The 288,358-nt window shown below is 38.2% G+C and overlaps 5 protein-coding genes and 2 long non-coding RNA genes across 23 annotated transcripts; 5 read left to right on the top strand and 2 right to left on the bottom strand.

The window, feature by feature from the left end:
• The first annotated feature begins 4,028 nt into the window (after positions 1-4,028).
• Positions 4,029-99,561, top strand: BDNF (brain derived neurotrophic factor). Of its 6 annotated transcripts, none has more exons than XM_034417215.3 (2): positions 4,029-4,200; positions 94,025-99,561. In XM_034417215.3, exons 1-2 carry the CDS (start codon positions 4,198-4,200, stop codon positions 94,784-94,786), a joined length of 765 nt encoding a protein of 254 aa, XP_034273106.1. In that variant the 5' UTR covers positions 4,029-4,197; the 3' UTR covers positions 94,787-99,561. The 6 variants fall into 6 exon arrangements, with proteins under 6 accessions (XP_034273106.1, XP_034273109.1, XP_034273104.1 ...); XM_034417218.3 differs by lacking the exon at positions 4,029-4,200 and adding an exon at positions 5,594-5,629; XM_034417213.3 differs by lacking the exon at positions 4,029-4,200 and adding an exon at positions 43,915-44,465.
• Positions 99,562-119,578: 20,017 nt separating this feature from the next.
• On the bottom strand, positions 119,579-124,484 carry LOC117666085 (uncharacterized). Its single transcript, XR_004591602.1, has 2 exons — positions 124,390-124,484; positions 119,579-119,886 (listed from the first exon to the last, which is right to left on the bottom strand). It is a non-coding gene; the product is annotated as an uncharacterized LOC117666085 (long non-coding RNA).
• Positions 124,485-144,477: 19,993 nt separating this feature from the next.
• On the bottom strand, positions 144,478-147,984 carry LOC117665401 (uncharacterized). Of its 2 annotated transcripts, XR_015729733.1 has the most exons (4): positions 147,907-147,984; positions 146,533-146,588; positions 145,154-145,749; positions 144,478-144,622 (listed from the first exon to the last, which is right to left on the bottom strand). It is a non-coding gene; the product is annotated as an uncharacterized LOC117665401 (long non-coding RNA). The 2 variants fall into 2 exon arrangements; XR_004591337.3 differs by lacking the exon at positions 146,533-146,588 and having other exon boundaries at positions 146,876-147,984.
• On the top strand, positions 147,968-165,303 carry LIN7C (lin-7 cell polarity scaffold C). Its single transcript, XM_034417219.2, has 5 exons — positions 147,968-148,040; positions 155,513-155,631; positions 157,078-157,149; positions 158,966-159,175; positions 161,819-165,303. Exons 1-5 carry the CDS (start codon positions 148,004-148,006, stop codon positions 161,972-161,974), a joined length of 594 nt encoding a protein of 197 aa, XP_034273110.1. The 5' UTR covers positions 147,968-148,003; the 3' UTR covers positions 161,975-165,303.
• Positions 165,304-179,580: 14,277 nt separating this feature from the next.
• LGR4 (leucine rich repeat containing G protein-coupled receptor 4) lies at positions 179,581-261,173 on the top strand. Of its 2 annotated transcripts, XM_034417221.3 has the most exons (18): positions 179,581-180,566; positions 222,682-222,753; positions 228,628-228,699; positions 229,908-229,979; positions 233,994-234,209; positions 234,760-234,831; positions 235,992-236,060; positions 236,882-236,953; positions 237,049-237,120; positions 239,119-239,187; positions 240,344-240,415; positions 241,194-241,259; positions 243,980-244,051; positions 245,432-245,503; positions 247,174-247,299; positions 253,094-253,215; positions 256,081-256,161; positions 257,885-261,173. In XM_034417221.3, the coding sequence occupies exons 1-18, from the start codon at positions 180,382-180,384 to the stop codon at positions 259,159-259,161; spliced, it is 2,859 nt and encodes a 952-aa protein (XP_034273112.2). In that variant the 5' UTR covers positions 179,581-180,381; the 3' UTR covers positions 259,162-261,173. The 2 variants fall into 2 exon arrangements, with proteins under 2 accessions (XP_034273112.2, XP_060543623.2); XM_060687640.2 differs by lacking the exon at positions 245,432-245,503 and having other exon boundaries at positions 179,604-180,566.
• Positions 210,268-215,646, top strand: LOC148116481 (lamina-associated polypeptide 2, isoforms alpha/zeta-like). Its single transcript, XM_087877756.1, has one exon. It carries the CDS (start codon positions 214,174-214,176, stop codon positions 215,209-215,211), a length of 1,038 nt encoding a protein of 345 aa, XP_087733882.1. The 5' UTR covers positions 210,268-214,173; the 3' UTR covers positions 215,212-215,646.
• A 2,486-nt stretch (positions 261,174-263,659) lies between the features above and the next one.
• Positions 263,660-278,411, top strand: CCDC34 (coiled-coil domain containing 34). 10 transcript variants are annotated; one of them, XM_060687643.2, is made up of 8 exons: positions 263,660-263,912; positions 264,383-264,615; positions 269,249-269,372; positions 270,737-270,853; positions 273,076-273,234; positions 274,746-274,887; positions 275,704-275,794; positions 278,268-278,411. In XM_060687643.2, exons 2-8 carry the CDS (start codon positions 264,398-264,400, stop codon positions 278,344-278,346), a joined length of 930 nt encoding a protein of 309 aa, XP_060543626.1. In that variant the 5' UTR covers positions 263,660-263,912; positions 264,383-264,397; the 3' UTR covers positions 278,347-278,411. The 10 variants fall into 10 exon arrangements, with proteins under 10 accessions (XP_060543626.1, XP_087733971.1, XP_060543624.1 ...); XM_087877845.1 differs by having other exon boundaries at positions 263,662-263,912; positions 270,737-270,844; XM_087877839.1 differs by lacking the exon at positions 263,660-263,912 and adding an exon at positions 263,944-264,169 and having other exon boundaries at positions 270,737-270,844.
• Positions 278,412-288,358: the final 9,947 nt, after the last annotated feature.

Raw genomic sequence — 288,358 nt, 5'->3', positions numbered from 1 at the left:
GAACAAAGAAATGAGACACTATAAATATCACTATATTAAAAAGTACAACTAATGGAATATTCTTGCATTATTGTTTCTAGTGACAAAAGATTGAAGAATGTTCAGTTTTAAGATGCCACTATTGTAAGAATCATTTTAGAGGCTTGAATGGGTATGACATCTTCTACGAACCATCTACTTTCTTGCATATAAAAGTGCAAAAAATATTTTGTTGGAGATTAGTTTTAATTTATGGTACCTGTACGCTTTTATAAATGTATGCATTTAACCTATAAAATGGTGAGAGAGCAGATGCCATCTTCAAATGAGCACCAAAGACAGTTGGCATTTTCAGTCATAACTTTTAGAAAGCAATACACATAGAGTTGGACTGATAGATTATGAATTTTGATACAATCGTATGTAAGCTTCTCTACATTCTACCTTTTACTGCACTCAGTTCTCTGTCCTACACATGTGCACTCTGATAGTGTTGCACATTTTTGAAGAAAACTTTTATTTCAAGGAATTATTTTTTGTTAACTTTTTTTTTAGTTTAAAAGAGAATTCATAACAAATAATGAAATGACTGCTACTGAAATTAGACTTCAAAACTAAAGAGTATTATCTTATAAATAATATTTGGGTTTCCTAATTCTCTTTCTCTCTCTCTCTTCAATTCTATCTTTTTCTATCTCTTTTTTGTCTCTCTGTTCTTAATAAGAAATGGCAGTCTCTCAAGCTGTTAAAGAGAATGAATCATAGTTTGATACTTTGTTATCTATAGTTAGCAAGTTTCTGTTTCAAATGTAAACAAATATTTGTTTTATGTGCATGTAGAAAGGGGAATCAAGCTGTCACATATTACTGAACTACTTGACAGAGTAGTAGAAAGCAACTAGTTTATATCTCATTTTTTTAAAAAAATCATAGCATATCCAATGAGTAGACAATTGAAATAGGATATACCAAGTCCTTTTCAACAAATGCTGTAACTGTAGAAATTAAAATGATCTGTTACAGGAAGTCATTTGCATGTCAAAGATGTTCCATGATGTATTAATAAAATAAGTTGTAGATTAGTCCAGAAATAAATATAGAAATATATTTAAATATAAATATAGAAGATATTGTCTTTGTGGGGCCATCAATATAAAGGCAGATTTCTGGGCCCCATTTTTTAGAATGAGCAAAATATGAGCAAATAATGAGCAAATGAGCAAAATAAGCTGGCTTGAAGATAGATAGATAGATAGATCCTTCACCAAAGCAAGCAATCAACAAAGATAGGAGAGATGAGAGCAATCAACCCAACATCTAAAATAATCTACATGCCTTGGAAGTTACTAGATTATCTAGATATATCTTCAGTCATTTCTCCATAGTTAGCTAAATTAAGTTATTATGCCAAATAGGAATTGTCTAGTTATCCTTTCTGTCATGAAAAGAAGAATGTTGTCACAGAGAGCGTTTCCTAGCACTCTTAGTCAGCAGAGCTTAGAGATGTTTGTTTTCTTACTAGCTTTGTAGCAACATGACATTGGAACAAGGGGACTTTTCTATGACTGAAAATGTCTATTGAATGAAGTCTGGTGACCAAGAGTTCCTTCACTGCAGTTTTCATTGGCCTCCCTAAAATCCATACCTGGGTCCTTTTCTTCTACCTTCTTTATGTCCAGCTGGACACAAGCTGTTTTCAAGTTATTTAAGTCCTTTTATATTGGAAAACCCAAGTCTGAAATCCTTTTGCTCTGTTCTAAGGGTCTCACTAGAAATATGTCTCCCTAAAGACATATTGAAAGAGCCTTTTACCACCACAGATTCAAAACCTCCCATTGCAAGTACAGAGATGAATTATCTCCATTGTTGCTGATCAATTGATGGGAAGAGGAGAGCTTAAAAGTGATGGAAAAATATTCCTCTGGTGAATTAGTTGACCACAGCAAGCACAAACATCCCTTCCCATAGCCTCAGAAGCCACCTTGACTGTTCCAAAATGGAAGTGCAGCAATAAGCATTCTGCAAACAACTTCATGCAAACTTTGAACAAAGCCTCTGACCCTTCCTTCCTTTCCTTCCTTCCTTCCTCCCCCCTCCCTTTCTTCCTTTAATTCTTTTCTTCCTTTCTTATTTCTCCTTCTCCTTCTCTCCTTTCTCTCTTTCTTCTTTCTTTCTTTCTTTCTTTCTTCCTTCCTTCCTTCCTTCCTTCCTTCCTTCCTTCCTTCCTTCCTTCCAACTGGGGCATTTTCTTTGTGAAATCATATCAAATTCTTTTGGTTGTAAGAAAGGTAATTCAATTTATTTCTTTGATGGAGCAGCAAAACATAATAAGGGACAGACAGACAGGCATACAAACATACCACGTTTTCAAAAAGTGTTGAAAGTAGTTTTATAGTGTTTTCTTAGTAAAAGACCTGCAATCCAAGTACCTTTCCCCAAACTGGTGTCCTCCAAATGTTTTCAGATGACAATTTTCACCACTCAGAGTCAATAGTTCTGGATGAGAATGATGGGAATTGCAGTTTCTTTCCTCTCTAGAACTTACAGTTACTTAAGGGGGACTAAAAGATCCCTTGATAGTAAGTGATGGTAGATCATGTGGGAAGTTGCTAGAGGAAAAAATAGGGGGACTGCATTACCAAAATATACTAATTATGCATGTACCATTTCAAGGTGCAAAATACTTTAACTTCACCCTCTCTTTATCTCAGAGATAGGCATTTGCCAAGCTTTGATGATGTTAGGGAAAGAGAATTAGGGTTGCCATCTCCGTACCTGGTGAAATCACGGGATGAAATTCTATTAGATGGAAACAGAAGCTGATGTATAGTAGGAAAAGGGATGTCAAGAATAGTTCGATGGGCTGTAGAACCAAAGAAATGATTAACAGGCTACAGCTTTTGTCCCTTTGCATATTTACTTACGTAGCAGGAAATTCCCTTGAATGTCTTTGGACTCATATTTTGGCAGATGTATTCACAACGTGGCTGCTAGGTTTGGCTCTCATGCCTTCTTAGTTGAATGGAAGTCTCCCTTGGATTCTTTCCAAGGAAATTACACGTTAGACTGGGCTACAAGGCTGCCGTTCCAAGAACACTACTTGGAACGAAGTTCCACCAAAGCCTGCACCCCTTCGCTCAATAACTAAAGTTAAGGTCCAGGTGATGAGACCGCGCAGGAACATTGCATTTACTCTTAAAATCACTTTACTCCTGTTACACACACACACACACACACACACAGAGGCGTATCTGTATTTACATATCCGAGCATGTGCACCTGTCTGGTTCCTGAATTAAAGCCGGTAAAGAACCACATGCGTATTACCAAGAGCTCTGATTTATTTGCATTTATTTAATACACAAGCAGGCGCACACCGCTCTCCTTCCATGAATGAACCGGTCTTCTGCGTGGAGATCAGGCAAAGACAACGTATGTGCCTCACTGTATATACAACAAGCACCTGTTTCTATCCCCCATCTGCCTGCCTCTCGTTCTTCTGCCGCCAAGTCACCTGCATAGTTCCGCCTATGGGTTCCGCTCTACTCGGATGCAACAAGTCCCTGGAGAAGGGAGGGAGGGAGGGAGAAAGGGAGGGGGAGGCGGCTGCTTCCTTACCTGCCAGCCCAAATTCAAAGCTCCAGGTGGGTCGATCGGTCGCTTAGAGGCACCAGAAGGGTTAGAGAGAGAGGGGTGGGGCAAAAAGTGAAGGGGACTTTTTGCCACGCTGCCTTCAACAAGAGGTCCTGAACAAGACTTAAGCGGAAAAGTTTGCAGCCCTCTCCCCGCGTACCAGAAAAGAGACGGTCTGAGAGAAAGAGAGAGATAGCTCCCCCCCACCGCCCACCCCGCTTGTTCTAGTTGGGTCTGGTTGCCAACCTCTTCTCGTTCATTAAGATCACGTAAGAAGAAGAACCCAAAGGGGAAACGTGTCTATGAGCTCAGGCGTTTGCGTAAATCTAGATAGGTTTTTAAAGAACTCCCTAGCAGCCCTTTGCTTTCTGTCTTCCCGTAGTCACCAAGGTGGTGGAGAGTTGAGGCTTGCGGATATTGCAAAGGGCTGTTATTAGATTCATAAGTCACACCAAGTGGTGGGCGATCCACTGAGCAAAGCAGAACTTCTCACATGATGACTTCAAACGAGACACATTACCTCCCAGCATCTGTTGGAGAGACTGGATTTTAAGGCGCTTGTGTCTCCAGGACAGCCAAGAAACAATGGTGAGTACCCAGAGCAGGTATTTGGGTTTGCCTAGTGATGCTTGAAGAGGATATTTACTTTTAAAAAACAAACAATAATAATAATAATAATAATAAACCAACCAAATCCAAAAGGTTTGGGGAGAGCTTGTCTGTTGCTTGACAACATAGTTCTCAGCTCAGCCGCCCCCCCCCCAACATCCCCAGTGCCTCCCCCCCCCACCAGCCCGAGTGCTACTTTAATTTCATCCAACATCAGGCGAATCTCAGCCCAGACGAACTGCGTGCCTGCGAGGCGTGCGTGCGTTTCTAAAATACTCTAACTTTAATAGCCAAGCTCTGCCTTTCTTCTCTCTTTCCAATTTTACGGCTGCTGCGTATGAGAAACTTAGAGCAGGGGGTTTCTCTTCCAGGAATTGCTCTGAGTGCGCTATCGCTTTCTTCATTCACCCTTTTGTGTTGATGGAGCTCGCGAGGTGATGGTACCGGTGGTCGTGATGGATGATGGGTGCTGTGGTTGTGACTGCTGTTAACGGGGACCTTCGCCTGGCCCTCGGAACGGGCGTACCAGTTGGGAGTGCGGGATGCTTCGGGATGAGGGAAGGCGGACGGAGTGTTAAGAGGAGGAGGAGGAGGAAGAAGAAGAAGAGGAAGACCACGGAAAGGGGTGATCCCCCGCTGAAGCCGAGGGGTCTGCTCAACATGTGATCTTCTATTTACAGCCCAGCTCTTTTGACAAACGCAGCTTCACGTGACAGAGCCGAGGAAAGGGAAAGGATGGGCTTAAAACTGAATCAAGTGACACACTTCATAGAAGTGTAAATTCTCGGACCCCCGCTACATCCCCACCCTTCCTGAAGATTCTTGAGAAACGGGAGAAAGGGGGAATGGGTGGGTGGGCGCGTGGAAACAGAGGGGCTCGATCAGGACCTTGGAGAGAGGCAAAAGCTTTGGCGCCTTGGGTCTCTGCCTTCCCTCCGCCAGCAGAGCTCTTCCGAGGCGTCTAACCCAGATCTCGCGTCACACTGATAAGATCTGGTTGGAAAAAGAGAGAAGAAAAGCAAGCCAAAACAAAACAAAACCCCGCTATCCCTTCGAGTTGTTAGCTGCGTCCTGGGTGCGCAGGATCCTAGCAGCGGGGCCTGGGATGGGGGATGGAAAGAGACCAGCAGAAAGCTTTGGTGCGGGGGTATGTTTTGTTTAGCAACGGGTCGGGCAACTTTGGGAAAAGCGAGTGTTTTCTAGATCTAGTCACCGATGTGGGTTAGCTGTCGACTGAGGTAAGCCAAAGGCTGGCACAGATCGCCTCCCCCCCACCCCCACCCCGTACGCGTCTGTGTGCGCGTGCCCCCCCCCCGTCTCTTGTTATGGGGGGGACCGGTTAGCTGCTCTTTGCCGAGTTTATATTATCTTGCTTGCTGATCTGGGTGCGCCGAAGAAGAAAGGCAAGGTAGGAGAGAGAGAGAGAGAGAGAGAGAGAGAGAGAGAGAGAGAGGCTGCAGGCGCGATTTCACTCGGCGGAGTTGAGGCGACTCGTCGGGGTGCCTTCGGGTTTGCCCTTTACATGTTCTTGAGCGCCCGCAAGATGCCTCTTGGGGGGGGGGAGTGTGGGGGCGGCGGGAAGGGTGAATCTCTTCTGGAAGCGCAGAGAGAGAGGGACCGCGCGAGGTGACCCTTAAGGTGACAAAACGGCGACCGACTGACGGAGCCGGAGCTTGGAAACGAGCGCCGGCTCTCAAACTCGGCTCGGCTCAGGCGGCTTTCCCGTGCTTTCGGGTGCTTGCCTTCACGTGACGTACGTTCTTCCAAAGAGCCTCCCGTGCTACAAAGTTGCCAGTTATTTTTCTGGGAAAGCAGGGAGTCGCTAAAGCCTCGGCTGCCTCAGAATCAACCCTCGGAAACTCCATTCCCTTCCAGGCTTCCTTTGCTCCCTTTCTCGCGCGCTCCCTCCTCCCCTTTTCCTCTTTCGATTCTTCCTACGTAGAAATGTAGCTAAGAATATTTTAGTCCCCGGGCTAAAAATAAGCTCTGGAAAGTCAGCAGTTTGGAAGCCGCGCGAGCTGCTGCTGCTGCCGCCGCTCGCAGGTAGAGCTGCTTTGTGTATGAGCGCGCGGCGGTGATGGGGCGTCCCCCTCTGGTTCATCCCGATTTTAATCTAGCGGGCGGCTTTTTTCCCCCCCCTCTCTCTCTCCTTTTCCCCGCCCGAAGAAGCGTTTTGACTCATTGCAGGGATCCCGGCTGGGGAGCTGAGGTTGGCTGCTCTCCCGAGTCCGTTACCCGCCCGCGAACACTGGGGCCCCGCTGAGGGGCCGCTGAGGGGCGGCAATCCGCAGCCTCCAGAGGAAAGCAGCCCGACAAAGTCAGGGCACCATTTGCCTCGGTCGCAAACCGCGCTTCTCTTTTCACCCCCGCCCCCCCCCCCCGATTTGCAAACTGTCCGGAGACGTAATTGGCCAGGCGAGATTGACGAACGAGGGCGACTCCGGCGAGAGGATCAGCCCCTTCCCCTCAGCTCCAGACCAGGCGCGGCGTCCAGGAAAGAGGGTGTTTCCGCCTCGCAGGCCGCCTCCTTTGTTCCTGGTTCAACTCCGCCGGCCTGGCTCGCTGCGTGAGGCCAGAGCTCGCTCCCTCCCGCCTCCTCCTCCTCCTCCTCCTCCTCCCACCTTGTTCCCGCCGCAGCTTCTCTGGCCGCGCGGCTCTTTCGTCGGCGCGTTTGCGAACACGTAGCTAAGGGGAGAAGGGAGAATCCCGAGCAGTCAGGCTTGGCGCGGAGGAGGAGGAGGGGACGATGATTCGCCACAGGGTGTGGCTGGCGGAGGAGGAAGGCTGCCCACACACTTCGCCCGGGGGATCTGGGGGTTCCTCTCCCCCGCCGAAAGGTGCGGCGCCGGGCCGGCTTTCCGAGCGGCCTGAACCACAGCAAAAGAGGGGAAGGCGTCGTGGGGAGTTGTGTGCGTGTGGAGCTGGGGGGGGGGGGTTGGGGTAGGATTTCGGTTCTGTCTGATGCAATCTAAACGTGCTGCAAAGGAACTCCGAAAGCAGGAGCATTACCAGCACCTCCCACCTGCCCAGCTGGCGCGCCTTTAAATACGGATCTGCGGGGCTGAGGAAGCTTTCAAGAGAAGATTCGCGGCCCGCAATTAAAGGCGCCGCGCGGAATTCTCAGCCTCCCGCGCCCCCTTTCTCTCCCGCCCTTCTCCGACGTCTTAATTTGCGCTTGTAGGGAAAGAAAAGTAAATATTGTGACGTTCCCCACTTTAATGATTGATGGGAGTGGGGTGGGGTGGAGGGAGCGGAGAGTCTCAATAACAAGAGTCCACTTTACAAATGCGCGTCGCGCGCGCGCGCCCCCGTCCGTCCGTGTGTGTGTGTGTGTGTGTGTGTATGGCAAAACCTGCGTTTAGTTATTAAGGTGCCAGCTTGAGGAGAGCTCTGGCCTTTTCCGACTGGCATGCAGTTCACACGTTTACCTGGGAATAAGTCCCACTGAAGTTATTGGGGCTTTCTTCTGAATAAAGGCGCTCCGGTGGTGCCTTCGATGGAGTTAGCAAGTTAAATGACAGATGGAGTTTTGAGTAAATGTGGGGGGGACAGGGAGAAACGGCCTTCAGCTGTTCAAACTTACCCTAGTCATTTCCAGCTTTTCTAGCCCAGCTGTCACATCCTCTTGGCTAAGAAATTAAATGGACTTTATAAATGAAGCAATCAATAAATGGGATTGATTATGTAGCCAAGCTGAAACTGGACCCACAAGCTAGCTGATGTTTCAACTTTTGTGAATGCATTAATGCTCATGAATCACAAACCTGGCTGTGAATCCTCATAAAAAATACCTTGGGGAAAGTCATCAATACAAACAATACATTTATCTGGGGAGGAACTGAGGATACGAAAGAGTGATATACTAAGACTTAAACAAACCTGGCAGGTTGCCCCACAGAATCTTATATTTCAGATACATGAGAATTGTGAGAGATGACAGAAATGCAGCATGCTAATTCCCAGAGGCTGTTACTAGTTCATAAGTAGCCCACAGAGCCTAATACTGAACTCCAGTTTTACAGCTAAGCCATGATGAATCCCTTGTTCCAATTGACTCCCAAATGTGGGCTGGGATTGGTACTGATGTTACATCATTGCCAAGCAAATGATGATAGGCCAAGGACTGTCTTGTTAGAGCAAACCCAGTATCTGATGTCAATCAATAGAATAACTTTGAATATGCATAACTTAACAGTGATTCTCTTGGATGAACAACTTCCCAACTGCTGTAACAGCAATGGATGTTTGGGGTGCTAGCTATGATTAATTGTTCAACTTTGGAAGACCCTTCCCTCTGAAAAAAGGGAAATGCTTTGAATGTGTCTATTTGAATTCTGGATTCTGCTCAACTCACAGCACTAAACTTTCATGTTTGTTTCTTTTACCTGATAATTAACTTTGAAACCAGTTTTGTTTGAAATAAGGCCAGCATGAATAAGGATGCAATTTAAAGCAACAATGGCAATAGCACTTTTTAGCAGTTTATAGAGTCAGCATATTGCCCCCATCTGGGTCTTCATTTTACTGACCTCAGAAGGATGGAAGGCTGAGTCAACCTTGAGCCGGTTAGGATCGAACTCCTGGCAGTGAGCTGAATTAGCATTCTAAAAATTGTGCCACCATGGCTCCTACTGTGCAACCATGGTTATTTAGTATCTATTTTTAATTCTAGTCTTTCAGGAGCCACTTTACAGCATTAGCCTTCTCTATTTTATTAAGTGTAGCATTCATTAATTCAACTCACTTGAAGCTTTTCTTACAATATTCAACTTAAGTCCATTAGTAGAAAGTTCTCCTATTGGACATGCTACCCAATGGGTCCTTGGGTCGAGGACAACTCGCTACAGCCAACTCGCCACAGCCAACTCGCCAAGCCAGCTCACGGTCAACTCGTTGCAGGGCAACTCACCTCAGGACAAGAGTTACACTAATGTTGAAAAAATGGTGGTATAGAATCATAAAGAAAGGATGCCAAAGGAGGGACAAAATGAAATGTGAATGACAAAAATTAAAATATTTCTTAAATTATTTTAATTAAATTGTCAGTTGTCCCTTGGCAAGTTGGCCATGGCAAGTTGTCCCACAATGGGCTGGCCATGGCGAGTTGGCCAATTGACTGGCAAATTGTCTCATTCCATTCTGAATCGACGCAACATATCTCTGAATGCTAGATGTTGAAGATGAAAGGCAAAAATTGTTAAATGTCAAGCCATGCCATTATGTTATTACAAGTGTAGGTGTGAAGCACAATGCAGGCAGTATGTACACATATATGCAAGAGCAGCATAATGCCCCAATGGCCCCTTTAGTACTGTATAGTTTTTTACCTAGAAACAAGTACCATAGAATATATCAGTGCTTACTCCTGCAAAAATTCAACTTGTAAAATCTTGAGGATTTCTTTAAGTATATCCAGGCATTCTTCCAAAGGAATTTCATCATTTAAACTATTAGTGTGAAATAGGAACACCATCAAAGAAAAAGAAATTATCCAGGCTGTGTCCCAAACAACACAGCATTGAATTATATATTATGTAACATTATTTCTATCCATGACCTGAAACTGAAGGATTGGGCAGTCTGCAAATATTGTATTATAAATAATTGTTTATTAAATAAATAAATGATGAGATTCACTGCTGCAAAATATTGCACTGGCTATTATAGCACATGGTATTTAAAATTATTAATTAAATGGCTAAAATATTGACATATCAATAACTGATAATTATGAATAAAACCCAATATTCAGAAATATAGATATACTATAGTATATCTCTAAATTTCAGCACTTTAAAAGTTTATAAAACAACTTGTCCACTGTTGAAACTGGCTGTTGAATATGACAAATTTTTGACTGATCCAGTACGGTTATTATGTTTAAATGCATAAATGAAATGGGCTTCTGTTATCTTCTAGTTCCCAGCAATCCTGAGTAAAATAGTAGAATATTATGAAACAAGGAACCCAGCACCTGGAGGTCCATCACTCCCTCATACTTGATCTAATACAACAACAAAATCTCAAATTACCATTCCAGTGCACTATATATAATGAAATACAGTTAGAAATAATCACATACAGTTAGAAATAATCATTTAGCTCATCAAATCCAACCACTCGTTCAATGCAGAAATTCAGATTAAAATATTCTAAATACATAGCTCTCCATCCTCTGCTTAAACATAACCAATAAAAAGGAGCAGCCATATGCTTTCTTTTGAACTACATAACACTGCTGGTTTGTATTCCATACACAATCAATATTCCAAGATCTTCTCACAGGTATTATTTCCAAGGGATTCCTCATACTTGGTATATTTTCAATAATTATTTTAATGGGTGGACAAGGAGGTTCACTGAGGAAGGAGAGATGGGATGTGAGAGGCTGCAAATATACACAAATTGGAAGGTACCAGTGCCAATCACAATCTCTTCAATCACTATTTCTGTGAATGAAACACAGCCTTCCTATATCCCTGCCCATTCTCTATTAGCAATCATTCAAGACCGCTCTTGGCATGCTGGAATTATCCATGGAGCTAATAACAAAATAAATGGGTTGGTTCTGGACTGTAAACCTATAACAGGTTATCAGTCTTGGAATCAATATGGACAAGACCATTTTCCTGAGTTGTGCACATTTATATAAAATCTGTACTGTACCAAGATATAAACAATGCATGTGATTATGAAATTGTTTAGGATATAAGGAGTGACTATGCAATAATGGTTATTACACTTTCTAATTAAAAGTTTTTACAAATAATTATTTGCAGTCCTTAGCTGTGTGTGCTTCCTCCCTTGAGATTACAATCAGTATAGTGCATTAGCTCATCTGATTCTAAAAACACAGGAAGGTATGGAAAGAATGCTATCTAGCTCAAAAATAAATGATGTGATTTGAACAGTTTATTATCCTTATGATTGCTTTAAGCGTTACTTAGATCTACAATTACTCTATCCCAATTAATTCCTATCCTAGATAAGTTTGTGTCTTTAAATGTTGTGCACTTTCCTTTATTTTCTCACTGTATTTTGGCAGGATTTTCAGTTGAGCATATTTAGAATCCATGCAATGTGCTAAGAGAGACTGAATCATTTCAAACTTGAAAGGAGTTGAATTGAGTTGTAAATTCAACATTGTTGACTTTATTCAATTCCTCTTACAAATAATAGAGCTGTGGTTTTCTATGAGGCACGGATTGGCCACAGATTGAAAAAATTGTACAACTACATTTTCCATACTGAATTTAAGACTAGACTATATTATAATTGAGTCATTGTAAGATATACTTGTCTCGCATGCTGAAAACAGAGATAACCAAGTTTTTTGTATAAGATGCACTTCCCCCCCACCTGAAAAGTGGGTGAAAATTGTGGTGCATCTTATAAAGCAAATGTTGCTAAAGCCCCACCCACCCACTGGCCCCCACTCTTTGGCCATTTTTGGCCTCCGCGCATCATGTTTTTGGCCTTCACACACCCCATTTTGGACCAGTTCCAGGCTCTGGGGATTCCCACAGTACATCACCGCTGATCGCTGCCTCTGCATGTTGCGTTTATGGCCTCCATGCATCACGTTTTTGGCCTCTGCACACCCCGTTTTTGGCCTCATGCACCATATTTTTGGCTGGTTCCAGGTGGCAGGGTTCCGCGGCGGTGGCAATTTCCACCAACTGGAACCTGCAAAAAATGTGATGCATGGAGGACAAAAACGAGGCATGCAAAGGCCAAAAATGCAACACACAGAGGCGGTGATCAGCGGCGATGTGCTGTGGTGATCCCCATAGCCTGGAATGGGTCTAAAATGGAGCATGCTAAGGCCAAAAATATGATGCGTGGAGGCCAAAAATGTGACATATGGAGGCAGCGATGGGCTGGCAGCCTGGAACAGCTGATTGGCAGTATTCCGGGAGGCTGATCCAACCACCAATCGTGCTGAATCAGGCTGCGATAACCTGCAGAAGCTGACCAGGCTGTTTGTTGTTTGCTGCAAGGATGCTAGCCAGGTGAATACCAATGGATGCTGGTAGGCAGAGGCAGATTTTTTTTCTTGTTTTTCTCCCCAAAAACTAATATGCGTCTTATACTCTGGAGCATCTTATACGCCAAAAAATATGGTAGTATTTCTCAAACTTCCTATTTAGAGCAAAATCAATTCAGAAGAATATGTATTGAGGAACTAATGTTGGTATATCATGGCATCTCTATGAAGACAATGGGGTGCAAATTAATTGCACATGGAGCAAATACTAGGCCTGTTGGATTTCATTATTGTCTCACATATCCTGATAGCATATCCAATAGTATTTTCTGTACATTGTAGAGTCAGCTTGATAGTTTGGGGCTATCTGAGTTTCAGGAGTTTATCCATAATTACTAAAACAGTAGTTTGAAGTTAATATACTTTCCCACATAAACATATTTATTAGTAGCCATAATAAAATGTAAATAATGCATAGTACATCTTTGTCACAGACAGTTACTATGACTGGTATTATGATCATCACAATGTAAGAAGGACAATATTGAATCAAAGGAAAAAAATCCATTTTATCTATCCTTCCACAATGGTCAATGGTTGCTATAAGATGCCTACAAGGAAAAACACAGTACAGTATCAGCTAATACCCACCAACTGGCATTCATTGACATACTGCTCTAAAAGTGGAGAAGATATATAGTCATCACAAATAGTAGTTATTAATATTCATGTGAATTTGCCCTTTTCAAATCTTCCAAATTGATGGCCCTGAATATATCTTGTGATTGGCTAATTCTGTGCTGTGTGCGGATGTATTTCCTTCTTCTCACTTTTTAAATTCATTGGATAACCTAGGTTGTAATATATTCTCTTTGATCCATTTTTAACTTACGCATAATTTAGAACAACTCTCCATCATTTTTAAAGCTGAAAGATTGTAACAATTCCTGATAGAGGAATAATTCTACTTCCTGATACTGGAGTTGTTTCATTAAATTTGATAGTAGTTTTATATCTATTTCTTTTTTCTAAAAACACTTGACGTTGGTTGGTTGGTTGGTTGGTTGGTTGGTTGGTTGGTTGGTTGGTTAGTTGAAAAAGACTTGTATCACTGTCTATATTGTAACCACAACCCAACTCACAAAGCAGTAAAATACAGCCATTCCCAAAGAATCAAAATGAAAACTCAATAAAAAGTCATGGTATCTTGGGGCAGCACTCTCCCACACATCCACATACTATCCTGCTGGGCTCTAGCCTTATCCTAACTCAATGTTTGTGGGAAGAGCCTTCTCTTCAAGGCCTTCTGGAAAGCAAAGAGGGGAGACCCTCCTATATATCTGCAGGATGGTGCTCCATAGAGCAGGGGCATCTCTGAAGAAGCTTCTTATGTCCTGCTATATGACAATATTGAAATGGAAGAGACCTGGAGCATGCCCATTCCAGCTGACCTTGTGGGATGGGCAGATACCCTCAAGGAGAAGTGATGGCATAAATAACTAGCCCTGTGCCATAGCGGGCTTTATCTATGAGAGCTAGCACAAGAATTAGCCTTTTTTTTTGCAGTAGATGTTTATTGTATTATAATGTTTATTGACCTAGTCCAGGGGTGGGCAATTGTGGCTCTTTTACAACCTGTGGACTTCAACTCCCAGAATTCCTGAGACAGCTTAGTCCATCAACCATTGCTATATGAATGCAGTTAAGATTTTACATCAGTGTTAATTATTTTATATGTGCTTCATTGAGTAGCATTTGCAGAGCTAAGTAGTTCCCCAATTTGGAGAATTTTACTAATTTGACAGTCTTTTATTATTGTTATTGTTAAAATAGCTCCAAATAACTTAATCGCGGCAGCAAAGTTTGTGCCCTTATTCCTCCCTATCAATGGTAGATAATTCATTAACTAGTTTAAAAAACACGATTCTATTGCTTATATCTTCTATTCACCATTGATTCCTATTTTCTGCTTCCTATTTTTTGACCAGTCACCAGCATATAAATACCTTTCTGTTTATATCTCATGACTGCTAAGGTGTTCAGGAGTTTTCGGTAAACAGAAGAATTATGCTGACCTGTCTTCTTCTTTTGCTAATCCCTTCACTTTCTATGACATTTTCTCACATGTGATATAGTTAAGACTTGATCTCAGGCTGTCATCCACAAACAAATTACATTCGAGTCATCCTACTGGCATCAGCGTGCATCAACAAACAGTTTCCAGCGTAATAACTTCAAAATATGCCTTCATGATAACAGATTGCAAATGTGCCTTAAACTATTTTAAGCCTGCCTTAAAATAAACGGTTTCTAATGGCAAGCCAATTTTTTTTAACTTGAAGATAATTGGAGTTGTAATCCCAATGTCATGTCAAAACCCACACAGGTTCATAATGTGGTAGGGATGTTACTACAGTGCTATAGAATTGATGGCAGCAAGGTTGGATCTGTTACATATGATATACAGATACTCTTGTGACACAGCAATAAACAATAGAAGAAACAACTAATTCTTTGTAATGCTCTACAAGATGAGAATCGCACTGTGTACTTGTGTACTTTTGCAAAAGATGTGCAAAAACTAATAGGAGTTGCCAACTTCTTTTATGTGTCTGCAAGGGGTTCCCCTGCTTTATCTAATAGTTAAATGAATATTTTTAGAAGCCATTCCTCAGAAAAAGCTGATCACTATTTTTTCATATACTGCATTTAAAAGTGGGACTTGCTTATGTGCTGCTTTTGGTGCTACTTAGTGAGAAAGCAGAAGTAATTTGCTTTACCATAGTCTTTCGGGACAAAAGAAGTGTGTCCCCCCCCAAAAAAAAAATATGTGATGAGTCCATTTCCAGAACAGGCTCTTTATTCATGTTTCTTCTCCCCCACCAACCCCACTGGGTCATAATTGGAAATCCAATGTCTTTGTTTCTACTGGCATATAACCAAGGGTGGGCTGCTGGGGCTTTGCAGGGGTTTGGGAGAACCTCTAGGTAAGATTCTGTGCAGTTTGGAGAACCCACAAATTCCACTCCTGGATGGCCCCTCCCACCCCTCCCCTACCAGGAGTCCCCTCGCAGCCCGTTTTGGATGCAGGTAAGTGCAGGGCATGCACGGAGGCTTGGGGAATGCAAAAAGTGGGCCTACCGGAAATTCAGGAAGAAGGCCTCCAGAGGGCCTCCAGAGCCTGGGGAGGCCATTTTTGCCCTCCTGGAGGCTCAAGAAAAGCCTCCGGAACCTGGGGAGGGCAAAAACGTGCCCCTCCGCCATGGTGCAGGAGGCCAACAAGACCACGCCCACCATGGCCACCCCCACCCAGCAACTGGGCAGAGAACCCCTTGGTAAAATTTTTGAAGCCCACCCCTGCATATAACTGTGTCCCAGATGACTTTGCCACCTTTTCCTGCCATGTCTCTATGATATACTCTTCCTCTTGTCACCAATTCATGAATGAGACATGCTTAAGGTATTCTTAACCATATGCAAGTTTATGTAACATTATTTGTTCCCTTATTCTGGTTGAATCCAAGGGTAGCCTTGAGGATGTAAAATATGCTAAGCTTTGTCCCACAGGAACTAGGAACCAAGTCAGACGACTGGTAGTGACTGGAACAAAACAGAAGCAGAACAGGTATTTCCAACTGAGACCCTACAATTCAAACTGGTGTGATTTTCTACTACCTTCAGGATAGAACAATGGATATTATTTTAATCATAGGGGATAATAGGGATTAATAGGGGAAGGTCCAATGTTTCATTTTTCTCATGGCTATTCTCCTTTCACCGTTATTATTATTTTTTTGTCTTTACTACTGTTCACTCAAAACCCTCTAAAAACAAGAATAATAATAATTTATTCATTTAATATGTGAACATAGCAAAATCACACAAACTGATTACAAAGCTAGACACAATCGAATTGCTAAATTAATCCACTGGTTATTATGTAAAAAATACAACTTACCTGTATCCAAAAAGTCATGGGAACATAAAGTGGAAAAAGTTATAGAAAATGAGAAAGTGAAGATCTTGTGGGACTTTTGAATACAGATGGTTTGTCATTTGGAACACAACACACCAGATATCACAGTTGTCGAGAACCGAAACATACAATTTATTGACATCGTGGTAGCAGGAGATGCCAGAGTTGAAGAAAAAGAACTGGAAAAAATTACGAAATACCGCGACCTGGCCATTGAAACTATGTGATTATGGATGAAACATGTAACAGTGATACCCATTGTCACTGGGGCACTTGGTACCATGGCCAAGAATTTTATAAGATACATCAAAAAATTGCAGTTTCCTGCAATAATACCAGCAGAACTGCAAAAAACTGTGCTTCTTGGAACATCATACATCTTAAGAAGGTACTTGGTTGATAGCTAGGACACTGGCAGCAACCCATATCAACCATTAGCACCAGTCAATGGTATTTGTGAAGCATTTTTGAATGTTCAGTTGATTGAGTTTCATGCTTAATGAATAAAGTTAATATGATGATGATGATGATGATGATGATGATGATGATGATGATGATGATGATGATGATGATGAAGCTTACTGAGTACTGGAGAGACCACATTGAAATGAAGAGTAGAAAAGAGATATGACAAAGCAAAGTATTATATGGCCAGTGCATAAAAAAGACAGCAAAGAAGATAGCAACAAGAACTAGCAATGGCTAAGAGGAAGAAAATTGAAGAAAGAGGCTGCGGCGGTGGAGATGTAATTCTGGGTGCACTAGACCAAACCTTAAAAACAAATTCATGCAAAGTCAGAATTGAGAAGACAGCAACATACAGCAAATATCGGCTCTGCTGAAGAAACAGTGGCCCACTTACAATAGTGGCCAAAATTGTGGAAACAATTTTGGGGAAAGTGTATTTTTGAAGTTTGATGGCTAATAACACCACTTCTTCTTCTTTTTTCTTTTCTTTTCTTTTCTTTTTCTTTCTTTTTTTTTGAGTTTCACGATAATCATATTCCACTGCTGGAATGGCCTGGGAATAGCCCAGACCTTAACCCAATTGAAAATCTATGGAGCTGACTAAATAACCTTGTTAGTCAGAAGCGACCCAGCAATAAAACCCAGTTAATAGAAGCAATCGTTCAATCTTGGTTTCACATTATAACAGCTGCAGAACTAAAAGACTTGGTTCACTCCATGGGAAGACATTGTAAGGCTGTAATTCATGCTAAAAGGTTACCCAACTAAGTATTAACTGGCATGATAATTTTTGTATATCTCGTTTTTTCTACGTGTTTCATTTTTCTTCTTTATACTGTAACTGCTATTCTAATAGCAAATCCTTCATAAAAGTTATTTCATTAGATTCTTGATTAAGTTATCTTTCTATTGATATATAATTTTATGGTAGTACTCCCCCCAAAAAGTGGTGTTATTAGCTAGTTTTAGAAAATACACTTTTCCCAAAAGGTTTCCACAATTTTGGCCACTACTGTAGTTAACTGCTGCAAGAAGATTGCACAGTTTGACTATAAGCAACAGCATGACAAAGTAACAACAATGTTGCATTGGAAGAGCTGCCAAAAATACCAATTGCCTATAAGCAAGAATTGGTGGGCCCATAAAATAGACAAAGTAGTAGAAAATGAAGAAGCTAAAGTGCTCTGGAACGTTAGAATTCAAACTAGCAAGCACCTAACATGTACTACTCCAGACTTAACAATTGTTGATAAACAAACAAACAAAAAAATTCCAAACCAGGAACTTCCTCTCTTCTTTCTGCTCAGAAGGAACAAAGCCCTTTGACTAAAAAGGAAGAAACTAAGAATAACAGAGTGTCTAGAACAGCAAAAAGCAGCAGAATAAGGCTGCCTGCATCGAAACGTGTTTCAAAAAAACAGCTAGCACATCTATTAAAAGATGCTAGTACTGTAATATAAAATATATACACCACCTCACCACAAGAAACAAACCAACTAATATACACCACAGCTGCAGTTATAACTGAATACTTTATATGCAATCAAGAACTTGAATAAAGGTGGTGAATAAGAATAAAAAATAAACTAGAATGAAATAACATAATAACAGCTGAAATGGTGGAGAAGAGGGCAAGGAAAATCGATTATTAGTCAGAACCAGGTGATGAAGTGTATGGTTTCTGACTGAAACATCTGACCAGTCTACATACACTCGTTGCCAAGTAATTTAACAACATCCTGCAAGGAGGTGAAGTTGAAGATTTGGTAACACATCATGAAACCTACTTGGTAATGAAAATCCAACTAAGGGGCTAATTACCTGCTTATCAACAAATTTCTAATTGCTATCTGGTGTGGTAGCTGATGCAGTCCAATACCATCTAGTTGGAGAAGCAATTTAAAACTAAGGAGAAATTCCCTGACAGTTAGAACAATTAATAAGTGGAACAACTTGCCTGCAGAAGTTGTGAATGCTCCAACACTGGAAATTTTTAAGAAGATGTTGGATAACCATTTATCTGAAGTGGTGTAGGGTTTCCTGCCTGCGCAGGGGGTTGGACTAGAAGACCTCCAAGGTCCCTTCCAACTCTGTTATTCTATTCTATTCTATTCTAGTTGAAGACAAGTTCTTTCCACCTGAGCAAAAAGGAAGCTGATCAAACACCAGAGGAATAAAAGATTAGCTCTTAGTTGACAACAAGATTTTGGAAAACTTCAAGAGAAGGAAGACCTATATAAATGTAGTATGGATTGATTACAAGAAGGCACTTGATTCCTTGCTACATGATTGGATAATCAAGTGCCTAGAAATAACAGGAGTCAGTATAAACATCAGAAGCTTTGTGCAAAGATCAATGGCACATAAGAAGATATAGTTGTTGGTCAATGGTGATAGACTGGAAGAGGTCAATATCAAGAGAGAAATCTTTCAAGGAAACTCACTGTCACCACTACTGTTTGTCATTACATTGATTCCTCTGTCAGCAATACTGAACAAGTCAGACCATGGCAGTCAAACTTCCAAAACATCTGATAGGCTATCCTTTCTCCTTTACATTGATAATCTGAAGTTGTATGGAGAAACACCATCTGAAATAGAATTGCTCCTATCCTTATATACAACCAAGATATTGCAGTGGAATTTGGACTGCACAAATATGTCCTCCTCATCATCATCATCAACTGGAGAAAAATAGTGAAAACTGAAGGAATCAAGATGCCCTGTAGAAATAACATCAAGAACCTGGATGAGGACAATCACTACAAATACCTGGGCATCCTTCAAGCTGATAACATAAGGCACATTAGTCAAGAAGGTTAGAAATGAATACATAGAGTGAAGAAAATATGAAAATCCACATTCAGTGGAAGAAATACCCTCACGGCAATTAACGTCTGGGCAATTTCAGCCCTTAATACACAGCTGGAAGAGTGGACTGGACTCGAGCAGAATTAAAAGCCCTGACTAGGAAGACCAGAAAAATAATGACGATGAATTGTGCCCTTCAACCACACAGCAATGTTGATGGACTCTACTTACCAAAGAAAATAGGTGGGTGTGGGATTTTGCAAGTACACCAGAAGTCAAAGAAGAAAAAAGGACATTGGAAGAATATTTGAAAGGCAATGAATAAGGATGCGCTGAAGTGAGTATATCATGAAGGCTTGCTGAATACTAGAGTCAAGCCTGGGAAACGCACACAAAATATATTTCTAGCAGAGATTTCCATAAAGCTGTTAAAACTTAAATAGAGAGCCTATGATATTTTCTCTTCTGGGTTTGCAGAGTTCATTTAGAAAGAGAGAAACACGATTGTTAATATCAGCACTAAAGTCTATGGATTCAGGGGAAAAAAAACTTCATTATTTTGGTGGTTGCCAGCAGCTCCATCCTAACTCCCTGTGAGAGACTCTAAAATAATACAACTTATGTGGTATGTGTATACACATGCATGCACATACACACACTATATTTAATGTAAATTGTGTGTGTGTGTGTGTGCGTGTGTGTGTGCGCGCGCGCATATATAATCACCTGGACATGTGTCTTCTATGCATGAACATCAGGTAACTTACTTTGGCTGTTCATGTATCCGGCTGAAAATGTCTCTAAGTGAGAAGTAACAAATAAGTTTTCTAGAAGGTTTAATGGTGCAAAAAGTATCACTGGCAGTTTGCATTAATTGACCCCATTTGGGTGAAAGACAGATCCCACTGATTCCAGGATCGACTTTCAAAGGGTTAGGCATGGAGCATTATATTGTGCATTGTCGGCTATGATTTCATGATGCCTCTGGAAGGAAAAAATGGAGTGGGTATTAAGAATGGGCTTGCATGACTTAGAGTTGTACTGTTGAAGTTAATTGATCTTAAACTTTTTCAGTGCATAAATGAGAAACTGCAGGACATCCTGAGCTTCCTGAAACAAAAGAGTATGAGGATCTACTGCATTCCATAGCAATAAACCTGAATTTGTCAGTTGTAGTTAATTCCCCATTTCTGAGAAGCGTACCAAGTTTCAGGTTCCTGCTTCTCTCCTTCAGCTAAGAAATGGAGAAGAGCACTGCCCCTAGAATCAGACACAACTGCGCAGGGGAATCCTTTACCCTTTTGCTTCTCACTAGCGACATCCTGGAGGATAGTGGCAAAGAGCAGAATAACAACAGCATCGTTGCAGTGTTGTAACATAAGCTCCACCCCTTTTAGATATGCTTTGTGACATCACTTCTACAGACATCTATGCTTCTCAGATGTACACATTAGCTTGCCAGATGTACACTGTAAAAATCTGAAGTAATATAACAAAGGAATGTAATTAGCCCTAAGCGTTACCAACGAATAAAATACAATATGTATATTTAAAAGGTGCATGCAGGATAAGGACATTTTCTACAATTCATAACTATACATATTAGTTATTTCTACCTTTGAAGAAGTAGCCACTTTTGCCTAGTTACAACCCTGTGAAGTTGCAAACAGAAGTAAGTGCCAAAAGAAATAACTTACAAAAACGTTGGCAGCATCAGACGACATATAAAAGAGACACTGTGCCAAATATCTGAAATGAGATGAAACTTTGCCAATCCTAGGACTGAATAAAGATTTCAGATGCTGTCAGAAAGTTGCCAGTTCTACTCACTCAGTACAAGGATACGAGTCATTCATGTTTTTTTTCTGCATTATAAAATGGAATAATACTGTATTGTATGTCTACTATTCTGAATACTTTCTAGAATATCTTTAGCTATTACCTATATGACCACCGATCTTATGCAAGATAAGGGAACTCACACTTAACATTAAAGAAAAACAAACAAACAGAATAAATAAAATAGTCCAAAATGAACAAGAATACCAAATATCCTAATCAAGAGGCCACAGCATCATATAAATTCTCCAGATTCTTCCAGTTGCTGGGTTCACTTTTATCATAGCCCAAAGCCTGGGCAAAAAGCCAGGTCTTCACAATCCTCCAGAAGTCTAAGAATTTGCCTAAAGATGATCATAAGGCAGCACTTCATGCATGGTGTATGGACTACCAAACTTTACAATATCTTGTAGAGTAAAACAATACAATGGTAATCATATAAGGATGTGTTCTTTTATACCTTCAGGGTATATAGTAATGTCAATCTGTTGTCAGAAGAATATTCACTCAACAGTCTTTTACTGTTTCTACTCTTCATCTGCATTATTTCTACTGGACAATCTCTTCAACTTCATATTATGGGATACTCTAGACTTTTGGGAGGGGAGGGAGCTTTAAAAAAAATCATTTAGTAGATTTATATTACTGCCTGTCTCTGATATATTTCCAAAGACTTGAAATCGATCATTCCAGTCTGCAGACAGTTTAATTCTGGTTGCATTTCTAAGCTTGCATTTTTGACAAAGAGAGCCAAATATCTGCCCTATCACAAGATAGGTTATGTTGGCTTTCTAGAACAGACCATCAGTTCTTCTTGGTTTTCATTCCTGAACCACCATATTATGACATTTCTAGGTGCTAATACATGGTTTGGCTTTTCTCCCACTCGCTAGGTCAGGGGTCAGCAACACTCAAAGAGCCACAAAGGTCCTAACCAGAAGCCCCCCATTCAATTCTGGAGCCAACTGGAAATCCAGTTCCCCAACCATAGAGTCTCCTCCTAGCGTGGCATCCTTTTTCCTCTGCCGACCGGAAATCCGGTTCCCCCACCATAAGAGTCTCCTCCTAGTGCGGCGTCCTTTTCCTCTACCTGTCCTAACTGAAAGTCCAATCAATTGTGGAGCTGACTGGCAACAGGGAGCCGCAACAGAGGGATGAAAGAGCCACATGTGGCTCCAGAGCCAAGGGTTGCTGACTCCTGGGCTAGGTGAAGAGTTTGATCATCTGACTGAACAATTATTTGCCAATCATTTCCCAATTATCTGTCCCCACTGCAAACTGGGGCAGGGGTAACAAGGTCTACAAGTCATGCTGGGGATTATGGCATATACCTTTGCAGCTGCACCCTTTTTGTGCATACACCAATGTGATCTGCATATACAAAAGAGTGGGTCTTTGAACATGCTGCCGTGACTCCTGTCTTGACCTTTTTATGCCACACCAAGGACACAGTATTCATAGTATTTCGCTGGTCTACTAATTTAGTCACTATGTTGAAGAATGAAATAAGATTGATTTGGCATGATCTGTTTTTAACAAACCCATGCTGACTGCTAGTTATTACTTTACTCATTTCTAGGTGTTGGCAGATCTGTTTTTTTATTATCTTTTCCAGTATCTTCCCAGGTATTGATGTTAGGATGATTGGTCTGTAGTTTCCTGGGTCTGTTCTTTTTCCTTTTTTGAAGATGGGAATCGCATCAGCTCTTTTCCAGTCCTCTGGTAGTTCCCCGGTGTTCCAGAATTTTTGAAAGATGTGGCGCAATGGTTCTGAGATGACATCTGCCAGCTCCTTTAGAACTCTGGGATGTAATCCATCAGGTCCTGGTGATTTGTATTCATTAAGATCAGACAGGTGTTCTCCTACTATTTTTTTTTGCTTATTTTAACTTTTATTTCCAGTCTGTTTTTTACAGTTATGTTTCTGGAAGATTAAGCTATAGTTTCTTTTTGCGTGAAGACTGATGCAAAGAATGAGTTAAGCAGCTCTGCTTTCTCTGTTGCCTGTTACTTCCTTGCCATCTTCTCTCTTTACTGGACCGACTGTTTCCTTGACTTTTTCTTGTTATTTACAGTATATGTTGGAAGAAACTTTTTTTGTTATCTTTGACTTTTGTTGCAAGTTCATTCTGAGCCTTTGCTTTCCTGACTTCATCTTTGCAGATTCTGGCTGTCTGCTGATATCCTGCCTTAGTTATGTGTCCCTCTTTCCATTTTTTGTACTTGTCCTTTTTGTCTTTCAATTTGTCAGAGAGATCTTTGTGCAGCCATGCTGGTTTCTTCTTGGATTTCTTGTTTTTCTTTCTCAGCAGTATTGCACTGATCTGGGCTTTTATGGTCGTATTTTTCTGATTCTTGAGTTGTTTTCTCCTTTAGGATTTTCATCCAAGGAATCTTTCCCAAGTTCTCTCTGAGTTTATTAAAATCAGCTCTTTTAAAATATAGGACTCTGGTATCATTTTGTTCTACTGCTTGTGTTTGCGTTATGTTGAATTCTAGTATGACATGGTCACTCTCACTCAAGGTTCCTGCAGTTTCAACTCCCTCTATCACTTCTTCTCTGTTTGTAAGTATTAAGTCCAGTATGGCTGTCCCTCTGGTTCCCTCCTCTACCTTTTGGACAACAAAATTGTCAGCTAGGTTGGTTAGGAACCTATTTGATTTTTCACTTGGTGCAGAATTAGTTTTCCAATTGATATCAGGGTAATTGAAGTCCCCCATTACTATTGTAGTGTGTTTCCTACATATGTTTGTTAGTTGGTTGGCAAAAAGGATATCTATTTTTTCTGCTTGATTGGGTGGCCTATAGTATACACCTATGGCCATGTCATTCTTTTTGTCTTTTATGTTGACCCATATACATTCTAGGAGGTTTTTGTCTTTGGTTGCATGCAATTCTATAGCAATATAGTGGTCCTTTACATACAGTGCAACTCCACCTCCTCTTTTATGGGGTCTGGTTTTTTTGAAGAGTTTGTATCCTTCTATCAGTATGTTCCAGTCATGGATTTTGTCCCACCAAGTTTCTATTATTACTACTATGTCATATCTACCTTCATATATTAATAGTTCAAGTTCACCCTGTTTGTTCCCCAGACTTTGTGCATTTGTATATAGGCACTTGAGGTCTTTATGCCTGATTCTGGGTATGCTTCCTATGTCTCCTATTTGATATTTGAGTTTGTCTTCCTTCCCATCCCTCCTTACTTCATTATTTGCCTTGCTTTCTAGGGGTTTTTGTTTGGAATTAGGTCCTGGAGATCATATGAACTGGTCACCCTCCCCCCTCAATTTTAGTTTAAAGCCCTCCTGATAAGTTTATCTAGTCTTTTCCAAAAACATTCTTCCCAATCTTTGTGAACTGCAACCCATCCCTTGCCAAAAGCCCATCTTGGGGGTAGTACAGACCATGGTCCAGGAATCCAAAGTTTTTTTGGATAGCAGACAAATTATTAGTCCTGATCAGGGGTGAAATCCAGCAGGTTCTGACAGGTTCTGGAAAACCGGTAGCGGAAATTTTGAGTAGTTAAGAGAACCGGTAGCGGAAATTTTGAGTAGTTCAGAGAACCAACAAATGCCACCTCTGGCTGGCCCCAGAATGGAGATTTTACAATATCCTTCCCCCAGGAGTGGGGAGGGAATGGGGATTTTGCAGTATCCTTCCCCTGGAGTGGGGTGGGAATGGAGATTTTGCAGTATCCTTTCCCTGCCATGCCCACCAAGCCACGCCCACCAAACCACATGACGCCCACCAAGCCACGCCCACAGAACCAGTAATAAAAAAATTTGGATTTCATCACTGGTCCTGATGATGTGTTGACTACACAATTCATGTATAGAGTTAGAACAAATTTATATGGGGAATATGATGTATGACAGGAAGAAAAGAAAGACTTCACATGCACAAACCATCATAAAGCCCCATAAAAATATAGTCAAGGGTTCATTCCAACAAATTAATTATATAAATTAAATTATTTTAGATCAATGGAATCCAATTAAGCAAGAAGCTTCTCAGGAAAAGAAAAGTGAGAGTCTCATTTAGGACAGTGCATCTATAGATTCCACTAAATCATTTCTGCTTCTTTCTTTCTACCTTTACATTCAAACATGGGAGAGAAACACTGTGTTGTTTTCAGTGTTGCACTAGGGCACAATTTCTCCAGCTGGGTGCTTAACCTATATCTTATGGTATCTCATTTATTCTGACATTCAAGTCAAATGATTAAGTAACCTAGTCATTAGGCCTCAATCTTTTTCATATGCTAGCCATTTTAGATCTTTCCCTGACCATGTAAATTGTGGAAAAGAAGAACATAGGTTTTGTCCCATCCTTGGAGTGGTGGGAGACAATTTTATGTCACTAGTAATGTATGGATTGGTTTCGAATTCAGAAAACTTTTTTTAATGATGCAAGAATTATTAAAACAATTGTTCATTTATCAATAATCAGCCCAAAGGCTGGTGAACTTTATTTATCTGTTTTCATTATTTATTTATTTGCAACTGGGAAGGAGAGAAATTTATGCAATGGTAATTAGACACATCTTGCCTTTTAAAGCAGAAGCTATTTACACCTTGAAATTAATGAATAATGCATGATTTACAGGGCTGATAACAGATAATTAGATGGACCAGAAAAAAGAAATCTGAAAAGGGGCTGAGAACCCAAGCATCGCATATAGTGTGTGGGCATCTTAGAAATGCTTATAAAGTTGACTTTAACTATTTCTGGGTCATGAAGATGATTAAGAAAAATGTGGGTGTCATATATAGAATGCACACATAGAAACCAATCTAAGCAAGGAACTGTTCCCCTAGATTGGCTAGTTTATTATAGAAGTTCAAAACACAATTGGCAGACGCCCACAGTGGACATGATTGCCCTTTCATGCGTCTGCTATTGATTTTGGTAAGATGTCAGAGTTAAAATGATGTCTTGAGCTCATTGGTTGACAAGTTCCTGTCTGGAAATCTATCATGGCAATAAATGCCAACCTATCTGCTGAAGTTCTAAGAATTTGCTGTGAACACGGATAGTCCAAAAGTACACCATTCCATGGACAGAGGCAAAATTGGGTGGGGGATGGGATTTTATCAAACTCAGGCTTTCCAACAAATGGACTTGAAGAAGAAGTGTAACCATCAATATTCCCAAAGTCTTGTATTAGCACAATAATACTTATACCAATAGTTCACCTATAGAGTTTCATTAGCCCTAGGCATATGGAGAGCTATGGAAAAATATTTAAAGGGAAGTCCATGAGTAAGGATTAATGACATTCTCATCATGGGCAAAAGGTTATGAGGAATAACTTTCCACACTAAAGAAAGTGCTTTGAAGACTAGAAGAGGTTTTTTTGTAATTTAACAGGCCAGAAGTACAAAAAGAAAACTGATAAAGAGGAGGTATGTTGAGTGACAAAGTTGCACCTAGTAAAAAAAAGTTCATTTACACAGAATCCCATGGTTCATATTTATTAGGACTGTTAAATTGTTGACATTTGGGCAAATCTTTCAATCCTTTGAGAACTTTTGCACTACATACTTTAAAAAAAGCTAGCATGGCAATGAGATGAGACACAAGAAAAGGCTTTCTGGAATTATAAAAGGCTCCTCAAATTCTCAGAAGGTCAGAGTCTATTCCGACCAAGGATTTGTATGGAATCTTACATGGGTGCTCACAAAAGAATTATGAAGCTGAGTATTACTTTTTTTTTTATCCAACGGAGCAAACCACATGAAGATTTTATATTGTGGGGCATGTGAGTGATGGACCCTCCTCAAGATATCAGAAATTTCCACTGCAATTATAGGAAGAATATTCTTGAATTTAGCGCAGTCATATGTGGCAGCCAAGTCTGGAAGGAGACTTGAGCAGGATGGTCAAGTATTCCCCATTGATTTGGGGAGTGATAATTTATCTTTTGATTGAATTACCAGAATATCTAGATGGTTATGCATCTAGATAAAAGTTGTGTTATGCGTCAGATAAAATTCCACATTCTTCTCAGCAGCCAGCTAGCACTTTCCTAACTGTTTATATATAAGAGCTCTAGTGATAATAACATGGGAAAACTGTATAATATGTTACAGAAGACTGTAATAAAGACTGCTAGACTAATCAACCCAAATGTTGAGGCTTGAGGGAACAGAGCATGATTGTTGACCAAGTTCTACAATCCAGGTTAAGAAATTTGGTGTTGAGTTACTAAATGGTACAAGCTCTCTGATACCTTTGATTTGCAGAAAGTCTGTGGTACGTTTTTCTATTCTATACTCAAGGTTGACTCAGCCTTCCATCCTTCCAAGGTTGGTAAAATGAAGACCCAGATTGTTGGGGGCAATATGCTGACTCTAAACCACTTAGAGAGGGCTGTAAAGCACTGTGAAGCAGTATATAAGTTTAAGTGCTATTGCTATTGCTATTGCTATTCAGGACAAAAAGAAGTGATCTAAATGTCCAAATCACTAATGCCATTCTAATGTTGGAAAACACATATCTCAATCAACAAACTATAACACACTTAATTATATATATGCAGAATGTTTGATTAGTGATTCATTTTTAGCTATCAAACAAGACCCAAAGCATCTAGTTACAGGATACATTTCATATCACAATAACCATTAGAATAGCAATAGAAGAAAAACAGATAGAATATAAATGTCGCACTAATAATATATGCAATAATTATCTAATTGTGGCTGTCAAGTATGTATCAGAATATAGTCATTAACAAAGTGCCATTTCAATGGTTCCATACAACTCAATACATTAGGAATTTCTTCTATGCCAGAAGTGCATATTTTTTTCTTAAGTGAACATATCCTTTGAAAGTTTGGGCAAGAATGGGTCAGAGTTGAAGTACAGAGCCCTGGTGGCACAGTGGTTAGAGCACAGTATAGCAGGCAAACTTTGCCCATAACCTAGAGTTTGATCCTGACAGGCTTAGCCTTCCATCCTTCTGAGATCAGTAAAATGAGGACCCAGATTGTTGGGGGCAATATGCTGACATTGTAAACAACCCAAAGAGTGCAGTGTAAAGCATTATGGAATGGTATAGAAGCCTAAGTGCTATTGCTATGCTATTGCTATAGGCCAGTGATGGTTAACCTTTTTGGTGCCGAGTGCCCAAAGTGCCCTAACCTCCAACATGTGCCCCACCCAACCCCCCGTGCCCTGTTTTGGCTTCCAGGTTGGTGCAGGAGGACTTCCCAAAATGGGGCATGGGGGGCGCACACGTGAACCCCCAAAATGCAATGCGAGCATTCAACACACATGTACACATGAATCCCCACACATGTACACGTGCATCCCCGTATGCACCCTGCCCCCCCCCCCGTGCATGCACCCAAAGACCAGCTGACTGTCGGGAGGCACACCCGCAGGCGTGGTGGAGCTGGGCTGGGGTGACGTCACGCGTGCCATAGGTTCGCCATCACGGCTATAGGCTCTCATTTCCTCTTTCATTTCTGAGTATTTTTTAATGCCTACTTTTTACCTGATTCACCAGTTGCAGGGCTTTTGTAATGGTATGTGACCTTGGGAAACAGGGCAGAGATGCTGCCAAGGGACTGATCAGAGAAGAGACCACATAGTCCACAGCTAGATAGTGGATGGGGCAAGAGGCTCAGAAAAGACACTTCCTAGTTTCTCAGGCTGAAAAGGAGACTGGGGATGTGAAGACGAATTGTACTTTCATACTTGTGACATTGATGTCAGTCTTATGGGATAAACCAGATAGGAATCACAACCAAATGAGCTACTTCTACTTTATTGTAAAGCTACAGTGAACCTTTAAAAAAATTCACATCTTTCCCTCTCCCATAATAATACAGCACTTCATAATATACTGTCTGAAGTGAATCATGTCACCCTGTTGATTGATCTACCTCCATAATGGCTTTTAATTCTGGCTTTAATGTTATTTCAAATGAAAAAAAAATCATTTTGTTGTTATAAAAAGATTGCCAATGTTACTTGTTTGTATTGATTCTATTGGCATTACCTGGCCATGATGAATAGGCATAGCTGTAGAATATTTCTTCCACTGGGGGCCAAAATTATTTGGCTGATCTTGGATAATATCTCACCATGAGATTATATTAGCTTTTCAAGTTCTGATTCTGACATTAAGTAAGACTTGCTGTTGTACTTGATAGGAACAGCATAATGGTTTAGATAACCCTTGACTCTGTTCCTAATGTTACCCCTAATATTACCCCTAATTTACTTGCTGGGAAAATAAAAGGCTAATAATGTAGAAAGAGCAGGAAGGGGAAACATCTTTCACCGATCTGTGGAAGACAGAATTTTTGGCAATCCAATCTCTGGTGATTTATGAGTCTTCAAGGCTTCTGAATATCAAATCATCTGCATTTTTATGAGTCAGAGCCTTTTGCTGGTTTGCAATAAATACCAACAGTTATCCAGCAGCCCATTGGCTCATTTTAAGTAGCAGTGCAGCTGCTGAAGCTGAGGTCTTCACCCATATTCTCACAAGCTTTCTTTAAAACACACACACTCACAATCACACCTGTTAAATATTTTCCTTTGCTTGGTATTTAATTTTAGGCTCTAATAATACAATTATTAAATGCATAATGCATAATGAACGAAGTGTTAGTAAGATGCAAATTAGGCTGGTTTCAACACTTCAACACTCTGATGCAAATGTGGGCAGAGCTGGTAAACGATAAAACCCCCATCCCAGAATTCAATATGTTAATTTACAAACGCTAATAGAAAAGCATTTTAGAAAACTGAATGCTTCCAGCATCATTCTTCATTGTCTGGCTAGTTTGGAACTGCTGGGTATTATAGTTTGGAAAGTCTGTGGAAGTCAAAGGTTCCCCATCTTACTTGGGCTATTGGACAAAGTCTTGTTTTGATTCCTAACCTCTTCCATCCTTTCCCACCTAATGCTGTTTTAAAGCACTCTGTTTAATTTGAGCATATGTTCAAACAAATGGAAGCTTAGGAGTTGGCCAGGAGTGACACAGTAAGCTTTGAAGGGCATCTATGGGATAGGAACAGTGGCCATGCAGCCATACTTCAGGATAGAGGTGCACAACATCCATGAGTTTGGTGGATGCACCAGCCCAGAGCTCATTTTAGGATGGTGCTTCAGATGTTTTCAGAGATAAATAGGTACTTCTACTAATTGTTTAAGATATCTTTTTGGTGCATATCCCCCAGCAATTAAAAGAACTTTATCTCATTGAACAAATTAACTGAGATTTAATTTCCACTGCTTTCAATTAAACTTATAACCAGGCAAATGTGCATAGAACCCTTCTTATCTTTCAGATTCACTGTACAGGAAGGAATCCTAACACAATCAAGAGCAACAGTGCAGGGTTGAAATCCAGCAGGTTCTGAAGAACCGGTAGCAGAAAATTTGAGTAGTTCGGAGAACCGTCAAATACCACCTCTGGCTGGCCCCAGAGTGGGGTGGGAATAAAGATTTTTCAATATCCTTCCCTCAGGAGTGGGGAGGGAATGGGGATTTTGCAGTATCCTTCCCCTGGAGTGGGGTGGGAATGGAGATTTTGCAGTATCCTTCCCCTGCCATGCCCACCAAGCCACACCACGCCCACCAAGCCATGCCCACAGAACCGGTAGTAAAAAAAATTTGGATTTCACCACTGCAACAGTGGATAAGATATGTAGCTCAGGTTTAAATTGTTGGGTTCTTGGTGTTTTGGGAAGTTGCTCTTCCTATGGCAAATCTCTCATCACTCAATTAGATAACATATGGATAGTGAGATTAGTGATATATAAATTAAATAAACATCAGTGCACGGAGGAGTTACGTTTATTGGCTTTTTATATGTGGTAATTTGTAAACCTTGATATGGGTATCGTTTCTTTCTTGATTGCTGCATCTAGGTTGAATCTTTAAAACAATACTTCTTTTGAGTCACCTTCCTCTGCAGAAATGCTCTTCAAACCTTATGGATTCTAATTTAAATTAATAAATTGGAGGATTTCTAATTCTAAGCAGTTTTACATGCCTTATAATGTAGAGGTGCAACTTTTAACATGCAACTTTTAACAAACAAAACAACATATTTCCAAAGTTATCTTGTCAACCACTGTCCTAGTAACCTGTTCTGAAACCTATCTAATACAGAAAGGTATTTGAAAAGAAGAAAAAGCTGTCTTTCTGAGATAAAAATATAATATAACAGTAAAATTAGTAGTCTTACCTTCTTATTTTTCATGGTTTACCAATTGACCAGACAAAGATTTCACAAAGATTTAAATTTGAGATACATTTTGGGATTATTTGGACACAATAAGAAACTTTCTTATCTAAATGGCAACAGTATGCTATGTTCTTCGGGGGGAGGGGGGATTTCTCATCCTCAGATCCATAATATTTTAAGTTTAAGTTTGAAATGCTGCAAAGCATCTGTTCTATTATATCAAATTATAGTTCATGTCTGAAAGGCTGTGAAGAGGCATTCTACCTCAAGGAAAAAGCACAACATAAATGCAAACTTTTGGCATGCTAGGCAAGTCTAATGAAGTTTAGGATGTTCAAACCATAGGGTCACCACAGCTGACCTGCAAAAATCTGGAAAAATCTCTAGATAGCCAGCAAACGGATGTTAACTAATCTATTTGCTGCCATCCAGTGGTCATCTAGATTGTTGCAGCTCAAATGTGGTGGGGTAGACATTGAACAATGCCTTGGACCAGGGTTCCTCAATCTCTGGGCTGTAGCTCACTACTGGATCATGAGCCATTCGGAACTGGGCTGCAGAAACAGCAGGAGAGCCTGTGCACATCCCCACTTGCACAAGCAGTGGGTGAGCACATGCACACATGCTCCATTTGTGCAAGCACCATGTATGCATGCTTGCTGCTGATGCAAATAGAGCTGTGCATGTGCACTTGCCTGCCACTCACACAGAACCATCTCCTCTCCCCCTGCCCGCCAGCCAGCAAAGCCGGAAAGGTTGGGTAACTCTGTCTTGAACCATTGAAATAGCTTGATGGCTTGCCATGTAATTTACTTGTTATAACAATTCTGAGATTTGTGCCTTAGGGGACACCTAGAAAGCTAGAAGGGGTGTGGTGGCTCAGTGGCTAAGATGCTGAGCTTGTCGATCAAAAGGTCAGCAGTTCAGCAGTTCGAATCCCTACTGCCGTGTAACTGGGTGAGCTCCTGTTACTTGTCCCAGCTTCTGCCTATCTAGCAGTTTGAAAGCACATAAAAATGCAAGTAGAAAAATAGGCACCACTTTTGGTGGGTAACAGCGTTCCGTGTGCCTTTGGCATTTAGTCATTTATTGATTAGTTAGACTTCTATACCGCTTCAAAGTGCTTTACAGCCCTCTCTAAGCGGTTTACAAAGTTAGCATATAGCATATTAACATATTGCATTAGCATATTGCCCCCAACAATCTGGGTCCTCATTTTACCCACCTCGGAAGGATGGAAGGATGGAAGGCTGAGTCAACCTTGAGCCTGGTGAGATTCGAACTTACAGTAATTGCAGACAGCTGGTGTTAATCACAATGCTATCAGTCTGCTGAGCCACCAGGCCCTCTGTGCATTTGAAACAGAGATGAGCACCGTCCCCTAGAATTGGTAATGACTAGCACATATGCGCGAGGGGAACCTTTACCTTTACCTTTTAGAAAGCTAGAATATATTTACAGGGAAAAGTTAGAGAATTTTTGAGGAAACTGTATATTTGGACTTATCTATAATATAGTTCTGTAAAATTCAGGATTCTCTTGAATATACAAAGGATGTTGACTGCCATATAAAATATTCCACATATAAATAGAGCCTTGGTGGTACAGTGGTCTACGCACCCTGTTATTAACACAGCTGCCTGCAATTTACTGCTGGTTTGAATCTCTCCAAGGCTCAAGGTTGACTCAGCCTTCCATCCTTTCTAAGGTAGGTGAAATGAGGACCCAGTTTGTGGGGGCAATAAGCTGAACTTTGTATAAATATACAAAAGTATGAAGGCTATTGCTTAACGCACTGTAAGCCGCCCTGAGTCTCCGGAGAAGGGCGGCATATAAATCAAATTTTTTTTAAAAAAAATTGAAGTAATGTTTGTTACATTGTTTTCATACTTTTAACTTCATCCAATGGTATTTTGCCTTTAATAAGTGAGGTCCACAGAGGGGTAGAAAGACTCCTGAAAGCACCATCAGATAGCCCTAATTGTGTTTCAGAAGGCTGTGAAGACATAGTTCTTCCCCAGGCACTGGAGCCCAGATGTTCATGCAGCTCTGTCATGGATGTGCCTGTTTGATATTACAGGTAATCCTGGTTTAGCCACTGTCTCAATATTTCAAAGGCTGTCACAAAGAAGGGGACAACCTATCCTTCAAAGCACCTGTGAGCAGCACAAGAACTAACGGATGAAAACTTATCAATGAGAGATCCAACCCAGGACTAAGGAGAAATTTCCTGACAGAGGACAGTTAATCAGTGGAACGGCTTGCCTTCAGAAGTTGTGGATGCTCCAACCCTGAAGGCTTTTAAGAAGAGGCTGAACAGCCATTGTCCAGAATGGTATAGGGTCTCCTGCTTGGGCAGGGGGTTGAACTACAAAATCTCCAAGATCCCTTCTGATAGGCACATAGTTTTTTTTTTAATTAATGCTAACTTGCTTGTGTTAAGTAATCAATGAAATGAATGATAACATACAAAAGAATCAAGGAAACCCTTGGCCATATACGTAGCAACAAAAAGCAAACCTCTGACCACAAGCCATATGTATTGGCTCAAAAGAGTAATGTGGTTTGGATTAGTTTCCATTTGGGTTTTTAATTTTTAGCAGTGCCCTGATACTCGTATTGTAAAAACCCAAATATAGTCTCATTGTTCTTGCAACACTCAGGGAGGGAAATGCAAGGAGAACCTCTACTATATCTTTCTACTTGCCTATTTGTCTCAAGAGCCTGCAATCCCAATTGAAATGGTTGGGGAGGGAAGAAGTTGCAGGCCAGGGAGGATCCACCTGAACCCTCATAAACCACTTTGTCCCACTGTGAAATGAGATGTTCAGGACTTCAGGCAAAGCTTTGTGGAAAATTGACCTGACTGGGGGAGAATGGTACAGATGGAGTGTCACACCAGAGGGATGGGAGGAAGCTGGTGTATGGAAATATTAGGAAGAAAAATTCATTCCTTGCTCTTTTCACCTCTCAGAGCAGGAAGTTTCTTGATTCAATTGGGGAAGCCCAGGAGAAGATTAACTCTATAACTATATACGGTATATTTACTCAATAATTCTACATACTCATCCAATAAATCTTTCACCAAGCAAATTTTAGATTCGAATTTAGAAAGGAAAGTGTTTAAAAAGGAAAGGTGATTTTCCCCCCTTTGTTACACAGCATCTTCAGCTGTATTTGGCTCTTTTCTCCTGGTGGTATACTTACTTTCTGCTGCAACGATAATCTATGATTAGAATTGCTTCTTCCACTTAACAGAATAATAACAGAATAACAGAGTTGAAAGGGGCCTTGGAGGTTATCTAATTCAAACTCCACCTAACCATTTCTGACAAGTGGCTGTCCAGTCTCTTCTTGAAAGCCTCCAGTAATGAAGCACCCACAACTTCTGAAGGCAAGCTGTTCCATTGGTTGATTGTTCTCACTGCCAGAAAATTTCTCCTTATTTCTAGATTGAATCTCTCCTTGATCAGTTTCCATCCATTATTCTTTGTCTGGCCTTCAGGTGCTTTGGAAAATAGGTTGACCCCCTCCTCTCTGTGACAGCCCCTCAAATATTGGAACACTGCTATCATGTCTCCAAAGCAAGAGGATGCAATTCTCTCAAAGGTTTTGGACACTAGATACTTTGTTGTCTTACTAGACACTTGCTTTCTAATGCCACCCAAAGTGCCTGTAAGTAATCTAGTAACACCAGTGAAATTAATTCCAATTCCTGTGAGGTATGAGTGCAAGAGTGCAAAGGCATGAGGTGTAACTCTGCCACACATGGATGAAGCTGAGAAGATTCCTAATGTTATGGGAGTCACTTTTGCCTGGAGCAAATTAATTTGTATAAACTTTCCTCTCGGTTCTCAGTTGAAAATCTGCATCTATTGCAGCTGCATTTCATTTCATAGAGCTTTTTAATACCACTCCAGTATGGTTTAGGAAATCAAAAATCTATACTATATTAATTAATTGGCTTTCCCAGAAGCTCTGTTCTTACAATGACATAGATCTGGGGAGAAAATACAAGCATCAATCTGTTTGCTAATATATTACATTTCAGGAAAGCAAAGCCTTATAGATACAAATATATATATTTGAAAATGTGTACTCGATGCCAAGAAAAATCTCAGAAGTTTGGTTTCACACCACCTACCGAGTCTCAGGAATTCCCAGAATAAACAATTGTGAAATGAAACAAATTGATGCATATGTGCTAGTTTGCAAAACACGTTCATGTGCTGCAATTATTATTGGTACAGGTAACAAAATGTCTGAAAGGAAAAGATTTTGGTCAGAGACACCATGCATTTAAATAGCAAAGACTTTACCTTACTACTTACCTTCTGATCACAAAGAAAAAAAAGGTTTTATGCAGAAATACGATTGATGCACTCTCAAACAATGTATATAAAGATCCGTCTCAACCAGTAAAACAGAACTTTCAATATTTCAGTAATGTTGCCACTTTAGCCTGTGGAGGTTTGCTTAGAAATCCCACTGAGCTAAAAATATTTCAACTATAATATAACAAATTGTGTGCAATCTGCTAAAATCTATGCAGTTTTAATTTAATTTTACACATGCTAGCACTGCAACCAAGTAACATTCTGCAAGGAAGATATACCTAAGTAAGCACTGTTATTTTGGTAACATCTTGAATATCAGTTGTTGAAAATAACTAATGATACCAGAGGCTGTTATATTTAACTGTTTTAACTTTCAGCTTTCTGGATTTTACCGGTATGAAGCATTTCATGAATGTTTTGATATACATCCAGATTTTAATTCACTAATGAACTCCCAAAAGTATTTAGAAAAGGAGCTTGAATCAGGATCTTGGACATTAGATTTGGCCTTATGTCCTTCTTTCATAAAGGAAAAATCTCAAATGCCAAAGTCAGAACAGATACAAGTTTAGGCAAACAATGTCAGTTTATTAACTTGGCATTAAATTTGAGCAATTACCACCACTTGCTTAACAACTGCAAAGTAAAAGAGTTTACTTTGGATATATAGGTATCATCTTATTGCTATGCAAAGCCAGTATTGTGTTTTGACTCTGTTATTTAATAAGTCTATAGACAGGGAGCATGTTTCAAATTTCCTACAATAAACAAAATGCTTACCTTTCTTTGATAGATATAAGGATTCCCACAACCACACTTTTAGAATACCTGAATACTAAACTATAGGAGGGAGGAGGAGGAGGAGGAGGAGGAGGAGGAGGAGGAGGAGGAGGAGGAGGAGGAGGAGGAGGAGGAGGAGGAGGAGGAGGACGACGACTTCTTTATGGAAAGGGAATAATATTCATGATTCTTTAAGGCTATCAGAAGAGATTCCCCTAATCAAAAACTGATATTGTGCCATAGAGTCACAAAAGAGACCTTAGGGACCACAGATCAAAAGATGACTCCCCTACAAAAAATATATATATAGTCCTCATTTAGTGACTACTTTGTTTAGCCACTGTCGCTATTATGATGGTGATGAAAAAGTAACCTTACAACCAATCCCTTTACAATCTTCTTAGGCCTGTAAAGCAAAGGAAAACTGAAGAAAGCTCATAAGCACAGTTAAGTTTTCACTATGACTGCTTCGCTTAACAACCAAGTTACTGATCTGAAATGTCATTTACCTGTGCCTTTTGTTTTTATCCACTTTGTAAACCAACGGCACATGAATTCCATGAGGAGAGTATGGATCATAATTTTGGTTGATGTGAAAGTCTTTACAGGTAATCCTGTTAATATTTACTGAAAGGTAAAGTCCAATTCAGTGGGACTTATCCTGAAGTAAGCAAATGTGATAGAAAGTCTAGCACAGGGGTGTCAAACTCAAGGCCTGGGGGCCGGATCCAGCCCACCAGGTGCTTAGATATGGCCCATGGGGTCACCCTGGAAACAGTGAAGGACTGACTTGTGGACAGAGCTTGAGAGGACCACCTATGGCCCTCCTGAGCTCCATTTTCGCTAGCAGAGGGTTGCAAGAGGCCATCACAGCTGAAAACAGAGCCCGCAAGAGCTGCACATGGCCCTCCCAAGCTCTGTTTTCACTGGCAGAGGGTTGCAGGAGGCTGTCGCAGCTGAAAATGGAGCCCACAAGGGCTGTGCGCGGCCTTCCCAAGCTTTGTTTTCATTGGCAGAAGGCTGGAGGCCATCACAGCCAAAAATGGAGCCTGTAAGGGCCATGTGCAGCCCTCCCAACAGGGCCGGATTTTCCTATAGGCTAACTAGGCTTCAGCCTAGGGCCTCAAGATCAAGAGGGGCCTTCATTCAAATTGTTAGCAAAATTAAAATTACACTTTCACTATAGGTGAAAGGGCCTCATAAGTGGAATAGCCTAGGGCCTCTTTTCATCTAAATCCGGCCCTGCCTCCCAAGCTCCATTTTCACTGGCAGCGGGCTTCAGGAAGCTGTCGCAGCAAAAAATGAGCTCAGGAGCCCATTTTCGCTGGCAGAGCACTCGAGCTGCCACAGGTGCCCCCAACACGAGTGACATCGAGATGCCCATGCCCAGTCTGACCACACCTACCCTGGTCTCCGAAGTCAAACACAACCCTGATGCGGCCCTCAATGAAATTGAGTTTGACACCCCTGGTCTAGCAGAACCTGGTAACAAGGAGGCAGAGGAGAAGCAACAGAAAGAGGCTTAGAATAATTCTGCTTAATTACTCTAGATATAAACTGATCTGGAGAGTTGCTTTAGCAGACTTTTAAGATTCTGTATTCCACCAGCAATAACATTCCAGAAATCCAAGAGGTTTTTCTATCCTGAATTGCCTATCTTGCAGGACTTGACATTAAGTATAGAGCTCCAGTTTCATGTTTTGAGGTGGAAGTGAGTGACTCTAAAATGAAAGACATTACACATTATCCAGATGTGTGTCATTGTGACAGATGAGAGTACAGTGGCTCATGTGGGTAGGACACTGGGTTTGAGGTTAGAAGCCCGTGTTAGAAACCCGAGTGCCTGCATGGCAGGACGAGCTCCTGTCATTCACGCCAGCTCCTTGATGGGGACATGAAAGGAGTACCCATGGACCTCCCCTGGGCATCAGTGATGTCACCGGGAAATCCTTTCAACCCAGAAGCACTTTAAACGGTACGTCCAACACAAATGGGACAGGATTGTGACACAGGTTTTTCCCCTTTTTATAGGTGCATGCAGTGTCATAGCATATGTGCAAAAAGGGTAGAGCTTGTATTATAACACACATAATATTAATTTTGCCATTTCTCACCCACTTGTGGACACCTCTGATTCTAAGTGAGATAAAATTCTTGTCATGAGTCAAAGGTGTTATAAATAAGAACTAATGAAAATAATAAACTCGTGTATAATCCTGTATAAATGTATAATTTTTCCCCATTCAAATGTTTGTTAATGAAGAATAAATTATGGGTTTTTGAAAGTTTAGAGTAGAGAAAGTTTGAGAAACATTCTCATGTGAGATTTACCTAACTAGGCCAATAGCTTGAGAGATTTTGAAAGTCAGAAAATAAAATAGCCAACATTTGTTATGTTGTTATATAAATCTATGGGGCATAAGTGAATATTGTGTACAATTCTGTTTGCCTCATTTGAAATAGGATACAACAGAGCTGGAAAAAGTGTAGAAGAAGGCAACCAAAATATTCAGTAAAAATTAATTTCTTTCTTATGAAAAATAAAGGACTGAGATGCCAAACATTTCAGTTTGGGAAAAAAGGTAACTGAAAGAGGACATTTTTTTAAAAAAACTATGAATTCATAATCCACTTCAAAAGACTCTAAAAGCTAATGCAACAATAAATAACACAATAATAAGGCATAGCATTAATAATAATTCTATATACATTACCAAGAAGGATCATGCATGACATGTTGTAAAAAGAATGGTTAGAGAAAAGTTTACTAATTTTCTCAAAACACAAATGAACCACATTGGAAGCAGGTTCAGAATAGTCAAAAGAAAAGTCCTTCTTCACACAGTGCATAATCCCGCCCAGGGACATTATTATCATTTGAGATGGTACCAGATGGCTTTAAGAAGGACTGGATAAATAAGCAGAATGCAGGAAGTCCTCGACCTGTGACCACAATTGAGCCCAAAATTTCTTTTGCTAAGTGTGTTTTGCCCCATGCAATGATCTTTCCTGCCGCAGTGATGTGAATCACTGCAGCTGATAAGTTAATAACCTGGCTGTTAAAGTGAATCTGGCTTCCCCATTGGCTCTGCTTGTCAGAAGGTTGCAAAAAGTGATCACATGACCTGGGGACATAACAATGGTCATAACTATGAACACGTTGGCAAGCATCTGAATTTTGATCACATGATCATGGGGATGCTTCAAAGGTTGTAATTGAAAAACAGTCTGGAGTCACTTTTTTTCAGTGCCGTTGTAACTCTGAATGGACACTAAATGAATTGTTTTAAGCTGAAGACTACTTCTGCAGGTTTATCAAGGGCTATCATATACTTCTAATTTGGGGGCACCATGTTCCAATATATCGGTTGCAAGAGAATAAAAATAGAAGAGGGTTTTATTACCATCTCCTGCTTGTAGTTACCCTTAAAACATCTGTAAGAAAGTACCGTATTTTTCGGAGTATAAGATGCACCAGAGTATCAGACACACCTTAGTTTTTGGGGAGGAAAATAGGGGGAAAAAATCTGCCTACCAGGTATTCATCTGGCTACCGTCCTTAGTCTGGCCAGCTTCAGAACATTAGTTTGCTGGTTTTTTATTCCCTGCTTGGGGATAAAAAACAGCTTCTAAGGCACAGCTGAGAGGAAGCAGCAATGAAAAAAGCTGGGAAAATGCTTCACTCGCTAGTGCCTCCTTAGAGCTGAAAAAAAGCTTTGCAAAAGCTACATTCGGAATATAAGACACACCCAAATTTTCAGCCCCTTTTAGGGGGAGGGGGGAAGGTGCATCTTATACTCTGAAAAATACGGTAAGTTGCGTCTTGACTTGATATAAGAAGTCCATTATTAAGATCTAATGATGATTTTTGAAATAATCTTCACTCATTTTTTTCATTTTGGTTTATTGATTAGAGTTCAATCATATCTCTACTGAATCTAATTATTCCTGTATTATTCCTTGTTTTGAGACCTTTCCCACTTTGCTCTTACCAGGAATAAGATCAGTTATTCAAACTGGTGGCAGCTTCTGTGTTATTCCTCAGAAAATAAGACTTATTATAACTCCTGGAATTTATTTTAATGAAAAACAGGGAAGATGCTGAATTAATCAATATCTTCTTTCTGTAGGACAAGCAACAGCTTGAAAACAAGGCAGATATGGATTTCAAACAGCACAAAGGAATGAATTAAAACAGTTATTGCTTAAATTCCTTTCACCAAGATTTAGAACCATGCAATGCTTTCTTTTAATTATGATTTGTGAAAAAAATCCCAATGACTGAGTTCACAAATCACACTTCTCAGAAACCATGGTTTACACAAGTTTCAAAGAATGTACTAACCCCAAATCAAAGGGATTGCCTTTGGCATGAGACAATCCAAATTGTAGCCTAGTACAAACCAATGTTATTTGTTCTTCTATTCACATTAAGCCCAATGGGTGACACAGGGATTACTTCTATACTTTTCTAGCTGTATTGTTTTACCAAATTGCAATGGCAGGTGAATTGATTTCCAGGTACATAACCCAACAGTGAATCAGAAAATTGGTTTACTTTATTGTAAAATTATATTGCATATTTTCAAAAATCTGGATTGTACCCAGAGCATATGCAGTATATTTCCACTACTAGCAAATTGTAATTTAAAAAGGCAGAATAGGTTTTTTTTTTTAAAAAAGTGCTATTTGTTTTTGCACTTAACTAAATTAGTAATTTCCTATAGAGTTTATTGGGGAGGGGGGAGGGGAATGACAGAGGGAAAAACATTAGCTGAAGGCATGTATCTAGGAAACATATACATATGCAATTACATGTAAAATGTGGCAAATAATATTAGAGCTGAACTCAGCCAATTAAAAAATATTAATAGAATAAAATACTCTTGTAAAAAATCCAAGTTCATTGACATCATTCCCATTTGTATAATCAGGATTAATTTAGATTTCCTGACAATAAGAAGAAATGGAAACACAGCCCATTTTTTTCCTCGACCTTTTCTTCTCAGAAAATCAGGCTGGGATCAAATCACATTAACTAAACAGATGGTTAGAAAGCTAGTGAGAAAAAGTTTATCATTTTGTTTTTCCTTTTTTCTAAAAAAAGTAATAATTCCAAATAGCAATCTTTATGTACATAAAAAGTAATGATGGGTGAGGGATGAATTTTAACTCATAGTAGCTTTTTCTTGAAATTATATCCTTTTAAAATCACTGGAGGTGGACAAAAAGTGAAAAGGGGAACATTTATGATGGACGATAGCAAGAAAAGATTATCTCTCAAAGTGTACTACATTTAACATATAAAATAACTGCTCCTTCTGCTTTCCAATTAAAAGGAGTACTGAAAACAAGGCTTGGAAGAATTCTGGTATAAAGACTCCAGAATTCTCTGTCCAGCCCCCAAATTGTTCTCCACTGGTCTGGAAGAAAAGTATAACCCCATCAATCTAGAAGCAGTCAATATGTAAATTAAGATGGATGGGCTATAGTGATACACACAGAAAACAAATAGACGATACTTTAATACACCATTTCATCTGAAAGGAAAAGCCATATGACTCCTTGTGTCAATCTATACACATGGAGAGACATAGGGAGAGGGAGAGGGAGAGAGACACACACACACACACACACACACAGAGAGAGAGAGAGAGAGAAGGAGATATTTTGCTATAAGTATAGTAAAATACTTATAGCAGGAAGCTATAAGCATTATAGCATCAAGCTGCAGGAAAGATGAGTTGCCATGTCTGATGGGTGACTCTCTTTAACTCCTATCAAGATGTCTAAGCTTGAAGTCAATCTGTTCAGTCAATAGTTGGTAATGACATACTCATCATTAGCATACTAGTTAATCCAGCATTATCTCTTTGGCACAGTGCTGGCCGATCAATTTTGTTTGCTCCATCAATCTCATTTTCTAAGTTTGCAGAACACATTAAGCTTAGGAACAAACCCCCTGCTTGGCTTGGACATGCTAAGCTAATAAAATAGCTAGCTTGTAATTCAACGTGCCATGCAAATATTAGCCATGTACTAATGAGTTGCCCAATAATCCCTGAATTTCCTTATGACAGAAAAGCATTAAGAAAAGTCATGTGTGCTTGCTTGTTCAGAACTTCCCACATAACTAAGGAGCCTTGGTGGGGCAGCGGACTAAAGTGCTGTTAAGTAGCACTTAGTTGCCAGCTGCCTGCAATTACTGCAAGTTCAAATCTCACCAGGCTCAAGGTTGACTCAGCCTTCCATCCTTCTGAGGTAGGTAAAATGAGGACCTGGATTGTGGGGGCAATAAACTGACTTTGTATAAAAAGAACACCGCTTGGGGGGGGCGAAAGCCCTACTAAGCAGGTATATACAAAAGTATGAAGGCTATTCCTTAACGCATTGTAAGCCGCCCTGCGTCTCCGGAGAAGGGCGGCATATAAATCGAACCAATAAATAAATAAATAACTTAATCCAAGTTCCATTCCATTTTCTAGGGGAGCCCTCTCATGTCATTCCAGATATCCTGTGGTTTATGCTGTGAATATGCTACTTAGCGTCAAATCCCACCATTGCATTTCCAACCACATTTTTTTATTTCTCCAGAAACAAAAAGTGTGGGGAAGTGAAGGGGAGAAATCTGTCAGACACCTATAGTTGTCTTTCATCCTCCTTAAATCTAAAAGACATCCTTTCACCCCCATTTCCATGACGATTTGAGGGTTCCTGGACAAAAGGATTTTAAAAGAGTTGAGGAAGAGCCTATATATACCCAGTTACTCCTTAGCCCAAACTAATAGACATATTTCAGTACAACAGGCAATACAGTTCGGAAGCTTTTTCTAAGACAGCATCTCTCCACCCTGGCAGGTTTGAAAATGTGTGGACCAACTCCCAGAATTCTCTAGCCAGCATGCTGGTTGGGGAAATTCTGGGAGTCGAAGTCCACACTTTTGCCAAGGTCGAGAACTGAAGCACTGGTCTAATGCTTTGATTTGTTTTTAATTTAAAGTTTTGACAGTCTAAAATAAATCTTCAGCAACTTTAAAAAAGAAAAAAAAAACCAAGCAAAAGCTTCTCAAATCAAGTCCAGGCCTCAAAAGTTCTTTTAAAAACGTAAAAACTTCTGCAAAGACAGGGAAACCCTCTTCTCCCGGCGTTTAGGGGAAAGCCCAAAACAAGCGAAGCGAGAACCGCGGTAGAAGACACGTGCAAAGGGCGGGGAACCCAGGCTGCAGCCTCAGCGCCGCCGCCTCTTTTCTTTTTTTTTTGCTACGCGAGAAAGAGATCAGTGGCGTGGAGGGAATCTGATTGCTCGTGAGCTACGCAGGGGTGTCTCGTTTATAGGCAGGCGGGGAAATCATCTGACATCCACGTCAAAGCCTAGCACTCGTGTGTGGATTCCCGTACAGCCTCCATTCAAGGCTTGGAGAGTTGTGGATTCCAAGCGTAGCTCACTCTAGCGAGCGAGCATGAAATCTCTCCCTCTCGAGCGTGATCAAACGGAGCTACTCCATCGGGGGACGCCACTATGATTTCCACCGCCACGCAATTTCCACTATCAATAATTTAACCTGCATTTGCGGCTCAAGCGGAACCTGGGGGGAGGCGGGCGGAGGAGGAAAGGGATGAGGACGCCTCGCGAAAGAGGTTTGGGCAAGAAGGTGGGGACTTTTGATTTTAAACCCATCCTTTGGCGTTTTAAATGCTATTTTTCATTTCCAACCAACTCCACCACCAAAGCCGGAGGTTGCCATCCAGGCATCTCCCATGCCAGCTCTCGGCGCTGTCTTTCGAGGCTAGGCGCCTAAGAGAGGGGAAAGAGCGAGCGAGCGAGCGCAAGGTGAGTTTGGGGGTTGATTCTCCGACTGTTTTGTTATGTCTGCGAGAAAAATCCGCCGACTGGCGGGACCTGCGCGCACGTTTGCCCGCTGCGTGTTCTCTTCGAAAGTGACTCGTAACGTTATCCGGACCCTTCATTAATAAATCATGCTTGTTATTATCTTGATTGCATTCTTAATAGGCAGACTATGAAGAGGTCAGTCAGGGAGCTATATTTAAATGGATCTGGTTTGTTTAATGTACTAACAAGTAGAAAACTAATCTGCTCCGGCTTTAAGAGATTGGTAGCGTTTCAAGCCGCGCACCCCCCAGCCTCCCCCCCCCACCCCCGGTCCGTGATCCGGAGTCCGCAACTTAGGAAACCACGAGGGGAAAAAAAACCAAACAAAACAAAACCAAAAAACTTTTTTGGGAGCTTGTTTGTTTTCCCTGCTCCGATTTATCCGCTGGGACCCAACCTGTTCCGCGAAACCGACGCTTTCTCCCCGCCGTTGGTCACCCCGGCAGGACTTGCACTAGATCTCGTTGCCTTCTTCCCACGCTGAAATTTGGGGGGGGAGGGCGAGAACGCAAACAGAACTTAGTGCGGGTGTCTTTCTGCCTTCCCACCCACCTCGCTCCCCGCGGTAAATTTAATTCCTTCCTTCCTGATCGTAGAGGAAGGGGCACCGACGATGGAAGAAAGTGGATCCGGACGCAAGTCCGAGCTTATTTGCTGGCGTCTTTGGGAGGCCTCCCTTGGTTGGGCCGAACGAAAAAACCAAGTTTCCAAAAAGCTTGGAAAAGGGTTGCTGCAAACGCCGGAGTTTTCCGTGTAGTTGCGGCGGACTGGGTAAAGGGGGGGGGGGGGCAGGGAGCAGGCGGAGCAGGCAATGCGGTTCCTTTAAACCGGGGCGACCCGGGGCTGGTGCCCGTTTGGAAGCCGCTTGACCAATAGCAACCCAAATGGAGATCTAAATAATTCCTGAGAGAGAGGAAGCCAAACGCGAGGAGGGAGGGAGGGAGAAGGAGGGGGCGGTGGTGTGGGGGCACAGCCAGGCTCCTACGACAGCCGGCTTGGGTGGGGGGGGGGAAGAGAGAGAGAGAGAGAGAGAAAGGAAGGGAGAGAAAGAGATCAGAGGCTCCCAACAACTCCGTTGCCTCCCACCCTTCATAAAGCTTTGATGAGACATTTGAGCCGCTTGCCTCCTCCGGTGTTCCTGGAGCTGCAGGAGGCGGCTGGAGGGACTGGACGGCTGGGAGACGATGTGACTCTCCGGAGGGGACCCCAGCAGGCTTTGTGTGGACGGCAAGGTAGGGGGCAAGGGAAAGGCGAGGCGCGGAGAAGTTGACTCGAACAGCCCTGTCGGAGCCTCCCGGGGAGCCAGCCCAGCAGCCCTGGGAGGGAGGGCTGGGACGGCGCGGCTGCCCGAGCCAGAGAGGCCCGAGGAGTGGGGGGTGGGTGGGGTGCATGGAAGAGAAAGAACTTCTCTGTCGGTGCAGGCTGAGCCCCAGCATTCGAGATTCGGTTGGCACAAGGCTGCCCAGGGCGCGGGGCGATCCCCTCCCGGCAGCTGGATCAGGGGCCTGTCGGGAGGAAGCCTTCCCGGCAAGGAAGGCTGGTTGAGTTCGGGGAGCTGCACTTCCAGGTAAAGGGCTCTGGAGCGGGCAGAAAGGGAAGCCCCCGCCCCCAGCCCGCTCTCCGGAGGCGGACGGCAGGGTGGGTGGGCGACTCGGTCGCCGCCTTTTTTTTTTTTTTTTTTGTTCCTTACCCCGCCAGACACTCGTGGCACCTGCTTGGCTCGTGCCTTGGCAGGCGCCCCTCCGCCTCCCTCGCTCGCTCTGCCGCCTTTGCCCAGCCTGTTGTGCTCTCTCTCTCACCCTCTTGCTCCGCTCGTCCTCTTCAACTTTCTCAGCCGGACTTCTCGCTTCCTTCCCGCGCGCTTCCCCCCCCCCCCCGGCGCCCAGAGAGGCGGCGTCCCCTTAAGCCTGGATGCCGGGCAAAGGAAGGGGGTTGTTGAGGGGTGGGGGGGGCAACTTGTCTGAGGAAAACTCTCTGGCGAGGAGAGAAGCGCACGGGAGTTGCAGCGTGGGAAGAGCTATCAGGAAGCGGGTTCGTGGGTGGCTGGCGACTACCTGGCTGAGCTTTCCCGCTCTTGCTTGGGAGTGGCCGCGAGCGGGCGGCTTCGGGGCGCGACGGTCCTGGGGCTACGTAGTTGGGGCGGCCCGCCCGGGAGAGACTGAGAGCCCCAGCCTACGAATCCCGCCGCCTGGCCAGACCTTTACGCGCCGGATCGGTAGCCGGAGTTTTTGTGATGCGACTTTGTTTTCGGTGGGAAAGGAGGCCCTCTGCTGGCCCAGAGTGGAGGCGCAAGGAAGCCCCTTCTGCCCCGTGTTTGAGTAAATTTAACTCCCTTGTGTCCCCGACCTGTTTGCTTTCAGAGATTAAGCCGGCTTCGGATCCTGAATAGAAATCCCTACTTCGTTTGGTATGAGCTGTTGGATTTTACGTTCATCGAAAGAGGATTTCTGGGCTGTGAAATATCAGCCTGGACCCAGTTCATACTTTAAGGTGAACCCCTCCCCCCCAAAAAAAACCCCCAAACCCCATACACAACAGTGCCAGGTGAAACAAAGCAGGCAGGCTCTTATTCAAGACTATTTTTCCAAAAGCAATTAGAATATCCCTTTACATTAGTAGAAGACATCTCCATTTAAATCTCTCAGGGACTGGAATGCATGTTAGCCAATGATGTGTTTAACACAGATTGAATAGAAATTGGACTTAAAATGAGCAAGATATGTTCAGGTGTTTGGGACGTTCAATCTTCACCGAAGGGCCGACCCATGATAAATTAGGGTGGGAAGATGTGCTGATGAAGCCTTAGGGTTACTGTGGTCTTGAACCCCAAGCCATCCTTATCCTGGAGCCTTTGGTATGTTTGGGTGACAAATCCTGCCATTCCCAACTAACAAGGCCAATTGGAGGATGTTGTGGAGAAAGTGAGCTGAAAAAGTCTGCTTGTATACTTTCACATGGTGATAGATTTTCCTTGTGATATTTGGGGAAGAAGAGCAGATTTACTCTGCTAAACTTTTTAAAAGTTATATTCCGTTTATGATAACTACTTAAGGGAACCTCCATGCTTAGAAGCAATATATCTTTGAGCACTAGCTGTTTGCAAAGATACCTGGAAAGTCTGCCACCAACTGTGACTCGCTTCTGAACTTCCAAAGACTTTGGTTGGGCACTTTTTGCCCAACTGTATAGATTTTAATCAACTAGAGTAAGATACTTTGTGTATTTAAATTGAATAGGAGTTGGTGAACTTTACTTGAAAACACAGCCATTTCCAGAGGTGATTTATCTTTTCTTCAGAGCTGGCTATGGGACTTCAGATGCCTTCCAACATGGATTCAGAACCTGAAGTATTCACATATAGCACAAACACAGCAACCATGAAAAAGTTTCCTTCATTTTTCTCTCTGTGTGTGTGTTGTTGTTTTTTTTTAATGGACTTGGACAATGTGAAATCCTTATGGAGTGAGAAGAGGATTTTTTAGTAGCAGCAATAGGCATGGCTAACCACATAGGTATGATACACTGCCAAAGGTTATAAATGGAATGTAATAGGAAACAATTTTTTTGGCTACAGTGTAGAATTATGCATCAACTCTACCCAGTGAGGCTCAGTAAGTAAATGGAAAGATACACTTGTTGAAACGTAACCTTTCCTGGAATTTCAGGCACGCCAGTTACCATAGCTGAAATTCCAGGACCATAAAGTTATTTGTCATTTTTGTCCACTTTGCTAGATGGAAGAGTATGTGAAAATGCTTTCAGCAAATTATTAAGTGCTTATGGAGGGTGTGATGATAAAAACATCCACTGCCTTATCTTTGACATTGGTTGGTTGTTTATTGCTTCCACTCAAGATAAGAGGAAATATTCATTGTGTTTTATCAGATAATCCTCTTTGGGTACAGGGTTTTCCTCAGTGGTCTCTATAAATCTTCAACAGTCCTTTCTCTTCAGGAATTGTGCATGAAAAAGAGAGGATGGCCACGGAGAAGTCTCTATTTGCTACGGGAAAGCAGAACTTCAAAACACTCAGTGTGGAGTCCTTTCAATCCTTTTTTGGATGCGTACATCTGATTCATTTCATTTGTGGGTTCTTACTAATGGGCACTTACTATCACAAGTTAGATCTGCATTCCTTTTTCCCATAATATACTTTTAATCCCATTGGAGGATTGTGCCATTCTAGCTACTTAAGAATCAGGTTGCTCAACTAGGCTATCGTGAAAACATAATATACAAACATCCTTTGGCTGAAGTTAAGCTTTCTCATATAGAGTCAAATTGCTTGTTGCATAACCAATTTCTTAATCACAGCCATATGCTTCTTTTACCTGGATACTAAAGCACTCTGTGTAAAAGTGGATGGTAATATTTGTAAATGCAGCCTAGATTCATGTTTGTTTGATTAAGGGCTGGTAGCAATGAATCCTCAGATTCTGACTACTTACTGCTCTGTAACTAAGGAAGCATAAGCAAGATGCTACAGAAAAAAACATTGAACTGTGGTCTCAGTAAGATCTGCAAAATGCAGTTTTGTGGTATCAGTTCAGAATATTTTGGGGGGTGGAATACAGGCAGAACATGTATGACTCTCTGCTGTTACAGTAGGCAAACTTCAAATGTACTGCAGCTAGTCCTTAACTTACAACAGTTTGTTTAATGATCATTCAAGGTTATAATGGCACTGAAAAAAACCTAACTTATGACCGTTTTTCACACTTATGACCGTTGCATTATCCCCATGGTCATGTGATCAAAATTCAGACACTTGGCAACTAACTTATATTTATGATGCTTGCAGTATCATCTGATCCCCTTTTGTAACCTCCTGGTAAGCAAAGTCAATGGGGAAGCCAGATTTAACATCCGTGTTAATAGCTTAATTAACTGCGGCAATTTACAGGGTTGTAAATTGGGGCAACTTTCTTGCTTAGCAACAAATTTTGGGCTCCATTGTGGTCCTAAGTTGAGGACTACAGATAGTCCTTGACTTACAACAGTTCATTTAGTGACCGTTCAAAGTTACAACGGCACTGAAAAAAGTGACCCCATGACCGTTTTTCACACTTATGATCACATGATCCCTGTGATCATGTGATTTACATTAGGGTGCTTGGCAACTGGTTCATAGTTATGACAGGCAAGCAAAATCAATGGGGGAATCCAGATTCACTTAACAACCATGTTACTAACTAAACAACTTCAGTAATTCTCTTAACAAATGTGACAAGAAAAGTCGTAAAACGGGGCAAGATTCACTCAACAAATTTCTCACTTAGCCACATAAATTTTGGGCTCAACTGTGGTCGTAAGTTGAGGACTACCTGTACATGTACTTTAGGTATGACCAAAATAAATAATTAACGTTTCAAGAATGTGTGCTTTGTTTTAAACTTACAGCTTTTCCTTGCTTTGTGAATACAGTCTTTTTTTCTAATTATGAGGGTATAAGCCATAAACTTATAGGACAATCATATATTGGCTGTATCTCAGAATGTTTACAACTGCAGCGTAAGATTCCTTGGCATTGTTTTCCTCTTCTGCCAGTTTTTCAGTAGAGGCTTGTAACTCTGGTTTGCTTAGCTTTTTGTTAAATTAATGGTTGATATTGAGCTTTAACAAGTTGGTAATACTAATGCTAAGGACTTTGATTCAGAAATAATTCTTACGTTGCATGGAGATTACTTCTCCAGTAATAAGATGTCTTAGGACTATCATTGTAGATATTGTTCATAACAGGTTCTTTTGAATTTCGATCAAAGCCATTGGATCTTACTTCCAAGTAGATTTATTTTGGAATCTGGTATAAATAACCTAGATGGAGAGCTTTCGAAAACATTACTTAGTGATTGTTTCTGGATGTCCAAATTACGAATGAAATGTTTGGCAGCTTTGTTGTACACTATTGATTGCTCTATTTCTTCAATTTTTTATAAGATTAAAAGAGCAACGTGTTACAACCATGTATATTCTTTTTTCCCAGAATTGCCATTAGCGTCTTGCCTTGAACATTAACAGGTTTTTTTCCGAAAGTCTTTTTAAAATTTTGTTTGATATACATTTTTTTTTGAGGTTATTGCCATTTTGGGATCGATAACTATTACTTATTTATACTTCTAGTAACTGAGTTTTAATGTATGCAGAGAAGCTATCCTGAATGATAGTAAGTAGCAAGTACCTGTGTTATCTTTAATTTATTGGTTGATAAAAATATTTAGAAATTGAACTGATGTGATATTTATAAATCCATGCACACATCAAGACAATGGCTCAGCTATATGGCCTGACTAAAAAAAGAAGAATACGAAGCACTCCTACAAATGAAAGTTATTCAGATAAGCCACCCAACGAAGTGAAGCTCATTGAGTTACTGTATAACAGCATCACTGAGAACCTTTCAATGCATTCTGTCTGTAACTTCAAGGCAGTAAACATTTGCCTTAAGCACTTTCACTATGATATTTATACCAAAGTCTTTTTTAAAAAGCCCAATTGAAAAAGGTAGGGACGACCTATATGAATCTGAAATATTGTTTATTTTTAATATGATGTTCGTTTTTAAATGTAGTTCATTTCCTTAAAAAAAAAATGTTTATCTTTCGAGACTTCAAATGCTAATGGTGATAATATATTTACTGTACCTTAGATGTGATCTTGATTTCCGCTTTTTGTTTTAGAATAATGTTTGATTGGCAGTTTTACCAATTCAATTTTAAATTCATGTTTTTGTTGCTATAAGGTTTGCAATTGAATCACTTTTTTATGGGATGGGCAGCTATATAAATTGGATGGATGAATGAATGAATGAATGAATGAATGAATGAATCTTTTACTACTATAAAATTCAGTCTATTCCAAATCCCATATGTATGCAATATGATAAAAGGAATGATACAGTGATAATTGAAAAGATACTAGATTATATCAATTTGGCACTAGCAATCCTTACTATGTAATGGTATCTAATGTAATGTAATGTAAAGATTGTATTGTGCCTTAGCTGCTTTATACTTCCTTTACCTGTCTAAAATTTGAACAACAGATCTTGTGTAGTCTTCTAAAAGTCCTGATTTCTAACCACTCCTGCAAAATTGGGTAGGGGGGGTCTTCCTCAGTTGGACCACAGATGAAATTTGATTCCAGAGGTCTGCCTTGTAGTTGCTCCTTCCTTGGGGAGACTGCCTGTCACACCATAACTTCCAAATCAGTTTCAATTATTTCTCTAACTCAAGGGAAAGTCTTAAAACTTACTACTCCTCTGTAGTGGTGCTGTGAAAAGAAAGCTTTGTAGGCTTCTTACTGTATAGGCATTTGTTAATTTTTTAAAAAAATAATCCTTTTGCATACATTCTATTCTGATTCACGAGAAGGCATGCTTTACAAGCCATCAATCAATGCACACAAATACCTGCAGCAGACACAGAAGAAGTGAGAAGAGAGAAAGTTGGTTTCTCTTTCTGTGAAGGAAGTCTGCTAATTCATAAAATGCTGGAAATTCTTGAAAGTGTATTAAACTCACAGATTTGCAAGTCTGAAGCAAAAATGGTGTGCTCTGACAGGCTGGCATAGGTTTAACAATGTTTGTCTGAAGGTGCCTTCTGTGTGTTCCAGAGTTTACAGAGCATATGGATGAAAATATGGTGGGGAAAATGTGTGATGCCCTTAAACCATGCTTGGAATAATTTACAGATGGAGTGACTGGTGGTGTGGTAGAGTTCATCATCTGGATCATCTACAACAACCAAGGAAAGAACTTACATTCTGGAGAAAAGTGTAGAAGCATCTGGCTCTTGTTCACTCATTGTTTGAATTTTGGAGTGTTCTTTGATTCGTTGTTGCACTCCAGACTTTGAGCCATATTGATGGCCAGGAGACCAATTTTCATCCATTCCCTTATCCAACAAATGAAGTCTGTCAATCCAGTTGTCATAATTTGTTTTGGTTTTTTTTCCCTCTTACATAGATCTACTTGTTATATTCGGTACAAGGAAAATAGAAAATATTGCTATGTGAAGATGTTACGCCTTAGAAAAAGCATTAAAGATACTTTAAGTTTGAGGTGATAAAATTAATGTGTAAGAAATATGCATTCAGGATTTTCACCATTGTTTCCATTTATAAAACACTGGTCATAGGCACTGAAACATATTAGCTACATACTATAGTAGTACCGAGCTTAGAAACCTATTCTACTTCAGAACAGAGAAAAATCACATGACAGTAACTGAGTTTATTTACTATTATACCTGTTATGTGTCTACAGTATATCTGTATATGACAGAAAAAGAGAGGGAAGTAGCCATATTATGGATCTCTCCACATTATCTATATATTCTGATTTAAATGATCAAGGATGTAGTCATAGAGAGGAGCAAATACCTAACCATGTGACATGAATAATCCTGGATTACTCTTTACCAGTGGTGGGATTCAGCCAGTTCGCACCACTTCGGGAGAACCAGTTGTTAACTTTCTGAGCAGTTTGGCAAACTGGTTATTGGAATAAATCATTAGAGAACCGGTTGTTAAATTACTTCAATCCCATCACTGCTCTTTACCTATCTTATCCTGCCATAAATTAGCTGTGAATTGTGTTTCAGGATTTTTTATAAATTCAGTCCAGTTTCCAGAAGGGAGGTAACTACTTGGATCCTTTCTCCACATTTGGCAAACCAAGTATGAAAACTGATTTCTATCAGTCATAAAACAACTATATTGACCCCCCCACACACAAAGGAATCCTTGAAAGATGTATAGAAGATTGGTCCACAAGTACTAACTCTCATCTATTCCTATTGACTGTTGCTGAGACAACTGTTATCAGTATGTTGAAGGATGTCCAGTCACTTACTCATCCTCATGAGTATGAAGGATGGAATTTCAGTGCTTGGAATGTAATAACAGCTTTATCTACATAAACATAATTCTCTCACTTATCCTGGCACACAGAGACTTTCTGTTTCAATGAGAATAACTTCCAAGGTAGATTTGGACAGAGGAATACGAATAGAGGATTACCCAGTGAACTTTGTAGTGGAATGGGAATTTTAAGGATTGCCATTCCATTTCTGTAATTATTCTATCTGAAATACAGTTTTCTCATGTAAATCTGAAAAAAATATACTTTTTTAAGAGCCACCCCCCAATTGTTCAAAAAATATCAAAATGTACAGAACACCGATTCTGTTTTGTATTTGCCCACGTCCTTTGCCCTAAACCTACCTGCCTCTTACATTATAGCTGTTCATGATAAGAAAGATTAGAGGGCTAATCCAGGGGAAAAATACAATTCTCTCCAGCATTCTGTTTTACTCAGGATTGCAAATAAAACCCACTACTTAACTTCCAATATGAGGCAATTGAAAAAGAGCTGTTCACTATTGTTTATTTAATGAAAAGAGATAAAAAGAAAGACCTTTCTTTGAAACTCAACAACATGGAACAATTTTCCCTCTGTAGTACTGCCACTTAGTGTTCAACTTCACTGAATCACAGCTGGAAAGCCCATTTTAAAAAATTGCACTCGCTGTTAGAGCCCTATTTTTCTTGTTAACCAGGAGGATGTCATCATTCAGAAGCTGTAAATTGTGGATGGCATAACAAGTCAAAAGATTTAAACATTTTATTCTATACCGGATTACTTAATAGAAGACAAAAGCCGAGTGGAACGGGACGAGTCCAATCATTGTATATGTTTAATGTTGTATACGTTAAATGTATGTTTAATGGTAGTTTGATATGATGATTTTTTTAAAAAAAAAATCTAAAAATGAGATCACTTACAATTTTAGTAGTGACCTAATTTAATAACCAGTGTTTTGGATTTAAGATTGCAATACTATACTAGTCCTTTACAAAAGGAAGACTCAGAAAAAACAGTTGTGTTTTGTGTTCACCTAACCTAGGGGTTAGCATGCTAAGATCATATTGTAGGTCTTTCTTGTTCTGCTCATTTACGTTGCTATAAAAACCAGTAGCCTAGATAGAAAAAAGTAAAACGTTTCAGTAGTTGAAAAGGGAGAATTTGCTGATGATTGTTTCCCATAACTATACATTAGCTCCATGACTAGTAGCAACTTCTTGCTTCAGTGCCAGGAACTAAAATTGAAGCAAGGAAACTATACCTTAGAACAGTGATGGCTAACCTTTTTCCCGCTGCGTGCCAAAAGTAGGAGGAGCACGGGAGGGCTCACATGCATGTGTACCCACACCCATAATTCAATGTGCACTCCCCCTGCACATGCACATGCCCCCCCTGCTTTTGGCACGTGATGGGTCGGTGGGCCCGGTAGGCCTGTTTTTTGCCCTCCCCAGGCTCCAGAGGCTTTCGTGGAGCCTCGGGAGGGTGAAAATGGCCTCCGCCCCCGGAGGCCCTCCAGAGGCCAAAAACAGCCCATTTCCCGACTTACGGTGGACCCAGAAGGCCCGAAAATCAGCTGGCTGGCGCATGCATGCGTGCTGGAGCTGAGCTAGGGCAACGCTCGCGTGCCCACAGATATGGCTCCGTGTGCCACCTGTGGCACACGTGCCATAGGTTCACCATCACAGCCTTAGAACAATTATCATTATTCGGTCAAGCTCCTTTTTTGGGACTGGAGCTGAACCAGATGTTATTAGAACAGAAAGTAAAAACTACCTTTAGTAATTGTAAAGCCAATTGTTGTTTAAAGTGAATGCCTCTTTAATATCTACAGATGTTGTTTCTATCCTTTGATTTACAGTCGCATTGAAAATGTGCTTTGTGTACTATGCAGTATGATGATTGCTATTTAAGCGGATATATCCTTTTTAATAGGTTAATTACTAACGTGCATTGACTTGTTTTCCGTATAACTGTTACGAGCACTCAGGCCCGTTCCCCACTGCAGAGCTGTCATTTAATGGAACAACTTTCATTTCTGAGAGAGGTTTATATGCTGGCACGCTCTGCCTTTCTCAAGACTGAACTCTTTCTTGGAGTGTTTTGTTCTGAATAACTGAGCTCTGGCTTAGGAAGAACAAATTCTCTTTGTATGTCCCTGAGACAAGGGGTACTGAAATAATATGCCCTTTGCATTTTGCCCTTGGGACAAACTATACAATACTCGCTAAGGCAGTAAGGCAATGTAGTATGCCAGTTTTAGTAGTATTATTTTTTATGAAAGGTAGCTTTGGAATGGTGGAACAACATGTAATGTGTTGTTTGCCCTTTATTAATAAGTCTTTGAAAGTCTTAAAAGTGCTTCCAAAAGGAGGGGCTTTTTTTTTTTTATGCTAAAGAGTCTGAATGATAAAACAGATAAGTTTTAACTCCTGGTGTTAACGCCAGTTGACCCCAGGGAAAGGCTGAGAGTCTTTCTCAATTCACACTAATGGTCATGGTCTTCTGCTTCTTTTGCTGGTGAATTGTAGTACAATACAGGCAGTCCTTGACTTACAACCGTTCGTTTGTGAATGTTTGAATAGCAATAGCACTTAGACGTATATACTATTCACAGTGCTTTACAGCCCTCTTTAAGTGGTTTACAGAGTCAGCCTGTTGCCCCCAATAATCTGGTCTTCATTTTACGAACATCAGAAGGATGGAAGGCTGAGTCAACCTTGAACTTGGTGAGATTCAAACTGCCAAACTACAGGCAGCCGGCAGGCAGCAAAGGTAGCCTGCAGTACTACACTCTAACCACTGCGCCACCATGGCTCTTCAGGCTCATAACTCTTGAAGTTACAACAGCACTGAAAAAAGTGACTTTGGACCGTTTTTCACACTTATGACCATTGCAGCATCCCCGTGGTCACGTGATCAAAATTCAGCCACTTGGCAACTGGATCGTATTTATGACAGTTGCATGTTCCATGGTCATGTGATTGCCTTTTGCAACCTTCTGACAAGCAAAGTCAATGGGAAGAGCCAGATTCACTGAAAAACCATATTACTCATTTAGCAGCTGTTGGGATTGGGTTAACGACTGTGGGAAGAAAGGTCGTAAAATGGAGCAATAGTCATGTAACAGCTGTCTTGCTTAGCAAGGGACATTTCTGGCTCAATTGTGGTCGTAAATCGAGGACTACCTATATGGTGACATGTTGTTGTGACGAGATACACCAAAAACAATTTGGTACTCCTTTGTCTTCCATAAATCTTGGTCAAGATTCACAGCAAAAATGTTGGAAAACTAAGTTAGCATTAAGGCCTTTGCAATATTAGCTCCTTATTCTGTTTCTTGGCACAGTGATGATACTCAACTTTTATCTAATAGAGAGCATCTGACATCTATGGTTGCCCTGTTGTGAGGAGTGAATCAAATCAGCAGGAAGAAAAGGGAGTATCTAATTCATTTTGGAATTAATTGCCAAGAGGGGACTTTGAAAAATCCAATCGTTCTAAAAATGAACTGCGGCTTTCCCCCCTATGGAACCATGCTCAGATTCTCAATGGCCAATTGATCATGCCTTTGATACTATATATAATAAGCCCCTTACTTTACCATAAGTATTAAAAATGACTGCTTCATGTCACCCAAGGAGTTGGTGGATTCTCTAATGGAATATCATGCACTAAATCAGGAGCATTCCTATCTAAGCATATAAAGTTTATGATCTAGTTTCGGTGTTGCCAAAATGTATCTTTGGCCATATAAAGAACTAACAAAAAGAAAGCAAGAAAAATCATTATACTGGGTATGATTACTTTTAAAAACAGTAGTGACAAAAATGAAGTACTGTTATTGCTAAAACAGCCTTGTTTTTCCATTGCTTACATATTTCATACGAGACTATGTGGCGGAAAAGGATAATCTCTTGTTTAGAAGGAGAGCTAGTTGTTGTCATCGAGAGGAGCTTAATTCAGCTATGAATCAAGTGCCAACAGTTATTTAACTTATAATTTATGTACTTTCTTTTTTAAAAATGGAGATGCTAAGTCACAAATCATTTAAAGTGGTGAAGTTTAAATTCTAGAGTTTAATGTTGCGTGTTCTCCTAAGCAGCTAAAACAATATATATTAGTTGTTAAACAGTCCATAAAAGCAGTCTTTGGAACTATTTGATTTTCCTAAGAAATCCAATGCTTCAATAAACTTTAATTGCTGCAAATTACTGAGTTGGGATCAGAGGAAGTTAGTCATACTTTTATCACATTTAATGTTAGTCATGACTAATCTGCTCACTAATTTCAGTAGAACTAAAGAAGTTTATTATGATCAGTAGGACTCTACCCAAGATTTATTACATTGGGTTTTACATTTAATCATATAAGGAACTGGAGAAAGCATTAGATACAGATAGTATATAACTAATTGTAACTAAAATAGTTATAAAATTGGGATTTCTAAATCTACTTTAGCAAAAAGTAGTATTTTCTTTCTTCTGATTATTTATTTATCCCAAAGGTGCTTCTTTCAAGAGGCAACTGGACTTTCTGTTTTTCCTTGAAGATGTTTCGATTCTCATCCAAGAAGCTTCTTCAGTTCTTGGATGAGAAGCGAAATGTTTTCAAGGAAAAACAAAGAAACATAGCTTATTTGTTTAGTTTTGTTAGGCAGTATAATACTCAGTGCCTTATCAGTTTAGTATTTAATTAACATATTGTAAAGATCCAAGTGGAACTGGGAGTTATATTGTAGCTTGTTTATTTGTTTATTTTTATCAAGCCTGTGTTTTCATGATGCTGAATGTAATAATTAATTGTAAACCATCTGTTATAATAAGAAAATATAAGAACTCAAAGTCAAAGAAAAAATAATATCTAAAACAAAAGCTACCAGTCAGGTTTCACCTGAAGCTAAGCCAAATATTTCTGTGTTCGACTTATTTCCCCAAAATAGTGAAGAGTGCCAGAGCAAAAAATTCCATGTCTTTATCCCTCCTATCTTTTAATGTTGGGGGAGGAAGTTCTTTTTATGTGCGTAAAGTTATATTGGACTAAATGTCCTATTCAAAGCCAATTTGTAGGACAAATCTGATATATCTAATGAAGTATATATTGTTGACTCTGGGGGAGTTACTGTCCAAGAGATAAATATGATTGCAAATTAGTGTTATCCATCAGAATTGTGTTTGAACATGGAATAATAGCTAGCCCAAATCTTTAAGACATAAAACATCCATGCTAAAAAAATCAATTAAAATACAAAAAATGTCCATGCTAAGAGACAAGATTACAAATTCAACGTAATGACCCATAATAATGCCTCAATAATTCATGCATTCATTCAGACTAGATAATGCAAATCAATCTACAAATGTAGTGTGGAAGAGCACCATTTTGAGTATTTGCCTGAAGGAAATCAAGATGGCTGTCAGCCCGATATTCATCAGGAGGTTATTTTAAAGAGCAGTCATTGCTAATGAAAAGCAGTGTCTCTGAAGTTCAATCATTCCATGGAGGTGGAGTTACATGTACTGGAGTACCCTAGTACAAGTACTACAGAAGAAGGTGGATCTGCTAGTATTCAGGTGCCAAACCACGTAGCAGAGGTCAAATGCAGTACATTGAATTACACCCAGAAGCTTATTGGAACCCAATGCATTGCTCGGAGCAGAGGTGTAACATATTATCAGTGCCAAGTTTCAGTTAATAGGTGGCTTGCTGGATTTAGTATCAGCTGCAGCTTCCACAAGGTCTTCAGAGAGAGCCTCATGTAGAGCATATTGCACTAGTCCAAGGTAATCATGATAAAAGTATGTAGCAAAGTCTGCTCAAGCCAGATAGAGCTGCAACTGATACACTAGCTAAAGTTAGGCAAATGGTCTCCTCATCTAGCAGTTTAGCTAGAAGTGGCCCTAAGTCTAGGAACCAAGTCATAGATTTGTTCCTTCAATGGGTAGTGTTTGCCCATCAAGAGAAACAGTGGCTCTGACAGAGAACATGGATACACAAACAGCAAATCCATCTTGGTTTGATTCACCTTCAACCTGTTTTTCTCCATTCAACCCAACAGTTTCTATGTACTCGGTCAAGACATTAATAGCATGTTCTGTGTGGTTTAGAGTACAACTGAGTACTACCAGTGTACTGATCATATTGTATCTAACTAATAGTTGACCTTTCCTAAAAACTTCATGGAGACCTTTTAAAAATATGTGGGAAAGCCCTGAAGGATCTGGGGTAAATTCTTTTCATCTATGACTATTAACAGCTCCTTAGGAAGGAATGGAACCACTGCAGTCCAATGATCTCAACTCTCAACTCATAAGCAGAAACACCTTGGTTGTCCATATTGAAGAACAAAAAGTATACTCCTCCCACTTGGGCCCCATAAAACATCTAGAACATGGGCATCCAACCTTTTGGCTTGCTTGGACCATATTGAATGAAGAGAAATAGTCTTGGGCTGCATATGCAATGTATAATATAGTTTTATAATGTAAAATCCCATAATAATGTTAAAAGTTTACAATATTGTGGGGCTGTGTTACGACCTGTCCAGAGCTGCATGTGACCCTGGGCCACAGCTGAACATGCCTGATACAGAGCAACAAATGCTGCTTCCATCTCAGGCCCAAGTCTTTTATTTTGTTAGCCACTACCGCAGAAATTAGCACTTTTATATCTTTTTGTGTTATCCTCTACATATGATTTCTTAACACATCTCTAGACAATTTGCCATTAGTGTTACATCGGGATTTGCTTGTAATACTACTTTAGTAGCACATCTTTCCCCTCCCAGTTTATCTTCATGCTTGCTACCAGTATTACATTTAGAACTAGCATCTGTTCTTATCTTTCAAGCTGCCTCATAAAGAAAGAAGAGCTTTTAGACAAGCCCATCAAGAATAATATGTCAGAGCAATTACATCACAAAGCACAACATGGCTATATTTTTCTATTGTTGCTTGGTAATACAAGGATCTTTCCACACTTTCACTGAAATCTAACATTCAAACATCAAAGACTAATATTGCTCATGAAGCACTTATTTACATTGTTTACTTTCACCAAAAGGGATAGTATTTATAAATTAAATTTTCTGGGTGTCAAAGACCTAGATTTCATGGTGAAAGCACTATCAGTACAAAAGCTTTTAAAGACTTTGCTTCCTATTTAAATAATTGAAAAGAAATATGTGAAAGGAAGCTTAGGAGGATGTTAAAGCGGAATTGCTCCTGCTATATTTACGGTTGTTTCATACATGTCTTACTTCTAGGCACCACACCTCATTCTCACTCATATTTTACATTCTCCAGAACGTCTGCTCAGTGGAAAATACAGAGTTTGCATTCTAATTCTTCCCAAATGCTTGATTTGTCATTCTGCTTTTTGTTCTGTTCTCTCTACACCCAACTTTTGTTGCCCTGGAATTTGTTGCCACTTTCTCATTTACATAAGAACTTAAAAAACCAAGCTTAGTAAGTTAATAAGATGAAAAAAGAGCTAAGGCTTATGTGCCTTTATAAACCAATTCCCAGTGTCTGTCTTCAGGGTTAGCACAGGCCATTTCAAGACCAAACCTATTTTTTTCTATTTTTATTAACTACAATTTAGTCTATAAATATGTTTACTAGTTTTTCAAACTCCTGGGGGTATGAGAAGAGAAGGATGGGGGTGAAGTGCCCATTTTTCATGAAGCATCTGAGTATGGCTCCCCCTCTCCCTGGCCTCAAGTGGAAATCTTTTATTTTGGAAACATATTTTCTCTAAATGGACAAATGCTTATTATGTGGAACAGCAGTATAAAGACCTTTTACAGTCACAAAGTCTAAGCAACACCAAACAAATATAGTTGTGCTCATCCCATCCCCTTTGATATTCCCATGCTCTTCCATCACTAAGTCTAAGCCTTGTCAGTGAAACAATCCCATATTGTTTCTTTATTTACTCTTGTTTCTGCTTCTTCTCTCTTTTCTTGTTGTTTCCACTGAAGTACTGCACCATGAATGCTGACGGCACATCAATATGAATTCCAGACTTAGTTTGTATTTTCTCCAGTTAGTCTTGAACTTTCCACCATGAAAAATAAAGGTCTAACTCTAACATAATATAAAGAAAAAAAAATCTTCACAATGAAGTCAGAAACTGTTGTGGTATAGTAGAGCCTAATAAATAAAATTAATATTTTATTTTTAGACTATCAGACGATGGTGATAGTCTTGACACACAAAAATATTATACAACTTACCCAGTAGTGGGTTTCACTTACCTTCGCTACCAGTTTGGAAATGCGAGCTCACGCGTGGCGCTTTTGCGCATGTGCAGAACCTTCTGAGAATGTGCAGAGCGTCCGTGATGACATCCGGGCAGGTGGGCAGCCTCCCACCGCTACCCAAACCGGTAGAAATTCACCACTGATCCTACCCTCAACTACACTATTATAATCCCATTGAATAGGTAAATAGAATCCAACTACGACAAATTTCAACATACCAATTATTGATTTAATAAACCATGGTTTATTAGTAAACCACAGGTTTTGGGAGCAAAGCTTTTAAAAGTAAACCTCTTACCTAAAACAGCTAAAGCTAAGAATATAAATGCTGTCTTTACAGGAAAAAAAAAACCCTTGCAATATAAAAAGATGGATAACCTTACTACAATTTCTGATTTTTCAGGTTGTGCAGTGCCACCAAGCAACCTCTTCTCTAGCTGTCAGGGGTCTTTGAAATTATATGGTTGGAATACAGCCCTGAGCTACCAATGAATAGAGGCATAATTTTCCACCAATTTTGGGCTAAGACAAATAAGAAAGAAATTTAGTTCTAGGAGAAGCTTATTTACAATTTAAAAAACCTTCAATTTTTGAGAACAGATTCAACTTCCCATTCAACCATGGAGTTCAGTGGGTGAGTTTAGGCGTCTCACTGTTTAAATCATAAGTTTAACAAACAATTCATGTTTTCAATTCAACCTTCTCAATAGGTTGTTGTTATGAGGATTATATGAGACAAGATCCCCGTGTACTGTAGGCTGTTTGGAGTTCACAAATAAAAAGGTGGACCAGAAATGTGGTATTTAGTAGACATCTCCCCAAACTGAAGACCCTTTATGCCATTGCCCACGGCTGTTGAAAAGATTTTGTATTACTAAAATAGAAAGAGTGCCTAAATCACAGAAGCCTCTTTATTATCTCTGTCTCTTACAAACTGAATAATTTTGGATCTCTTGAAGCCTGTGCATATTATGCAATGTATAATGCACGAATAACACTTCTCTCAGGAGCAGAATCAAGTGGTAATTTGAAAATAGCTTTAAAAGTCTGTTTACAATCTGGAATCAGAAATATGTAGAGCCCTTATCTTTCCAAGAATTTGCTACTCCACACCCACTATCTCCTCTCCTGCATCAGCTGTTCTTCTATTTAGTAAGAAAAGAAATTGAGTGAAACTATCACTATTGTACATATGATCTCCATAAGGGAAACCAAGAGTATAAATATCCTACCTTCTGGAAAGGTATAAGTAGCATTAACACGAGAAATATAGCCACACAAAGAGCTTGAGTTTGTTGCCAAATCAAAGCTTGATTTTGGACTCTAGTTGTTGCAAAAGCAAAATCTATGTGTTGGAGGTAGCTTAGAATATCTCCAGTCCAGGTGTTGGACTCTACTTCTATCTTTTATATGCAGAACATCTTTCTTTCCTTTCCCAAATCTCCTTTTTTTCTAGCATAATAGTTGTGACTTAAAAAGTGGTGTGTTACATAATATTAAAATTCCCAGGATTCTTCAGGGTTTTTTCCCCTAGTTATCATTGTTAGATTTGTCCTTTATCTATCCCAATCCTTGAAGAAGATTCATTCCACAGGATAAGACTTCTAGAAAATCAAATTAATGCAGGCAATTCTGAAGACATTCTTGAACTGCCTTTTTAACTCTTTCAATATATCACCCATAAATAGACGTTTACATGATGATTGTGCACTAGACTGCAAAATATAATCACCACAATTTTAGAGGGAGGATACTTAATATTTCAGTTATGCTTTTTGTACTAATGTAGAGTGTCATATAATTAAAGCATTTCTCTTAACCTTTTTAAGTTTAAAGGAAAAATGTCATCTTACTTCTACATTCCATATAAGCTATCTCTGTTTCCTTGCTTTCCATCAGTAATTTTATGCATTTTTTCTTTTTTTCTTTTATTTGCTTTTGAGCCTTCCTCTCTGTTGCCTATCTCTTTGCTGTTCGTTCAGATTATTTCCTGCCTCCTCCTTTCTGTTACAAAAAGTTCAAGGTGGATACTGTAGTCTGTTTTATGCAATAGGGGAAATTTTTTAATCATCTCTAATAAATAGCAGACAATATCCCAGAAAAATGAAAGAGGGGCAGACATAGAGATTATCTATTGACCATGTATTCTTATTGAAGTAATTGCCTCTAAAAAATGGAACAGTTGAATCAGTGCTTTCTGGGGCAAAAATGGAATATCAGAGTATTATTTTACCAGACCATAATAAGAATCATGTTGCAGAGGGTGTAATGTGGTTTGTTATCCAGTTCCCGTGAATTTCAAATTGTATGAGAATTCATTCACTTTGAGGCTCTGGAACTGATTGTGCTGCATGTGGATGCAGGTGGTAGAAAATCAATGAATTTTTTTTTCTATTTCTATGGGACTTTAACTTGGTAAATTGATTGAAAAGACAATCCTAATTGTTAATTGATTCAACTTGCCATCATTTCTTTCAAAAACAAGATAAATTGAACTACTCTGAAACAATTTCTACTAGTTTGAACCCAATTATTAAACAGAGTTGTAAAATGTAACAGACATTGTTACCATCACTATCCTACTTCCTTCTTGTGTTCTTCAGCAAATTATTTCTGCATACATTTCTCACTTTATTGGGGGAAAACTGTGTATTAATTTGTCTTTTTATCTACTTTTATGTATGTTGTGATAGTGCAATTTTGCTTTTTAAATATGCAGTGAGTCATATTTAGATTCTATTACAATGATTATGATGATCTGCATTATTTCAATTGCCTAAAGTTGGGGATGCAATGTTAAAGATAAAATGTGCATAATCTAACTTTCAAAGACCAAATATGTCATTCTTCTCATTCATAGTCAAGTCTTTTTGTTAATGTCCCAATGCTGACCATTCTTCAAGTCACTATCAGAAGAAAAAAAAGGGAAGTAAAGATGTAGCCTCATTTTTTGTAAGAGTGGACTCTGAAGGTCCATTTCCTGATGGAAATTCTGCCAGAAGGTGAAGGCAGAACAAATTCAATAAAGGATTTCTATATAAATTAAAAGCCCATTGTGAAGGATACTACAATCTTTGCAATGCAAAGGAGTTGAAATTTGCTCTTATTAATCTAGAAATCAAAACCTAGAGTATGTATGTATCTAATAAAAATCAAATCCATTTGTGTTGAAAAATAAGGCTTATAAAGTATGCAAATCAACTTGTTTCAAAAATGTATTAATTGCCTTTTATCAGAATGACACACTGTACAGTAAATCAAAAATATATGCTGGATTTCATAGCCAAGCAATTCAGGCTGTTTGCATATATATTATGCCCATAAATACCCAATCATCTGCTTTGTATGTAAAACACATGCAGAGTTAGTACTGGTAGAAGACAAACTTACCACTTCGTATAAGGATTTTAAATTTTTTGGAATGACCAATACTCCATATATTTCTCCATAACACAATTAGGGGTTCTTATTAAGCACACAATTCTTGTTATTTGGGCATGATCACAAGCACCGTTGCCTCTTCATTTTAAGCTGAGAGTGACCCTCAAACTCTTGTTTATTAGAAAGCATGTTTTATGTTTTATGTCCTCCAAAAACATGTGTGCGTACAACACTTTGTCCTCATGCACATAGTAATTTCCTGTCCTTAATAATAATGTTGCAGTGTATGATGTAACTAGGAGAGAAGCAAGGGTTGCGGGAGGGAACCTGCCTTTTAAATCAGTGTGTTTTGTGTGTGTGTGTGTGTGTGTGTGTGTGTGTGTGTGTGTGTGTGGAGTAGAAAACCTGCATTTAGAAAGACTATATATCCCTTTGGCAGTGGAAATGAAACTGAACAATCTTCCCTCCTTCTGTTCCAAAGTTAACATAGTGGTTTTACCTGCGCACCTATAAATTATAAACTTGAATAGGGAGGGAAGAGTTAAAAATGGGCCATATTGCAATAGCAGGAGGTCTGGCCATTCCACCTTAGGCTCCTGACAACATGCCCTACATTTAACCTACAGTCAGGAACTAATTAACAGCACAGATGGTAATGAGCTAGCATATGTATAAAGGGAAAAAAATACCTCTAAGATTTTAACCAGCAGCCTTGCCTACTTGTATAACCATTAAGGAAAAGCCAATGTGCAAAATATCAATATGGTACCTGTGGGAAATCAGTGCCTTGTAATGGTTAAAGCACAGGGTTCTTTTTCAGGAGTATGGTTGAAGTGTGTTGCTGCACAGATATAGGTAAGTCACAGAAATCCACCTATTTGGCTAGAGGGAAAATGGGATGCCTAAAGAAACCTGCTATTGCCCCCAATAAGCACTATGGGTCTGAAAGTTTATAAGAGAAGATTATGCCACTACATATCTATTCCAGTGGTGGGTTTCAAATTTTTTTACTATTGGTTCTGTGGGTGTGGCTTGGTGGGCGTGGCAGGGGAAGGATACTATAAAATCTCCATTACCTCTCCACTCCAGGGGAAGGTTACTGCAAAATCCCCATTTCCTCCTGATCAGCTGGGACTTGGGAGGCAGAGAATAGATGGGGGCAGGGCCAGTCAGTATTTTTACTACCGGTTCTCCGAACTACTCAAAATTTCTGCTACCGGTTCTCCAGAACTGGTCAGAACCTGCTGAAATCCACCTCTGATCTATTCGGCCACTACAGTGTAAAGAATTGTAATCATCTTTTTATTTTGGATTTATGAAATAGATAGATGCATTAGTTGTTTATATATCATTAGGTGCCTCTTTCCATGTTGTTGTTTTTTGTTATCTGCTTTTTCCTGCATGGCTGGATAACATGTAAGTCTTAACCTTGAAGATGTGACATTCACCTGGTTTTTCATGCCTTGTTTGATCTTTTGGTTCAGCTTTTTACAGGTGCCCTTCTTTCTTAATATGTTTTCTGAATACTACTTTGAAACTGCTGCAGTAATAAAACTTTTCTTCTTTTGAAGTCTCAGCTGAATGATCTATGAAAAGAACTTTTTTGCAGATCCTTCCTCCCAATTGGACATAGCAGAATTTTTTAAAAAATCTTTGTTTCATGCAGAGATACTTATATGTTTTGCTGAATAACGAGATATATTTAGGACAGCCATGACAGGATATCAGCCTTGAAGCTGCAAGTGAAGAAGTCTGCTGGATCAGAGGACCGCATGTGCCTCAACACATACTCCCACGTCCAAAAATTAAGCATAAAACAAATTTAGCAACTTTGTGAGGAAGACAAGGTTATATGTTAGGTCAAACAATTGCTAAAGGAGAAGAAAAGCAATAGCACCACTTTGTACGAAAATAGAAAGCCAGAAGGAGCAAAAGTGCTATCTATGACTGTTTGCCCACTGGGCACAACCCATGAGCTTATGCCTCAATATAGTGAGTTCCTGACTCTCAGGGAGAAAGTCTGCTCCCTTGAAACCAAGGTGATGGAGTTAGAGATGTTCTCAGATGAGAGGATCTCAGATGAGAGGATATTATTTAAAATATGAGCAAGATCATGATGTAGGAAGAATCCATTCCTTAGATGTTCAGAAGGGATGAGGAAGAAGGCTTTTGAAGGCAATGGAAAGATTAGAAGCACAAAGAGATGAGTTTGTGGTTGGTATATAGCCGTGATGGCGAACCTATGGCACACGTGCCACAGGTGGCACGCGGAGCCATATCTGTGGGCACGCGAGCATTGCCCTAGCTCAGCTCCAGCCCGCATGCCTGCGCTGGCCAGCTGATTTTTGGGCCTTTGGGCCCACTGGAAGTCGGGAAATGGGCCTTTCTGGCCTCCAGGGGAGTGGTGAAGGCTGTTTTCACCCTTCCCAGGCTCCTAGAAAGCCTCTGGAGCCTGGGGAGGACAAAAAATGGGCCTACTGGGCCCACCGTGACATTGTGTGCCAAAAGCGGGGTCGCACAGGGGTGTTGCGCGTGCATACACGGGGCAGGGCGCATTGAATTATGGGTGTGGGCATGTGCGTGCTTGACACCCCCCCCCTGCTCCCCCCTATTTTGGCACGCGATGGCAAAAAGGTTAGCCAACACTGGTATATAGACTTTATAATGGCTTGCCTGCATGGTGGAAAGGTTGCAGACATTAACTCCTATAAAATATTGTGCTGGAGATGAAACAATCATTGTGTTATATCTTAGAGCCACAACAGTGGAAATGTAGCTGGCCATACCTAGAAGCTAATATAGGCTGCGAGTTAATAGATTGAAATCCAGAACCATTAAGGTAGCACTCTAGAAAAGGACATTGGCCTGTTCTATGTACATGACTACATAGCAGGGGTGAAATGCTCCCGGTTCGGACTGGATTGAGCGATCCGGTAGCGATTGTGGCAGGTGGTTCGGAGAACCAGTAGTGATGGTGGCACGAGGTTTCGCCCACCCACCCGGGTGTCGTTACTTCCTGCTTTTAAAAGGTTAAAAAAAAGGCTCTGACGATCGTGCGCCACAGCTGTGATCGTCAGAGCCTTTTTTTACCTTTTAAAAGCATTTTTTTTACAACCTATTTGCCCGAATAGGTTGTTAAAAAATGCTTTAAAAATGTAAAAAAAAGAGTTGGCCATGCCCACCCAGGCACATTACCTCCCCACCAAGCAATGCCCACAGAACCAGTAGTAACAAATTTTACATTTCACCACTGCTACCTAGACAGATATAGTTCAGTAGTCTCAATGTATGGATAAGACAATAGTGTCAGAAGAAAAAGTGGAGTTAGACTTGGATCCAACTGACTCTCTACCCAAGAAATAGACTCCAACTGAACCAGAGTTGAAGCAGGCTGCTGACACATTTCATACATTGAAAAAGATAGCAAAATAGCTTTAAACTGATCCTTGGGGTGGGGTGACTAGCATCTGATCTGGAAAGGTATAAATATTTCAGAAAACATTGTCAGGATTAGGGCCAGTATTAGAAATGGATTAATAAGTGTGCCATTTTTTTAAAATGCCATGCAGAATGTTTCATGCAAACAACAAGAAATAAGACATCACATATAGATTTTTCTCTGGTAACACTTATAGTAACAAACCCAAGTGCAATTAGAGTCATTACTTATGAACAAACATATAGTTGGTGTAACAGAAACTTGGTGGAGTAAAAGGAATCAGTGAGATAGACATTCCTGCATTCAAACTCCATAGAAAGGACAGGGAGGGGGAAAGTATTGTACCACATATCAAAGAGGTGTAAGCATGGGTGCTATTCAACAGGTTCTGACAGGTTCTGGAGAAACGGTAGCAGAAATTTTGAGTAGTTCGGAGAACCAGAGAACCAGAGTGGGGTGGGAATGGAGATTTTGCAATATCCTTCCCCCAGGAGTGGGGAGGGAATGGGGATTTTGCAGTATCCTTCCCCTGCCACACTCATCAAGCCACACCACGCCCACCAAGCCACACCCACAGAACTGGTAGTAAAAAAAATTGAATTCCACCGCTGGGTGTAAGTTACTACACTAGAAAATATTGGAAGACTAGAGCCCTTCATGATAGGAAAGCAATATCTGATCAGAAATGTAAATTAGATCAAAGCCTATAACCTACCTGATAAAAAAAAAATATGATGGTGATCTTGAGGTATAGAAAGGAAAACGAATTGTAATGGGTGGGGTGGGGTGGGGTGGGGGGGAAGGGTCAGTTACCCTCAAAGGATTCAGTTTTTGAGATACTGATGACAGTGTTTCAAAACAATTGGCCTTGGAATGACCAGAAGACAGGTGATCCAAGATTTAATCCTAGATAGTCACTGTGATCTAGTGCAAGATTTTAAAAAATGTGACTACAAAAAACAAACTTCTCAAAAATGAGGATTTCAGTGAAAAAAAAAGACTGAAAAGAAAAGGCAATAAAGAGATATTTCTCCATGATGCTTCAGTCCATAATAATTGAGACTCGGGCAAAATGCCCACAATATAAGAAAGAAATAACCAAGCCTAAGAACAGACCAGCATGACTTTCTAGCAATGTCAAGGCAGTTGTGAAAATGATGAAAGTTCCAGTGAGAACAAAAAGTAGCAGAAATTTCGACAGAAAAAGTAACAAGAAATCATCATCATCATCAAATTTAAATGTCTGTGGCAATAAAAGGGAGACAATAAGAAATTATTTAAATATTTATATTTGAAACAGAAGACAGCCAGGAAGCATCTGGCTTGAATGAAAAAAAGAGTGAAAGTGATAGTCAAGGAGGATATGAAGATTGCTCAGGAATTGACTGAATTATTTACACCCATCTTTCTTCGAGAAGATATAGCTGAGGCCAAGTTGACTTTCTCAGAGACTCAGATAATAAGCAACAATATTCTAGAACATCTTGACAGAATACATCAATAGTTCCTGATGTCATCCACTCAGCTCAACTTAAGACTTCAGATGTAAAACTAGGAACTTGCTCTTCATATCAGGTTCAGTGCCAAAGGGATGGAAGCAGTGGTGGGATTCAAGTAATTTAACAACCAGTTCTCTGCCCTAATGATTTCTTCCAAAAACCAGTTTGCCAAACTGCTCAGACCGGTTCTCCCGAAGTGGTGCGAACTGGCTGAATCCCATCACTGGATGGAAGGTAACCAACATGATACCATTTTTAAAAAGTGAATCTAGGGGAAATCTAGGAGGTTATAGGGTACTCAGTTTAACATCTCTTTGGGGGAAAATTGTGGGTACAATTGTACAAAAAGGAATACTTAGCATATAGAAGAATATATGTGTGGATTTTACAATGATAAATCCTGCCTTTACCAACCTTCTGGAGTTTTTCTTTAACAATATCAGCAAGTACATTGGATAGAGATGACCCTGTCAACACTGTATACTGGGACTTTAAAAGTACTTCCACAAAGTGCCTCATGAAAAGTTCTTGAGGTTATGGGATAAGAGGAACAGTTTTTTAATGAATCGCTAACTAGTTTTTTAAAAAGCAGAAAGCAAAGAATTGGAATAAAGAACAACAACTTGCTTCCTTCAAGGATATTTCTAAAAACTGATGCTTTTTAATTTGTTCATAAATTATCTTGATTTTCAGCTGCCTAAGTCTGCAGATGATATCAAATTCCTCAAAGTGGTGAAAACTATTGAGGGGAGGGACACAAAAAAGACTCTTTAGATTGGAAGAATGATCAAGGAAATGCAAATGAAGTTCAGTTTAAGTACATTTAAAGTGATACACATTGGGGCAAAAAAAACAACAACCTCCATATACAATAGTGAGTAAAACTAACACTTTCTGTAACTAATCAGGACAAAAATATATTGGGCTCATTATGGTTAGCTGAATGATTCAGATACAATAGTTATGAAAAAAAAAGGATATTCCATCCTAGGTACCATTGAGAAAGAAAATGAAAATAAACCTGCCAATACTGAAATGCTGTCATAAAAAACCCATATGTCCACAACTACAATATGTACTTGGGAAAATATAATAGAACTGGAAAAATTACAGTGAAAATTATCAGGGACCTTGAAAACCTCCCTTATAAGAAAAGAGGAACATAACTGAGATATATAAATTCATGTATGGCATGAATAAAATAGTAAGGAACTTTCACTTGTCTCTCAATACAGTAGGATCAGAAGCCATCCAATGGAATTGAAAGGAGATATAAGAGAAATGAAATGTACTACTTCATATATTCTTTATGAATACTCAACTATGGTAATGGACCCTATCTTGGATGGCTTTACAAGAAAATTAGATAAATTCATGGAAAGCAGGTTTATCACCCAAGTTGAGAATAGCCTGCCTCCCATACCAACTGCAAAGAAACAAGTGTCTGTTTCCATCTCTTGCTTGCAAGTATATGCAAGACATCTGGTTGGGCCCTCAAGTAACAAATACTAGAGTAAGATGGCCTTGATTTGGCAAATTATCTACCCTTCGCCTAGGACCATGATGGTGAACCTATGGCACACGTGCCAGAGGTGGCACGCAGAGCCCTCTCTGTGGGCACATGCGCTATACACCAGCTGCTCTTCTGATTTCCGGCACTGGCCAGCTGGTCTTCAAGGACGCCAGAGCGCCGGAAAATGGGCCAAAAACGGCCTGAAAGTGGCCCAAAAAACAGCCTGAAAACAGCCCAAAAAAACAGCCTGAAAGCAGCCTGAAAATGCCCCCAAAATAGCATGAAAATGGCCAAAACACAGGCGTGTGTGCGCCGGCCAGCTGATCTTTGGGTTTTCGGCGCTGTGGCGCATGCACATGCACACACGTTCCAATTTGGGCACTAGGTACTGAAAAGGTTTACCATCACTGGCCTAGGACTTCTAGTCCTATGTTATGTGGTTGTAAAAATCCAGACAATACCAAAAAGCTGTTTGTATTTATTTGCTGCTATCTAGAGGTTATCTAGATTTTGGCAGGACAGACAGAGTCCTCCCAATGACTTCTTGTCTATTGAAGAGTTGCAGAGAAGGGAGCATTTCATTCCAAGGCTTGCAACATCAAAAAGCGGTTATTGCAATTTACAAATTTCTTCTCTGCCACTAATTCCAGTGCTGTGTTGTCCCTGGTTGCCTTAATAGTAGCATATACCTTTCAGAGGACACTGTCAAAGGAAAAGAGAGAGGAAGTCCTGGGAATAATGTTTAAATTCATATTTGAAGTTTCCAGATGAGATTGATAACGCTGAAAGAATAGGAATGTCTGTTTTGTTGCCATGCATTAACTTAAATAATGCTTCAGGAAAACTGGATGATGAATTTTGCAGTGAACACGTAAAGCAGAAAAATGAACTCTCTATGTGGTAGCCTTTCAATACAGGTAGTCCTCAAGCTATGACCACAATTGAGCCCAAAATTTATGTGACTAAGTAAGAAATTTGTTAAGTGAGTTTTGCCCCATTTTTACAACTTTTGTTGCCACATTTGTTAACTGAATCACTGCGGTTGTTAAATGAGTAGCACGATTGTTAAGTGAATCTGGTTTCCCTATTGATTTTGCTCGTCAGAAGGTTGCAGATGATGATCACATATCCCGAGGAAGCTGCAACCATCATAAATGTGAGTCAGTTGTCGAGCGTCTGAATATAAATCACATGACCATGGAGATGCTGCAATGGTCATAACTGTGAAAAATGGTCATAAATCACTTTTTTCAGTGCCCTTGCAACTTCAAACGGTCACTAAATGAACTGTTATAAGTCAAGAACTATCTGTATTATTCTAGCCAGATAAAAGCTTCTTTGGTGTATCTCTTTCCTGTCATCTAGTGCTCATTTGGATTTTTGCAGTCCAGATTGGGTATACTTAAGGTGGATCTCAATCAGTTTTCCGCATCTCCTATAGTGCCTACAGGAAATGCCAATTATGTTAGAGGAAATTAAAATAAATTGGGCTTTGCCGTCCTGCATGGATTGTTGCAGAAGTGATTTAGTGAATAATAAAGGGTTCCTGTATTTACATTCAATGTGGAAAAACATTTATGGCCAGTGTCATTGATTTACTGTGTGCAAGTTTAGACTAGAAAACTGATTTATGGTATTTTAAAATACTGATTGTTCCACCCAATGTAGTTTTCTTAAAGACTTCAGCATAAAGGCACTTACATATTTACATTTTGAGGAAAAATAAATATTTATGGCCAGTGTCATTAATTTGTTCACTAAACATTTGTTACAGATATCTGATATATGGTCTTTGAAAATACTTTCTATTTTCTGCCAAAGCAGGTTTGCAAAATGACATAGCTAGAGAGAAACCTGCATAAAAGAACATAACTTGCATGCTTTTTTCTTGATGCTCTTCATTCAGTCCATCAGATCATTTCATGCACATTCTACATTTTATGTACATTTTATACTGCAGAAAATGAAAATATGGTGATATCACCCTCATACAAATCCAGATTACTTTTGCAGAGGAAACTTCCTTCCTTCCTTCCTTCCTTCCTTCCTTCCTTCCTTCCTTCCTTCCTTCCTTCCTTCCTTCCTTCCTTCCTTCCCCTCACTCTCTTTCCACTTGCTGTTGATGTGTTTAAAATATAATTATGTGTTTCATGATGATGAGATATCATAATAAGTTATAAGATTTCTCAATTCAAAAGCTATGAAGTAGTAGTTTTACCTTTTATATTAGCTGAATTTTTGTCACACAGTACCTTTCTAAGATTCGTACCAGTAACAAGCTATTACTTTTAATGGAAGGAATGTCAGAAGTGACCACAACCTGCTCTAAATCAAAGACAAGCCTGAAATAAACCAGGTTTTTCCTTGTGTCAGATGGTTTAAAATGGAAAGTTGAAAATACATAAATTAAGAGTGAAAGGTTCAGTTTCTCCAGCAAAAGGGCAAAATCCTTTCCTATCTGTGGAAAGAAAAACATAGTCTAAAGCCCCATTTAGCTTTGTATAAATAATTTATATAAATGCATGTGTGTGTATACAGTTACAAATCTGATAAATGTATAAATCACTTTATATTATTTTTGTCAGGGTGTATTTATATACATTTGGGGGGCATGAAGAGGTTGTAGTAAATCCTTCAGCAGAGTTCCTACCCGGTGATTATATACTACTGGTGCATTGTGTTCTGTTATTAATTACAATGTTTGAACACTTGTTACTCACTTAAATAACAGTCGGTGCATATGTGTTCGTGTAAATATTCATAATTGGGGAACAAAACCATTCATTTCAAGTGTATCCCACAGCCAAAGGTTTTCAGGGCAATTCTGGTATTGTGGCAACAAAACCATGTAATTAAACAGAGATAGCAGTGAATGTTCAAAATGTACTAGTCAGGGCAGGAATCAGCCATGACTGCCTGCACAGTTTTCATTAAAGCATTACACAGATGCATAAGCTTTGCCTACTATTTTTGTTACAAACATTTTCCTGCTGCCTGAGCTTCAGTGTAATGATTGAGAAGAAGGCCTCCTTGAACCCAGCTGTTAACTAAATGGCTCATTATGGCAAGTCATACATATTGCCCTTTTATGTTGTGGTGAGATTTTAGCCTTCTTCTTCCTGAGGCCACCCAGCTTAGAACCAGAACGCAAGCTTGATTAAGTAAATAGGCTGGGCTAGGAGGAGTAAAAAAAACCATAGAGATTGTGGAATGGCTAGCTCAAAAATGATTGACACCTTCACCAACAAATACAAATAGTTACAAGCAAAATAACAAAGCTTGCTGTTGCTAATGCCCATTGGAGCTGTGCTAACTGGCATTTCCAGTTCAGACTTTTCCATTCCAACCACCAGCTATGGCTAACAGCACATTGACTTGTCTACTCTTTGCTAGTTTAACCAGGGCCACGCAGCATCAGAAGTTCAGCAAAGGTAGGTAGCATATTCAGACAATAAAACTGAGTGGCCATAGATCCTCCTGGTTCTATCACTCTTTTTTCTATCAAAAATTTGACCAGATGTTCCCCATCAGAACTGTGTCCTGGAATGTTGCATTTCTTACTAACACTTCTTTCCTGCACACGACTTTTCAGGCATGTACTAACAGAACGCTACAAATATTACTTCTGCAGGCCCCTTTGGATGGTTGGCAATGAATGTCATGGTGGCAAAGGAAGGGTTGCCTGACTTGTTGCTTACACAGGACACAATATTTCTAGAGAATGAATATAATTTGTTGCCATGAAAAATCCATCTTAGCAGAATGTTAGATGGCCTTATTCACATACTCATATTTCTTCAGATCATGTGCTTTGGCATCTGGCATGGCAATTGAGAAAAAGAGGCTACATCTGAGGCCAGATCTAGCCCAGTATCTTTCCCCTACTTTCACTGCTCCAAATATGAAACGGGGAAACACATGAAGTTCCTTAATAACTTATGTAGCTTTAGGGTTTTTTGGGTTCTTTTTGGTCAAATTGGCCATAACATTCTAAAACCAGTAGTGATCCAGTTAGGTTTTACTCACCCATTCCCACTTGTTAAAAAAATTGAACATGGGTGGACCTGGAGGCACACGAGCAGGGTATTTAAAACTATGCAACTATGGAGCTGTGCTTTTCAGCCAGGCATTATGCTACATAGCAACATGACACCTAAACAAAGGAGGCATGGAATAGGACATGAATAGAGATGGACTAAACTATCTCTGTGAAGCTCTCTAAAGCGGTAATTGAAGGGAATCCTTACAAATGGTAGAAAGGCTGGATCTTTTCTTCTTAAATCCTAGCAATTTAGAACTTACCTACATCTCACCTGCTTAATTTGGATCTGGCCATATGTTGCTCAATGCCTTTTTCTGTCTTCATAGCATTGACTTGTATTTTTAATCCACATGTTATTAAGCTTTTAAAAAATGGGCTCTAAATATAAGACCTGTTCAGTTTAGTATGATCGTCAACCATTATTAATTCAAAATTCAGAGAGTGTGTATCACATTTTTCATGATGCATCTTATTGATTCTTCAGCATCTGATATTGGTGCTATTGGTGTCCAGGTTTAGCCACAGACTGAGCATAATCAAAAGCAAAATGTTTTCATAATAGTTCATCATAGAAAAAAGCTGTAAACTTATGAATTGGCTAGTAAGACATCACCTGGTTTAATTTGTTTCTGCTAAAAGTATTTTATTTTAAAGAAACATAATTCAATAGTGGTACGCATAAACTATATAACTATCTTTCATTGTTGATAATCAATTAAGACTAATGAAAACATTGTAGAAAAAGGAAAATAAGATTTTGGTAAAATTAATATAATTATTGCATCTTCACTGAATAACACTGGTTAACTTTGACTGCTGAGCCATTTGAATTTTGCAACCATGTTTTTCAGGACTACTTACTCCCAAATCCATCTTGGCCTCTGAGGAAAAGAATTTTTATATGCATCTATGTTTTATAATAAACATTAATTCATTTATTTATGTTTTAAATATATACTCACATGCTCCTGGCAAAGCCAGTTTACATGAAACAATAATATGCTCATGAAAACAAATACACCTATCAATAAATGATAAAAACCAATCATGTCACAATTAAAAGTAGCATTTATATAAGCATAAATGAGCTTCAGTAAGGAAATGTCAGGTTCTAAAATCAGGTTTTCAGATAACTTAAAAAGTAAACCAAGAGGTTAAGACAATGGGGAGGGAAATTCACAGCACTAGGGCCACTGCAGAGAAGGTCCTAGCCTGAATATGTTCCAGCTAAACTTTCTTCCTTAGTAGGTCTTTCAAAGGATGGTCAATAGATGAGTGAAATTGCCAATTAGTAATATAAAAGGAGAGTTTTTCCTGTAGACAGGCAGGTCCTGAACTATGAAGGGATTTATATGTTAGAACAAGCACACTGAATTTGACTCAGAAAAAATATGTCAAAGTGGGTGGTATATGTTTAAAAACAAAATGAAGCTCAATTAGATCCCATTGTTTGCATAATCTGTTTAATGATTGCTTATAATTACTAAACAGCATTTTCATCACCATGAAGGTATGAGAGCTCTCAAAAGTCTTCTAGGTTACTTAGGCACTGTTCAAATGACATCAGTTAAACTAACCCATATTTCATCTAATTTCATCCTGAAATTAGGTCCAGGCCTGAATTAAGGTATTTCAGACAACAATTTATACTGAAATTGGCGTAGAAAAAGTCTGTCACAATGAGGAAGATATTGTATTTCTGCCAACCGATCTTGAGTATGACGTACTTCAAATAACACTGATTAGAGGCGTTGTGTATTGGAAGATACCTACCACAAAGTTTGAATCAGTGTAGATCACTTTCAAGATATTTAACAAAAAATTCACAGAAGTTGTGAATGCTCCAACACTGGAAGTTTTAAAGAAGATGTTGGATAACCATTTGTCTGAAGTGATGTAGGGTTTCCTGCCTAAGCAGGGGATTGGACTAGAAGACCTCCAAGGTCCCTTCCAACTCTGTTATTCTATTCTATAACTCAAGGTGCACACTGGTTTAACCATCTCCCTACCCTCTCCAGAAATATGTAATTCTGAGAAGGTTCAAAGATTTCTAATAAAAAACCTCAGCATTCTTTTCAAATTACAGTTTATAGAATTTGACGTAGGCAGAAGCCATGACATTTAAAATAATAAAATAAAATAAAATAAAACAAACGAAAGAGATTTCAAACAGGAATTGGGCAGCCATTTGTCTGGGATGGTCTGAAAGTTCCTGCCCCTGAGCATGGGAACCTGAAGTCCCTCCCTAACTATATTTCTAGGATGAAACACACTGGGATCTAGTCAGTAGTGGTTTTCACTTACCTTTGCTAATGTGTGCATGTGAGCTTTGCTCGCGGGCAGCACTTCTGCACATGCGCAGAACCTTCGCATTCGCAGAGCGTCTGTGATGACATCTGGGTGGGTGGACAGAGCCTTCCACCATCGCCAGTACCAGTTCGCCCAAACGGGGGCGAACTAGTAGAAATCCACCACTGGATCTAGTGCAGGCTGTAGAAACAATGGTCTGAAAGTGAGCAATGACTTACAAATAGTGATGCAACAGAAGGAACTTCTCTATCAATCAAGGTTACATAGTGGTTTGAAATGAATAATAGAGGACATGATGAAAGTGAATACATTTCTGCATAAAATGAAGAAAGTCGCCAGAAGAATGTTTTCCTCCTCTGTAAAAATATTTGACCCAGAAACACTTTACACTTTTCATTGTTAAATTATGGAACTTATTTCACAGCAATTTTTTAAAAAGGATTCAGATACTGTAGGTGATTTAGGCCTAAACTCCAAAAATCTGAATGAACACTGGATGGCAGAAGACACAATTTTCTGAATCATTTTGCTGACATCTATTGATCAACCAGATTTTTACAGTCCAAATCTGATAACCTTAATGTAGATTAAACTACCGAAGATGAAGAAACTCTCGAACTATCATAACGCTAGGTTTACATTAGACCTAATATGAGAAGTAGAATATTTGTTGGAATATACTTTATGCACGTTTACTTCTTGTAGTTGTTTCACATAGTTTGCCATTATGGTAACACAATGCAGGATTAAAATGTTCTTTCTGTGATGCAAAATAGTGTTTCCTACCTCAAGGATAGATGGTAATTTTTTTAAAAAAAAATATTCTCAGAATATCAAAGGGGGAAAAAAATCTAGAATATGGAGAAAGATAAAGAATGGGCATTCCATTTCTACATGAATATTGGATCATCTCTACCTTCATGAACTATTGGCCAATAGAGTGATTAAATCAATGTCTTATCTAATGTTCAAATAGTTTCATGAGTGATGCAAAAGCTATTACATTCTTAAACAGAACAAAATAGTTTTTCATGTTGCAACTTTATAGCTTGGTTTCCACATAATCTCTTGTTTGTTTTGAAGTCTCAATCACTGTATTTAATACTGATTGCCATTATCTGTTGTACTATAATGTAGTTGGCTCCCTGTGTTATCTGGGCAAATTATAAACCACTAAACAGGCAAACAAGGGGAGTACTTCTAACATCACTATTTTAGGAGCACTTAAAGTCATTAGTATGTGGTTAGGGTGCGTGTATGGGGTGTTTTCAGTAATTAAAAAAATAATTATACAGTTGGGTGAATATGTATCCTCAAGGATAACTTGTGTGTGCTGAACAGCCAGTGGCACATGCATCTGACTCTAATCCTTCTCGCTCTTCGTAGATTCAGTTCTTGCAAATCATGTGCTAACCTGCAATCCATTTCAATATCTGTTTACACACCTATGAAAAGGTATAAAAAAAGTAGGAAATGAGGCAATGAAATCATGCCTGCAGAGGCACAAAAAATAAAATTCTAGTTTTCTAAACTTATTCCCCCTGCTGATACAGTGATTTATCTATCGATAAACATATTTGGATATTATTCTTTGTTTCTCAGAAATAATCAGTGTGCATCAGATTACCATTTCCTTTTGATATTTTTTTTTAAAAAAATATAACTTTAATATAGAATAGAATGGAATAACAGTGTTGGAAGGGTCCTTGGAGGTCTTCTACTCCAAACCTCTGCTCAGGCAGAAAGCCTTATACCACTTCAGACAAACGGCTGTCCAACATCTTCTTTAAAACTTCCAGTATTGGAGCATTCACAACTTCTGGAGGCAAATTGTTCAACTGATTAATTGTTCTAACTGTCAGGAAATTTCTTCTTAGTTCTAGGTTGCTTCTCCCCTTGATTAGTTTCCATCCATTGCTTCTTGTCCTGCCCTCAGGTGCTTTGAAGAATAGCTTGACTCCCTCTTCTTTGTGGCAACCCTTGAGATATTGGAACACTGCAGTGATGGGTTTCAAAAAAATTTACTACCAGTTCTGTGGGTGTGGCTTGGTGGGCGTGGCATGGCTTGATGGGCATGGCTTGGTGGACATCGCAGGGGAAGGATACTGTAAAATCTCCATTTCCAGCCCACTCTAGGGGAAGATTACTGCAAAATCCCCATTTCCTCCCAATCAGCCGGGACTTGGGAGGCAGAGAATAGATAGGGGTGGGGCCAGTCAGAATTTTTACTACCGGTTCTCCGAACTACTCAAAATTTCCGCTACCGGTTCTCCAGAACTGGTCAGAACCTGCTGAAACCCACCTCTGGAACACTGCTATCATGTCACCCCTAGTCCTTCTTTTCATTAAACTAGACATACCCAATTCCAGCAACCCTTCTTTATATGTTTTAGCCTCCAGTCCCCTAATCATCTTTTTTGCTCTTCTCTGCACTCTTTCTAGAGTCTCAACATCTTTTTTACATTGTGGTGACCAAAACTGGATGCAGTATTCCAAGTGTGGCCTTACCAAGGCATTATAAAGTGATATTACGTGATCTTGATTCTATCCCTCTGTTAATGGAGCCTAGAACTGTATTGGCTTTGGTATCATCCACAAATTTGATGAATTCCCCATTTATTCCCTCATCCAAATCATTGATGAAGATCTTGAAGAATACTCAGCCTAAAACAGAGCCTTGGGGTTCCCTACTGCATGCTTCCCTCCATGTAGCATATAGCATGGATTACTAATTTTATTTTCTTTATGCTTTAGAAATCTTAGAGTTATATGTTATCTACCTTCTCAAAAATGAGCTCTATTGAATTTGGTTGCTTTCATTAGTTATAAAATAACTAATACATAATCTTGGAAATAAAGCTCATTGGCTCAATAATATTTACTTCATAGCTACATAATCATAGCTACAAAAACAAAGGTAGTATCAAAGTTTCACAAAATACATCAAGATAACATAATGGCAGAATCTCAGATTTTTGGTTAAATGCTCAAAAATAAATACAGTTTTTCATTTCACCTTAAAGTTAACAGATGCCAACAAAACCAATATCCTGCACAATTAATAATTTACAATGTGAAATTTCAACTACATTTTTCCTGTGTTATTAAAGTCTCAGTAATCCTTCTTTCTTTTGCATATGGCAAGTTTACTAACCATCCCTCTAGAGATAAAACTCAGAACTGCTTCATTAAAGTCAATAGTACCTATTATGGTAAATTCACGGAAGGCTTCATTAAAATTAAATATTTTGCCTATTAAACATAATAAATAGCTTTACAAATATTTTGAGTTGCATGTTAGCTCAGTGATATTTTATATATGGATCTTAGGACAATTTTTTAATTTTTAATTTTTTTAATCTTTCACTATTTGCTTGAGAAACACAAATAAGAAATAATAGTGCATCATGTATATTTGTCTTTGCATGATATATAATATGAAATCTCTGAGGAGATAAAATTATGCAGCATCTCAATTTTCACTTAAAATCGCTATTTCTTTTTTTGGGGGGGGGAAGGGTGCCTTCTTTGGGCACTTCCTTGTGTCTTTTTAAGTACTGACTTCTCCCATAGGGGAATGATTGGTGATTGTTTTTCCTATTGGCATATCACATCAGGAGGAATTTACCAATTGTTTTCATTAGAATTTCCTGCATTAAAAATGTGAGGAGAAAGAATAGGGTCATAAAGGGTAGGGCAAAGCATACCCACTAATGGATTGGAGAAAAATATATTAATATAGTGATGGAGAAGATCCCTTTATGTGTAAATTTCAGGTGTTTCAGGCTATAAAAAAGCTATTTACACAATCTTTTTAAAAACTAGAATTGCTGGATCCTACTATAAAAATCCAGATGACTTCTAGATGGCAGCAGGAGTTAATTTTCTATATCTCTTTTCTTCCCACTAGCAGTCATCTGATTTTTTAAAATAAATTATGGCTAAGCTATATTTTATATAGCTCCTTCCCAATATATTCCCCATCTGGAGTACACAATCTCCACATTTAGATAGGCCTACCAGATCTACTGTGGGCTGCAAATCTAGGCCACTAGGTAGCAGGAAAGAAATATAGAAATGTGTTTTGAATGAATTTGGCATGATGATCATTCTGATGTTTGCAGCTCTAGTAATCCTAGGGTTACCAGCAACTGTTTCAGGGACACATTTAGTATTTCTTGTATCACTTTGTTGCCATCTAGAACTCATTGGGATTTATGCCACACAAATCTGGTATCCTTTGCAAATTAAATTGCTCCCAATCACTTGATAGATGAACCAAAACATATATAGGAACATTTTGTAAGAAATTATTGTTTCAGTAAATTCGGGTTCTCAGCCTACAGTTTAATCTAAACTATTCTGGATGTACCTTAAGCAGCAGGTCCTTCTTCTATCTTCCTTGGTCAATTTTTACTAATAAAAATAGGGAAGGCATATCCAGATGATAGCCCTAAACATTTCTGTTATGTGACGCAGCCAATGTAGTCTTGGATGTTTTAGTGTTTTATTAATGTTATTGACAAATGCTTCCTTCCTCATCTTTGAACTTAAATATTTTAAAAAACATAGTTGACAGACAAGGCTGAAAAATACATTTGACCTGGAGGGGAATGGATTTTTAGAAAGGGAGCACAGGCCTGAGGCCTGATATTGGTCTCACCCTTCTCAACTATAAAAATGAATGAAATTGCAATCATGCCAATCAGCACAAATGGCTATAATCCAGCATTGGTGTGGATCGTTTGCTTTTCCTCCAAGAATTTTTAAATGAGGGAAGGAAGACCATAATGAATGTTATCATATTTGGAATTTGCATACCCATTATATACATATAGTGAATTTAAAACAAAAATACTGTAGGTTTGGTGCATAGAATATGCATATTAAGGTTTGGAATATGGTGCATAATGAATAAAACTACTACTAACCCTACTGCATGATTTGGATTATACATTTAACATTCAGGAGCTGAAATTCTCAAACTAAACTTTACATATGCCCAAGGGTTTTGACATGCTTGATAGATTTTTTTAAAACATTTCCTTTTCTTAGATCATCAGACTGCCATCTGTTTCTGAAAGTATCTTCAGCTTGCTATGGGAAATTGATGGGTGAGGGGCTGCTGTTTGACAAACACAAGCCCATATTCCTATGTCAGAGCAAAGAATAATTCATACAGTTGTCGGGATTTCAGCCTAGCTAGAGAAGCAGTGATAGTGAATGCCTTCCTCTGTGGCAACATCCAAGATCTTCAATAAAGGTCAACAGGCAAGCAAGCACCAAACATTTGCCCCTTAACCCAGACTTCTTTCAAACTGTTGGCCAGTCAATCAGTGTCGATGTTTATAGTTGATTCCAAATGAACCTGTAGAGATAAATCCGCATCGGTATGCTGCAGCCAGATCTCACTGGCTTGAAACAGCCAATAGTATATTTTCTGGAATTTTTAAAGCCTGTTGAAAGTAGAGTTGAGCCATTATTTATTTATTTGTTTGTTTGTTTGTTTGTTTGTTTGTTTATTTATTTATTTATTTATTTATTTATTTATTTATTTATTTATTTATTTAATTTGTATACCGCCCTTCTCCCAAAAGGGACTCAGGGCGGTGAACAGCCAAAATTAAAAAACATACAAATGCAAAAGTTAAGATAATTAAAAGAATTAAATCATTGGCTACCCAATTTAAAACCCCAATTCCATAAAATTTAAAATCCCAATTAAAAACCATTTAGGCTAGGCCAGCTTGATGAAATAAAAACGTCTTCAGGGCTTTACGGAAGGTCCGGAGGTCCGGGATCAATCGTATTCCAGGAGGCAGCTCATTCCACAGGGCGGGTGCCCCCACAGAGAAGGCTCGCCCCCTGGGGGCCGCCAGCCGACATTGCCTGACCGACGGCACCCCGAGGAGGCCCTCTCTGTGAGAGCGTATTGGCCGGTGGGAGGTTATCGGTAGCAGCAGGCGGTCTCACAAATACCCTGGCCCTAAGCCATGGAACGCTTTAAAGATGAGAACCAACACCTTAAAGTGCACCTGGAAGACCACCGGGAGCCAATGCAGCTCGCGCAGGAGAGGTGTTACCTGGGAGCGCCACGTCGCTTCCATAATCACCCGTGCGGCCGCATTCTGCACCAGCTGGAGCCTCCAGGTGCTCCTCAGGGGGAGCCCCATGTAGAGAGCGTTACAGTAGTCCAGGCGTGACGTAACCAAGGCATGAGTGACTGTGCACAAGGAGTCCCGATCCAGAAAGGGGCGCAACTGGCGTATCAGGCGAACCTGATAAAAGGCCCCCCTGGCCACGGCCGTCATATGCTCTTCTAAAGACAGCCGTGTGTCCAGGAGGACACCCAAGTTGCGAGCCCCCTCTGTGGGGGTCAGTGACTCACCCCCAATAGCCAGCGATGGCACCAGCTGGCTATACCGGGACGCCGGCATCCACAGCCACTTGGTCTTGGAAGGGTTGAGCCGAAGCCTGTTCCTCCCCATCCAGACCCGCATGGCCTCCAGACACTGGGACATCACTTCGAGGGCATCATTGGGGTGGTCTGGGGTGGAAATGTACAGCTGAGTGTCATCAGCGTACAGATGGCATCGCACCCCAAAACCACGGATGATCTCACCCAGCGGCTTCACATAAATGTTGAACAGGAGCGGCGAGAGGACCGACCCTTGCGGCACCCCGCAAGCAAGGCGCCTCGAGGTCGACCACTGCCCCCCCTGCCAACACAGACTGCGACCGGTCAGAGAGATAGGAGGAGAACCACCGCAGCACGGTGCCTCCCACCCCCAGTCCCTCCAGCTGGCGCAGCATGATACCATGGTCGATGGTATCAAAAGCCGCTGAGAGGTCTAACAGGACCAGAACAGAGGAACAACCCCTGTCCCGAGCCCTCCAGAGATCATCCACCAATGCGACCAATGCCGTCTCCGTGCTGTACCCAGGCCTGAAGCCGGACTGGCACGGATCTAGATAGACGGTTTCATCCAGGAACTGTGGGAGCTGTCGCGCAACCACACTCTCCACAACGTTCGCAACAAAGCGAAGGTTGGAGACCGGACCATAGTTTGCCAAAATGGCCGGGTCCAGAGAAGGCTTCTTGAGGAGGGGCCTCACCACCGCCTCTTTCAAGGCGGGAGGCAAGAAACCCTCTCTCAGAGAAGCATTTATGATCCTCTGGAGCCAGCCTCGTGTTACCTCCCGGGTGGCCAGTACCAGCCAGGAGGGGCACGGGTCCAATAAACATGTGATTGCGTTTAACCTCCCCAGGATCCTGTCCAATTATGCCTAGTTGCCTGGGGAGCTCTTCCATAGCTAGTTTGGGAGCAGCAAAAAAGCTGGCAGAGTCAGCTCTTAATATTTACCAGCACATTATTGCCATCTATATTAGGATACTCCGACCATACTTATACTTAAATATAAATGCATCTCAAAAACTCCCCCCTCCCTTCAGGTCAGCATTGATTCCTGGTAACTGTCTGGGCAAGTCCTTGCAGTTTTCTTGGCTGGGATTTTTGGAAGTGGTTTGCCATTACCACCACCTTCCTAAAGCCAAGAGAAAGGGAGTTTACTTCGCTGGCTTTGTGCCTAAGGTGGGACTAGAACTCATGTTTCCCCAGGCTGGTGCCTTGACCACAAGCTGGATGTTAAAGAAAAATGCTACTACTTAAAATAATAATAAACTATTGATTGCATTGCTTGTTAAGCATTAACAGCAGACACCTTATTCAGAACTATTGCTGCATCTTCCATTATAGTCTAAGGGGTTCTAGTTCTGTGTTATAGAACTCAGAAGTAATATTTATTAGATGAACGTTTGCCTCTGTTTGAAGAAAGAGGGAGAGATAACAGATAGCTAGGCAACTGAGCTGGTCTTAGTTTCATTGTTCTTATTGTCATCAGTCTTTAGTTTGATTACTGGTACTATTGTACACACAAAAAGGCGAAATCACAGCTTCAGTTCTCCATCCGCATCAAGTTCTTCCCAAGAATCTTGCATGTCATAATGTATCAGGATATTATTATTAATTTTAGGGTGCTTTCATTTATTGCTTACATGGAGTAAAGGCAACTGTCTTGTCCACTCCATTAAGAGAAAAAAATATGGGATCGATAGAATAAGTAATACGCAAAGAAATGGTCTGAATACTGTTATGTTACTTAATCCAACATGATAGTATTAAAATGTGTACTCTAACTGATTTAAGTTCTGCGTAGCCATCCTGTACTGCCTCTTCTTTTTTGCTAAAAAAAACCCTTTGACATTCTTCTCTGGTATAATATGGTATAAGGATTTGAGAGTTGTTTAAATGCATTCTCCTTATGTTGCCTCCCTCCCCCCACCAAGCTTCTTAACACAATTAGTAAAGTGCAAAATAATAAATATTTGCAAAACAAGATGAATGGGTATTAAACATCTGACAGCCATTATGTATGTCATGCTTGACTTACAATAGTATGTGATAAAAACACGAGGGGGGGGGCGGAAAGTGGGGTCCCTAATTGATAGCATAGGCAAAATAGTGGAAGAGCCTGTTGAAACATAGTATGTTCTCACTCCAGCAAAACAAATATTAAGTATTTACAAATGTTGTTAATGCCTGTCTTTGCAACATGAAGATACTTGCAGATAACTATGTTCTTGCATGTAAGGAATGACAGACCTAAGTGCTGGCAATAGTATAGAAAGGCATGAGGTCTTGGGTATCTATGGAAGAAATCTCCCTTGGCAACAGCCCAACCTACTTTACCAGATGAATAATATGATCTCACACATAGTAACACACTTGTTCTTAAAGTGTTCCTGAAGCACTTTAGACAAAGTGTGGACTGTTACAGTAGGGGCTAAAACACATGGGTAGACTAGATGAGAACAAAATTAATCCTAATTGCATGCACTTCTTGATTAAATGGAATTAAACAGTAGTGTGCTTTATATTCATTGTTTCAGGACAAGAAATGTCCTATATCTTTAATTGCCTGTTCCTAAGACAATACTTAAATCGGACATTCAACAGAATACAGCATCCATTCTACAACACAAATATTTAGGTCATATTTTTGTAACCAAGCTGGAGCATTAGCTGTTCCCCATGCTGTCTGAAGAACCCTCCCATTTTTCACAATGCCAGATGATTAGTCAGCAACTCAGCAGTAGATATGGCAATTTTAATCAGTGTTTTCATGCAGGTCCCAAGAATGCATGAACATTCAACATGCTCCCTCATTACCAGAAAAAACAGCCAAGTCAGACACCCTATATAATGTGGAGCCCTTTTTTTCTGAAGTTCTATTAATGACTCCTAATAAAATTCAAATCGGCTTTAAAAGGTATTTCTTTTTGTTTGACTAACTATATTCAAAGCTACTTTGGGAAAAAGACCTTTAACATATTAAAAAATATTTTAAAAACAATATACTTCTTGGATTTCAAATCGCTCGTAGTTGATAACTGCAAGGGATAAAAATAAATAATTCAAAGTCTGAGGTTCTAACTGAGACCCCTAGTTTGTGCTCAGCATTTTTGTTTTCCAGCTATTCTCTGAAGGAATATTGCCCTCTTTATTCAGAAGTGTGTGCCACTGCTGATAATGAACTAACTCCAGAACTCATTCTGCAGTCTCCCAATGCCAATTATCTGCTATGAAAATTCATTAAATAGAGGGCAAGATGGGAATCCAGGTGGTTGGTGGGTGGTGAAGAAGGTATTGGGGTGGGGGAAAATGTACTTTACCATTCTCCATTTGCTCACTTGCTATGTTGCCACACATTTATTGAATCCACATGCCAATATCTGGCATTGGACACTGCCATATTGGATCAATTCAAATTAATTTTATGAAAAGTTTAAATGATCTTTTAGAAGTCTGAGATGCATTACTGACATAAGCAACTGGAATTCTCCAAATAATTGGGCAACATATTGTTGTTTATTCTGATGATCCCTCGTGTTTTATCTTCATCTGAAAATTTGGAATCATTTGAAATTCTGGCATCATTTTAAAAATATTATAGAAGCGTGCAGTATATGTACTTGTTTGTCTCTTTGCTTGGGGAATGAACGGGGACAGAGACATGCAATACAAGTTTAGGAACGTCCAAGATCTGTAAATAAGATTCAAAGAGATGATGTTTACAGTTTGCTTAAGTTCATTTTTTTCCTAGGTTCAGTTAGCTGAGAAACTCAGCGAATTCAGTGTCAGAAAAAGGAGCATTTGCATTCTGTATATTTTGATAAATCATATTATCCTAGTCAAGCTATCAAGTATGAAATCAAAAAGTCAATTCCTACTGAGTTAGTGGTATTACACTCTGCAGTTATTTTTCCAAGGAAATGAGGTGAAGGTGTAGAGTGGCTGAAAAGTATAAGGTGCTCTAATAAAAAGAAGGGAAGGGGGGCAGTCAACCTATTCTTAAAGAACCTGAAGGCAGAGCAAGAAGCAATGAATTGAAATTAATCAAGGAGAAAACCAACCTAAAACTAAGGGGAAATTTCCTAACAGAACAATTAATCAGTGGAACAACTTGCCTCCAGAAGTTGTGGGTGCTCCAACCCTGGAGATTTTTAAGGGGAGATTGGACAACCATTTGTCTGAAATGTTATACGGTTTCCTGTTTGAGCAGCTGGTTGGACTAGAAGACCTCCAAGGTCCATTTCAACTCTTCTTTTTCTGTTAAAGCTCACTACCAAGCTGCCAAGTCACAGAATGTGCCTTCCATATATTAATTGATTCAACCATGCCCTTCATTGTCTATCTGGTTGATGAGATGTTTGATGTTATGCATGGGTTAGGTCAGTACTTTCTTGTGAAAGAGTTCACTGAGATGCTAGGCAGGGTGGCGGTAGAGTTTCACTGAACATGTAAATAAACATAACCTGTGCCATGCTTTCTTCCCATTTCAGTGCTGAAAATCACATGGAGATAGACCAAGCTGCTTATCATAGAGATAGACCAAGCTGTCTATCAAGATAACAGGTCTTTAATATGCCACTCCAAATCATTTGCTTATGATGGGAGACATAAATAAATAAATAAATAATGTAATTTATAATAAATTAATAAATTATTTATTTATTTATTTAATAAATAAATAAATATGTATCGGGAATGGGGCCATGCTCACACAGATGTTTCACACTAGTCTAAAACATATGAAGAATGGTTGCAGGAACTGGGTATGTCTAGTTTAATGAAAAGAAGAACTAGGGGAGACATGATAGCAGTGTTCCAATATCTCAAGGGCCACCACAAACAAGAGGGAGTGAAGCTATTCTCCAAAGCACCTAAGGGCAGAACAAGAAGCAATAGGTGGAAACTAATCAAGGAGAGAAGCAATTTAGAACTAAGGAGAAATTTCCTGATAGTTAGAACAATTAATCAGTGGAACAACTTGCCTCCAGAAGTTGTGAATGCTCCAACACTGGAAGTTTTTAAGAAGATGTTGGATAACTGTTTGTCTGAAGTGGTGTAGGGTTTCCTGCCTAAGCAGGGGGTTGGACCAGAAGACCTCCAGGGTCCCTTCCAACTCTGTTATTCTATTCTATTCACTGTAAAGACAACGGTTGGCAATTATCCTTAAATTGTCCTTAAAATTTGACTATATATATATATATCTGCATATCCAAAACGATAGGAGAAGAGGAATACATGATTATGTTGAAGCCAGATCTATACTAAATTATATTCTAAATGGAGTGAAGAGAGGAAGTAAAATTTAGGGTTTCCCCCAAGAACGAAAACCAGGAACAAGAATTCCCCACTGCACAGGCTATAGTAGTAGAAAAACTGAATCCTTTCAATTACATGTATTAAACTGGGAATGGGCAAGCCAATTTCAGGGTTAACAATGAGCCAACTACTCTGGGGCAGCCAGGGCTCCATTCGGTTCATCAGCTATAACAATATTGTAGAACAGGCATTGAACCCATAAACCAGATAGCTGATCTTCTAAGCCAGGGGTGTCAAACTCAAGGCCTTCAGACCGATCAGGCCCGTGGGGCTGCCCTGGAAACAACAAAAGACCGGCCTGTGGTGCCACTGCCAGTGAAAACAGAGCTCGGTAGGGATGCATGTGGCCCTCCCGAGCTCCATTTTCACTGGCAGGGCACTGCAGGAGGCCCCGGCAGGCACTCCCGACACAAGTGATGTTGAGCTGGCCACACTCATCCTGGCCACGCCCATCCTGGCCATGCCCCCAGCCCCTCCCCCCCAAGGTTAAACACAACACTGATGTAGCCCTCACTTCTAGGCCAACTGGAGCAGGTCATCACTTTTCACCCTGTCTTCTCTTTAATGCGCCATGGGTTGTCCAGATGGGAGATCTTCCATTTTTCCAGACCAAACATGCTTTCATGCTGGACCATGCTGGACTGGCTTCTGCTTACTTTGGTAGTAGGCTATTTATGAGAACAAAGCTCTGTTGGGAGGACAGGTCTTCAGAAAATATTAAATGTATTTTTATCTACATGTACCCTCCTAGGCTGTGTAGCTGAGCCCTGTGTGCTGTTGTTCATCAAAATAACAAACCAGTGGATATGGCAGGTATCAAAGTTTGTAAACTTTTTCCAGTGAGAATTCTATAAGATCTTTTGGGGAGAATTAATAGCTTCCAAGTGTTTTCTGTAATCATATAAGAGTCTTTTTATATTTATTCTGGATTTTATGTCCACCTTTATTTGCTAAACTCATCAGAGGAAGAATTGGTTGTCACATAACCCCAAAGCATAATACAGCCATCCCCTGTGCTTAATGGTTGGCATTCTTTAGTTCTTCGGCCTTGTTTCCCCAGATGTATCTTATGGAGTTGTGGCCCAACAGTTTAATTTTTGTTTCATTTTTCCGAAGTATTTCGATCCCAAATATTTCAGGTTTCTTGTGCTTTTCTTTTGCACAATTTAGAGAATGTTTTTTTTGTGGTGAGGTTTCTTTCTAACAACTCTCCCATGCAGATCATTGTATAAGCAATGCTATTGTGTGGTCCTATGGATACCTGCTCCAGTGTCAGGTAAAGTTTTCAGGCAATTGCTTACAGTAATGTGTAGGTTCTGTTTTGCGAGTGTTTTTAGTTGGGGGTAATTCTACCAGTGATTTTTCTTGATTTTCCAGCTGTTCCATAATCAATGAAAAAATGAAACCTAGAAAGAGGTTAGCTATCTCAACAAAATCCATCTTGAAGTACTTATAGAAAAAATGAAAAAGGTTTTGGAATAGCCTTCATAGTTAATAGACTTGAAAATCATCTGGGGGCATTCAATGCATATAAAGAGATCTAAGAATATTTCTGAGCTAGAATTGTTTTGTAAGGAACAGTAGAGAAAAATTCCAAAAGTAAAAATATCATGGACGACTATAAAAAATAATGGAAGTCATTATTTCTGCCAAAAGAAGTGTTACAAAGTATTGACTGAAAGAGTATCCAAACATCTGCATTTGTAATATCCATTTATTTTATTTATTTTTATTTTTTATTTATTTTATTTGTCAAGAACGTATTAAGTAATAAGTATAAGCATGGATTGGATACATAAAATAGATACAAATAGAGGATACATTAGGACAGGGACGATAGGCACGCTGGTGCTCTTATGCACGCCCCTTACAGACCTCTTAGGAATGGGGTGAGGTCAACAGTAGCCAGTCTTAGGTTAAAATTTTTGGGGTTTTGGGATGAAACCATAGAGTCAGGTAGTGCATTCCAGGCATTGACCACTCTGTTGCTGAAGTCGTATTTTCTGTAATCAAGTTTGAAGCGGTTTACCTTAAGTTTGTATCTATTGTGTGCTTGTGTATTGTTGTGGTTGAAGCTGAAGTAGTCATTGACAGGTAGGACATTGTAGCAGATGATAATATGAGCTACGCTTAGGTCATACCACAGGCAGCGTAGTTCTAAGTTTTCTAAGCCCAGAATTTCAAGTCTGGTGGCATAAGGTATTTTGTTGCAAGCAGAGGAATGGAGGACTCTTCTTGTGAAATATTTACTTTGAATCTGTAAACAACTGTTCAGAATAGTAAGCATGCATTCAAATTAGTAGAAAGGAGTTGTGCTTAACTTTCTATAATATAAAAGTGGTATCAGAATACCCTGGAACATACAATCTGACCAGAGGTATCTTAACTTTGGTATATAACTAGAGATTTTTAGCCAATTTGAGTATTCTATAATTAGAAAGGGAAAATTTAAACAAAGAATGATAAATATTTTAAAAAAATAATAACAAAAAAACATTGTGTCACTGCGCTGTAATTCCATGAACAACAAACAACAAGATTCATTATGTTCAATCTTGATTTATTTCAGGTACAGTTGGCTGAACAAGTCTAAATGGCCTGATCTGTAATGCAAATCATGGTTTATACAGGCTGTAGTTTATTTACATGTTAGACTGAGTTCTACCCGGGCATACTGTATCTGCAGGGCTGTTTTCTCACCCAGTATAAACTTAGTTTATGCAAAACTCCTAAAGGGAATCTGTTAATAGTTTTTATGCCATGGGTTAAGGGAGATGAAAACCTGTACGATGGAACTTGCCCTCCAAAATTTGAAGAGGTGCAACTTTATTAGATTCCAATAAATTACTAAAATGCAGAGTTGGTTAACAGAATGTTTGACTTATAATGACACTATCTACTTTCTTTTATTATTGGGTATTTGTGTAAAAGTGGTCATTGTAAAAAATAAGGTCTTCTCTGAAGATAATGCTTGAAAATTTTCTAGAATCTGATTGACTTACAGGTAGACTCTATATGCAGCTAATGTCCTTCAATGTTTTTGTTTGTTTGCATACCAGGTGTACTATAGATTATTGGGTCATCTATTTATAATATATTTTTCCATTTAAAATGACATAATATTGCTTTTATTTCTGCAGAGTTAGTGCATATAATTTCAAACTCCAAACTGAGATTTTCCTGCAAAAGACAATATTTTTTTGATTTTTTTCCAATTACTGCAAGCGTATCACAGATGCTTGGTAACCTTTCCAAACATACTGTTAACACTTGTCATACAAATAGAGAATAATTAATTATCATGCCTAAAGTGTGACATTTTCTCCACAAAGGCCTTGGGACTTCTAGGCAAACATTTTTAACTTGTTCCTAACAGGATACTCCAATCAAGAGCATCTGCTGTAGACAGCTATTTTAAATGATAGCATTTGATATATGATATAAAAAAAAATAAAACAGGGAAACACTGTTGTACAGTGAGTTAGAAGAGAGTAGTACTTGGGCGGATTTCAAACACTGCAAGAAGCCACAATGCAATTTGTTTGGTTTTGGATCCTGTCTTTGTGGTTTGTGAACTTGTGGTTTGTGAACTATGGTTTATGTCTTAAGTATGTTGAGTGAATCCAAATAACTCTGATTTATTCAACACACCATTGTTAAACAAATCATGAGGCAATCTAGTTTCTAAATCAGGCCGTAGTTCTATTATCTGTGTCAATCCAGAGTTTCCAACCTCTGACCAAATATTAATTCCTAGTACTGTAAGTCCCTGAGCATTCTCCATGCTAATGTAGTCCTATGGGACCCAGATCCTGTATAAAACTTCAGGTTGTGTTATCCATGTTCCAATACTGGATGGATTTATTATGTATCCTCCCCAATGTGATGACCTCCTAATATGTTTGATTGCAACTCATGGAAATTTTGCCAATGAGCATTCTGTGCTGAGTTGGAATTCTGGGAGGTGCAATCCAGTGGTGGGTTTCAAAATTTTTTACTACTGGTTCTGTGGGTGTGGCTTGGTGGGTGTGGCATGGCTTGGTGATCATGGCTTGGTAGGCGTGGCAGGGGAAGGGTACTGTAAAATCTCCTTTCCCACCCCACTCCAGGGGAAGGTTACTGCAAAATCCCCATTTCTTTCCAATTAGCTGGGACTCAGGAGGCAGAGAATAGATGGCGGTGGGGTCAGTCAGAGGTGGTATTTACCGGTTCTCCGAACTACTCAAAATTTCCACTACCGGTTCTCCAGAACTGGTCAGAACCTGCTGAAACCCACCTCTGGTGCAATCCCAATCCCTCTTGAAGGTATCAGATCATAGAGAGATGAATAAATGTCTAGCTTTTTCCAACAATTGTGAAAAGTGAACATATGTATATGTATCTTTGTAGCTTATGCTTTTTTTAAAAAAGAAAAATATATTTGTTTTCAATTTCTTTTCCATTTCTTTTCTTCTCTTGAACAGTTCCACCAAGTGAAAAGAGTGATGACCATCCTTTTCCTTACTATGGTTATTTCATACTTGAGTTGCATGAAAGCTGCCCCCATGAAGGAAGTTAGTATCAGAGGACAAGGCAGCTTGGCTTATCCTGGTCTTCGGACACAGGGAAATCTGGAGACCCTCAGTGGGCCCAATGATGCCACCAGAGGATTAACATCTTTGGCAGACACTTTTGAACATGTCATTGAGGAGCTCCTGGATGAGCAGCAGGTCATTCAACCCAGCAAGGAAAATAAGGATGCAGACTTGTACTCATCACGGGTGATGCTAAGCAGTCAAGTGCCTTTGGAGCCTCCTCTGCTTTTCCTGCTCGAGGAGTATAAAAACTACTTGGATGCCGCAAACATGTCCATGAGGGTCCGGCGCCATTCTGACCCTGCTCGCCGTGGGGAGCTGAGCGTGTGTGACAGTACTAGTGAGTGGGTGACAGCAGCTGAAAAAAAGACTGCAGTAGACATGTCCGGAGCAACGGTTACAGTCCTGGAAAAAGTCCCAGTGCCCAAAGGCCAACTGAAGCAATATTTTTATGAGACCAAGTGCAGCACGAAGGGTTATGCAAAAGAAGGCTGTAGGGGCATAGACAAGAGGTACTGGAATTCCCAGTGCCGAACTACTCAGTCTTACGTCCGCGCTCTCACCATGGATAACAAAAAGAGAGTTGGATGGCGCTTTATAAGAATAGACACTTCCTGTGTTTGTACACTGACCATAAAAAGGGGAAGATAGTGGATTCATGTTGGATAGATTATATTGAGACAAAAATTATCTATTTGTATATATACATAACAGGGTAAATTATTCAGTAAGAAAGAAAAATAATTTTATGGACTGCATGTATAAAGGAAGTTTATACAGTACCGTGGTTCCACAATCTATTTATTGAACATGTCCATGACTTAAAAAGGGAACAAAAGGAAAAAAAAATCCATTTGCGCACAACTTCGAAAACAAACAAAATTGCATTACATTCCTCTAACATTGTGATTTGTTGCCGTTGCCAAGAATTGAAAACTTAAAAAAAAATTAAAAAAATAAAATTGCATGCTGCTTCAATTGTGAATTGATGATAAACTGTCCTCTTTTCGAGAAAAAAAAATTGAACCAAAACATTCCGTTTACATTTTAGACAGTAAGTATCTTTATTCCTGTTAGTATTATATCTGTTAACTGCTTTTAAATTCTGGTAGCGTTGGAATTAAAATAATGTCAAGGTGCTGTTGTCATAGTTTGCCTGTTGACCTTTTTTTTTTTTTAAAGTTTAAAATTCCCACATGCTTTTAATAGAGGAGAGACCCTTCTCCCTGCCATTGACATATATGTTCTGGAGAAACAAATTTGGGATTTATTTTTTTTTGTTTTGTTTTTGTATGTTGTGAAGGTGTTTGCAATATCAAATCAGACTACTGAAAAAAAATAAAAATAAAGAAGAGGCAACTAAAAACAGTCAATGTTGATCTTCTGCCCAGTGCTCTTTTCTAGTCTACACTACAAGCTATCCTTCCATTTTGGTTACAGACCATGGGGATTCCTTGAATTTTGCTTGTAACAGCCTTTTCCATCCTTCAGCTAGGTGGAGACTACATCTCCCAGAATCCCCACTTAAAGCTGCATTCCCAGCATATCTGTAGGTCACCAGGTTGACAAGTGCTGGCTTCTAAGTCATTGTTTCATGTCCGGGTTGCCTATGGGGGTCTTCTTATCTTGGGAAGCAAAAGCATCATAGTCTTTTTCAGATGTAATTTTTTTCCTCTCCCAAGGTGTTGAGAACAAATATTATATTTCAATCAAACATGGAAGAACCACACATACATTGATAGGCACCCATTATTCTTGATGCCAGATAGTATCAAGCTTTAATAGGTGCCTCTATTGATGGGCATGGAGAATCATATCCCCATAGGAAAGTCACTGGCCATGCAGCCAGAGTTGTATCGGGACAACTAATTCATTGTGATTGGAACACCGGTATTGTTAAAGGAATTAGTAAATCCCAACAAGGAAAAATAAACTGAACATCTGATCATATTTGTGCAAAAATGGCTAAGATGCCATTATTATTGTAATTACAGCACTATACAGCACTTACTGAGAGTTTATAGCTAATTGGTTTCTCTTCACAATGGCAGGTGTAGTAACCTCAACTGAATAGCACCCATGGAAACTCAGTGAAACAGTAAAGGAGATCCATGAGATATTATACACATAGTACAGCCTGATCTTAAAATAAAAGTAACGTCTAGAATATTTTCATTTTCAAGTATCGGCTTTCTGTACTATGAAACCATTCAGGCTGGAAGGAGTGGCTCTGGAATCGGAAAGGCAGAGCCTTCTACCTCAAAACCTAACTACCTGTTGCTTTTAAATATGGCTATATGCATCTATGTCTTTCTAAAGGGTAGCACAAAATAGCCTTAACTCCTACAGGGAGCTTTGATTTAAAATCCCTAAACGATGGGATACAGACCTGGCATCGGTTGTATGCACTTTAATTATAGCTGGATTTCAGTGGGATGCACATGCAAGGAGCTGACCACAGAATTAAAGCCTTAGGCCATGGATAATGATAAACAAATCCAACACAACCCAGAACACAAATAGTCAATTAGTCTAATATATACAAGTATTCTTATTCTTGCAAGAAGTTTGAAGAATTTTTTTTGCCCCTAACAGCCTGTCTCATATGATCCATGTATTAAAATGCACACAATGCCATTTAGTATCTAGCATTATTTCACAGCAACAAGGCATGCTTTCCAGGATGATTTGTTTTGCTACAAATAAACTCTTGATATGAGAACCGTATAAATAGGTGAAGGAAGTTTGGACTGTACCACTTCAGACTGCAGGTAGAATACCTCCCCACACTCCTCCCCCCCCCATTCCTGAAGAACAAGCTGCTTAGAAAGTCAACAAGAAGGCTAAGCAAAAACCCTACCAGTGGTGGCTTGCTACATGTTCACCCTGGATTGGGTGAATCGGTAGCGGCGGCGAGAGGCTCCGCCCACCCGCCCAGATGCTTCTGCGCATGCACAGAAGCATCGCACGCACCAGCGCACACACACCTGTGAGCAAACTGGTAGCGATGGGTTTTGAAACCCGCCCCTGAGCCCTACCCTTTGACTAAGTTGTTTCCTGTGAGGATGAGATAGAGAAGCCTAATTCACAGTCCCTAATACAGTTTTAAGCATAGATTTGGGGGGTGTTTTTAGGGTTTGGGTGAATGAGGCTAGCAATACTAAGATAATATTTTATTTCTTGACCAAAACCTGCATTTTTTTTAAGATTAAAATCTCAGAATATGTCTTACTTAAAGCAACAGTAACTTAGGTAGCAGCTACTGTAATTCCAACTATTTCATTTAAACGTGGAAACTTGTCATCCCATATCATTAACATGCAAGTGTAGAGTTACCAAAAAGAAAACGTGGACACTGACAAAATCCAAGTATATATTCTCAAAGAAGAAAGAAAGAAAGAAACTAAAATAGCAGAGTTTTTTACTGGCTTCTAATATTTGAAAAATAGGATTGATTCTGATTAAACTGCAATGCTCTCCCTTAGACATGAGTTTAGTATTAAAGTAAACCAATGCTATTGATCAATGCCACTAAGCAGTAGATACTGTTTCATTATTCAACAATGTCTGCCTAAAGTCAGGCAATCCAATGGTTGTTAAAACAAAATAGACAGAACATTATCCTTTGTAAGGGAAGATGGAGCTGGAGCTGGATTACATTTTCCAGCCTCTGACCATCCCTTTCTTTAACTTTCCTTTAGACCTATGATAATACCATATTATTATGAAATGGCAAATCATCTCTGTTATAACAATCCCTATTACATAAATAAAAAGATGGTATAAAACCATTCCACGTAAGAAGGTGCTGTTCACACAACTGAGAGCAGAAATAGAAAGGAAACCTCGTAATCTCTGAGACAGTTCCATAGCCTGATTTTCTTAGTCTATTAGCTTAAATGTTCTTTCTGTGTGCTAATGTTACATAATCCTCTTAACTACAGTATACAGATTCAAATAATCATATTCACAAAAAAAATGTATTTCCCTCCAACTCTGCCATATGAATAATTAGAGATTATTAAAATAAGCCACCTGAATTCCCTTAAGTGATGAGGAACAACTGTAGTCTGCAGTCTGAAAGAGTTAAACATAATCAAAACTGCATATCAAATATGCTCTGTTAGTGTGACCTGTGAGGGGGGAATCTAGAACATATTTATTTTATTTATTTATTAAATTTATATGTTGCCCATCTTGCTATCCACAGTGATTTTGAATAGGCATAATCTTACTCTGAATTAAAAGTGTTTAATTTTTAACAGTGAAAAGAAATGAATTGACCAAGATGCAATTAGAAATATCTAGACTTAATTTGCATTATAAAAATATCTCTTTAATAAGAAGAGGATGATTCTATCCCTCCGTTTATAATAATGAACTATTATCTTCCTAATAGTTATGAAATAATAATAGAAGCAGTAGCAGCAACTTTTTCTTAGTATTAAAATGCCTCTCAAGACATTGGAGAATATACAATGAGACCCATACTGATATAGGTTTATAAACCTTTCAAATTAAACTCTAACTTCCTCATGTTGCTGTAGGGTTCCTATTTTATCCAACAAGAAGATGAGGATGAGGCTTGAAGACCACAGAATGGGAACTTAATATGAAGGTGCAGTTCATATAACTAGTAGTAGTAAACATAGACTAATAGCTTCATTTGGAAATGTGCAAATAGTCACAGATCTTTACTAGAGTACAGAAACATTAAAGAATTTGCTATGCAACAAATTGACATTTCATGAATTAAGTTTCCTAAACATTGCAATTATTTTTAAGCTCTTCCTCCCTGCCCGGCCCCATCACTATTTTTAACACCCATGGTTATGCTAGGCCAGACCTACTATTGCAAAATACACTACAACAGGCTTGGCAGTTTTAGTGGAACTGAGATTTCAAAAATGTCAGTCAGTTGACGTTTTGCTGTGTTTTGTCTGTGGCGGAAATATTTCATTGTCATTGGCCCTATTGTTTTGTTTTGAAAAAAAAAATTGGAAATGTAAGTTAATGTTTGTGGCCTTGTTCTCTCTTATTCTCCATGTATAACAGATATTTATTGTATATTTATATAATTTTATGGGACTTTTTTGGAAAAAAATGAATCTGGCATTAAATCTTACAAGATCTGCATCACATTGTAAATATAATTAAGCTATATTTAAATGTACTGATTAACATATAATATATGTTTAAATATAGATGTTTATGTTTTTAAATATCATATATATATGTATATATATATACACACAAATATACATACATATATATGTAGACAAAAATACCCTTGGCTTTTTGGGACCATGTGACTTTTCTCTAATTGTAAACCAAACATGAGTTTTACAAAGAATATGTGTGTTCTTTTTTCCCGAAACAAAATCTACTTTTATTTTAACAATAAAATCTTCTTGGTAAGGCAGCTAGACAGCTGTTTCATATTTGGACAAATTGGCAAATGGGGAGGGTATTTCAAGAGGTTGAAAGGAAAGAAAAGAATAATAACCAGAATTAGGCCTTCTTATTTAGCTGAAAACAATAAAGACTAAGCAACTTTGAATTGGGGCCCAGTAGCTTTTATTCACTTTTAAAATAATGGCTAAACATACATTTATAATTTTCAAATCAAATAACTGAAACACAGCACAAATGAATTTTGTGCGGATGCCCTAATTCCATGTGTGCAGCACGCATGAAATGTCCTGAATGCACACATGCTACTTTGTACAATTAAGAGATTCTAACCGCATATGTAAATCCATTCTTTATTGCACAAAGCAGTGCTTATAACTTGAGCAAAAGGAACAATAATTAGCAGACAGATCAGAAACTTGTTTTTATCGGAATGGGACATTACAGAAAAATACATAGATTTCTTCTGAAGCTCTATCATTTCAGAATGCAGAAACATCTCTTTGAAAGTTTCTCCTACATCTGAAACTGCCTATATAAAAGTAGTATGTTAGAAACAATGACACGGATCTAGATTTGGGCCATATCCCCACTAGCATTTTACTGTATTTTCATGGTATCACTTCATCATCTTTAAAATGATATAAAATCTGCCTTCCTTACTATTAGTTAAGCAACACAAAAGGAACCTATGACAATTGATCTATTGGATCCATGGGAGTTAAATCATTATTGTGTGCCATTTATTTTAGAGAGATTACTGTATGACAGTGTTTCTCAGCCTTGGCAACCGTAAGAGATTTGAAGTTCAGATCCCAGCATTCCTCAGCCAACCGGTCTTGATCAAGCCCAGTAGTTCCAAATTTCCCTCCGCCAGATGTGTGGCTGCTGATTTGCACACAAGCAATTTGCCAGGCAACAGTCTGAAGTGGTACAATCTTAAAGATTTAAAGTATGCGTAATTTGGCTCTGCAGACTAATGTTTCTTTTTTTAAAAAAAAAGTAGGATGGGAGACACATAAATGATATACTTAGGCTGTACTCAAATAGTAATATAATAATCATATGCTTCACTAAGAAGTAGTGGATAAAAATGAAAATATTAAATATATTTATTATTCAGTCATTACCGTTACTGTGTAAAAAAATAAACATGGCTGTATAAGGACATCCTCTTAGTGGATTCCACTATAACTGACATACTTTTAAACAAATTTGCCTTTCCTACAACTGCCAAGCCTTTGTATACTTATGAATGCCATTTTCTTATAGGCATCTTGATGAAAACATACTGAAACTAAATTTTAGGAAATCCAAAAACAAAACATAAATGCCAGTAAATTCTTCAATAGTTTCAAGAAATGGTAGTTCTTTCTATTAAAAGTGAACTATTTACTTAAAAAGACATGGGGTTTTTTAAAAAGAAAACAACATGCTGTGTGCGTCTCAGTGGGCAACTCAATATTTAAAAAGATGGCACTCTCACGCTCAACACTTTTATTCAGACCCATGTAAGACATCTTATTTTCCTTCTAATTTCGTTGATTTAAAGTACTCCACATTATTAAATAAAACCTTTCAGATGTATAACAAAACACATCTCCAAAGTGTACAATTAATTTTGTCCAGCAGACTAAACTCTACGTGTGTACTTTATCAATTTAATTGAGACTGAGTGTACACAGCACATCAACTAAAGCTACAAGGGCTGGTTCAGAATGCAGTGGCCCCCTTCTATAGCAGAACAGTTCCTCATCAGTGTGGCATGCATACTACTTCAGCAATAATGCTTAAATATGTTACTGGAGTTGAATAGCCGTTTCAATTTCCTAGAATTTTCTCCAGCTTCTAGCACCACTCTGAAATGCTGGGGAAAATTATATAGCAATTCCAAGCAATTTTAACTCTGAAATGAGCTCCAGGGTGCAGGGGGATTAAGTAGCTAGTACATACTAACAAACATTTCAGCGTAGCACTCACACACTTAACACCAATTAGAACCAAAAGTAGGGGCCTCTACTTCAGCTCTGCAGCAAGCCATGCAGTTTCATTCCCTGAGGAAGCAAAGCATATCATTCTATATTATATAAGGCCAGATATTGTCCTACTTTTGTGGGAAAACATGTTATCATTTGCTTTCTCATGATTAATATGTGAATGCTATATATAGATGCTTGGGCAAGGCTGGCTTTACCATTAGACTGAATGTGGCAGTCACTTTAGATTACACATACCAAAGGGGAGATGCAGTGTTGAGAAATTGGAGGCAGAGCAGATTGTGCCCTAAGGTACATCCATTCCTGCATCCAGTAAATTAGACTTTTGCCTCCAGGGATGAAAGGCATTTTTTTCATCAGAACTGAAATCAAATTTGACCCCTATGCCAGTGGTGAAATCCAATTTTGTTTTACTACCGGTTCTGTGGGCGTGGCTTGATGGGCGTGGCAGGGGAAGGATACTGCAAAATCTCCATTCCCACCCCACTCTGGGGCCATCCAGAGGTGGTATTTGCCGGTTTTCCGAACTGCTCAAAATTTCTCCTACCAGTTCTCCAGAACCTGTCAGAACCTGCTGGATTTCACCCCTGCCGTATGCATGAATTGAGGTGTATTTTTCTGCCAGGCAACAAAATGTTTTACTTCCACCCTATGCTTGGAAACTTCATGCCTGATGGACATGTGTAGGTAGATTTGTATTTTGAGAAAGAAGTTCTCAAGAAGATAAAATTGTATTACTGATGGAGAAGGTGAAGGTTGTGTGTCAATGCCATCGTATCCTCCAACTACATTTAAAGAAGTATTTTACTAGCCCAACATATTTAAACTTAAAACTATGAGATACCTAAAACCCACATCACTGTCTTCCATTGGGTCCTTCATCAGTTGTTTACAGATCACATAAGAAAACTAAGTAATGTACTTGAGGAATTTAAATTTGAAATATGATCAGACAATAACATTTTCATTAAGGGCACCAGTTCAACTCTGATAGATTACTGAAGAAACAAATGCCCTGGAAGTAATTTGGGTTCTACAGTTGATCAACCCTTACAATTAGATTATTTTTTTTATTGCATTCAAATGGAATTTGTCTGCCAATAACTTTAGTCAACTATTCTGTGTTCTGCAATGTGCAGCATTGAAAAGTAACTTTTGACTTTCTTTAGTGTATCATCCTTTTGGATAAAGGGAGTCCTCTGGTTATGCTTCTCACACTTCTCTGATTCAGTTCTAGTTTATCTGAACTAGAACTTCTTCAGATGTGAATCCTAGAATTAAATATAATACATGAAATGGAATCTGATTAATGCAGTACACAGTGAAACTATTATTTAATATAGTTGGTGCCATGTAGCATTCAGAATTGAAAAATGGGGACAGCAATATCCAGACCACATCAATATATTTAAATTGAACATATGCAACTTTTTGTTCCATTAAGTAAACATCGCAGCTTTAATCTTACTAAACTTGGCTTGCTAAATCACACTATAAGCATACTATTATTTTTAAAGGGACATGGTCTTATTCAGGCTTCAGAAAAAAGTAGAAGATCACACATTTCTACATTCCCACAAACAAAAGTTCTCTCTTGTCACTTTCAGGTTTCCTAGGTTGAGTGGAAAATTCAACTCACAAACACTAGCTTTCCATGACCAAAACCTCTAATCATGGAGAAGATTCTTAAGCTGGCCTCATATATGTACTTAGTTAAATGACCAATTCGGGGATGAAATCCTACTGGTTCGGACCAGTTTGGGCAAACCACTAGGGATTATGGGCATCAGTTCACTGAACCAGTAGTAATTATCCCTCCTTAGCCCCCATGCCCAGCTGGTCGCTGCTCACCTCTTCCAGCCACTCGATATTCCACAGAATTCAATGTTAAATGCAGCAGAGAGAATGCTAACTTTTCTCCCTCCATTCAGAATGGAGCTGCTGCAGCCTGTCCCTTTTAAGGTAGTCCCCAGGAGGGAGGGGGACGGGGGGGAGCAGCTGGAATGGAGCCGTTTTTGTGAAAGGCAGGAAAATGGGGAAGGGGATTTTCCTGCTTGTTATCTATTCCTCAATCTCAGCACAGACTAAGAGAAGGATGGGAGGCAGGAATATTCCCCTCCCCATTTTCCTGCCATTTGCGACAAGGAGTGGGAGGGGCGGGGACAGTGAGGAGCCCCTTGATGTGAGTGATGTTGAGTTGGCCATGCCCACTCAGTCACATGACCTCCTCCCAACAAGCCACGCCCACAGAACCGGTAGGGGAAAATTTTTAATTTCACCCCTGCCACAATTATATAATTTGTAAAACTTGCATTCGCTTGGCTTAATTCAACAAAAATGGCCATGAAAATCATGGCTTATAACAATATGCAAGCTACATCAAGTAGTATGCTTAGATTCTCCTTCAGAACTCTATAATTGAATGAAACTGCATAAATGAAAATGGGGAGGGAATAGGACTGTAGGTGCTAAAGCACTAATGATGAGCTGATGAATATAACTGGGTATTGTGACTTTATATATCTTGAACAGACAGCATATAATAGGGCTGCACAAAGTTTTACAGAAATGTTTCCATTTAACAAAGATTCAGCTAAAGCGTCCCATCGAAGGAGGATCTCAGTAACAGGTGGTTCTGAAGTGCTCCATGCCTTTTCAAAGGACTTCATGGATCCAATAGAAGCTTCCGGCAAGGTGGATAAAAATCAATGATTTTTTTTTTAATTAAAAATTGGATTTTTTAAAATTTAAATCAGATTTTTTTAATTTTTATTAAATTTATTTTAATAAAATGCTTTTGGAGTAAAAATCTATCTAAAGATATTTTTCTATTTAAGATACATTAATGATTTAGTTTATTCAGCATGAAATGGAGCTTAGTTATGTAGCATGAAGTAACATAACTGCACCTGTAGACTCGGTGAGTCTACAGCAGGTCAGAGGAGGAGCTGCTGCGGGACAGAGATGACAGTTGATCTTTAAAAATTATGATTTAAATCAAATTGATTTAAATCAAGCCTTTTTACTAGTGATTTAAATCGTGATTTAAATCGTGATCTAAATCGACTTGATTTAAATCAAATCCACCCTGGCTTCTGGGGTTATTGTATATAATAAACAATGTGGCCACTTTAGTTCTGTGTGAGGAGAAATTAAAGGGAAAGTGAATGGTGTGAAGGAGTCATGGACAGTGAATAAATTGCCAGGCAATCAATTAAGAGCATCATTAACTCTGCTTAGAGCCAGATCTGTGTAGGCATCAGGGTAGAAACTGAGAGAGTGTGAATTCTAGTCCTGCCTTAGGCATAAAGCCAGTTGGGTGATCTTAGGCTAGTCACTTTCTCCCAATCCTAGGAAAGATGCAATAGCAAACCGTGTGTGTGTGTGTGTGTGTGTGTGTGTGTGTGTGTGTGTGTGTGTGTCTGTACCCCTTTGGGACTTGTCCAGGCATTCTCCAAGAGTTAGACATGATCAAACAGGGAAAAAACCTATCTCCTACTAAGAATTCTTTGGGATGATGACAAGGATTCACAAATTTTTCCACTTTGCAGTATAATCACACTCTTGGGTTTCTCTTGGTTTCATAAAATGTTACACTTCTCTGTAGGGTTTCCAGTGACGAATATTTTCTTTCTTTTCCTACCTTCTCTTTTGTGACATCATATTGTTAGCTTTTATCTTCTTCTAAAACTTTTAATAGCATATATTACACACACACACACAGACACACACAAATTTTATATTTCTCTGCATTTATCCTGCCTCTCATCTCATCTCAACTCAGTTCAACTCGTGGCATTCTGAATGTTGGCTCAAGATTCCCCTTCTATATAAATATAGAACAATTGGAGGAGGACTATAAGTGAATGGGTCCTAGCCATTGCTCCAACCTTTTACTGTTCTAAAAACAGATACATGATGGCAAGACTGCAAAACCTTTCATTTTTTCTGAGGCAGGTTTTTTTATTCTTTGGGTTGATTATCTCCGTGACACTGAATCTCACTTAACCATCCTGTCTATCTGCAACCATGAGACAACCAATTCCTACCAATGATGAAGACCCCAGAAGGGACAAAGCTTGCCAGACATCAAGGTGAGCCCTTCTGGTATCTAAAAAACTTTTGATCAGAGGCAAGAAGACACTCCTCTCCCCACACCAATTTGGGAAAATGCAGACCATTCTTCAGTCTATTCTAAGCCTGGAATCTTAGAAAAAAGAGTAGGAAACATTTATTTTTTAAAAAGTTGTGTGGAATTCTGTAGTTTTAAATTTTTGTAGAATATTTTATAGTATCGATTCAACCAATGTCATCATAGAGTTTTTGCTAACTGTCTGACATTTTTTGCTTATAGGAAGATAGGAAGGAGTGTAAGCAATCACAAATGAGTTTATACTTCCTGCTGGCTTTCCAACTGACTTGTGGGAAAGTGTCAGGGAGCGTTGGAAATGACAATCATGTGCCCACAACAGTGTGGTGTTACCGAAGCAGCAGCAGTGTGACAGTTCTGAAGTAGCAATAACTTTCCAAATTGCATTCCCACAGGAATAATGGGTCTCCTCATTCAGTAACTTAGCCTATTTGCAATTTCTTGATTCAAAAATTGTTGCCCTATGATACATGTTTACTCAACTGAAACTTACAAACAAACAAACACAGTAGTACACAGATTGCACTCTCTTAGAATTGCCACTTTGAATCAAATCAGGGCTGTTTCATATGGTTTAAATTGTAGGGGCATTTATTCATTCCCTCTATTTTGAAATTTCAGGTAGAAATTATACAGAAACTTCTGAAAATTCAATAAATCTATGGAAGATATGACAATTTGGCTAGATGGACTACAAAATCATGGACTATGATTTTGTTCAGGTTGTTATTTTTAGAAAATGCAAAATTCTTTATACTCAGATTTGATTCTTATGATGATACTTATGCATATTTATTTTTCTGGACAGTGATATGGAAATACTTTGCCATTACCTTCTTCCAGGATGTTTTTCTATCCTTTTATACCGCTGGTATTTCCAGTATTTTTTTTTTAATTGAGAATTGGTCTTTGTAGCCATTAAAAATAGATGTGATAATCATCACTTCACCGAGACAGAAATGTCACATGATGGAAAAACACTGAATCATACACATATTTAGTCCACAGGCAGAAATTTCTCAGTAATTACTAAAATGGCAAAGTGTTGGTCAACCCATATTACTAAAGTTAATTGCCTTATACAATTTTAAAGGAGCAATTGAATACAGCAGTCCATCTCCTCCCATCTTCTTATAAAGGGCAATTCCCATCAAAGTGGAGTCATTTTTTCCCAGAGATTGGTATGTCTGAGTAATCTGGTTCCTCTTTCAGTTCTCCAGAGAGGAGATCACAATTCAGTGATCCAAGTGAAGGTTTGTCAATCCTGAGATCTTCATAATACAGAACTATAAAACAGCATCACCCTGATTGATAATTGGATATCAGTACTAAGACTTGGCCCAACAGTAATTGGCTGTCTGAAGGCATGTCTGTATTAGCAAACAGAAGAGTGTTTTTTGTGGCCTATTCTAAGCCCTCAAATTCTTAAACTAAAGGACAGTTAGTTTGGCTGAAATCTGTAGCTTCTGTTGCTCTCTTGTTTTTGGAAAACTACAGAGACACCAAATAGAGAGGGCTGTTATTTTTAGAAATAGCTCTTTTATTTAAGCACCCAAGGGTTTCTAGCTTTGTTGGAGCTATAAATAGTGAATCCAGATATTTCCTCACAGCTCTAGAAATAAAAATCCCTTGTCTATGCATTATTTTATGGTGGAGTTCACAGCAACATTTCAGTTCTTACAGCAGTCAATGAGTGTAGTTTTTCAGCTAAGTACTGCCAAATGAAAGTTAACAATTATAAATTAGCTTAGCCTTCTAATTAAGTGCCAGTTCTTCTTAGTAACAGATTATAGTTTTCTCTAAATTAATGCCAAGATATAAATTCTATCAAAGAGAAAAATAAGGGAGGTTTTCAGTAGTAAGTTATAATGGATGGCCCTCTCAAAATTAATTCCTACTAGACAACCTGTGACCCACTGGATCATCATTTCAGAGGTATTTCCTTACCTAAAACAGAAACTAAATAACCATGGGTGGGCAAAAAAGCAGCAGCAATGGGAGCAATGTCAACTTTCTCCCAGTTTTCCCAACAATTTTCCTGTAGAAAACTGGTAATGCTTGCTTGCTTGCTTGCTTGCTTGCTTGCTTGCTTGCTTGCTTGCTTGCTTGCTTGCTTGCTTGCTTGCTTCCTTCCTTCCTTCCTTCCTTCCTTCCTTCCTTCCTTCCTTTCTTCCTTGCTTCCTTCCTTCCTTCCTTCCTTCCTTCCTTCCTTCCTTCCTTCCTTCCTTCCTCCTTTTTCCTTCTGTTGGAAGAAATGTCCATCTGGGTTCAGTTCCAAGTGGAAAGAAAGACACTGGAAACATGTTGACTGCTTGGAAAGATGGTTTAATGATGGACAGGACCACATGGTTTGAGGTCCTGGGCAAAAAGAGCACATGGGTGAGAGAGGGAGAGAGATTTATACCCTCTCTTGAGCCCCACCTTGGAGTTTCCTGTTCCTGTGTAAGAAATGTACTCGGATTGGCTGTCCTATGATGTCCTGAGGGCCATGTCTTTTGTTTTGTAGATAAGCTGGCCCAGCCTTTATCTTGTAGAAAGGTTGGCACCAAAATATTTCCTGGGGGTGGGGGCAGGGAGCAGAGGTTCTGAGTTTGTCTTTAGAAACATGTTTCTCCTTTAGGGAAAATATAATATTTTGCCTTTTTAATATTTCCTAGAATATTTCATTCTTGTAGGAGAGGGGTGGGTGATAACTTTCTACACTTCTTTTCATCCTCCTCTGCTCTCCCCTTTCAGCAAGCAGATAGTAGCCCCCGCCCCCGCCCTCACCCTCACCCTCTCCCTTTCTTTCTCTTTTTCCTTCCTCCTCCCTCCCTCCATTTTTTCCCTCTCTCTTCCTCCCTGTTCCTTCCTTTCTCCCTTTGTTCCATCTTCCCTGTTCCATCCCTTCACCCATCTTTCTGGCACATGGTGGACAGTTACAGACTATAATCTGAGGTCCACTTTCCATCTGACCACCTAAGGGCCTCCCCCCTGCTTCTCAGGATTCCCCAGGCCTCGGTGAGCAGAAGCAACCGACACACAGAGGGCAGTCACAGCCTGTAAGCCAAGGCCTACTTCTCATCCAGCCATCCAAGGGAATTGCAGGACTTGACCTGCTCCTCAACCAGCTTCAGGGCCCAGCAGCAGCCAGCAAAACCATTTTTGTTTTTTGCAGAGGAGCCCATTTGTTTGTGGAGTTTGTGGAAGCCTCCCTAAAAAATGGAGCCTCCTACAGTCTTGCAAGACTACTGCTTGCTAGAAGAATACTATAAGGTTTCTATGAGGCCAGCAGCCTCTGCAATACATCTGAGCATCACATTGCATTGGGTTGCATCGGCCAGGCTCATCTGGGAAAAACAAATGGCTAGATAGGAAGTAGGCCTCGGTCTATGGGCTGTAACTGCCTGAAGAATCCCAGGGAACAGGGAGCAGAGTACCAGGTGCCTCGAGGATGGGTGAGACCTTGGGAGGCCCAGAGCAGGTAGGCATGGGTCTATGCTAGTCATCCACAAGGCCTCTCCCACCCCTAAGACAGTCCATGCTCAATTTAACCTGCACATTTAACAATTTCATTGGGGAAAGCAGAGATGGAGGGTTGCTAAGTGAAAAGCCTCACTTTAAGGATCATTGCAGGAGCCTGTAGTACAGTGGACTAAAGCACTGTTATTAACATCTGCTGCTTGCAATTACTGTAAGTTGAAATTTCACCAGGCTCAAGGTTGACTCAGCCTTCCATCCTTTCAAAGGTAGGTGAAATGAGGACCCAGATTGTGGGGGCAATAAGCTGACTTTGTATAATAAGTCAGTTTATAAAAGTATGAAGGCTATTGCTTAACGCATTGTAAGCCGCCCTGAGTCTCTGGAGAAGGGCGGCATATAAATTAAAGAAAAAAAATGTGACCATAATGGCAGGTTCTATTATGGTCATAAGTCAAGGACTACCTGTACAGTGTTTTAGAAGTATTCGGTGAGAACCTAGGAAGGCTGTAAATTGAAATGAACATTCTTTCATCTTTGGTGGGAATGCAATGAAGTATCAGATTTTTGGAAGAATGAGTTTTACGAAATGTCCTACATAACTAAACAAAGGACTGATTTTTTTCCCCAAGTTAGATTTGCTACACATACTTGATGGCCAGAAAAAAGAATTACAATATATATATATATATTTTAAAAAAACTCATTAAATTTTTACTTCAGCCAGCCAAGTTAGTCATTACTAAACAATGGAAATATCTAGATAATATCTCAATAAATAGATGGTATAAAACCTGCCCTATAGTTTAGCTTGAAAAGGATTCTAATAAATACATTGCATGACAAGCCAAAGTAATGAATTTTGTTTTACAAGGAATGGTGGGGTTTCACTGTTTATGTAAGAGATAAGCACCCTGGCAATAGCTTATATCAAAAATTATGGGAATATTAAAATGTACCAGCACTATGTAAGTGAGATTTAGTACTGGGGCCAGGAGAGAGAGAGGGAGAGGGAGAGGGAGAGGGAGAGGGAGAGGGAGAAGGAGGGAGGGAGGGAGAGAGAGAGAGGGGGGGGAGAGAATCCTATTCTTCTTGTATCTGATTAGATGTCCAAACATTGTTCAGAAATACTCTCAGCACTATCATCCATGCACTGGGTTTGAACTCTGAGGGAATGTAAAGAGGATTTCTTGCTAGATCCTTTCTATTTATACAACTCAACGTACCCCGGAGGATCAAAAGCTCCTAGTAATTATTATTATTTTAGAAAGCCATTGCTAAGGAAGTATCACTTCTAAATTTATTAATTGTTGTTTATTGTTTAGTAATATCTTGTGCTTTGGGTTGAAATTCTAAGATATAAACTGATTCATTAAAGCTACTTCCAAATTCTCAGTGCCATCATTGAAGTCTGGTTATCAATCTCTGAAAAAACGTGGAGAAATGACACCAAGTGATATTAATGTAATATTGTAATAATGTAATATTAACAGCATTAATTTTTTAACATTCAAAAAACATGCATTTAAAACTTGTCTTCTTTCTTCAAAGAGATGCCTTATATTACAATTGCAACACAGGAAGAACTATATACTGACAATGGTGAGAAACTCTGAAAGAACAGAGGAAGGTCTTTACAATAAGCTCTGTTTATTGTGGGTACAAGATGTCTGAAATGAGTATATTTAAGTTCCACTGATTTGAAAGAAACATGTACATAATTAAAAACAGTCATATTTGCATATGTTTATGATGGCTGGATTGTACTCATTGATCTTTTTCTCTAGTAAACCTACAGGTTCCTTTCTCAAGTTTATTTCAAGTCAAGATGGTACTCAGTGCGTATAGGCCACCAGTTTCTCATTATGCTCTCACAAAGTATAGGAGAGGGGAATAAGCTCTATTATCACTGTTATGGTGTATACAGTTCCCATCATTCACGAACACCATATTCATGTTGAACCAGATAGGCAAGTTTTAACACCAGACAAACAAGAAGAAAAGACCAATTCTTGAATACAGCTCATCTGTCTGGAACCCGCACTGTATATCGGACATTAATACAATTGAGAAAGTCCAGAGATATTTCACAAGAAGAGCCCTCCATTCCTCTGCTCGCAACAAAATACCTTATGCCACCAGACTTTTTTTTTTTTTTTAATTTGATTTATATGCCGCCCTTCTCCGGAGACTCAGGGCGACTTACAATGCATTAAGCAATAGCCTTCATACTTTTGTATATTTATACAAAGTCAGCTTATTGCCCCCACAAACTGGGTCCTCATTTAACCTACCTTAGAAAGGATGGAAGGCTGAGTCAACCTTGAGCCTGGTAAGATTCGAACCTGCAGAAATTGCAGGCAGCTGTGTTAATAACAGGGTGCATTAAACCACTGTACTACCAAGGCTCAAACTTAGCTTGAACTTAGAACTTCGCCATCTTCAGTCCGAGCTAAGCATAGTACATAAAATCATCTGCTACAATGTCCTACCTGTCAATGAATACTTCAGCTTCAACCAAAACAATACAAGAGCACACAATAGATACAAACTTAGGGTAAACCGCTCCAAACTTGATTGCAGAAAATACAATTTCAGTAACAGAGTTGTCAATGCCTGACATGCACTACCTGACACTGTGGTTTCTTCCCCAAGCCCCCAAAACTTTAACCTTAGTGGAAGCTTACTGACACTTAGACTGTCTACTGTAGACTTCACCTCATTCCTAAGAGGTCTTTAAGGGGCGTGCTTAAGTGCACCAGCATGCCTATCATCACTGTCCTAATGTTCCCTTTTATTCGTATCCATTTCATGTATTCATAATCATGTTTATACTTGTACCTGTTATCTAATACATGCTTGACGAAATAAATAAATAAAAATAAATAGAATAGAATACCCTAATCAAGGAGCTACGAAGGAAAACCACACCTCGACTAACACTTGTAAACAAGCTACTGTATACAGTAGCCAACCCCACACTTACAATGATGATGTTACATAGTTAGGTAATGAAATATATGTAAGCAAACAACCAAATTTAGAGAACATCAATGACTCCATAGTTCAGCCTGAGCTATCTATATTTCTTCAATCAAATATAAGACCCTGGACAGCTTACTGCATCAAAAACAGAGATCATGTGCATCATGAAAAAAATGAACAGAATTTCAGCTGTGCTTGGTACTCATCTTAACCCAAAGTCTGGGGGTGGGGGGTGGGGGAGAGAGCCAGGTTTTCAGTGTTAATACCACCAGGGTGGAAGAGACATGAATCTTCAGGGGAATGTGGGGCTCCCATAGAAATACAAAAAACATGCTGATAGATTATATTCATAGTTAAAGGGACTTTTAGTGCCCACATTCTTACAGGACAGGCAGAAACAATCAAAAATTGGCAGAAAATCAGGCTTTATGCTACGAAGAACTATAGGTGATAACCAACAATATGTATCAGTGGTGATACATAAGCTTACCAAAGCATGCCCATTACTGTCTGAACCACACACAAATCAGTTGTTGATTTTGAGTGTCTTCAAGGACATTTCCATATAGAACATATTGTAGTAATCCCCTCATGATATGACTTGGGTACAAGTGACAGTCCAGAGGGTTCCTGCTCCAGAAATGAGCAAAAGTAGTGCAGTATATGAAAAGGCCTTTTTTTGCTTCAATTGCCACTTGATACTTGATTAGGAACTGTTCCAAGGGGGATAGGCAGTTAAGAAATATGAAGTATAAATAATAATACAATACAATACAATACAATACAATACAATACAATACAATACAATACAATACAATACAATACAATACAATACAATACATCCCTCAGATTGCCTCCCAGTCTTGAATAGGGAAGTGCCACCTCATCAATTTTTTCTTTTCTTTTTTTCTTTTTTGACACACACATAGTTTAAGAATGTTTGCTTAATCTACCTACTGCAGTCAATAGCCCTACAGTATTTTTGCTTCTTCTCACATATCCAACTCATTTCCCCATTTTTAATAACTCGTATCTGGATTTATAAAATACACAAATCTGTCTCTTTCCTCAAATTCACCATTTGTTTTCAACTTACAATTATTTGCTCCACATTTCCTGTCCAATATAATTGTTTTGGGCTTTGATAAATTAATGTCTAGTCAATACTTCTTCTTGCATCATTCATTCATTCTATCCTAGCCTTCAATGTTATTTGAGATTATTTCAATACCATTTTGAAATAGTTGCACTATAAGACACATTATTATAGCTTGTGTGTAATGGAATTCTGATAAAATTCTCAGTGAACCCACATACCCAAAGATACTTGTTGCCAGGAATATTTTCCTACTCTATATTCACTTATTTTCAACAAACCATAGTGCCTCCCAAATATTTGCCTGACATTGTAAGTCAGAATAGTTTTTTTTAATTGATAACTATAAAGATCCTTTTGAATTCCCACCCCAAAAGTGAATTAGTATTATATCTTGGTATATTTTGGCAGATGGCTAATCTGAAAACAAAGAAGAATACAGAAAAGTTTAATGTCCAAGTTCTAGTCAAGCAGAGTGGAAATTCTGCTGAAAGCCAGTACAGTGTATTGGTTCACATTAAATTTGGATTGGGAACATGTAATTATGTCTGCAGTTGGTACAGAATTTGAAATTTATCACACTTTTCTTATTACATCACAGGCTTGTCATAGGGATAAAGTTAGGGGAGACCCTTGTTTGTCTGTCTGTCTGTCTGTCTGTCTTTCTGTCTATCATCTAATCTAATCTAATCTAATCTAATATCACCTTGAGCTCTAAGAAGATAGCAAAATAAAAATACAATAAATAAATTGTTTAATATATCTTTATTATTACATCCTTTTAGTAGGGAAATATACAGTCAACGAAGCATTTGATAAATTGAGAAAACCAGCTGAGAAAGAATTTTCAATCCAGGGCTAAGAAGTTAATCTCAATCCGCCAGGTATTTCCAAGGAGGCAACTATCCCCCAAAATACCTCTCGTTCTAAATAAAATTTTATTTACATATTTATTTTACAATATTTATAATCTGCTTTAATTGTAACGTCCTGAATGGGGAACAAACAAGATCCAAAAATGCATAAAATGCAAACAATAAAAAATAACAACGAATGTGTTAAATTAAAGGTCCCATTCACTTACTTTAATAGTCAAACTCTTGTGGGAACAGCACTGCGTTGACCTGTTACTCACAGAATAGGGATCATCTGTGCATCTAGGGTCAGTGTATTCAGTAAAATGGGGGAGACCACTGGGAAGACTATTGCCTGGCCAAGATTCTTGATTTAAAAATGCCATGTTCCTTTTTTAAACTTTTATTTTCTCTGGGCTGATGGGAGGCATTTGCTACTCTAGACCCAAAGCCATTCAGTACTAATATCTTTCCTACTTGGGCAACTTGGTGATAGTGACCAACCTTATGTTCCTTTACTGCTGTCACAGGGGTAGTAGCAATCTGGCAGATAAGTCATTCTTGCTGTAAGAAAGCCCCCGATCCCAAATCTCCCAGGTCAGGTTCAAGAATCCATTTGGCAAAAGTGGCAGCACAGAGTCCCTCTTTTAGCAAATAACAATGTTACTAAACCTAATATTTCAAGCCCAAATCCAAATCTGAAATCTGCTTTAACGTCTGTTTGAGAAATGATAGCTTCTCACCTTTGTAGAGAAGCAGCAGCAGCTATCAAACAGCTTGACTTTCCCTCCCCACAACTTGTCTCCTGCCTTCCATTCATTCTTTTCATAGCAACTCTGCCCTATGCTTATCATTTTATCTCTACCAAAAGTTGTTGACTGGCATTCTTCCTTCTACCAAGATAACAGACATCGACTTACAGAGTTGGATGGATGCGATGGCTACCGCTGGCCAAAGCTTTAATCTCGCTTGGTCAGCCTCCCATTCCCGAAGACCCTAATGTGCTAATCCCACTGTTCAGCTGTTTCAGCTGCAGGCTGACAAACCTCTGATCTCATCCATTTGCCTTGCACTGAAGAGCCATATAAAGCACGGATGGCTGGTGCCTGGGTCACAAATAGGTGTAAGTGTGACCCAGGAGCTCGGCAGACAAAATATTTCAGGGTCTAGAGCCTCATTACATGAGAAGAGTTTTGCATAGCATCGACTCCAATCCATCATGATGCTTGCTGCATTTCACACAAAAGAAAAAAGAATGATATACCTGATACTACAATAATAATAATAATAATCTTAAGGGAATTGTAGCAGGAATGTTCAAAATGCCAGTCACAGATTCAGGAGAAATGGGTTCTTTTGTTGCAACTTAGCAGGACAAAGGGCTAAATTAACTTACTCCTGTCCCAGGATATCAATTGAGGTTTGGGTTTCTTCAAGCTGGAGTGTCTGCTGAACAGAGTAAAACAACAACACCTCAGTATGATGACCGCACAATCATGGTCTCATCCAGTAGTGGGTTTCAAATCCCGACGTACCAGTTCGCTATCGCATGCACAGAGCGTTTTTGATGACATCTGGGCGGGAGGGTGGAGCCTCCCGCTGCCACTAGCGGTTCGCCCGAACCGGGTCAAACCAGGAGCAACCCATCACTGGTCCCACCCCTTTTATAACAGAGCCTCATCTATCCACACAATCCCGTCTGAGGAAGGCAGGGCTGAGGGAGTGGCTAGTTTAAGATCATTTAACAGCTTTATGGATAAATTAGGAATTGAATCTGGATCTCCCCAGTATGCTCCAACACACTAGTCATACATTGTGTCAAAGTTTCCAAGCCTGCTACTAAAAACAGAAACTGTAGTGAAATGTGTAATGAAGCTTTTAAAATTTTGTTTTAAAAGCCTGCATTCATTCATTTGGAAGTGAAGTAATCGGTTCAGTAACAATGCCAATACAATATAGTCATCGTGATCTTAAATACTCTGGCAGCAAAGAAGGAAGCAAAAAGAAAAAGGGAAAGGGAAAAAAAAGCCACACACAAAGACTAACATAGCAGCACCAACAGCCACTGATACAAATCCTTGGCAACTCTATTATAACCCAACAATAACAATCGTTCTTGCCAAGTACAGGACCCATTCAACGTGAGGCAACAGCCTAACTGCTAGGATGAAGCCAGAGAACTCGTCCCACGCAAACTGCACAATGCCTCCTCCCCATCAAGGCCACCCAAACCTCCACGGGCAGGAGGCAAGACCTCTCAATCTCCAAACCATCTCAGCAGTGGTAGTAAGTTCTATGGGGCTTCTATCAAAATGCTCATCATTCTGTAGGATCACATTTGTCTGCACAGAAGAGAGTGGGGGGGGCTTTTGATTGTGTAAGAGAGAGAGAATAAAATGTAAATTGCACTCAACTACAAAGGAATAGAGAACAGAAAGCTCAGAAGGAACCCAAGACATATATAATTATTTCTTCCACCATTCTGAAGATAAAATCCAAAAGTACTGTACCAAAAGTACCTTGTGCAAAACAGTAGGCCTGTAAAATGTCAGAAAATGTAATCCTAGAAAGTGGGTACTCGGTATAAGGGACTGGAAAGAACTGCAGCATGTAGGCCAGTAAGCTTAGTCATGTCCCAAATGTTTCTCATTTTGTTTAGTTCAAGGGTCTGCAACCTTAAATACTCTTAAGAGCCATTTTGACCCATTTACCACAGAAAACAAAACACCGGGAGCCACAAAACCTGGGTGGGCATGGCCAACTCGATGTCACTCACTTCCACCAGTCACATGACACCCCCCCAGCCACGCCTACCCAGCCGGTCATTAGGGCAGAGAACCAGTTGTTAAAAAACACCAGGAACCACAAAATCCTTTTGACATATCTCTCTCCCCCCTCCCTCACTCTCTCCTTCCCTCTCTCCCCCATCTCCCCCTCTCTCTTTATCTATGTCTCTCTCCCTCTCCCCCCCCCCCCCGTATCTCTCTGTCTCTGCCCTGGCCGCTTCTCCATCTCCTGCCATCGCCCTTACCTTCTCAGACCAGGTCAGGAGTGACTGGGAGGGGAGGGCGAGGGGCAGGGCAGGGCCAGCCAATGGTGGGATCACCTGACAGGGTGCAAAGGGTCCAAAGAGCCGCATGTGGCTCCGGAGCCACAGGTTGCTGACCCCTGGTTTAGTTCTAATTGGTAGATATTTGAGATTAGATGACAACACTTGGTTGACCTTGACAAAGCTAAACTGGGTTGGAATTGGTCAGTACTTGGATAAGTGATTACAATAGACTTTCTGGGCTATATCCTGATTTGGGAGGTCTAAAAACATCTCTGAAGAAGGCAGTGATAAAATATTTCTGTATTGTTAACAAGAAAATTACATTGATGTGTCTATAAAGTGATCAGGTGTCAAACTTAAATGGAAGGAGATTTTGCTTTTGACTAATCACAAAGTGAGCCAGCACTCTCATATTCATTTATAAGAAGCTTTTTGAAAACTGTCCCTAAACTACATTAGAAAATAAAAATTGTACCTAGCTTCAGTGCAAGACTTAGTTTGGAAGTAAGCCAACTTATCCAGAAAGCAGACAAAGCTAAGCAGAAATAATAAAGATATTTCTTCTGGATGCATAGGAGAAAGTTAAAAAAATATAGCAATCAAATAAAGTAACTTTTGCAAATGATTATGTTCTCACAACAGCCACTGTATGAATAGATAAGCCTCAGTAGCAGCTATTTTGAAATAATACCTGTAATATGTTTTCAAAATCCCCAATGTGTCCATCAGCATCAGATGGCCGAAAACCTGTATTTTAAACAATAAAATAATAGGTACTAATCAGTGGTGGGTTGCCCCCCGGTTCGGACTGGTTCTATAGAACTGGTAGTAAAACCAGAGGGAGGCTCCGCCCACTGACCCCGACGTCATCAGAGCACTTCTGTGCATGCACAGAAGAGTGCGCGCATGCTCGAGCAAAGAGAGCACACGCGCGCAGCCCCATTGCGAACTGGTAGTAAAGGTAAGTAGAACCCACCCCTGGGACTAATGTAGTATGATGGCTTTTATGTGCAAGAGTTATGTAGTAGAAATGTCCCTCTTGGTTTACACACAATGGTCTCATCTCTTTCTTTGGGTAGTTGCTTGGCAGTTACTGCTGCCACCACTTAGTGTATCTTCCAAGAAGACATCATCTTGATCCGGGGTATGAAAGGGCTTAAGGGACACGGTGGCTCAGTAGCTAAGACCAGTGTCTTAGCCACTAAGCCACCATGTCCCTTAAGCCCTTTCATACCCCGGGTTTGTTGATCGAAAGGTCGGTGGAGCCTGGTTTAGCTCAACAGACAGAAGCACTGTAATTTAACACCAGCTGTCTGCAATTAAAGTAAGATCGAATCTCGCCAGGCTCAAGGTTGACTCAGCCTTCCATCCTTTCTAAGGTAGGTAAATTGAGGACCCAGTTTGTGGGGGCAATAAACTGACTTTGTATAAATATACAAAAAAGTATGAAGGCTATTGCTTAACGCACTGTAAACCGCCCTGAGTCTCCGGAGAAGGGCGGCATATAAATCAAATTAAAAAAAAAATCCCTAGTGCAGTGTAACGGAGTGAGCTCCCATTATTTGTCCCAGCTTCTGCCAACCTAGCAGTTCGAAAGCACGTAAAAAATGCAAGTAGGAAAATAGGGACCACCTTTGGTAGGAAGGTAACAGCATTCCATGCGCCTTTGGCATTTAGTCATGCCGGCCACATGACCATGGAGAGATCTTTGGACAGCGCTGGCTCTTCGGCTTTGAAACGGAGACGAGAGCCATCCCCTAGAGTCAAGAATGACTAGCACATATGTGTGAGGGAACCTTTATCTTTACCTAATCCAGAGTGGGGGGGATGGGGGGGTTGGCTAGACTTGCTTATCTATTCCTTAGAAACAAATGGATTCCAAAACTAAAATTCCAATGAATTTTCCATCATCTTCTAGATCTCAACCTTTAATCAGAGTCTCAGGGAAACCAAGTCAGGTCTTTCCTTTTCCTATTTCTGATATGCAGCTTGTGCCTGGGGAAAATCTGACTTATGCATCTAAGACAAGGCAACTCTCCTTCACAAAGATGTAGAATCCATATTTGTGATGAGTGAATACAGTATGTACCAGGAGTGGGTTCTACTTATCTTTACTACTGGTTCGCAATGGGAGCGTGCACGCACTTCAATTATGACGTCCATGTGGGTGGGCAGAACCTCCCACTGCTTTTACTACTGGTTCTAAAGAACTGGACAGAACCGGGAGCAATCCACCCTATTTGTACCCTATTTGTAAAGAGGCTGAGAAAGAACTGGGAGAAATGCTAGACATAAACACTGCACAGATGGGAGATGAGCTTGTTAGCCATTTGTCTCATAAATGGCAAGTCAGTCCAACTTGCAAATAGCCTGGGGAGAAGAGAATCAAAATGTTCAAAGGAACTCTGTCCTGAAGAAAAAGGCCTCGAAGATCTTAATGCAGTTTCCAAGCTTCTTTACTTTATCCCTAACCTTTGCATTAAAACACCTTACTGAAGTCTGCGTAATTCTTGCTTCCATGACAATGCCCTGCTGTGAGGTCTTGACGCTGTGTCTGGCATGAGGATTTGACAATCTGTAGTACTGATCATGAAAGATGGCTTCACTCAATTTCCAGTTTCCAAAATCCAAAAATGTTTCCATAGCTCTCTGAATAAAAGATGTAATTTTTCATGCACATTGCTTATATTTCTTTCTTCAAACTGGTATCTGTTATATTTTGCATTTAACTCTAGAATCCCATTCCCTGGTGGGAAAATGAAAAGGAAAGGAAGGAAGCTGTTATCTAATACATTTTAAACTTATCCCATTTTGTGTTTAGAATGTTACACATGACAGTGATCTGAGCGATTAATTAATTCCAATTAGCTTCAGTTAATTGTTACAAGATTTTAAGTAGAAGGTGGATGGCCACCTATCAGGAATCTTGTAGTATTGATAGGAAGTTAGTCTAGATTTTTTTTCCAAGTTTCCTTCTTCTTTTAAAACTCTATAATTCTATATACATCCCGCTAATAAGATTTGACAGAGAGAAGGGATACCCCAGAAAACCCAATTACCCAATTAATTAATAAAGTTTATGCAAGGTACTTAAATTATAAGCTAGTGAATTGGCTGGATTCAGAACAGATTATCCATAATGAACAGGTCAACTTTACACTAAGAAGATCTTTAGACCATGTCTTTATTTTACCCATCCTGCCACAGACAAGATCTGTATGCAGCCTTTGTTGACCTTAAATCTGTGAAATTCATGGAAGAGAAATTTAAAAGAGCCCCTTATAATGACTAATTATATCCTGTGGATGGGACAGAGGAGAATCCCTAAACCATGTTTTATTACTACAAAGATACCTTAAGAACAGATCTATTATTCCACTTTTAGACAACTTCCCAGGACATATGAAGCATTTTTTATGTCCAATTATGTGACCAATCAGTACAATCTTACTTCTCTGACAGAACAAAAAAAAAAATTTTTTTTTCTGCTTTTAGAATCAGAAGCCAAATTCTGCTCCAGCAAGAGAATCATTTTTTCCTTGGGTTTAAAAAAGATACTAATTGCTTCCTGACAGTTTACTTTTATTTTGATCAGCTTTTAAACAATAAACAAAAACATTATTTTGCTTTGTTTTTCTTTAGGTCTTTAGAACTTTTTATTTAGATCTATGACCATAAATAGAATAACATGAAATGAAAATTCCTTTACAGTGATTGTAAGAGTGTTGTACACTTGTTCTCCCAAGTACAAAGTTAACCTAACTTCCAGGAATATCATTGTCTCAAAATCAGATTTTAACAAAGAGTTTATTCAAAGATTTCTAGCACTTTAGAAGCACAACGGTTATATAAGTCTGTAGTAAAAATGCAGAGAGAGAAGAGACGGTGGATTTATTTTAGATAATCCAACCTGATTGATACAATATGGCTGAAGATAATAGCTAGATAGGTACATAGAAAAAAGTACACTTTGCAGTTCAAAAGTTAAATTAAGATTTTATCATCTGTCTGTTTGCAAATTAAGGCACTGTTTTCAACAATTATTTCCAACCTGGGCCATGTAATTGAATATACATGGGAGTGTTTGGTGATTAACTTCATGGGAAAAAAAACTGGTCATTAAAGTTAACAGAATAATAAAGACTCTTCTGAATCTCCTGGATTCAAGTTTAGTCAAATATGGGCAGTTTCATATCTATTCAGGCACGATAATGTATAGTTATATACTGTATCTGCAATTCTGGAGTAGAGAACTGCCTGCCAATCAGCACTTGCCCTTTTCACTAATAGCTGAGCAGAAGAAACTATCAACACAAAAACGTTATCAACCAATCACTGCTCACTTGCAATGAATACCTGCTTACCTATACTATCCTTGTGGGTGGGTTGCCCCCAGTTCGCACCTGTTCTATAGAACCAGTAGTAAAACTGGTGGGAGGCTCTGCCCACTGACCCTGGCGTCATAAAAATGCTTCTGCACAGAAGAGTGCACTCACAAGTGAGTGAAGCAAGCATGCGCGCGCGGCCTTGCTGCGAACCGGTAGTAAAGGTAAGTAGAACCCACCCCTGTATCCTTTCTCTCCCCTTCACAAAAATGGAAGAAGATAATTTGTTAACTCCCCTTCACGCATTTTATGCTGATCATGGTGGCAACCTTCACACTGTCCCATGCTCCTAGTGTGTTAGCAGTTCTGTATTTAGGCTCTTTTTTTGCAAATGTGCTAGCATGGTGCTAAATATTATCCCAAAATGGGGTGGGGAGTTCCCTCCAATAAGAAAACAAAGTGCCCCTTTTAACACGAAGTGGCAATATACTAACATTTTATGTTAGCTTGGAAATAGCATTTCCCCATTCATAGAGGCCACTAGTATTGTGCTCTGTCTAAAATCCATGACCACAGTACCTTTTTTTTCCTAGTATTCCCTCATTATCAAGATGGCCCCCCCACCCAACCCCTCACCCACCCTGGATCCATGCCCAATAATGTCTTTATTTGAATTTTTCATGTTCCATTTTTTTCTGGGCTTCTTCCAATGTTTTTATCATGGAGAAATTTAAGTCAGTGATAAGCGTCTTAATGATACAACTCTACTTCATGATGTCTCATATTCAATATTATTTTTCATTTTTTCTTAAAATCAAGAAAATAAAGAGAGACCAATAGAACTGAATTAATTCATGGCAAAATTGCCAGTTACAGTAGAACCTCTGGTCACGAACACTTCTGACCACGACCAAATCGGGTTCTGACCAAAAAATTCACAAAATTTTTGAATCTGGTCACGAACAAATATTCAGGTGGTGATCAAACACGGTCGCAGTCGATTTCCCCTTCCGTGCCACTTTTTTTTTTGTAAGCGCCAAAAAACAGCGACCTCATGTGGCCATTGCATTAATTTTGCATTAATTTTTGTTAGGTTCTTGACATGACCAAATCAGGTTGCAATCAAAGTTATTGAACGAATTATGGTTGTGACCAGAGGTTCTATTTCAAAATTTGAATACATTTCTCAGGGAAACGAGCATTTTATATGAGCCATGGTGGTGCAGTGGTTAAAGTGCAGTACTGCAGGCTACTTCTGCTGACTGCAATTTGGCAGTTCAAATCTCACCAGGCTCAAGAATTGACTCAGCCTTCCATCCTTCCGAGGTGGGTAAAATGAGGACCCAAATTGTTGGGGGCAATATGATGACTCTCTAAACTGCTTAGAGAGGGCTGTAAAGTACTGTAAAGCAGTATATAAGTTTAAGCACTATTGCTATTGCTATTGCTATTTCTATCGCAATTTGGTAGCAGGACAAACATTAATTTAAGACTGTATTCTTATGTATCCGGAAATAAATTCCAGCAACTGAAACACTTATTTACATGTGTAAGTTAAAGTATGGTTTTTATAATTCAAATCAAACTTTTTCTTCACAGTGACATTTTCACAAAGCAGTTCCAAATTCCACTTGGAAACTAATTTAGTTCAAACCGTCCCTTGTTTTTCCTATTATTAGTACAAAAGTACTTAAAATAATTGCTTGCTTAGATTCATAATCTGTAACTATGAATTCTTCTCATTTCAGAGGGAACCATGAAAAATTGAAACAATGATTAATCAATGTGAATCAAGAAGAACTGGCGTAAACATACAAATCCAGACAAGCAGAAACATGTTTATTTCTAATCCCCAAATTATACAAAGACCAGAAGGGCTAACCTGTCCTAACTCTTCAATCATCAGTGGCGGTATTTAGTTCTCCAATTTACAATCTGAGCTGACTATTCCCTCATGACTCCCTTGTCTTGTTCCAGAGATACTCTGGAGCCATTCTTTGTTTTTGTCCAAATTAATAGAGCATAAGAAATTAAGAGGCATACCACCCACATACTATGGCACAATCAGATTCATGTGCCTGAGGACCTTAGCCCTTCACAACCAGGCTCCAGAGTATGAGAGGGAGGGTGTGGCCAGTCTGTGGATACATCGGCAAGGCTAATGATTTCATATTGTCTTGATCGACTGCCTCTCCCCATTCTTTAATAGAAGAAAGGGGAAATGATACAATAACTTGGAAACATTTTCTCCAAACTAACAACCTAATTGGTATATTTGCACAACACACCAGACCACAAACTAAGCCATCCACTAAAGGTAAAGGTTCCCCTCGTGCATATGTGCTAGTCGTTCCTGACTCTAGGGGGCAGTGCTCATCTCTGTTTCAAAGCCGAAGAGCCAGCGCTGTCCGAAGATATCTCTGTGATCATGTGGTCGGCATGACTAAATGCCAAAGGCTCATGGAATGCTGTTACCTTCCCACCAAAGGTGGTCCCTATTTTTCTACTTGCATTTTTTACGTGCTTTCGAACTGCTAGGTTGGCAGAAGCTGGGACAAGTAATGGGAGCTCACCCCGTTACGCCGCACTAAGGATTCGAACTGCTCAACTGTCGAAGTTTCAATCGACAAGCTCAGTGTCTTAGCCACTGAGCCACTGCGCCCCATAGCCATGCACTAGTCTAATCTAAACCAGCCATTTTTACTAATTTAACAGTCAGTTTGCTATGAAAATCCATCAGATTGGATGAGTGGATCAAAAAAAAAAAAGGTTAACTAATCCAGAGGCAATTATGCCATGCAAACAGAGCTACTGAGTGATGGAACAGTAGACAACCCTAACAAATCCTATATTCTCCACCTCTAATTACCATAGTACTCAGTGTGCCAATTAATCTTTTACTGATTAGCTCCAAGCATACTCACACTTGTCTATACTGGATTTTATCATGGGTCTGGCCAGCTGCGAGTGTCTGTTATGATTAATTTCATTTATATTGCCACACAAATCAGTTTCACATTTGTTTGGAATCAGAGTTGAGAAGAGATGGGTTTTTCTTTCTCTCAAGAGCCAAGGTCCTCGGTTCTTACCACCCAAGTGGTAGTTCACCTGTTAAAGCAAGAAAATTGATATATAGCACAGCTATGTTATGTAGCATATTATTTGTTGGTTTAAAAAATTCATGTGCCCGTCCACCTAATTAGTAGTGTTCTGGGCAACAATTAAAACATAAAAACAAAATAGACAAAATTAATTTTTAAAAACCCAAGCTGTGGTCTTGTCATCTTATTAACATGGCAAACACATAAATACCATGGCACCATTAATTTTCCAGTCCCAATGCCTGGGGGAAGAGACAGGTCTTCACAGCTCAACTAGAGTTGAAGCTCTCCAAAATCTTGGGGCCAAGACTGTTCCATAGGACAAGTGTTGTAAAGCAGCGTTCCCCAATTTTTTCGGCTTTACACACACGCCTGCCGCTTGCACAAATGGAACTATGTGAGTGTACACGCTCACACGCCGCTTCCGCAGCCCAGTTCTGAATGGGCATAGACCAGGGGTTGAGGCAGAGGTAGGACTCAGTTACCTTCACTACCAGTTCGCAAATGTGAGCATGCACATGGGCGCGCTCGCTTCATTTGCCCATGCCACCTCTGCGCATGTGCACAGCCTTCTCTGCATGCACAGTAGTCACGCATTACGTCCAGGTGGGTGGGCGGAGCCTCCAGCAGTTGCCGCTACCGGTTAGAGCAATCTGGAGAGAACTGGCTGAATCCCATCACTGGGTTGGGGACCTCTGTTTTAAAGAGAAGACACAGTTCCTAGGACCCAACAAGTGATACCACTTTATCAAGGGAACCTGGAGTATGCTCGCTCTGCCAGATCTCTCCATTGTACATCTAGGAAGAACAGTAAGATATATTTTTTTCCCTTAGTTTTAAATAAGAAAAGCATAATATGAAGGGCATGCATAGTAAGTCTTCCCTAAAGCTATTTTTTTAGATCCTTTCCCGGAATAATACAATTATCTAAAATATATAAACACTCTTTCTATCACTGAAGTAGCAGCCAACCTAAAGAGCAATAGTAGTCCAACAGCTGAAAACAGTATAGACTGAAGTAGCTGCAGAGAGTTCTATGATGGCAGTTCTGCATGGATGGTCCATTAAACTATTTGAGAGATAATAACCTTAGCAGCTTGGGGTTGGATAATCTAATAAAGCTGCCTTCATCCGTGTGAGCCTCCTCAGTCCTTCCTTGTTTCCACTGAGAGATTTTGCTAACTGTGCTACTGTTTAGTGATGTCATTTAGCAGTGATGTGGAAAAGAACAGCTTTAATACTGACAACCATAATATAGATTAATCTAGGCAGATTCGCAGGATGTAATCTCAATTAAAATTTATCTATTTTTCCATGCTTTTGCCTGATTTCCTTGACAATTTAATTACTGTATACTCTAATAATTGTTGATGTATTATGTTAACTTTTTTAAATAGATTTTTGTTTTATTCATTGTATTATTTATGCCCTTGTGATCTTTTTAAATTACAGACGTCATAAAACAGCGTGATATTTGTGCTAAAATAGAAATTATTGTCAAAAAAAGTCAAAAGGTAAATAAAGATGATGAATAACTCTGCAATGATATTGGGAGACCCAGATGGTTTAATTATCTTGTTTTAAATTGCACTAGATTGAAGTTAGATCATTATAGTGTTGGAACATGACTTATAGGGAAATGCAAAGGTCTTTTTTTGGTGGGGGCATGGAACAACTTATCAAGGGACAATCAATATATTAGTATGGATTGCTAAATCAGATTCCGTAGTTCTTCCTAACAATGCCCACGGCTAACAAACCAAAACAACTCCATCCACTGTATAATTATTGTATCACAGTAATGAGGAATCCTAGCCTGTTTTGTTACTCTGGTTTTCCTGATTTATACACCATAAGAGACAAACCATGGGCAGAATGATAGTGGTTTGTTCATTCTATTGCCTTGAATGCTTGGTCTTCTTAATGCCTATGCATATTATCTATCAACATACTTCCTGCCTACTGCTAAGTAAAAATTCTGACCTATTATTCTGAGATAGGGTCTGGAGATCTCCAGCAAAAGAAGGACATATCCTCCTTTTTATCCTCATGTCCTTCATCTAGCAGCCTTAGCCTTGTAGTCAAATATAATCAATGTTTGACTGTATGGCTTTTCTCTATGGCACCATGCTTCCCTACTAAGCGCTAACCACAAGTTAACAAGCAGCCACTCAGTGGTTTTAATTAATTGACTAGTATCCTCCCACAGGCTTGTGCTGCTGCCTGAAACTGATAAGACATTAATCAGTTACATGCTAAAGATTTTTGCCTCCCAAACAGGCTCTAACACATTCCTGTAACTGAAGAGCACCATCATATTTGCTCTCGGTCTTTTCTTCTCAAGGCTAAACAGGTCCAGTTTCTCTTATCTCTTTTCATAGAATATAATTTCTAATCATTCAATCATCTTCATTGCCCTCCTCTGATCCTATTCCAGCTCCTCCGAAATACTCAAGGTGAGGTCTGCTCAGTGTGGAGTAAACAGAACTACTAAAAATTTCCCATGATTTGGAAATGGAAACTGCATTTATATAACCTCAAATTACTTTTATCTTTTTATATACTGAGCCGTATTCAATTCCTAATCAATTACTACTCCAAGACCTTTGCACAAGTACTGTTGCTGAGTTCTCATCCTATCCATTTGATTTTTGTTTTTTTTAAGTGAAAATATGTGGACTTCAATTCCCAGAATTCTCCAACCACTTTATCATCAAATCCATGCATTATAAAGTTGTCAAGAGTTGAGAAACACTGTTCTAGAATATTAGCTAATTTGCACAATTCTGTGTACTTGTAGATTTGATAAGCATTCTCCAACTATATACCCTGTTTCCCCCAAAATAAGAAACCCCCTGATAATAAGCCCAACTGGGCTTTTGAGTGTATGGCAATAAGGCCAAGCGCTTATTTCGATCAGGACCAAAAGAGTCAGGCCTTGATATCTGCTGTTGTTTGATGCGGAGGACTTCAGATTTGAAATCCATCTAATTCAAGCACTGATTTGTATGAAGCCTGGTAGTCATGATTTGGTAATGAAAAGCAAGATCCTCAGAATAACACTGAGACTGTCTAAGAATATAATTGCAGACCTTATTGTCCCCAAAACTAGCATAAAAAGATTGGAATGAATTGTTTGCATGGACTATTCTAATTTTCTAGTAATTCTTTATTAAAGGAAAAAATCATCTTGGATGTAATGCAACAAACATGTTTCTATATGGCAATATAGAATACAGTTCTTTTTCATGCCAAGGGCTATATAAGCAATACCCTAATTAAATTAAAAGTTATAATTTATGGCAACTTTTTTTTCTGGAGTCCGCACACTAGTTTTTAGGGAGCTGTTTAAGATGTAAGGCCAGAGCTACAAGCTAAACACCAAGAAATTAACAAACAGCTTTAACTGCAGATCCCCTAAAAATAACCTTTCTCATTGTGCTATAGTGCAAATGAATGGACAGAATAAGCAGTGTTAACCATGTTAAATCTTAATTGTAACTCATGTAAATATATCTGTTTAGAGTCATGCAATGAAGCTGTAGGAAGTTAGCACCCACCCCCCTCCTAGAAGAATGAAATAGTCTAGGAAATATTAAAGAGGCAGAATATTATATTTTCCTGGATGAAAAAAGGAGAAACGTGTTTTTAAAGACAGAGCAGCTTCCTCCAGCTCCCTCCCCCTTCCCCTTCAGCTCCAGGGTGATGGGATTAAGATATGGCCCTCAGAACATGATAGGATTACCCCTCTACCCATCTCACTACATGGCACCTGGGAAGATTACATCAACCAGCAAGGCTCAACCAAGCCTGGGACACAGACAGCCTACCAAGTTAGCTAAGACCCCCACCCCCTGGGAGTCTGACAGTCAATGGGATACATTTCTTGTACAGAAACAGGAAACTCTAAGGCAGGGCTCAAGAAAGTGTATAAATATATCACTCTCTCCACTCCATGTGCTTTTTTTGCCCAGGATCCCAAACCATATGGTCCTGTCCACCATTAAAACCATCTTTCCAAACAGTCACCATGTTTCCAGTGCCTTTCTCCCCACTTGGAACTGAACCCAGATGGACATTTCTTCCAATAAAGCAAGGCAAATTTCCTCAATATGGCACCTTCTAGATCAGGCCTGTCAAACTGGTGGCCCATGGGCTAGATGCGTCACACACAGGCCACGCCCACCTGGGCTCCGCAAAGGCAAAATACCTCACAATACATCACAGTGCATTATGTAACGTGATTGAGTTTGACATCCATGTTCTATGTGTATTAGATTACAAGATCCATAAATCCACTGGGGATATAATGGGAATCAGTCTACTGGGGGATTTGGAATTCTGGGAGACTGCTGTAATGGGACATTTTTATATTTAGAGTAGACTTATACAACTAAGTTTCTTATACCAAAGAAAATCCACAGACTATAGCCTATGTTTGACTTAATGGGCCAGAGACTGAACCAGCCTCATGTGGACAATATCTTCTACCAGGCATGTGTTAACAGATCCCGCAATGTCCAATCCTCTAGTGGGCAAAGGTGACATTTGGCTGTGGCTCTTTGTTAGTTCTCACATATGTTGCAACTCTCAGATTACAGCCCAGACAAATGGTGGCATGAAGTCTGCATTCCAGAATGCTTTTGTATTCATATTTCGTTCTGCAAGCTGCATCACAGTTCCAGTAAAGAATGTTCAACAGAGATGATTTTTTTAAAAAGAATAAAACAAAGCTTGTTTCTTCCCCAATTGTTCCTGACATTATTTTGCAAGTTTCTGAAGATCAAATAAGAAACAAATCGGCTTGGAAATCAGGTGGAGGTAGAAGCCAGTTCAGAGAAAGATGTTCATAAACAAATGTTGATTAGTGGAAGCATGATAGCAGAGCTCCAGTATTTGAGGGGTTGCCACAAAGAGGAGGGAGTCAACTTATTTTCCAAAGCACCAGAAGGGCAAGACAAGAAACAATGGATGGAAACTAATCAAGGAGAGAAGCAACCTGGAATTGAGGAAATACTTCCTAACAGTGAGGACAATTAATCAGTGGAGCATCTTGCCTTCAGAAGTTGTGGGTGCTTCATCACTGGCAGTTTTAAGAAGATACTGGACAGTCATTTGCCTGAAACGGTATAAGGTTGGACTAGAAGACCTCCAAGGTCCCTTCCAGCTCTATTCTGATCCGTTCTGATCAGCCCTACTGAAGTATGGGACAGAGTTTGCCCATTATGCTAAAATTACAGCCTCATCCCAAATGTTTGGAACTAAGATTGTTGTATATAAATGAAGTGATTACTCTGATAATTAGCTGTGTTCAGTTGCTTGTCACATCTTCTGTTATTTCTAAAGTAACAATGATTTGCAAACTTTATTTTAATTCTAGTAAGAGTCTATAGTGTCTCAGTGTTAAAAAGAGGAATCCCTCATGCTACATAAGAGTAGGGTAACTTGCTCAGAAAACCACCAGAAGGTTTTTAAGAAAAGAAAAAGGGGGGAAAAATGGGGTCAGGTCAGAATATTCATGAAAAACCAATGACCCTATAATAGACTTCTTGTGGATGAAATTATGAAATTACTATGGTTTATTCATTCATAGTTTGCAATAGTCCACTAACAATGTGTAATTTACCTGAGTAAAATCCTGCATGTATTTTAGAAAGTTCTCACTTTTATTCCCACCAAGATGATTGCAAACAAGCAGCTATCAATTAATCTATTCTGGCAGCTAAGCAGTCACCTCAAAGAGATTTTTTTCCTCCACTTCTGCATTGGAGGAGAGCATTTTCTGAGTCATTTTTCCTCTGCTTCTCCTTTGGAGAGGCTAACTCTCCACCACTGAAAGTGGTTTGCAATTCACTTTGGGTGAGAACAATTGAGTTGGTATTGATTTGGTAATCCAACAGAGGGCAGTAGGACTCAACATCATCCATTTGTAATCCCCCTATATTGTGCCTAATCCCTCCAAACACCCCCCCCAAAAAAAACCTTCCACCTTTATTTTATGTAATTATCGCTAAGTATGGAAGAGTAAAATCATCTCACATTGCAAACATGACCTTACATTATAAGCAGTGGTGGGATTCAAGTAATTTAACAACCGATTTTCTGCCCTAATGATTTCTTTCAACAACCAGTTTGCCAAACTGCTCAGAAAGTTAACAACCGGTTCTCCCGAAGTGGTGTGAACTGGCTGAACCCCACCACTGATTATAAGTGTTTCATATATGACTCCAGATGATGAAACCAATACTTGAGAGGGACAAAGACTTATTTCAGATTCAAAGTTTGTCATGCAATGTTCTCTCAAAGTTTAACTTGCTTCATTGGGCTCTTGTGAGGGTAGATGGAAACTTGATTCTACAATTCTACATTTAAAAGAAATAAGAAAATAAGAAAAAACCCAGGACTTTTTTTATACTTGTACCAGATTTTTGCAAACATTTTAATTTTGTGGGATTTCAATTCTGTATAATAAAAGAGAAGCCCTATGCTATTCGGAAACTTTCTGTGTCTATTTTTCTGTCTATTAAAAAAAAATGAAAACCATACAATTAATTCAGCATTCTTTCACCAGAAGTGAATTTTGATAGAATTTGATAGAATTCTGACAGTGAAATAGGCCTGCTGTTGTGAGGTAGTACGTCAGATAGGGGTATATACCATGTTTCCCCGAAATAAAGACCCTGTCTTATATTTTTTTGAACCCTGAAATAAGTGCTTGGCCTTATTGCCATGCGCTCAAAAGCCCAATTGGGCTTATTATCAGGGGATGTCTTATTTTGGGGGAAACGGGTATATAAATTCATAAATGCCATCCTGACCTCCTTGAAATGTGGAAGGGAGGGAGGGAGGGAGGGAGGGAGGGAGGGAGGGAAGGAAGGAAGGAAGGAAGGAAGGAAGGAAGGAAGGAAGGAAGGCAGACAAATAGATAGATAGATAGATAGATAGATAGATAGATAGATAGATAGATAGATAGATAGATAGACAGACAGACAGACAGACAGACAGACAGACAGACAGACAGACAGACAGACAGAATAGACAGACAGACAGACCGACAGACCGACCGACCGACCGACCGACCGACCCTCACAGAATGAATTTAGATGTACTGGATATTACATGTAATTACAGTTGCCTTCTTGTTGGTAGGCCTGACCCTCTAAAGATTTACAATTTGCTGAAGTACTTAGGAAATCTTGTTTCAGATCTAGCCTCACATTTGAAGGCTATGCGACTGTTTAGCAATTAGACTCATTTACTGAATGCGCTGAGTGAACAAGCTATAAAGTCCCAGGGGAGGGGGAAGGAGGAACAGCTGCAGGTATATGTCTGCCCTTTTGTCCCTCTTCTTTCAAAGCCATTTTTATTGGGGGCCCTTTCTTCTTTAGGCAAATTCTTTGATCAGGAGCCAAAGCTTTTGAGTCAGAGAAGAATGCCTGCCTACCTCCATATGAGTTGGATCACGCCCTTGAGAAAGCAGTGGTGTTTAGCAAGGACTGAATGGTAACAAATCCAAAACACAGAGCCTCCTGTTACGGAACTCTGGAGAAGCATCTCAGAGGAATTAAGTTCTTCTTCTTTCTGATTTAAAACAGGGTTTGGGACATATTCATTTGGGAGACCTAGCCTCAGGCTGATACTATGCATGCTTTTAAGGCTAGGGTGTACACAGTACGATTGTGGCAGAAAACACACGCAATCTTTGGCAAAGACCCCATTCTTTTCTTCACAGCATGGCCAGGCTTGCCTCAAACATAAGAAGCCTGTTTTGTACATCTTCTAATGACCAGCAGGTGTTCTACTGCTTTTTGCATGTCTAGAAAGTATAATGTGCTACGTGAACCACATCCAGCAAAGCAAGATTTCCCAACTGGAGCCCTCCAGGTACATTTGAGACTACTTTCCCAGAATTTCAGCCACTATTGTACTAAAGCAGTCTTGCAGAATCTAGCATCTTTTAAATTTGTTAGGACAATCACTCAGACAACTATCAGTAGTAAAGGATAGCACCTGGATGTTCTTTGTGTTAGAGACTGAGATGTTTGGAAGATACCAGGCTGGAAAGGTTGCAGAAAAGGATATTCAAGCTATTTAAGCTCGGCGAACTAAAAAGTGACAAGAAGATTAAGCAGTAATCTCTTTGACAAGAATCCTAATAAAACTTCCTAAAATGTGTCTAGTGCTATCTCTCGTGTACGCTGTTTTCCAGATTCAGCAGGTTCAGAAAACTTTACTATTATAAGCAAAATTTGATTATAATCAAATGCACGTTCTGTGCAATACACACACACACACACACACACACAGCTCAAAAAAATAAAGGGAACACAAGCAGAAGACATCCAAGATCTGAATGAATGAAATAGCCTTATTAAATACTTTCTTCTATACATATAGTAGTTTATACACTGCTCAAACAACTAAAGGGAACACAAAACTATTGTATGTAACGAACAAAGTATTTAATAAGCCTATTTCATTCATTCAGATCTCGGATGTCTTCTGCTTGTGTTCCCTTTATTTTTTTGAGCAGTGTATATATATATATATGTGTGTGTGTGTTTGTGTGCATTTGATTATAATAGTAAAAACTAATACAATCTAGCCCTTAAAGAAAGAAAAGATAATAGAAAGAAGTAAAAAAATTGCAAAGAAAGAAAGGAAAAAGGAAAAAAGAGAGAGAAAAAGAGAATGAGAGAAAAAGAAAAAAATATAACAAAGAAAAAGAGAGATATAAATAAATTATTTTCAGCCTTGATCACAACGAATTTAGTAACTTTTCACCCCTTTATAAGGTTAAACAGAGATCTCTTCCTCCCATATCCTATTTTTTATTTATAAGCAAATTCATAAAATTTTATCTTTTCAGTTTTGGTGTCAGCACAAAATCCATAAAGTATATCAGAAATAACATATTTTAACCCCAATCAAATAAACCAACTTTATATTCCTTCCTTTTTACTTCTAAGAGCCTTAATTTTTAGTTTATTCAAAACCAGGATTTTATTTTTCTTCATTTTTTCTTTGTCCCATCACACATTTATTCAAGGCTCTAAAAAGCCTTTTGTGTAAATGTAGTAGGAAAAAAACATTCATGTCACCGTCTTGGTTTGTCATTTGCATTTCCCTTTTAAAATTTAAAACTTCAGCTAGTTTCTTTTGTAGATCCAGTGAAACATCCTTTTCTGAATCATTCTCATGGCCGGTCATTTGTAAATCCACTTTCAATACCATCTCTATCTTGTTATCAGGTTTGTCAAACTGGAGGCCCACAAGCCGAAAGCATCACGTGCAGGCCACGCCCACCCTAGCTCCGCAAAGGCAAAAAAATGTTGTGATACATCACAATACATTACATGACGCAATAGAGTTTGACACCCATGTGTTAGATAAAATTTGATCTGACATTTTTAAATAACATCTTTTGGACATAGTCTGTCCAGAGAAACAAACATCATTACTGATATGAAATTGATATTGTGGCTACGATTTTCTAATTGCATTCTTCAAAAGTTTCCTCCTTTTATTGTCATAACATTTTGCACCATCTTACAGGCCTATATATCTTTCTTCTACCTAAAATCTTTAGTCCCCTCTAGTGTCCAGTTTTTGAAATCATAAAATTATTTATTTATGTTGTATCTTGTAAAAATCAAAACAGGATCTATTTTCCATGAAAAACTATTTGTTATTTTATAATTAATTCACAAACCTGAATGTAAAAATCTCAATATTCCAATTTTATTTGTATCCTTAGTCCATTTATAATTTTCTAAGATCAAAATCTTATTTAGCCTTTTGCTGTTTATTTCAGATTCTTTAAATTCTTAAATTTCTTATTACATTTTTTATTGTTGTTGTTCAGGACTGAAGGCAGACTTACCTAGAGTTTTCCAACTTGTCATTCCCAAGGTGTCTTATAGCTTAGAAAAGTAGTTAGTGATGAATTAAAAGGGATTTAAAAGTGAGATTTGCAAACTGAGTGCCCTCTAGAAGTCACAGACACAGATGCAAGCAAGATGGCTAATTCTGTCATCTTCTGGTGCTCCAACCTGTGGAAAGTAGCCATCTGGAGTACATGTGGTCAATTCTTTATCCTATCAGGAGTGGTTCCAAGGAACCAGTCTACTCACCAGTACCTTGTCTTTGCCATGGTCATAGGATCTGCTTTTGCAGAACTGTATTCACTTTACCATATCTCTCCTGAAGCCAAGCTATTGCGGATCTACACTCCTGCACCAGACCTAAATCTTTCCTCAGAAACTTGAGCCAAAAAGCAACAAATTCTTTCTATTTTCAAGAGAAACCACTGTGCAGAATATTGACTGGCCAGCTCTTAGAACAAAGGCCAGTCAGACAATCATATTTAAAGAAAAAATGACTTTCAGTAATTAAGAAAAATATGACACTTATTTGGCAAAACAATGTCTCCACAAACAATTTAACAGTAGTGGATAGGTGAATTCATGCCTAGAACTGTTTTACAACTTGCATTATTAGATCAGGAACTATTGAATGACTTAAATTACCATTCATTATTGGAGGACTATTTTTTAAAGATTTTAGACAAAATAAAGAATTGGTACACAAATTTAAATTACTTAAGTGGTACCAATCTCTTAAAGATGGAAAAAGAATGTCATCTTATTTATAGTCTTTTACATCCCACTGAGATAAGTGTTCATATAATTTTGTTTTCATACAATGCAAACAGCCTGTTTGATGGAAACATAAAGGATTACCCATTACATACTGTTTATGCATTTGTGGTAATTTACAGGTGGGAGATCTGATCTATTACTTATTACATTGAAATTATATCAATTTTATTACGCCTTCGTTAATCCAATCAGTTCAGCACAGAAGAAAAAAAATCTATTTCCTGCTGACTGATGTAGCAAAATGATTTAATAATATAAATTATATTGTTGGACTTCCAGGAAAGCAATGGCAAACTGAAGATGGATTCACCGACAGTGAAGCTGATGACTCTGTGGAGTGAGGAGCTGGTAAATGGACTAGCTTCTCAGAATTCCTGTGATGAAATGGGCACGTGGAGGAGCAGTGGGGAAAAGTTTCAGCAACACAAAGCTTTTCCAAAAAGAGGTCTGGATTAAGAGACTGCAGTCCTGAGCTGGATGGAAGAGGGCAGAAGAGGTCAGAATAACAGAGTTGGAAGGGAGCTTGGAGGTCTTCTAGTCCAACCCCCTGCACAAATAGGAGAACTTATATTATTCCAGACAAATGGCTGTCCAGTCTCTTTTTAAAAGCCTCCAGTGATAGAGCACCCACAACTTCTGAAGGCAAGCTATTCCATTGGTTAATTGTTCTCACTGTTAGGAAATTTCTCCTTGGTTCTAGGTTGTTTCTCTCCTTGATTAGTTTTCCATTCATTGTTTCTTGTCTTGCCTTCTGGTGCTTTGGAAAATAGGTTGACCCCCTTTTCTTTGTGGCAGCCCCTCAAATACTGGAGCACTGCTATCATGTCATCCCTAGTCCTTCTTTTCACTAGACTAGACAAACCCAATTCCTGCAACCGTTCCTCATATTTTAGCCTCCAGTCCCCTAATCATCTTTGTTGCTCTTTTCTGCAGTCTTTCCAGAGTCTCTACATCTTTTTTACAATATGGTGACCAAAACTGGACACAGTATTCTAAGTATGGTCTTACTAAAGCTTTATAAAGTGGTACTAATACTTCATGTGATCTTGATTCTATCCCTCTATTAATGTATCCTAGGATTGTGTTGGCTTTTTTGGCTGCTGCCGCACACTGCTGGCTCATATGTAAGTGATTTTCCACTAAGACTCCAAGATCCCTCTCATAGTTACTGCTATTGAGCTAGGTTTCACCTAATCTGTATCCGTACATTTGATTTTTCTTGCCTAAGTGAAAATCTTACTTTTCTCTACATTGAATTTCATTTTGTTAGATAGGGCCCGATGTTCATGTTTGTCAAGATCCATCTGGATCTTGAGCTAACAAATACCAACAAATAGCTCAAACTGGCTAGGTCCAGAGTAGCCACATCCTAGAAACTCTCAGAATACATCTAGTAGTTTGGCAAGATTCTGTCCTTTAGATGTCAATAGTAAAGGACTGAACTCAATTGGATTTGCTGTATTGTCTCTGGCTTTGGGCCTGATAATTTCTCTCTGGGTTTGGAGAGGACTTGAAATCACCCACATATGCTCCAGACAATAGCTCCCTGTGAGAAGACCATAAGGCAGAATTCTCCAGCAGATTTAGAGCTCTGGGAATCGAGGGATTGCCATCTTTGCCTAGGCTCAGACTGATTATATGTATTTTATTTAACATGTTTTAGAGATTTAAAAAAATGAGGAAAAAAATGGCTTAAGCCCTAAGTTGTTTTTCCTTTAATACAAAATTATATTTTTACTAATCACCTTCCATCTGCAGCATTCAAAATCACATGAACCCTTTCTAAGAGTCTTCCAATCCCTCACCAGACTTTAATAAATCCAAAGAGCAGCAACTAAGGGAAAAAACCAGTTTCATTAATTTCTGTTGAGCGCATAGAAGGAAAATAGTATTCATACCATTTGTATTTCATTAATTAGATGGCTGGAGAAAATAAATAATTGGAAAGAGTTAAAATAATATTGACTTTACTGAACATTGTATTGGGCACTTAAAGTGACTTAAATTTCTGGAAGATTTCTCTCCTTGAAAAATATTTTAGCAATAGTATTCCATTTATAAGAACCTTGGCAAAAAAAGGGGAGGGTTTTTTTGGCACTCAGATTTTTGCCAGAGAATAAAGGAAGTCAGATTTATTTTCCATTGATAAAATAATGGTTGATAGCGGCAATAAAAGAAACAGCTTGATATAACAGTTTTGGAAGAGTTGCTAATACAGCATAGATTAAATTTTGACATACCACGCAGGTGCAGTTTTTCTCTATTACTTTTCCCTATTACTTTACTATTCTATACCTGATCTTAGACTGACAAAGAGGACTCTACAATGTTTTGTATAATCAAGATTACAGTCCAAAGCAATCAAGACTACATTACATAGTAGTATGTCATATCCTGTGAGCCTTTCTGTTGTGTCCTATCTGCAAACCCACTTATCTACTCCATGGAGTTGGAGAATAGCACCATGGTTCAAGGAGGTGCAACATGAGTACAAGTACATATGGAGAGATATATCAGTGGTTATCATTTTGAAGGATCAGAAGTACATTGAAACAACTTGAAAATAATATCAAACAAGGAAAGGTAGGATATAAAAATAATGATCTAGGTTTAAGTTATATTACTTCAGTGTAGTAGAAGGAATTGGCTTAGATTTTCCATTGGCAGACTTTCAGTTCTATAAATAAAAGAGTTAACAAACTGCACATTTGAAAGTCAAAGTTAACTGGCATTAACTCTCAAATTTTCTTTGAACCTTTTTCAAGAAATAAGCAAATTCTTCGGCGTGAGGATTACCGTACTATCACATTTATCGTATCAATCATATTTTTAATGTGCACAGAAGGGAGAAAAGCATCATAATGACATAAATCCCAGCAGCTGATGCACAAAAAGCTCCTTCCATATGTCCACTGTGCACACCCACACTTGCCAGAAGAGAAGATGAAAACTCTTTAAATGAGCTTCTGCCAGTCAATCTCAGCATGAAGTTAATCAAGAAAAGCATTCTTTGACATATAGCAAAATGCTGGGTTCCTTTTCCATGCAAATCAATTGGCGCATGTAATGAATCATAAGGCATTTCTGTAATATATATCAGTGCACAAATCTGCCACATGACGTGAGACCAGGTGCCTTCATAAACATATACATGACAAATCCTGGAATAATATTTAGGAAGAATCTTCACAAAGCATGGCCTTTAAGAGTTTCTAAGGAAGGCAAATCCTGAACTTAATTTTTATCAACAAGTAAAATAGTGAAAATTTTGTTCATGATCTTGAATGTACTAGGTTAATAAGAATTGATTTCTCAAATTGAGGATAATATTTCACATAGATTAAATGCTTCAAAAAAATTGGATTGCATCCTTGATATATGCTGAACTACTGATAAATTTATTTGAAGATATCAGCATACCAAAGATGAACAAGAAAATGTTGCCTCATAATGCCAAAATCTTCATCTTTCATTTAGGCTTGCACTCTGGAATAAGTTAAAAAAAATGGCATACAAATTTAGATATTTTATTAAGCAAATAAAATGATATTAAAACATATGTCTCAAAATAAATGTACATACAAAATTAAAACACAGAATTGTATTGAAATCACTGAAGCAGTAGCATGGCAAGAATGTAACAAAAAATTCTAAAACTGGAAACAGACAATATCGCTTCTCTTAAAACAAAGGGGACATATATGCCGATAATCTGATCTAGAACATGCAGCTGATAAGAGTAATTGTGTTTCAAAATACTTTGGAAACCAATGCAGTTCTTATATGAATAATGTAATGTGATTATTTAAGGTAGCATCAAAATGAAATGGTGATTCTTCCAATTATGACATAAATTGATACATCTTTACACTATCTGTAAATGCCCCCAATGAATTACAAACAATACCCATTCAAAAGAGACAATTAAAAAACTAAGAAGGAACCAAAAGACTAGAACCTCTTCAGCAGCCTTCACACAGATAAGCAGGAATTAACACCAGACAAACAATCAAGCAGATAATATCCTAATCAAGGAACTTCCAAGGAGAAAATTACACCCACACCAATACTGTAGGGCAAGCTGCTATATATAAGTAGGAATAAATCTCCACATTTACTAACATAATGATGGTACCTAATGAGGCATCTGCAAGCAAATAACCCAATTTAGAGAGCAGCAAGGATTCCACAGTTCAGCACTGAGTTACATATATTCTCTTCTGTGTTTATATGGATCAATTCTATATACATTTCATGTTAATAGAAGACATGGTGGTCTTAGGGAATTGCCTTACTCCAATCAATCCATGGCCATAAGAAACTGATTATGTAGATGATATTTAGATATGCCAAGAAAATGAAAACATTTGAGTTCTTGTAGTGAAGTACCAACAGAGAATCAACACTGAATGTAGACCAAACTGGCAGAGGAACACATCAACTTGCAAATGATTGATGCAGGAAAAGTTGAAATGCTGAAGTGCCTGTGAGAATAAACTCCTTAGTCATGAATTGGCCCTATTGTAGATTGTAAAGTAATCTGTGGGAAAGTACTTTGGCGGTTTGTGAACGGCATCCAAAGACTTAATTTTCAGGTCCATATTGCCAGCTAATTGTTATGCTTAAGTGTCAGTTGCAGGTTCCTGAAAATGACATGTACCATTAGCAAGGCAAGCTGAGAGTTCACACAACACTAAAAATGGCAAACATCTGGATTTTATTACAGAAACATTCATGATGATTTCAGCCCCAACAGTTTCTGATTTGCCTTTTGTTAATGGCCACAGATCCCTTAATGTTTGAATGTCTCATTGAAATACATATAGCAGCATCTTCTATTACACAATGGAGGGAGTGACAACTTTAAAATGAGTCCCAGAAGGGAGAAATCACTTGGAAAACAGGGCACAGAAGTAGGCATTTTGGCCATGTATTTTATTAAATGAAACCAACTGCAAGAGTTAAAATACTTTGGATAAAATTAAAACATGTAGTCCATTTCCTAAGGGTAAACCCTATGCCGCTCTATGTCCCTAAAAAGCAGTTGCATGCAATGAGTTTGTCCTGCTTGCACTCCAGGCTTTGATTTCTTTCACAACATATAATGGATTCACCCCACACTTAGATTAAATTGATGACAGATTAAGCACACACGAAAGAGTGCATCACACATGCAGCAAGCAGACAGGGACAGGAAGGGATTGATCTAGCATTAGCACAAAGCATTCTTTCCTGATGAAGAACAGATGTGCTGCCCATGCTAATGAACTAAATGATTAATAAGTATACATCATATTAGACTTTGTCGTCTCTTCTGTACCAGTAGCCTTCTTTTTTTACTAACATCACTTATAACCCTAGAGAATAGTTTCAGACTGTACATTTGAAGACCTTCCCAGGGTTATTGATTAGCCCCTGGAGGTAGACCCATTATTTTATTGTCTCATTTTAGTTCAGAGCTTGTTTCTGTATTTGGTTTTAAGGACTAGGACACTATTTTCACTTCGCTGTTTTTTGTCCCATCTCCGAATTGATTTTTTCCATGCAGTATTTCATACAAGTGCATTCTTGCCCCACATTTTAGCTGCTTAGAGTCTTTTCTTTCTTTTTGCCTTGCCTTTGTTATTCTTGACTAGTGAACCATCCCAGTTCACGTTCTGCTTGTCTGAAAAGTATGTTTAGATTTTACAAGATTCTGAAATGAGGTCAAGAGGATATAAATTCAGGTTCAGACCTTCAGCGGAAACCCTTCTCTTCCTCTGTTCTAAAGATACCTATCACAAGAATCAGTCTAACACAAATTCTTTGCACCTCTTCGATTAACTATAGCAGAAGAATGCAAAAATATATAAACATAATTTTTCAGTGTCATAACTTTGAATGGTCACTAAATGAATGGTGCAGGGAAGTCATGGATTACCTCTACTACATATCAGTACGTAAAATGTATCATTCTAGGAGGAAAATAAATAAATCTCACTATAAAAAATGCACATTGTACATATTTTTTAAAATGTGTATATCATCCTAGCAATAAAATGCTAGGCAAAAAATCTCTGAAATTTTTCCCAGCTAAGAAATGAAATAATGATTTTTTTTTTCCTGACATAGAACCTCTTGGTGGATGTAGGCTGGTATCTACCACAGAAATAATTTGATCATGTAGGACTTTGATACAATACCAAATATTGTTTATATTTCTTCATTTTAATATTAAAGTTTTAATTAAAATTAAAATTAAAATTAATTAATTAAAAATTAAAGTGAAATGCCTATTTAAATGGTAGGATGTCTCCATGGTAAAAATATAAAGCACAAAAACATTTCAATATATCCCATCCCTAAAGTTAACTTGGAAAAACATAGATAAAAATAGCTGATCAGCCACTATCAAATTAGGTCTCAAAAGCCCACTCCTTTAATGAATTGCTTCATGTTTTTCAGAATAAGGGGGCCAAATATTGTTTCCCAATATAAATTTGCCAGTTCATCATTCTTAAAATACTTATGGAGGCATGTTGCTTCCTCTGTATTGTGTATAGATAATGCATGAACTTTCCTGTTGCCACTCCCATTACCTTGCTTCACTAATCATATTGACTAGCACTAATATAAATTTCAGTAAATAATACCTAGAAGATCCCTTGCTTAGAACATGCTATGGCTTGACATTTGTGTTTAATCCTCCTTTAAATGCTTGGATTTGCTGATGGCCTGCAGTCCTATACACCTAAGAATGGACTTCATTGGATTAAGTGTGGCTTTCTTCCAAATAGACATATCTGAAGTATTGTTAAACTGCCTTCTTTTTTCAGAGACAGAAAATTACAACAGGATATAAGAAGAAATCAAGGAAAGTCAGTCTAGAACAGGAAATCTGGCTTTCCAAATATTACTGCACTAAAATTTCCAACAATTCCAAGCAGCATAGCTAATGGCTAGATATCCCAGTAATTGAAAAACAGCCTGTAATAAGAATAAATGAGTTTGATTGCAGACTTGAACTGCAAAATTTATCTAGCACAGTAATGATCTTGTCTTAGTCTTGTCTTCTGCAGGCTAATTATACACAGTTCCTTTAACCGCTCCTCACAGGACTTTCCTTCTGGATCCTTCACCATTTTGGCATCCCCTTTGCAAAATAGCTACAATTGTCAATGTGCTTTTTAGAGTGCAGCATCTAGAAGTGAACCCAAATAAAATTACTTCCTGATCTATGCTCCTGTTAACGTATCTCAGAATAGCATGTCTTTTTAGCAGCTCCTTCACTCTGTTGGATCGTATTTGTGATCAACTACAGACCCCCAATATTTTCACATATACACAACCAAGCCAGCTTCTCACATCTTATGCCTGTGTCTTTCATTTTCTGATGATTTGATTTCATTCCTTCAATCCTTTCCATGTAAATCATTCATAAAAATGTTGAGACAGAACTCTGTGGCATTCCACTTGATTCTACATTCTAATCTGTTGTGCAGGTATTTGGGTACAGTCACTCAACCAATTATAATTCAATCTAACCATTGTAACACAGAGCTTATATTTTGCAATTATATTAAGGATATTATGAGAAACACTTCTAAATGATTTGCTGAGATCAAGGTACACTATGTCTGAGGCATTTCCAAAATCTATTAAGACAGCAATTCTGTCAGGAAAAAAAGAGAGGCTAGCCTGGCATTATTTATGGCAAACACATGCTGGCTGTTGTTAATTGTTGCATTTCTACCAAAGTGTTCATAAACATGCAGTTTAATTATCTGCCCAAGAATCTTGCCCAAAATTGATGTCAAAGTGACAGACAGATCCTTAATTTCCTTTGCTTTTTCTTTTGGGACAATTGTTCTTCTCCATTCTTCTGGGACCTACCAATCAGTAGTTGGATTCAATTTTTTTTACTACCAGTTTACTACCAGTCTTGGATGTGGCTTAGTGGGCGTGGTGTGGCTTGGCAGGGGAAGGATAATGTAAAATCTCCATTCCCACCCCACTCCAGGGGAAGGTTACTGCAAAATCCCCATTTCCTTCCGATCAGCTGGGATTCGGGAGGCAGAGAATAGATGGGTGCAGGGCCAGTCAGAGGTAGTATTTACCGGTTATTTGAACTACTCAAAATTTTCACTACCGGTTCTCCAGAACTGGTCAGAACCTTCTGAAACCCACCTCTGCTACCAATCCTCCAGAAGCTCTCAAAAATTACACTTAGTGGCTCTGTAATCACTTTTCCTAATTTCTTCAGTAATTTAGAATGGAATTCATCTGGCCCTAGAGATGTGGATTTAAATTAGCTATGTGTTTTTTGTAATTTCCTTGTCAATTCTGAGTTGCATTTTTCTCTATCCATGAGTGGCACAAAGGTGATCAACTAGGGCTTTGTTCCCCTTTGAGAGAATTATGATATTAAATGTAAGTCACTCTGCCATATAACTATCAACCACTATCAATTCCCTTCCTTTTACCTCACAACAGTTCTGCAGCCTTTTTTGTTTCTGATAAATCTGAAAAAGCCCTTTATTCTTTTGAAAGAAGCCTCAGTTCATTCTCAATTTATACCTTTCTGACCCAAATCCTATAGTTTCTGGCAATTGACTTGCATATTTCTTTGGTTATATACTCCTATTTTCTATGTTTGTCCCTTTTTCTTCTCAAATACATCAGAAAAAACTATGTATCACAGTGGTCTAAATAGAGATCAATTTCCCTTCTTTCTAGCAGGAATAATTTGCACTTTTAGCACTTCAGTTTCCAGTTTTCCACTCCTTCCCAGGTGCTTTTCTCCTTAAGAATTTCAAGCCAATGGATGTAATCTACTTTGTGTCTGAGTACATCAAAATCTGCTCTTCTGAAAGCCAATATGCAAGTCCAAATCTTCTGTATTTTTCCTGGCTTTGATGCCATAAGCTAAAGGATAATACATTTCATTTTGAGTAACATTAATTTGAAAAACTTCAAAGATCCACTAGGAAGACATTCATTGGCATTACTGCACAAAGTATCTGTTGCACTCACACTTTCTTTGGTTTTTCATCCAATATCACCATCCACTTCTACATGATAATCAGACTGAGGCAGTCTCAGTAAAACAAGCTCTTTGGCTCAACTGGTAATATAACTCTTCATAAATTGTGGAGGTTACTTCAGATATTGCATGTTTATCATTAATTTAACCAAACCCTTCCCCAGAGCTAAACATATAGAAACTGACACATATGTATACCAAACATAACAAAAAATATAACATGAGGCATTGAATTGTCATGTGTTTATTACAAAGGCAAAAATAACTTCTCTTCCTCCAGGAACAGATATATAAGCAGACAACTTTGCAATATCTCATTCAACAGATCCAGGTGGCCCCGTTAGCTGATGCGGATGAAATACAGCAGCAGCTCCTAAAGAGATGGGAAACAAATGCTGCATTGGTATGTGAGCAACTGAATACAAGCAGAGAATGAAGTAGTAAGCATTCAATACTACTTGAGTAATGTAAAAGTAACACCTCCTACCCTGCAAGGCAAATAATAATGCTAGCATAAGCAGGAAAGATTATTTCTAAGATGAGATCAGATATCACTAATATCTGTGCTAACAGATTACTTAATTTACAGGTAATCCTTGCTTAGCAACCATGACTGGGACTGGCAACTTAGTGTTAAGCAAAAAAAAAGCATGTGATTTCAATGAGCTCATGACCTTAGTTCTCCTTTGCTTAAGCAAAATGCTATGGTTACTAAGCAAAAAAATGTAATTGTGACTTATGATTTTACTTCCACCTTGTTTATTAAGTCTGCTTATTGCAAGCTGGTTGCAAAGCATGTGAATGGAGTTCATGTGACCACAGAATGCTGCTGTGGTCATAATGCCCTGTTGTAACCTCACACTTGTATAATCAATGCACAAGGCAGTCAGTAAACAAGGATTACCTGTATCTTTAAACAGGTTTAAAATGACCCATCCTCTAACAGGACTAGGTGTTGCAAGTCACTGAGAATGGCAATCAGGTGAATCAATTATATTCATCCCATCCATGCAGTGCTCCCTTCCGTTGTCGTACTCAATCAGGCTTGAAGGTTCTCACGCAACTTTGCACATTTCCTGCGAAGTGTAAACAGTATTGTTTTGTCAGAGCTCATAAGCAAGTCAAACAAAGGTCTATTGAAACTAGAGCGGAAGCATTTAAATTTCAATTACTACCAGATTTAAAAGCTGCCAAACTTCATCAAAGAAATTCCAGTAGGAAGTTTGATTTGGAATTTACTACAGATTACCATATGTCATTATGTACAACTTGAGGATGTATTGGCAGCATCTGGTTGGGCACATCCTGAAAATCCATTAATTATAGAATCAGAGCTAAAACCTGCCATTTTAAGGCTATCAACTTAACTCCTTGCTCAGCCCATCCCAGACGACTGTCCAGCTTCAGTTTGAACAAGTTCAATGAATGGGAGCCAGCTCAGTTGATAATTAGTTCCACTGCTGAAATGTTCTTACTGCGAAGGATGTTGCTCCTGATAGCCTACAGATTTATCCAATAGAAATTATCCATCTTATTTAACCAGTTCACAATCGATGCAAAAGCTACGAGTGGCGCAGAGTCATGGAAAGATACATGCTCAGCATTGCAAGACAAGATAGAAAGACCTGCATGTGAATTAGAGAACAAATGAAAGTATACAATATCATTAAGAGAGTAAAGAATTGAAATGGAAATGGGCTAGTCAGATAGCAAGAACTGATGGCAGGCAGACCAAGGCAGTTACAGAATGGATCCCACTTGATAAAAAGCAACCACAAAAGAGACCTAAAACAAGGTGAATCGACGACATCAGCAAGTATTGTGGGTCCAATTGGCAAATGAAAGCTTAAGACCGTATACCAGCGTGCCTACCGTCCCTGTCCTAATGTTCCCTTTTATTTTTATTTTATTTATTTTTATTTGTATCCATTTCATGTATTCATAATATTTATACTTATATCTGTTATCTAATACATGCTTGACTAAATAAATAAATAAATAAATAAATAAGTATTGGTTGGAAACATGCGGAAGAGGCCTTCATCCCGAAGTAGATAGGCAATGGCTAGAATGATGATTTAACTAGTTTATCAAACAGTTATTCTTCGCTTTCGGCTTAATGGACGGCATACAAGTTTGATAAATACAGGTAGTTCTTGACTTGCAGTTCATTTAGTGACAAAGTTACAATGGCACTGAAAAAAGTGACTTGTGATGGTTTTTCACACTTATCACCATTGCAGCATCCCCACATAATCAAAATTCAGACGTTTGGCAACTTACTCATATTTATGACGGTTGCAGTGTCCAAGGGTCACAGGATTACCTTTTGCAACGTTCTGACAAGCAAAGTCGATAGGGAAGTCAGATTCACTTAACTACGTTACTAACTTAACAACTGCAGTGATTCACTTAACAATGGTAACAAGGTTGTAAAATGGGACACAACTCACTTAACACAGAAATTTGGGGCCCCATTGTGGTCATTAAATGGAGAACTACCTGTAAACTTAGGCATGGCTTTGGCTCTTCCTATGCTTTACACAGCAACCGGCCCACAATGGCTGGGCCACGCTTAGCCCTTTATCAACCTCCCACCCTTCCTTCCTTTTTCATACGGACTCACTGAAGAAACAGTCTGAAGCCCAAAGAAGTTCATCTGGCAGGTTTCCTTTTCTTCAGGCTGTAGGAAATCTCTCACGTTGATGCCAGTACAGTTAAAATGATCCACGTGTGCTCAGTCATCCAAGTCACGGTTGTACCAAAGGTGCTTTTTCAAGAGGCAACTGGACTTTCTCTTTTTTCTTTGAAAACATTTCGATTGTCGTCCAAGAAGCTTCTTCAGCTGTGACTAGATGGTGGGGGTTGGACTGGATACGACATCATCTACCTCCAGTCTACAACACCTTTCCTTTCAACAGTTCCAAGAAGGCTCCACACCCATTTGCACTACTCAAGTGACTACTCTGAGGATACAGATAAACCTCCAGGTGGCCTCAACAACTACCTGACTCTGCACTACCTGACTCTGTGGTTTCTTCCCCAAACCCCCAAAACTTTAACCTTAGACTGTCTACTGTAGACCTCACCCCATTCCTAAGAGCTCTTTAAGGGGTGTGCTTAAGCCTAACCCTAAGTGCCTACCATCCCTGTCCTAATGTTTCTTTTTATTAGTATCCATTTCATGTATTCAAAATTATGCTTACACTTGTATCTGTTATCAGATACATGCTTGATGGAATGAATGAATGAATGAATGAATGAAAGAAACAAACACTCTCTAAAAGGATGCAAATGACCAATTGTCTGCAAGGAATATAAATCCTTCCATTCTCCACTATCCAGTCAGCGCTAAAGAAGCTTCTTGCATGAGAAGAGAAACGTCTTCAAAGAAAAACCAGAAAATCCAGTTGCCTCTTGAAGAAAAAAAAAGCCACCTTTGAAAACACACCACCTTTGAGACTAAAAATGAGCCACCTTCTCCGGGCAAAGAGAGCGCAAATAGTTGGCGCCAAAAGCTACCCACGCTTTTAATTGAAAAGAGGGACTGTCTCGCGGAACACAGAGAAAAACTGCCTCCAGTTTGTTGCCCGCGGAACGAACGACGAGGGGCTGAAAGAGAAGAACGCGGCAAAGGGGACCGAACGTTCCATTTACCTTGCCGGCCTCGCGTCATTTTAAAACAGAGCAACGCCTCCCGCCGACGTCACTTCCGCTGGAGCAGCTGAGGGCAGGAGAGGAGGTGGAGGGGAAGATGGCGGCCCTGGGGGAACCTGTACGGCTGGAGCGAGGTGAGAAGAGGCGAGCCAACGATGAGCCGCTCATGAAAAGGGGGAGTCGAGACGGGACGGGTGGGGGGAATTTGAAGAACCGACTAAAGGCGGTGTGTGTAAAATAAAAGAGAGAGAGGGAGGGACTCTGAGCTCTCCACCGTGCTTGGCAGGCGCTGGAGATCCTGAGCTGGGGTGTATGGAGGAGGAGGGGGGGGTGGCTTTCCAGATGTTGAGAGGATTTACAGCCCGTATCAGCTCTCACCCGCGTAGATGGGGAGTTGTAATCCAACAATATCCGAAGGCTCGTTGAGGTTGCCGCTCTCGATGAAAGCTTGTGTTGTAAAAGAGCCTCCAAATACCCACCAACGATGAACATAAGGGAGCTGCCTCCTTGGTATAACGCGATTAATTTACGTTATTTGCATTATACAGGGACTCCTTTTGGGTGTGTTTGTAGAATCTAGTTACTAAATCTGCATTGCTATTAATCTCATCGTTCCTATCACCCATCTCCTCCCACTTACGAGTGTATGACTGTAACCTTGCTGCTGGTATCCTTACGATTTATATTGACTGTTTCCTAATATGATTTGATTGCTTATTTATTTGCTATGACTATCATTAAGTGTTGTACCTTATGATTCTTGACGAATGTGTCTTTTCTTTTATATACACCGAGAGCGTATGCACCAAGACAAATTCCTTGTGTGTCCAATCACACTTGGCCAATAAAGAATTATATTATATTATATCTAGGTTCTACACATTGTGTGATGGGTTCACACAACGTTGCAGGATGGACACACACACACACACACACACACACACACACACACAAGTCAATATTAAAAGCGTCAAATTCGACATGCTATGGATAAGCACCTGGCCAATTTTGTTTCCATTCAGAACTTGATTAGAGTTTGGTTCGGTCTGGTCCATACATTGAAGGGAAGCCTTCAAGAAGTTACCAGGGTTGTAGGCTTAAAAAGGCTGAAAAGTCAAAAATATTCTAATCTCAAATTTAAATCCATATGATGTTGAAGTTCTTTTGGTAGGTGATTTGCCAGCTAGATGAATATATTCATTATGTTTTAGGAACCATTATGTTCTAGTAAGGGTAAAGCAGTTAGAAAATGAGGTTTGGAGGCAATTTTTGATCCATTCATAAAAAGCACATTTAACTCTTCGACGAAGAAAAAATTTTTTTTTAACATGCAAGCTATTCATTCTGTGGGTAGCCAAATTCATATGTCTACATTTAGATGGTCAGATAGGATCTTCATTTGACCATTTGGAAGGTCAAATGAAGATCCTATTTCCTTCTATATTTTAAATATACCTTGGATTGAATAAGATGCAGATGTATTTTTAATCCCAAATGTATGTGGTTATAACTACTATATGTAAAATTTAAAGATCATGCATTTGTTGTAAATAATGTATTGTAAAGTGGTAATTTCTAAACATCTGGTGTGTGTTGTTAGAAAATAAAATTATTAAAGACTTTTTAAAAATTATTTCTTTGAAGGAGAAAAGAGTTAGAAACCAAGGAATAATACTATTTATCTAAAAATGAAGTATCTCCGGTCATTTCTGAAATAATATGTATGTACCCAAGAGGCAGTTGAACTAGAACATTTAATTTTATTTCAATTAATTGAATTGAATTGAATTGAATTGAATTCTTTATTGGCCACGTCTGATTGGACACACAAAGAATTTGTCTTGGTGCATACGCTCTCAGTGTACATAAAAGAAAAGATACATTCGTCAAGAATCATAAGGTACAACACTTATAGTCATATGGAAAAAGTCAATATAAATCTTAAGGATACCAGCAACAAGGTTACAGTCATAAGTGGGAGGAGATGGGTGATAGGAATGATAAGATTAAAAGTAATGCAGATTTAGTAACTAGTTTGACAGTGTTGAGGGAATTATTTGTTTAGCAGAGTGATGGCGTTTGGGGAAAAATGTTCTTGTGTCTAGTTGTTCTGGTGTGCAGTGCTCTATAGCGTCATTTTGAGGGTAGGAGTTGAAACATTTTATATCCAGGATGGGAGGGGTCTGTAAATATTTTCACATTTATTTATCAAGTGTAAATGGCTCACCAGTGAAATTCTGGATGGCAAACTATATAGAATGTCAAATTTATTAAAAACTAAGAAAACAATTTATATCAAGGCCCCTGTAAAAAAGTTGGTTCCCATGTATACACTGAAATATAAGAGTACCAATGATTTAACATCCTGGCCCCAGTGCCTGAGGCATTATAAGATTTTGCAGTGCATCTTTCCATCCAGTAAAAGCAAACAATAAGTGAACTGCCAAGTAAGGATTAAACAACAATATTAGATTATTTTCCTTTCAGGTTTGTTTAGAAAAGCCTTGAATTAGGAAGCTTGTCCAAATTCATAATTTAGATAGCATATCCTAATAACTTTCTTCATTGTTGTACACTTCTGACTTTTCTCTAAGAAACTAAAAATAAATAGACTTCCACCTTTTATCCTCATGGCAAAACTTTTACAAAATCAGATGTACAAGAGTAATTGGATCAAAGCCATATTCTAAACCAAGGGTTCCCAACCTTTTCTATACCCTGCATCACTAGAATGTTTCTTATATATTCTCGCACCCCTTACAAAAGTAAATAATTATATGCACATAATTATATATATATATATATACACTATAATTTTGAAATATCTAAACCCATGATGGCAAACCTATGGAATGTGTGCCAAAGGTGGCACACGGAGCCATAGCGGTGGGCACGTGAGCATTGTCCTAGCTCAACTCCGGCGTGCATGCGTGCACTGGCCAGCTGATTTTTGGGCCTTCCGGGCCCACCGGAAGTCAGGAAACAGTCTGTTTCCAGCCTCTGGACGGTCTCTGGGGGCAGTGGTGGGGAAGGCCCGTTTTTCGCTCTCCCCAGGCTCCAGAGACTTTCTAAGAGCTTGGGCAGGGTGAAAACGGCTTTCCCCACCCTCCTGGAGCCTGGGGAGGGTGAAGAACGGGCCTTCCCCACCACTGCCCCCAGAGGCCGTTCAGAGGCTGGAAACAGACTGTTTCCCGACTTCCGGTGGGCCCGGAAGGCCCAAAAATCAGCTGGCCAGTGCACGCATGCACGCCCACCATGCCAAAAGCGGGGGGAGCAGGGGTCGAGCACACATGCGCGGGGGGATGCAGATTGAATTATGGGTGTGGGCCTGCGTGCGTGCGACACCCCTGCGCTCCCCCCGCTTTTGGCACATGACGGCAAAAAGGTTAGCCATCACTGGTCTAAACCCAAGTTTTCGCACCTCCTAGAATATCATCTCATACCCCTGGTTTAGAACCCCGTTCTAAACTTATTGCTCAATGTGCCTTTTAAATTCAAGATGTTTCAAAATATCACAAATAAATAATGAAGCTTCTTAAACAGAAACTTACTGTTTTCTGTCTTGCCTCTTCTGCAAGATGTATGATTACAACATCTATTTTCCTAGAGCAGAGTTGTCAAACTCCCGGCCATGGGCTGGATGCGTCACATGCTGACCACGGTCACGCCCGGTTTAGCAAAGAGGGGGAAAGTCCCGATACATCATGTGACGCTGCAGTGACGATGTGAGTTTGACACCCCTGTCCTAGAGGATTAGAACTCCCAACAAATTGCAGGCTGAAAATGGTTTTGTAAAAACCAGAATTGACATCCATGGTGAAATGAAGAACTGGCAGATAGACTGGTTATTTGATCATTCCTCTCTGGACAAGGAGAGAATTTGAGATTGCCCACAAGGGTTCCTTGCAAAGAGACTGCAAGATAGTGCTCTCCTGGCGGGTTTAGAGCTCTGGAAGGCAAGGGAATAACCACGTTGTTCAAATCATAGGATCTTTGAAAGAACATTGGGTTTGCATATTTTCTAATCATTTTCCACAATTGCTCATTAACTGCTTTTTACCTATTGTGAACCTTTGGATCAATAGGTTTTATAATGTATATGAATATATGTGTGTATGTATGTATCTTCATAGATGCTGTTGTTTTGAATTCTTCTATAAGAAATAAGATAAAGACTTTTAAAAATTGGACACTAGAGGCAACTAGAAGGAATTAAAAATTACAATTAAAGAAGAACACCTAAATTCAACTTTCAAATACAGAATGAAGCAAAATATTTTAACGTTTGACATACTAATGCACATTTTTGAACAATGGACCCAAAAGATAATTTTAAGGGTGTCTGCTTCTATAGATGGACTGTGTTTAAAAGAGGTTATGGAAGAGGAACAGATTTTACTGACAAGGTTGAGACTGATTTGGAAGTGAAATTAAAAATGACAAGCTACAAAAATTACATGGAAACAGACGTTACATTTAATATACAAAAGAAGCTGGCTAATATCTTAATAATGAAAAGGATATAAAATAACATACCAAGAGAGTGACCTGGGTAACTTTCCTCTATTGGATTGTTAAAGGTTTGAAGAATTTTGTGAAAAGGCACGAAGAAAAAAGGAAACATGTAAACTTCCCAATATAATATAATCACAATCTGTCACTAAAGATTGAATATCTAAATAAAAAAAAAGCATGTATCCTTAACTTTCTATTTGTGCAAAATTTAAAGAAATCTATAAATAACCACTTCTTAATGTTATATGTAATCATTCTCAGAAGTTTTTAAGTGTGCCAGTTTTTAAGTCATAACTGTAATAGAAAAGCATTTGCCAATGGTTAAGCTTGGTTACTCTGATTATATCTTATGAAATGTTTATCAGTAGCTGTCAGTACATTTAGAGTACTAGAACTGTCACAGCTTTTGAGATTATAGAAGTCTTATAGTGGCTTATTGTAATTATATTTATTCTGGACAGTATTTTATCATTTGCTTTTCAGTCACTCAAGACAAATTAAACAATATTCACAAGAATATGATGCTTGGACTCGGCTGTTGGGCCTGCCCTTTGTCACGTGAAGCCTCTATGTTTTGATTTCTAATCTTCAAAGACTGCTGTGGAAAATATTGGTTTTGCTCAGCTGTTTTGATGGTTAACAAAGTTAATGATTTCCATACCCAGTAATTAAGCTTCTGGCAGTTGCTTGCAAAACATTTTATGCCAGGAAACATAGAGCCCTATTATATTAAAATCCTTTTGCCACTTCAGTTTTTGCTAAAGACCTATTCTGAGATCTTGAAACATGAGACATGATAAACCCTGGCATACACTATAGTACTGTAATTCTTTAAGGTCTTAACTGAAATATGTAAGTAACATGTATTTAAAACCGCTATCATTCTGGTTTTTTTCAAGAACTGCAAAAGCAGGAGAACCATTTGGCTTAAAAATAAAACTGAAAAAGAGCCAGGTTATGTTTAACAAATTCACCAAATACATCTGGAGAAGAACTAGATGTAGTAGACCACTACATATACCTTGAGCAATGGATCTCAGTGGAAATTGATACAATAAAGGAAATTGAACAGCATGTTAAATGTGGTTGGCAGGTATTTGGGAAGCTAAGCTTAATTTTCAAGAACAGCCTCCCCCTATGCCTGAAGAGAAAAGTTTTTGATTAGTCTGTGCTACCTGTGCTAACATATGATGGTGAAACATGGACACTCACCTTACAATTTATACAAAGGCTATGAGTGGCGCAGAGCCATGGAAAGACACATGCTCAGCATTACAAGACAAGATAGAAAGATCCATACATGGATTAAAAAACAAACAAAAGTATACAATAACAAGAGAGTAAAAGAATTGAAATAGAAATGGGCTGGTCACATAGCAAGAAGAACTTGATGTCAGGTGGACCAAGGCAGTCATAGAATGGATCCCACTTGATAAAAGGTGTCCACAAAAGAGACCTAAAACAAGATGGATTGACAACACCAGCAAGTATGATGGGCCCAATTGGCAAAAGAAAGCTCCAGATCATATTGATTGGAAATATGCGAAAGAGGCCATCATCCTGCAGTGGATAGACAATGGCTAAAATGATGATGATGATCATTCTGGTTTGGATCATGAACTGAAATTGTGAATTATCTTTTACTGAAGAAGGCAAAATATTTTTGAGCAAGTACTTTTACAAGATGTTTACTATAATTAGAATTAGAAAACGGTGGAAAGGTTACTTACCCAATGTTGCTGAACTCCATTTCCTTAGCCTATAAAAATTTTAGTGGCCACTGTGGCCACTAATTTGAGTGATTACTCTGTTTTAAATAAAGTAATTGATTACAAAGGGCCTTTTGGAATTGCAACCAAAGGCAAGATATTACTTACCCATTCCTACTCTAAAACAAAGCCTGTCATAATGAATAGAATCAAGGATTTACTGCAACAATTAGGTAGTGTTTGTCAGATAAAATGTATTTTACCATTTTTAATTATGTCACAGCAAATATAGGCTTCTGATTTTAAGATCACTCTATCCTATGAATTACCTTAATCCATGTAGAAAATTCATTTTTCTTCTCATGCTTCAGTAAGATGTTTACTAATTGTATCTCTGTTTTGTTTTTTATCACACTTTTTAAAACACAGGATATTTATATAGAACAAATTCCCTTTCCAATTTTTATTCCTTAGGAAAACGTTTTGCCCATTATTTGGGATTTTTCCCCAAGGCATGCACAATTCCTATGGAATCTATGCCACCAAGCCAGTTTATTTAAATTTGTGACTATTGAGCCACAGCTAGGATAAAATTTATATGTGAAGTGGTGTCTTTTCCTTCATCAGCCTATAAAAAATTGAAGAAATAAAAGTTTGAATGGCTTGTGAAGAATTTCCAATAGCTTACCTCATCCTTCTTTTGCTGTTTTGAGAATGGATTGGATTTAGGAAATGCAAAAAAGTCACAACTGTTAAAAAGTATAGATCAAACAAGCAGAAATATTTTACACAAAGGATATCTTCAATTAAAGGAATATTATGAACGTTTATATTTGGAATGCAATCCTAGGCTACCTTGAATGCTCAAATCAAGTAGAAAATTAATACGAATGTTTGGATACTATTATTGCATTATGGATCCGAATCCCAAAGAAGTATGCATTGAATGATTATGATTATTTATATTTATTATAAACATTCAACTCTTAATGGATACTGAGTGATGTACAAAAACAAAACCCCCATAAAAACATGTAAAACTGTTAACTTGGTGCAGCTTTTTCAAAACTTAGTTATGAAAATAATGGACAGGATAATATAATAGGCAGATCCCTTCTGTCCATACGATAGAAATTATGAAAATTGATAAGAGATATTCACATCATGAAGGAGAAAAATCATTCAGAAAGCTATGCCTTGTTTAAAACTCCTTAATTTTAAAATGGGAAATACAGAAACTCCTTTGTAAAGGGAATATCTGAATATAATTGAAATTGTATGTTATTGAATAGCATGTTGTTGGCAGCCATGTCAAAACGTTAAAAATGTTACTTGTGTAAAATTCCAAATAGCTCATGTTGTTTTATTACATCTTCCTCCAGATATTTGCCGAGCTATTGAGTTGCTGGAAAAGTTGCAAAGGAGTGGTGAGGTACCCCCTCAAAAATTGCAGGCCTTACAAAGAGTCCTTCAAAGTGAATTTTGTAATGCAGTAAGGGAGGTAAGTTTATTTTTGAAATGCATGTACAGGTAGTCCTTGACCTGTAACCATAATGGAGCCTGCCCATTATGGTTCCAAGTGGTGACAATTGGTTCCAAGTGGTGACAATCATTAAGGGAGACAGCCTCCTTAACATCCCCTACCCCCTACTTTGAACTTGCAGGTCATTAAGTGGTCATGTGGTACTTCATGGGTGGGGGATGCCTGCCATCCAGCTGGGTCCATAAAGGATTGCAAAGCCAAAAAACTGGCCAGCGGGGGAAAGCCTCTGTGCTTGGCCCCTGCCACAAATGGCTGCCCATTGGGAGACTGCAAACCTCTACTGGCTCTTACTAGCCTTTGGGAAGCCAGCAGCTCCAGGAACAATCTAAAACCTTTCCTTTGCTTATCCCACTCCTTCCCCAGAAACTTACATTTCTTCAATTAAAAAAAAAAAAAACCAAAGTTGGGAGGACAGACTTCTTGATCCCCCCCCCCAAAAAAAATAGGTGCTGAAATTAAAATCTCCACCTCTTCCCTCCAATCACTATCCCTTTTAAAAACGTCATTTGCTAAATTTATTTGATTTAAGGAAGTGAGACAGCAAAAAGCTTGGAAGGCTTTGGAAAGCTTTTTGTTTCCCTATTAGGACCCAGTTTCTGTCATGGCCATTTGCTTCATGTTTGTGCTTTAGACCCTTTTTCTTTGAGACTGAACTTTTTCTTCAGCTCCTCCAGAGCTGAAAGATGGTGCAGAAAGATTTTCTTTGCTCGGTTGCTTCCTTTCCTCTGCTCTTCAGCCTGGAATGAAGGTAAGGAACTTTTGTCACCCTGTTTCCAGGCATGCAGTAAATTTAGCAATTAAGGCTTTTAAATGGGATAAAAATTGGAAGGCCTGCAGCTGTCACCCTTGAATTGCAGGCAGCTGGCTTCCCAAAGGCTAACAAGAGCCAGAAGAAGTTTGCAGTCTCTCCGACATCCAGCTGACCAGGGGGGAAAACTCTGAAAGCAGCCATATCCACGAGGAATTATTGGAGTGTTGAAAATGATGGCTGCTTCCAGGAGGCATGGGGAGCAAGCCCAAATCTGCAGGGTCCCTTCAGGTTGAGATGGACGGAGAAGAGGGGGCTGTAGTCTCCCCATGGTCAGTCATAACAGTGAATGATTGCGGGGTACTGCAGCCATTGTAACTTTAAAACAAAATCATATGTAGTTTTGGGGCGAATCTGTTGTAATTTTGATTGATGGTTAAGTGACCTGTTGTATCTCAAGGATTACCTGGTGACAAAATATAAGTTCCTCACTTAAAATGCAATAAGCAGATGTATATCTGTTAGAAGCAAAGAGCTAGAAAACTTAATATCAGTATTCAGTTTGATTTTTATAATAATATAATTTCACAGTCTGCATATATTTTTTATGATCTCTACCTAGTTAAAACGTATGTTAATATTTTTATTTTCTAAAGGTATATGAACATGTGTACGAGACTGTCGACATCAGTAGTAGCCCAGAAGTGAGAGCTAATGCTACAGCAAAGGTAAGAGATTGTGCTAACAAATGAAAAAAGTACTTAACAGTGGACTCTTTCTAGCAAGTCCTAATTAAGTTATTAAACTATGAATATATCCCAGTGAATAATAGTTTCAGTATATGGGCACTGCTACTATTCAACTGCCCTTTTTAAATTCTCCCCAAATAATGAACTGAAGTAGTTAATATTTACTAATCCATTTACATAAGGTTGCTACATGTTTGATACTTTCTAGTTCACATGTCTGCTGGATTGGTACTTGTTGTGCATATTACACAAAAACATATAGTAAGATAGTTGTGAATGCAGATAGTCCTCATTGAATGACAATTGAGATTTGCATTGCAAAGCAAAGCATTTGCTAAGTGGGAAATCACGTGACTGCAACTGTGTTTTTCTGGTTCAAAACTGCCAAGACTAATCAATTTCATACCTTTGGTTTGTTTTCCTCCTAACCTTTTGAATAGTCTCCCTGATGCTGGGATTATATACAGGAAGGGAATTAATGTTTGTATTGACATTCATTGGAGAGGAAGAGATTACAAGAAAGTATATACTCTATTTTCCACAAAATAAGACATCCCCTGATAATAAGCCCAATTGGGCTTTTGAGTGCATGGCAATAAGGCCAAGTGCTTATTTCAGGGTTCAAAAAAATATAAGACAGGGTCTTATTTTCGGGGAAACATGGTAGGTATACAGTGTGGAGTACACATTGAAAGCAATATGTTGGAGCTGGTAGTTGCAAGTATGTGCTACACAAGCAGCCTTGTGTATTCCCCATTGTGTGTTTGTTTACTCTTGTAATCGATTCATCTTCAATCTCTCCTCTGTGAGGGGAGAGAAAAAGAAACAGGAATAAAATAGGGAATATATTGGGCTGTTACACTACAATATGCTTGCAGCTGCTGGCACTAGCACATTACTTTCAATGTATGTTCCCCATTGTATACCTGCTTAGTTTCTTTTTAATCCCTTCCTCTTCCATTTCTTTTTCTGCAAGGGAAAAAAAACAAAATAGATCAATTGCAGGATATTATGTGCTGACTATAAAGAGTAATCACATGACTGAGGGATGCTGGGAAGATTATAAATGTAGCCATTAGTCATAAAATTATTTTTTCAGCCCTTTGTAACTTCAAAGTGGTCAGTGAATAGTCAGTAAGCGAGGATTACCTGTAGCAGGATCTGATCTTTCTATCTTGAAGGGCAGAATAGAATGAAAGATACAGTCTGGCTTTGGAACATTTGTTGTTAATCCACTTGTGCCTGTTTCTTATTAAACATCTTGTACTTTGTTCCAAAATAAGTTAAAATACACCACATTGTATTTGTTATAAAAATGTGCCTGTGTAATAAACAATAGCACTTCAAAAAGTGCAAATAGACCAAGTGTTGTCATTTCATGTATTTATTATTTATTTATTAAATTTATATGCCACTCATCTTGCCTAGTAGTGACTTTTGGTGGCTTACAGCCAAAAAAACCAAGAAAAAACAAAACGATGTTTAAAATATTGAAGTAATATTTAACATTAAAATTGACTTAGAAATTAAGATGGCAAGGAAGGGAGAAAGATGCACACGGGGAGGAGGTGGGATTATGAAACACCTTCGCTGAATGCTTTTTAGCAAAATATGGTAAATGACAGTTTGTGTGAATATGTTTAACTGATTTGTACTTTCCTCAGAATGCAATCCTGAGACTTGAACACATTCATGGCTTTTGACCAATTTCAGTTTCAAGATATTTTGAAATTGATGTTAGAATGAATACATCCAATGAACTGAAGAATAAACTAGAGATTTCTGGATTTTATAGGCTACTGTTGCTGCTTTTGCCGCCAGTGAAGGTCATTCACATCCCAGAGTCGTTGAACTTCCCAAAACAGACGAAGGGCTTGGATTCAACATCATGGGCGGCAAGGAGCAAAATTCTCCAATCTATATATCCCGAATTATCCCAGGTGGTATTGCTGATAGACACGGGGGATTGAAGCGTGGAGACCAACTTCTTTCTGTAAACGGAGTGGTAGGGATGGAATTCAATTTCCGCTTGTAGTAGCTAAGTGTGACCGCTTGAGGGCATTAAGAGGATATGAAGTATTTGACGGTGGTTGTGGTTTGCAATTGAAATGCTCAGGGGGAAATATAACTGTATTAGAGAAATTTTATAAATTTGTTAGTTCAAAACTGACATTTTATGAAGTAACATTTAAACTTAAAAATAAGGCAGTGAGTACATACTTTAAAAAAATAACAATGGTTTTGTCAGAATATCATTAAGAAATATATCATTATAGTTAAAACGAAGGAGCTGAAATGTTTGGCTTCCTTATCTTAGTTATATTGGGTTTTATCATTAGGGTCCAGTATTTTCTTTTAATCTAATTTACCTCCCAGAACTTCCTTTTTAGATAAAATTAAGTTAGGCATGCTTTGAAAGTTCAGTCTTTAATTAGAGTTGATTGTCATCTAGATCTATGTACATGCTAAACAAGCGTGCTGATTGCAAGTTATCCATATGCTTTTATATTTCCCAATTCATTCATTGATGCCTTATATCAAAATGTATGTCAGAATATTGATATATATGTAGTAATATTTAAATGTTATGCTTACATGCAAGACTTTAATTTTTATTACATAAACAAAAAAGAAATGTAAATCTGTGAAAAAAATTGATTTTGCTATCCCTGACTAAAAAGATTTGGCTGTTCTATGCACAATTAAATCAGACTGCTGAGCTACCTTATTGTTATCTATATTTCAATTGATCCGTTTTAGCTAATCAAACCAGACCTTCATATTGATACTCAATTGGTTAGCATGTTTTTCCAGATGTTTACAATCCCTGCTGCCTTTTCTGTTCTGGTTCCATTTGTAATTTGTCTTTAACAGACAAGCTGCTTGTATATTGGTGAAGCAGTGAAGTTATGAAATACTGTGGGGAAGTAGATTAACCATCTTTAGGATTGCAAAGAATTTTCTTGCATTTAATTAGTTTCTACTGTACACAGTGCATCGAAAGTTAGACACCACTGGTCAAATTGTAAGTTTTAAATGAACAAAAGTTGACAAAAGGTCTGCATAGTACAAGCATGACATGATTGCAGAAGTGGATATATATGTAACAATTTATATGCAAGGGTATACAGATTCAGAATATGAAATATGTGAATATGGCAGGTGCAGAACTCTGAATCCCTTTTAGTCAATACTTTGTAACTTCTCCTTTTGCAAAATTAGTAACTTTCAAATTTTTAAAGTAGCCAGGTACGAGAATCTTTCTACATTTGCTTTAGGATTTTCTTTATCACCTTTCCTTGCAGGACTCAGAATATCAACTTCATATTTGATTTGGAGATATTTTCTACATTGTCTTGCTAAAATTAAATGTTTAAATTTCTTTACTGACTGAGGTGATGCTACTAGAATATATGTACTTAAATATCTTTAAATGTATTTACTGAAATAAATTTATATTGGAGCTCATCTCATATACATGACCGTAGGCTGCTAACAAAATAAAAAAATAACACATCTATTATTAAAAACATAAATAACATAACATAAATAGCAACCAATAATAATGCAATGCCTCACAGTCAGTGTAACCAAAAGCTATCAGGATCTTAAACTTGATGGAAAAGTCAAGTTTTTAATGCCTAGTGAAAGGTCATCAGAATTGGGTTGTTATATAATTAAATCTATTTTTTTTATCTGCACAATATTTTCTAGCCAATAGAAGAAAATATTATCTATGTTTCAGGTTACCACACCCACCCCCTCAAAAGCAGAATAGAACTGTTTGATGATTGGCAAGAATGATCTGTATTTTCAAATAGCCAAACAGATGTTTAGAAGCATGTATGGTCTTGAAAGCAGACAGGAGACTCCTACTCTAAAAGGTTAAAACTATATTTGCTCACTTGTGGAATTGTCTTCACCTGGCTATTACAGGCAAAGGCTGAATAAATCAATTCTTAGATATTATTAACAATTTTTAACTGAAACAACTGGAAGGATTTTCAAACTTCTACACCTGCTATATTATTGTTTTCTTAAACTTTTGTATGTAACTGTAGGAAGCTTATTTATGAAAGATTGATTCTCACTATATTATCTATGTTTGTAAATCCAAAACTCAGCTTTTTTCCTTATAAAAATTTTGCTTCATGTATGATTTAGTTTGAATTTTTACAAAATTTACTTTTCTGATTCCACTTGTAAATTAACACTACGTTTTGAGTTGTTTCTTTTTCTGTGATACATCGGTAGTTAAGAGTGAGTATATTCATATTCATTGTTTCATAATTACAATTTATAATTTTCATTTTCAATTACAATATGGGTACTTGAGTAAAATTTGAAAATGACACATTGGGAAAAAAGATAGCAAGGTCCCTGTCTTTTAAAGGAAACAGTAATGGTGTGTTCTAAGGAAATGAATGCAATCACATGGACTGTGATGATGATGAAAACATTGTATGGGCTACTTAATAACATCGGGACTCATGGTTTGAGAAACATGATTTTTAATTTGGAATGGTTTGGAGACCACAATGTATGATAAAGGAAACATAAATCTTACATTATAAATAATGGTCCTTGAATCTTAGAATACTTGTTGAATACATACTAATATGTATATATATATGTAATTTTTTTTCAGAGTGTTGAAGGGGAGCACCATGAAAAAGCTGTAGAACTTCTAAAAGCAGCTCAAGGAAAAGTTAAATTGGTTGTACGCTATACACCCAAAGTCCTGGAAGAGATGGAATCACGATTTGAAAAAATGAGATCAGCAAAACGCAGGCAACAGAATTAATACTGAATTACATCCAGTATTATAGGAATGGACTGCTTACAATAGATTCTTTTCTGGTTCTTCTTCTCCACATCTACAGGGTGTCACAGAATTCATATTTGGAAAAGGGGCAAGGATTTTGCTTCTTCAGCTGGATATTATCTAACAGACTCATTTAGATGCAACTGTGCATATAATTCAAGGAAAATTTGTTCTATTCATGGAAACATTTTAGTTAAACTATGTTCATTTTATTAATATGTTGGTCTTTTACAAATCTCTTGAATATTCTAATGTTTTCAGAAGAAAAGTTTACATAAACATTTATAACTATGTGATTTTACAAATACTTCTTTACAATTCAACCTGTACTTATAAAAACAAATTTGTAAATTAATTAAGTATACTTTAATAAGCTAGTTTCAGCATTTGTATCATTGTTTTTCTAGTAATTTTTTATTTGGCTTTATTTAAAAGATAAAATCTTTATTTTGAGTAAAAGATATACAGGTTTTGGCACGAAAGTGTGTCATCTTCATGCAAATAGTCATAATTGTATGGTTAAGTACAATTTGTATTTTTGATGAACACGTTTTTAGGCATGTTCTTGGTCATAATTTTATATTGTTATTGACAATTTCAACACCTAATCTTGTTTTATGAATATTTTGCAACAGGTGATCTCTTATTTAAAACTTTAGTGCTTAACATCCTCAAATCTAGAGTAACATTCCAATAATTTATACCTTTGTATTGATCTCTAAACATTTAGCAAAATTGCAGAATTTTGTATTTCTATTTAGGAGGGTAATATTTACATGCAGTGCAGAAGAATTAAGTTTATATTCCTAAGTTTTGTCTTGTAATTCAGTTATCTAAATATAGTTTACCAGTGCTGTTCTTGGAGGGCAAACAATTTGCTCCTGATCATTATGATACTATATATTATCATCACTGTTGGATGTAGTTTACCTCTGAGTGCTAGAGAACATGATTTTTGGCTAGGGAGCACGATCAGGAAAAGGTTATTGTACTGATGTCCTGTTTGTAGACTTTCTACAATTATCAAGATGGTCATTGTGGGAAGAAATGCTTAATTTTCTCGATTCTATCAGGGTAGTTTTTCATTGAAAACAATGTTAAGGATCCACTTCAGGAATGATTCTGAACAACTTTCTAATGTTTTCTACAACATGCAGAGTTCAGTTATTATGTTCTTTGCTGCTTCCAGAGTGCAGCTAAAAAAACCTAAGAAATGTTATGATTTTTTAAAAGAAAAGTATTAACATTGGAAAGATACTCCTCTCTAGGAACAGTGTAAATCTGTTGGTGTAATTCTAGACTAAATAATACTGACTAACAGATTTTTTTCTAGGTAATTTTTCTGCTTTCACATCCTTTAGTAGATACCTTTTTCTGTGATCTGTTTTAAAACAAGCCTAGTACCACTAGTGGGCAGGAAAGCTATTAATGACTACTGAAGTAATGTGTAAATGAAGAAAATGGTGGCTGGAACTAGTTTGAGCTGTCCTGTCTCTTCCTGTCATAACTAGGAATACTTCGTTTCAAAACAGCAAGGGCTAAAACTCTTAAAGTTGCCTCCGTCTTAAAGCATGCATTGCCTAGCATGACCAAGTATCTTTAGCAGCTAGAGTTATGTGGTTGGACCCCTAGGTTGCATTGTGAGTCTTTAAAATGAGTGGAAACCTCATCAGTATTTGGTCATTGTTAGGCTGCAGTTCTTACCAGTTCCAATCACCGGCAGTGCTGTGTCTGGTGAGGGGGGAGGCATTAATCCAGTGGTTTAGATATTGCATCTCTACTTTAAAATGTCAGTTGTACAAGAGCCTTAACATTCTTATAAAATTGACAGAGTGAGTTTGGCCATTTACTCTGCTCCCTGGAGAATGGAGGCCATTGGATACAATATACCGAACATTGTCTTTTGGTGTTTTTAAATAACTCATTAAGCCACCATATTACTACGTTATGGGAGGGCCCCCAGAAAGTATTGTTCTGTTTTCCCCATAACCTCTACCTTTAAAGTTTCAATTATGAGATAGACGTGTGAGCCTTGTTCTTTTCCTCATCATTTTGTCATCTCTCTTCAGTTTTACTCCTTGACTGAGATAAAATTGTTAATCTTCCCACCTCTTTAAGGAACTAAAGGAAGATATCAAGTTTGCACCTTAAGAATCCTTATGTAATATTTGCCTGAGTGTCTGCTGGTTGTTATAGTTCAAGGGAGAAATTGTCTGATGACATCTGTCTTCTGAATGACTAGAACATGCAGTAAAATATAAAAGTTCATAGGAATAATCTTTTTTTTCTATGTCAGCATAATCTTGTTGAATAAAGTGATCCTGTAAAAAATAGTAGAGGCTGGTACAAGTAATTGTAAATGTTTTCTTGGCATTTAGCAATTGCATGTTTACCTGGAATAATAGAGTATAGGTTACTGAAATCCAGCAACTGTATGAAATACGACTTTTCAATTTGGTAAGACAGCAGTGAATTGCAGCCGGCAGCAGTAAACAGTCTGTAGAACCACGAGGCTTAATTGTATATTTTTATGAAGCAATTAATATTGACTAAGACCAAGTGAAATAGTTGGGCCAGTCAGGAAATATTTTATACAGCTAGATTTGTGTTGGAGTTTACTATATTCAAGAGAAGGATAGAATGAGATAAAGGCTATTATAAAATGTATTTGTGTATTGAACATAGCAGCATGCTTTATTACTCTAAATAAATAGTTTGGAGTAGCCAGGACTGCTATAAAGTTTTATAATATATTACACAAACTTACTTGGAAGTAAACGTTCAAACGAACATAAGATTGTAATCTGAAAATTAGTTCTTAACTCAGTGGTTTTTTTTTTCTTTTTGGGTTTTGTGGGTTTATCCTAAAAAAACTGTATGTGAGATTAAATCATGATTGTACAAAGGAATAGACAATGACAAAAATCTCATCTTATGACTTATTAATAGCAAGGAGCAAGTAAAAAGGAATACAGCAGGGCAGGACAAATTAATCATATTCTTTAAAGTTAAACTAAAACTGAAAGATTCACCCAAACCTCTTAATTGCTGTAATCCATAATGTTTCATAAATGGGATCCTGTGGCAAGATTGAACTGTCGTTTTTAAATTCAGATGAAATTTGTTCAATCAAGAATCAAGAAATTAATGTCACTGAACACATGCATTGACTACACTATATTGATATGTGTGCACACATGCAATAATTGAATCAGCAAAAACTAAATACTCTGTATAGTCATTATGTATTTATTGCTGTTCCACAGCCCTATTTTTTAGGAACTTGAAAATAAACATTTGAAATTTCATTTTTGTTGTATGTACTTATTTTATTATCAGAAGTAAAAAGTATTCTTCCAGTCATACATCTGCTTTGTGTATAAAATACTATAAATATTATAGATATTACAGTTATAAAATGTACAGTTGTAACTCTGTTCTATCATGAAACACTGGGATTACATTTACATTAGCTTGGGTTTAAAATCTTCATATAGTTATAAATATATCAGTCTCCTGAGCTTGGCTATAGATACCTGAGCAGCTTAGAAGAAAGCCACAGGTGTCAAACTACATCTGCTTTCTTCTGACTAAATACAGCATTCCTGTACTGATAATGGTAGGATTAGTATAGCCATTTTAATTTCATGCTTATTGCCCTTCAGAGTGACAAATGTTTCTCACCCAATCTTTTATGTTTTATTTCTGATGTACTGAAAGCATGGCATAGGTTTGAGTGTCTTGAGTTTTTTTAACAGCATCAGTTTGAGGGAACTTTTTCTTCCTCTACAAAGGATGATCAACGGAATTGTGAAAAGACATTGAAATTACATAAATTAACATTGACTTGCCAATTCTGTTTCCTCAGGTTTGTGCTGGCAGGATTCATTGAGTTCGTGTACGCCAAGCTGTGGTTTGTTTGCTTGTTTGGCAACTGGCTAGATTTGGCAATCTAAAAGCAAGCAACGTTTTGGCTTGGTACAACTTTTGTATTAACGATTTTCTGCCTCAACTGTGCATAGACGAGGATAGAAAGACCCTTGATGAAAGGGGACCTGCATCTTTAAATAAGGTTTTCCCCTTTTCATGTAATTTGTGAAGGGGCCATAGAGCTTGCCACCTATGAGACAAAGTATCTGGTTGATTTCTTTTATAAGTGTTTTAAGAACTCTACAAACTGCTTCAATCATAGAGTATGATTCACTGAGTTAAATTATGTTTGCCTTTACTCAGGGAGTCCCTGTCCAGATTTTTCACCTAAGCCTTCCTCCTAGTGATATAACTGAATATAGCTGTCTGGCCTGGATGCCATCTTTTGCATTGGGCCTTCAGGCCTGCCACATTTACTACTGTTGGAAATTGGGAGGGGGCATTGTATGGAGCATGGGTGATATATAGTCATAATAACATTCCTTTCTCAGACAGTCAAGGACATCTTGCCCTGGAAGGCTGGAACTGGGAGGCATCTCCAGTTGGGACGGTGTTTTGATTAGACCATGTGATGGACATGTGGGTGCTGGGCAGGGACTTGGACTTTCCTTTGGGTGGGGAAAACCTGGAAGCTTTCAGATTCGGGTTTTCCCAGATGTGCCAATATGACATCTCTAATAAAATGGAACTTTGAGGAACTTCAAGCCTCGGAGTCTTCTTTCGTTGGGGGTGTTACTTGGAATCCTGGCATTAGCTTCCTTTACATTCCATTACCCCAGACTGTAGCATGGACTTTTTTTAAAAAAATAAGGAGATCTGAAGTTGCTCACCTGCTAATTGCTCTCAAAGAAAGCTGAGGTAGCAGACTTGTTTGAAATAAAGTTATGTTTCATATGTGTACAGATAGTTCTCCACTTATAACCTTTCATTTAGTGACTGTTCAGGGTTACAACAGCACTGAAAAAAGTGACTTATCATTTTTCACACAACCATTGCAGCATCGCCATGATCAAAATTTGTATGCTTGGCAACTGGTTCACATTTATGACGGCTGCAGTGTCCCAGAGCTATGTGATCACCTTTTGCCACCTGACAAAGTCAATGGGGAAGCCAGATTCATTTAGCAACATATTACCAATTTAACACCTGCAATGATTCACTTAACAACTGTCGCAAAAAAAGTCATAAAATGGAACAAAACTCACCAACTATATCGCTTAGCAACAGAAATTTTGGGCTCAATTGTCATAAATTGAGGACAACCTGTATACCCTCAAACCTTTATTTCAAACAAGCCTGCCACCTCAGCTTTCTTTAGCAATTATAAGTGAGCAACTTTAGCTCCTATTAGCAGGTGAGCAATTCTAGCTCCTGTTATTTTAAAACAAACATGTATATATTTATATGGGGAAAAAAACAAAGGGGTACAGTGATTTTCTGAGAAAAGGGAACAATTATGAACATAAAAGTTGGGTTGGTTTCTACAACAAAGAACTATTTAAGAAACAAGCAGGTGCTTTTACTTATCTAATCATAGTACACTTTCACCTTGGATCTGGAGACTGCAAGTCTGAGGACTGGTAATAAATCACTTCTTTCTTTTCCTGCCCCAAGTCATGAATAAAACATACAGTCAATGGTTAATACAGCTAAAAGTGATTGAATAGCTTCTGAAAAAGTCACTAAAACAAATCTGGCGCTTTGTGCCCCTATTCTTAATGTGATACTTGAAAGTAACCAGAATCCTGCTTACCACCTATTCTCTGCATTCTCTGCAAGATTCTCTTAAGTTTTCTGCACTAAATTATAATAATAATTTTAATGAGCAATTTTATGATGTTTGTGTATCTATATTTTTCTTGACTGTACACCACCTTGAGTCCTACGGGAGAAAGGCGGTATAGAAATATAATAAATAAATAAATAAATTTGACTGGACTTGCTGCAAAATATCCTGGGTTCCTGAATACCTATTTCTATGGCTCATTGAAGCAAGCTACAAGGAGGGGCCACCTTCATTTCTCCTACTGCCAGAAGCAGAAAGGTTTGCTGTCCAGCTGTTTGGTGTGATCCTATGGCTGCAGTATCTGGCTACTGGACATCTATAGATACTTCAGGAGTAAAAGGTGATCAGAGCAATGTCAGCTGGAAAATAGCTTAAAAACAAATGGAGCTGCTCTGCTTTGGTCTATATTCGATTACAAATGTCATTATGATTAGCTAGGAGTATGGTAACTCCAATCTATTCAGTGAGAATCACTTTGAAGGTCCCAGGATGTCCTCAGCAGGCTTTTTTCTTCAATGGTTTATACCAGGCGTGTCAAACTCAAGGCCCACGGGCCAGATCTGGCCGTGGGGTGCTTAGATCTGGCCCGTGGTGTTACCCGGAAAACAGCTAAGAACCGGCCCGTCTGCCAGTGAAAACAGCGCTCAGGAGAGCTGTGCCCGGCCCTCCAGGCTCCATTTTAGGCTGTGATGGCCTCCTGCAGCCCTCTGCCAGCTAAAATGAAGCTGGGGGGGGAGTTTTCACTGACAGGGCTGCAGGAGGCCGTCACAGCCAAAAATGGAGATCAGAAACCCGTTTTTGCTGGCAGTGCTCAGCCCACCACAGGTGCCCCTGACACGAGTGACATCAAGCTGGCCATGCCCACACCAGCCCCCCGAGGTCAAACAAAACCCTGACGCGGCCCTCAATGAAATTGAGTTTGACATCCCTGGTTTATACAATGTAGGCTTGGGATTTTGGATTTGAAAGACTACATTAGAGAAAACCTAAAAGAACAATACTGCAGTGCCTTCCAGATGCTTCAAAACCTCCCAGATTTGAAAGTATTTGGTTGCTGTAATATTCAAAAAAATACATTCCATTTAATAAATGCAAACAGGTCAGTAATCCTAATATAATGTAGGAAAGTCTTCCATGGTGACTTGAGCCACCGTAATTTAAATGTGCTCATTTCTTAAAATCAAGGGGTTTATTACTTATTTATTTATTTGTTCAATTTATATGCCGCCCTCCTCCGAAGACTCAGGGTGGCTTACAATGCACTTACAGCAATAGCCTTCATTCTTTTGTATAAACCTGCTTATTAGGGCTTTTGGCCCCCCATAAGCAGTGTTTCTACAAAGTCAGCTTATTGCCCCCACAATACGGGTCCTCAATTTACCTACCTCGGAAGGATGGAAGGCTGAGTCAACCTTGAGCCTGGTGAGATTTGAACTCGTACTAATTGCAGGCAGCTGCAATAACAGCACTTAGTCCGCTGCACTACCAAGGCTCTCTTAGTCCACTGCACCACCAAGGTTTGTCACTGCTTTCTTTTAGGAAGGTTGGTTTATTGGTTTATTTGCCATCTAGCTGGGCAGATATAATGTAGTAATCTTTGCATTTTAATATCATCTATTGCCTAAATGAACATTAATAAAGTGGCTATGCATTTGTGATATACTATTTTATTATTTTTTAATCTTTTAACACCCTTGAACTGCATTTTATGGTTGATAGACAGTATGGTTCATAGACAGCTGCATAAAATGGTTGATATACAGTATTTTAAAACTGAAAAACATAATATCTTGGAATGTATTTCAATGTAATAATGCCCTTTAGAATTCACAATGAAGACATTTAAGTGGTAGATAGGGTTTATGGAATCAACTATCATTGGCCAAGGAATCAGCGGCCAAGAAATACATCACAGATTGCTTGGTAGAGTAGCAATGAAGGTGTTAAATAAGAAATTCAGAGCCAGGGATGTGTCTATACTTACAAAAATCAGAATCATCAGGAAACAATTCTTCCTGGAATGCTATATAAGGCAAAAAGTGAAATCTGAAAAAGCAGCTTCGGAAAAATTGACACTTTTGAATTTAAGACTTTGGAGAAGACTCCTGGGGATACCATGGATATCCAAGAAAATAAACAAACAGATCCAACGGCAACCCAAAGTATTTATTCAAGGCATAAAGGTAAGGCTCAAATAATCATATCTGTGCACATTATGTAAAGTTCTGGTCTCTTGAAAAATGTGTAATGCTGGGAAAGATGAAAGGAAAGATAAGAGAAGGATAACTATCAGCACAGTGGATGGACTCAATTACAACAGCAATGGGTATGCCATTGGAAAACCTGAAGAACTATATTGTTGACAAATCATCCAGAATAAAATCTACATATATGGTCACTAAGGTCACGAAGATATGGTTACTAAGACACCAACTTGATGGCACATAATTGTCAATAATGTCTTACTGCTCAAAAACCTTCTGCTATAAGAATATACCTATGCAATCAGAATTCACCATTTCTTTAAATAACTGTGTGCCTCTGAAAAGGTGAGTTGTAGCTTATGTAAGTGTATATTAAAAAGAATATGTCAATTTCATATAGCGCTGCTTAGGGTTCAAAACATTAACTCACCCTGCTGCTGTTTATTATAAATATTGTTACAGATGTATTGAGTGTGTCTGCCACTAGGTGCTGCTAAAGTGCTATTTTAAGCTAGTCCAATATTAATAGCTGTAATTATTTTAGTTAAGACAGACAACAGTGATTTACAAAAAGCTTCCATATTTATCTTTTGTTGATATGGTTCTCAGGGCAGAATGGTTCTGGCTACCATTAACCTGATTTTTTTTAAATTGGGGAGCAAATGATGCCAATCGGGTAACCCATGATATACATGTAGTAAGACTTTTTGTAAGTAAATAAGCAAGTAAAATTATGTTTTCACAAGTGGTGATAGCAATGATCTACCCTAATAGTGGGATTATTAGAATTATATGTTATAAATAATGTATGATATGTTTTCAACACTTGTAGTTTTATCATGCTCCAGAGAAAAACCTATAGATTAGGAAGTATTACGGGGGAGGGGGGGCTAATTATCATTGGAGACCTAGCCTGGACTTTCAAAATACCACCAAACATCATGAATTGTATGGCTGATATTGCTCATTGTTCCAGGATTTGCCTTCATCTCACCATCTAAATATGGCCATTCCACAGGATTTAAGGATTGGAGGGAGACGGCTGCTATGGAATGCTGGGGAGTGAATGTTTGGGCAAAGATTTTTGCTGGGCAAGAGAATTCCTGTGGAGCATTGGAAGATGAGGCAGAAATGGTGATGGGCCTTGCAAAGATAGGGAGAGGATCTGTCAGGGACAAATTCCAGAAGGGTAACTATGTTTGGACAACACGAAGAATGAATAATTCAGCACGTAATGAAATAAAATCAGACCACCCACCAGAACAATGCTAATGCTTACATATTTTGGATATATAATGCAGAAGCAGAAATCTTTGGATAAGACTCTGGTGCTTGGAAAAATCAGAGACAAAGAGAAAGAGACCAGCAAAAGACAAGAGCATTAAATATTATAACTAATATTATGACTATAAATTTACAAGATCTCAGAAATAGTTACTGAGCAACAGTTCTGGTGAAAAATTGTTCAAGTCGGAGGGAATTGCAAATGAATTATCACAAAAGCTATGTGCTGGGGCAAGATCATTTAAAGGAAGGAACAAACTGCAATCAACAAAATGGAACTGAATGGCTAATTAAGCCACAGAATCTTTAAATTTGCATTAATAGTAGGAGAATCCAGAATTTACCCATAAATTATAAATAATGTCATGAAAATTAAATCAAGCAAAATTCTTAAGTGCATTTTCCAACATTTCACTCATTAAAATAATTATATTGACTAAATATGTAATTCCAAACTATTAATATCAAATAATATATTCCAATGTTTCTCTTAATTTTTAAAAATCTGCATAGTTATAACCATACATTTTCTAAAAACTTGGAGTTTGCATGTTTAGCATACACTTGTTTCATGGTCCTGTCATTTTTGTTCTAAATAAAAAAAGAACTTTTCTGCTGAAGGGGGCAAAGGTAGTTTACAGTTCGAAGGTAGCTCTTTGGCCTAATATGTATTAACTGATCACACAGACTTGAAAGGAAAAAAAGGAAGAAGTTAACTGTAAAATGTAAGTCATATCTGTATTTATGACTTTCTTGTCATATGCATATCTTTTCAGAAATCAGGGTAAGCATTCAATATTACTTACTACCTAATAAATATGTACTGACTTAAATTTCCTAAGTAATTGTGATCCTCTATTCAAAGGTCCACTCTAGTTACTGGCAGTAGCTCTTCCATATCTAAATATTTACCATCTCCATATTGTATAAGGGACAATCTTTATGTTCCTATTTCTTCTGGTACTTTGTTGGGAATTCTGCTCACTCCTGAGAATTTTCAGCTGGTCAATCTCAGGTAAAATATAACATCAGAAATTATCCTTTAGGAATCAGTTATATTGTAACTGAAGGTATGGATCACTCTTTCTCTCTTATATTGGTTTGCATTTTTCCAAGTGCTTATATGATTATTACCATCTACAATGCCCCAAATTCAAGCATTCAGTGTTACTGCTACTGCTATTACTTATTAAATGTGCGCAATACCCAATTCCAATGATTCTGGGGTTACAATATTGCTCCCATATAGTGCTGCCTTCAGTGTATATTCACAGTCATGCCACTATTGTTAACAGATCTGTTTTATAATTTATTTATTTGTTATTTGTTAATTTGTTAATTTATTTGTTAAGATTTGTTAATCTTATTGCACCCATCCAGTAGATATAAAAACATTAAACACAATGATTTTACAAAATGAACCACATACCATCCCACCTACCTATCTTTGATCTTTCCTGTTCCTGTCCAATGCTTTCTGTTCTGAACTGAGTTAGCTTCTGCACAGCTTGTTCCCAATGTCATGTTCACCAAATAATGAAGAATAATATGGAAGCACATGAAAAACAATTGATGGGTTGAAGTAAGAAAGCCTTAATTCCTTCATTATAGGTTTCCTATATTGGGAATTCTACATTTCTCTAAGACCCCTGCTTGAGTTATGATCTATTAATAGATCTCTCCCTTTCCTTTAAGTTACAGGACTGCTGTTTCTGTTGTTTATCATAACCTAGCCTACACCTTCTTAGTGCCTCTTATTTGTGAGATTTTTCTTAACTGCCCTTTCATTTTCATCGTAAGAACTGCATGTTAACGATTTGCCACAAAAATATGTTATGAACATATGGTGAGCTCAGCACTTCAACAACATGCAAATCAGTTTGTTTCATTCTTTGCTGAGGAAAAAGAAAGGTCAGAAGCTAGTTTGTGTAACTGACAGATTTCTGGCAACTGGATTTCCTGGCTCATGTATTTTCTACTTACCAATATCCTCACTTCAATATGGAGTTCTGGCAGGAAGCAGGATATGTTTGATTAATCTAATGATGTCCTAGGAAGACAATGTTTCCAGTCTTTGCAGTGGGATGTTCTCATGTAACTCCCCTCTTCCTGCCTGGTTTCTGCTCCAGACATTACCTTTCACTCTGGCATAAGTCTTTTGCCTGTTGACATGACTTCTGACCTAGTTTCTGGCTCAGCTCTTGGACTTCAGATGCATAGTGCTTTCCTAATACTGGACATGCTTTGACTCATAGATGTTACTACAGCCTGCCATTCCTCCTGTTCTGATTCTGATCTCTTGTTTACTTCTTGGCTTCACCCCATCTTTAGCTGCCAACTAGTTCTGGCACTTACCTTTAAATCTCTGTAACATAATGTGGTTTACGACTGGCTACCCTACAGGCCACTTTTAATCTCCAATAATGCTATTAGAAGAGCCAGTTTAATTTAGTGGTTAAGGCATCAAGCTAAAAACTGGGAGATCAAGAATTCTAGTCCCACTTGAGGTAGGAAGCCAGCTGGGTGATCTTGGGCCAGTTCCTCTTTCTCTCAACCCAAGGAAATAAACAATGGAAAACCACTTCTGAAAAATCTTGCCAAGAAAACTGCATTGATTTGTCCAGGAAGTTGCTAGGAATCATCATTGATCTCACATTTCCCTTCTTTATCCTAAATGAATAGCTTTCCATTTGTCTCTGTTAAATTTCATTTTGCTATTTTCAGTCTAGTTTGGCAATCTATCAAGATAATCCTGTTATTTCTGTATTCAACTGAATTTTGTGTTATTTGCATATTTGATAAGCATTCCCCCATCCCATCATCAATTTAAAGAAATAATAACTGAAGATTATAATACCAACAACTGAATTTTGTAGTTTTCCTCAATATTTCATTCCAGTTTGATAAGGAAGCAATGATGAACACTCTACGAGTATAATTTTTCAAGCCAGCTTATATATCAACTGAGTTGCCATGCCAGATAGTTAGTGCTAAAATGGCTTGTTAATTAGGATGTCATTTTTAAAATCTTTTTAAATGCTTTTTTCCCCCCAAATTATGATGTTTTGCATATTGTATATAACATTTACACAAGCTACTAAGAAAGATACCTGATCAAACAATAAGATTAGTTGGGCAAGACTTGAACTTAAAAACTCCTACCGCTACTGCTCGTTTTCAAAATGTTTACTGATTTCTCTCATTATTGTCTGCTTTAAAATCTTCCTCAATGTGAGTCTAACTGGTCTGTTTTTTTCCATTTTGAAAATAGGACCAATGATTGGAATAAAAGACCTATTCCCTGATCATATTTCTATTCATTTCAAGCATCGGTTCTGTATTTTCGTTTTGCTCTTCACAATCACCTGGTGCAACAATGAATCAAAATAGTTTGCCTTTTCATTGCTTCTTATTATTTGCATTGCTGGTATAATGGTTCCTTTGCTTTTATTTTGAAGATATCCAACACAGAGACAGACATATTTTTTCTGCTTTCAGCTTACTTTACTGACTTCAGTTCATTTGGAGCTTTAGCTTTCCTGATGCCACCTTTGTTACCAGAGCTACCTGTTAGATGTTTTTCGCTGATTCTACCTCCTGTGTGTATCTTTTCTTTAGATTTTCAATAAGATTTGTGGGGGCCACAAATGGTGGCTTTCCACCATGTTTTCTCAGTTGAAATTGTTTATACTTGTACCTTTAATTTCTCTTTTAAAGAAATTCCCTCCTAGCTTGAACACCTTTTCTCATTTGTTTCTTCCATTGGAATTCTACTTGTCATTGTTCTGACATAAAAGGCCCCTTTTTAAAAATCCAAGATATTATTATATGCTGCCCAGTTCTGCAGCCTGCGGCAGGTTATAAAAACTGTAGAATGAATAAGCTTTTGTTCCCTTTAAAATCAAGAATTTCAGCATTAGAATCATTTCCACTTAATATCTTTACTACTGTTTTCCCCCGAAAATAAGACCCTGTCTTATATTTTTTTGAACCCTGAAATAAGCACTTGGCCTTATTGCCAAGCACTCAAAAGCCTAATTGGGCTTATTATAAGGGGATGTCTGACTATTTTGGGGGAAACAGGGTACTTCTACTTTTTTTCAATCAAGGCTTCTTTGTTGCTTAACACCATGTACTTTCCTCCACAAATAGAAAAAAAATTGTCAAAAAGGCAAATCAGGAGCTTCCCGGAAAGATCATGTGTGGCAGAGTTTGTCTCTTAATAGATGTCAAAGTATTACTAATACTATCTAACTGTCCACACGAAGGGGCAGCTCATCTCCCTGCTGAAGTGGTTCCTATTGATCTGCTCGCATAGAACATGCTTTTGAACTGCTAGATGGGCAGAAGCTGAAGTGAGTGATGGGAGCTCACCCCACCATGCAATACTAGAACTCAAACAACTGGACCAAAGACCATCCCCAGCATCATTAAGCCACTGAGCCATCATGCCTCTTTCCTGATAGGTGTCTAGGTATTACTAATACTTTATGCCTCAATTTTTGCAATCTATCTCCCCACCACTTTCTAAACAAATTATATCAACCAAGATGGCTCACTAATCCATCTCTCTGCATAGTTTATATATTATATACTAACATTGTCAAAGAATTGGGCTGGTAGTTTTCTTTCAGACATTAGACAACTTTGTTCCAAGTACTAAAATTAACATAATTTCTGTACTCTCATCATGAAATATTCAGATGCTGGGCAGCTGCACCTGGTAATATTAAAAAAAGAAGTGAATAAAAGATTCGTCATGCAGTGAGTCAAGAAAGCAGGGCAAATTTAGAGAGACAGAGCCTATTTCACTTTTGAACTATTAAAAATATATTAATACCAAATTGTGGATATCTATCTATGGCTACGTATGGCTTGGTTAGTGGGGGCCTCAAGAAAGGTCCTCTTCCCCTTTAGTGAAGATCTCAAGAAGGATCTTCACATTGTAATTGTTTCACAATTAATTATGGCCATGATGGCTTGCAGCATAACTCAAATGGCTGCACCTATTGTTATGCCTGACATAAAGTAATAGAGTGGATTGTAGCCAATCACCTCAACATTGGTTTTCTATGTCTTGTTTATGATTTCTTTAAGCTGCTGTCGCTTTTCCTCTGGTTTATTTTTCTGGAGATTTTTGTTTCATTCTGCAAACCATGGATTCATTTGAATTTATTAGTATTCTCCTTTTGTGGATAGATAGTATCCTTTTGACTATGTGAAGAATGGAACTTACAGCATGGAACTCACAAGCCAATGACAGACCATCTAATGCATATCTCCTCTGAAATAAATCCTACAAAGTTTAATGGGATATTCTTGAGTTACCTTCTCTAGCCAGAACAATCCAATCCACTGGAACTTAACATATCTAAATCACAGTACAATGACAACCCGTTTTCTTGTTCTGAATTTTATGGTAATAGTTGTATATTTTTGACAGGAGAAGGGAACTTTGAGGAGAGAGATCAGGAGACAAAGAGGGAGAGAGAGAGAAAAATATCTGAAACAAGACAAGCAATATTAGATAATACAAGGCACATTAGTATAATTAATCATTGCTACCTTTATCAATCAACCTTCAGAAAGATAGAGTTTTTTTAAAAAAATCTTTGCTTATAAGTTCTATGAATTACTTATAGAGTGACATTCCTGCTGCCACTAACTTCAAATGAATGAAGTTAAGTTTTGACTAAGTCCAGGAAGTGGTTTGTTTCTACAGAGTTTGTGGTATGAGAAGATTACTTTCACTTGCAAATTTTTGCAATTTTTTCCTTGATATTTTTCCTTTCCAAGGCATCCAAACTCAGCAAGGTTTCTGGGTTTCTTCCCCTTTCCCCCCAAAGTACACAATCCCTATGAGAAAGTTACATGCCACATTTAAAATGTAAGAAACAGCTTTGAGTGAAAGAAACTTATTTTCCAAATATGACAAAGTTCCTGACAATCAGAAAAGCAAAGGTGAAACCTGCTATGTCATTCCACCTCTATGACCACAATACCCATCAACTTATTCTCTTAAGTTGTTTCCTTATATGATGCAAACCTGCACAAAGGAGTCCTTCATGGTACATTGCACACAATAGCAGCCTTTTCAATGTCAGTCATTCAGTCCCACCATTTAAGGTGATTACTGCTTATTACTGAATTCATGTTAAAATATAATGTCATCAGATTTACACAAGCTTCTATTATGGAGAAGAATCATGTCTTAACCTGTTTCCCACAGACAAAAGCAAATACGTTATTCTGTACCTATAATTATTAGACAATAGTACATCTAATCCAGCCAAGCAGTTTTATTTTCCATTGAATTCAATGGGGGACAATGATGCAGTTTTTATTAATGTGAATGTATCATGACTATTAGTTTTTGCAAAGCTTTAGTAAAATATTATGGGGATTTAGTCATTATAAAACTTTGACCTTGAACATATGTTCATCTACTATCAACTGACTTAATTAGAAATATATTTCAAAAAAGAATGCTTAGGAATGTGAAAATCACTTATGGGGGGGGGGATGAGTGTATTTTAAGAAAAAACACAAATCGTTTTTGAGCATGCTTTTTAAAATTAGCTTTCCTATATGGATACCGATGGCAGCTCAGTACAATCCAATATGTATTTACTTTTATGAAACTCTGAATGAATAGCCATAGCCATTTAAGGACCCTTCCTTATGAATATTTGGCTCAAAAACAGTTTTAGATTTTTATGAATCCACAGGGTTGGTGATATTCAAGAACTCAGCTGCCTTAGCTATCATGTATTTGAAATAAAATGCTTTCTTTGAAACAGTACCACTGTAACTTAACTTGTGAGCAGCTTGCTCCTGTCTCATAGTTTTCTAGGCTTTAGCTTCCTAGCCAGTCTTTCCAGGAAAGAGATATTTTGATGGTTTTGCAACTCTCCTTCAGATAAATCACTTTTTTTTTTAATGTAAAAGTAGGCATGAAGGATGGCAACATTCAGTAAGGATATTGGTTAAGGAGTAAGTAAGGAGTGGTTAAGAAATGTTCTTGTAATGTATTTATTTGTGTGTGTGTGTGTGTGTGTGTGTGTGTGTGTGTGTGTAGGGCTATTTATTATTTCACAACCTGTGGCAGCTGCAACAAGATTGTGATTGAATGATGTTTTCCGTTTTTAAAGGCTAACAGAGCCAAGATAGTTGATTATGTATAATTTTCAAACTTCTTTTGAGGCAACCAGAAGTAGATATGGTAGCAGTTTGGAAGCCCCTAAATTCTATTTTGGGAGTGAGGAGCGTTGAGACTTTGACATATGTCACATATGCACCCTCCAGTAGTCCAACCATTCACACTACCTAATGATAAGAGTAACAGTAATGGAGGCTAGTTTTGTTATTTAGACTGCAGATGAAAATGACACTGACCAGATTCTTTAATACCCTTTACTGATAGCAGGTGTAATATTCTTACATAGAGTCTTCACCGATTAAAAGAGCATGCAGAAGCATAGACATCCATTCTCCAAGCTGTGTTCTTTAGCTCTTCGTGAATTGCACACTCAACACATCTGGAAGGGATCAGATGTATAAGACTGTACTGATGGATAATAGCTCCTAAAATCCTTCCAAAGGTGTTTTGGGAAATTCCCTTCTGCCTCTACCTGTAACTGGATTTTCTCATCATAAAACAGCTCTGTCAAAGCCAAATACTGAGCACTGTCCAAGGAGGCTTTCAATGTTTTCCATTTCAGCAATATTACTTCAATCTTTTTTTTTTTATTAAAAAAAATATCAGTTGCAGTGGTTTGCAGATCAGCAGACTTCGAAAACCAAGATAGCAATTTAACTTGTTTTGCCTAGGGTCCATTTCAAGGGTTCTAGCTAGGCAGTTCTTCAACTGCCACCAGATTTAATGGCCATGTTTTTTGTTTTGTTTTTTAACTTCTTCTTCCAAATACTGCCTTTGCAGGACAGCTGCAACACTATCAACCTAGCCAAAAAAAGAAGTTCCGTTCAAAAGTAAATGAATTAAGGCCTTGAGGTCCTCTTGGTTGAAGTATTTGCCAGCACCTGCTTAATTTTGCAGACTCCTTCTTGACGTCTGAACGGCTGTTTTGTTCGAGGAGAGCCATTCCAGCAGGCCGTTTCCTACCAAGGGGGGTGGGGGGGGGGCGTAGAGATCTTTGACTGGTATCCCAGGAGAAAAGGAACCGTCCACAAGCAGCTGTGCAGGGGCGAATCGCATCCAATAAGAGGCTCCATTTTAGAAGAAATCTCTCTCTCTCTCTCTCTCTCTCGACCCCGCAACCCCTCTCGGTTATCGAAGGAAATCCACCGCCACTCCTGTCACTTATCGCTTGTTGCCCCGCCTACCCGTAGCTCCCTTTTAACCAATGAGAGGCCGCTTCTTTCCCTTCTGTTCGGGGCTGCCGAAGGTTTGCGGCGTGTGTATATGTGGGGTGGGGTGAAGTAACAGGCTCCCAGATTTGTATATATTTACTAGGCTGAGGCTCCTCTTCGACCAATGAGAAGGAGCATCACGATTCTCTCATTAGCATACACACCTCGCTGTTTTGCATATCGCTTCAGCAGGCGCCGGGAGTCGGGCGAGTTGAGCGCACACACGCAAGTCCCCGTATTGTGTGCAACCCTAGAAGGCGAAGGATAGGCAGGCAGGCAGGCAGGCGGGCGGGCAAGGCAGTTGCTGGCAAAGCGGCAACGGCCCGAGCCGAGGAAAGAACTGGCGAGCGCGTGTGCTGGAATGGCTGAAGTCTTCGCTTCCTAGAAGAGCTGCGCTTTACCTCTAAGGCGGCGTTGCAAAAAAAAAAAAAAAAAAAAAAGGGAGAGCCGTCATGGCAGATTCCAACGGGGCACGTTTTTACCTGCTGCCTTGAGAGGGCTCGACGACAGCCTGCCTGCCGCCTTTCCATGGGGTCGGAAGGAAGGAAGGCGAGGCGCTGAAACGTCGGCTCTCCGCGCGGCGGGACTGCTTTTGCGGGGAAGGGGAACGAAGAAGGACCGAGAGGTGGGAAAGGAAGGGAGGCAGCCAGCCAGCCAGCGGCGCCAGACGAAGGACTCGGAGCAGCTCCAGGGCCCGGGCGGGGCGAGCGCAAAAAAGCACTTGCCCCCCCCCCCCGGTTGCTGAAAAGGGATCGTCCCCGGCCGGGCGGTGCGCGCCGTGGGAGCTTTTGACCGCCTCGGCGACAAGGACGATGCGCTGCCTGGCTCTGCTGGGTTTCTTCGCCTGGGGCTTTGGCTGCTTGGCTGGGCCCAGCGAAAGAGTTTCCCTTTCTCCATGCCCGGCTTCCTGTAGCTGCGATGGGGACGGAGGAGTTGACTGCTCCGGGAGGGGGCTCACCGCCGTGCCCGAAGGACTCAGCGCCTTCACTCATTTACTGTAAGTAGGGAAGAAAGGGAGGGGGAATGAAGCGGTGGGGGAGTACGGGAAGGGGGTGTGTGGGTGCTAAACCCGTCTTTTTTTTTTTTTTTTTTAACCTTGCCAAACAGGTTATGTGTGCTTCATAACCTGGCCTAAAAAGCGAGGGAAGGGAAAGAAAGGCGCCTCTCTTTTGCTTCTCTCCCAGCTCCTGCAGCCCTTCACCTGTGGGGAGAAATCCTCCCCGCCCGGGGAAAATCGACCACTTTGCACCACCCCCGTTGATTTTGGGATCGATTTACTAACGCGTAAAAAAAAAAAAAAAGTGCATTGGCTCGAGTTTGTGTGTGCTTAATGCGCATTCTGAGCTATGCGTACTACCCGGCCCGATGTGGGATTCTCACTTTCAGGGATCTGGGAGTAAGTAAAATGTACATGAGGTTGTGCGTGCGTGTGTGTGTATTTTAGGTCAGGGGTGAACGTACCTTTCCTTGTTTGGAGTAAATCTCTATCTGAATTTAATGGCTGAGTTTAGGAATTTTGTTAATTGCCCTGTTGGCTACTTTGTTGTTCAAAACGCTTAAAGTGCCAAGGTGGTTGGTCTTTTTGAAGTCTTTTCAGTAGGGAAAGTGGGACATATGTTAAGAATTTGGACTGTAGAGGAACTAAAACATGGCAATTGGCTAATGTAGGATTCACTGGTGGAGAATGGCTATATATCTTGTGCATAGTGTTTGTTGTAACCTTTAGTCCTTAAACACTCTTTTTACTTGCATTTCCAAATAAATATGCCTATGGTATTTTTAAAAATTGGCAGACATTTTCTCACTGTTTGCCACTTCTTAAGTCTATGGTTTTTCCATTTCTCTAGTTTTGGGCTTTTATAATGAGTAACAGTAACAGAGTTGGATGTAAAGGTTGGGAAGAAAGGAATGACCCCTGTGACATTCCTTATGGAGAGATAAGTGAGTTCTATGCAAACAGGTAAATGTGAGTGAACAAATGTTGGTGGATCCCAATGGTGCTTTTTCCAGGATTCTTGGAAATACTACTCTAAAGAAATACACTCCATAAAATGCTGCACACGATGCACCAAGTTCCTGCTTCCACAGATATATTCTATGCACTCTTAGACATTATCAGGTTTTTGTAATATTACATACCACATTTTAGGTAAATTTTAGACACCACAATTTTGTAATTTTATATGTAATCACAATTATAGATACCACTTTATAATGTAGATAGATTGCTACTTTTGGATTTCACATATGGATTTTAGTTGGGTTGTTTTATAAATGTATTTTAATTTGACTTTATTTACTGTCTCAAGATAGATTTATAAGTACTCACAAGGTACCAATATTGTTTGTACTGGTCTAAGACTGTAATAAACTGCCTGCATACTGTATAAAGCAAGTTGAAAATAGAGTTTACCTGACAACTTGGATGAATAATAGCCCATTTGACTGAATCTACAGACGCATTCCAGTCCACAAAAAGACTTAACTTCCTTATGGCACAATCATGCATACACACACACACACACACACACAAATGCCTTTCTATTTGTGCAGAAATGCAGGTGTCAAATCACTTAATCCAGGCAACATTACTTAGGCTTAGTTTGAAAGCAAATTCAGCAAAACTAAGGCATCAATACAATTAACCCCAGCTTTTCTCTAACAAAACCATTATAAGGATAAACTTATAGAACACTATTAGGTGTGTACTGCATCTAGGATTTCAAGGGTGTGGTATTGCAAGGTGTGTATGTGGTTTGATGTTAATCATTCTTTGTGCTGAATCGGCAGACCATAAAGGTCTTGAGAATTTCCTAAAAATTGCTTTTGTTTTAATATTAGTAATTAGAGCTTACTTGAGAAGCTATAGTTTTAAAGTGAGGTGTGAAATATTCAGGGACTAATGAAGCAAAAATCTTGTTTAATTACCAAGACAAATGAAGGAAATGTTGTAGAATATTTCAGCTGAAACTTTTGAGAGAGGACAGGCAGTAAGAAACTAATTTTCAGAAGAATTATGAGCAGTGAGGTGCTGCTTAAAAGTCAATAAATAGAAGAATTAGAAAAGTCAAGAATAGAAGAATATCCGTCAGAGATATGAACCGTAACCTCAAGATTAAGATGTGAGAGTTCAAACTTGCTTGAGATGCCAGCATTGGCTCTGAATTTGAGAGTATCATATGTTTTATATTTGGAGAGAAGAGGCAGGTGTATATGTTGAGATGTCTGCTTCCAAAGTTACAATATTCATTGTAACATTGTAACATACAAATTAGCAATTTATTTGCAATTGGAATAAAACATCTATTTTCCAGCAAATAACCAAACAAATAATATCTTTATAAGAACTAACATTATTCAAGAAGTGTAAACAATTCCCAAAGCTACAACAGCAAAAAATAAATCAGTGGCATAATTTTTTTAAAATGAATATCCAATTGAAATCATAGATTTCTAAAAAAAATATTGAATACCACAGCTGAAAAGACTGTATGTCTCTTGGAAGGGAGTTTCTTAAGGGACCAGCCACTGCTGAACATGTTTTGTTCCAGGACCTACTGCTTTTAGTACCAATCCCAATACATGAACTTTTACATATGTGTGCATGTGGAATCCACCCTACACAATTTTACATAAGATCACATAATAGCATCATCATTGATCCCATTCACTCAACTAATATTTTAAATGGGTGTTATTAAAAACTCACCACTGTCAATTAAAGTTTCCCACAAATCTTTTATAATAAGGCATATTGGGTGTGCTCTGTTTTTTAGGCAGAGTTTAAAATTATAAACCAATAACGTGATTTTATAATGAAATGCAGTCACTTATTACTAAGATAACACTGGATTTTTAGAATAAAATATATTCCTATATAAAAGAAATATAAGCATATGATATGGACTTTGTAGTGAGTACAATATGCTTGGTAAAACTGTGGTTTAAGTGGTAATTTTTCTTGTTAGTAACTAGATCATTTTCCTCTAAATTTGGATTTATTGGGAGTATTTGTACATTGGGTCATCAGCCTTTGTGAGTTTTGGGTCCAAACATTCTCTGGTTGCCACATTAGGGAAAGCTTTATTTTATACTGGAAAAGGTAACTACTGCAAAAGTTATTGATTTTGTAAACCATTTCTTGTTTTGTAGTTGAAATATAAAACATAGGTAAATAACTCCATTACTAAATGGCACCAAAGGATGGGAAGAGCAAACATTTCATTAAAGAGATTTGGTTGTTAAAAGTTTTCATAACTTCTTTACATATAATGAAGAAATTTAAATAATTTGTTATTTGTTCTTGCAAATACCTTATATTGGAGGTTTCATGCTATGTATTAATAGTATTTTCTCTATTACTTGTTTCTGTACATGGCAACAATTGTATACAGTGCATTTTTTTTTAGTTCGATTATATGAGGAAGTTGTTTTTCTTGCAAACATGTATAGGATTGAGATATAAGTATGGAAGCATGTAGCTTTGTGATAGTCTGCTTAAACTCACCTTGACTTGATGTGTTCATTTTTAATGTAATGGCTATAGTGGCTATATAGTTGAGTCAGTTTGAGAATTAAAATCACACATTTAAAAGGAAATTATGGTAAACTCATTTTTCAGTTGCTTAAAAAGAATGAAATATTTCTGTTTTTTGTACATTTGTCATTAGAAATAGCACACAAATATTGAAAGGAAAGCATTGCTATTTGTTGTATATTTTCAATAATCTACCAATTTACTTAACCGCAACTGAAAAGCTATAAATGAAATCTGTCAAAACATGATTTGATGATTGAGGACATACTGATCCTTTTCTCCCTATGTCTTACACTCCCCTGGATTTTCTATTGTATTTTTGTACATAATAGCCATTTCCAACCATAGTTTACAGTGGATTTATAAACCATGATTTGAAAAGACCATTAGGCAGTTTACTATTCTGGCAAGCGGTATTTAGAGAAAACCAAGACATACGAGAGAAAACTATTATGTAGAGGGAAAATGTAAGAGCTTGCAGAACATTCAAACTTCAAATTAAGGTTTAGCAATTTGATCTCCTCCAGATGTTTTGAAATACGGTATCCATCAATCCCAACTAGCACGTCCAGTGTTTTGAGGCTTGAAGTCTAAATCATCAGGAAAAACACATAAAATTCAGATGCCAGCACTAGCATATGATCTATTTTTGTCTATTTTTTTTTACTAAGCTTTGAATGTCTTCAGTATATTCTAAAAGAGCAACAAACATATACATTGGGTGCTTAAATTAGAATATATAGTACATAGGAAGATTATTGGCTACATTGATACTGTTAAAAATAATGTAAGATTTGCGAATAGGAAGAAACTAATGCTGATCTTCCAACGAGTGGGAGCCATAGGGAGAGATTATTCTCAAGTACCATGTGAAATTAAGTTGAGAGGACTGGAGAATTACCTCATACTGCTTTTGCTGATAGGAACAATTATGTCTACATGAAACCAAAATTGGATTCAATCCACTATCTTATAAAGTACAGTTTTACTAGCCATTTTTTCACAGGTATTTATGCTAATCATTTGTATCTCATTGACCTGCTATAATAGCAACAAAGATCTTTCTCTCCTGCTTTATAAAAGGCTTCCTAACTTGCAAGCAAATAACTGTTTACGAGCCTGATTTATATGTTTTTTATTCTATTGAAAGTTCAGGTACAGATAGTCCTCAACATACGACCACAATTGAGTCGTATAATTGAGAAATTTTCATTGCTAAGCAAGATAGTTAAGTGAGTTTTGCTCCATTTTATAACCTTTCTTGCCAGAGTTGTTATGTGAATCACTGCAGTTAAAGTTAGTGACATGGTTGTTAAGTAAATCTGCTTGATCACAAAAGGTGATCGATCACATGACCCCAGGACACTGCAGCCAACCACATGTCAGTTGCCATTGTTCAAATTTTGATCACATGATCATAGATCACAGCTGCAATGGTCATAAGTGAAAAACGATCATAAGTCACTTTTTTCAGTGCTGTTGTACTGTAGTGTAGTCACTAAACAAATGATTGTAAGTTGAGGACTACCTGTAAATAATAAATAATGGTAGGGGGAATTGAATAGAAAAGGGCCTAATAGCAAAAAAGTAACAATAATAGAGATTGATAGCACTATAACAGTTAAAATTTGATGGCAAGTAGAAAATAATTGATGTCATAAAGTACTGTAGTCAAGAATGCTTTGGCTTGCATAATTCTAGTGCTTAATTGCTGAATATCTGATCTCATGATTGCTTTCTACCAGTATATAGATGTCGTAATAATTGTTTTCATTCTTTCATGACAATTGATATCTAATATGATATGCAAATATAGCTCCATATCACAAATTTATTAGATTGACTTGTTATGCTGAGTGGATCTCTATCATTTCTAAGCTCAAGAAAATCTTACTATATGGATACTTCAGCCTCCTGTCTTCCAAAAAGAAACTCTATTTCACCTAACCAACTTGCAGGTCTATTATTCCAGTATGGTGTGTCGGCTAAGGTATTCCAATTGGATTGGAGATATCTGGTTTCTATTCTCCATCGAACATGCAGGAGGCAACTTTATGCCATTCCTTCTCTCTTATTATAGAGTGAGAAAAGGGGAAATTTTTTGGGGTGGGGGAGAGAGGGGAAGATGATATAAGCACTAAGTGTTCATGGATATTGATTGGGAGATTCCCAGAGTTGGTTATAAAATAGATGGCTGTATAAATGTTTTAAATAAATAAATAAAATAGATAAATCCTGTATCACCATTGGAGATCCTTCTGATTATAGTTGGACATTTGATCATGGCATAGGAACTCAAAAAGGCATGATAGCTTCCATAGGAAGAAAAAGCAATCCATTTCAATATTTACTTATCCAATATTTAAATTCAGGTGCCCCTTATGAAAGGGCTTTGTTTCAAAGTAAAAAAAAAAAAAGATTCTTGGAATGTTGTAGAAATCTATTGAATTCTGAATGTTTATAGAGACTAAATTATACATTCTTAGTTATTATATTGCATAGTATATATGATATAGCTTAGTAAATTCATGGCTAGGGTTGAGGAAGAAAAATATTAGTTTTAACAAAAGCATTATCATGCTAAACTTTGTACTAAGTTGCAGTTATTTAACATTGTTTTCTTTTAAGAGACATGTCAAATGAATATTTCAGAATACTTACAGTTCTACAGAATCTCTTGAATTTATTTATATTGGTTTATTTCTCTCTCTTTCAGTCTCTTCATCCTATGTATAGTAAAGCCACAATTACTGAGTTCTGTTTGGTTTGCTTTTTTCATACCACTTGCCTTCATTTAGCCTCCCTAATTCTTAACTCCATAATTTTCTTACAGAAAATTGTATAAGTGTTTAGATTTAAATAGAAAATGGAAATCATTCCTCTCTTTTTTTCTTAAATAGCAGCTGAGAAGTAATAAGACTTTTTCATCATTACTATAGCTAAGTTTATTTGCCAAAAAAGGTCCTGATTCTGATATTTAGCCACTGTCAATTCAGATAAACTATGGATTTAAATGTGTAAAAGGTTTAATATTATTCATCTGTAAAGAGTCGTTGTAATCCCTGTTTCAGTACAGTTTGTGCAAGCATAAATTTGAGTGTACTATATTTGAAAACACCAAATTAAAACACAATCTAATGTTATATGTATCTCATCAGAAGTGAGTCTCTACTCAGTAGGACTTATTTCAAACAAGTTATATAGTCGTAGCTTTAACAGAGTATCTTTCATCAGGGATTTTTGTTGTTTCCCACTGAAGTAGACTGTAAAAATGGATTGTTTATATTTCAACACATATCTGTTTACACTGATAAGATACTTAATGTTGTCCAAGAATAGAAGTGAAAGTTCTGCAGATTTTTTTTTAGTAAGAATAAGTGATTATGTCTCAAAAGGTAAGAGCACTTTGCTGACATTGGACATGCAAATTAAGCAGGATCAGGTCACTTAATAGAAGGGAGACTTTCAGGAAATAGGAGTGTAAAATATACTGCTCAAAAAAATAAAGGGAACACAAGCAGAAGACATCCAAGATCTGAATGAATGAAATAGCCTTATTAAATACTTTGTTTGTTACATACAGTAGTTTATACACTGCTCAAACAACTAAAGGGAACACAAAACTACTGTATGTAACAAACAAAGTATTTAATAAGGCTGTTTCATTCATTCAGATCTCGGATGTCTTCTGCTTGTGTTCCCTTTATTTTTTTGAGCAGTGTAGTTTGGGAAATTAAAAAAAAAATGTTGGAAGGCACTAATACAAATGAGTTCCAGCTAGCTGCCAAAATACTTACATTTATTTATTTATTTATTTATTTATTTATTTGTTTGTTTGTTTATTTATTTATTTATTTATTTATTTTATTTCTATACCGCCCTTCTCCCGAAGGACTCAGGGCGGTGTACAGCCTAATTAAAAACACAAAGACAGACAATATTTAAAAATAATTAAAATTATTAAATAATAGGCCCAATTTATAAAACCCCGAATTTAAAAACCCAATTTAAAACCAATTAAAATCTTTATATTGATAGCCCAGCCTGGCAGAACAACATGGTTTTGAGGGCACAGCGAAATACACAGAGATCAGAGATTTTGCGAATTTCTGGGGGGAGTTCATTCCAAAGGGCAGGGGCTCCCACAGAGAAGGCCCTCTCCCGGGTGTCGCCAGCCGACATAATTTGGCCGATGGCATCCTGAGGAGACCCTCTCTGTGGGAGCGGACTGGCCGGTGGGAGGCTACTTGTGGCAGAAAACGGTCTCGAAGGTACCCAGGTCCAATGCCATGGAGCGCTTTAAAGGTGGTAACCAACACCTTGAATTGCACCCGGAAGACCACTGGGAGCCAGTGCAGTTCGCACAGGAGGGGTGTCACGTGGGCACAACGAGTTGTGCCCATAACCACCCGCGCGGCTGCATTCTGGACCAGCTGGAGCCTCCGGGTGCTTTTCAAGGGGAGCCCCATGTAGAGAGCATTGCAGTAGTCCAGTCGGGAGGTGACAAGGGCGTGAGTGACTGTGCGCAAGGCATCACGATCCAGAAAGGGCCGCAACTGGCAGATCAGGCGAACCTGATAAAAAGCCCCCCTGGCCACGGCCGTCATATGTTCTTCTAAAGATAGCCGTGCGTCCAGGAGGACGGCCAGATTGCGGGCCCTCTCTGTGGGGGGTAAAGACTCACCCCCAAAAGTCAGCGATGGTACCAGCTGACTATATCGTGGCACCGGAAACCACAGCCACTCGGTCTTGGAGTTGTTGAGTCTGAGCCTATTTCTCCCCATCCAGACCCGCACGGCCTCCAGGCAGCGAGACATCACATCAAGGGCATCGTTGGGGTGGTCTGGGGTGGAAATGTACAGCTGAGTGTCATCAGCATACAGATGGACTCTCACCCCAAAACCACGGATGATCTCACCCAGCGGCTTCACATAAATGTTGAACAGAAGGGGCGAGAGGACCGACCCCTGCGGTACTCCCCATGCAAGGCGCCTCGAAGTCGACCTCTGCCCCCCTGTCAACACGAACTACGAGCGGTCGGAGAGGAAGGAGGAGAGCCACCACAGAACGGTGCCCCCCATTCCTAACCCCCTCAACCGCTGCAGCATGACACTATGGTCGATGGTATCAAAAGCCGCTGAGAGATCTAACAGGACCAGGACAGAGGAGCAACCCCTATCCCGAGTCCTCCAGAGATCATCCACCAACGCGACCAATGCCGTTTCTGTGCTGTACCCCTGCCTGAAGCCCGACTGGTACGGGTTCAGATAGATAGCTTCATCCAGGTGCCCGGGCAGTTGTCGTGCCACCACACTCTCAACAACCTTTGCCACAAAACAAAGCTTGGAGACCGGACGGTAGTTGGCTAATTCAGCCGGGTCCAGGGAAGGCTTCTTGAGGAGGGGCCTCACCACCGCCTCTTTCAAGGCAGCGGGAAAGGCACCCTCACTCAGAGAAGCAGTTATGATCCCCTGGAGCCAGCCTCGTGTAACCTCCCGGGAGGCCAGTTCCAACCAGGAGGGACACGGGGCCAATAAATATGTGGCGGCACTAATCCTACCCAGAACCCTGTCCACATCCTCGGGAGCCACAGGATCAAACTCCTCCCAGATAATGTTCTCAAGACCTGCCCTCGTCTCCTCCCCTGGACTCACCCAGTTGGAGTCCAAGCCTTCCCGAATCCGAGCGACTTTACATGAGTATTCAGGACTCATCTTGGAAGAAACTTGACTTAAATTAATTTTATTAGTTTAATATGCACACATTCTTAATTTTTAAGAGTATTTAAATGTTCTCTTATTAAAGATGTCTTTCAACAACATATAAGGGATTTAAGAAATATTCTATACTATAGTTTTCAACTTGTGAGTGCAATTGGGACCAGATTTTTGATTGTAAGTTGTTAGGTCATAAGTCAAGGAATCCATGTGACTTTGCCTGATGTCATGACATTTTGTGGTGGTCGTTAAGTGAATTACGGTGGTTTTTAAACAAATCTGTGATTATTAAGTGAATATTGCAGTTGTGTCTTCCAAATGTGTGTTTTTTGCCAGAAACCAGCAAAAAAAATTTAATCATGGTTACGTGACTCTGGGACATTGCAACTGGTCATAAAGATGAGCTGATTGTCAAGCAACCAAAATGTGGTCATATGACTGCAGGGAGTGATTGTGCAGGGCATTTTACAATGGCCAGAATTGCTTTAGAGGTCAGGAAGTCCCTGTTCCAGGCCTGACATAATTTCGAATGGTTGTTAAGTGACAAGTCAAAAGTGGAGGACTACTTTTATATAGACAAAAGTTCACTAAAATGTTTAAGTGTTCTGTTTTCAAAGAAAAGCTAGATAAGTACAGGGAGTCCTTGATTTATTACTATTTATTATTTATTTATTTATTTGTTGAAGTTGTATACCGCCCTACTCCCGAAGGACTCAAGGCGGTGAACAGCCGAATAAAATACATATAATATAAATGTTAAAAAACCATTAAAATACAATTAAATAATTGGCCCGGAAAACAAAATTTAAAACACCCCAAATTCATAAGACAGGTTTAAAATTTAAAAATTTAAAAAATTTTTAAGAACAATTTAAAAGAGAGGTTAGGCTACTAGAATTGGGATTGGAACTTAAATCATTAAGTGAGGTGGTGATTAAGTGAGCCCTTCTTATTTTTATGACCTTTATTGGCATGGTGGTTAAGTGAATCACATGGTCATTAATTGAATCCAGTTTCTTTCCAGCATTGTCAGAAGCCAGCTAGGATGGTTGCAAATGGCAATCACATGATTCTGGGATGCTACAACCATTGTAAATACATGCCGTTTGCCAAACATCTGAATTTTGATCACATAGCTGAGGGGGCACTGTGTCTTAACTGTAAGGACTGATTATAATTGTTATTGTTATTTTGAGCTCTCAGTAAACAAATGGTCATTTGAGGGCTCCCTGTATTTTATCTGCGGACAAAGACAGATCTAATTTGTCAGGGAGTTGATTCTGTAGAGATAAAGTTCTTATTCTCTGTAGAGTTTTATGTAAATCATTTAAATGGTTAAGAAAAATCACTTGGCACTTGGTTTTAAACCTATGCATTACAGTGTATTATTTTATAAAGCAACATGATTTTTCTGGGAAGCAACCTTTTTAAAATATCAGATGATCTAACTTGGGGCTCCATGATTCTCATGCAAGAGAATTGGAATGACTTCATAAGTATACAAAAATGTGCTGACAGAATTATGAAAAGACATTAATGAGAGACAGATTGAAGATGTTATATACTATGACCTTACCAAAGGCTATTTCAGGGGTGAAATCCAGCAGGTTCTGACAGATTCTGGAGAACCGGTAGCGGAAATTTTGAGTAGTTTGGAGAACCGGCAAATACCATCTCTGGCGGTGAGGTGGGGATGGAGATTTTGCAATATTTTTCCCCCAGGAGTGGGGAGGGAATGGGGATTTTGCAGTATCCTTCCCTTGCCACACCCACCAAGCCACGCCCACCAAGCCACGCCCACAGAACTGGTAGTAAAAAAAATTGGATTTCACCACTGGGCTATTTGGTACTAATACAGTTCATTTAGTGACAGTTTGAAATTACAATGGCATGAAAAAAATGACTTATGACTGTTTTTTCGTGCATAAAACTATTACAGCATCCCCATGGCCATGTGATCAAAATTCAGACACATGGCAACTGACTCATATTTATGATAGTTGCAGTTGTCCTGGGGTCATGTGATCAACTTTCTGACAAGCAAAGTCAATGGAGAAAGTAGATTCACTTAGCAATCATGTTAACAGCTGTTGTGGTTCACTTAAGAACTGTGGCAAGAAAGGTTGTAAATGGGGCAAAACTCACTTAACAACTGTCTTGCTTAGCAAATGAAATTTTGGGCTCAATTGTGGTCGTAAGTCGAGGACTATCTGTATTTGAAACCAGGCTATATGTTTCCAATTTTGTTCTTTGCCTATTTTTGGCCATCGTTGTGCTTATTTTGAGGGGAAAATGTCTCTTGCTGAATTCAACAGTATATTGTGTGGTTGAATAGCTCTCTATATAATCTTGTTATTTCTTCTGCCTTGTGAACCGTTGATTGAATACTTTCTTAACAGATGCTTGACAAGCTGGTCAAATATTTTTATGTAGGGATGTTTGTGCCATTTTGGAGGTGGTTCAGCAGTTTCCTGGAGTAAATTCTCCAAATTAGAAGTTGGTTGAAGTATTCCAGATGAAACTGGCCTGTTTTATGGCAGGGCCACCCTTGAATCATTTTAAACTGATTCCAGTCCAGAAGATTTATTTCTGGAAAGTACCATATTACCCCTCCCCTCTTCCAAGTAGCATGTTCTGATGGGATATGGAACATTCCAGCATGTGCACATCTCTATTTTTGGGTAAGAAAACTGAAACTCTATTATGATGCACTAGTACCTCTCTATCTCTCCTACTGTGTTTTACTTAACATGTCTGTCTGTATGTTCACTTTTTATGCAGATATTTTTAATTAATGGAATGCTTTAAAATTATCAGTTATTAAGTAATTAATAATTAAATAACACTCAAGATTGTCAAGAATTGTTCTGCATTTGTAATCCGATTGAATCTCATCCAAATATTTAAGGGTATTTCTATATTGTGTTTTTATGTTATTGTATAATTCTACAAAAGCTTATTCAAATTTATTTATTTTATTTATTTATTCGATTTGTATACCGCCCTACTCCCGAAGGACTCAGGGCGGTGAACAGCCAAACAATAAAATAACATAGACATAAAAAATTTAAAAACCAGATAAAATCAAATTAAATTATTTTGGCCCAGACAGATTAAAACACCCCAATAATTTAAAAACAGATTAAAATTTACATATTTAAAAGGGAAGAGATTAGGCCAAGCCCGCCTGTTGGAATAAAAAGGTCTTCACAGCGCGGCGGAAGGTGCGCAGATCCGGGATCCTCCGTATCTCCAGGGGGAGCTCATTCCAGACGGTAGGTGCCCCCACAGAGAAGGCTCTCCCCCTAGGGGTCGCCAGCCGACATTGTTTGGCTGACGGCACCCGGAGGAGTCCCTCTCTATGAGAGCGTACTGGCCGGTGGGAGGCTATTGGTGGTAGTAGGCGGTCCCGTAGATAACCAGGTCCTAAGCCATGGAGCGCTTTAAAGGTGGTAACCAAAACCTTGAAGCGCACCCGGAAGACCACCGGGAGCCAGTGCAGCTCGCGCAGGAGAGGTGTCACATGGGAGCGCCACGTCGCTCCCATTACCACCCGCGCGGCCGCACTCTGCGCCAGTTGGAGCCTCCGGGTGCTCCTCAAGGGGAGCCCCATGTAGAGAGCATTACAATAGTCCAGGCGGGAGGTGACGAGGGCATGAGTGACCGTGCGTAACGAGTCCCGATCCAGAAAGGGACGCAACTGGCGAATCAGGCGAACCTGATGAAAAATTCTGGATGCAGTTGTGGGAGAAACGGTGTGAACATGTTTATATGCCTTGGAAATGAGTATACAAAGTATTAATCAGTTCCCAGTTTTTTAAACAATAACAGTTCCTGAAATAATGAAAGAAAGGAATCAGAGATGCTTAACACTTCAGAAATTATTGAAGCCTACATGTGCCAGTGCGACATTACCGAAAGAAATCAGTGTTTCTCAATCTCAGCAAGTTTAAGATGTGTGGACTTAATTTCCCAGAATTCCTCAGCTGGGTGTTGGGTGGGAGAATTCAGGGAGTTGAAGTCTACACATCTTAAAACTTGCTAAGTCTGAGAAACAGCACTCTAAATAGTGAAAAGAAAAATTCATCTGTTGATGGCATAAGCTATTTAGATATCTCCAAAGTTTGTAGAATTATTGAATCCATGATTTTTGTTTTGTTAGATTCATATCTACCATCTTAATTTATTTCATTCTTAACCCTTTACTTGTTAGTACGGTGCACAAATTGTGAGAACCCTCTCAGACACAGCAAGGCTAAATAAAGGATGCTAGAAGATGATACAACACCAACACTCCCCCCCACCCCGGCGGAAAATAGCTGTTGGCAGCATAACTACCAGCTTGATTTATCAAGGCAAGAGACAAAACAGAGATATGTAAACCCCAAAAGTTTCTGAGAGAGAAAGCTGGAGAGCCTTGGTTTTATCCTCTGGGCTCAGCCATGTTGCTACCAGTACAGAATGAAAATACTCATGTATTTTAGTTGTTTGTACTATTCAAAATTAAATAATTCATTTCATATTCTCTAGGAATTGGATTGTGATGCCTATTTTAAATTGTAGATAAAAACATATGTAAATATTTCAGTCTCGTTCATGAGTAAAGTGGCTTTTTTATTATTATTGCTATTTTATTTATCCTGCTCAAGATGACTAATAATTAAAATCAGTAACATTTCATGTAAAACTCCCTAAAATACCGTGAAACTAAAGGAAGAATTATACCATAAAAACCAGGCAGATGTCTAATTATGGTAAAATACCAGATAAAATTTAGATTCTTCTGGCATTAAATGCCTTCCTAAAACATATCAAAGAAATATACTACATTGCAGGAGTTTTAAACTGGGTTCCATAGAACTCTCGGCGGGCGTAGGAATTTGGTAGAATTTTGTGAGAGACTAAATCTTCCCTTCCCATCTTCCCTCCAAAATTGGACACAGCCATTTTTCTACCACTAAGCTTTGCCTCTTGATCAAGGGATTATAGTTTTAGTTTTTAAACAATCAGTTCCATGACCTGAAAAGGTTAAAATCCCTAGTTTAGAAAGGTTTTTTTTAAAAAATTACAACTTGTATTTGTATGTAGCTGGTTCATTGTTTTTCTGAAAGTAATGCTTTAATTTCTATAGCACTTAGTGTTCAATCCATATGCTCTTCGGCAGTATACAAGTATCTGGAAATGTATGATGGTGTTCCAGCTAAATAGCAGTTAGAGGTGTGCATAACGTCTACAAACATAACAGTTTTTTGCTATATAGGTATATATAGTAAAAAATAAAAGACATGAAATATCTTTCAAAATAATACTGTTTTATTATAAAAATGTGTGAAACTGCATATTAGCTATATCAAATGTAGGTTTTTATAGAATAATTTAACAAATTTATTAATCACTACTACGTGGTTTATATTATTGTTCATTAAGTGTATTAGCATCTCACTGGAATAATTAAAACGAGCTATGTTGATCAGTCATGTACACAGAATAATTAATGTTTTATATGTATTTAAATCCCACAACAGAAACTCCACAAAAGAAACATGTTCGACCAGTGGTAGGCAGAATATTGAAAATGATAAATGGCATACCCTTGATCTAATTTGTACTGTTGGCGGTGTAACATTTATTTTTTCCTTTGTTTTCTTCCTGTTTTCAGTTGTCTAGGAAATGAAAAAAAAAATGTTTTTAAATGAGGCAAAAGAGAGATACTGACAGTTTCTGAATGTAGTTTTTAAATGTTGTATGCTGTCGTGTAATAGCACTATATAATATAAATTGATTGTACAGATATAGGTGGGAACTTTATTTTGCCCTCTATTTAAAGAAGCAAAAAATTAGAAAGTATATGTTTTTAAATAGGGAATGATGCATCAATATTTATAAAAGATAAATATGGTGATGAATTTTAGGTTGTGTTTTAGGATGTGTTTAGGTTTTTGGGGATATTTTTTACAATTGTTTTTACAATTGTTTTACCAAAGACTATAAGCAAAATTTTTAAAATATGATACACTGTGTAGGGGTTCCTATTTAGGCTTTAATCATCTAATTAGGCTAAGGTTACTTAACATTCATTGTAAACATTTAATGAGTTTTAAGATGTACAATGACATCTTATAAATTATTTCTCTTCTTTCTTTTCCCTGTTTCTTAGTACAGCTTTAACTCACTTCTAGCAAATTCTGCTTCAGATTGTCAGAGGGGTTTCCCTCCCCCCTACAATATTCTATATTCAGTTATATATATTCCCCTACAATATTCTTTTTCGGGTTTCTTTTTAACTTTGGTGGCCCATATTTTTATGTGTATGCATATAGAAAATTGAAATGTAGACCAATTCTAGGACTGATTTAACAGGTTAAAAATGTGTTTTTCAAAATATGAGCAGAATTGTTTAGTTCATATTAAACAGATGTGTGACTGCCAAGGGTTTTCATATCCTGACTTGCAATAAGCTCTTGATTGGCCATTTTGGAAACAAGTTCCATCAATATTTTAATGCACATTTTTAATCTATTGTAACTGTATTGTTACAGTTTAATTATTTTGTCTTTTGTGAATTGTTATATACAAAACAGTATAAAATATACAATATATATGATTTAAAACTAGATTTAGATTTAGAAACTAGACCGTTTCTGATTTAGCGCAACACTCCATTCTTACTGTTATTAAAAGTGCATGGTTATATGTGCCACATTAAAGTTTTATTTGTTATGTAAGAATGCTTTGGGAATAAATCCACTCTCATAGACATGATCAGCAATGTACTGGCCATCAGCAAATCATCTGAGAAAACTCATTATATAGGCATTTAATGATCATGCTATGCAGGATCATCAAATAATACCTTGGAGTTGGCAGTGCAACTTGATCTAATTAATCACTCAGATTGGGTAAATTACTACATTCATTATATAGGTAATCCTTGTCTTACGACTGTAATTAAAGCCAAAATTTCCATGCTAAGCAAGACAGTTAAGTTGTTTTGCCCCACTTTATGTCCTTCCTTGCCACAGTTGTTAAGTGAATCACTGCAGTTGTGAAGTTGGTAACACCTTTTGCCATTGGACACAAAAGGTTATCATATGACCCAGGAGTCTGCAACAGTCCTAAATATATATCAGTTGCAAAGTGTCTGAATTTTGATCACGTGACCACGGGGATGCTGCAACAGTCATACGTGTGAAAAACAGTCATAAGTCACTTTTTTCAGCGTCGTTATTACTTCGAAATGACACTAAACAAATGGTTGTAAGTCGAGGACTACATGTATGGCAGTTTTGCATTTGGAATATCTGAAGAAGAAAAAAGGGGTTTGGATAAAATTCCTCATGCACAGAACTTGGGTTAGAAACCTGTTATAACTTCAAAGAGCAGTGGGATGTATTTCCTATATCTCTGTTTGGTCTCAATCCTCTTAATGTTAACAAGCTTGATTTTTTTTGGAAAGACCTTGTTCTAATGTTTATCTACTTGTTAATATTTTACAGAACTAGCGTTATGAAAGAGTTAGGTTTGTACCATGACCTTGTCTGCCTATGTACCCATGTTGAATATTCATAGGAGATGGTGAAATGAGGTCTACGTCTGTAAAAAAATATTCATTTTGGGAATAAATATTGCTGCACTTTAAATTTTTACTGAAAGAAATTAGAAGTTAAAATTTTGTGGCTGTATTTGCCAGAAACACTAACGCATTTTGAGTTTGGCTTACAATGTTCTGTGTACCCAATCACTGCTGTAGTAAACAATAATGGTAAGACCAGGCAACCTGAGCCCCCAGGGTCATATGTGGCATTCATGTGCTCTTTTTGTACTCCTGCCCAAGACCTCTTGTCAGATTGATTTTCTTATAATGCCTTGGGATTTTGGAGGGCCCAGAAGCATTATTGGAAATTAAATAATGTCTGAGGCATGCTACCATCCCGTTTAATTTTCTTTTTAAATTAGAAGAACAAGGAGTCTTATACCAACACTAAGAGGCACTTAGTTAGGGAACCAGGGCTTAGATAGGGTTTAAATTCAGCAACTGTGTTGTAGTTTACAACTAATTTTGCTCGTTATTTCTCTACAGAAATGTATATCAGTTCAAGATATCTCTTCTTTTTACAGAAGTCAATAGAGTATCAATATCAAGCCATCGGACCTCTTAAGATAATAGCTATATATATGCATCACATGTTTTTGTTTAGTTTTGGTTTTTTTTAAAAAAAATCTTGAAATTCTGTGAACATAACAGGTAGAGAGGTGCAGCTTTGTTAGACTTTGTTTTGACCAAGCAAGAGATGTGGGGATCTGCGTTTCCTTTTTAATAATTCACTACTCCAGGGCAGCTAAAGTATCAGCCATTTATTTATTGACATGTTTAAGAGTTCCATGTTGACTGGTCTGCTAAGCAAGCAGCAGAACTATTGGAGCACTAATATTCTGTTAAAACACATGTTTTTAGGCATGCACCTACTGTCAGAGTGATTGATTAAGATAAAAATATTAAAGCATTGTGTTATACTATATGTATGTCTTACGTCACAGAATAATTTTGATAAATTCATTGGTTTTATATATCTCCAGGAATTCAAAACTAAGGATAAGAGGGAGAGAGACAGAGAAACGGAGAGAGGAGGGGGAGGGGGAGGGAGAGAGGGGGAAAGGGAGGGAGGGAAAGGAAGGAAGGAGAGAAAGAAAGGAAGGAAGGAAACTGACCCAAAGTGAATAACCCAAAATTATTTAGTGAGCTTTGAGGTTGAATGATAGCTTGAACTTCTGGCTTGTGAATATTGTCTTCCACTTTAAACATATAATTGAAATAATTAAGAAGATTGGTAATCATGACTGGAATATACAGAAGCTAGGTTATTAGTCTATGTTTTCTAGCTTCGGTATTCATTGCTTAACCAAGGGGAAATTTCAAAAGCGGTTCTAATATATTGGGAACTTGTCTGTTGAATGGATTTTAAAAAAAGAAATTATTGAATTTACATACAGTGTTTTTAAGGCAATATTATCATTGCTTTGTATTGTGATAGAAATGCAGACACGTTTCTGTCATGAATTTCTAAAAACATAAGTTTTGTATACTTTTTAAGAAAGGCTTTTTATGAATTTTCATTAGCATGAGTCTGGAGAATGCAGGTAGTCCTAGTTCTACAACCATTCGTTTAAAGACTGTTTGAAGTTATAGTGGCATCAAAAAAGTGATTTATGACTGTTTTTCACACTTAGGATCATTGCAGCACCCCGTGGTCACATGATCAGAATTTGGACACTTGACAACTGGCATGTATTTATGACCGTTGCAGCGTGCCAAGGTCATGTGATCTCCTTTTGCAACCTTCTGACAATCAAAGTCAATGAAAGCCAGATTCATTTAATAATCATGTTACTAACTTAACAGCTTAACAGTATGTGAATCACTTAAAAACTGTGGCAAGCAAGTTCGCGAAATGGGAAAAACTCCTTTAACAACCGCCTTGCTTAGCAACAGAAATTTTGGGCTCAACTTAGTTGTAGGTTGAGGACTATCTATAGTGTGTGTTTATGTGTCTTTTGACTCTGAATTGTGAAAATAACCTCTCTATGAGAAGAGGAGGCATTTATCAAAAATCGGTCTTTTTTTAACATCGCACTTCAAATAAGATACAGTAAACTTCACAGAATACCCTATATTTTCTTGAAAATAATTTTCAGGAGGTAAATTGTAACTGTATTTTCCTGTTAAAAAATACACAAAAATAATTGGACTAGTTACCGTCTTTCAGAAGTTTAGGCTCCTTTCCCTTTTTAAATACAAGTAAAGAGGCATGTAATGCCTTATTGAAAGAATCCAGTGGGGTTGTTTTGTGTAGGTCTTAATTAACAACTTTGAAAGTTTGAACAAAGAGAAAAAGAAAATGCTGCAGGTTATTGTTATTCCACCCCATTGGTTCAGCTAGTTGACTACCTTTGGTTCATTTTGCCCCTTGTGAAATCAAACAACGCTTTTGTTCATGGCTAACAGAGGTGAAAGAAGCCAATTATTGGCACTCTTTTCCACAGGGTAGTTGCAGACTGATTTAACTAAATGCAAGCACTGTATGATTTTTCCCCCTCTCCTATTGCAACATTGGAACACTATCTGTTTGTCTCTCTCTGTCATTGTAGGAATGATGTTTCTCCTCAGTTTACATGCAGTGTAGCATGAATCAAAGTCTTCTTGACCATGTGGAACTGGTTAAATGGTTCTTTGGATTCTGGCTGAGATTGCCACCCACATTCTTGGCATCAAATAACAGAGTGATCCTTCTTTCTTCATAGATCCACTTGGCTAGCTCTACTGTTGCCTAGTAGTTGAATCTCAGTGGTGTTTTAGAGAGATGCTTTTTTAATGATGAGCTGTAACTGCTCCTATTATGACTGGTTTGTCAATTTGTTTTAAGACTAGTTAATGTACATTGTTGTTTTAACATGAAGTACTTTTTCCTCCTTAATGTTGTTACTGCCTTGACTATTCCTAGGAAAGAAAAGCATATATCTTGGAAACAACTGGAAAAACCATGAGACAGCATTTCTTGAAATGAATCCAGCAAATTCTAATTAGAAAATGTAATCAAAATACTTATTTCAAAATGCAATGAATCTAAACTTAATACATGATGAAATGTTAATTTTATTGTGCTGACATTTTAATTATTTGTTTGGCTTTACTATACTCTGCTACCTTTGCCCATTCATTAATAACCTTTCTGCCTTCTTTGCTTCAGACTTCATCTAATTTGTTTATATATATATGGAACATACATTATTTTTTGGATATTTATTTATATGCCATCCATCTTACTATTAAGTAACTCTTTCATGGTGTGACTCATGTCTCACCAACTTTATTCTGGCCATTGATACTCCATAGTAGCACCTAATATCTAATTATTTTTACATCATTGCGGCTGTAAATAGCAACATTTTATTTCTAAATTATGTGCAGTAAATTCAAAAATGATTAATATGGTATAAGTCAGAAGAAAAAGATTTGTAAAATATATTGAACAGTAAGGCTAAAGGTAAACATATGTCTTTTACATTAAATGTAAACATATGTCTTCTAAAATATGTGTGAAAGTAGGCAGATGGGGTGTGGGATATACATGGTATGTTGCTTTGAGTGTTACATGTATGGTTATCTAACCACTGGACAGAGATCGTGGATGTGTCCTTGGTGTAGGGAGTTTCTGGTAATCAGAAAACAAGTTTGACCCTTTTGAAGCTGTTGTGGTCCGCTGGCAGCCTGCAGAGATGGCAGCAGAGTCGGACAGCGAGGAGGCTGGGGAGGAACATGGGCCAGTCCTGGAGTCTGGGGAAGGCTCGGACAGGGCTCTGCGTTGGAGGCAGAGATGGGGCCAGGGCCATCTGGGAGTTATGTGCGGATTCCGGAGCCTCAGAGTCGGACATCAGTGAGGCAGAGGAACAGGGAGCCTGTTCCTAGTGCGCGCTTGCGCAGAGCTGCCAGAAGGCAAGAACAGTTAAAACAAAAGGGACGACTCAGGAGTAGGGTTTGGAGATGATTGGCCCCTCCCAGAAGCAAAGGCACGTGAGCCTTTGCAGGAAGCAATGTTGTTTGGTCTGGCTGGTTTAAATTATGCAGCTCTGTTTTGACTCTTGTGTTCCATGTGGCCTTGCAAAGCTAATTGCCAATTAGGTCTTGGCAGCGTGTCAATGGAGATAAAGGTGGGTGCTTATGAGCCTTAGCCCATAGGACTGTGGCAGACTTCTGTTGGACTCTTTACAACTATTTGTGACTCATCTGTGAATGAACAGAATTCACAGCTATTAAAATAAAAAGAAGGTTTTTGGGACTAATTGTGTGCTTTTTATTGTCTCAGGAAACCTAGATCAGAACAGAAGCTAACTGGTTTTACTTAAGTAAGAGAGGAAGAGAGAAGCAGGTGGAAAGGGTTCTCAGGGATGTGATAGTAGAATCCCACATGCAACTAATTGACTGTATCAGAGAATGGAGGATCTTTGAAAAAGAAGACATTGGATTAAGGAAAAGTTCTCCTTTAAAAAAGACTGGTTTCTTAAGAGCCAAACCGGTGTTTTCTCACCATGAGGAATCTCCTCTTGTGGCATGGGGCCTCTGGTGGCACGTGATTGAAATGTTAGAAATATAGATAGCTGGTGGGGTTGTTGAGCGCATATCCAAAGGTTGTGGGTATGACACACCATCTAAACTGCTAGACAGTGCATTGTATGTTATTTGCCAGTTTAATGCTCACTATCCTAATTTGCAGAGATTCCTTTGGAGCTCTTTGCAATCCCCCCCCCTTTTTTTTAACCACTCTGAACAATCATCAACAAACTTGGCTATTTCACTCTTCATGCCCAATTCCATATCATTTGTAAATGTTAAAAAGTACTGGCCCTAGGACAGAACCTTGAGAGATCCTAGTAGTTACATTCCTGTGAGAAATGTCTATTTATTCCATGTTTTCTATTATTTAGCTAGCTGCTTTTTCATAAAATAGGTTTCCCTTTTACCATGTCTGCTAACCTTATTGAGAAGTCTTGGCTCTACAACACCCTAAAAACACCCTAAAAACATTTTGGTATGTTGGCTAAAAAAGACATTTTCTTAATGAAATCATGCTGAGTATCCCTGACCAAATGTTTCATCATTTTATCTTTAAGGGCAGTTGCCAACTATCTTCCCCAAACAGATTTAAACTGAACTGCCTATACATTCTAAGATCTCCCCATCAACCTTATTAAAAATTGGAGTTACGTTGACCTCTTTCCAGTTTTCAGTTGCAGAGACCAAGTGTAGGGACAGGGTTGCATATTTTTAAATAACCTACCAGGATGTTTTTAGGGTGTTAATAAACTACATAGAACCAATAAACATCATCTGCTTGGACTTTCAAAAAGGCTTTGATAAATTTCCTAATCAAAGACTTCTCAATAAGTTAGCAGCCAAGGATCAGATCCAGCAGGGCACTGTTTATGTTCTTAGCATTTATGTAGTTAGGTACCATAGCTTAAAATATCCTATTCTAGTTGGCATCGTTACAACTTAAACTATATTTATATTTTCAATTTTGTTCCAGTTTTATTGCACTTCTTAAATATTAGCTTTCCAAATGTCAGGCTTATTCTGAAATGCAAGGTTCATGTTGCTTTCTAAACACTGGGTGTAAGTAAAGGAGGACCAAAATAAGTGAAAATGAAGAAATGTTAAGATCTTTGAAATTGCAAAGTAGGAATGGAGAGTAGCTGTTAGGTATTCTGTTTTTTTTAAGGAAACAAAGGCAATTATGATGTAATATGGTTTTTTGTTAGATTTTTGTTTCCATATGTGTAGGAATAAGTCCCATTGAATTCAACAGACTTCTGAATGAATATGAAGATTACACGTTAGATTATATAATTTTTGATTGTAGACATGACATATTTTTAAAAGTATGTTTACAAAATCCCTAAATATTGACTTCAGAATGCTCATGTAGCTTACTCACATGTAGAATTGATAAATGGGAGCTTATCTATATAATTATAAAGCTAGACATATTTCAAAAGCATTGTATTATGATACCTCCACCACATAAGTTCCTAAATTCAGGGCTAGGACTGCCTGTGGTCTTTTTGATAACAGCAGTTGCAATAATTCCAAAGCCTGGAATGCATTCTTTTCTTTCTTTGTCAATAGCTAAATTTATTGTTCATTAGTATCTTTTGAAAGAAAATGTAAGGAAAATTATACAAATAGAAGCAAGTTAGAAAGTAAAATGTGACTGTAATACAACATCAACATCAGATAATTTTCGATCTATAGGGTTTTGCATTCTGCCAGTCATAACGAGAATATATACAGACAGTGAGTGATACAGTTAAAAAAATAAATTTATAGTCCTGAATTCTGTGATATTTATAGAATTAAAACATCTTAGAAATATATATGGTATATAGGAATAATTAAATATAAAGTATTGTAGTTACTGTATAAGGAAATAGTTATATTTTATTATAGAAGCAGTAAAATATAATACTATTCCATGTTATCTAAAAGGAGAATAAAGATAGCAATAGTAAAACATTATTCTGCATCAATATGTGTACACGTAAGATTAAAATACTATCCAATTACCTTATTCATTTATTTGTTTGATTCTGTTGGATCGTGGAAGTGTGTGTTGTGGAAGAGAAAGAAAAAACAGTGAAAAAAGTGACTTCCAACTTTCATTACAGCAGTTACAATCAAAATTATCCCTCTTCCTGCTTAAACATAACCATCATTACTTTGTCCCTTATTCAATACTTTCCCCCATCATCTGATCTAAAAAGCATCATTTTAGCATTTTCCATTATCAGGGGGAAAAAAATCCATAAAACTTTCAGTATTTGTTATTTTATCTTCCATTGTGGTTACATCATCACATCTACATTTTATACACATAATCTTACTGGTCAATAAAATAGTTTTCTTTGCTACAATTTAAATGTATAAATGTATTTGTCATATATTCTTCTGCCGTTGTCCAACAATAGAATAGAATAACAGAGTTGGAAGGGACCTTGAAGTTCTTCTGGTCCAACCCTCTACTTAGGCAGGAAACCCTCCCCTCCCTTCTATAACTTTGATTCCCATTAGTAATGATCATTCTTTTTAATTTGAAATTTTAACCCATAAAAAGGGAGTAAAAAATAAGAGATAGTTTTTCCCCATGTCCTTTGAGCATACTTCGTAATTATATGGCAGCCTCAGAATTTCATTTTTACTACTTACCTCTTTGTTTAACAAGGTGAGCCATTCACATTCAAATTTAAACAATCTTGTTTTGGATGGATGGATGGATGGATGGATGGATGGATGGATGGATGGATGGGAGAGAGAGAGAGAGAAGGTGAGTGAGTCAATGAGAGTGTGTGCGTATTTTCTTTAATTTAAAAAAATCTTTAAATGAGGCAATATTCCAGATTTAACTCTGTTTAATCTGTTTTTTAAATTTATCATCCCAAAATACTTTGCATTTAATTTTTTAAAAAATTCTTTGTAATTAGTTTTTTTTAATTTTTCTCGGATGGAAGGTACACTCCTCCAGATGGCTTTAGGTGTTGTGATAATCTGAAGGTCTCTTTACACTTTAATTTTGCTCCATTTAAACATGCTTTATAAAGTGGATGGGGCACACCCAGTGTCTCTTAAGGAGGTTTCACATGAAGCTGTGAGCATAGGATGTTTTCTTTGTGTGACTCCTGTGGGCGATCTCATGGCTTATTTTTTTTCTGAGAAGCTCTGTTAATTCGGGCATATAGCCTGGCTGTTGCTTTGCCTCTGTATTATTTTCTGAGATGTGCAAGACTGCCATGTTTTCATCTGGAAGTCTGCAACTCCATAACATTCTTAACATGACATTTTATCTGGATATATTCCATGGGTTTTTTGTATATGAACTTTATGTATTGAAAAAGTGGTTCCTATATTTCAAAATTAGAATGGTGGAAAGGCTGTCTATTCTACTGAAAAGTTTTGGAATGTGGTATAAATCCTCAAACCTCAAATATGTAGATGCCTGCGTTTTTTCTCCCTAATGTCCTGGCTTGATTTCATGGATTTTCCATACCGAATCAGTCAAGCAAGATTTTTTACTTAATTTTGTCATTTCCCCCCAAATGATCTCAAGTCCTCACACACATTTAAGTGGAAATATAGATAACATAATGCACCTGTTCACTAACAGTCCAAATTCTGGTTAGACAAAGTCTTAATTGGCAGCACTTGTTCTAGAGAGCCAAAAGGAAAATATGCATGTGTGTACATAATTTAATAAATCTGAAGATATAAAACTAACACAACTTTGCTGTGTTTAATTTTTGATTAGAACCCTAATCATAGAAACTGCAGTAAGAATTCTGATTTCATATTCTTTAAATATGTCTATTTTGAAAAGCAATACACATTTCACTATCTGCATAATTATGCAACTTGGTGAAAAGGAGAAGCACTTTTCACCAAGTTTATATGAAAAAGTCAAAACTCTTTCATATAAACATTCATATAAAGACAAATGCATAGAATTTCTTTAAACTCAGATGTAGTGGAATGTAATCTGGATTCCAAGAATGAAAAGGCTGCTTTCCAGTGTGCAAAGAGACAGCAAAGCTGGATAGCTTGGTCCAGCTTAGATACCTTGGTTTGGGAGAAAGAGAGTTAAGAAGATTCTGCTCCAGCAATTTTCAGAGAATATTTATAGTAATGCAAGTAATTGCTTTAGTTTATAGCAAGATTTCTGTCTGTAGGTAAGGAACCATAAAGCCGTAGTGGCACAGTAGTTAGAATGCAGTACTGCAAGTTAATTCTTCTGACTGCTTCGATTCTCACCAGTTCAAGTTTGACTCAGATACCCATCCTTTCGAAGGTTGGTAAAATGAGGACCCAGATTGTTGGGGAGCATATGTTGACTCCATAAACTGCTTAGAGAAGACTGTAAAGCACTGTGAAACGGTATATAAGTTTAAGATCTCACACAACAATCCAATCATATAATGTACCCTGTTTCCCCCAAAATAAGACAGGGTCTTATTTTCTTTTGACCCCCGAAATATGGACTTGGCCTTATTATCAGGGGTCTTATTATTTTTGAGGTGCACAGTCTCAAAACCTCAGCCTCCGGCAGGGGGACTAGTGCCAGAGCGCCAACCAGCTGTTCTGCCGGTGCTGCTCAGGCCGCTACCTCTAGCAATTGTGGCAGCTCCCCAATGCCTGGAAACTTTTCTTCCACCACCCCGCATTCCCGTAAAGTTGGCAGGGCTCGGTTGGGTGGAAGGACGCCCTGGAGGGGAGAGTACCGAGTTTGACTCCCAAGCCGAGGTGATGCCTAGTGCAGGGCAGGCCAAAAGGGAAATGAGTGGGGCTCCCCTGGCATGGGGCGTGAAGGCCAACAACATGTGTCTTCTCAGGCTCGCCCGTGTACGCAAGGCTGTACGCAAGGATTGTGGGAGATCAGGGGAATGGCAGCTTGGGGAGAGGTCTTGTCTGCGGACAGAGGCAACGAGTGAAAGAAGGGTGAAGGGGCAGGAAAAACATGGCGGGGCAGCCCAGGGGTCTTCTTGGACCTTCTCTTCCCCCACCCCACTTCCCCAGCTGTCAACCAAGGAGGCTGGCTAGACTGGGCTGGGTTGGGCTTGCACGGCCACTTTCAAAGCAGCCAAGGGGGCCAGGGTGAAGGTCTCCGCCCTGAAGGTCACCCGGCCAGCCTTGCTGAAGTTCTTCCGAGCCCCCCCCCCAGCCAGGGATGAGGTGGGAAGGGGGTTGCTTGCAGCTCCTGGAGCCGAAGCGGAGAACAAAAGGACAGCCGGGAAGAGTTTAAAAGAGAGAATCCAAGGTGCTAGTTCTCAAGTTACACACTGCTCGGGGGGGAGGAAAGGGGAGCAGGAGAAGAAGCGCTGGCTTGGATTGCAAAAGTACAGACTGGCTCGATCACCTTCCTCTTGAAGAGCCTGCAGGGCAAACAGGAGATCTGGGGTTTGGGTGAGCAGCAGAATTCTTGCTTCTCTGCCACCCCACCCCTCCCCACTTGCCACTCCCCCTCACCGGCCAAGATCGGCAAGCCAGATTCGGGGAGCTAAACGCACTGCCACACGTTGAGGAGAAGAACATGAGAAATGAGTGCTCTCACAGTGCCTCCTCTTTCTCTTCTCCCGAGTGGCAGCAGTGTGTTTGGTTCACCAAATCTGGCTTGCCGATCTCGGGCGGCAGCGACTCTAATGTTCTCCCCCTCCCCGTGCATGTGTGTAAGTATTTGGGGGGGACTTATTTTCAGGGGGCGGGGTTATTTTAGCGCATGCGCTCAAAAGCCCAATTGGGCTTATTATCTGGATATGTCCTAGTTTTGGGGAAATACGATAGATTAAGATTTCTCTATTATTTATTAATGAACTGCCATATTATTCTCAGCTTCTTTGGCCTAAGCACTAGTGTGGGGTTCAGGCTTTCTCTACAACCATTAACAGGACAATTTTTAGGGAAAATTTTGTAAGTGCTGAACATAAAAGAAAAATATTCTCTTGAGTCCATCAAAACATTTAAGATCTCTCACGTTCCAATTGAACATAATGCTTTTGTAGGCTTTGTTTTCCTTTCATATACTCTTAGTGATTATAGAGCCAATCTTTGAATTACAACCACAATAACGAACAGAAAATTTGTCATTAAGCAAAGCATCACACGATCCCATCCAGTTTTATTACCTTTTTTGCTGTTGCTGTTAAGCAAGACATCATGCGATCACAACTTGTGACTTTCCCTGCCAGCTTCCCCATTGATTTTGTATTCATTCAATGTCATCACAAGTTTGAATGGTCGCCTAACAAATGGTCATCAAACAAGGACCACCTGTAGCAAACAGTGGTTACAATTAGCATTTAATTGCTTTTGTAAAAATGTATTCCAGTATACAAAATGGTATCTAATGGTTTTTTTTTTAATTATTTCTTGTTATGGAGGGAGTTTTTAATGTCTTTTTATTGTTTTATTCAAGTATTAGTGTCTTTCAACTTCTGAACCATCTGTAATTTTGCTATATAAATGACATTACAACCTAAGTAATTACAGCATAATATAATAGTTTTGGAAGTAAAATATTCATAATCCATAACATTATTTTTTTATAAACCTTACTAGTAATTTGTCTGCACTATTTTTTTAGAATACAAGAGTATGATATTAAATGTCTTGATTGAATGGAAGTGTAATATCTGTTATGGATCATTGAGAGTTGAACAGCATAGTTTAATAAATTTAATAAATTATCTTAAAAGTTTGGGGTGAATTCTTGAAAGAGAAATTATGAAGTCAGTAATTCAAATAATATTTGAATAATTACATTATTATATTTGTGTAATTACAAATAGTTGTTATGGTGAAAAAAAAAACAAGTTATAAAATATGCATTTCATTTGAATCAAACTGAAAAGTCTAAAATAAATTTGCCCAGGAAACTAGGAACAAACCAGAGATAAAATTTGAGTTCCAAAGCACAAACCATAGTTTTGAATTTTCAAATTTCTGCTGAAGATTCTATTTCATAAAAAAAAATAAATAACAAGGCTCAGAGGGAAATACCTAGCCAAGAAGTTAAATGCAAAATATATATGTAAATCTAAGATCTGAATATTAAATATTTGCTTCTCGCAGAGCAAAACAAAATACCAATTTCATATGCTGAGAGAAATGAGTACAAACAAATCTGGAAACAGAGCATTTTCAGATAAACTAGATTAACACATATACCAAATAAAAATTCAATAGTACACATTAATATGTCTACACCAGAAACTAATCTCTTCTAAGTTGTTCTCCCTGCTTTTACCAGCAAATGGTGACACTTTTTTAAAAAATAATGCCTTTGCACTCTACAAAGGAACCACATACATTCTTAAAATGTGAAAATAAAGATGGATTTGCAGAGGCTTCACTTGCAACTTACCAATTACTCTGTTAATTTTCTTTTAATTAAAACAAATCTTTAAAAACCCTCAGTCCAGGGTGTGGAATTATTTAGGTATGGGTATCATGCATGTCTTTTCAAGTATAGTCTTGCATTCCCAACCCTTTTCACACTGTAGCTTAGTCTTTTTGGTGGCAAATTCCATTGAGCATCCTTGGCATTTTCCCAGGTTGTAACGTGAAATCAATCTTGCCAATGCTTCACCTTGGTTAACTGGAATCCCTATTCAGTATAAAAGCAAATAAAACATAAATCATTCAAGTATTTTTTAATGTTATGCTACATTTTAGAAACAGTGAATTTAAGACTGTCAGATTATTTTGACATAGTGAAATCCTTTTCTGAAGAGGAGCAAGCATGAAATCAGAAATTCTAGAAATGTATCAGTCATGCATGCCAGTAAAGCTATTTCTAAAAATCCCACTTTTAATATGATCTGATATGTTTCTCTAAAAACATTGGTTGAATCTCAAGATTTAGTATTTTTAGTGTTTAAATATAAACTACAAAAAAGAGAGGGGTAGCTCTGAAATGATGATTTCCAGATATGCAGGAAAAGGACTTCCTTGTTCTTCATTAACAAAGAGAGTAGGTTGCATAAAATTTAGAAGAATGTCAAGTACTACTAGGAAAAGCCATCTGATAGCCCAGAGCTTTTCATAACAAACCTATAGGAGATATAACTTTTTTTTAATTCTCTCTAAATATCCTCCATAGCAGATGGCAGTAATTCAGTAAATCGGATGATTTTTTTTAAAAAAAATCAAACCTGATTAATGATTAGATTAGATTAGATGAGACCACTGGAAAATGCAAGGAAAGTATGCTAGACTGTAAAGTTATAGAAACCTCTTTAATACATTTATTTCATTTATTTTAAATATTTTTATCACCGTTAACACATCAGTTATATAGTCACTGACTTCCACACTCTTCCAGCTAAGTTACTCTGATCATGGCGACATCTATTCAGAAACACACTGAATAGATTAACAAAGTCTTTAGTGATGTTTATATCTTTTCTAATTTCAAGAAGAGCCAGTACATCTTTCTTAGCAGTTGTCAACACTATCGTATTAATGGGAGAGTAAGGTGAGAGAACTTTCTTCACCATCATGCAGGCAGATGAGGACTCCCCTTCTCCAAATCAAAGCATACAGGGCTGTAATAATAGTTTACTTAGCAAATAATTAACTGGATATAAACTTTAGGGTGATACTGGGGATGAAAATATATTGACTACAAAACTCTGCTGGCTCCCTGTTTATGAAATTCTTTCCTAAGGAGGCTTGACTGATCTTTTCATCACTAGGCAGTGTTAAAATCCTGGGCTTTTACTATCTGGAGAATTTTATTAATTCTGAAAACTATTAATAGTTTTTTTTTAATAGTAGGCCAATATCACTTTTTCAGTATCTCATAGGTTTCCTGCTCCCATTGGCACGATCATAGCCAGGTATGGTGGGAATTGTAACCCAGCAATACTTAGAAAACACACTTTCCTTGCTCTTTCCTGCCCATGCATTTTTCTGTACATTTGCTATTCAAAATTCTCCCATCTGCAAAAACAGTTTGGTTGTGCTTGGCATTTCACACATTTCTATCAGTTAGCCAGTACATTCCTAATGGTGGAATCACCATACTTTGTAAATACTGGTTTGGGAGGTTAAAAGATTAACCTCTTTTAACCTCCCAAAGAGAGGTTAGGTTTTGTTCCCAAAGAACAAAAAGATTGTTCTTTTTAATTGTGATTTCAGTGGGTGCCCTTTGCTTCCATGGACATATCATTTATTTCATATATGCTAATATAAGACTAGAACAGCTCTTAAAATTGTACCTTAGTTTTCTTAATCTTTTGGCCTTTGTGTTCATAGACTAGAAAGTCTTTTTACAAGTATTTACTGAAAAATAATTATTCTTGTTTCACTGGGACAGAGACTCTATTCCACTCCATTTGAGAATTACATAAAACTTAATTTAATCTGGTTATTTTTAGATACCTATGAATAGTTTTAGTTGTAACAATACATATTGTAAAACATTTGTACAGAAAAATAGCAAATAATGTTTGCATGCATGTTATATCTTTGCCATTCATAAGGGATTTCATTTTTTCCCCCTTTTGCCTTATTCATGAATGTATAATGACTTGAATTCTTCAAGGGAGCCATTTAATTGAAATGAACAATATGGTCTGGTTGAATTAAATTGTACTTTTAGAAAAGTTGAGAAATGAGCATAGTGGAAAAAGAAATGGTATTGTGAACTGGATTACATTTAATCGGTGTTAATTAATGTATGTTAAATAAGGTTTTCCCTTTGCAATATTTAGTGTTATATTGCAAGAATGGTGGCAGTAGAAGATAATTTGCGGTGAAATCATAGTAAGGAAATGCTGGAGGGAGGATGTTAGAGAATTGAAATGAATGTTAGTGTTAAAAATGATGCAAAGAAAGTAGTAAGTGCTGTGAGAAAAGTTACCAGTAAATGCTAAAATGCAGAATTTGGTGGTGGAACATTGAAATGTTAAAATAGGCTGTGCTTGGTTTATCGAATAGTTGTCAAGCGCTGGGAAAATCGAGCAATTCAAGCAGTTATTCAGGAATATAAAATATATATTGCAAGTTTAAGCGCTCTACAAAATCTGAGCTGCTAATGGTCAAGGAAAATGAACGGAAATAAGAAGGCGTTCAATGTAGACTGGAGTTAGATCATTTGTGAGCATGCAGGGACTCATGATTTATGATGTGTTTGACTCCTCCCTCGGGTTCAGCCTGGTCATCTACAATAGTTTTGTGATTTGTTTAATGTATGTCTCAAGACTACATTTAGTCTTGACATTTGGGACAATTTCGTTGTTCCTATATGCCAACGGAATATAAGTGAATACAAAAACTATATGGGGATTGGAGTCTGCTAAGGTCACCTGGCAGAAATCTGGAAGAATTATGGTGTAGAGGATTTGAAAGCTGACAATGAACAAAATTTGGTAAGATCGGTATAGCTCAGGGGTCGGCAACCTTAAACAATCAAAGAGCCACTTGGACTCGTTTCCCACAGAAAAAAAACACACTGGAGCCACAAAACCTGGGTGGACGTGGCCAACTCGATGTCACTCCCTCCCACCCAGTCACATGACCCCTCTAGCCATGCCTACCCAGCAACAAAACCATTCTGTCTCCCCCTCTCCGTATCTCCCCCTCTCTCCTTCTAAGCGAGGGAGAGGCCAGTGGTTATGCGAGGGTAATACCACTGCGATCCAATCAGATCGAGTCTGTCAGTTGAAAAGTCCTCCTCCTTTTGCTGACTCCCAGCTTTCAGACTCGATCTGAATCAGGTCTGACGCTCCACTGAGTCTCTCTCTCAAACTGTTATAGCTTGATTTTGCTAGCTTTGCCTCCTTCTGCTCGTTAAGATCTTGAGCAGATTACTCAGCCTTTAGGGCTTTGCGCCCTGCGCTTTGGAGGCCGCTCACTTTTATCAGGGGATTGAACCTATTCCTTCAGGCTCTCCCCTTCAGCAGCGTGAAAGGCTCACGTTTAGTAACGCTGCGAAGCCTCCCAGCTTTGCTGGTAGCAGGCTTCACCAAACGGAGCTAGCCGCCCGATTTCTTGCTGGCTGCCTCTCTCCTTCGGCGCAATACACATTCTGCGCCTCCCAGCTGACGGCCTCAGCGATCTCCGGAGGGTTGAGCTTCAGCCGCCCTCTCCTTCCCAGACGGAGCAGCAGCGTTTGCGCTTCAGCGCAGCGCTAATTTGGCGTCCCTGGGGCTTTCTTCCCCACACGCTTCTGCCTTCCTGCCTCCTGCTGCTGCATAGAGCTTCGAGGGACACAATTTCAAACGGCATTCAGGCAAGGCAGAGCAATCGTGATCCCCGGTGGGGGGGGGAGAAGGAGAGAGGAATTTCTTGCCCTTAGAGCCTGGTGGTGAAGCTGACCAAAAGCACTGTTAAACAAATCAGCTGCCTGTAATTACTACTAATTCAGATTTTACCAGACTTGGCCAGTTCCTGGCTCTCCAGAAAATTACTGGATCTCTAGGCCTTCTCCTGAGCCTTTCTTGTTGGCAGCCGCCATTTTCTAAAGGCATAAGCCTCCACGAGGCTAGCGGCCGCCATTTTGTTTTGAAAATTACTGAACCTTGTTTAATAATTAATTAGAAATTACTGCATTTTACAGGTTCTGATGGCTTCGCGTTCCACCAAGGCCACCAAGAGAGGGGCAGGAGAGGAGGCCTTGCCAGGGCCTTCCTCAGCTGTGCCTCAAAAGAAGTCCAAAGGGACTCAGGCCTCTAAAGAGGCAAAACGCCAGGCAGACAAGGCCAAAAAGGAGCTTCGTCTTCATGAAGCAATTGAGCGCTCCATTCAAAAGGCTCTCAAGGAGGCATCTCTTAGGGAGGCCCCATCACATCCTGAACCTCATTCTGTGACTCCTGCGCCCCTCCCCCCCTCTTCATCCACCCCCTCTAGGGAGAGGGCCCTTCCAGGATCTCCCATTCCCCAACTGTCCCCTGATGACACTATGGCTGAACCTCCCGTTCAACCTGAGATCCAGGAGGCCCTATTCGGGCCTTCTTCGGACCAGCCTCAAAAGGGAACTTCTCAATCCCCTACTATGGTTCCCTCCCAACCCCCCGTGGCATCTACAGGGGCACAGACTGCTTCCCTCCTAACCCCGGAGGTAGCAGCATTCATCCATCAGGCCATCCAGAAGGGGGTTCAACTGGAGCTCCAGAGGCGTACTGCCTCATGGGTGGATGCCTCAGCCTCCTCCCTTGTGGATATCGAGGGTTCTCAATATGAGGAGCCAGCTAATCCTACTGGGGTCGCGGCCCCTTCGGCTGCCTCAGAACCCCATTAGCTACTGGATATGGAGACTAGGGAACAGGACCTATCGGAGGATGAGGACCTGGCCCCTGATCAGCCTTCATTTGTGGGCTTATTCAAACCACAGCTATTTAGATCCCTCCTCCACAAAGCAAAGCTCACCACGGGATTGGGCATTGTAAAGCCCACTCCCCCTGCAGGGGAACCATCTGAATCACCAGTTCCTCTCTTTGAGGAGCCTATTTCGGAGGTAGAAGAGATTCCAGGGCCCAAACTTTTCAAAGACGTTCTTCAACGTCAATGGTCCAACCCAGTCTCGGGGCCTAACCCCAATTCTCTGGACAGGCGCTTGTACAACTTGGCGCCTGACATTGCTTCCTTACTGCAAATTCCAACAGTAGACCCACCCGTGGTAGCCCTCTCGAGCCATTCCAACATGGCCGCCCCCCCTGAGGAGGCCCTTCGTCCCGAGGAAAAACGCCTTGACAATTCTCTTGTCAAGGCACACATGGCCTCTGCCTGGGCGGCAAAAGCTGCCATGGCGTCTTCTTTCTTTAATAGAGCCTGCATCTTGTGGCTCCGCCAATTGAAGGATCGCCTTCCCTTATCGGACGCCCGGTCCCATCAGGACCTGAATAAAGTCCTAGCGGCCCTAGAATTCTCCGCGGACGCGACTTTGAACTCGTCGCGTTTCGCTGCCAAGTCAATAGGGGCCTCAGTGACCTCCCGCCGCCTGCTTTGGCTCCGCCAATGGCAGGCCGACACCAAGTCTAAATGGCGCCTCGCTTCATCCCCGTTCGCGGGCCCTTCCCTTTTTGGGGCTCCCCTCGAGCCCCTCCTAATCGAAACCAGGGACAAGAGACGTATCTTGCCCAACGTCTCCCGGCGGTCGGAGCCCCGTCCTACTGCCCCCTTTCGTCCCTTTCGTAACACTGAATCAGGTTTCTCGGGCCCGAGATACCAAAGATTCTTTCCAACACGTTCACGTCCACCAGATCGTCAAGGTCCCCAATTCCAGAGGGGCCAATATAGGCGCTCCTTCAGAGGCGGCCGGGGGCGCCCTTCCCGTAGGTCCCGCTGACTGCAGGTCTTCTTCTCCCATTGGAGGCCGCCTGGCGCTCTTTGCCAGCCAATGGGAGGCCACAACATCGGACTCTTGGGTCAGGGAGACTGTCAGGTGGGGCCTCTCCCTGGAATTCCTCTCCACCCCCCCAGACAGATTTCTCCGATGTCCTTTCTCGAGGGATCGGTCGAAGCGGTTTCTGGTGGTATCGGCCATCCATCATTTATTAGAAATTCAGGCCATCGAACCGGTACCCCAGGAGCAGCTCGGACAAGGCTACTATTCACGCCTGTTCATCGTCCAGAAATCGTCCGGGGGCTGGAGGGCAATTCTGGACCTCAAGACTTTGAACCGCTGGGTCCTCTACCGGCGGTTCAAAATGCAGTCCTTACTATCCATCCTGGATGGTATTCGGGTTGGGGACCTCCTCTCGTCTATAGATCTGACAGAGGCTTACTTACACATTCCCATCCATCCAGCATATTCCAAGTTTCTGAGGTTTTGTTATGCGAGCCAACATTACCAGTATCGCGCACTCCCTTTCGGCCTGTCCTCGGCCCCCCGAGTGTTCACAAAACTGATGGCCGCCCTTGCGGCTCACCTCCGGGCTCTTCCGGTCAGGATCCAATGCTACCTGGACGATCTCCTGATCCAGTCGAGTTCGGAGGCCTCGGCGCAATGAGACCTGAACTCCACCCTTCAGGTCCTGTCGGCTCACGGCTTCTCCATCAACCTAGACAAGAGCCACCTGGTACCCTCGACCCGCATACAACATCTGGGAGCTGTCATCGATACGGTCGAGTGCAGGGTCTTCCTTTCCCAGGAGCGCCTGACCAGTTTGCGGTCTCTGGTCAGGTCAGTCGCCCGGAGTCACTCTGTCTCTCTGGCGACTCTCTCCCAACTTCTGGGAAAGATGGTTTCCTGTATAGGAATCGTTCCTTGGACCCGTCTCCACTGCAGGGACCTGCAGTGGTTTCTCCTCCCGTATCAGAAGTGCCGCCTATCGACCTCCTGCCGGATGGTCGTCCTTCCCTCCAAAGTCCGATTAGCCCTGAGGTGGTGGCTATCACCTGCTCTTCTCAAGGGGAGGGAGTTTCGGGAACCCAACCCCCTTGTGGTTACTACGGATGCCAGCCTCCGCGGCTGGGGGGCTCATCTCCACTCCACCATGGCCCAGGGTCTCTGGACCCAGGAGGACCTGGGCCACAACATCAATTGGCTGGAGCTCCGAGCCATCCATCTGGCTCTCCGCGTCTTTCAGAACCAGGTCCAGGATCGCCATGTCGTCATCCGGACGGACAACGTGGCCGCCAAGGCCCATGTGAACCGCCTAGGGGGGACCCGCTCTCGCGTCCTCATGGAGGAAGCCGGGAGATTGGGAGCCTGGGCGGAGACTCACCTGAGGTCTCTTCGAGCATCTCACATATCGGGACAATCCAACACACAAGCCGACTGGCTCAGCCGGTCCGTCGTCGATCAGGGCGAGTGGCAGCTCGACCCAGCCCTGTTCCTGCGGATCGCAGATCGCTTCGGTCATCCGACAGTGGATCTGTTTGCGACTCACGCCAATCGGCAGACCATTCGATTTGTCTCCAGGTTTTACGATCCAAGAGCAGAGGCGACGGACGCACTGCACTGCAGGTGGCCCTCGGGTCTCCTCTACGCTTTCCCTCCCCTCCCTCTTCTTCCCAAAGTACTCAGGAAGCTCTTGGAGGAGGAAGCCGAACTGATCCTGATCGCGCCCCACTGGCCTCGCCGCCCGTGGTTCGCCGACCTCCAGATGCTGTCCACCCGTCCACCGTGGCGTCTCCCTCCGGAGCAGGTCATCCTCCGTCAGGGTCCTCTTCTACACCCGGACGTTCACTGGCTTCACTTGACCGCCTGGAGGTTGAGCGGCGCCTCCTGAGGGCATCGCACTTGCCAGACCAACTCATCAGTACCATTCTAGCCGCACGCCGGCCGGCAACGAGGCGCATCTATGGAGCCACTTGGCAGACATTCGCACTCTGGTGCTCGAGGAGGAACCAGGATCCAGGTTTGGCGTCTACAAAACAGGTATTGCTTTTTCTTCAGGAGGGGTTGGAGGCTGGGTTGGCCCCTAATACTCTGAGGAGACAGGTGGCCGCCCTTTCTTCCATTTTATGCTTTGGCGCCCAGAACTCATTGGCGGACCGCCCCCTTATCCGCTTATTTCTCCGGGGCGCTACCAACCTCCGCCCGCCTCCTGTTCATCGATATCCGTCCTGGGATCTGCCCAAGGTTCTCTCAGCCCTCACACAAGGTCCATTCGAGCCCCTTAGGACAGTGCCCTTACGCTTCCTCTCGTACAAGGTGTCCTTTTTAGTTGCCATCACCTCCGCCAGGCGGATTTCAGAGTTGGCCGCCCTATCAGCCCGGGCTGATCTCTGTATATTCCACTCCGACCGGGTGGTACTCCGCCTGGACCCCACATTTCTCCCTAAAGTAAACACCCTCTTCCATCGGACTCAGGAGCTAATCCTGCCCGATTTTTGCCCTAACCCTTCCCACCCTCGGGAACGTTCCTGGCATTCCCTGGATGTCCGTAGGGCCCTTCGTATTTACCTCCGACGAACTTCTTCTTTCCGTCGGTCGGAAGGGCTCTTCGTTTCCTTCCAACCGGCTACCCTGGGGCTTAAGGTTTCTTCACAAACGGTGGGTCGCTGGATAAGGGCTACAATTACGACGGCTTATGGGGCTCAAGCCTTGCCAGTTCCTCGCCGCCTGACGGCCAACTCTACCAGGAGTGCGGCTACCTCGGCGGCCTGGGCTACCCAGGCCCCTCTTCTAGAGGTCTGTCGGGCCGCCACTTGGACGTCTCCGACCCCTTTCATCCGCCACTATAAAATCGACAGCTTCGCTTCGGCGGAGGCGGCATTCGGTCGTCGAGTTCTCCAACAAGTATGTGCGGGGGATGGCTCCACGTCCCGGGCGGGTCCCTCCCTAGTCTCCCACTCACTTCGGGCAGTTGTCCTCTCCCCCCCCTCTTGTGATGCCCTGGCCAGCTGTGGCTTAGTCGGGAGCATGCTCACGCACGGGGAGACTCTCCCCAAGCGAGCACCAAACCAGCCGCTCGTTTAGGAGGGTCTTAATAGGACGTGGCTTCTCTCTGCTAATGCTCCGACCATCGCCTTGCTGTTTCAACCCCAGCCCCTGGCGGCTCTTCAGCCAAATGCGGAGGATGCGAACTCCAGCCCAAAGCAGCAGGAAACGAAAGCTGCCTTACATGAAAATGTGGCATGAAGGCAGATACAGGGAAGCTTCGCTCCTGCACTCTCCTCCTCCTCCCACTCTTGGGACATCCTCCTTAAGCGAGCCACTGCCCACCATATGCGCACCTTTTCTGAGCTTTGGCACTTGCTTGAGGAGGGTCTCCCTGCGCATGCGCACGCTCCCGGCTCAGCCACAGCCAGGGCGTCACGAGAGTAGTAGTAGTAGGAGAGTGCAGGAGCGAAGCTTCCCTGTACTTGTCTTTGTGCCACATTTGCACGTAAGGCAGCCTTCACTTTCTGCTGCTTTGGGCTGGAGTTTGCACCCTCCACACTTGGCTGAAGAGCTGCCGGGGGTGGGGGATGAAACGGCAAGGTGATGGCCGTATCATTAGTGCAGGAGAGAAGCCTCGTCCTCCAAAGACCCTCCCAAGCAAGCGGTCGCCCACCCCGCATGTGCCTATGCTGCACTTTGGCACTTGCTTGAGGAGGGTCTCCCCGCACGTGCGCACACTCCCAGGTCGGGGGAAGGAGAGTGCAGGAGCGAAGCTGCCCTGTACCTGCCTTCACGCCACATTTGTATGTAAGGCAGCTTTCACTTCTTGCCCGCTTCGGGCTGGAGTCCAAAAAAGAAATAAGAGGGGCGAGGGGTGGGGCCAACCAGTGATGGGACAGGGAGCCGTGGCAGAGGGCCCAAAGAGCCACATGCGGCTCCAGAGCCACGGGTTGCCGACCCCTGGTATAGCTTTATATGAGGCAAAGAGTATACAGACCACATTTTTCTCTATAACTGGTCATTGAGAAATATATGAATGTAAGAAAGTTTATTGTACAATTGTTGATTTAGAGAAAGTATATGATAATGAATAGGCTTGTGGAACTTTTGTGCTAGTACGAGAATATGAAACTTGCTATGATAGTAGTAATATATGGTTGAAGTAAATAATGTAAAGGAATACCCAGTGAATGATTCAACACTGGGGAGGTAGAGAGACAAACAAGGATTACGTGAGCTTAGTTAATATACTGTTGGATAAATATATAAGGAATACTTATAGTGATTTTAAAGGTTGGTTTGTAGGTGTGAATATATATGTATTTTTATATGCAGATTATGCCATTTTATCACCGAGGACCCAAATGATTTTCAGATAGTGATAGTTTTTATGATATAATGAATGGCAAAGGTCTGAAATGAATGCATCAAAAACCAAGGTAGTTTTTGTATGACAGGGGAAATTATTGCAAGTGATATAGAAAAGAAGTAGAAAAAATAGGGCAAGAAGATAAATGTGTGCACCTTAATAGAACATTTACTAACATTTACTAGAGATAGGCAAACGGATAAAGAAAGGAGATGAGTAGTATGTGATCTGCAGAGAACATTAGTTTTTTAAAAAGTGCACATGACTGCATGATAGCATGCTTTTGCTTACTTTGTTACAGGTGAATATTAACTACTTAATCTAGAAGAAATCAAAGTTAAATGCAGTGAGAATGGGATACAGTGGTAACTTGGTACTCATAGTTAATTGGTTCTGAGAGGTTCGATGAGGACCAAAAATGATGAGTACCAAACAGATTTTTCCCATAAGGAATAATGTAATGAATCCCAAGGCAGCCGCACCAACAAGTTGTAGCCTGTGCGTTGAGTATCAAACAAACCATAAGTACCGCAGTGGTGGGTTGCTACTGGTTTGCCCCGGTTCGGGCGAACCAGTAGCGGCATTGGCTGGAGGCTCTGCCCACCTGGCCAGACGTCATCAAAAATGCTCTGCACACGAGCAGAACCTTATGCGCAGAATCACCACATGCTTCCAATAGCGAACTGGTAGCACCGGGAGTACCGGGACAACATTTTCGAGTCAAAATGCATTGAGTACCAAATTTGATAAGTTTCAAATCAGTTGAGTACCAAGTACCACTGTACTTTAAAAAGTATTCATAGTAAAGGAAGAAATACTGTAGGATTAAGAATGTATGGATAATGAGCGAGCGTGAATTGAATAAAAAAATAATCCCAATTTTAAAAAAGTATATTGAATCCAAACAGGAAGCTGGGGTGCTAGTTGATTGAAAGAACTGTGTTTACAAACCCAACGAACTGTCTAGCTTTTAGTCCCTATCAGCAGGGCCGGATTTAGATGAAAAGAGGCCCTAGGCTGTTCCACTTATGAGGCCCTTTCACCTATTGTGAAAGTGTAATTTTAATTTTGCTAACAATTTGAATGTAGGCCCCTCTTGATCTTGAGGCCCTAGGCTGAAGCCTAGTTAGCCTATAGGAAAATCCGGCCCTGCCTATCAGTGTTAAAAGTTGTTTTCAGCATTCATTTATGAGATCTCTTTGGTCTTTATATGATTCTTTATACATTTTAGCATCTAAATAAAAGTAATGGGAGAGACTGTCAGTTTGAGGATAGGGTATCATCCCTATTCCGATCATTCAGTATATGAATTTTCAGCTACTTTAATTTATGGTTTTAATTGATGTTATCTATTATGGTGAGAAAGGGGAAAGACAAGAATAATATGCCAGTACATTAAGGGCCGTCTGGACATAATAATGGAAAAGGCAATTAAAATTAAGTTGTATTTATTTTTAATTATTTCTATTTCACCTTTATTATTTTTACAAATAACTCAAGATGGCAAACATATTCAACACACCTTCCTCCTATTTTTTCCCCACAACAGCGACTTAGTTAAGTGGGTTGGACTAAGAGAGAGTGACTGGCCTAAGGTCATGTAGCGGGCTTTCATGGCTAAGGTGGGATTAGAATACTTGTATGATAGCTAGAATTTGTTCAGATTGTTAAGTAGGTAGACAGACTTATTCATTTGAACCTATTCATTTAAATAAATACTGTTCTAACAGTCTGGGTCATTAGCCTCCTTTTGCATCCTCCCTTCCAGTGATGTGACTTCAAATATTAAAAGTAATTGATCATCCACAAGGACAACTATCCTACTCAATCTCTCTTCCTATGAGAGCAACAAATTGCTTTGCATACCTGTCATGTCAGCACTTGTCTGCATCTGTTTGTGGACTGAAATTCAAGTCTCTTTAAAACAATTATCTTGAGCTTTTTTTAAAAAAAATATGTTTTACGGAAAAGTATGACCATGGTAGAGCTGAGACATGTTCTTACTATATACTTATCAGCTTGACGGGCTTAATTTTTCAGGTTTGAATGTGTTCGTATCTGCTTTTGCTTTTGCTTTCTTTTAAAGGAAGAGATTGTTATGCATATTTAAATTCATGGTGCTCACTTAAAAAAAAACTTTCAGTAGTAATACAAAAATAGTTTTAATAAAATGCAGAGTTCATGTCTACATATGTGTCCTGATAACTACAATCAAAGAAATGCAGTGCAGTTATAGCTCTGAGTTGGTGAAGCATGTACAACTATGTACCTAAATTAGTACTCTTACCTGAATTAAGATAATTTTATATACATTTTAAGTTCTTGTTACATTTGATGCTTGTTAAATTTGTATATGAAAGATACAAGATACAGATGCTCACCTCAAACTTATCGGGCTGTTGGGTAAATTTCTAAAGTAAGAGCCATAAAAAGAAAGAAATCTAAATTGTTATAAAACCATTGTTTCCTATTCTATCCAGACATATTTTTCATTCTGTTCACCTGGTCTTTATTCTGTTTTTCCACCTCAGCTACCTACACATAACTCACTTATTATTATATGCCAAGGGTACGCTCAGTTGTCCAATTAGCCTGAGAAGAATGTTTTATGTGTATGTTCTCAAGTCCCTGGATTGTCTTCCTCTTGTGTATAGTTGATTCATAGAATTGACACTCAAAAAGTCATGTAATTGTCAAAATACTCAAGAGTTTTTAATATGTATTTGTGCTTATTTGGTTTTGGGGTTTGCCATTTAATATTTTCATTATTATGCCAGGTTACAATAATCTTTGAGCTATTTTAATTTAATGCTCTCTGCTCTTAGTTGTTTTCTTGCGGATGATTCATTACCCAATTAGGTAACGTCATCAGTGCTAGTAGGAGTGGGGTTTGTTTGTTTTCTTGTGGATAACAAACCCCACTCCCTACTAACACTGATAAGTTATCTAGCTGGGTAATGAAATGGCTGCAAGAAAACAACCAAGCTCAAGAACACCAGGGACCTCATAGTTTAACCCTGAGCTACAAATACTCTGTTAATACTTTAACTTACTGATCAAAATAATTCTATCACAGAATTGTAATTTTTGTTTTGTTTTTTGTTCTCCACATTTAGGGACATCAGTATGAACAATATAACAAGATTACCAGAGAATGCCTTCAAGAATTTCCCTTATCTTGAAGAACTGTGAGTATTAAATCTAACATACTTTGTGATATGGAAAGTGAATGAGTGAAGGAGATTGGCTGAAGAATTCCTTTAAAACTAAATAATGAAGAGTAATGATACTGTGCTAATGAGAGAGAAAACATATTTCTTCAAATACCATTTGCACGAGACCTTTTCATAGTAATTATTTTAATTGTGATTCCAGTGATGACATAGTGCAATTATAGTGTTGCCCAAAGGCAATATGGGAGTGTCTAATTACCACAGTTTTAAATGGAGCTGTACTATATTGATTGCATAACTTATATACAATATGTGACAAATTCTTGTGCTTACCATGTGTCAGGAACATCTGAATGATAGGGAAAAATTGCCTTGTCTAATTTAACAGCTGAAAAGCCAAAAAACAAACAATAAAAACCCTTTCATTTCTCCAATCCTTGCCACTATATCAGAGGTATATTTCAGCATTCCTAAAAATAGCTAAGCACAGATTCCCAAAAATCATTAGGGCAGACCTAGATCATCTAAGGAGATGTGGTATCTTCATAGCTTATCCAATTCATGATCCCAGCTTATCAAACATTTACTAACTTGTTTGCTTAATTTGGATACATGAACAAGAAAAAAGTACCAACTCTTTGTTTTACAAAAATGTCCTGTTACTAGATAGACATGATGAAATTTTGTCTCATTCTTAAGAAAAAATTAAAAATAAACTGTTGTGTTAAGATTAGCCAGGTCACTTTATCCTGGGCCTGTAGCACACAATTTGTTGTAAACTTCAATCATTTTAAATTTCTGGTGCAACTTTCTAAAATTTTGCAATAATTTAATATGTTTCTTTTAATGTTCATATTGTCCAATTGAAAAAGTCATGGAGAAAATATAGATAGACAAATACACACACAACACACACACACACACTTTTTAATAGAATAGCCTGCATATTGGCTATATAGTTGTATGAATAGGATCAATATATACTGCTCAAAAAAATAAAGGGAACACAAGCAGAAGACATCCGAGATCTGAATGAATGAAATAGCCTTATTAAAAATACTTTGTTCGTTACATACAGTAGTTTTGTGTTCCCTTTAGTTGTTTGAGCAATGTATAAACTATTGTATGTAAAGAACAAAGTATTTAATAAGGCTATTTCATTCATTCAGATCTCGGATGTCTTCTGCTTGTGTTCCCTTTATTTTTTTGAGCAGTACATAATTTTCTCACTATATGGCATTGGACTTAGATGTTTGTGAGGGGAACTGCACATTTCCAGATCTCTTTTTGTTGAAGGAAAGCAAGATATATAATGGACAATGTTTTTAAATCACAGAAATTAAGAGGAAAAGTTCTAAAATTCCCAGGAGCATAGAAACTGAAAAAAGCCTCACCTAGCTATTCAGTCTAAATTGTCTCTTCTATTAAAAGGCTCCACCCAAAGACAAAAGCCTCAAGGAAAGCCATCCAAATTGTCTTTATTTCTAGAAAATATTTTGCTGACCTTTGATGCACACTGTAGTTCACAGAGTAGGATAGGCTGACAAACCTGAAACATCTTTTACTACTTATAAATAAAACAATTACCAGTAGTACTTGGGAACTTTATCTTAGTAGTTGAGAACTTTATAAGTGAGAGCTGTATAGTCATGTGGGGCCATTTGTCTGCACTTTAAGACAGACATTCAGAACTCTTGTACTATCTGTAATATTTGCTGTTGTAAACTTCATAAAAATATATTATGGGAATCAGAACTTGAGAACAAATTCTACAGAATATTGCAAATATTGTTAAAAGTATGCCCAACCAATTAGATGAAGGTTCCTTATAAAGAGGGCCTATTGAATCCCTTCTATTATTCAGGCATGGTCCACATTCTTTTTTTTATAGTAGTTTAGAAATTATCTTATATTCAAATATGCAAGTTGACTAATATTTATAGCAGATTTCCTCCTGTCACATTTGTTATATTTGTTTGTTTTCTCCTTCATGAGGAAGTTCTTTAATTCACGTTAATTATTATAAGTGTAAACAAATGAAAGAGTTATAGTTTATACATTGTTTATGCCAAGTGTGTATATATAATTTACTTAATAATATTAGTATTTAATCTGTAGCATGCTAATGAATATAATGGAAATTCTTTCTTTTGTGGCAATTACTCTTCTGAAAGTAATTTATAAAAAACCATTACAGAAGACTATCAAGGACTTTGCCATTTCCTTTAATGATATATGTACTCTTTGTAATGTCAACATGAATATTAGGGCTGTGAAAATCATTATTGAAAGCTCGATACAGCTATTTTAAGGTCTGTTTTACTGTTCTGAGCACTTATGTTACATATGCACCTGCCAAGATTCCTTTACAAACTGTAAATCAGCTGTAATTAGTATGTTGCTGCCCTGGGTATTAGACGGGGACTAGAATCCCTGGAGAGTTTGACAGCTGTCTTGCTTTCCCTATAAAATATCCACAGTTCTGTACAAATGTATTCTACAAAATTATTTTTAAAAAACTTAAAACAGTTGTAGCTACTCCTCTACTTACCCTAAATGTATTAGCATTAAAGGATTTAAAATCCCAGAATTTGGAGTTCTTTGTCATTCAAAAGTGCAGAAACTGTTACAATAGTAGCGATTATTCAAGTTCAAGATGGCACCACTTTTAGTAACAACAGAAAGAAAAGACAAAAATCATCCTTAGGAATATACAAATGAAAAGACACTCAAAGAAGTGAGTGTGTACTTAAGGATGTGTTCTTGTAAAGGGCGGCGGGGGGGGGGGGCAGGCAGATGACTCTGATTACATATAAAAAGCTTTTTTGGGAATAAAACAAGAAAATTCATGATATGAAGCTGGATCTAATCTAATGTTTTATAGCTGTGCTGAGCATTTAAAAGTATTTTGCAATGAAAAGCCCTGTCTTGGATTGTTAAAGTAACTGCATTCTTTGGAAGCTTCAAAGCCCATCCCATACTGTCTATGCATTTCTGAGTGTGGACAGCTTTGCTGGCAGTTTTGAAGGAAGAGTTGTCTGTGTACACTTATGTGTACGCAGACATTTGGGGAAAGTAAAGCAAAAGCAGCCAAGTGAGCATTCCAAAATCTGTTGTAGCACTTTCAAAGCAATGCTTTATGTCTACTTTGGAACCAACACTTTCAGATTCTTGGTACAGAGTATTGGATTGTACTTTTCCAAACTTCTCCCTTTTCAAAAACCCACATCTGGATAGGCTAAGCAAATCTAAATTCTAGAACTCCTATAATTGTACTGCTGTCAGTAATCTCCAGTTACTTGGGCTTGTGCCTGCAGCTTAATTTTTAACTGGGGTTTTATTTTACTTTTGTAGGTGGCACCATGTAATATCTCTTGAATTTTAATTAAATTTTATGTAACCATATTGCGACTCACTTTTTAGTTTTATAGCATTTCTCCCCCAGTTTTTAATACCATCTTTTACCATCTATAGTCACTGTGCTTACAGGTTCTTGGGGCTTTTTATGATATAGTTGCTGATTCTACTATCTCCAAATGTGTTGATCAGAGATAGAAATAAAAGCAGATTGTAATTATTTTTGATCAAGTAGTCACACATTTCTGCTTTGCTCTATCTCTCAAAGCAAGTAACATTAGTCTGTGAGAAGAGATATTTCTGCAAGAGGAATATCATTTTATTAAAGAAGACATGATATCCTCAGTAAATATGGTTTTCATATCACACTAGAACATAATTCACTAAAGATGATCCTGTCATTGAATTAATATGATTGACACAGTCCATCAGGACAGTATATGATCTATTCTTTCTTATTAACTGGATGCAAAGTATGTTAGAAAAATAAATATATACACTTCATTTTAATATGCTCTAAAACATGGCAACCTCTGTATCTTTAAACTCATTTTTTAAAATAAATTGTCTTAGCTGTGTGTTCACCTATTCACAGTGATACACTTAAGCAGGTACATGTGGCCGATTAAATTGCTTTTAATTTACACCCTGGAAGATGGAAATTGCCCATAATTTGGAACAACCATTAGACTGAATTATTTGTTTCAAGATATCGATTGGGAGCTTGTTTCAAAGTAACCTGTAAACAACTTAAATAAGTTTCAATTTTATAATACCTAAACTGCCCCTGCCTTTTTAAAAAAGAAGATTAGTTTATCACCTTGTTGTCTATTTTTGCATGATTTACATTCTTTGTGGGGAAAAAATATAATGAATTTTTTACAATAAATATCAGCTGAATAAAATGTTATGCAACCTTTCCTTGAACTTCAAGCAAGTTATTTGTACAGCTGCACAACTCCCAGATGCTTATATAACTATAGAGAAGGGTCATTACATCCATGTTATAGAAAGGAAACATCATGCTCACTGGAACAGAAAAGGATGGCAGGGGGAGGGTTGAGCAAAACAGAGGGTGTAAATTAGCAGGGGCTCCTTGTCTGAAATCAAAATTACATCATTCATGTTTTTGTGGTGTGCTTGTATTTCCCTTAGTAATAGTAATGAATGATGATTTTGTTCTTCCCTCTGCCTTTGAACTGTGGTGTGGAGCTTTAACAGGATTTCATCTTGTCTCTCATACTATTTAACATTAAATTGGTAGATGGGACAGGGGAAACATCTTCAGATTGAGGTTTAGCGTCATGTAGCTTTAGCTATGAAATTGCTTGAAAGAAGCATAAAGAACTGAAACTAAAAGCTAAAGAACTGAAAGTTAATCAAAGCAGGATGGAATTATTATGAGAAAGATTAGAGTAATCAACTAGCAGGAAAATATTTTAACTTTATCTCAGTTTAAAGTGTTCTATAATGCAGACACGCACATACGTGCATGTACACACTTTACAATAAAAAAGTAATTGCTAACCATTTGTTAAAATAACTGTGTTCCTATAGCAGATCATCTACAGTGCAGTGGATATAGAAAGTCTACAAACATGTCTTCTAAAATGCCAGTTTTTTGAGATGTAAAAAAATCAGACCAAGATAAATCACGTCAGAATTTTTTCCACTTTGAATATAACATACAACCTGTACAATTCATTTGAAAAACAAAACTGACAAACTATGGATTAAATGGTTTAAACTATTCCATATTATTGATAAAATAAATACATTTATTTATTAGATCCTGCCTTTGAGGGAAAAGTATAGGTGGGTGATAGACAGTTATAAAATAATGCCTTGTAGAAGAAACAAGAGTTAAGTTTTTCCCCTTGTAATTCTAGAATCCAGACATCCTGTTAAATCAAATGGCAAGAGTTTCCCAGCAGGCAAAAAGGTGAACATCATCTATGCACAACACACGGTTAAAGTATATAAAATTCACTGCTGCAAAATGTAGTGGTGGTTACTAACTCAGATGGCTTTAAAAGGGACTTAGCCTTATACTACACAAATTTTACTGTCTTTAAAAATCCTGTTTATAATGCCTGGGATCCTTAGCATCAGTACAGACATTGAATATAATTCCCTTAGAAATCTCATACTGTATCTAATTTCTGAGTATCTCACAACCAGTAAAAAAAAAAAAAAAGAATATTAGACTATGAAGGCCATTGGTCTTGTCCATTCATTCGTGTGTGTGTGTGTGTGTGTGTGTGTGTGTGTGTAAGAATTTTGATTATAATAAAGTACTGTAAATAGTAAATATAAAACTAAGCTTAAATAGGAGAAGACTATTTTGCAGAATGCATATTCACTGTTTTGCTTCCAATAAGGAAATGTGTTGTTGATGACAATTGAATATAAAATCATTGGGAGAGAGTTTCTGGAATGTGTGTAAAAGTTTATTTCTATACTTGCACTTATAATTTATCTATCAGACAAATAGAAATACTATGTATGTATTTTTATTGCAATCTTTTCCAGACGGCTAGCTGGCAATGACCTTGCTTTTATTCATCCAAAGGCCTTGTCTGGGTTGAAGGAACTCAAAGTTCTGTAAGTAATCAAATATCAGTGCTTCATAGTATAATTCTTCTTTCTTGTCCAGTCAGCATGTTCACTGATAGAATGAGCAGAACAATATGTTTTTGCTCTAGTTTCTAATACAGTATAGAGCCAATAATGAGAAAAAAGATTTTATTTTTCTCATAATTCAGATGTAACATCAACCGTTTAGTTGCTGAGAAAAAGAAAAATATGTATTTGTACTTCTTTTTTCTTTGAGGGTTTTTGCACAGAATACCATGGTTTCCCGCTTAGACAAAATAGCTGAGGCAAGCTACCAGGGGTTATTTCTTCTGTCATGCTACCTCAAATTGTCTGATGGAGAGCTGAAAGTCAACTAATCTTATAGGTGCTATCCATTTACAGAAATGTTTCTTGCAGGATTTTCATGCGAAATGTATCTATAAATTAGCCAGTATTTTATCCAAGTGAACAAATGCCCCCCTTGTTCCACATTATGATACTAGAGAAAATGTTTTGGGATAAAGAAACAACAACTAGTCCCTGAAGGATTGCCTCTCTCCTTAAAAGTGTTTTCTTTGATTTTTGTTTTTGTTTTCTTTTTTATAACATTAAAAGAAAAACAGATATAACAAGGAGAGTAAGGTTTTCTTAAGAGACACAGTTATATTACTCAGTTATATTAAAGGTAAAGGTTCCCTTCGCACACATATGCTAGTCATTCCCAACTCTAGAGGGCAGTGCTCATCTCCTTTTCAAAGCCGAAGAGCCAGCGCTGTCCGAAGACATCTCTGTGGTCATGTGACCAGCATGACTAAAGGCCAAAAGTGCATGGAACGCTGTTACCTTCCCACCAAAGATGGCCCCTATTTTTCTACTTGCATTTTTTACGTGCTTTCAAACTGCTAGGTTGGCAGAAGCTGGGACAAGTAATGGGAGCTCACCCTGTTACGCAGCACTAGGGATTCGAACCGCTGAACTGCCGACCTTTCGATCGACAAGGTCAACGTCTTAGCCACTGAGCCACCATGTCCCTCAGTTATATTACATGATAGTTATAACATACTGTATGCTATTATTATAGTATATTACTATAGAGCATCATGTTATAATACACAACTACATTTAATTCAGAATTCCAAAATGAGGGAGGAGGCATATATAAAACATAGAGCAGGAAGAAATTGTGCTAAATAATGGGCATCAGTTTATAGCTCTTTCTCTCTTTTTCTTTCCAGTACTTTGCAGAACAATCAATTGAAAACTATTCCTAAAGAGGCCATCAGAGGACTCAGTGGATTACAATCCTTGTAAGTAGTATTGCCTGAACACATTAGTTAGGTTCATATCAGGGGTAGGTTCTACTTACCTTTACTACCGGTTCGCATCGGGAGCATATGTTTTGAATAAGGAAATGTGTTGTTGATGACAATTGAATATAAAATCATTGGGAAAAATGCGCAGATCACTTATGATGGTCGGTGGGTAGAGCCTGCCTCCGGTTTTACTACTGGTTCTTGTGAACCGGTCCGAACTGTGGGAAACCCACCACTGGTTCATATTTTATATTTCATGAACTATTTTGTATTTTGGAAACCAAAATTCACAGGATTGTTCAGATAGCACTCTTAATTGTTGCAAATGCAACACTTTTTAAATTAAAGCTCAAATAAATGTAATAGAAAAGCCTAACGGTATACCCAGCTCAATTATGGAAGCTCCAGAGACTTTATTATAGATTCTTTTTAAATTAATTGATTCATTCATTTTATTACAGGAGGCATACCCTACTATATTCAAGTAATTATAAGTGATTTAATGATGTATAAAATAAATAGAAATATTTAAAGGAATTTATCAAGTGTGGGGGTGGGAGGGGTTGATCTTGGTTAGTCTTTCAATAGTTCTTGAAGATAGTCATATAGAGGCACATAAATTTAAGTAATAAAAACTGTTTCAAAATGCTGCCTCATGTGAATATTGACATTTTCATTTTTCTTAGTTTAGTTTAGTTTAATTTTAGTTTGTTCTAAACAAACTAAGCCACTGGGAATATTTTTTTTTTATTATGGTGGCATAGAAATAAGTTTAATAAATGAATAAATGTGTTAATGGTGCATAGATTCACAATAAGAGTGGGACACTTATATTTATTTTCAAGATTCATTGAGAGGTATTATATTTGCAAAGGGTTAGAGTTCATAGTTGTCTTCCATTTCCACATTTTAAATTGGTGCTGTTTTGACAATATTGTGCTCCAGAGGCAGCCTGGTTAATTATTGGAATTGTGCTTACCAGCCTGGTATGAGGTAGAGAAAGACAAAAGCAAATACAATAAGGAGATTGAGAGCATCTTGACTGGGCTAGCTTCTTCTATATTAGGTGAAGCTACAGAAGATCTATGATGGATAATATTATATATAATGCAGTGCAGAAATCTGCCTTGAATTTTGTATGAGTAATGTTCAGAAGATCTTCCATTTGGCAGTATGCCTTAGAGAAATGTTCTAGGAAATGTTGTGGAGGTTGTCAAATACAAAAGCTATGTGATTAACTTATGAAGAGCATAGCATAATTTCTTGTGACTATATTATGTAATTAACAGAATTTGACCTTTTGAGGAAGGTTTTATTCAAAAAAAAAAAAATGCTTTGAAAATTGTTGAGGTGTGTGGTCTCAAAGTAGATAACAATATGTAAAATACTGGAAATTCTGTTTTTTGCCAACATACTTTTTCACTAAACAAATATTTAATCTACCATCTCATTCCAGAATCTTCCAAATTAAATGTGACTTGGTTGGTTGTCTGGCAACTTTCTCTTCTACATGGGAAGGGTGCTTTAGGGGGATTTTTAATTGATGACAAAATATATTCTTCCTCCTCAGAAGCTTTTGACTTTTTTTAGTTTGGAATAGTTTAATTCCCGGCCTTCAGTGGATGGTTTGATATCTTCTGATTTATTGAGATACACATTTTCCAAGTACTAATTTTTTTGTTAAAAATGAAAAATAATGCAAATCTGCTTTTTAGATCAAAGATTTGTTATCTGAAAGGTCTATCAACTTTCAGGCCCAAGATTAGGTTTATTTGGGGTAACTATGTCACAACCAAGAAGAGAATAATCCAATTGGGTTTCCTGGACAAGGTGTATAATGACTGAAAAGCAATGAAATATTAAATGTTTTTTTTCTTATCATGAGCAGAACAGGGGAAGCTATTATGCTTATGCCCTGTATAATTAAAATTCTGATCTTTTTCTTTGCTCTTCACTATATTCCATTATATCATTTTTGTACTATTAAGGGATAGAGCCTATAATTGTACAGAGATATAACATGTAAAGTGATAATGAAAGCATAATCTTCTTAGAGGTTCTTGATTCATACTGCTTTATTCTTGTGGCTGATTTAGTTTTCATTAGTATTTAGTGCTTGAATTTTATTAAAACAAAAGTTATGTTTTGGTTATAAGTTCCATCTAAATCTCTTGACCAGAAGTAATTGGTCATCCTTTAGAGAAATATACTTACTTGGTTGGCATTGCTTTCTTCACCTTGCCAGAAAAGCACTTTATCAAAGGATGTTGTTATAGCCTTCTATCATGTTCATCGCTCATCACCTCTGTCTTATGCTCTTGGGAATAAATTATCAGTTTGATAAGTTCCTGCATATCACTCAGTCATTTGCATCCTACATTTATATAAGAAATAATTGATCCTTTGCTTTTTCTGTCTGTCTTTTATATACTTTAGAGAGATCTGCTTATGCTTGAGGGAGATCTGCTAGGATGATAAAAAATAAAATTGATATTTTTGCCCAGTAGCCACAATTTTATTGACTAGAATTTAAATAGGTTGCTTATGACCAAATGTTTCAAAGAAAGCTGGAACTTAGATAGTAAGAGAAAGCTCTTACATAAATTGTAGTTTAACTTTATAATAATTATCTTTTCTTAAGATTTTTGTAACCACAGTTCATCAACAGAATATAGGCCATTTTCAGAAGTATAGTAAAAAGCATAAGTACTGTTATATAATAGTACAGCATACAATTCTGCTTTTATATTTCTGCAAATTAATTTGCAGAAATATAATATTTAAAATTCATGAAATGAAACACATGAAAATGTGTTTGAGCAGGCACTTGATAAGCTGAGGTTCTTATTAGCAAAAGTATCAGAGTGCCTAGAACAAGGGGTCAGCAACCTGTGGCTCTGGAGCCGCACGTGGCTCTTTCACCCCTCTGCTGCGGCTCCCTGTCACTCAAAAATATGCGTCCCAACTGCCAATAAGTGACACCTGCCGGCACGTGATTTATTCAGCTTTTCAACCCCCAGTAGGCGAACCATGGATAAATCCAAGAAAAGAAAAGTTTCAGAAGAAAACAGAATGTTTAATTCAACTACATATGCTAGTTTTGTGGCCACCTAAGGAATAGTCAGGCACGGGAAGGGTTTTGTGGCTCCCGGTGTTTTCTTTTCTGTGGGAAACGGAGCCAAATGGCTCTTTGAGTGTTTTAAGGTTGCAGACCTGTGGCCTAGAACATTCGCAAATATTTAGGTTTGTTGGAAAATGGATAAACGTAGCATAGAAACATTTTGGTTCTGGGGTATTATTTGTAGATGCTAAGAGTAAAAAAAACTGATTTAAATTATCTCAAATTTGATAGCATTACTTTCTGAAGGAGTTCTGTAATTGGGTTGCCATCGTGGAGAATTCCGGGAAAACAAGAATTGTCACACTGTGGATGACTTCCTAAGATGGAGGCACAAGCAGGCCTTATCAGCAATTCAGGGGGCTGACAGATACTGCAGAGCTTGACTGTTAAGCTGTTTAGATCTTATAGATCAATGTTGTCATCTTGAATTAGGACGAATTGTTCATAAGTAGCCAATCCAGCTCTTTAAGGATATTTTAACCGTGATTACAATAATAAACTTCCAGGAATCCCTGGTAGCTGAGAGAAGAGTTATATTAGGTCAGGTCAGTTTTTGCTTGCGTAGGACATCAATTATTAATGAAGGTGTCCTTGTAGTGCTTAAAAGGAAAATTCACTGAATCCATGAGTAATTGAACAATTATTTGTTTTTGTAAATTGTAAGATTTGTGTTCTTCTGATAGATAAATTATACTGTACGGTGTGTATAGCTTAGTGCCTTCCCTCTCGTCTAGACTATATTGGATTGCATGATCAGTGTCTGAGTTTCTGGGCTGCATTCCCCTAGTTTCAAATATTTACTTCTTTCTAATCATTTACATTTTTTAAAATAGTTTGCTTTTCATGTTATATATCCTTTGTTTAATGCTCCTATTCTTTTTCTTCAGACGTTTAGATGCTAACCATATTACAGTTGTCCCAGAAGACAGTTTTGAGGGTCTAGTTCAACTACGTCACTTGTGGCTGGATGATAATAGTTTGACTGAAGTTCCTGTTATTCCACTCAGCAATCTTCCCTCACTGCAAGCTTTAACTTTGGCTCTCAATAAAATAACCCACATCCCTGATTTTGGATTCAGAAATCTGTCAAGCCTTGTGGTCCTGTAAGTATTTGCATTCTGTCATCTCAGTGAATACTGAGTCCAGCAGGAGAAGGGTGGTATAAAAATGTAATGAATTTAATTTAATAAATACCTAATTTAAGAGACAAATGGATTTAGAACTTCATTACATTTTTACAAAGGAAAAATCCATTCCAAGATACTTCTGGAAGGCAAGATTTACATAATCTTTCCTGTCATACTTGTGATTTTAGGAGAATCATATTATCAAGTTAGTTTCCGTGAAAATCCATTTTAAAAATCATTTCTGGATTCCTCCATAGATTTTGTCAGAATCGGAGGATTGCTTTTTCACACCTAGAAACTTTATTCTTAAAAACAAAAAAATGCAGAGTAGATTTAAAAATATATAATTTATTTGTTTTTCTATTACCTTGCTTGACAACCAAAGGAATTTTATATGTTAATAGTTCACTACTCAGGTTGATCTTTCAAGTGTGTTGCATTTTTTGCTATAAATCTTAATTTTGGGAAACTATTGCAAGAAATAATTCATGAGATAATGGATTCTACATCTCCTTTTCTTTTTCAGGCATCTCCATAACAATAAAATAAAAACATTGGGACAACACTGTTTTTATGGATTAAACAACCTAGAAACTTTGTGAGTATCCTGATTTTGAGGTTCTGTAACAGAACAAAACACATTACAAAAGACTTGAAATATTGACATTAGGAATTTTAAACTATTTGGATTAGAAATGATCAGGTTTATAATTAAACACAATTATGCTGTGATTAGCTAGATTTACATACATTTACAAATATACTTAATGCTTTGTTGTGAAACAGAACTGGTCACAACTTGGTTTGATTTTCTTTCACAAGTTATTTTGTTGCAGTAATGGGGAAATTTCACAGTTCCTTCAAAGTACGGTATCTCTTCAGTTTTGGTAACTGGGCTGGTTTTAGCTTTGTTTTTTCCCCCCTAGTTTTCCAGCTACATTACAAAAAAGATGGACAAAACAAAAAAAGATAAAGAAGGGATGATATTTCAAAAGAGAAAAAGGAAAGAATTGTTGCTTTTAGGGGGTATGAGCATGGGACTATGGAATAGTTGAGATATCATATATGCTGTTTTTATGCAACACATTTGATCTAGCGACTGAGACCCAAGCATGAGTAGAAGTTACAAAAAATAAATATATATTAGAAAGGTCCAGTAAGCTGATATCAACCTATAATTAATTGGCATTACTGAAAAAGATCAGAGAGATAAATTATAGACTATCTTAACTATCTTAATATCTTAAAGGAATCATTACAGTCAGTCACATTGTTGTAAGGTGAAAGGAAATAACATTCCTAATAATAACCCCAGATTTCTGAATGGGGGAAGGTTGAGAATGGGAGCTGATATTACTCTGAAGCAAGAAGATCTTTGCTCCTACCAAGAAGAACATATAATTTGATAGTTGAATATCAGCAAGAGGGTAAGGCAAACACTGCAATAATCAAGAACAGATTGGAAGGAGGTAATTCTAGTGATTCTGTATCCAGATTCTAAAATCTATTAAAATTAATGATGTAGGTTGGACACCCAGAATAAGTGAAAAATTAACACTATCCTAAGGGAGGATAAAGTATTTGAAACAAATGTGTGTCAAGTGTATGTGTGTTTATTCATTTATGGCATAGTAGGAGGCTCACAGCAAGCCAAGAGGATTTAAACAAATAAATTAATTATTAATTATTTTAAAATTTTAATTGTTAATTTTTTCCCCATAATATACCACATAATGCCATTATTTATGTTCTTTCAAGGGATTTAAATTATAACAGCATGGTGGAATTTCCAGAAGCAATTAAATCACTTCCAAGCATTAAAGAACTGTGAGTATTACTACATATCCTTATTTTTTTCCAACAAAAAATGTTTAGTTTTAGGAAGGTTATGTTTTTCCTCTTGATAAACTAAAATAAATTAAGTTCAAATGGGAAGGATCAATTTAAAATAATAAGTGATCTGGCTTTTGAGTCTGTCGTATTTGGTATTGTTTAGTTACAGGATCAACTTAAAATAATAAGTGATCCAGCTTTTGGGTCTGTCATATTTAGTATTGTTTAGTTGAGTGCAATATAGGTTATTTTTTAATGAATTAACATGACTGTTATAATAACTTTCATTTTCAAAGAGGTTTTATTTCCTTATAGCTTCAAAATTGCCTCTTTAGTTTTGAAATATATAAATTTTTACAATAGTTTGTTATCTTCATCTATCTCTATATCTTTTTCCAGCTCTTTCTTCCAGTATGCCTCTAAAATTCAGATTATTTTTACACTGTTGGTTTCTAATGGCTCTAGTCTGGTTTCCAATTGGTTTCATTCTGTTTGCTGAGAGGTTTGGTTAAAGATAATTCTGGATAAATTCAGCTTGAGTTGCCAGACTATAATATCTGTTGTCCATTTTTGCATGGAAGATACACATTGCATTTCCTGGTGAAATTATTGAAATAACATATAGAAAGATTATCTTCCAGTACACACAACTTGCATATGAAGAACTTTTGAAATTGTTGAGAAGAAGCTGTTCCTTCTTACAGAAAATTTATTTTTACTTTGTTTCCTTTTACACGTTTGAAAAAATTACTAAGATTTTATATATGATCCCCAAATAGTAAACTATTAATCCAACAATTTCAATTTGTTTTTAGGGGATTTCACAGCAATTATATTTCCATGATCCCTGATAATGCATTTATAGGAAATCCGCTTTTAAGAACAATGTAAGTTTTTAATTTAAAAAATAAATTTTGGGGTTTAATGGATTAAAAAATAAATGCATGAATGATAAAGCTTGCCTTTTTTTTTTCTCCTTCAGACATCTGTATGATAATCCTTTATCCTTTGTTGGGAACTCAGCCTTTCAAAATTTATCAGATTTGCATTCTTTGTAAGTACTCTTGCAGTTAATTTAAAATGCACTTGTGCTAATTAGTCTTCTAATCCTAAATACATATATTCAGTGGAATTACTTCTTGGAATCTTCGTTTAAGATTTGTTTGCATAAATATAGGTGGTTACTTTTTGAAATAAATGAACCTGGAATAATAAGTGTATTACAGATTGTTACAGTGTCCAGTTGTATTAGCTTGTGTAGTAAACAAAGGAAAACACTTTAAAAGAAGAAAGAAACCTTTTAAAACCTTTGGTTAATATTGCAATATTGCAAAGAAATGAAAACATTCAACTTCATAATTATGATAAATGCAGATCAATAAAATCTGTTATGCAAGCTGATAATGGATAGTTTATTGACAATGGAGTTGCAGTTATAAAATTTTGCAGGAAAGAAATGGTGAAGAATAGCCATTTTATTGAGCAGCAATAAAATGACCAATGAAAAAATAAACATTATTGCAGAAGATCCACAACAGTATTTCTATACTTAAGAAATAATGGCTGATGAAAAGTTTTCTTGCCAGTTTTATGAAGATCTAAGCCTTGTTAAGATGTTAACACAAGGTGTGGCAGCATTGTATCTGCTAACCCACTTTACACTTTCTAATACTGAATAGGAAACTTTTATGCTCAAGTGAGCTTCAGTAGAAATTCACATAATATGAACCATATTTTTTCAGTTTTTATTCATATCAAGGAGTTTGCTCACATACAGGCAGACCTAAATAGAACCCCTTTGCCAGCTTTCCAACTCAGCAGAGAAACGTTGGAGGTGCGGATCAACATACTATATGTAGTTCCACCTGGAATATTTTATTTATATTGTGCGTTTTACTTAATTGTACTATGAATAGATGTATGTCAAAATAATTTTGTTTAATTATAGTTGAGACATTTTAGAAAATACTTCAAGTACCAAAGCAGTCTTCCAAAATGCTACAAAATTCCAAGTAGTTATTGATTACTATTAAGATTTAATCAAAAAAAAATATTTCCGTATTCAATATATATCATAAAGCTTTCAGGTACTAGTTACTTTCAGAGTAAGTCTTCATGAAGCAGGCTGCCTAAACATATATTTGAACTATGCAGTTTTCATTGAATCCTTGTAATGATGTATTAATTTTTCAGTGATGGTATTACTGACCATTGTTAATTATTACAAAAGTAGGGAGAAATATTTTTTATTGTTTTTCTCTTCTATTCTTGCTGGGTGGAGGTGTTTAATCTGGCAAAATTGCACAAAAGTTGATGGGTTATATATATTTTGGTATGTTTGCTAAAGCTCATCTTAGTGGTTACACCCTACAGAAACAGAAGATTGCGAGGTTTAATACAAGCAAATGCTTGTAATTCTTACTTATATTGAAATTTGTTTAATTTTGAGTGTGTGTTTTATATTACTGCTCAAGTTAAATGCATCTTCAGAACTATTCCAGAACTATTTCGATCTGTTACTTGAACTTCTAAAATAAAATGTGATTGTTTTAATAATCACTATGTTTCTTTTATAAGTTGTTCTCCATCCCATAAATGTATGAATAGCAGATAAATGTGTATTTTTAATTTTAGTGACAGTCTCATAAAACTTAGAGTAAAATGTACTTAACAATAAAATGAATGGTTTAACAGTTACATCATACATTCAGTTTCGCAATAGAGCTGGTTTCAAAACTGACTACTGTATCATCTGCAGGATATTAGTGCATTCTCAGAAATCCAAATTCTGGCAAACATAAATATTTCATATTTTCATCATAGTTCATTATAGTTCAGTACAAAGAAAGTTCATTTTTTTTCATATGGATACATATATATATAAAACCTTCCCCCCATGGCTTAAATTAGTAAATGTTAGTGAGAAAGAGAAAGCCACCTCAGTACAAAACACTAGTAAAAAATGTTAACAAAACCTTCTGTTCCCGTAGGGTTGATTTTTCTGTTGAACAGTGTAGCTGTGATGTATTTCTGTTTTTCTGTTTTTCTTCAGAGTCATTCGTGGAGCCAACATGGTGCAATGGTTTCCTAATTTGACAGGAACGATCAATCTGGAGAGTCTGTAAGTATTTTACTGTCAGACTTCAAAAATGAAATAACTAGTAAAAGCAATCCATCAGCTATGGGCCTACATTTTATGGGTCTTGTGAGACATGCCTTTTCTGCCATCGTGCCCACTTTATAGAACATTCTGCCCATCAAAATTAGTTTAGCTCCATCCCTTTTGATATCCCAGAAGCCCCTCAAGATTTGATTATATTATCAGGCCTGGAGCTTCCAGGGAATTGGAGACATACTTAGATGGCTCCACTGCTTAGATGACTCCATTGATGAGCTAGCTAATTTTATTCCCCTTTTTACCTAGGGTTTGTATTTCTGTTTTTATAGTATTTACTGTCACTGTGATTTTTGTAATTTTTATACCTATGCGGCTTTTATATGTGATTTTACCTGTTTATTATGCACTGTCCAGTCACCTTCAGTGTGATGGGCAGCTATATATAATTGATTTATTAAAATCATAGACCAAAAAATTTGGAAGGCAAAGACATATTTATGGTGCCTTTTTTCTCATACACAAAATACTTTTAAAACACACACTGTATTTGGATTCAGTGAATAGTGAATAGAGATAAAATAAAGACAAGCAAGTTTAATATATCATTTAATATTGGAGATTTATGGTAAAGCAGTTTTGGTGCTTGATTGTATTGGCAGAAAAATGGTAGTACAGAATTTCTAAGTATGCTAACAGAGTTGCTAGTGTACGCTTCCCAATTGTTTCTCATGAAAGGAAAAGTAACAGCAGCTGGAACTTGATAATCATTGGTAGCTTAGCATTATATCCAAATCATTGATTTAGGATATTTTAAAGAGGGGTTGTTATCTATCTTTAAGATAATGATGAGATGCATACATTTAATACCTCCAAGCAAAAGTAACTGGAAAATCCATGAAGGAATATGTGTACCAACCCTGTTCTTTGCTATCAGTAAACCAGAAATGTTAGCTTACTGTTTGTGTTAACGGGACCATTTTTAAAACTATTGTTCTAAATAAGAAGCATATTATTATGAAGTAGATTAAGTGGATACATCAGTACTTCAAGGATATTTGGTTAAGCTAGGTTCACATGATTTATAGCATTCTAGAAAAGCTGCTACTTTTAAAAATTCTGTTTCCAGTATTCTTACAGATATTGGTATTTTATTCAACAGAACTTTTACAGGAGCCAAAATAAGTAATATTCCCACTGGTCTATGCCAAGAGCAAAAGATACTTCGGACTTTGTAAGTACATAACTTCTGATTCTAATCTATTTTTACAAGTAGGGATCATAGTGTCAGAAAATCAATTTGATATTGGTAAGTTTGGTAGTAGTTTGGTTTTTTGGAGTACAAAAAAACAGATCAAAACAAATGTGTGTATAGTTTATTTATTTATTTATTAAAATTATGCTACTCAGCTTGCCAAAGTCAATTCTAGGCAGCTTACAAGTTAGTTGACTACTTAAAAAACAAGCAAATCTTAATTAAAAGCCAGGTGTGTTACACATTTTTATTCAGTTCAATATTACAGGGTTAGCTTATAAATTGTAGTTTATAGCAAGTCCTGTCCAAATGACATTAGGTATGTTAGGAAACAGCAAATATCTAGTTAATTACTAGATGGTAACTTCTAATAAATTATTGTGGTTTATTTCCAAATTTGATTAAAATTGTGAGGCTTGCAATTGCTAAATAAAGAGAGCTTTTAAGAAAATAGCTAATCCTGCCATCTTTAATGTAGTACATCAATTTATTATTTAATATATTCCCACAGAGAATACACTGTTATAAATACTTCTCTACTGCACTAATTTTATGAACTGCTGAATTTAAGTACTCCATTTCTGTTCTGTTCTTCTGAATTAGGTTAAATGGAAATAATGTCAGTTTCTTAAGAAAAAAACTAGGAAAAATTGTTACAGCAATATTATAAGAGGATGATTTGCTGACAAAGCTCAAGTAAAACCGAACAATTTTGTATAAATTAAGATTGCTTTTTTTTCTTTTCATATCTTTTAAGGGATTTGTCTTACAACAATATAAAAGAACTTCCACATTTTAAAGGTTGCAGTTCCCTAGAAGAAATGTAAGTAAAGAACACACAGGATCTAATTTGTTAGTGATTTCTGTTTTGTTTGGTTTCCATATTTCAATCAATCAGACTAGAGCTGGAAGGGACCTTGGGGGTCTTCTAGTCAAACCCTGTACTCAAGCAGGAGAACCTATACCATTTCAGACAAGTGACTGTCCAGTGTCTTAATATTTGTTTGGCTGAGAATAAGATAGCAAATATACTGCTTGACCAGACTGCACCAAAGCAACTGCTCCCTCACAGATCCAGTCCAGCTCTTCAGTACACTGAGGAGTTTGGGAAGAAGCATTAGAGGGGATTTGGAGGTTTATCTGTGTCCTCAGGGTCACCTGAATAATGCAAATGGATGTGGAGCCTTCTTGGAACAGGTGAAAGGATTGTGTTGTAGACTGGAGATAGATGGTGTCATATCCCTCCCCCTCTGTTGTGGCCTCAATGACTCTCTAAAAGAATGCAAATGGTCAGCTGTCTGCAAAGATATAAATCCTTCCATTCCCCACCATCCAGTAAGAGCTGAAAAAGCTTCTTGGATGAGAAATGAAACATCTCCAAAAAAAAAACCTCCCAAGGAAATCCAGTTGCAGCTTGAAAAAACATCTTTGGGACCACCACGACCTAGATGACTGAGAATCTGCATAGACATTACAGAGGTTGCCTAGGGCAGGAAGAGGAACTGCCAAGTTTGACTCTATTCAGACAGCAGTAACAGCACATGTTTGAGCCTATAAGTGGAAATTTGAATGGCAAAAAGGTAGCAGTTTTCATTGTGTCTGCTGAATGCTACCCAGTGGCCCTTTCTAAGTCAACTTGATTCCTTTTAAGGAAAGATGATTGCCAAGAAGATCTGAAGAGCAATTATGAATGATTGTCATAGCATTTGATCAATAGAACTTTTCAGATTCAAAGAACATCAGACTTCTAACTGGACAGTACCAATGGGGATCTGAAATCAGTCTGAGTCATAAGGAAATCCAGTGCAGTTCTACCATCTCCCGTGGTTGATTAAGGCCTCTTGTGAAATGGCAGGAGAATGGATACAAGCAGCAATCTCTACTTCTTTGAGTGAGGGGATATTTCCATTATATCTGGAATAAGCTGATGTATACACCCTGCTCAAGAAATCTTTTTTGACCTGATTATTTTGACTAATTCTGGGCCAGATAACCCTGCTCAGAGGCATCTCCCACTTGGATTACAAGGGGGGCTGCCCTTGGAAAGCATTCAGAAGGTTTAGCTAGTACAAAGTGTGGCCCATGCATTTATGTAGTATATAAGGATATAAGGTATATCCTTATATACTCAGAAGAACATTCTGCTTTAGGTGTTGCGCTGGTTGTTGGTTGGCTTCTGATTTGTGATTCAGGGCCTGTAGTTCTCAGAACCAGTCTTTTACTGTATCTGCATGTCCAGTCAGGTTGAATAGTATCAACGCTGTCCAAGTCATTTCTATATGACAGTCCATCTGAAGTAGCATTTTTGGATAAACGCTCCCAAACTCTGGAATTGCTTCCCCAGAGAGATTTAGTTTGTTCCTTCCCTTCTGGGATTCAGAAGAGCAATTGAGATCTGGTTATTGCAGAGGTCTTCAAACTTGGCAGCTTTAAGACTTGTGGACTTCAACTCCCAGAATTCTCCAGCCAGCATAGTTGGAGTTGAAGTCCACAAGTCTTAAAGCTGCCAAGTTTGAAGACCTCTGGGTTATTGTAACAAGTGAGGGGAAAAGGTGCACTATAATTGTTAATTTAAATCTTGAGAATTTATGTATTCTGGGAGAAGATTTATCAATACAAACATGATCACATTATTCAGTCAAATTGTTTTCTTTGTTCACTTTTGTGTAATTCTGATTGTATATTTGATTTATTTTGAGGATGGTTTATTTTTGAAGGGTATTTCTTTATTATTAGGGTGGAGGGAGACTAAGTGATATTTCTGATTGTTAGCTGCCCAGAGCTTTTAAAATAAACAAATAAAAAAAGTTTAATTAGTTTATAATTCACAGCAAGTGGTTGTGCTTAAACCTGTATTCTTCTTGTGGAAGATGATCTGTTGTAATTAGTGTTGGAAGCATACAGTACTGCGAAGTTAATTTCTGTTTCCTTCCTGTCTCTGTTAAATTTAATTTTCATTTTTAGCCTCTTTCTTTAGTTTCAGCAATGTCTCAAAGATGTTCCTGAGTTGTAGAAGTACAGGATATTTTATATATTTCTTACTTCTGGTTGTCATTATTCGCTTCATGTTCTCCTTTGTTTGAGTCTTTTCTCTTTGGAGAGTTACTTCCTCTGTCAGTTCCTGATATAGCACATTCTTTCTGTGATCTGAATGATTGTTCATATTCTCTTAGGAGGTGAAGTATTAACCTCTCAGTGCTCCAGTCTTTGTTTTTAGACAGTGCTACAAGCTTATACTGGATGCAAATGTATGCCAAGTTGTTTTCAGACAGAAACAGAAATTTGCCAAAAGCACTGCAGGTCATGACTCAGAATCATTTCCATTTATTTTCAGTTATGTTATAAAAGTATCAGATAAAGGGATTTTATTTCTTCTTCCTCTCTCAAAGACATTCTTTTGGTTTTTCACACTATTTTATAAGCAATAATTAGTGTTAAGTGACGTGTTAAATGGGATTCTATTTCATCAGAATATAATGAACCATCAGATGTATAGCTTTTCTTGATGAAAATATTCCTACATAACTAATTACTGCATTTCAGATATTTGCAGCATAATCAAATTGAGGAAATCAAAGAAGATACATTCCAGGGACTAACATCTTTGCATACTCTGTAAGTATACTTTCTCTTTACAAATGTCTTTAAGTTAAGAGAAGTTTGAAAGTGAATTGTATTCAGTTTTGGAAGACAAGCTGATTATCCAAAGCAAAACAAAAATCAGTAAGATATTTATTGGCTTCCTATCTCAGACTTGGGGTGATACCAATCAAAATTTATTACATAAACCCTCCCCTTTTTCTGCCTTAATATTTTAAATATGTAAGTATGTATGTGCATTTGAATGAAGAAAAAAAGATGACGATAGTAATAGAAAAAAATGAGATTAGATACTGTCACCTGGATCTACCAAATTTTGCAAATAGGACAGAACAGTAATAAATCCTCATTCAGAATCAGTCTAAATCCAAACCACTTCTCCTGACTATGTATTTAATCTGTCCAAATACAACCTCCTCCTTACACATTTTGCTCATTTAAAAGTTTCACCAAATTGATAATAAGTAAACAAATCTGATATTGTGAAATGTTTTCTTGGAAAAGTTGAATCCTAAAGATATATCTTGTGCAGCATATGAGTCTTGGCATTCCATAATTTGGTTTTTTAAATGCACATAAACCTATATTGACTTCTGATGGGATTAGTAAATAATCATTTGTTCTTGACAAAGATTTAAATGAAAATGATTCTTAATGCATTTGAATTACAGATTCCTTCATTGAGTGGCTACAGACAGTCCCATCTTTTAGTGTAGGATTATACCAGAAGAGCTGACGCTGATAGGCTTTAAGAAATTAATAATACACACATACACACACACTTGGTAATCAGCTCTTCAATATCAATTTCCATAAAGCAGTGTAGGCTGAGATAACATGCAGATATTATAGGGAAATTGTTCCATTATACTGATAGCATATGGCTTAACCCAGTGATGGGAAGCAGCTAATTAAATTAACTTTTTTGTCATGCAAAAGAGAATTTAAATACAAAGGTAAACCATTTTTAACATTAGTTTCCATTCTGGTGTCCATAAAGGCATTTTCATATATGGAGTAGAGTCTTGTGTCCTTTTCTGTCAACAAGGCAGGTGTTCACGTCCCAGGTTTCAAGATGTAATTGCATTCTGATTTAGATAAGCTGGTGCCCTAGAGAACATAGAACAAACAGAATATTACAATTTAATACTGTGTGGAGCTTAGACCTTTATCATCCCCAAACTGTAAAGCTTTCTATTGAATTAAGTGTTTTTAAAATAATTGGATAAAGAAAATTGTCAAGATGACATTGTAAAATACCGATAAACTCAAGTTATTTATCTGTTAGAAACTTAGTGTGACCTAAAACATAATGTAATCACTGAACTTCAAGCAATCACCATTTGAAAGTGTCAGTGTAAATCACTAACACAATAGTTCTTTTTAAAATTGCAGTGATCTCAGCAGAAACTTGATCCACCGGGTTAACAAGGAAGCATTTACTACGCTTGGTGCTATTACCAACCTGTAAGTAGGCCGTTTAGCATAGTGCACATTTCCAATCTTAAAATATTATAACTTCTTCTCAGAAAATTCTCTTTTACACAATGTGTTAAAGCCATTCATCCTGTATTTAAAACGAATCAAAATAATGTGTAAGAGTACCTCATCACATACTTTATTGCACTTTAATGAAAAGTCTGTGGAAACTAGATTGATACTTATTTTCTCCCAAATCCCTATTTCCTGATCTCGTGCAAAGGGAATCTGGATCTTTTGGCACCTTTCAATACCATCGATCATGGTATCCTTCTGGAAAGGCTGTGGGGAATGGTTGAGAAAGGCACTGTTTTCCAGTGTTTTTTCTCCTTTCTCCACAACTAGTAGCACTAGGTGTTGGAGGTGGAAAGAGAGGTCCAACCCATGGGATTTACCATGTGGGATACCTCAGAGCGCAGATCTCTCAACACTCCTGGTTGGGTGAAGTTATCTGATGTCAAAAAGTGTGATATCATCAATACACTATTTATACATCTCCATCCCAGCCAGGAACAAGATGCCCTTTAGAAGTTCCCCAGTGCTGGATTCTGTGAAGTGGTAAGGAACATGTTAAGTACCAATGGAACCCATTCCTGAACTAGAAGATCTTGCTCACAGTGACTTATATCTTGTCACTTCCCAGTTGGACTATTGCAACAAGCTTAACGCAAGGCTTCAAGTTACAACAAGGCAGCCAAAATGCAGCAGCTTATGCAGAATTGAGCACTTCTTAGTTTGCCATGTTACACCATTGCTGTTCAAGCTGCATTGGCTCCCACTTTCTTTCCAGGTGCAATTCAAGGTGCTGGTTATCACCTTTACAGTTGTACATGACACAGACCAGGTTATTACGGAATCATTTTTCCTTGAAGTTATCTGCCCATTCCAGATACATCTCCAGGTCCCTCTCCTTAAATGTTGGCATCTCCTGAGGCCTAGGAAGTGTGCTTTTTCAATAAGTTCCCCCAGAGAATTTCCAGAGCTATTCAGCATATGGGTGGATCTGCATATGGGACAACAAGTTATAAGTTTTCTAATGGAGAATTTTAATGTTCTTTCTAATAGCGAATTTTAATCAGCTCATACACAATAGATTTTCCCAATTTCTCTAAATTATCTATATCATATCCTCTGATAGTCTTTCAATACTCCTTCCATCCCCACTTAACGACTACCGCCCAGTCATTAGCTTCCCGGGTAAGCATGGGACAGTTATACTTTGTCAAGGTGGGAAAAGCTGCTGTGTTGTCAGAAATGACAATCCTTGCAAGCATAGGAAAGCAAAAGAGACTGGTAAATATCATCTGGCTTTGCCTGTTGGATAAGATGCTTATCAGACAAAATAAATGTATTCGTTTTAATGGCAACAGGAAATCTAAAGTCAGTGAAATGCAGTAAAAGAGTTCGGGTCCCAATTCATCTTGTACTAGCCTTCATCTCTCAGCTAAGTTTTTTTGCTTTTGTTAAGCATATGCCTTTGTAAGTTTCTGGAGGGCTACAAACAGTGTAAACAAACAAAAAAATTAGATTGCAGCTTTTTAGTAGAATCTTCTTATTGTAGAATTACTTGCTATTTCTTCTGTTTTTGTTTTGCAAATTCAAGTATTTAGTATTTTTGTTTCCTCATACTTATTTTTTTTTTCTCGCCATCCCTTTAGCGACTTAAGCTTCAATACTTTGACTTCATTTCCAACTGGAGGTCTGAATAGATTAAAGCAACTTAAGCTCATAGGCAATATTGAACTGAAAGAAACATTATCACCAAAGGACTTCACGAAACTCAGGTAAGTCAGTAATTAAGTTGGTACCCTCATAGTTTAACTATACACTTGTTCTGTTCAGATTACACTTGCTTTCCCCAAAGAGTGACAGTTCAATTAAGACAGCCTTGTATCTTAGCAAGCACTCTTCTTACATTTTTAATGTGCAGAAGGAAGGTGTACAAGCAAATGAATTGAACTGGAAACTGTGACTTAAGATAGATTTAACACAGGGACCACTTATGCTCCCCAGCATCTTTCTGGGGCTCCTATAGCATCCTAAAATCATGCTGTTGAAATTAGGAAGTAAGAAATGGGCAAATTTGGATAGCACAGGTTTGGGCTTTAAAAAAATGAAAAAATAAGGTGATGGTGGAAATGCAAGCCATCCAGGAGATATAATGCTCTAATTTCCAGATTTTTCTAAATTGTCTGTGTTCTGTCCTCTTACAGTCTTTCATACTCCTTCCATCCCCATTTAATTACTGCTGTGTTTAGCTGACTGGCTGAATAGGACAGTTGTACTTTGTCAGGTTGGCAATAGCTGCTGTGTAGTCAGAAATGACATCCCTTGTAAGCAGTGATAACAATCAGTGGAACAGCTTGCCTCCTAGAGTTGTGGGTATTTCTTTGCTGGAGGTTTTTAAGAAGAGATTGGACAACCATAGTATAAATTCTTCTGTCTTGGGCAGGGGGTTGGATTAGAAGTCCTCCAAAGTCCCTTCCAGCCCTTTGATTCTACACTTAAAATCCCTACTGAATTCAGAATCACCCCCAAACGATTCTTCTTTTTTTAGTAATTTTATTTTATTTATTTTATTTTATTTTAAATTTATATACCGCCCTTCTCCCTGAGGACTCAGGGCGGTGTACAGCCAGAATTAAAAAACATGAAATACAAATATTAAAAACAATTAAAATATATATAAATTTGGCCCAAAATTAAAAATACAAACCAATTAAAACATTTAAAATTTCTTCTTAAGCCAGCCTGGCTTGCTGGAAAAAGTGGGTTTTAAGGGCACGGCGGAAGGCGCTAAGGTCTTCGATTCTCCTTATCTCTGGGGGCAACTGATTCCAGAGGGTAGGTGCCCCCACAGAGAAGGCCCTCCCCCTGGGGGTCACCAGCCTGCATTGATTGGCTGATGGCACCCTGAGGAGGCCCTCTCTGTGGGAGCGCACGGGACGATGGGAGGTCGTTGGTAGCAGCAGGCGGTCTCGAAGATAGCTAGACCCGATGCCATGGAGTGCTTTAAAGGTGATAACCAGCACCTTGAAGCGCACCCGGAAGACCACTGGCAGCCAGTGCAGCTCGCTCAGGAGCGGTGTTACATGGGAGCGCCATGCTGCTCCCATCACTACCCGCGCTGCTGCATTCTGGACCAGTTGGAGCCTCCGGGTGCTCTTCAAGGGGAGCCCCATGTAGAGAGCGTTGCAGTAGTCAAGGCGAGAGGTGACGAGGGCATGAGTGACTGTGCACAGGGAATCCCGATCAAGAAAGGGCCGCAATTGGCGAATCAGGCGAACCTGACAAAAGGTCCCCCTGGTTACAGCTGTCAGATGTTCCTCCAAGGACAGCTGCCTATCCAGGAGGACTCCCAGATTGCGAGCCCCTTCTGTGGGGGCCAAAGACTCTCCCCCAATAGTCAGTGATGGAGTCAACTGACTATATCAGGATGCCGGGAGCCACAGCCACTCAGTCTTGGAAGGGTTGAGCTTGAGCCTGTTCCTCCCCATCCCCATAATGTATCACTATAAAGCTTTTCATATTCTCCTTACTAGTAGGAAACTAGTCCAATGTTCAATCTGTTATGAAGAATTGGGACAAAATTATTTATTCTTTAATGTATATCAAAAATTTAAATATGGACTCATGCCTTTTCCAAATCAAATTTTGGTAGCTTAGCCTTTCTCCAAAGCTTATCTGGGGGATGAAAGGCTAAAAATTTCCAAATAAATCTGATAAATGTATTTAGGTTTTAAAATATTTTAACTTGGAGAATTCACCATCTGTTCAATTGCAAAAAAAGAGACGCTGTTGGAAAACTATCCAGTGAGGAATATTGCAAATAGATTTTGCATTCTTGTTCTTGTTTCACATTGATTATAGATGCACAATATTTTACATACTCAGTGCTCTTTATGAAAAGGACTGTATCTCAGAGGTACCATGCTTGCTTTGCACTTGTAAGTCTATATATTCAATTCATCTCATTTCCAAATTGGGCTGCAAAAGATCTCTGTATGAAATTTTTGGGAGTTCATGCCAATGACTAAATTATAATGAACTAGCTGATTATAGACAACACTGAGATGAATTACAAGAAAGCAGTTTCTTTTGTATTTTTTTTTCTTTTATAAGATTTCTAACTTCTTAGTCAAGTTCTCCAGTCTCTAACAATATTATAAAACCCACATTTTACATTAATAATATACCTCATCCAATCTTTGGCATTTCTATTTTAATAATATCAATTGGTGAGACTTTTATCTCTGGACATAGAGAGGTGGTGCCAAACCAACATAACTAATGGTTATGGTTAGACTTAAATGGTTTAGCTGTATCACCAGCTAACTGGCATTTATAATTGGGTTTCATATTGAAAATATTGAGATAATATTTATCAGTTTTAACCTCCAGATATAGAGGAAGCAAGCAAGAATCTGAAAGAAAAAAAAATCCCAGCATACTTTTATGTAAATTTGTAATCTGTATTCATAGAACAAATAATACTCTAAACTGGATTCTGGCTGATAAATTGATAGTAGCACCTGACATTATAAAGTATTGGCATCAGTATACTGTAGTGAGTAGATGTACATATTGACTTTGATACAGTTAAGCTTTTGTCCTGTGTGTTCATCATAAAGAAAATGGGGAGGAAGTACATTTCTCATTTGATATGTAGAATAGGAACGGTACAGTGTCTGGGGGTAAGAGATCCCAACTGTTAGAATTCTTCAGCATTTGATCCAAATGTTCATTATTTTAGAGCAGCAAGTAAAGTATTTTAATCATACTTTAATTAATCTTTTCCTTATCTTTTTCTCTCTCATTTCTTAAGAAAGAGTAGTAATCCTTGTAAATCTTTTAACACTGACATTGTCAGCATAATTACTGGATGGAATGCATTTGCCCAAAGTATTATACTCTTGAAAGAGCAACAACAGCCATTGTTTCTGCTCAGTCTACAATGGCAAGAAAATAGTATGACAAGTATACACAAGTATAGTATACCAAATACACAAACATTCGCAGAAGTTAACTTGAATTGAATTATTTCCTTGATTAAGGCTAGTTCAGAAGAAATAAAGGGCAAGGCTCTGTTGTTTGTTAATAACTTTTGACAGTCCTCCAAGGTACACAAAACCCAGAAACACACAACTTAATACTTTTATTATAAGGTTATAGTAACAGAGTCTTGCAAGTCTGAATGTACTTCTCCCTTTCCTCTTTTTATATCTTCAGAAGATCTAGGGAAGGTCATGTCTGAAACACTTTCTCAGATTACATTTCTGCCCCAGACTTAGATTTCTTTTATCTGACTGCTGTCTTGGCTGTGGCTTTTCTTCTTGCTCCTTACACATCTCCTATGGAAACTTCATTTTGAATAAGCCCAGCAGGCCAGATATATTCCTGCTACTTGGAAATTGGTTGATGGGGAGAGAGAGAAAAGTTGATCTAGTATCCGATTTCTGTTAGCAGCGATAACTTTTTACTGTTCTAATGATGGTATTTTTCATTTGTTATATGTTTAAGGTTAATTGAGATTAATAGTTTTTTTTTAATAACCAAAAGCAATGTGACAGAATATAATTAAAAATAATATAAACTATGGATCTGACCCATTCTGAATGCATAAATAGTTCTGGCATTCCTTGAATTAAGTTAAGAGAGAGGCACAATGCAGGAAATCCAGACTTGCAGCATGTAGAATTTCATGTAACCCGAGAGAACAATAAGGATGACAGGTGTGGGCTTAGTGCTGTGCTTTCCTGGGAATTCACTTACGCAAGGGTGTTGCTCTCCAGCCAACTTGATGAATGTTTGTTTCAATATGCACAGGTAACAACATGATTTCACAAAACTTTGCTTCCCTAAAGATAACAACACTATAACATAATAATGTGGGATTACATTCGGATGAGTTTTTCTTAATTTTCAGCTTGTATCAATCTAGTCTGCATCCTTTTTCTCTTAATAAAGTCAAGAAGTTTAGAAAATCTCAACATTGATTTTTACCCCAAGGTTTTCCCAGAACTTATTTTTGAAAAAAAAAAAAATCTGTTTCAAAAAATGCTTCTGCTTAAAGAGGGGAGGGGAGAAAAGTTTATCAATTCTCCTGTTGAATACCAAACGGGACATGAATGAGACCCACTTCATAAATGATCTGATCTGGAATGAAAAGATGATATATGGACAGACACCTGGGTTGGGTGAGCTGGATCGTATCATCTAATCTCAGATATTCCTACCTGGTTTCTGTGATCTGAAGTAGAGCTATGAAGTGGGCCTCGGGGAGGGAAGAGGTCCCATCATTGTAAAGGATTCCCATTCTACTCTCATGACAAAGCCTAAAATGATATGGCTAAGGGTTCTGAGTGTGTGTAGCTAGAGCAGAGTGAGAAAATTAAGACAGGAATCCTGATAGTACACTAGATACCCTGCTGCTCAGGAACCTTCCTAATTGAACTAATAGTACTAGTCTTAGAGATGGTGTTGAGTCTTATCTTAGTGCTTGAGATTTTCAAGGTCTAATTCATGGTCATTGTGACTTTCTTTAGCCTATTTCAGGTAATATCTACCTCCACTTCTCGATCAGGGAACACTTTGGACTAGATGTTCTGCACTGAGGAAAGTATTCCATGAGTGGAAGAACCTGTAGCTACTCCCTTGTCATGAAACCTTTTATCATGGATGGATCAGTTAATAAAGGCCCATCAATTATGGCTTTTGGATCCTGTGACTTCCAGAATTTGCTTGTTATTCCATCTTTCAGTTGAGGCCTTTGGTATGGTGGACTGGAATGACCAACTAAAGCTATTGATTAATTGATTCCTAAACATGTTTTGACTCTTCATCAAAACAGCTGATCTCCTTAGTTTAGTGAAAAATTTGAGTGATGAAGCAGTCATATTGATGGCTAGACTGTCAGTGGCAGAAATCTAAAAGCTAATGTGACCATATCATGTTTTAGAAGGCCTACACCAGGGAGAAAAGCTGAATTGTGGAATTGTGGAAAATCACCCAAGTAAATTCATCTACTAGTATGGATGCTGATATAACTCTAGAAAGTTCTGGGAAGGTCTTTTAGAGTCTGTGATGGCAAACCGTGAAAACCTTGTGTTTTTGTTTTAGTTTTCTCTGAGAAAGTTATTCAGATCTGCCAGCAGTTTGGCAATATGACTAATGGAGGCACAAGGTCAGGATTGTCTCAGGGTGTGATAGCGTGATTGTGAACAGCCCCTATTTTTATCAGTGATGGATTTACCAACTACATTTCTGGCCTAGCCAGTATTACCATCAATGACCTCTTTCCTGAAAAGTTACTATAATTTACTGTAAATGGGGATGTCCTCAAAGCAACCTCAAGAAATGCAGCAAGTCCCATTCTAAGTCCCTAAGATATTATATAGAAAGTTACGCTTTTTTATTGTGTGTCTATAATTATGATATACTCCTTATTGGTCTATTTTATTTATTAATACATTATTGTTGTAACTTTATTGCTATGTTCCACAATCAAATTGTACCAAAATACAAATACATTAAGTAAAATAAATAATCCCCCCCTAATTATTCTCTTCAAACTTTCAGATCTCTGTCTGTTCCTTATGCCTACCAATGTTGTCCTTTCTGGGGTTGTGACTCTTATTTGAATTCTAATCCTGAAGATCCCAGCCTCCAAAATCAGAGTCGAGAAATCATAAATGATCAAGGTGGGTGCTCTGATACAATCATAATATATGCAGGTTACTTAACATTTTAAAGGATTAAATGTTAATCCTTTTAATCCAATGTTAATAGAGTATGTGCTAATGTATTCAGATGTTAACTATGTTTATACTTTGAACATAGTAGCCTATTTAAACCTATTTAAACAGTCACGCAGAATATTTTGTTTCTATAGTACATCATTTCATGATTGAGATCAGCTGCCGCTGTGTAATCCATATGTTTGCTTGCCATGATTTGAGTATAGTCGTGTATAATATTTCTAGTCAAGAAATTGCAAAACAATGTCATATCAGGGCCTGGTTCAAATCATTTTTATTACATGGAATTATATCTTTGAAGAAAGGTAACTGCGTAACAATATGCTTCTGCTTGAATATATTTCCATGTAAAAATGCTATTCCCCTGAAAAGCTGCCCTATCTAAAAGAATTTCTAAAACTTATCTTTGCTGGATTGTTTATTAGTTTATTAAGGAGCCTTGGTGGTGCAGCGGACTAAAGTGCTGTTAAAGTAGCACTTAGCTGCCAGCTGCTGTAATTACTGCAAGTTCAAATCTCACCAGGCTCAAGGTTGACTCAGCCTTCCATTCTTTCGAGGTAGGTAAAATGAGGACCCGGATTGTGGGGGCAATAAGCTGACTTTGTATAAAAAAGAACACCGCTTTGGGGGGGGGCGAAAGCCCTACTAAGCAGGTATATACAAAAGTATGAAGGCTATTGCTTAACACATTGTAAGCCGCCCTGAGTCTCTGGAGAAGGGTGGCATATAAATCGAACCAATCAATCAATCAATCAATAAATAAATAAATATTACCTAGTGTTTATTCATTTGGAACTTTAAAAATGTGGTGTGGGTCTCCACAATTATTTGTCATGAAGGCATACCATATGCAAAATGGTAAAAAGTTATCTATAATAATTCAAAAACATTTTCTCTTTATTTTCCTCAAAGTATAAACATAGTTCACCTCTGAATTCACAGAAATGGTACCTTATCTGATTAAATGTGATTGACATTTATAGGAACATCCATAAAGGTCTTTGTTTTACAAGAGTAAGATCTGGGATTTTTATCTATTTGCTCTAGAGGCATGAATATACGTTTTAATTTGATAATGGTTTATGAATAATCCATTGCAAATTCAAGAGTTGTATTACAATATATTTTTGTCAAATCCAGGGAAAGCAACATGTATGTGTGCACCTTTTCTCTTTGTGTTCATGAATTTTGAGAAATATCAGATGGTACTGCATGGTTTCCATAAAGAGGCACTGTAGGCAGTGACTGGAAAAAAAATGAGATTGGACAGCAGTAAGAATTTTCCACTGCCTATGTCAAAAATTGTATTGGAAATGGCATATTTGAGTATTAAAAATCACAATTAAAAGGAAAAGAGTGCATAGCTATTGGAGCTCTAAATACAATTCACAAAATGAAAATAAAAACTTGATAACACAGAAGAATGATTTATAGAGACAAAAATATCAGTACTTTAAGTTATAGGGAGAAAGAGCAGATTTGGGTTAAGCAATATTCCAGAAAATAATGGATAATAAATAATACTGAATCACAGAGAAGTTTTAAAATTGTTCATCTATCTGTCCTTAGCTACTGACTTCATGAATTGGGATAGAAAACAAAGACTTTCCATTTATCTTTCACAATCATGGCTAGAGGCTTTTATCATAAATTGAGACATTCTGTCCTTGGAATTCGGAATATAATTACTACTGGTCTGTTGTGTTGTGATTTACTATATCCCAGCTTTTCCCAACCTGGCTTTCTCCAAACATGTATGGCAGGGACCTACGATTTCAAACAGAGCAGGGGCCATAGGTTGTAGCACACATTAGGGCCGGGATATTTACGGGACCGCCTTCTGCCACCGAGAGCCTCCCATCAGCCAGTACGCTCCCACAGAGAGGGGCTCCTCTGGGTGCTGTCGGCCAAACAATGCCGACTGGCTGCCCCCAGGGGGAGAGCTTTCTCTGTGGGAGCACCTGCCCTCTGGAACGAGCTCCCCCCGGAGATACAGACGATTCCAGACTTACGTACTTTCCGTCAGGCCCTCAAAACCTTTTTATTTCATCAAGTCGGGCTGGCCTACTCTCTCCAATTGTGTATTTTAATTTGGATTTTAATGGGGGATTTTAACAGTCGGGCTAAATTGTTTAATTCATTTTTAAATTGTTTTTATATTTTGTATTTGATGTTTTTTACTTCTGGCTGTTCACCGCCCTGAGTCCTTCGGGAGAAGGACGGTATATAAATTTAAATATTAAATTAAATTAAATTACTTTTTTTTTTTTAAAGAATACTTGTATAATCTAAGGGATTCAAACACATTCTTGTAAATAAATAATATGCTGGAGCATAATACTACATTTTACTGGATGTTACTTTCTTATTTAATAATTGTTTACCTTTTTACGAATTTTTAATAAAGTCTTGATGGGGGTTTATGGCAACGCCCCTGAGGAATTGGTTGCTTACCCATGTTTTAAGTAATTCTAATTTAATGTAACAGAAGCTGCTTGGTGTAGTGGTCAAAACACAGGTCTAGAAGCTAGGACATCATGCATTCTAATCCTGCCTTGGGCAAAAAGCCAGTTGGATGACCTTGGGACCAGTCCCCCTCTCTTTCAATCCTGGTAAGAAAGCAGTAGCAATTCACTTCCAAAAATCTTGCCCAGAAAACTGCAGGGATATGTCCAGACAGTCACTCAGAGCCAAGATTGACTTGATGAGAAAAAAAGTTAGTTTATTGAGTTTTATTTTTAAAAAATAAAATATATGAAGCAGAATTTAATATTTCTGTAAGTCTGATTTTCGGTCCTTTTAATCTAGGTGCACCAGATGTAGATGATTTAAGCAGCGCTGAAGTGAAAGAACCAGGTCAAACAGTAATCCACTGTACTCCCACCACAGGTACATATTCTGTGTCTGCTTCCCTTTCTATTTCAGATAAATTTTATCTCATATTATAGATGTTTGCTTTATTCATATATATAATTAATTGTGTGATAAAGGATACAGGTAGTTTTCTTGGCTGTCTGCCTTTTATCAGGTGACATTTTGCCTGCTCTTCAACATAATAAAGGATGTGCAGTAGAGGAGGCATCTACAGCAGGGCTTTCAAACTCCTGGCCTGGGGGCCAGATGCGTCATGCACTGGCCATGCCCACGCCCGGTTTAGCGAAGGGGGAAAAAGTCCCGATACGTCACATGATGTTGCCGTGACAACATGAGTTTGACACCCCTGATCTAAAGCATACAGCATCTGTTTAAACATCCTCTCAGAGACTGTTTTCTTCTTAAAACAATCTGTTCCACTGCCTGACACTGTTAACAACTAATGTTTTTGCAAAGTCTGCTTCCTTTCCAGTTTGCATCTGTGGCTACTTCTCATGCCTTCTGCATGACATCATGAGATGTTTGCAGATAGTGTTTTGTGGCTACTTTTAATTTTCTCTTTGGCAACCTAAGCTTATTCAATGTATTCAATTATTCTGATAGAATTTAATTTTCCGACTCTGATTTATTAATGACCTTATTAAAATATAGCACATAGACCCTCTTATTTATTGTGGATCAAAAATAATGTAACTTTCTCATTCTTCTTCTAGCATAATCTCTCCTTATTTTCTAATGAGGCAGTAGTCCAGGCACTTACTGCAAGTTCTGCATTATCCAGTTGCTCCCAGGGAGTAATGTCATCCTGTTCAGCTGTGCTTCCTGCCCTGGGGTTTTTGCTTAATGTTTTACATCCTTACCATGCTTAGATATGCTACTGCTCAGGAGGTTTGGAAGCAGATGCAAAATAGATTTTGTAGTAGAAGTATGAATAAGTGAAATATCGTCCCACTTTCTTCCCAGTTTTACTAAGTGGAAGAGCAGAGCTAGAAAGTTATGAACAGTTGGCAAGCAACTTGTTTTCTAATCCTCCCCCCCAAAAAAAATCATTCTCTTCCTTTTCCTTTTCTGAAAATACTAATTGCATCATTATTTCTATTTTACACATATTCATTTATGAATTTATAAACTGCTTCAGTCAAGGCTTCTTTAAACAGGGCACAGAAACAACAGCTTCAACCAATGCAGTCATATTGCACAATATCAGAAATACTGAGTATAACTGGTAAAATATATATATACCAGTAGCAGAAGCTCTGCAACAGAAATTTCCTGAAATTCTTCAGTATGCCAAAGAACTTCCTGGCATCTGCGGGCCTAGAGATACTTTGGAGATGTCCTGTCTAGTATTCTTCTTATTCATATCTTCAACTAGGTCAACAAAGGATTCAACTGCCCTCCAGATCATTGGGAAATTCCCCAAGTGCCATCTGGAAATTGCATTCAATTAAACACCTATTTGTATATAAGTGCAAGTCAGTTGATTAAGTGAAGCTTAATTAAATTTTGATTTATTTCACATAGATTATGAAAGTGCTTCTCAAGTGTGTCTTCATTTGATTGTTATTATTTCAAGAACGTGTTCTTACCCAATTGCTCCACCTACCTATCTTTTCCATTAATGTAACCTTGAATATAAATGTTCTTACGTTGTTTTCAGAAAAAAATAGTCTGTTATATAATATGCTGCAACTAGCAACCTTTTTCTCTTAGCACATTTTTTTCCCTACTGTTTTAGGTGCTTTCAAGCCATGCGAATATCTACTGGGAAGCTGGATGATTCGTCTTACAGTCTGGTTTATTTTTTTGGTGGCCTTACTCTTCAATATGCTTGTCATCTTAAGTATATTTGTTTCTTCTACTTCACTTCCTTCGATCAAATTGTTCATTGGCTTGATCTCTATCTCTAATTTATTGATGGGGATCTACACCGGTATATTAACTTTCCTGGATGCAGTTTCCTGGGGACGGTTTGCTGAATTTGGTATTTGGTGGGAGACTGGCAATGGGTGTAAAGTGGCTCGGTTTCTGGCAATATTCTCCTCAGAAGGGGCAATTTTTTTCCTTTTGTTGGCTACTATTGAACGGAGCTTGTCTGCCAAGGAAATAATTAAAAAGGGTAAAAGCAGCCATCGAAACCAATTTCGAATTGCAGCCGTATTTGCATTCTTGTGTACATTGATAGCAGCATGCTTGTCAGTCTTCCATAAAGGAGAATATTCTGGGTCACCCCTTTGCTTACCCTTTCCAACTGGAGAAGCCCCTTCTTTGGGCTTCACGGTTACCCTCGTGCTCCTTAACTCATTAGCCTTTTTGCTAATGGCTGTTATTTATACAAAACTTTACTGCAAGCTAGAAAAGGAAGATCTCTCCAAGAACAATCAAGCTAGCATGATTAAACATGTTGCTTGGCTCATCTTCACCAACTGCATCTTTTTTTGCCCTGTTGCATTTTTCTCCTTCGCTCCACTCATCACTGCAATCGCCATCAGCCCTGAAATTATGAAGTCTGTCACTCTGATATTTTTCCCACTGCCTGCTTGTTTGAACCCGGTTTTATATGTGTTCTTCAACCCCAAATTCAAGGAAGATTGGAAGCTACTGAGGTGGCATATCACCAAGAGGAATGGGACTGGAACAGTTGCTGTCAATACACAAACTGGCTGTAGGACTCAGGATTTCTACTACGACTGCAGCATGTACACCCATCTGCAGGGTAGCTTAACCATGTGTGAATGTTGTGAGTCACTTCTTATATCCAAGCCTGCACCATGTAAACATTTAGTAAAATCTCACAGTTGTCCTGCTCTGACTGTAGTGCCTTGCCAAAGGCCTGACGGCTGTTGGTCAGATTGCGGTACACAGTCTGCCCATTCTGATTACGCTGATGAAGAGGACTCATTTGTATCGGATAGTTCAGATCAGGTGCAGGCCTGTGGACGTGCTTGCTTTTATCAGAGCAGAGGCTTTCCGTTAGTTCGTTATGCCTACAACACCCCAAGGATTAAAGACTGAAAGGCTTTACTGCAAGCAATCCATATGCTAAAAAGGAGGAAGCATGATGCTTCATATAGACCATGCCTGTTTCATTCTTTCATCTGAAAGCACTTTTATTAATCATTGTATGATATTAATTATAAATAAGGGATTGTATGCCTAAGTACCATGAGCTATACATTTTAAATAAGAGCTGTCGCTCCTTCTGTAAATAATTAGAAAACCAAAATTTGTAATCCATTTTTAAAAACTTTTTTTCCAAGCAACTATATATTTGAAGCTTATTTCCATGTTACACAATTTTAATTTCATTTTTTGTTGTGATATTGATCCTGATAACTTTTATAAATAAGCACAAAACAGCAGAATATTATAGATTTTTTGGGGGGGGGAGCTGGGCAGGGGGGCTGTTGCTAACTTTTGTATAGCATTTTTGACTGAATCTCAGGACAATTTACTGCAGGGCCAAAAGATGGGAATATTTTTCCCATATGCAACTGTGAGATAAATACAGGCAAAAAACATTTTTTCATAGGTCAAATTATGGATTAATTTGTCTATAATTAAAACTATTTATTTCAGCCAAATACTTATCACCCCTATAATATATTCTGGGTAGTTTGGCATAGTAATTTTTATTTTGAGAGTACTGCTTGAAAACAATTTGAAACTGATCTTTTGCATACTTAAATGGACATCAAACTCAGGTTTGCTGCACTAATATTTAACCTCTGATGAAAATATATACTATTAGAACATTCCTACAGTCTTTAGATTCACTTTGGAGTTCTGCCATAATAGTTGTTTCTTGCCTCTAAAACGGGGATGTTCTTACCTACATACATTGGGAAATGAGCTGCAGACATATTGTGAGTATTCTAGTGCCTGTTTAAGCAATTTTCACAAAGGCAGAATATTCCATCATCCTACAATCTTAAATGTGCATGTTGGGTTATATGTTATTTTGACAGCAAAAAAATTAACTCTGTGTAGATGAAAATCATTGTAAAGTATCATTTTCAGTAAAGCTACAGCACATACTACAATCTTCCCAAAACTGGTGCTCTCCAGATGCAGATTAGTTAATAGGTGATCCTATACATCTGGAAGGTACACAGCAAAATCTGGGGTAGAATATATTAACAGAATTGGTTTTATAGGAGTAAAAGCCATGGTGGCACAGTGGTTAGAATGCAGTATTGCAGGATATTTCTGCTGGCTGCCTGCAATTTACAGTTCGAATCTCACCAGGCTCAAGGTTGACTCAGCCTTCCATCCTTCTGAGGTGGGTAAAATGAGGACCCAGAATGTTGGGGGCAATATGCTGTCTCTGTAAAACCGCTTGGAGAGGGCTGTAAAGCACTGTGAAGTGGTATATAAGTGCTATAGTGCTATTGCTAAAAGAGGCTGAGATGTTCCTAATATAGAGACAGAACAACATAAAGTACCTATACTTGGGATCTTTTATTTCATTGTTATGTTACAGTAATGTGAAACCAGGCTGACTTTCCTTAAAAGGGCAAGGAGATACACAGATCATTGCATTTTAGAATTAACCTTTTTCTCTAGTTATCAATGCATATAAGCTACATCTTTTCGAACAAAATGTTAAATTAGAGCAATTCTACTGCCAAACCAGAAATTCTGGCACATATTTTTATTAAATAACATTAGAATTGCAATTAGGAAAGTTAAACTGTACATAGTGTGCATAAAAAGAATTTTTCTTGGTTTGTAAATTATTTGATAGAACACTTGATGGGAAATGTGGCTTCAGTATCTTTTGTTAATTAAAGCTACCTCCTGAAATATAGAAGCTGCCAGTAGCAGAATGTTTAAATTGTGGTTTATATTTTTTTCCATTGTAAATAAATTTCAGTTGTATATTGTTACTGTAATAAAAGCCAGAAGCTTTGTGTACCAAAATTACTTAACTTGTACAAAATATGAGCTATTATCATTCTTGTATACTATAATTTTGTAAGCCTAAATTGTTCTTAGTAAAATCATAAAAAAATGAAAACAAGAAAGTATTCTAATTGTTCTGTTGTTATGCTTACATCTCTTAAATTTATATATATAACCTAATGCTTCAGGCCAGTACCATGTAACCTTACACATAGTATTACATGCAATATTGGAGTCATGAACATTCACCAGGTCACTATCATCAGATCAACACTTACTCTTCTTGCACATTCTTAGATTTACAGTATTGCCCTGTTGTGTTCCCCCAAACAGAACTCCTAGCACAATTATTTGTATTCCTGCTATTAAAACAATTGGATATAAATCAATAATTGTAATTTTACTTCCATGATAAGACTGAATTCAAAATAAATCCGATCAGGAATATTGACCTATAAATGTTATTTCATGGGTCAGGGCCAAAATGTCTAAACTAAAATTACTTATGGCTCATTTCTTTGTACTATTCCTGTATTTGTTGGATTTCAGGGTGAAGCAGAAATTTGTGAGACACGATTGCTTCCTTTGCACAGAGACTGGATGTTACAATTCAATATATAACAAGGTGAATATAACAAGGCTTGAAGAGCTAGCTTTTAGCCATGGCATGCTGAGATTTCTCCTTCCTGATCTGATACGCTCCCTCGAAATGTTTAGTGGATTTTGCCATCCTAGAAATGTTTAGTGAAACCCTGAATCAAGCTAGAAATATAAATAAGAGTTCCCGAGGTATTAAGAATCTCTCAAGACTCAAAATATCTCAGTATTTCCCAAGTCCCAACATATTGAAATATTTCAGTCCCTAAAGAAAAATACTGAAAAAGCATTTTTACTGCTTTTTAAAATAATTTCAATTCTAAGTCCCATTTCTTCAAAAGGATGAAACCAGTTGAGAAGAAGCTCCTACCCATAATGTGGCAATTTTGGTATTTGGATTGTACCGAGGTTCATGAACTACCAGATCCACCTAACTAGGTGTGTCTACATCTGGGGCATGGTATGTCAACACTGTCAGTTGGTATTGCTATCTTTCTGCCTTCCCAATCAATGCAGCAGTTGGCAAGAAAGTCTAGAACAGTATGAACAGCAGACTCTGGACTCAAAGCACAGAGGAGGCATCCAGTAAGCCATGAATCAAAGTGTGGTTCATCCAGGGCAGGAATTGAGGGCTTTGGCTGTCTTGATAATGAGGAACCTATAGTTCCAAAGTGACTTCAGATGGTTGCATAAGCAGGGATAACATCTGCTTGAAAGAAGTTTCTCTAACAAAGGAGCTGTTCTGGTCATATTTAAGAAACATACAAAAGCTGCATCCATAATGATGGAGACAGGCTACCATATATGTATTGCAAAAAGATTCAAACAACCACTAGAAGGGAGTGAAGAATGCCATCCTCTGATGGCATAGATCTGGATTTTTTACACTGTCTGGAAGCTTTTAATTTTCTAAGGTTGCAGGGAAGAATGATGGTTAGAGGTACAATAGCGGCTGCCACTTAAATCAGAATAGAGCTGGAAGGGACCTTGGAGGTCTTCTAGTCCAACCCCCTGTTCAAGCAGGAGACCCTATACTAGGGGTCTGCAACCTTAAACACTCATGGGCCATTTGGACCCATTTCCCACAGAAAAGAAAACACTGAGCTACAAAACCCTTCCTGTGCCTGACTATTTCCTGATCAGTCGCAAAACTAGCATATGTAGTTGAATTAAACACTGTTTTTTTCTGAAACTTTACTTTTCTTGGATTTATCCATGGTTGGCCTACCGGGGGTTGAAAAGCTCAATAAATCGCATGCCAGCAGGTATCGCACATTGGCGGTTGTGACGCATATTTTGAGTGACAAGGAGCCACAGCAGAGGGGTGAAAGAGCCACATGCAGCTCCAGAACCACAGGTTGCTGACCCCTGCCCAATACCATTTCTGACAAGTGACCAACCAGTCTCTTCTTAAAAACCTCCAGTGATGAAGCACCCACAATTCTGAAGGCAAGCTGCTCCACTGGTTAATTGTCCTCACTGTTAGGAAGTTTCTCTTCCAGGTTGCTTCTCTCCTTGATTAATTTCCATCCATTGATTCTTGTCCTACCCTCTGATGCTTTGGAAAATAAGTTGACCCTCTCTTTTTTTTTGTGGCAGCCTCTCAAATACTGGAACACTATCATACCACCCCCCACCCGAGTCCTTTTCTCCAGTCTAGACTAGCCAAACCCAAATCCTGCGACCGTGTTTCATATATTTTATATTTTATTTCATATATTTTATATATATATTTCATATATTTTAGTCTCCAGACTTTAATCACCTTAGTTGCTCCCCTTTGCACTTTTTCCCCAAAGTCTCAACATTTATTTATTTATTTTTTGTAATAACTTGCCCCATGTTAGCAGGAAAATTAAAGCAGCGTAAAACAAAAACAAAAAACAATTCAGAACCTGAAGGGGTTCGAGAACGGATTTGTTTGCCTGAACCATTACAGCAGAGGGTTGTTGTTGTTTTTTTTTGGCGGGGCGGGGGGGAAGAGAAACATGCAAACAGCGCTCGAACTCCATTGTTTCCTCATTCCAAGCCTCAGCCTCACGGGGAATTTAAGCCCTTTGGCTAAGCTTTGACATGTCGCGCAAAAACAGTCCCGCCAGCTTGATGGCCAGCAGTGAAATGAAGATTCCCCTGCAATAGTGACGGAGGCGATGCATTGTTGAAGTAACTCAGCCAGAGATAACTGGACGGCGAGAGAAAGAGCTGGGAGGATTATAACAGACCCACACATGCAGTTGTGGGCTCTGAGCATTTATTAAACCGCTGTAAGTCACCCAGGGAAGGAAAAGGTTAAAAATGAAGGCGGGAGAAGTAGAGGAGGAGGAGGAGGAGCCTAATCCCACGCACCGCCAAAGCGGAGCGGGGACCGAGACGCTCTAAGGCGGGCTTCCTGAGAGAGATGGCAGGGAGGCGTCTCTGTTGCCATGACATCCATAGCGCATAGTGATTGGTGGAGTCGGCTGTGCCGCAGGGACGAGTGGGAGCCGAGTAGGCGCTGCGGGTTTAGAAGCGGCGGCCTCAGGTAGCGTGGCGGCGTTCCGTCCTTGGACCGTTGAAAGGGGAAGGGGAGGCGCGAAGTGTTGATGGGTGAAAGGAGAGAAATGGAGGCGAGAGGGGCTGAGGCGGTAGCCCCGAGTAGTAGGGTGGGGAGAGCCGAGCCTCATTCGAGGCGGAGAGGCGGGAAAAAAGGGGGGTCCGGGAAGACCTGGCGCTCCATTCGCTCCTTTCTTCGCAGGTACTAGTCACCATCATGCCTACTTCCGAGCCCCCCAAAAGCAGGCGGGAGGCAGTCTATTCCTCCCCTGCTAGTTCTGACGACGAGGGGGCCGGCAAGTCTTCCACCTTCTCCCTGATCTCTGACAGTTTCCATCCAGAGTTATCAGATTACCACCATGGGGGAGAGGGAGAAACAACAACAATAACTAGCAGGGGATCGAGCATCCCTCAGAAGATGAAACACCACCATAGGTAATGTGTCACTCGCAGTGCAACTCTCTACTTTTATTAGACGTTTTTTAAAATATATATTAATATACTATCCGGGGCCCAGGTAGTTGGAAAGCTATATTTAATATTGGTGGAAAGCATTTTGTTTTATCCAAACGTCTCTGCCTTGAGGTGCCACAAATTGAAACAAGGAATTGTATCACGACTGGGCAGAATCTAGATAATCTGCAAAATGGCAAAAAAAAAATCCCCCTTTGTTCTATTGTGCAGTGTTGCTGTTTGTTGGTGCCCCAATAAGAATGGAATAGAATAGAATAAGAGAGTTGGAAGGGACCTTGGAGGTCTTCTAGTCCAACCCCCTGCTTAGGCAGGAAACCCTACACCACTTCAGACAAATGGTTATCCAACATCTTCTTAAAAATTTCCAGTGTTGGGGCATTCACAACTTCTGGAGGCAAGTTGTTCCACTGATTAATTGTTCTAACTGTCAGGAAATTTCTCCTTAGTTCTAAGTTGCTTCTCTCCTTGAAAAATTTCCAGTGTTGGAGCATTCACAAAAGTGAATAAAGTGTCATCAAAGTTACCCCAAAGCACTGGAAGTGGCATCTACTATATAGGAAAGGGCATCGTGGTATTTTTAAATACCTTAGCTTGGTTAATGGCATATTTGCCCCAAAGGCTAATCTTCACTATTTTACACACAGTTTCTAAATTAACTGATAAGAGGAAATGGCTTCTGCTTTATGTACTGCATAGAGCCATATTAGACTGAAGCAGCTTATACATCTTATAGGTATATAAAACTTAGAAATTTGATTTCTCCCCTAGAAATTTATTTCTATTTTGTGTTTTATCAGAGATTTATTGGATATTCCTTTCCCATAGAGCAGTGGTTCTCAACCTGTGGGTCGGGACCCCTTTGGGGGTTGAATGACCCTTTCACAGGGGTCGCCCAAGACCATTGGAAAACACATATTTTCAATGGTTTTAGGAATAATTTTATGGTTGGGGGTCACCACAACGTGAGGAACTGTATTAAAGGGTCGCGGCATTAGGAAGGTTGAGACCCACTGCCATAGAGGAAGGTGTATGTGTGTCAAGTTAGAAAGTTAAAATGGTCATATCAATAAATAACTGAAAAAAACTTAGTGATTACTAAATATTTTAAGAAATAAGCTAAATATTCAAGTACTTTACCTCCAAGAAGAGGCACAAACACCAGCTTTTTGTAAATTGGTCTGGAGGGTCAAATATCCTCCAAATTAGATGGAGACACATAAATTGGGATTGAACAAAATCAGAGTACATTGCATGCATGAATGGCTTATATAACCTTGAAAATGGTTTTATAAAGTTAATTTTGCCTATTTTAGTTACTTTTCAAATATCCATGTTTGGGACTCTTAGTAAATCAAATGACCATGCCTTGATTAAACATGAAATGTTAAAGGCAAGGAAAACAAGGCTGTTAAAGTAATCAGAGGTAAACTGCAAAAATGGTAGTCCTGATTGGACCAATGTATCTCTGAAAGAGATCAGGTTTGGAAGGCTGAAGAAATGAAGCCTACAAATACTAGTATTTGGTAAGATTTATCTTTACCATGACAGAAAGGAGCTTGATGCATATTCCTACCAGTGGTTCTTGTAGCAAGTGTGCGTGTATTAAAAAGTAATTGAAAAAGGAATATTCTTGGATTACAATATATTTTGAGTATCATTTTGTATTTATGTTTAATGTGTTTGAGGAATGAAAGTTATTTAACATTCATCTAAGATCATTTCCCAACCAAAAAAATCTGGACAGAAACTTCACTCACCTTTCCCCTGCACCTTTAAATTGATAACCATTATTATACATTATTGTAATATTTTAGGGAAACAAATATTGGTATCCTATCACAAGGCCTCATTATTTGAGTTAATTCCAAAACCATAGTATAATTAACTTATTGCATACTTTGTTATACCTCTAAAAATCAAAAACATGCATCTGAATACTGTGGTTGTTTCAAAAAATCCAGGGTACTATGGTAACAATTGATATGCCAGCAAACAATGTGATACAGTAGGACTGTATCCTACTGTATCATAAAGACCTTAATGAGTCATAGATGAAATATCCTGATTATCATTTTTATGATAATGTACATTTTTAACTAAAATTGAATTTAGAGACAATCTTTCTCTAGAGACAATATATACTCACATATATTATTATTATTATTATTATTATTATTATTATTATTATTATTATTATTATTATTATTATTATTATTATTATTTTAATTTATATACCGCCCTCCTCCCGAAGGACTCAGGGCAGTGAACAGCCAAACAGTAAAAATACATAAATACAAAATTTAAAAACAAAGTAAAATCGAATTAAACAAATTTGGCCCAAACATATTAAAACCCCAATCATTTAAAAAACCAGTTAAAATTTGTGTAATTAAAAAGAGGGAAAAGATTAGGCCAGGCCTGCCTGGTGGAATAAAAAGGTCTTAAGAGCGCGGCGGAAGGTGCGCAGATCCGGGATCCTCCGTATCTCCTGGGGGAGCTCGTTCCAGATAGTAGGTGCCCCCACAGAGAAGGCTCTCCCCCTAGGGGCTGCCAGTCGACATTGATTGGCCGACAGCACCCGGAGGAGCTCCTCTCTATGAGAGCGTACTGGCCGGTGGGAGGCTATTGGTGGTAGTAGGCGGTCCCGTAAATAACCAGGTCCTAAGCCATGAAGCGCTCTAAAGGTGGTAACCAAAACCTTGAAGCGCACCCGGAAGACCACCGGGAGCCAGTGCAGCTCGCACAGGAGAGGTGTTACATGGGAACGCCATGTCGCTCCCATTACCACCCGCGCGGCCGTACTCTGCGCCAGTTGGAGCCTTCAGGTGCTCCTCAAGGGGAGCCCCATGTAGAGAGCGTTACAATAGTCCAGGCGGGAGGTGACAAGGGCATGAGTGACCGTGCGTAGGGAATCCCAATCCAGAAAGGGACGCAACTGGCGAATCAGGTGAACCTGATGAAAAATCCTCCCGGTCACGGCCGTCAAATGCTCTTCTAAAGACAGCTGTGAATCCAGGAGGACGCCCAAGTTGTGAACCCTCTCCGTGGGGGCCAATGATTCACCCCCAATAGTCAGTGATGGCACCAACTGACTATATCGGGACGTCGGAAACCACAGCCACTTGGTCTTGGATGGGTTGAGCCTGAGCCTATTCCTCCCTATCCAGATCCTCACAGCCTCCAGGCACCAGGACATCACTTCAAGGGCATAGTTGGGGTGGTCCGAGGTAGAGATGTACAGCTGGGTGTCATCAGCGTACTGGTGGTACTTCACCCCGAAACCATGGATGATCTCGCCCAGCGGCTTCACATAAATGTTGAACAGGAGGGGCGAGAGGACCGACCCTTGCGGCACCCCACATATGAGGGGCCTCGGGGTCGACCTCTGCCCCCCTGTCAACACAGACTGCGACCAGTCAGAGAGAAAGGAGGAGAACCACCGCAACACAGTGCCTCCCACCCCTAACTCTTCCAACCGGTGCAGCATGATACCATGGTCGATGGTATCAAAAGCCGCTGAGAGATCTAACAGGACCAGGACAGAGGAGCACCCCCTGTCCCGAGCCCTCCAGAGATCATCTACCAACGCGACCAATGCCGTTTCCATGCTATATCTGGGCCTGAAGCCCGACTGGAGCGGATCTAGATACGTCGTTTCATCCAGGTGCTGGGGGAACTGTTGCGCAACCACGCTCTCAACAACCTTCGCCACGAAGCGAAGGTTGGAGACCGGACGATAATTAACCAACATTGCTGGGTCCAGGGAAGGCTTCTTGAAGAGAGGCCTCACCATCGCCTCTTTCAAGGCAGCGGGAAAGTCACCCTCACCCAACAAAGCATTTATAATCCCCTGGAGCCAGCCTCGTGTCACCTCCCGGGAAGCCATCAGTAACCAGGAGGGACATGGGTCCAATAAACAAGTGGTCGCTTGTTTATTGAAAATACATATTTAGATCAAATCATGCATTTAATCATACAGTTTTTCCCTCTACCCAATGTAATTATGAAAAATCTGCAATTCTAAAATACATGGGTTTGGGCTTTTGATATTCTTTGGCATATATCTGAGTACAATATTCTATGTATGCGTTGATGACACTCTGAATGAGTGTTTACATTATACTAATGCAATACCGAAAAGCCATAACTTCTGTGACCAGTATACATTGAAAAAAAAAAAAAATTGGAGGAAAACAGTTTGATTTTAATTGAATTTATTAACTATTGCTACATATTTCTGTATACAGGAGGAGAGAGACATTGTGCTATATGAATGGAACTCTATATAACATTGGATGAAATCTACTAAATTTATACTGACTTTCATTATAATACCATTTTTCTCTCTTTCCTGTGACCACGTTCTGTTTTTCTATAGAAGCAGATTTGTAGAGTTGCATGGAGAGAGTTAAAGGAAGAGAAGCCTATACAGTATCAAACAGAAATGTTTGGGTAAAGTCCCAAAATTATAGTAATATTCTAAAGAACAGTTCATAATACTACTTGTTTCTCGTTTTATTTGAAAACAAAGATTTGTTTAAAATGGTATTCATTAAACACTATTGCATCTGATTTCTTATTTGTCAATTCACAGTCTGGAACAAATTAAGGATACAAATAAACATTCACCTGCTCACAATAATCTTTCACCATGGGAAGAATGGTTCCTTTGCAAAGAGAGAGAATTACGTGCTCGTTTACAAGCAAAAGCTTTGGAGGTGAATACATAGCTTATTATCTTTATAGTTAACAATAGACTGTGAGACATCAAAATGCATACTTTTCTGATTATTTTTTAAAATACAGATTGGTTTTTATATTTTGATCATATTTGCCCTGCTTTTTATTTGCTGATTATGTCTGATTCATTACTAGTTGTGTATATTTTTACTCTGTTGTATTTACTGTATTTTTCAAAGTATAAGACGCACCTTAGTTTTTAGGGAGGAAAGTAAGAAAAAAGCTGATTGGCAGGTGCATCAGCCTCCCCAATCAGCTGTTCCCAGAGGTAAATTTTAGGTTCCTTGGTTGTGAGCTCTGTGCCTTGCTTTTTTTTTTTTGCTTTTTTTTCTGCCTGTGAAACTCTGTTTCAGAAAAAAAACTTTTTTCCTGCCTCTGAAAGCCTCTGAAACAGCTTCAGAAAAAAAAACCTCTGAAGCTCTGTTTGGGGGCTTCTTTTCTGAAGCTTTCTTTCTGATATTTTTTTCAGCCTCTGAAACCTCCTTTGAGAAGCTGGACGGGGCTATGTTCAGAGTATAAGACGCACCCAGATTTTCACCTTTTTTGGGGGGAAAAAGGTGCGTCTTATACTCCGATAATCTGTTCATTAGCTTTTTTTGAGTGAAGGTGCAATCTGGAGTTTGATTTTAGTTCATTGCCTGCACAAACTGGGGTTTTTAATTCTCGGAGGAAAATTCATCTTTCTCAACAAGAAGCATTGATGCCAATATGAATCATTGACCCAAGTCAGTCAGAAGTAAAATTAATATGCTTGGCACGTTCAATAAATGCACGAGCACATTGTATTGTGCAACTTAAGTCAGTGGGATGGTTGAGAAAGAAAGTCAGGGCAATTCCGCAGTTTGCCAAAGTCATGCCCTGCCTCTGACAAGAAAATAGGGTTAATCCTTTTCTGCTGAATACATTTTGGGGTGACTTGGAGAATGGCACCTTACAGTTAGTGTACTGAAGAGAAGAAGCATTTGGACATACGCCTCAAAACATGAATTTCAGCTTGTGGATCTTATCTAGAAATGACTTGCTTCAATGTTTATTGTTTTCATCAAGACAAGCTTAAATTACAGGTTTTGGAAGGACAAAACATCCAAGATAATTAATTCATGTAGCCCCTTATATAACTCCATACTCATTGATTAGAGAAAACTTCATGATAAGCTAAACACACACATCATAATGAAACATCTTGTAGCCAAAAGATTTCTGGAAGTTATTACTTTCATTACTTTAAAATAAAACAGATTCAACACGTACTTTGCAGTGAGAACTCTATTTGGATTCAAAGTTGCTGTGTTTTATGCAAAGTAATCAAGAAGCAAAGAGTAATTTCCATCTCTCTCAATAGGAAATGAATCAGCAAATGGAGGAAACAAAGGAAAAACAAGAACGAGAAAGAAAAAAATTAATTGCTGAAGAGAAACACAAAGAGTGGGTCCAGAAAAAAAATGAAGAGGTGAAAAGGGTGAAGAACTGCTTTTCTCTTTCAGCTATATATTATATTTGTGACATGACATTTAGCATCTGTTTTAATGTGAACCAAAATAATATTTTAGTTTCTAAACTTTTAAAATCCACTGTAGATTTTTAATTAGATTTTATTTTGATGATTCAGCAGGAATTAAAGTACTTCCTTCCCCATAGGATGAAAACATGACCTTTCTTATTCAGTTAATAACTGATTAAAATCAATTAATTAATGGCAGACAAACATATGTATATTCTCAGAATTAGGTTCCATATGGTATAGTGAGGACTTCTTTTTCTGGGTAGCAGTTTGCTCAGTTTCAGTGCCACTAATGAAGTAAATTCCTCATAGTTAAATAGAAATTCCTATGGGTTTTTTGTAAATTCTTCTCGTAAAAATACCTGCTTTCTGCTGATTTAATATTAAAAATTGTTTAAATTCTGTTTTCTATTGATTTCAGTTTCAGGCAAGAAAATAGATGAGACTTAAACACAAATTATATAATTCATAACAAAATAATAATAATTTGGTTTATACTTACATTATTTATGATGATTTTTGTATACATTGCAAGTAGTTCAGAATACTCTGCTGTATAGCAAGCAGTGTTTCTTCATTCTTGGCAATTTTCAGACAAGTGGAATTTCAGATTATAGAATTTCCCAGCCAACTTGGCTATTGCTAAGAATTTTGGGATATGTAGAAATTGCAAATTTGGGAAATATGCACTAGATACTGGATATCAGATAGAATTAAAAACTGGCCAACTTTCCTCTAGTTGTCTGGAACATATTTTTATTCAAACTATATAATGGAATTAATCTATTTTGATAACCCATGATGTGAAATTAAAAGAAGTTTAAGTTGTACATTACCATTGTACCTGATACAGTTTTAGTAGCAACACATATATAACCAAAGTTTCTTGATTAAACTGGTAAATAACTGTCATAAAGCCAGTAAGTAGCAGGGTAGATAAAAATTGATGATTAAAAAAAATAATTAAAAATAGGATTTTAAAAAATTTTAAATCAGATTTTTTTTTTATTTTTATCAAATTTATTTTAATAAAATGCTTTTGGAGTAAAACTCTATCTAAAGATAGTTTTCTGTTTAAGATACATTGATAATTTAGTTTATTCAGCATGAAATGGATCTTAGTTATATAGCATGAGGCTGTATATTCTGCAATATTTACATTTTTGGTAAACTCATTCAATGAATCCAAGCTCTGCAAACAGATAACATACACTACATTGATGCATTCACACAATTTCACAGTAACCATGAGATAAATCATAAAAGAACGTTCAGGAATAAGCCCTTATCCTATTGTTTTGCAAATCTATATACACTACAAACTTTATGATTGTTTGAAGACAAAGGCATCTGTACCACCAGGCTCTTAAGTGAGAGGAGGAAGGACAAGCAATAAAAATGAAAGTGAAACCTTCTAAGCAGTTTATAAATATAATATTAAAGAGCATCTGTCATTTCAGATCCATCATGGCAGCGCCTCACCTGCTGCCTGCCACGTCCCTCACTTTGTTGTGTCACTGCCGCATCACCAGCCATCACATTAAAGTGAATGGGACTGTTGCAGTGGTATGTTGCTATTGGTTCGCCCCGGATCTGGTGAACAAGTATCGCCGGCATTGGGAGGCTCTGCCCACCCACCCGGATGTCTCTGCACATGCGCAGAAGCATTGTGCGCATGAGCGCGCGCCCACAAGCAAACCAGTAGCAAACGAAATTGAAACCCACTACTGGACTGTCGGTGAGGGAGGGATAGAGATGACAGTTGCTCTTTAAAAATTATGATTTAAATTGAGTTGATTTAAATTAAGCCTTTTTACTAGTGATTTAAATCATGATTTAAATCAACTTGATTTAAATCAAATCCACCCTGGTAAGTAGCAAAATCAAAAAGTGCTATATTAAGTCCCATATTCTTCCAGAAGAAAGTGGAAATGAAACATTCCTTCTTTCATTGGATCATGTCCAAGATTGGCTTTGACAGGTTCAATTTGCAAAAGAAGAATATAAATATAAATATAAATCCTTATAAATAGCCATAGTATATAAGACAGATAGTAAATCTGCATTGGGACTCATACCTTTCAGGTGCAGATATTATTGAGTAACCGAGATATCAATAACTTAGATTTTCTGAGTAGTAATATTTCTACCTATATTTTCTAAAATAATACTGTCTGCAGGAAAGAAAAGAAAGACAGCGTAAGCTCAAAAAAGAAATGAGAGAAAAGGAATTAAAAGAGTTTGAGGAAAAAGAATCAAAGGAAAAAGCAAAAGAAATGTATAAGGAATGGCTGAAGAAAAAGAACACTGAAGATCTTCAAAAAAAGAAAGATGAGAAAGTACGTTTAATTTATCTTTTTATTTGGAGAAAACCTATAACTGAACTTTCTTTTTTTGGTGTAAGTTACTAACATTTAAAAAAGAATGTGTTTCTTCCCGTTTCTTCTGGTTAAAGACAATTGGATCTTGTTTGTTAGGTTTAAGACTGAAGCACAAAAAATCCACAGTTGTGAGGTATGGGGAAAGATGTTTTCAGTGATGAAGTAACACTTGTAGAATATTTTTCCACAATAACTCATTTTGCATATTTGGCAATTTCTTTCAGCACAGGGGTTTCTTTTAATACACATGTTAATCTAGGGTTTCTAATCTGCCTTCTCTTTGAGACATTTATATATTTTGATGCTATATTCATTTATTGTTGAATTTTAAATTATTGTATATATTGTCCTGAAATATCTATTACACTGTGGTTAATACAGTAACTATTGTGAACAAAATGATTAACCAGTTAAGTAAAAGAGTAGCTGAAATAATTTTACATACATGTACACACATTCATTATGCTCTTCCCATGTAGAGAAATTGGTGAAAAGGAAGACCAAAAAAGTTTATAGCTTGGTGGAATTGGTGAATTTCTCAGAAAGAGACAAGTAGTTTAAAGAACATAAGGCAGTATATGGTCATGGAAGAAATAAGGATGGTTTGCAAAGTTTTATGTACACGTCAATTCCATTCCAGAAGATCAGACTACCTTTTAGATCTAACGTGTCTTTCCCTATTCTGTTATTTTTACAAATAAAGTATCATATTTTTTAAAACTTCCATTCATTAATTATGCTTTTTAACTTTCCATTCTTTTTACATTGCAAATTGCAATATTTCATGTGGCATAATCATAAATACATGCAGCCATGAACATTGTCTACTGAGGCTTTCACAAAACTTTGTTTATTTATTTATAATATATATATGGTTATCTGACTTAAACAGTGCAGATCTGGTAGTTTATAATAGAAAACATTTCCAAGATAAAAGCAAAAGTCAATTCATTTTTAATAAAGAAAAAATAGACTGTGTTGTTAGGTTAAATTTCTCCCATGACACACACAGTGCATTCCGTGCTTCTATAGTAAAGACAAAATACCAGTAGGCTTTGGCAGATTTGGCTAGCATGTTATAGGCCAGCTAAACCCAATCTTATCCTAAGGTTGCTGACATTTTATGCAAGCCAGCGTCTCTAATCTAAAGATTACTTTGCAAGTCAGTGTACTGCTACCCTAGATGTTGTATATTGTGTCTACTCAGAATAATTATTAAATTGTAAATATATTGTGATTTTAAATCTGGTTCGGAAAATTAAAACTCACTATAGGTTACAAGCAGCTTTAAAACTTTTTTTTCGGTGTGAGAATTAAGTATGTGCTTAAATAATCCAATTCAAGTCAGTGTGACTTAAAAGTGTAAACTATAACTTTCTAGAGCAGCCAATTATCTTGATGAAGTATATTTTTACAGGTTGCAAGGCACTTTGTATTTAGATATTGTTACATGCGTGTTACTTTTGCAGGAAAAGGAAAAGCTACGAGAAGCTGAATTACAAGAGAAAAAAGAAAAATCAGAGAGGATGTTCAAAGAATGGCTGCAGAATTCTAAAAACAAGCCCCGCCCAGCTTCTGCTGGCTATGCCTATGTCAATGGGAAACTTGCAAGTTTGTATCAGTAGTCAGACAACTACTGCAATACAATATCTCCTCAACTTGTATAGAAATTTTGATTTTCAGAAGTTTTCTTTAAAATATTAATGAGCCACGTGGTAAATATTTTAGATGTGAAAGAGCATTAAATGCCAAGGCAGGCCTTCAGAGCATACTTAACAGCATACCTGTGACCTCATAGAAGTCTGGATATGCCTACAAATATAAGCAACTTCATTATATATAGAAAATAGATTAAAATGTATCACATTGTATTGCTGTTACCAGTGACAACAGACTTTTTTTTTAATCCTCCTGGCCTAAGAAGAAAGAGAACAACATAAAGGTTTCTTTTTCTTTCCAGTGAAGATAAACACAAGATAGTATTACACAGCCTAACAATTAAATAATTACTGGATTGTTTGAGACCAACCCAGGCTAGGGGTGGAGGTACACTACAGAATTCCAGAGAAGGGACAGATGCAGCTCAAGAAGATATGATTAGGGGTATGATGGTCTTTTGTTTGCTAAATAATATAAAAATACCATAACTGCTGCTGTCATGAAAGAAAATTCTGATTAATATTTGAAAGAACCTATATAAATTGTAGACCAGAGCTGAAAAGATTATCAATGGTTTTAGGTAGATAAGGCTAAAAAGTGCAATTTTATGCCAAATAAATCAGTCAAGAAAAGCTCTTTAAATCTTCATGTTATCATGACTAAATCAGGTTATCAAATACTTTATATTTAATCCACTGCTTTCTTCAGTTTGAAGGTTAAGTTTAGCCTGCATACTAGTTCTTAACTATTGCTTTCTGAACTTTTCAGCATACCCAGATGGAAATGCCTATCCAGCTCCAGCCTTTTACAACCCCATACCTTGGAAACCAATCCCTGCGCCTCCTCCTAAGGAAGAAAAGTATGTTTCAGTGAAGAAAAATAAGAGGCCTCTATCCAGTCACACCCATAGACCTTCATCAGTGCTTTTTCAAAAATCCAGGAGTAATATTTATCTTGGATCATTACACAGACTTCATAAATAGCATAGGCATTTTGTACATAATATTAGTGAAGTTTAAAGTATTATATTAGGTGTGACATGTAAACATCTATGATTTCTTGGCTTTTGATATTTTTTGATTTTTTATTGTTAAAATAAAGCACCTAGTAGAAAAATAAATGATAATATTTTCATTTTATATAGGATCTCTTGTGAGCCATATCTTTGTGTTAAATACTTAAAGTATTATATTTACATATGCAACTTCTATTGCTTTTGTGCTTTTTTTGACCTAGCTAATGTTACGAGATCACCACAATACAGTGGAAAAATAAATCAAAGTTGTGGCTGCAAGCTAAAACTAAGGTTTTGGATTTTAATCCATTTGGGCCTATAAGGTCAATTAACTGAATTGGGTTTTATTTAACTATGCTTGTTAAACTAACTTGCGGTGTGGAGTTGAACATTTTAATACCCTATTTATTGATTTGTGAAATGCATCCCTTTAATATGAAAATCGATATGTGCTATATTTGTAGTATATTTTTCTTCATCTTAGTTTTTCTGATAATGGTATTCGTTTGTGGTAGTTAAATGTATAAATAATATTTATTTTAAATCTTAAACTAGCAGAAGAAATAGGGTTTTTATACAGTATATAGTGCACCAGCCAGTAAATACAAATTGTAATTTCTAAAGAAATGGTTGCATTTTATGTTTTAAAAACAATTGTTTAAGGAATAAAACAAATTGTTAGAAGACTAATGATTTTCATTAATGGTTTATAAAATATAATACACATAAAGCATAAAGTTGTTGATTATACACAAGCAGTAACCATATCTTCATAGAAGTTTAACAAAATAACGCACAACTAATACAATACACTTATCAGTACTAAAGAGGAGGAACTATGGTTTAGTCATAATTTAAAAACAAGGGCTGTTTATCCAGATAGGCTTTACAACCTTTCTATAGAAAAGAAGTCACTGCAACATTGTCTGAAAAATAAAATGAAAGCTGTTTGATAGAATATTTTAAAACATTTTTAAAACCCATAAACATGGAAATAGATAAAAACATTAAGCAGCAAGAAATACAATTTGGTGATGCTGACATTATTAACAAACTGATTAGAATGAAATCCATTTGCCATTAGCTGGAAATCCTGTTTTGGACATTCTGAATATTATATTATGTTCAAGAAATCTTGGAGAGCCAGGCCATTTTTATAATGTTTGAAGAATAATTTTAGCAATCCTTTTTCTTTTTTTTTTCTTAATAAAGTAAAAGAGCTTTATTTTTTAATATTTTGAGTAACCAGGCAAAGAGGCTTAATTTTTGAAAGAACTAGACTATAATCCTTTTCCTACACATTTTCTGTCCTTATAGAAGAGATTGCATCAGTCATTTAAAAAAAGGCTCATACAAAATGAATCATAGATGAATTCAGTTTGAATCTCATTAGCATATCCAGTTTTTTTTAATAGCATGAGACATCAACGCTAATGACAGAATTTAATCTATTCACAAAAGATGGCGCTCTATAGTTCCAAACACTATGGGTAATTTTAAACTGCCTTGCAGAACATGGTGCACAGCTGTCTACAAATTGGCCTTTTGTAAATAGAGCTGACAGCAGTAATTCCAGTGACGTTGGGCAGTTGGGTCAAACTTGATTTCCCATAATGCCTCTAATATCAAAGAACTTCAGGCTATTGTGGAGATTGCTCAGCTATCAGATGCTGCAGTATCTCAGTGCCACAGGACTCAATATAGGCAATGGAAAATGTCCCTTAAGCAATTGCTCAAAAGTACCTCATATTGGCAGCAGCCCTAAATATATGCGTTACCTCTACATCTTACTGTTTTTCGTTGATGTTTATTGGAAGATTTCAAACATGTCAAGATTTATAACCTTTTTAAAAAAAATAAATAGCTGTACATGTAATGCCTATTTTCAGGGCCTGGCTTAGAAAAAACTAAGCTGAAGTTGGCATGTATGCTTTTATCCTCTAATTATTAGATTCTTCGCATTGGAATGCTGTAGCTCATTCTTCATCTTAAATCCCATGAAGTCTGAAAATGATTATGCTGACAGTATAGCATACCATACTCAGCTCAATAGTCCTCTGACATTCTACTATAGAAGCATGCTATGGAAAAAAAAAGTGAGCATAAAGAGCTTGTACATCACACTTCCAAACACTAGGCAGAAATATAAGCACTTCCAGCAAATCTTCAAGGGCCGGCTCAATGTATGATATGAGGCTCACTTAGATAAGGGCTTTTGGTAATTATTTTAAAATAATGTTAAGTAATACTTTTATATACGTTAAGTGCAAATTGCTATACATCTCTTACTCACTGAATCTGGTCTTTGTAATTGCAGAGTTTCAATCTCAACCCAAGCCCGTCTGTTTGGGAATGATGAAGACAAGAACCATGAACCTAAGGCTGTTAGTCATTAATTCCTCTGCTTTCCTTTCCTAGCATGCATGAAATGCATGAAATAAACAGAAGGCATAGTACAGCATTACTGTGAGAGGTAGTATTGATGGTAAAGTAGATGGAGGGTGCAGGGTTAGAGACAATATTGCTTAAATGTTTTCAAAGGGATACAATTTCAGAAGGAAATGCTTTGTTCATCCAAGTTATTTCTTCCCCATGTCTGAAGCTATGAAACAGTCTCTCCTTTGTTTAATATTATTGAATCTTAAGAGGAAACAAAATAACAATGAACTCTGTGATCTAATCAATCAGTATATGTGTGAAATATGCATGTATCTGCATTGGGTGCTAATTGTGGCCAAAAGGATGCATTTTTCTGTTTGCATAACATGGTTAGCAATTTTCTCTAAAGCTTCCATTCAAATCACTAAAGGGCTAAGGAGAATGTTGTGAAATGCCATAGTTAATAAGAATGAAATTGTTTTTTTTAAAAACCCTATGTATAGGATTAAGAGTTATCTGTTATTTGTTATTGATTTTTTTTAATTAAAGATTTTTAATTCTGTTGCCAGAGGCTTTAGTTAAGAAAATGCTTCATAAAATTGTAGCCTAAATTTAATTCTATTAATGTTTTTTCACACTTTTAGTGATAATTTATTTTAGACTAAAACATATTTAAAACGAGGTATCAAGAAGAACATAATGTTAGATAAGAGATCAATGATTAAAACAGCAGCTGAGTCAAGTCAGTTATATTAAACGTTATTAAGAGCTAAAGAAAAATATTATATTTGGCTTCTAAAAACCAAAGGAATTTGATTAGATAGTGACATGAAGAATGAATGCCGCAACTGAAATATTTCTGAGAGCCTGAAGAAATTTTAACTTTCCTATACTGTTCCTGTTGAGCATATAAATGCACGTAATCCTTCCACTGTAGTGCTGTTTCATGTTCATTATGGAAAATTCTGAATGAAGGAATAGTCTCAATATTTCCCCATGAATGTCACCCAGATTAAATCAGATGCTGCAGATGCAAAAGCCAAATTAGGTTGGCTTGCATGTGAGTTAAAAAATCCTTATAATGAAGGATTGTTGTTCAAATGAAAACTAATAGTGAATAAGTCTCTTTGCTACAAATATTTACATTCAACACGTGGGTGCCTGCAGCAGCTGGTGGTTTTAAAATGCTTTGGCAGCAGGGTTATTATACACTGAATATTCATGAGTGTTCAAACAGGGCTTATAACATCAGGTAATTTCTTCTGGATGGAGGTAAAACCAGATTTATAGTATCATTTTTTATGGCTATAGCTGCTTTATTTTATTTGGCACAAACGTGGGCTAAGTTGGGTTAAGAACAGTGAATAGCCCAAAGTCACATAGTCTGCATAGTATAAGACAGATCTTCCCAGATTTATTCCAATACATTTTAACTCCACAGTAAAAAAGAAAAATACCTTGTAGAAGAAATGTAGAAGAAAATAAGGTATTTTGATAGGGTGCAGGGAATTTCATTTGGTAAAATGAATTATGTAGGAAAGGAATTTTAGACAGAAAAGGTTACACTTTGCTTTTTCAGGATACTCCTCCACATCACCTACTCAGAGATAGTAGTATATAGTACAAGATTTTATAAAATTGCTATATATATATTTTTAAAAATGCATTATTTCAAATTCCCAAATATCTAACAAGAAATAAATTAGGACTTCCGGTCTGGCTTCCATTGCCACCAGATGGTCCTCTGTGACCGCCAGCCCCGTTGCCTGTAAAGAGCCGCCTTTACATCTGAAAGGCGGCTCGAAAAACTCCATTTCCTGATGGAAATGTGAGCCAGAGCAGGCGACGGCAGGTAGAGCCCTCTGCGAAGTCCCCAGAGTTTTTTTTTTTTACTCTTGGGGACGAGCAGGTTGTGGCTCCCTATTTCCGCTCGCCGCTGCTCCGGGCTTCGGGAGAACTCTGCCTTTTTGCAGAGCCAGGCGCTGGGACCGGACCAACCAATAAAACTAACAGATGGTTTAGTTAAAGAGAGCGAGATTTGAACCTGGGACCCTAAATCGCAAGTATTTTTAATGATTTTACAAGCGTTTCTAATTGAAGGGAAAAAAAGTTTAAAATGGTGACTGCTGAGGCTTGAGAAGAAAGCCGAAAGTGAAAGTCCTTCCGTAATAAGCTACAAAGTAGCGAAATATACAGTGCCGGCTAGAATCTAGAAGGAAAATATCCATTTTAAATTTCTTTTTTCTTGGAGATTTGTATTTGATCTTGTTTGGGGAAAAGTTTTCTTTAAAAAAAGAGCTTTTTTGTGTGGCAGGATAATAAATAAAGCCTGACAAACAAGCAGTGGGGGGGTGCTCCCCCATTTACAATTATGTGAACAAGTTCTGAGCTTACAGACTCAGCAGAATGATTTTAATTTAAAAGAATTTCTTCAGGAGGAAATGGCAAAATATCACGAGACTGTGAACCAGAAATTTGAAAAATTAAGGCAGGAAATTAAAGAAATGATACAACTAAAGTATGATAATCTGCAACAAAAGATTGTAACAGTGACTAATGCTTTTTCAGAAGTTGTTATAAAGATGGATACAAATATCAAATTATTAGAGTCTAAAATGGAGGAAGTTGATGATAAGATTTATAATTTGGACAATAAAATACAAAGAATTGAAAATGATTTGATAAATATTCAAGATAATAGTTTAGAAGTAAAGTCTAAAAAGGAAGCTGGTCACGAGACTTACAATGCAGAAGATATAAAGCAAGGGATTGAAAAAGAAGTTGTAATGATGCAATACAGGCTCACAGAATTTGCGGTCAGAATGAGAGGGTTACAGGAAAATAATAGAGATGATCTAAGAAAAATATCTGCTCAAGTTCTGGCTGGGATTTTAAAGGTTCATCCTGAGGAGGTATCTTGTAAGATTGACAAGGCCTATAGAGTAAATTCTTGGATTGCAAAGCAAAGGCAACTGCCTAGAGATGTGGTGATTTACTTTACAGATAAAGAAATAAGAAATGATATTGTGCAAAAATCCTTTAATTCTACTCCACAACTGTATGGAAGAAAGATCTGGATATTTAAAGAATTGCCGCCTAAGATGTTAAAAGATAGAAAGAAATTTGGACTTTTGGTGACTGAGTTAAAAAAACAAAATATCTCATTCAGGTGGGACGTTCCAGTTGGTATAATATTGAGATATCAAGGAGAAAGATATCAGTTAAATACTGTTGAAAAAGCGGAAGAATTTTATTACAAGGTTCTCAAAAAGCAAAATCAACAAGAGATAGAAATTCAAGATAAGCAGAAGGAGGTGGAAGTAATGAGGAAACAACAAGTTACAGAGGTCTCTACAGATGAGCTGCTTCTGGATTCTCCTTCAGAGGTCTCAGCTGGACTATCTAATACAAGAGAGGCGGCTTTGGATTCTAATGTAATGACTTATCAAGTTACAAACCAGCATGGAAATCAATCAGTTGATATACAATTTATAGAACCAGAATGGAGATTTAAGCCACAAAAGCAAAACCAAAAAGATCAAGTTATAGATCAGCATGAAAACCAAATAGTTGATATACAATTTACAGAAAGGAAATTAGGATGGAGATCCAACCCACAAAAAGTCAAGAAGAAGCAGGTCTCACAAAAACAAAACTTTTAAACTAAACAACAATGTAATGCCAGTTATTTAAGAGATGATTGAATATATGAAAAGATAATCGGCAAAGTATTGGTTTATATTATCTTGAGGAGAGTGACAGACCTCTGCAGTGCTGTACTTTTGGGATGTGAAAAGGGCCTTAAACTGAATGGATTGGAACTATCTTTTTTTGGATTCTTTGATAAATATACTACGTTTATGCTGAGCCACAAGGCAAGAGTGTTATGGAATTGGGGCACGCAGATGATCTGGTTGTTACCCTATTACGGTGGTTGGAATTAATAATTTGGATAAAAGACACCTCTACAGACACTATATGGAATATAAATATAAAGTCACTCGGGTGGTTGATGTGTGTTTTTTTTTTATGAAGATATTTGCTATTGATGGGGTCAGATGGTAATTGAAGATACCGAACATACTGTTGGAATTAGGATGTGATGTTACCCTGACATGGGTGATGGAGTTTACAATCCAGCTGAAAGACATTACAGAAGATATTATATGGATTACAAGCCTAAAGTCTTTTTAAGAGGATTTTATTTACATAAGGGAATATTCTTTAGTGGAGTGGGCAGAAGAATAAAGATATTAAGAATTATTAAGTATGGTAGTCTTGTAGGAAAGTGGGTGGAGACAGGTTAGTTTATTGATTGTTTAGTCTAAGAAAAGGGATATTATGTTTAGATATGAATATATGTAAAAGATTTGAGTTAAGAGATATAACGATGGGGGTGAAGGAAATGGGTAGACTATGAATTGAATAAATGTTAAATTAGGATTTATTATATAGCTTCATAGCGGACGGTTGCTTTGAAATGTTATATTAATATACATAAAAGATTTGATTTAAGAGATATATGTATGGGAGGTAGAAAAAGGGTAGATTATGAGCAGAAATCGCTAAACTGGGAGATATAATAATATTATTATGCTAAATTAGGAGTTATTATATAATGTTATAGTAGAATGTCATTTTGACATGTATAGTATAAAGGGGACATGATAATCTTATTAGAAAGAAAGGGTCAGCATATGGGGATGGAGTAAGGGGATGGTAAAGTATTATATAATCTGTTATGAATTTGGGTTTTATTATGAAGAAGTCACAGGGTGAGGGGAGGGTGAGGGGGGGTTAGGGAAGAGGGGGGAAAGGGGGGAAAATTTGTATTTGAAAAACTTTTTCAATAAAAAAAAAAAGAAAGAAATTAGAAATCATCAAACATTTTACACCATATTCCTCAAGTGATCTTGTGAGCAACCTAATATATGGTCTAGATTCCAAAGAAACCAGAAAATATGATTAAGTCAATACACAGGTTAATGTCATTGGCTCACAAACAACTGAAACTTCTACACTCACACAACTATCACTGGTAAAATAACTAATGAAAGACAGACTTTGTATCATTTCAATGGTGGCTGGGTGATGTCATGGAGATGCTATAAGTCATTAGTAAAAGACAGTCCTGTGCTCTGAATGTAGTCGTCATTATTTTGCCAAGTGTCTGGGGTAGCATAGGAAAAAAACATTGATTGCTTTAATTTCAATCAAGTCTTGTCTAGAAATGACCATAAAGTCCCTAGACTTGTTTATACACACAATCTCTAATAGTAAATAGATTTAATTATGACCCATCTTAAATATATTTAGCATATTAATCAAGACTCCTATATTTTTAAATATAAGGAACTCATGAATTGGCCTTTTACAATTAAACTTATAGTAATTTATTTAGAAATTACAGAACATAGCAAAGGCGTGGTCCTAATAAAATCTACCACCGAAAGGTTTGAAATACCTCTTCATGCTATTCTTTAAAAACACTTGTTTACATTTTGTCTTTTGAGTTTAATTTGTATTATCCAAAACATAATAGGTTACTTAAACAAACAAACAACCCTGAGTTGATGCAAACACACTTTAAAATTAGAGAAAACAGTACTAATACCACACCATCTGAGATACTCCAACAATTCTATACTAAGGAGAGGAGGGCCAGTTAAAAATTGACCTTTTTCTACATATTTAATTTTATCTTTGCCTTCATGTCTCCCTGGGAAAGAGGTATTATTCTGCTTTGCTTGTAGAATGTGTTGCATCTAAAAATTTTTTCTAAAAATAGCAACTTCAGAGTGAAAGCTCTTGAACAATCTTATCTATGGCATTACAAATATGATTTTCTACCCGCCTGAATAAGGTTTTAGGCAAGATTGGTCCTGAGTGTACATGTTAGATTCAGTTCAGTCAATATAATGTACTGATGAATAGGGAAGAAGAAAAGCATAACTTGGTTGGTTTCCAAAATGATACAAAGCATACATCTGAAACTTTATTTTAAGATGGAATATTAAAAGAAGTGGTTGGTTTAAAATAAAGCAATCCAATTAATTCTAAGTAGGCAGAACTTCTGGAAGTGCGATATTGGTGTAATGCTATCCTAAGAGGTGTTGAAAGTCTTCCTGTTTGCTCAGAATCTTCAGTCTTAAACACATTTTAAAGAGTGGAAAAAAGAAATGTTGTAATTATTAACTGTCATATGCAAATGGCAATATTTCAGCTTTTTCAGTGAGCTTTTTCTCCTGGTTTTATTTTTGTTCTCAATGTGGCCTCTAAAGAGGGAGGAAATGACAAGAAAGATCCAGCTACAAGCCAGGTCCATGAGGTATCTAACAATTCAAAGTCCCAAATAAAAGAGACAGTTTAATAGTGGCGTCTTTGATACTCTCTCTGCTTGATTTTTTGCTTGCAGAAGTTTCATTATCCAAGTAGGTTAACATCATCAATACTACTTGACTGTGAGGTTTTCTCCCTGTTTATATACATTAGATTGCCCTGCAGCTAATGGCAGGGTGTGATTTTCTCCTTGCAATTCCTTGATTAGGGTGTTGTGGAAGAATTGCAACTTATTGTGTAAGGCTGTAACCCGCCACTATGTATGACAGGCAGGCAAAAGACCAGCAGAGTGCATCTATGAACACCAATGAGCAGTCAGAAGATACAATAAAAATCAACCACTGTTCCAACTAGGGAACTGAGCATTCTGGATCAAGCAAATCCAAAAATGCTAGAGAATTCTTGGATGTTTGGCATTCAGTCAGCCATCAATAAGACACATAGAAATAAATCATATTTACTTACATTTAAGAGAGATAAAAAATTATGAAGGAAACAGACCCGAATACAACTCATCCAACAGCCCAAACCAAGATAAGCAGGGATTAACACCAGACAAACAAGCAAGCAGAAAACAATATCCTAGCCAAGAAACTCCCAAAAAGAAAAGCTCACCTCCACCAATATTTGCCAGGCAAGCTACTGTATATTAACAAGGAGCAAACCCTACACTCACACGGATGATGTTATGTAGTTGAGTAATGAAACATCTGCAAGCAAACAACCAAGATCAGAAAAACACTACAGAGTCCAGAAATCAGAAGTGCAGCTCTCTTGTTGCGTCGTAATGTTGACACTCCTCCAGGCTATTATGTGGGCTGTACCAGTTCCTATTTTATCGAATTGGATGGATTTTGTTTTGTTTTTTACACTACTGGCATTGTGGCAAGCAGGAGAAAGAATACTGACTGTTGGCAAGCTGTTTGTAAGACCTTTGCTAGACAAGTTTGTCAGATGGGTTTAAAGGAAGAAAAACCAACTTATAATTAACTGAACATGTCTGGCAAATACTTGCCCATTTCAAGCCAGAAAGACTGAAGATGTGGACAAGTGTCCCATTTAGGATTTTGTTGCCAGATTTGGAGGTGGTGACAAGTATAGCTTTTCTTGGCTTTTTAAACAGCAAAAGATTTTGGGTTGATACAAGGAAAAGTTCTCCCAAAGATTGTAGTATAAGGATCAAAACTTCTAAACAAAAGTTGGCTACAGAATGTGTAACATTGGCCCAACAGTCTTCAAGAAGTAGTGAATACACACTTTTCTGCTTGCCAGTTGAACCTTGCCTTCCTTCCCATGGTCAAGAGACTATATTGTTAGTGATAAGAAATATTCATCAGTAGTGGAGACACCAACAGACATCTATAGACCTGAGAAATCGTACAAGTGATAAAACATGCAGCACAGCCCAAATGTCACCCCTTATTTATTTGTGTGTCACTTTGTGACACAATTATGAAAAGGCAGAACTTTTGCTTCATCATCTAATTTCATATTTTGATGAAACAGTTACTTTATGAAAGTCCCTCTTCTACATATAATTAAATGTCAATAGATGTATTTTTGGTTGTTGCTTCCCTTTGGTTAGATTTCACAGTCAAAGTCCAGAGTTCAAAGTCGCAACCAGTTCTTTTAGTTTAAATAATAGTAAAACAAAAAAATCAGAATCTTGGTCTCTCCTAAGACACTGGCAAAAATAATAATAATATTGATCTATTACTCATTGTAGAATGTAGAAAGAATAATTTTAAACAGAATCACAATAGGTCAAGAGTCATCTCCATAATACTGTATTCCAGAAGTATTTACTTTGTTCTCATCTAATTGAGTGAACGGAATAGGACTGGATATGTAATTAGGAAAATGGTCCCAACTGGTGCTTTGCAGATACTATGACGTAAATGCATACACATGTACATTACATAATAATGACCGAGCATGTATATTCACTACAGGGAATATCTGAAGTGTGGTTATATGCTTCTCCCAACTGTAGAGCAATTGCACAGAATTTTACCCACAAGACCCACCAACAGAACAATAATCAATGGAATAAATAAATGAAAAGAGACAGAGCTGAGAGAATACATTTAAAAAAAAAAAAAAACCCCAGGAGGCTGCAAGAGATGCCAACTACTGCAACTTAAGCAATTTAAATCTTACTTTCCAAAGTAAGTATTGTATATTGTTTCTAAAAAATAATATATTTTCAAATAAATTAATAAATTGGCATTTTAACTATCAACAGGCACATATAGCAAAAAAACATGTGGCAAGCGTCATCAGATTGGTATGTCCTAGCAAGCCTTCGTTAGCTAACATTTCATGCCAGATATATTTGCCAATTTCCTGATCATGATGATCATTACCCATCATTAGGCTTGAATTTAGGCCATGCAAATTATGCTAAGCAAATAGCTGAGAGACTATCTTGGGTATCAGAGGTAATAGAAGGGTAGCACCCTACCATCACTAAGCAAGAAACATCTTTGATTATAGAGTGAGAGAATTCAAATAAAAGCCTATTTGCTTGCAGTGCAAACACATGGGATACAAACTTGTCCATATACTAATTTTGGCCCAGTGGAGATGATACAGAACAATTTTAAAGGGCATTTCAATGTTTTTTTCCGAACTAAATCTAATACGATTGTAATTAAGACAACATGGATATACACTATAATTACTGAGTAGATTTAACATTATCTTCAGATTCCTTAGCATCCGTAACCTTGACTGACTCATTTTACTCTCAGTGGAGAAAGAACTCTTAACACGAGATCTTAATGACTGATGTATAGCTTCTCTAAGGGCAGCTGAAATGCTTCCAAAAGAAGGATTAAGGGATACTGAGCTTCAAATGATTTTGAGTTTTTGCCATTATTTAATTCATTTCTCACCACAAGAATTTATATTCCAGGGCTACATCCATGTCTTCTGACCTCAAATGATTGTGGAAGATATTAGAGAGCAGAAATGGCCATTTATCAATTAAAAAAAAATCTCTCTGCATATGACGTGGGGAAAATAGAATCCCTTAGTCATATCTGATGTTATGTTACCTTACATACATTACATATTTGGTGTTGGAGAAGACTACCAATAGCCAAGAAAAAAAACCCAAATAAATCATTGAACAAATCAACCTAGAGTTCTCATTCAGGACACATACTGTATGACACTAATTTATCTGACACATGCAAAATCCTAGCTTTTTAGAGAAATCTGTAATTTGGGAAAGGTAGAAGGAAAGAAAAGAAAATGACTAGTAGAAAGTGGATGGACTCAGTTACTATGGCAATGCTGCACCATTGGAAGACCTAATGGATTGTTGGAAGAAATATCCTTCTGGGTTCAGCTCCAAGTGGGGAAAAAGACACTGGAAACATGGAGATTGTTTGGAAAGATGGTTTAATTGTGGACAGGATCACATGGTTTGAGTTCCTGAACAGAAAAGGGCAGAGATGCTGCGAGTCCCTGAATTTTATGCCGTCTCTGAGCCCCTTCCTATGGGGCATAGAAGACTATCCTGATTGGTTGTCAGACTCCCAGGGGGGTGGGGGTCTTAGCAAGCCTTGCTGGTTAATGCAATCTTCCCAGATGCCATGTGGTGAGTTTCTGTTGCTAGATAGGTCCTATTGTGTTGCAGATGATGGTCCATTGACAAATGGGGGGTGGGTGGGTTTCTGCCTC

This window comes from Pantherophis guttatus, chromosome 1, assembly GCF_059756535.1.
Source record: "Pantherophis guttatus breed Tessera chromosome 1, ASM5975653v1, whole genome shotgun sequence".
NCBI lineage: Eukaryota > Metazoa > Chordata > Lepidosauria > Squamata > Colubridae > Pantherophis > Pantherophis guttatus.
The sequence above is the reverse complement of the archived record's forward strand: the minus strand, read 5'-3'. Positions and strand labels throughout refer to the sequence as shown.

Coding starts and splice junctions, on each gene's coding strand:
- BDNF (XM_034417213.3), top strand. CDS start 44,328: ATGCTATTTTTCATTTCCAACCAACTCCACCACCAAAGCCGGAGGTTG. Junction 44,466..94,024: donor AGCGAGCGAGCGAGCGCAAG/GTGAGTTTGGGG, acceptor TCTCTTGAACAG/TTCCACCAAGTGAAAAGAGT.
- LIN7C (XM_034417219.2), top strand. CDS start 148,004: ATGGCGGCCCTGGGGGAACCTGTACGGCTGGAGCGAG. Junction 148,041..155,512: donor ACCTGTACGGCTGGAGCGAG/GTGAGAAGAGGC, acceptor ATCTTCCTCCAG/ATATTTGCCGAGCTATTGAG. Junction 159,176..161,818: donor TTCTTTCTGTAAACGGAGTG/GTAGGGATGGAA, acceptor ATTTTTTTTCAG/AGTGTTGAAGGGGAGCACCA.
- LGR4 (XM_034417221.3), top strand. CDS start 180,382: ATGCGCTGCCTGGCTCTGCTGGGTTTCTTCGCCTGGGGCTTTGGCTGC. Junction 236,061..236,881: donor CTTCCAAGCATTAAAGAACT/GTGAGTATTACT, acceptor ATTTGTTTTTAG/GGGATTTCACAGCAATTATA. Junction 253,216..256,080: donor AGAAATCATAAATGATCAAG/GTGGGTGCTCTG, acceptor CTTTTAATCTAG/GTGCACCAGATGTAGATGAT.
- LOC148116481 (XM_087877756.1), top strand. CDS start 214,174: ATGGAGACTAGGGAACAGGACCTATCGGAGGATGAGGACCTGGCCCCT.
- CCDC34 (XM_034417223.3), top strand. CDS start 264,398: ATGCCTACTTCCGAGCCCCCCAAAAGCAGGCGGGAGGCAGTCTATTCC. Junction 264,616..269,248: donor AAGATGAAACACCACCATAG/GTAATGTGTCAC, acceptor GTCAATTCACAG/TCTGGAACAAATTAAGGATA. Junction 273,235..274,745: donor AAAAAAAGAAAGATGAGAAA/GTACGTTTAATT, acceptor TTACTTTTGCAG/GAAAAGGAAAAGCTACGAGA.